Consider the following 288,358-nt stretch of genomic DNA (forward strand, 5'->3'; position numbering starts at 1 on the left):
TAAGGAAATGGAAGAACACAGGTACAGTTCTTGTTAAGCCCAAAAGTGGCAGGCCAAGAAAAATATCAGAAAGGCAGAGAAGAAGAATGGTGAGAACAGTCAAGGACAATCCACAGACCACCTCCAAAGACCTGCAGCATCATCTTGCTGCAGATGGTGTCACTGTGCATCGGTCAACAATACAGCGCACTTTGCACAAGGAGAAGCTGTATGGGAGAGTGATGCGAAAGAAGCCGTTTCTGCAAGCACGCCACAAACAGAGTCGCCTAAGGTCTGCAAAAGCACATTTGGACAAGCCAGTTACATTTTGGAAGAAGGTCCTGTGGACTGATGAAACAAAGATTGAGTTGTTTGGTCATACAAAAAGGCGTTATGCATGGAGGCTAAAAAACACAGCATTCCAAGAAAAACACTTGCTACCCACAGTAAAATTTGGTGGAGGTTCCATCATGCTTTGGGGCTGTGTGGCCAATGTCGGCACCGGGAATCTTGTTAAAGTTGAGGGTCGCATGGATTCAACTCAGTATCAGCAGATTCTTGACAATAATGGGCAAGAATCATTGACGAAGTTGAAGTTACGCAGGGGATGGATATGTCAGCAAGACAATGATCCAAAACACCACTCCAAATCTACTCAGGCATTCATGCAGAGGAACAATTACAATGTTCTGGAATGGCCATCCCAGTCCCCAGACCTGAATATCATTGAACATCTGTGGGATGAATTGAAGCGGGCTGTCCATGCTCGGCGACCATCAAACTTAACTGAACTGGAATTGTTTTGTAAACAGGAATGGTCACAAATACCTTCATCCAGGATCCAGGAACTCATTAATAGCTACAGGAAGCGACTAGAGGCTGTTATTTTTGCAAAAGGAGGATCTACGAAATATTAATGTCACTTTTATGTTGAGGTGCCCATACTTTTGCACCGGTCAAATTTTGTTAAAATGCAGATTGCACATTTTCTGTTAGTACAATAAACCTCATTTGAATCCAGAAATATAACTGAGTCCATCAGTTATTAGATATATGAAACTGAAATAGCTGTTGCAAAAGCCAAAATTGTTATAAAGAAAAAGGTTAACATTAATAGGGGTGCCCAAACTTTAACATATGACTATATTTTTTTTTCTATTTTCTGCTCTTTAACCCTGGGGTGTTTTATAGTAATTTGCGTTCTATAGTGAAAAAAATATGTTATAGCTCCTGCCCGAGCACAGGTCTGGATAGTAATTACTAGGGTTAAAAGGCTTCTCAGTCCTATCCCTAGAATAGAAAGGTATTCTTTAACCCCATCCGGACATGGACAATTTCAGTTTTTGTATTTTCCTCCCCTTCTATTTTAGAGCCGTAACTTTTTTTTTTAGTCCACATTGACGTACGAGGGCCTGTTTTTTTGTGGGATGTATTGTACTTTTGAATGATACCATTTATTTTACCACAAAGTATACTGGAAAATGGGGAAAAAATTCCAAGTACACAGAAATTGCAAAAAAAACCCGGCATTCTAACATTGTTTTTTAGGAATTGTTTTTACGACAAACATTGTTTGGTAAAAAATGACCTGCCACTATGATTCTCCTCATCAGTGCGATTATGGCAATACCACACTTGTACAGATTTCCAAATTATTTTAGTGGTGGAAACAAAAATAGATTTTCGAAAAAAAAATTTGGGGCTATTGTGTAGACATTACCCAGAACTAATAAAACTAATAACAATAATATTTTTTATTTTCAGGTCAATAGAGCTGTATGAGGACTTATTTTTTGTGGGGTGGGACAACGTTGTTTTTATCAATACCATTTTTTGATCGATATGACATTTTGATAATTTTTTACAGTGTGACCACAAACAAAAACACTGTTATAATTTTGATTTTTTTTTTCTGTTTATAAAATGTGTATTTTTATGATCTTTATTTGGTGATCCAAACTTTTATGCTTTAATTTTTTTTTATATTTTTAAAAACTTTTTACTGTATTTGTTAGTCCACTTAGGGGACTTGAACACGTGATATTCTGATTGCTTGCACTATACATTGCAATTACACAGTATTGCTGTATATAGTAAAAAATCACACTCTCCTATGAAGCCCAACCTTCATTGGCACCCTGCGATCACGATATAGGGCACTTATGATGTGCCACCATGCTATTAATGACGCTGTCAGAGTTTAACAGCGGCATTTAATACGTTGTCAGTCTCAGATGTTAGAGGTAGGGTAAGAGTTCTACAGCAGCATTTAATAGGTGTGCAGTCTTGCTTGTTAGAGGTAGATTCTGGCTGCGAGTCAGTTTTATCTGCCAGGTATGGGGCAGGCTCACCCCTACACCCGCTACAGACTTGCACCGTACATTTATAGTGGATTTTGGTAAAGAGATAATGGATAGCAGTTTTATTCATTTGAACGATGTGAACTGCAGTACCAGGGACTTCCATCCATACGGACGGCAACCAGTGACAGGACAGACTATAAACTGTGCTACTTGTCTACTGTACCAGGAGATCCCATCACATTTCATGAGTCTTCTGGACTTATTTGCAGGGTAAGCGAGTGTACCCAATATCATGGTATCGGGAAATGGAGGATGTTTGTCCTAACACTCATGTTTCTGTAATATGCTGCCTCTAGCTTTAAGATTTAAATTTCCAGTATTCTAAGTATCCTAGTATAATTCATGGTATTCGATATGAACGTGGAAACTGTTTTGTATGTCTTCTATTCTTTGTCTGCATTTGGGCATTTAAAATATAATTCCCCCAGTGGCAATGTTTTACACAAAGCTCTAAATCAGTATAATTACAGTAAATACAGTACTGTAAAGGCCTGGCAGAGCATCAAAAAGGAGGAAACACAGCGTCTGGTGATGTCCATGAGTTCAAGACTTCAGGCAGTCATTGCCAACAAAAGGTTTTCAACCAAGTACTAGAAATGAACATTTTATTTACAATTATTTAATCTGTCCAATTACTTTTGGTCCCTTTAAAAACAGGGTGGCACATGTTAAGGAGCTGAAACTCCTAAACCCTTCATCCAATTTTAATATGGATACCCTCAAATGAAAGCTGAAAGTCTGAACTTCAACTGCATCTGAATTGTTTTGTTTAAAATTCATTGTGGTAATGTCTAGAACCAAAATTAGAAAAATGTTGTCTCTGTCCAAATATATATGGACCTAACTGTATACAGATCAGTCCAACAGGAGATTCCTTTTTCTCCCCTTTTAGCATTTCTTTATTCTCCTTCAGCCACTATGTGTATCCAGCTCAACAGAGCTGAGCAGACCATCCTATTCTTCCATTGTTTGATTTCCCAGGAGCACATGGCTTCTCCTTGATGCTTCAGTGTCAGGTCCTGATGTGACTCCAGGAGGATCTAAGATCAGAAGGTCACACGGTTTATTAGATTACAGGTCCTCTTTAGGATCCGTTTGTCGTTTACATTGAATTGTAGTGGACTTACTTTCATTCTGTGCTGAAAGGGTTACGGACCCTTTCTCTTCTGGCTGTGAACTTGGAGCTTGAGTACTCAGCTGCAGCACCTTGTGACCACTCCCTTCCACTATATGAACCCACTGGTTGCTTCATTGCTTGCTGGTTATAGTTCATCTATACTGACCTCTTTGACATAGCCATTTTCTGGATAAGCTGAGGTGTTCAGGCCTGTTGCAGCAGTGAAGTTTCATATTGGAGAAGCTAAGGAGTGTTCTTTGTTGTGTCTTTTCCTACTGTTCGTACCTTCCTTGTGTTGTCTTATTGTGGTAGTGGGACTAGTGTCTCGCTGGCCTGCGAACTAGACAGTGTCAATTCAGGGCCAGCAATGGCTTGGGGTTGTGATCTCGCATGGGGGAAGAAGGACCCGTCTAGGGACGATAGGGAGTGCAGGGATCAGACTCAAGCCTATTGCCAGGGTTTCCTTGTACATGTTCCCTGGTGTTGCGCCGCATGCTGGGCCTCCTTTCGGCTCCCCGTGCGACATTCAGGCCAGATCACTGTGCATACTCAGCCAACCAGTCTATAGAGAAATAGAGCCTTAACTGCGCATGCTCGACTGATAGCATTGGAGCCATGAGACTTACAAAGGGGAGACTTACATGAGACTTACAAGTCAGTTCCATTGGCATACACAAATAAATATGACCTTAACTTTGTACATACATATGATGATTTTGGGAGTACCCTTCCAAGTGTATGGTTATTGAAACTTAGCTGATTTGCATTGTATGTAGTTCCTAATGATAATTTTAAAGACATTTCATTAATTTTTTTTACGTAAAACCACACACTAAGCCATCACATGCTAGAATGGTTTCAGCATTAAATGACATCCTTGTAATTCTAGCAAATTATGTAGTAAATAATTTATTAACCAGGATAGCTAGATGATAAAAAATAAAAAAATATTGCTCATCTGTTACATAAAGGGGTTGTTTTGTCACATCACAAGATATTGATTACCTATGCTTTGTTTAGGTCATGAAAATCAGATTAGGAGGGTCCAACACCTGGCACTCCCTGATCAGCTGTTATAAGCTCTAGCTGAATAGAAACACATTGGATAGAGTCCAAATCAATGAATAGCGGTCATATCCAGACAATGCAAATCTGGTCCTAGATCACCTCATAACAGCTCATTTTGGGGAAAACGTTGTAAGGATAGCTCATTAATATCTTGTTATTGGAATGCGCTTAACATTATTTGTTAAATCTCCACTCTATACAGCAAAGAAACCTCCGTTTAATCTCGACAACAACAGCACCACCAACCGCCTTTTCCACCTGGCGCAGATCAGCACTACCACCAGCCCGCCTGTTCCACCTGGCAGCCACCAGCACCACCACCAGCCCGCCTGTTCCACCTGGCAGCCACCAGCACCACCGTCAGCCCGCCTGTTCCACCTGGCAGCCACCAGCACCACCATCAGCCCGCCTGTTCCACCTGGCAGCCAACAGCACCACCACCAGCCCGCCTGTTCCACTTGGCAGCCACCAGCATCACCACCAGCCCGCCTGTTCCACCTGGCAGCCATCAGCTGCCTCTGTTTCACCTGGCAGCCAACAGCACCACCACATCCGCCTCTGTTTCACCTGGCAGCCAACAGCACCACCACCATCCACAATGGTGATAGAGCTGTCACATGAGCACTACATCCACCAAGGACACAACGCACGCTCTGCGACCTTGCTGGAGGGGGTCCGCTTACACCAGTACCTATATATATATATATATACACATATACACACACACACACACATCAGAGGAAGCACAATTAGCTTAAGTGGGTTGCGGTGCAGAGACTCACTGGGTTCCTGCTGTGATACACTCTGCCAGCCAATCAGAGGCCAGCAGCTGACGTTGGTGGGCCAGGCATTGGCGTTGCATAGCAGTGATGCCATATCACCATTGCTGGCATGCCGATGTCAGCATCTGGCCATTGAGCCAGAACAGACAAGGATACTGCACCTCGAGGATTGGAGGGAGGCGAGTACAATATTTTTTCATAAGACTCTGGATGATGCTAGTGAGTACAGTCACATTACAACCCCTGCAGAGATGTGACAAGTTACGTAATGTGACCCTATTCACTTTATTTCTGCTGCAGTGTAACGTAGCAGCAGCTTACAATGATTTTATGCCGCATAACCTGTGCCATGGCCAAACACTGGGGAATCCAGCATCAGCATATATACAGTGTAATGTAAAGCAGAATAAAGAGATTCACTGGACTCCATGGTTATTGGATCAGGGTCATGCAAAGTTACTCGGTCGGTCAAGAACTAGTCTCCCTCAGAGCCGGACTGGCAATCTGATGGCCCTTTAAAATTCTGACTAAAGGCCCTATGTGGGCGCATTCACAAGTTCCACGGCGGCCCTCGTCAGTGCGGGCGTGTGGTTGCGGGCCTATTCAGTGTGTGCAAGCAAGACAGCACACGCACACAGGGCCTTGAGTCAGAAGTTTAAAAAGCCTGCCACCGTGCATAGGATGCTCTACTCACCAATTCCTGGGCAGATCCGACGCTGGACAGTGGACCCGCTTCAGCGCTTCATCTTTCCCCCAGGGATCTGGGTGAGTCACCAGATGTAATTTATGTATATACAGCTATTGACTTTTCACCTGTATAATGTATATAGACTGCTGTATATACAATATACAAGTTATACTGCTTTATATAATCTCAGCATCACCTATATAATGTATGTAAAGCAGTCTATATACAGTACATTATATAGATGATACTGCGATGGCTGTGACTATGTTATATACACACACACACGGGCTTCTCACAAAATTAGAATATCATCAAAAAGTTAATTTACAGTATTTCAGTTCTTCAATACAAAAAGTGACAGAGTGATGTATTTCAAGTGTTTATTTCTGTTAATGTTGATGATTATGGCTTACAGCCAATGAAAACCCAAAAGTCATTATCTCAGTAAATTAGAATAACACCAGCTTGAAAAATGATTTTAAAATTCGAAATGTTGGCCTACTGAAATGCATATTTAGTAAATGCACTCAATACTTAGTCGGGACTCCATTTGCATCAATTACTGCATCAATTCGGCGTGGCACGGAGGTGATCAGCCTGAGGCACTGCTGAGGTGTTATGGAAACCCAGGTTGCTTTGATAGCAGCCTTCAGCTTGTCTGCATTGTTGGGTCTGGTGTCGCTCATCCTCCTCTTGATAATACACCATAGATTCTCTATGGGGTTATGGTGAGGCGAGTTTGCTGCCAATCAAGCACAGTGATACTATTGTTTATAAACCAGGTATTGGTACTTTTGGCAGTGTGGACAGGTGCCAAGTCCTGCTGGAGAATGAAATTTCCATCTCCAAATAGCTTGTAGGCAGCGGGAAGCATGAAGTGCTCTAAAATTTCCTGGTAGACGGCAGCGCTGACTTTGGTCTTGATAAAACACAGTGGACCTACACCAGCAGATGACATGGCTCCCCAACCATCATTGATTGGATTGTGGCCTCTCCACTCTTCCTCCAGACTCTGGGATCTTGATTTCCAAATGAAATGCAAAATTTAATTTCCTTGTGGAGTGTGTCAATGACTGGCTTCTGGACATCTGTCAAGTCAGCAGTCTTCCCCATGATTGTGGAACCTACTGAAACAGAATAAGGGACTTTTTTAAATGCTTAGGAAGCCTTTGCAGGTGTTTTTAGATAATTATTCTAATTTACTAAGATAATGACTTTTGGGTTTTCATTGGCTGTAAGCCATAATCATCAACATTAACAGAAATAAACACTTCAAAGAGATCACTATAATATATTAACGATTCTATAATATGAGATTTACTTTTTGTATTGAAAAATTGAAATAAATGTAACTTTTTGATGATAATCTAATTTAGTGAGAAGTACCTGCATATAGCGCCATTTATTCTAAAGCATTGTATAGACATCACTGACCCCATTGGGGCTCACAGTCTACATTCCCTATCAGTATGTCTTTGGAGTGTGGGAGGAAACCGAAGCACCCAGAGGAAACCCCACACAAACACGAGGGAACATACAAACTCCTTGCAGATGTTATCCATGGGGGGGGATTTGAACCCAGGACCCCAGTGCTGCAAGGCTGCAGTGCTAACCACTGAGCCACAATAAGACAATCATACTTTTCATATACTTGTCTGTATAGACCCCTTTACAAAAGAGCAAAGACATAATTCGGTGTTGACAAACCTATATATTATAGATTGCCTAATGAAGCTCTAGATAAAATTCAATGGTGATTTTCATAAGCGCAAGCAAAATGCACCAATTATGTGGAGACCAATGTGGGAAAGTGAACCTATTTCTAAAATGTTATAAAAGCCCAATATAAGATAATGGCCTAGTCCAGATGAGGGTTTTATTCCACTGTTTTTTATAGAGACTCCTCAATAAAACTTATTCACAAAACGAAATAGATGGCAACACATTTGGCGTCTGTTTTTAACTGATTCAATGCAATGATTACGTAGGAAACTGAATTAATTTACAATCATCAAACAGCGACAACATTACTGAATAAGCAGAAATCATCCGGATAGAAGAAACTCATTTTTATTAAAAATAGACATGCACATAAATGTAGATTAAAAAAACTATTAAGCATTTTTTGTAATATAACCGTCCACATTCGACAGCGTTCTCTTAATCTCGACACAGTATTATAGGGCAACCGCTGACCTGTAGCCGGACCCTCTGTAATGAGATGTGCAGGGTGACATATCTCGCACAACCCTATTTGCAGGCCATCTGATTTGGTAAGTGATCCAGCTGTAACAATAACACTTTATTTATACAATGTATTCCGGAAAGATGTCGGTGATGACTGTGAAATAACAATATTGTAGCCCCCATTGAACAGGAATGATTAGTGGCGCCATTTCCCAGTTGCAGACAGTCAGTGATGGTGAAGGAGAGTTGATCACCTTTACTCGCTGCTCTTTAGGATCGTAGCCATTTTCTGAAACCATCTGAATTTGAACTCAGCATCAGACGGCATTATGAAAGAGGTCAATGTCTGAGTGGTTTTTGTGTCCGTTTGTCCTTCCTCCTTTGTTCTTTCTGCCAAAACATCCTCACCCATAACCTAAGGATTAGAAAAAGGTTAATTGTCACTAACTTTATTTTTTTCTCTAATTTAGCATTTGAATTAAATTTCATGTATTAAATGAAAACCTTCCCTGCGATGTCAACAGGACTGAGCACCAACAGCGTACAAGACCATTAATGGTCGTCAATCATGGTGACTCGTCCTGTGTCCATATGTGACACAGCCTCAGTATAGGCATCTCCATCTGTTTGGGTCTATAATGTAGGTAACATTGCAGATAGTGGTGGTGATTAATCAGAGGGAAGGCAAGAACAAAGGGCAAACTGATTTTTCAAGGGGCATTTGGAAAATTACCTTATTATCCCATCAGGAGGGACCCTATATATAAAGGCATCCCACAATATCACAGTCACAGTAGAACAGGGGGATTGGTCAACCATTACAGCCACCGGATCAGTCGTTATTGGCCACATTTCCGATAACATTAGATAAGATTGAATAAAGCTATTTTCTCAAGAGAGAATAAAAATTTACCTAAAAAGTAAAAAAAACAAATGTGCTCACCTCCACTATGAGCGCTGTTTGCTCTTCTAATAATCCGAGCTTTTCTAATTGTTTTTCTATTTGCTCCTGTGTCTTCATATTGTTCTCCAGTACAAATGATGCCTGCTGGGGCTGTATGAGCCGTAATAGGAGCCTATGAGAAGAACGATCACAGGTTAGGCAGATCTGTGTGAGACGTTATTCAGACGCCCGTGTTGCATGTACCGGTTGTATCAGTGTTTTTCATGGATACAACAGGCCACCATTATAATCTATGGCGCTATTCACACCATCGTGTTCTGTCACAGACCTTGTGTCCATTTTTCTCCGGTATCATGGATGAAAAGGGCCAACACAAGTGTATGGGACTGTGAGAAACATGTACAGCACACGGATGGCATTGGTGAACTGCCCGTATATAACACTGTAAAGAATAAGAGAAACTTTGTTCATCTGTGAAAAACACTGATGACAAAATGGACACATGGACCAAACACTGAGGAACATGGATGCAAAACATTGATGACACCGGCACCATTTTTTTCATGTACGTGTTTAAACAGATACATGTTGTATGACACCATGGTGTGGTTAAAGCTTATACATGTGTTATCAACTACTTTTATACTGACAACCTCTCCAGATGGGCACAAATGGCACCCTCGCTGACTAGCCGTTATCACCTCTGTCCAAAGAATCATAGAGTTGGAAGGGACCTCCTGGATCATCTGGTCCACCCCCCTGCTCAAAGGAGGATTCACTAAATCATCCCAGACAGATGTCTGTCCAGCCTCTGTTTGAAGACTTCTATTGAAGGAGAACTCACCACCTCTCGTGGCAGCCAGTTCCACTCATTGATCACCCTCACTGTTAAAAAGTTTTTTCTAATATCTAATCTGTCTCCTCCCATTCAGTTTCATCCCATTGCTCCTAGTCTTTCCTTGTGCAAATGAGAATAAAGATGATCCTTATACAATGTGACAGCCCTTGAGATATTTGTAGACAGCTATTAAGTCTCCTCTCAGTCTTCTTTTCTGCAAGCTAAACATTCCCAACTCATGTAACCTTTCCTCATAGGACATGGTTTGCAGACCGGTCACCATTCTGGTCGTTCTTCTCTGAACTTTCTCCAGTTTGTTAATGTCTTTTTTTAAAATGTGGCGCCCAAAACTGGACACAGTATTCCAGATGAGATCTGACCAAAGAGGAGTAGAGGGCAATAATGACTTCACGTGATCTAGACTGTATGCTTCTGTTAATACATCCTAGAATTGTATTTGCTTTTTTGCTGCTGCATCACACTGTTGACTCATGATCTGTCTGTGATCTATTAGTATACCCAAGTCTTTTTCACATGTGCTGTTGCTTAGCTCCATTCAGTATATGCTTTTTTCATTTTTATTGCCAGATGTAGCACTTTGTAGTTTTCCCTGTTAAAAACCATTCTATTAGTTGCCGCCCATTGCTCCAGTTTTATATCTTTTTTAATCCTCTCTCTCCTCTAGTATTAGCTATCCCACCTAGCTTTGTATAGCCAGCAAATTTAATCAGTTTACCCTCAATTCTTTCATTTAAATCATTGATAAAGATGTTGAACAATATAGGGCCCATGACAGAGCCCTGTGGTACCCCACTTGAGACATTCTTCCAACTGGATGTGCAGCCATTTACGACCACTCTTTGGATCCGATCACTAAGTCAGTTAGGTGGATTCACAACTGTTGCCTTGTCCATTCCATACTTAGACATTTTTTCAATAAGGATTGTGTGAGATACTTTGTCAAATGCTTTGATGAAGTCAAGATATACTATATCTACAGCATGTCCCTGATCCACCCAGTCAGTGATTCTGTCATAGAAGGAAATTAAGTTACTCTGACATGACTTATTAGTTACAAACCCATGCTGACTATTTAATCACTTTATTCTTATTCAGGTACTTACATACATATCGTTTAATAATTTGTTCAAAGATATTTCCTGGTTAGGAAGTCAGACTCCCCAGCCTATAGTTCCCTGGGTGCATCATCTTCCTCTTTTTGAAGATAGGAACAACATTTGCTCTTCTCCAGTCTTCTGGGACTTCTGCTGTTCTCCAAGAATTTTTAAAGATTATGGAGAGTGGTTCAAAATTTTCTTCTGCTATCTCCTTCAGTACTCTGGGGTGTAATTCATCTGGACCTGGAGACTTGAATTAATTCATGTTAGCTAAGTGTTTCCTTACTATCTTTCGGTTTATAGATATCCTGGATTCTTCTATTCCCTTAATATTACAGTGAAGATCAGTTGATATTACATACCCGGGGGCGGCACATACTCAGATTGCGATCTCAGCAACGAGTTCTCGGGACAAGATCTTGTTGCAGAGTTCTCAATCTGACCATGCACTGCCCACGGCAGCCATTGTCCAGGAGGCCACCGCATCGCAGTAATGAATGTGCGGGGGACTTCGGGAAAATGGACACCGGGGGCGGCGCATGCTCAGATTGAGATCTCGGCAACGAGATCTCGGGTGCCAAGATCTTGTCTCCTGAGATCTCAATCTGAGCATGCGCCGCGCCCCGGCGGCCATTTTCCCGGAGGCTACTGCATTGCAGTAATGGATATGCGGGGGGCTCCGGGCTTTCACAAAATGCTGGCGGAGCCACCCACTCTTGCCTCCTCCAGCAGCAACCCCGTAACCCCGCTCCACTGCGGCCGCTAAGGTATATCCGCATTATAAGACGCATCCCCATTTCCCCCAAAATTTTTTGGGAAAAAAGTGCATCTTATAATCCGAAAAATATAGTAAATACTTGGTTAAGCATACAATAATTAACCAGAGCCAGCTTGGGTTTGTAGCAAACAAGTCATGCTAGACTAATCCAATTTCCTTCTATGATAGAATCATTGACTGGGTAGATCAGGGACATGCTGTAGATATAGTATATCTCGACTTCGGCAAAGCATTTGACAAAGTATCTCACACCAATCTTATTGAAAAAATGACCAAATATGGGCTTGACAAGGCTATGGTTAGGTGGATTCATACCTGGCTTAGTGATGGTATTTAAAGAGTGGTAATAAATGGTTGCATAACCAATTGGAAGAGTGCTTCAAGTGGGGTACCACAAGGCTCTGTCCAATGTTTGTTCAACATTTTTATAAATGATCTAGTTAAGGGAACTGAAAATTAAAGGGAACCTGTCACCAGTTTTGGTCAATGTGAAGTGTGGCCAATACCTTTCGGGCTGATATACAGCATTCTATAATGTTGTATATAAGCTCCTAACCAAACCTGTAAGAGAACAAAAATAACTTTTATTATACTCACCTGCAAGGCGGTCCGGTCCGAGGGGTGTCGCTCTTCTTGGTACGGAGCCTCCCATCTTCTTACGATCGCCATCCTTCTTCTGCACAGGCGTACTTCTCTGACCTGTTGAGGGCAGAGCAAGGTACTGCAGTGTGCATGCGCTGGGGCTCTTTGACCTTTTCCAGGGCCTGCGCACTGCAGCACTTTATTCTACCCTCAACAGGTCAGAAAAGTACGCCTGCGCAGGAGCGCGATGCAGAGGAGATTGTGTGGATGACATAAGGATGCGTCATCCACATGAAGCAAGCAGGAGGATGGCGATCATAAGAAGACAGGAGGCACCGGACCAAGACCTGCGACACCTCTTGGACCGGACGGACCCGCAGGTGAATATAAGTTATTTTTCGTCTTTACAGGTCGAGTTGGGGGCTTATATACAGCATTATAGAATGCATTATAGATACAGCATTATAGAATACAGCATTATAGAATGCTGTATATCAGCCCCAAAAGATGGTGGTCTTACTTCACATAGGCCAAAACTAGTGACAGGTTTACTTTAAACTGATCAAATTTGCAGATTATGCACAGCTAGAAGAGATAGCTAACACTAGAGAAGACAGAGAAAGGATTCAGAAGAGAAGGATCTAGATAAGCTTGAACAATGGGCAGCGACTAAGAATGGTATTTAACAGGGTGAAATGCAAGATTCTACATCTGGGCAAGAAAAACAAAAATTACATCTACAGAATAGGAGGAACAAAACTAAGCAATAGCACATGTGAAAAAGACGTGGGTATACTGATATCACAGACTGCACATGAGTCAACAGTGTGATGCAGCAGCAAAATTGGCAAATACAGTTCTAGGATGTATTAACCCCATTACTCCCAAGGGTGGATTGCACGTTCATGACCGGGCCAATTTTTACAATTCTGACCACTGTCCCTTTATGAGGTAATAACTCTGGAACACTTTCATGGATCCCGGTGATTCTGACAATGTTTTCTTGTGACATATTGTACTTCATGTTAGTGGTAACATTTCATTGATATAACTTGCATTTATTTCTGGAAAAAATGGAAATTTGGCAAAAATGTAGAAAATTTCGCAATTTTCCAACTTTGAATTTTTATGCCCTTAAATCACAGAGATATGGCACACAAAAAACTTAATAAATAACATTTCCCACGTTTACTTTACATCAGCACAATTTGGGAACCAAAATTTTTTTTTGTTAGGAAGTTATAAGGGTTAAAAGTTGACCAGCGATTTCTCATTTTTACAACACCATTTTAATTTAGCGACCGCATCACATTTTAAGTCACTTTGAGGGGTCTATATGATAGAAAATACCCAAAAGTGACACCATTCTAAAAATTGCACCCCTCAAGGTGCTCAAAACCACATAAAGAAGTTTATTAACTCTTCAGATGCTTCACAGGAATTTTTTTGAACATTTAAAAAAAAAATAAAAAAAAATGAACATTTAACTTTTTTTCACAAAAAAATTACTTCAAGTCCAATTTTTTTTTTATTTTACCAAGGGTAACAGGAGAAATTGGACTGCAAAAGTTATTGTTCAATTTGTCCTGAGTACGCTGATACCTGATATGTGGGGGGAACCACTGTTTCGGCGCATGGCAGAGCTCAGAAGAGAAGGAGCGCTGTTTGACTTTTTCAACGCAAAATTGACTGGAATTCAGATTGGACGCCATGTCACGTTTGGAGAGCCCCTGATGTACCTAAACAGTGGAAACCCCCCACAAGTGACCCCATTTTGGAAACTCGACCCCCCAAGGAACTTATCTAGATGTATGGTAAGCACTTTGAATCCCCAAGTGCTTCAAAGAAGTTTATAACGCCCGGGTGTGAAAATAAAAAAATAATATTTTTTCCACAAACATGATCTTTTAGTCCCCATTTTTTTTATTTTCCCAAGGGTAACAGGACCCCAAAAGTTATTGTGCAATTTGTCCTGAGTACGCCGATACCCCATATGTGGCGGTAAACGACTATTTGGGCGCATGGCAGAGCTCGGAAGGGAAGCAGCGCCATTTGACTTTTTTGGCTGGAATTGAGATGGGACGCCATGTCACGTTTGGAAAGCCCCTGATGTGCCAAAACAGTGGAAACCCCCCACAAATGACACCATTTTGGAAACTAGACCCCCAAGGAACTTATCTAGATGTGTGGTGATCACTTTGAACCCCCAAGTGCTTCACAGAAGTTTATAACGTAGAGCCATAAAAATTAAAATATCACATTGTTTTTCTACAAAAATGATAATTTTGCCCCCAATTTTTTATTTTCCCAAGGGTAACAGGAGAAATTGGACCCCAAACGTTGTTGTGCAATTTGTCCGGAGTAGGCTGATACCCCATATGTGGGGGTAAACCACTGTTAGGGCGCATGGCAGAGCTTGGAAGGGAAGGAGAACCATTTGACTTTTTCAGCGCAGAATTGGCTGGAATTGAGATCAGATGCCGTTGCGTTTGGAGAGCCCCTGATATGCCCAAACAGTGGAAACCCCCCAATTCTAACTCCAACCCTAACCCCAACACACCCCTAACCCTAATCTCAGCCCTAACCCTAATGGGAAAATGGAAATAAATACATTTTTTTTTATTTTATTATTTTTCCCTAACTAAGGGGGTGATAACGGGGGGTTTGATTTACTATTTATGGCGGTTTTTATGTTTGGCAGCTGTCACACGCTAAAAGACACTTTTTATTGTAAAAATAGTTTTTGCATCACCACATTTTGAGAGCTATAATTTTTCCATATTTTGACCCACCGAGTCATGTGAGGTCTTATTTTTTGCGGGACGAGTTGACGTTTTTATTGGTACCATTTTAGGGCGCCGCTGATCACTTAGACGTACTATCCCGTCCCTGGTCATACGGGCCCGGGTACCGTGGACGGGATAGTACGTCTGATGTCAGAAAGGGGTTAAAAGAAGCATAGAGTCTAGATCACGTAAAGTAATTATTACCCTCTACTCCTCCTTGGTAAGGCCTCATCTGGAATACTGTGTCCAGTTCTGGGCACATTTTAAAAAAAAGACTGTGAAAAACTGGAGCAAGTTCAGAGAAGAGCTACCAGGATGGTGAGCGGACTGCAAAGTATAGTTGCATCTCACAAAATTAGAATATCATCAAAAAGTTAACTTATTTCAGTTCTTCAGTACAAAAAGTGAAACTCATATTATATATAGTCATTACAAACAAAGTGATCTATTTCAAGTGTTTATTTCTGTTGATGATTTGGGTTTTCATTGGCTGTAAGCCATAATCATCAACATAAATAAACACGTGAAATAGATCACTCTGTAATTTTGCAAGATGCACCTGTATGTCTTAAGAGGAACGTTTAAAGGCTATGGGAATGTTTAGCTTTCAAAAAAAAAAAAAGGCCAAGGAGACTTAATAGCTGTCTACAAGTATCTGAAGGAATGTCACAGTGTAGAGGGATCATCATTATTCTAATTTGCACACGAGAAGCAATGGAATGAAACTGAAAGGGAGAAGACACAGATTAGATATTAGGAAAAACTTTTTGACAGAGTGATCAATGAGTGGAACAGGCTGCCACAAGAGGTGGTGAGTTCACCTTCAATGGAAGTCTTCAAACAGAGGCAGGATGGACAGAGAGATGGTTTACTGAATCAAGTGCTGCAGGGGGTTGGACACTATGAACCATGAGGTCCCTTCCAACTCTAACATTCTATAAAAACATTCTATATCCTATATATACCTTGCCCTAATGAAGCAGGCACATGACCACGTCCACAGCTGCTCCCTGCTTGTGTCGGCCGTCAGAGAGGAAGAGTCACTTCTATTACAGGGTCCTAGCTCGCAGTTATCTCTGGATACGGTGGGGTCTCTTGCTCTCACAATGTCATGTACACATTGCTGTGCTCCCAGTGGCGTCTGACACCATAAGCCGAATCTATCGGAGTTATGTGATGGATCCTTGCAGTTAGTGATGGAGAGGAAAAGTCTCATGTAAGATTCAGCCAGACAAATCCAGAACTGTGGCCTGAATGGATGCAGAGAAATCAGTTGTTGCAAACAAGATATTTCTTCTTGTAGATTCCCCGAATGATGGTGAATAGTTGCTTGGAGATTTAAGACCCCAGTCAGGTGATCAGTGTTACCAACACCTTCTACCTACAAAAAATAAAATAAAACCGGTATAGTCACTTTTAATAATTTTTGCCAAAGATTTAACCTTAGTCTTTCACCTACTGTAATGTAGAGTACGATGATAGCATACACAGGACCATCCAGAGCCCACAATACATTTATATGGAAAGGAGTTATATAATATCAGAAAATGGCTGTTTTGTCACAGAACCAATCCCATTAAATAGGATCTGTCATTTGTCATATTGCCTGTGGTGTAGTAACCACTGAGTCCGCTAGGGGGCGCTGTGTGGATGTCCCAGGAGAAAGGATGAATGGCAGATTACGGAATGGCCGTTATGTATCTCAAAGTGGGTGGCTTTGGGATGGAGACTTATGTGTTGATCAGCAGTGATACTGCTGAGGTGCTGTTTCAATGTGTAAGGGAGAAGTCTCCAGGTAACGAGATGGGCGGGCCTGGTTACCTACAAACCCACCCAGGGGGTGTGTTTAAAGCACTATTGTAAAGAGTGTGTAAAGGCTTGAAGGACCTGTGATGAGGTCAGAGTCATGTGACCCGGTGGGCGTGGCTATGGACCATATAATGTGGCCAGGGTAGGTCACATGGGGGGGTGAATGCTGGGACCTGGTTGGTCCAGTGTGGAAGGTCCCGCTGAGATGAGGCTTCCTGCCTGACAGCACGTGTGGACGCTGTGTTTAATGGCTGCAAGTGCCTGAGCGTTCCCTGGAGGGAATGAATGTCTGCAGTATGGAGAAGCAGCCATGAGAGAACCCTGACAGGGTGAGATATAACTGTGAGGCTGAAAAGCCTGCGTATTGGACAGCGTATAAACCACATGGACTATACTGGTTTATGGAAAACCTGTGCCGGATCTGATTTTGTGGCTGCCAAGCGAGTGATCCCCTACTTAAATGACAGCGCTAATTCACATGTCACATTTATAATTATTTTGTGCAAATGATGCTGTTCTGAATCGGGCATTGCTTTTTTCCTTTTCCCTGTGTAACTCCTCTCCTCTGCCTTTTATGTACGGCAAATCTTGTCCCTTTTGGCTAAATGAGAATGATCCAAAACTCCTCCATATGGGGGTCTTTTACAGACTACTCTAAGTTGGCTGAAAAGACTACGTTATGCAAGGAGTAAAGTGCCATAATTCATTAATGGAGAAAAAACAAAATGATGCAAATTCAAGTGAACAGAATCAATTACGTATTTTTCGCTTTATAAGACGCACTTTTGTTCCCCCAAATTTTGGGGGAAAGTGGGGGGTGCGTCTTATAAAGCGAATCTGTGTGCTGCTGTGCTATAGAGTTGGGGGGGGGGGCGGCTCTGGCATGGAGTCAGGGGGCTGGGGTGGGGTGGGCTGGATGGGGGCTGCAGAGACAGCGGGAGGTCCTGTGCTCCCGCTCATTAGGCTCATGTAATATTCACTGCACCCGCTGTCCATCACCTTGGTGCTGAAACAGCGCCGAGTTGGTAGACAGGGGAGCGGTGCATATTACATGTGCCTGCACTCACCCCCAGTCACTATAGACACTTGCCTACTGATGATCACTCCTGGTCTCAGCTCCCCCGTGGCTTTCCTGTGTCCAGTCTGCTGTCATCCTCCTGCAGGGTGAGCGGCAGCAGCAGCTCATTCAGGCAGCTCATTGCTTCAGGACTTTGCATGATGTGACCATAGGACCTGCGGTCACATGACTCCCAGTGTGCACTGCGAGTCACATGACCGCAGCTGAGCAGCTCCTATTGGTCACATCATGGAAGGTCCTGTAGCTACAATGAGCTGCTTGAATGAGCAGCAGCTGCGTGTGCCCTGCAGGAGGAGGATGACTCAGCACAGACACAGGTAAGCCACAGGGGAGCTGGGAGCAGGAGCGATCATCAGTAGGTGAGTTAACTGTTTATTATTTTAGCATGTGCTTGCCAGCAGGGGGGAAATATAGGGATGGGGGCCATGTGTGACAGCAGGGGGAAATATAGGGGTGGGGGGGACAATGTGTGCCTGCAGGGGGAAATATATGAACAAGGGGCCATGTGTGCCAGCAGGGGGGAATAAAGGGATGGGAGGGGGCAATATGTGCCAGCAGGGGGGAATATATGGAGGGGGGGACAATGTGTGCCAGCAGGGGGGAATATATGGAGGGGGGGGACAATGTGTGCCAGCAGGGGGGAGTTTGTCCCCCCTCCATAATGTGTGCCAGCAGTGGGAATATATGGAGGGGGGCAATGTGTGCCAGCAGGGGGGAATATATGGAGGGGAGGACAATGTGTGCCAGCAGGGGGGATTATAGGAACGGGGGGACAATGTGTGCCAGCAGGGGGGATTATAGGACCGGGGTGACAATGTGTGCAAGCAGGGTGGAACATAGGGACGGGGGGGATGTGTGAATGCCAGCAGGGGAGAATATAGGGACAGGGGGTCAATGTGTGCCAGCAGGGGAAATATAGGGACGGGGGGCCGTGTGCGTACCAGCAGGGGGGCATATAGTGACTGGGGGGGTCATATCCAGGATAGGATGGGGGGCTATGTGCCAGCACAAGGGCCATGTGCCAGCATGGGGGTTATATAGATACCAGGATGAGGGACATATATATGATTTGTAAGACAGACACTGGTATTATAAGACACACCTCCATTTAACATAAAAAAACATTTTTTTCTCTTTTTCTTCACCAAATTTGGGGGTGCGTCTTATAATCAGGTGCGTCTTATAAAGCGAAAAATACGGTACACATTTAAGGCAAGTGGCAGCTTCTCTACAAAGGGAGTTGTTCAACAGGAAAAAGTTGTCTTATTGTACTTACAGTAAAAACTGATGAATCCTCCTAAGTTTATTTTAATTAAGAAAGCTGCCAGAATACCGACATTTAGCACTGTGCAAAAGTTTTAGGCAGGCGTGAAAAAAAAATGCTCCACACTAAGAATGGTTACAAAATAGAAGTGTTTATTTTTAACAGTTAACAAAATGCAAAGTGAATTAAACAAAAGAGAAATCTACATTAAATCAATATTTGTGGTGACCGCCCTTTGCCTTCAATACAGCAACAAAGCATCAATTCTTCTGGCTGCACTTGTAGTTTTTGAAGGAACTAGACAGAGATTGTTCCAAACATCTTGGAGAACTAACCACAGATCTTCTGTTGATGTTGGCTTGTGCAAAACCTTCTGTCTCTTCATGTAATCTCAGACAGACTTGATGTTGACATCAGAGCTCTCTAGCGCCATGTCATCACTTCTACGACTCATTCTGCTTTACACTGAAGACTGTTCTTAATGACTGACTGTATGTTTGGGTTAATTTTCCAGCTGCCAAAAAACTTTGGAGCCAGATGCCTCCCTGATGGTATTCCATGGTGGCTAATTATCTCCCTATATGTCTCAGCATTGAGGACTCTATTATTCCTGACCAAACACCCAACTCTATTTGCTGAATTGCATGGACTATCCACCCTGCTTCCCCATTGCCGGCAGACACTGTTAGCACCATGCCGGCTTCCCGGCGTGTCAGTTCACTCATCAGTGCTGCAGTTGGCTCCTCTCCCCCTCATGCACCCAATAGCACTTCAAGCCGGGCCTTTGGCCATATTCTAAGAACACACACGTGCGCGCTCCCGCCCTCTTAAAGGGCCAGCGCATGCATTGCTATTTCCTCCCCAGCCAATGGTTTTGAGGCATTATGTATATATTGCGTCCTCTCCACTGGGGAGGTGCCTGAGCAACCTTCCTGTTTCAGTCTAGGTTGTGTAAGGTCGCACACCAGTGCAGGTTCTACCTGCTGCACTCTGAGGCAAATCTCCTGCCTGCTGCACTCTGACGCAAACACTGTATCTGATATCAACTCTATCTGTTGCACTCTGATACAAGCTCAGACACTTCCATCCAGTCTGTTCTTCGGGTCCAGCTGCTGCGTGACCATTGATCTGCCCTGGAGTGGTACCTGGTGTTCATCGGGAGCCAAGTCTAACCTCACCATCAGAGGCTCTAGTGAATAGTCAAGTGATCGCTTTTGTCACGCCCCTCCAGGCTCTCCACAGTCTGTGGCACTGTGGTTTCACAAACCACCTTCGTGACAGACACTCTGCTCTTCAGGCCTTTGGCAAATAAACTGTCTTTTGTTGCAGCCAAATATTTCACATTTGGACTCATCAGTCCAAAGCATCTGCTGCCATGTTTGTGCACCCGGTTTCTTTGTTTTTGTGAATAGTTGAGTCACTCGGCCTTGTTACCATATTGGAGATATGTTTTTTTGGACACAATTATTTCATGATGACCACTTCTGTCCTGACTTCTCCAAATTGTAGATGGGAGTAGCTGGGTCCCATTGGTTGCTGCTATTTCGGAGATGATGGCTCCGCTGGACATATTCCAATTTCGAGGAGAAGTAAGCCTGATCTATCTTTCATCTTTCCTTGGCTGACCACTGCATCTACAGTACGTAATGTTCCCATTTCTTTATGTCCTCAATGATGAGAAAGACAGTCAGATACTTATTTACTATTTAGTACCATTAGGGAAACGTCAAAATTATTCTACAGCCGGACAACAATTCTAAATATACAGGCAATGTCGTTAAAGTGCAACCGTTACCTGTTTTGGCCGCTATAAGATTCGGCCACTGCCTTTCAGGGCTCATCTACAACAGGGTTACCCAACTCCAGTCCTCAAGGCCCACCAACAGGTCATGTTTTCAGGATTTCCTTACTATTGCTCAGGTGATAATTGCATCACCTGTACAATACAAGGGAAATCCTGAAAACATGATCTGTTGGTGGGCCTTGAGGACTGGAGTTGGGGAACCCTGATCTACAGCATTCTATAATGCTGTAGATAAGCCCTTAGTCCGACCTGCAAGATAAGAAAAATAATATAATAAATTATACTCACCCGGGGGGGGCAGTCCGGTCCGATGGGTGTCGCAGGTCTTGGTCCTGCACCTCCCATCTTCTTGTGTCGCCGTCCTCCTGCTTGCTTCATCACTCTCGGCATCGCATTCTTGCGCAGGCGTACTTCTCTGCCCTTGACTTGCGACGCCCATCGGATGGGACGGCACCCCCCAGGTGAATATAAAAAAACCCCCTTATTTTTCTTATCTTTCCGGTCGAACCGAGGGGCTAATCTACAGCATTATAGAATGCTGTAGATAAGCCCTGAAAGGCATTGGCTGCATCTTATAGCGACCAAAACAGGTGACAGGTTACCTTTAAGAAAATACAGAATGAAGTACATACTACAGTGCAGCAAATGAACAAGTCCATCGAATATGCAGTGTACAACAAGGAGGGACCAATATGCAAAGAAAAGGAAAACAGAAGTATTCCAATGTCACACATACTATGTATTCTACCATGAGGTTGTACAGTATGCAGGCTTGGGTTCAAACAAATTTAATAAGAAAAATCAACACCTCCCGCCAAGGATCACACAAATAGCGAACAGACCGGAGAAGCCACCCAGGAACAGTCAGAAGCAAAAGAATTCCGGAACCCCCACCATGCCACAAATTCTGACACCAGCTATGAGGATTGATGCCTCCTTCCTTCCACTGGCCCCAAAGGGTTGCAGGCAGTTAGAGGTGACCCGGGCACTCCTTAGGGTCAATAACCAAAGGCAGGACCCAGGGTCCTCTCTTTCGGGCTTCCCCATATGGTCATGTAGGAATCTAACCACCTAGGCCAGTATCCACAAATCTCTGGACAGTCTCATAGAAGGTGGAAGAACATCTCCAAGTGCCTGGGACACTTGAGGCACACATTCAGGAACTGGGGCTTGACCCTACTCATCCTGGCTATGGTATAAAATGTGCAATGTAGGATATAGAGTTATGTAGTGCTCTTAGAATTGCTAGGAGAAACCAACCCGGTGGTCTCCGAAATAAGCTTCCATTGCTTGTCTGACATTGGAACCACATCTGATTCCAAAGTTGTCCACAGATAGGATGATATAGTTATTTCAGCCAACAGAAGAGCATGCAGGTAGTGATGTGTCCAGCTGTTGGGGAGTGGATGGTGTCCAACAACACTCAAACCAGGAGGAAATCTTGTAGGGCAGGCAGTGCATTCGGAAATGGAGTTTGCCTAAGCTTTAGGAAATGGAAGAGTAAAGATTTCACTTCAAAACACAGAATGGGGCACCCGCCACAAAGACCTGACCCAGGTAAACCAAGCCTGCCATCTCCCATAAAGACCCTCACTCCAAATCTAATAATTCATTAAGAGTGCTGCTATGCCAGAGAGTAAGACTGTTAGAAAGAAGAGCACAGAAAAGTGTCCATACCATGGTCTAGACCAGACCTGAACAAAGTGCGGCCAGTGGGCCACATCCGGCCCTCTGGGTGCTCCAGTCCGGCCGACGGACCGAGACAAACGAGGGGCTGAAAACAGTTGCCCTCGGTCCACACCATGCCCGCCACTTGTTGTCTCCACTCAACATTCACGCTGACTGCAATGGTGGAGGAGGGGCCTCCGGCCACTTCCTCCTCCAATCATCGTGTGAACAGCTGAAGTGATGACATTATGTCATTGCGTCAGCTGTGTACTGTGGAGAGTCAGCGCATCGGAGACAGAAGTATAGCAGAGCGCCAGGGAACGGGAGAAAGGCGAGTATGTGGTTTTGTTTTATTTATGTGTATGGGATGTTTGGCTGCACATGGAGAGGCTCTGGGGATCTTATGGACATGGGGAGGCTCTGGGGATCTTAAGGACAGGCGGATCTTGACATGGGAGGCTCTGGGGATCTTAAGGACATGCATAGAGGCTGTGCGGGCCTCATATTTTGGACATGGGTAGAGGCTGTGCTGGCCTCATATGTTGGACATGGGCATTGGCTGTGCTGGCCTCAGATGTTGGACATGGGTAGAGGCTGTGTTGGACTCAGATGCTGGACATGGGTAGAGGCTGTGTTGGCCTCAGATGCTGGACATGGGTAGAGGCTGTGTTGGCCTCAGATGCTGGACATGGGTAAAGGCTGTGTTGGCCTCAGATGCTGGACATGGGTAGAGGCTGTGTTGGCCTCAGATGCCAGACATGGGTAGAGGCTGTGCTGGCCTCAGATGCCAGACATGGGTAGAGGCTGTGCTGGCCTCAGATGTCGGACATGGGTAGAGGCTGTGTTGGCCTCAGATGCTGGACATGGGTAGAGGCTGTGTTGGCCTCAGATGCTGGACATGGGTAGAGGCTGTGTTGGCCTCAGATGCTGGACATGGGTTGAGGCTGTGTTGGCCTCAGATGCTGGACATGGGTAGAGGCTGTGTTGGCCTCAGATGCTGGACATGGGTAGAGGCTGTGTTGGCCTCAGATGCCAGACATGGGTAGAGGCTGTGCTGGCCTCAGATGTCGGACATGGGTAGAGGCTGTGTTGGCCTCAGATGCTGGACATGGGTAGAGGCTGTGTTGGCCTCAGATGCTGGACATGGGTAGAGGCTGTGTTGGCCTCAGATGCTGGACATGGGTTGAGGCTGTGTTGGCCTCAGATGCTGGACATGGGTAGAGGCTGTGTTGGCCTCAGATGCTGGACATGGGTAGAGGCTGTGTTGGCCTCAGATGCTGGACATGGGTAGAGGCTGTGTTGGCCTCAGATGCTGGACATGGGTAGAGGCTGTGTTGGCCTCAGATGCTGGACATGGGTAGAGGCTGTGTTGGCCTCAGATGCTGGACATGGGTAGAGGCTGTGTTGGCCTCAGATGCTGGACATGGGTAGAGGCTGTGTTGGCCTCAGATGCTGGACATGGGTAGAGGCTGTGTTGGCCTCAGATGCTGGACATGGGTAGAGGCTGTGTTGGCCTCAGATGCTGGACATGGGTAGAGGCTGTGTTGGCCTCAGATGCTGGACATGGGTAGAGGCTGTGTTGGCCTCAGATGCTGGACATGGGTAGAGGCTGTGTTGGCCTCAGATGCTGGACATGGGTAGAGGCTGTGTTGGCCTCAGATGCTGGACATGGGAAGGCTGTGTGGGCCTCAGATGCTGGACATGGAGAGGCTGTGTGGGCCTCATACAAAATATTAAAGGGTTCGGGTTCAAATAGTACATTGGGGGATGTCAGCATACTTAATTCTGCTCAATATTAAGTGATATAATTGATCTTCATATAATTATTAATAATTATAATATATTGATATTGAGTAGAATTAATTTCAGCCTATTGGTTCGACCCTCCATAACAGTCTGTCTCTGGTGTGGCCCCTTGAGAAAATTAATTGCCCACCCCTGGTCTAGACTGATCTAGTCTACCTGAGAATCGGTTATGTATTATAGGGACCCTCATGGAGGAGGAAAACAGAATGTGGAAAGGTTGTCTAATCTCTGGGCCATAGCGTTGTACAATGGCTTCAATGGTTCTTAGGAAGTCATCCCTTTTCCATCTACATATACCGGAAAGCTGAACGACCCAATAATACACAAAAGGATAATAATATGCTCAATACAGTCAAGGGTCTGATAAAGCCACCCTTCACCCAAGCATATTACAGGACACGGCGATGGATTCTAGTTCTGAAAATGAATGTGGAAAAGTAGGAGTTAAGTTTATTGAATGCATTCAAGTTCACATATATTGGGGATATAACCGTATGTGAGCCATGACCGACAGGAGTAACTTCTCTTATCCCCTTATCTTAGCTTTATAACCAACAAAAGAGGGAAGATGTGTAGCAAATTTTCCTAAATTTCTAGATACTTGGGCCCCTAGATAAGATCAAAGATAAGAGGGAGGCTTGTTGGGAGGTAGTTTTCAAGGTTTACAGTGAAGATTAACCCAAATGACTTTTAGGCTGTGTTCACACGTTTTTTTGCGACGATTTTTCGCTGCGAAAATGCTGCAAAAACGCTAAGAAAACGCATCCCATACAATCCTATGGGATTCCGCATTGCTGTGCTAATAGTGCAGATTTTACCACTGCGGAATCGCATCGCGGTAAAATCCGTAGCATGCTCATTCTTTTTGCGGAATCGCGGCAATTCCGCCCCCATAGGAATGCACTGATCCGCTTACTTTCCGCATGTGGCTATGACCACCATGTGCAAAGTAAGCGGATCATGTGCGGATAGTACCCAGGGCCTGGAGGAGAGGAGACTGTCCTCCAGGTCCTGGGTACCATAATCCTGTAAAAAATAGAAAAATAGAAAATAGTGATATACTCACCCTCCGGCGGCCCCCGGAGTCCTTCCCGCCTCTCACCACGCTCCCGGCATCTTCCGGTCCCAGTAATGCTTTGTGCGAATGACCGCGATGACGTAATCTCAGGTCCTTCGCACAAAGCATTACTGGGACTGGAAGATGCAGGGAGCGCCGCAGAGCAGATGGGGGGCCGTCGAAAGGTGAGAATAACAATACTTTTTATTTTTTTTTATTATTTTAACATCCTACCTATCACATTCCAAGCGATGCTAATCGCTTGGAATGCAGCAGCATTCCGCAAGCGAAAACCGCTTGCAAAACGCTTGTTTTCTGCGGGAAAACGCATGCAAATTCGCATGCGTTTTACCCGTGGAGGGAGTGCGGAAATTTCTGTAGCATTTCTGCAACGTGGGTGTATAGCCTTAAACCTGAGAAAAGGCTGTACTCATCAATCACATTCAGAAGAGCTGATACCGACACGTTAGCAACTTGCAGGTACAGGAAAGCGTTGCCTGCATAGAGACTATGTTTGCTGTGAACTGGGGCCTGGAAAACTGTCTCTTCAGACAGGAAGAGGACTAGAGCTCTAGTGCCACCTATAAGAAGTAGCAATCCTAAAAGTCTATGTCAACCCTTTAACGATCCTTGTCACATGACTTAAGCCTGTTTCACACTTCAAATTTCTGGCGTCAGTCAAAATGCGTTGTTAGGAGAAAAAAAAAACGGATCTGACGGATTTGCCTGGCGGATCCATCTTTTTCCCCATAGACTTGTATTAGCGACGGATTGTGACAGATGGCCATCCGTTTCGTCCATCTGCTAGAATGGACGCAATCCATCGCTGGATTCCGTTTTTTCAAACTGAGCATGACCAGAACAAGTTCTCTTCATTTAATTTAACCCCAAAAGCCGTTCTGGCACTGAAAAAGTCTCTCTCTCGTCACTTTGAAGGATTGTGACTGATTCTAAAAGGCTGAAGTGTGAAAAAGGCCTTAGGATAAAAGTCAAAACCAGATCTCAACTTGCAGAAACTGTGTTTCGGGGTACTGCCCCTCATCAATGCAAAGTGTGAAATCTGGTTTGGCTCTGCGAGAGGTGTCTGACTGAGATTATTTCCACGAGGAGCACTGTGTCTTAAAAGTCTCCTCATCTCATGCTTAACATGTCACTCTCCTCAAGGAGAAATGTTACCCCTTGGATTGGAGCCTGGATAAACACCTGAATTTCTGGTGTGGAACGGATAAGAATTGCCAGTGGCTCCACTGCAGTCGCACGCGTCAATAGGGACACAGGACATCCCTCCTGTGAGCCCTGATTAAGGGGGAAGCATATAAGCACCACAGGGTCCATGTATAGAAGCTTCAAGGGAAAGAGAGACAAAATGGATTTTCCAACAATTCACACATTATACCGTGGGTACGGAAAGTATTCAGACACTTAAGTTTTTCACTCTGTTTCATTGCAGCCATTTGGTCAATTAAAAAAAAAATGGTAATTAGACCTACCGGTAATTGTGTTTCCAGGAATCCATCCTGACAGCACACTGGAGGACGTCCTTCTTATCCCCAGTGGGACAGGAAACCACGAGAGCTTAAAAGGACCCTCCCCCTACCACCCTTCAGTGATTTCTCAAAGTAACACATCTGGATGGATGCAAAAAATAAACTTTTATTAAAACCAACATTCCTCATACACGTTACATCACAGTCGTATGGAAAGTGTCATAGGAAGGGAACTAACAGTGCTGTCAGGATGGATTCCTGGAAACACAATTACCGGTAGGTCTAATTACCGTTTTCCAGGTCACCACCTGACAGCACACTGGAGTAGTACCAAAGGATATTGGTCCTAGGGTGGGACTACTGCATGGAGTACTTTTCTCCCAAATGCTAACTGTGTGGAGGCCACGTCTAGTTTATAGTGCTTAGAGAAGGTACTGAGACTGGCCCAAGATGCTGCCTTGCAGGTCTGTTCTGCCGAGGTTCTTCCCCTCTCCGCCCATGACGCGGCCATGGCCCTAGTTGAGTGGGCTCTAAGGCTCCCCGGGGGACTCTGACCCTGTGCTCTATAGACTATGCTAATAATGGATCTAATCCACCTTGCTATTGAGGATTTTGATGCCTTTTTTCCTTTATTCGGACCTCTGTATTGGACAAAGAGATTATTATCTTGCCTCCAAGGCCTGGTTGCATCCAGGTACCTGAGTACTGTTTCCCTGACATCCAGGTTATGGTAAGCCTCTTCCCTCTTATTCTTGGGGAACTGACAAAATGAAGGAAGTACTACCTCCTGATTCATGTTTGAGTCTGAGATGACCCGGCCTTTCTCCCCAAGGTTAAGTCTTAGGACTAACCGGTCGTCAAATACCTGTAAGTAGGGATCTTGGATAGATAGGGCCTGAAGTTCCCCTAGTCTTTTGGCTGACGCAGTTGCTACTAGGAAAGCCATTTTGAGTGAGAAGTTACCGATTTCTATCTCTGCCCCTATCTGGTATGGGTGTCTGGACACAGCGAGTACCGCAAGGCGAACCCATATGACACACGTGACCCTGGATACACCGCCTCCAGTTGGGCGAATTTAAATAAGCCGTGCAGCTGGATACACCGCCTCCAACTGGCGAATTTAGGTATTACACGTATTTATACAATAGTCTGGAAACCCCGCCTCCAGTAAGGCGAATTTAAATAATAAAGGGGAACCTGGGTAACATTAACAATGGAGGGCCCTGCAATAGGGAAACGGGGAAGTGGAGACCTCCTGCACTTCCCTGAGCCAGTGTCCCTGCACTCCTAACGTTCCCTATGCCGGTTCCGCACCAGGCGACGCACAGGAACCTTAAAACCTTGACTCACCCTGACCCTAAACCCTCACTAGGGAATTGGTCGGTGTGGAAACTAATCCCACCACTGCACTAAACACACACAAGGGAAAATACCAATACAGGGGGAACACCACTTAGCTTTGCTCTGTTGCGTACGCTCCTAGCAACAGAGCACACCACCTGCGTGCATCTTCTCCTACACCCGGATCCATCACCATAAACGGATCCATCACCATAGTGCAGCCTTGGAGCAGAGTCCACCACCAGTTGCAGCTGCCCAGTAAACAGAGTCTCAAAGATGTCCAGCATGCTTGAGTCCAGTTTTCAGCAACCAAGTCCAGCATGCTGAGTGCAACTCTCACCATCGTCGCCACTCCACCAAGCATGCAAGCACCTCCTGTTGACACCATAAACTGCGACTCCACCACGCCATGCCAGCCCTCCATGCAGACTCCATAGCTGACTCAACCCCTCTGGCTGGGCTGCCCAGGACTCTCATTCAGCTCCTTCTTTCACCCAGGCTTCCTTGAGAATGACTAACTCACAATATCACCAACAGTGATTGAACACACCTGACTCTTTTATAGAGCCTCACACCTGATTTATAATTCCGTGCACATTAAACCAAAGAAACTAAAGTGCACTACCGCTCACCACCACCGGGGCAACTTAGAATGAACTACACCACATGTAATAATTCTAATGGCCACCAGGGGCAATCAACTCACTTTGGCACCAAGCCAAAGGAAAAAAGTTCACTTTGTCCATTTACTTGTCAGATCCACCTTGGATCATGACAATGGGTGTTTACATAGCGCATTCAGGACTAGGTTAAGGTCCCAAGGAGGGATGGTCTTTCTTATTAAGAGTTTAAGCCTCTGCACAGCCCTTGAGAAACGGGCTATCCAAGGGTGCGATGATAGGGTTGTATCGTAGAACACACTTAAGGCTGCAATCTGCACTCTCAGAGTGCTGGATCTAAGGCCCTTTTTGAACCCTGCCTGCAAGAAGTCAAGTATCTTTGGGATGTCAGGTTGGTCAGTCTCGACTGTCGTCTCTCCACAAAAGCTGCAGAATTTTTTCCAGATTTTGTTATATATAGCTGCGGTCACTGGTTTTCTACTCTCCAAGCAAGTAGATATAACTTCGTCCGATACACCCCTTGCTCTTAGGACCTGCCGCTCAGGATCCAGGCTGATACCTGGAGCGCTTCTGGCTTTTGGTGCAATACCGGACCTTGGTGGAGGAGGTCTTCCCTTCTTGGAAGGAGAATGGGTTCCTCCTGTGATATCTTTCTGAGCAGGGGAAACCAACTTCTTCTTGGCCAGTAGGGCACCACTAGTATGACCCTGGCTCTGTCTTTGTAAATTTTCCTGAGAAATCGTGGAATGAGAGCGAGAGGCGGGAAGGCGTATAACAGGCCTCTGCTCCAGGATTGTGATAGAGCGTCTATTCCTGCCGGGTTTCCCAGAGGGTTCAGAGAGTAGAAGGCTTTGACCTTTGCGTTCTGTTTGTCCGTGAATAGGTCTATCTCCGGTTGTGCCCACCAGTCGCATAGGCTGTTGAACACTTTGTCGTTGAGTTCCCATTCCGTTGCGGTTATTCTTCTTCTGCTGAGGAAGTCCGCGACCTGGTTTCTGGTACCCTCCAGATGTACTGCTTGGATTGAGAGGACCTCTCTTTCTGCCCATCTGAAGATTTGTTCTGCTAGGCGTTGTAGCGCTGGATGTCTTGGTCCGCCCTGGTGACGGAGAAAGGCTACTGTCGTGGTATTGTTTGACAGTATCTTGACGTGTTTGTTCCTTACCAGGGACCGGGCGGTGAGTAGTACCTTCCAGACCGCATGCAGTTCTCTGAAGTTGGAGGACTTGTTGCTGTCCTCCGGACTCCATTGTCCCTGGTAGTGTCTTCCTTTGACGTGTCCGCCCCAACCTTGTTGACTCGTGTTCGTTGTCACTACGATTTCCGGTGACTGGATCCACGAGACACCGGTTTGTAAATTTCTCAAAAAGGTCCACCACAGCAGAAACCTTCTGACTCGGGGAGATAACTGAATTTTCTTGTCTAGTGAGTTCTGCCTCCTGTCCCAGGACGCTAGAACTGCCCGTTGTAAGTCTCGGGAGTGGAATTGACTCCACCTGACGCAGGGAATGCACGAGGTCATCAGCCCCAGGATCCTCATTGCGTCCCTGATTGATACCCGGTTCTTTGAGAACTGACGAATCTTCTTCGGCATGCTGGCTTGCTTTTCTTCTGGTAGATAAGACATTCTTCTTTCTGAGTCTAGCATGACCCCCAAAAATTTTATTCTGGGCTTAGGTATGAGATGTTATTTTGGCCAATTTATGATCCACCCCAATCTCCGCAGTGTGGAGATTGAAGACTGACAGTCGACTCTGAGCTGGGCTACTGAATCTGCTACGATTAAGAAGTCGTCTAGGTAAGGGACCGCCGTGATGTTCCGACCTCTTAGGTAGGCCACTACTTCCACCATTAATTTTGTGAAGACTCTTGGGGCTGTCGCTAGACCAAAGGGGAGGCAGCAAAACTGATTGATGGTCTGGGTAGATGGGGACGTGGTAATACGCGCTCTTTATATCTAGCGTGCACATTACCACTGCTTTTCCCAGAAGAGGAATCGTGGATCTTATCGATTCCATCTTGAAACGTTTGTATGTTACCCACTTGTTTAGGGGTTGGAGATTTATTATCTTTCTGGACTCCCCGGATGTTTTTTTTTTAATCGAGAAGAGGCTTGAGTAGTGTCCTCTTCCCTCTTCTCCGGCAGGTACTGGAACGCTATCTCCAGGAGGTCCTGGATATCCAACTACATAGGGGAAGCTGAACTGAGTCGAGAGCTGGTCACTAGAAATCTGTTCGGGGGAGGGAGTCGAATTCTATCCTGTACCCTTGAGAAATGACCTGTAGTACCCATGGGCTGGTGGTAACCTCCTGCCATTCCCTCCCGAACTTGAGCAATTGCCCTCCTACTCTGGTGGCGTCATTTTCTTCGGGAGCTTGACCCTGGGCTGGAGAAGATGGTATCCCTAATTCCTACTTCTGACCTCAACTCCTTTGGGGTAGCTCCATCGACCTGATTTCCTCTTCCCTCTGTAGTCCGTTCTCTGGTTGTAACGGGGTCTACGAAAGGGCTGATATCTTTTCCGTTTCTCTTCAGGGAACCCCTTCTTCTCATCTGAAGCCTTTTCTAAAATATCATCGAGCACTGGCCCCAAAGACTCTTCCCCCCCGAGAAGGGGATTGAGCACAGCTTATTCTTTGACTGCATGTCACCCGACCAACTCTTAAGCCAGATGGCCCTTCTGGCTGCGTTGGACAGGGACTGACTTCTGGCCGTGAATCTGACGGACTCTGCCGAGGCGTCAGCCAAAAACCCTGTAGCTATCATAGAATCATAGAATCGTAGAGTTGGAAGGGACCTCCTGGGCCATCTGGTCCAACCCCCTGCTCAAAGCAGGATTCGCTAAATCATCCCAGTCAGATGTCTGTCCAGCCTCTGTTTGAAGACTTCCATTGAAGGATAACTCACCACTTCTCGTGGCAGCCTGTTCCACTCATTGATCACTCTAACTGTCAAAAAGTTTTTTCTAATATCTAATCTGTGTCTCCTCCCCTTCAGTTTCATCCCATTGCTTCTAGTCTTTCCTTGTGCAAATGAGAATAAAGTTGATCCTTCTACAATGTGACAGCCCTTTAGATATTTGTAGACAGCTATTAAGTCTCCTCTCAGTCTTCTCTTTTGCAAACTAAACATTCCCAAATCCTGCAACCTTTCCTCATAAGACAGGGTTTGCAGACCGGTCACCATTCTGGTCGCTCTTTTCTGAACTTGCTCCAGTTTGTTGATGTCTTTTTTAAAATGTGGTGCCCAAAACTGGACACAATATTCCAGATGAGGTCTGACCAAAGAGGAGTAGAGGGAAATAATGACTTCACGTGATCTAGACTGTATGCTTCTGTTAATACATCCTAGAATTGCATTTGCCTTTTTTGCTGCTGCATCACACTGTTGACTCATATTCAGTCTGTGATCTATTAGTATACCCAAGTCTTTTTCACATGTGCTGTCACTTAGCCCTATTCCTCCCATTCTGTATATGCTTTTTTCATTTTTATTGCCCAGATGTAGTACTTTGCATTTCTCCCTGTTAAAAATCATTCTGTTAGTTGCTGCCCACTTCTCCAGTTTATTTAAATATTTTTGAATCCTCTCTCTCTCTTCTCTAGTATTAGCTATCCCTCCTAGCTTTGTGTCATCAGCAAATTTAATCAGATTACCCTCAATTCCTTCATCTAAATCATCTTTAGTAAGGGGAGCGATTTTAAGATGGTTTCTCTCGGAGTTCTATCTGACAGGTGCTCCTCCAAATCATCTATCCATTGATGCATGGAGCGCGCTACTGATGTCGCATCTATATTCGTTCTTATGACCGCTGCTGAACTCTCCCAGGCCCTTTTTAAGGGCCCGTCTGCCTTCCGATCCAAGGGCTCCTTTAAGTTTGAGGAGTCCTCGAAAGGAATCACCATCTTTTTTGATACTTTCGCTACTGGGACGTCTATCTTGGGGATCTCCTCACAGACCTTGACCTCCTCTGGGTCAAACGGCAGGCGAAGTCTGAAGTCTCTGGGGATAGTAAGTCTCTTCTTCCTCCCACTCGTCTAGTATCACCGCCCGTATATGGGTGTTTACTGGGAAGACCATCGAGGTCTGGGAGCGCAAACCCCCAAACATCTCGTCCTGTACTGAGAGAGTTGCCGGGGGTTCCTCGATCTGCATAGTCTGCCGCACTGCACCCAATAGCTCATCCGTATCCCCAAACGAAAAAAGATATTTCCTTCCCCTTTCTGGGTGCTCTCTGATCTCTTCCTCTTCTGCCTCTGATTCGGACAGGATCTCCTCAGACGAGGTGTCCGACTCCCTCTGCCTCTTTCTGGATACCTGGGGGTTCACCTCTGGGGTCTGGGGAACGACAAGGCCTGACACCAAAGCCTGCACCTCTTCCCTTATAATCGCTCTCATGTTAGTCATGAGTGTAGCTTGTTCTTCCCCCACTATGCGTCTTGTACATGCATCACAGAGGGCTTTCTGCCACGTGTCCTTTAGCTTCTTAGAGCAAACCGGACACTTATCTTTCCTCCTGGGCTCCTTTCTTTCTGAGGTGGAGGTTCCCCCCTGGAACATACTGGAACATATAAAATACGTGTTCTGTGGGGATCTGCCTTACTGGGGCCCTACAGTGACCTTCTTTGAGGTTACTCACGTGACCCTGGCTCTCCGGCCCCGTCTCAGCCATTGCCTGGTCCTCCATCTTTGGATAGGGAGGACTGCTGTGGACTGTTCCTGCTGACCACGCTGTCTGCACCGCGTTGCCCGATCCGCTCCACTGGAGAAGATGCCGCTCTCTTCCTGATGGTGATCCTATACAGGCTGCGGCCTGTGACGCCGGGCGGCCGCGACCCGGAAGCCGCCCTGTGATGACGCGACCGGTAGTGATGCGCCCCGCCTATGATGACGCGACCGGAAGTGACGCGGCCGCGCTCCTCTCCTCTGCCATGAGCGATATACCACGTCCGACTGCGGGGGGATGCCCTGCGGTGATCCAATGCCGGGGTCTGCTTGTGGCGCCAGTGGACTCCATAAAGGCGGCCCGGGCTCAGGGACATCGGCGGCGTTGTCCGGGGTCGAGAGCCCCCGACAGGAGGAAGCGACCCCATCTCCCAGGAGCAGCGCTACACTGGGTGTGTTGAGGGACCCTCTGTCGGGTGTCAGCTGCAGAATTCTTGAGGTAGGAAGGGAAAGGCAGGGCCCCCCGATCCTAACCGTCTGCGTGGAACGGTCGGATCTTCTCTCGCCGTTCCCATCTGCAGTGGGACAGGAAAAACACTGAAGGGTGGTGGGGGAGGGTCCTTTTAAGCTCTCGTGATTTCTTGTCCCACTGTGGATAAGAAGGACGTCCTCCAGTGTGCTGTCAGGTGGTGACCTGGAAAGTTCATTTTTTTCTCATTAATGTACACTCTGCACCCCATCTTGACTGAAATAAAAATGTAGAAATGTTTGCCAATTTATTAAAAAAGAAAAACTAAAATTTCACATGGTCATAAGTATTCAGACCCTCTGCTCAGTATTGAGTAGAAGCACCCTTTTGAGCTAGTACAGCCATGAGTCTTCTTGGGAATGATGCAACAAGTTTTTCACACCTGGATTTGGGGATCCTCTGCCATTCTTCCTTGCAGATCCTCTCCAGTTCCGTCAGGTTGGATGGTGAACGTTGGTGGACAGCCATTTTCCAGTCTTTCCAGAGATGCTCAAATGGGTTTAGGTCAGGGCTCTGGCTGGGCCAGTCAAGAATGGTCACAGAGTTGTTCTGAAGCCACTCCTTTGTTATTTTAGCTGTATGCTTAGGGTCATTGTCTTGTTGGAAGGTGAACCTTTGGCCTAGTCTGAGGTCCAGAGCACTCTGGAAGAGGTTTTCATCTAGGATATCTCTGTACTTGGCCTCATTCATGTTTCCTTCAATGGCAACCAGTTGTCCTGTCCCTGCAGCTGAAAAACACTGTTGGGATTGTATTGGTCAGGTGACGAGCAGTGCCTGGTTTTCTCCACACATACCGCTTAGAATTATCACCAAAAAGTTCTATATTCGTCTCATCAGACCAGAGAATCTTCTTTCTCATAGTATGGGAGTCCTTCATGTGTTTTTTAGCAAACTCTATGCAGTCTTTCATATGTCTGGCACTGAGGAGAGGCTCCCATGGGGCCACTCTGCCATAAAGGCCTGACTGGTGGAGGGCTGCAGTGATAGTTGACTTTGTGGAATTTTCTCCCATCTCCCTACTGCATCTGTGGAGCTCAGCCACAGTGATCTTGGGGTTCTTCTTTAACTCTCTCACCAAGGCTCTTCTCCCACGATTGCTCAGTTTGGCTGGACGGCCAGGTCTAGGAAGACTTCTGGTGGTCCCAAGCTTCTTCCATTTAAGGATTATGGAGGCCACTGTGCTCTTCAGAACCTTGAATACTGCAGAAATTCTATTGTAACCTTGGCCACATCTGTGCCTTGCCACAATTCTGTCTCTGAGCTCCTTGGTCAGTTCCTTTGACCTCATGATTCTCATTTGGTCTGATATGCACTGTGAGGTCTTATATAGACAGGTGTGCGCCTTTACAAATCAAGTCCTATCAGTTTAATTAAACACGGCTGGACCCCAATGAAGGAGTAGAACCATCTCAAGGAGGATCACAAGGAAATGGACAGCATGTGACTTAAATATGAGAGTCTGAGGAAAGGGTCGGAATACTTATGACCATGTGATATTTCAGTTTTTCTTTTTTAATAAATTTGCAAAAATTTCTACATTTCTATTTTTTTTTATTTTCTTTTCAGTCAAGATGGGGTGCAGAATGTACATTAACGAGAAAAAAAATTAACTTTTTTGAATTTACCAAATGGCTGCAATGAAAAAAGGGTGAAAAATTTAAAGGGGTCTGAATACTTTCCGTACCCACTGTATTGGCAAAACCTATTTCTTGGTCCTTCCTCTCATGAAGAGCAACAAGTTGGAGCTTATCTACTGTTTGGCCTCCATCACCCATTCTCTTGTTTTCAGAGCATCCTCATAGGCAAGATATATAGACTTAGAGCTCATCAATTCTAGATATATGTGCTGTCTGATATTGCTGGATAGCCAGGAGGACCCTTGTTAAGATAGAAGTATATGATGTCCTTCAAAATGTTGTAAGCAATAGAAACTGTGTTAGCAATAGCCGGATGCAGGGGAAGCAGAGAAAAGGACTGACACTACGTCTCATCATCTAATGAGGGACGTAGTAGAAAATCTCTGTCAAAGAATACGGTAAATGTCCCGTGTGCATGATGGGGTTGTACAACTCCAAGTGGGGCAGGAAAAAAGTACGGAATCCAATGTAAAAGAAGCAGATCTCACAGTTTCCCAAGGAGACTGCCTCACTAATGGGGTACTCCAGAAACAAAAACAAGAGGATCTGATGGGGGAGGGGGTGACACAGACAAATTCATAAAGAACTGCATTGGTGTAGCCAAAGTAGAATTTGCAAATCAGCTATAAAGAGCCTGAAAAGGACGGTCCCCACAAAGCCAGAGTTAGTGTGATAGATGTCACATGCATCAGACAATGAGAGCGGAGCGCTTACACAGCTTCACATACTGAGAGGTCAGTGTTATGCGCAGATAGAGATGATGCAGTTTTCACATTCACCACACGATGGCAGCAGAGCACTACACACAGAATAAGATCAGCAATAACAGGCCTGCATATTATGTCAGGTGTGCTGATTATGGAATGATAGAGCCCCTTGTACTGGTATGGCTGCCATCACTCTGTGAGTCCGATAATGTCTGTGAGGGTGTATCTGTACCCTCTTCCTCAGGCTCTTTTCGCTCTCCCTCTTAGCACTGGGCAATAGGAGATGGTAACAGGGGGAGCAATGTCTACCCTGAACTGCACCTAGAACTGCACCCCTGGTCCCGGCCAACTGCGAGATCTTGAGGCAAGGGACAGCACCAATCGGTGAACAGAAGCACTGCCAAGGGGCCATGTGTTTCCAAGTCGGGTCCCACAGTCTAGGTTTCATTCGCAACAGGACTAAAAGGGACAAAGGGGGACAAGGACCTCTGGTCTCCTGACTGAGCACAAGTAAGGCCGTGACTCTGAGCATCGTGTAGGCCATGCTTATAGAGCACAGTCAAACTCATAATGGGCCAACAAGCTTCTTGTGGACAGGGGAGTCACACTGAGGATCCTCCATGCTGGATGAGCCCTACATGCAGCTTGGAGCTCACTTGGACACGTAAGCTCCTGATGGCTGCCGAACATGCTCACCCCAACACAACACTAATTTCTGAAAGCATTCTTACTTCACAGTATTTTTGCCCTTACACTATATCAGCGCTGGTCCCAGGCTTCTTCCCTTCCTTATGTCAGTGACATCTATGTAAGGGGCTAGCTCTTCTGAAATCTATCGGAAAACCAGCCCCCTTATCTCTAAATCATCAGTAGCACAGGAGTTGGATGCTTGATCACAGTGAGTTATCCCTTGCCTCTCACTTTATGTTCAGAAACAGGGAGGGAGAGCAGCTGCCGAGACAGGGAGGGAGAGGAGGTGCCGAGACAGGGAGGGAGAGGAGGTGCCGAGACAGGGAGGGAGAGGAGGTGCCGAGACAGGGAGGGAGAGGAGGTGCCGAGACAGGGAGGGAGAGGAGCTGCCGAGACAGGGAGGGAGAGGAGCTGCCGAGACAGGGAGGGAGAGGAGCTGCCGAGACAGGGAGGGAGAGGAGCTGCCGAGACAGGGAGGGAGAGGAGCTGCCGAGACAGGGAGGGAGAGGCGCTGCCGAGACAGGGAGGGAGAGGCGCTGTCGAGACAGGGAGGGAGAGGCGCTGCCGAGATAGGGCAGGGAGAGGAGCTGCCGAGACAGGGAGGGAGAGAAGCTGCCGAGATCCTGGACCAATGCAAATTACTACTTTTAACACAATAAAGCAACTTTATTTTTTTTCAAGCCAGACAAATAATGTTTTTCTACAATGTATCCTAATACTTTACCAGCAATTCTGCGATTTCCAGCGCTTCTTTATGCCTCCCCAAATGTATTAAACAGCGCGCCTGACTTTCCTGGACATCTCTTCTCATTGCATTGTTTGCCAGCGGTATTAGCGCAGAGCAGTCGCTGTACACAGTAAATGCTTTCTGAAAGGGAAGAAAAAAAATCACCAATTATTCTTTCTAAAAGAAAGGGATAGCTGAATTCTTTTACCATTTTATAGCAAAGTCTTTTTGATTAATGGGTAAAGACTTTCATGCAAAACTTATTTCGTGCAATTCTACAAGTCTGGCCATTCTATAAGAAAATTAATATAAACAAAGTACAAAACTGGGCAAAAGCCCAAGCCAGCTCACCAAACTGCCACAGGTGCTCGGAACTCCGTTCAGACCCAACGTGGAGGTAACAAGAAGCAAAAGGATTAACGTTCCAGCCCCATAAAAACAATTTTCTTTATTGAAAAAAAATATTAAAATATCATTGAGTGGCAGAAAAATCCCCCAATATAGTGAGTGCACACACAGCTGCTGGTATAACGGCAACGCGTTTCGATCACTGGTGGATCTTTTTCATAGCTTTTAATATTTTTTTTTTAATAAAATTTTATGGAGCTGGAACGTCAATCCTTTTGCTTCTTATAAGAAAACTAAGTGAAAAATATATTGCTTTATTATAGTTCTGTGAATACAAATCATTACACAACCTCGGGTTCACCTTTATGTTACGCACAAAGCAAATGGTTCACTTGTTTAAAGGGATTAATCATGACCGTTTACAGAGCTGCAAGAGTGAATGAAACTTTATAAAAGAAATAAATGCTGAGCCGCCACCACTCCAGCACCATTGCTCCAGTGGTATCAGCAATCAGGTAACTGAAAGGACGATGCACCATTACTGCCTGTCCCAGGAGGGACCAGCAAAGTGACACAGCAGAGGGCCGCAACACTTATCTACTTAATTTATAAAGGACTCCTTGTCTTACAACATTTTAAAAACTTATGGAAAAGTTTGGAAGTAATATCTCCCACCATTACCCTGTAAGCGATAAGAATAAGAATCAGTATTTACAGCAGCTTTTATCCGGTCTACTGCTGAAAGGCTGCAGGGAAGTCATAGAACCTATCGAATAAAGCCAAAAAATATCTATACAAGCAAATGGAAACCGTGCCCAGCAAAGCCATTCATCTACATTGCTGCCCATCTTACACTGGGCATGTCAAGTTTCAGGGAAGTAAATGTGGTGATCAGTGGCAAAAACTGTCTCATTTTGCGAAGGGCATAGTGTCATGTCCATCTCCCAGTGTGATGTCAGAGAGGGTGTTCAGTGTGGCTGGTTTATTTGTCACAACCAAGCGGACCAGGTTATCTGCCACAATTGTGAAGAACTTAAAGGGAATCTGTCACCCCTTTTTTGAGATCTCATATAATGATATCATTCAATTGTGTGTCACATAAGGATTCCCTTAGTACTTTTGCTTCCCCCTGACCCCGCACCTTTCATGCATAAATACCTTTTTTATATCGGTTCAGATGTATGTAACTGCCACGGTCCGGTCCGATGGGCGGGGCTTATTCACCTGCTCCCCCCTCCTTGTCTTGCCCTACACAAGAAGAAATGCATAGAGCAAGACAGAGAAGGGGGGAGCAGGTGAATAAACCCCGCCCAGCCGACCGGACAGCGGCAGTTTACATACATCTGTACCAATATAATAAAGGTATTTATGCATGAAAGGTGCGGGGTCAGGGGGAAGCAAAAGTACTAAGAGAATCCTTATGTGACACACAATTGAATGATATCATTATATGATATTTCAAAAAAGGGGTGACAGATTCCCTTTAACATTAGTCAAAATGAATCATGCATGGATTAGTTCTGCTGCCACCGATACCCCACACTCAGCCAGGCATCATGTCTCCTATCCTGTAGGGCTATTGCTGGAGTTGCTGTTGCAGTCTATACACTGCCAGACATCACCTTGCCTGACCTGTCAGATTTCTATACTGTGTGGCTTCTGCCACTGAAACTACACCGCCATGCCGGCCACACATCTCCTGGCTGCCCACTATGTCTTATAGCACTCTACTGTGCTGCAGCTCCTGGAGCCGCCATTGCTGGTCCTACACTGCCGGACATCTCCATGCCTAATCCATCATATCCATATGCCATGTGGCTGTGATGGTGACACTGCTGCCTGTTGTTCACAAACATCTCCTGCACTTGTCCAGTGTGGTGAATAGCTATGCAATCCTGATGATGGGGAGCGTAATCTCTTGAGGGAGTTCACAAATGGAACAGGTTCCAAAATAGGGATATGCTGTTCCCCTGCTAATTGACAAGTGATTGCTTCTTCACTTTGAAAACAGCTAGTCAGTTCCTGCTCAATAAGCAGAGGGAGAGCTTTTCACAAGCAGTCCAAAAATTATCATTTCTTTGTAGCTCTTTTGTGCCAACAAACCCAGACACCCAAAGAAGGTGGGGCGGCACGGTGGCTCAGTGGTTAGCACTGCAGCCTTGCAGCGCTGGAGTCCTGGGCTCAAATCATACTAAGGGCAACATCTGCAAGGAGTTTGTATGTTCGGCCAGGGTTTGTGTGGGTTTCCTCCGGATTCTCTGGTTTCCTCCCACACTCCAAAGACATTCTGATAGGGAATGTAGACTGTGAGCCCCAATAGGGACAGTGATGATAATGTCTGCAAAGAGCTGTGGAATATTATACGAGGGGCTGCTGACAATGCCGGGGTCACACTTGCGAGTGTGATGCAAGTCTCCTGCATCAATTCCCGGCAATGCCACTGGCACTCGGGACCGAAGCACTCAGCTGCATAGAAAGACATGCAGCTGCACACTTCCCGAGTGCCGGCGGCAGTGTCGGGTATTGATGCGCGAGTATCTCGCATCACACTTGCAAGTGTGACCCAGGCCTAAGTCTTTGGCTTTGTGATTTTTTTTTTTTGTTTCTATGGTAACGAATGTTACATCACATGAAAGCCTTATGTGTCTAATATATGTTTTCAAAATTTTGTGTTTTTAGCTTATGGCAACAGTGTTCTACGCACACAGGAAAACAAAATGGCGGAGTCTAATGCGATATTCACAGCAAATGAGAGCAGGGGAGTGATAGAATTCTTGTTTCTGCAAGAATGTTATCGCGAAGGATATTCATGGTGATATGTCGCAGACATTGGGGGATCAATGCCCTTCATATTCTCCAGTTAAGAACTAGGTTGCCAAATTTAAAACGGGCCACTTCAGCACCAATGATGAGAAATGCCCTGGACAACCGAGAGTGATTGTTGTTCTGGAGATCGTCGATGCTGTACACAACCTCATACTGGAGAATCGGCGAATTTCAGCTAAAGCAATAGCAGACAGCATGGGGATTTCCTGTGAATGTGTTTGTGTAATTATCCATGAACATTTGGACATGAGAAGCTATTTGCAAAGTGGGTCCCCAAATGTTTGACAACAAATCAGAAAAGCATGCAAGTGAAAACTTCCCCGTCAATTTGTCAGCATTTCCAGACTGATAAGAACTTCCTGGATCGACTGGTCACTATGGACGAGACTTGGATTTATTTGTATGACCCTGAAATCAAGGACCTGTCAAACGAATGGAGGCACAGTGGTTCTAATCGTCCACAGAAGTTCAGGGTGCAAATATCAGCCACTAAACTGATGGCGCCTGTGTTCTGGGATAAGAAGAGCGTGCTGCTAGTGGACTACCTTCAAAAGGGTTCCACCATCAATGGAAGGTATTACATTGAACTTTTGGACCAATTGAAGGCCAAAAGGCGTGACAAGCTGTTCAAAGAAATCTTGTTTCTGCAAGACAACGCCTCCACTCACACTGCACAAGCGACCAAGTCAAAACTGGCGGAGCTGGGCTTTCAGCTGGTTGACCAACCACCTTTTTCACCAGATCTAGCTCCCTCCGACTATCATCTGTTTCCAAACCTGAAGAAACACCTCAAGGGTACCAAACATCACACCTTTCTATTGCCATGGTTTGAGGCACAACCGAAATCCTTCTTTTTGCAAGGCTTACAGGACTTGGAATACCGATGTAGGAAGTGTGTTGACTTCAGTGGAGAGTATGTGGAATAAATGTAAAGTTTCATCTTCCTAACTTGTTTCTTTTTGGATAAAAGCCAAAGACTTAGCAGCAGCCCCCCGTAGCGTTATATAAGCAAAGCATAATAAATAAATACCACATAGTCCTCCTGCCTGTAGGACAAGTCCGCCCAGAACTTCAGCACCGTGTGCGCCTCCAACAGGTCTTCCTGATTCACATCTGCAATAAACCACTGGGAAGAAAAGAAAAACTCATTAAATTATAGAAACTGTAGTGTGGGAGATAAGACTTGATTTTCTGAGGTAATGATGTCATCGGAAGGGGCGGGGACAATCCAGGGAAAACCCAGCAGGAAACAGCATTGTGCTGAGGCTGTTGGAGTGAGAGGAGGGAAATGAGGAGCCGCACCGTGGAGCAGTGTGAGGAGAGGACCGAGGGGCCGCACCGTGAAGCCGTGTGACGAGAGGACCGAGGGGGCCGCACCGTGGATCCGTGTGACGAGAGGACCGAGGGGGCCGCACCGTGGAGCCGTGTGACGAGAGGACCGAGGGGGCCGCACCGTGGAGCCGTGTGACGAGAGGACCGAGGGGGCCGCACCGTGGAGCCGTGTGACGAGAGGACCGAGGGGGCCGCACCGTGGAGCCGTGTGACGAGAGGACCGAGGGGGCCGCACCGTGGAGCCGTGTGACGAGAGGACCGAGGGGGCCGCACCGTGGAGCCGTGTGACGAGAGGACCTAGGGGGCCGCACCGTGGAGCCGTGTGACGAGAGGACCTAGGGGGCCGCACCGTGGAGCCGTGTGACGAGAGGACCGAGGGGGCCGCACCGTGGAGCCGTGTGACGAGAGGACCGAGGGGGCCGCACCGTGGAGCCGTGTGACGAGAGGACCGAGGGGGCCGCACCGTGGAGCCGTGTGACGAGAGGACCGAGGGGGCCGCACCGTGGAGCCGTGTGACGAGAGGACCGAGGGGGCCGCACCGTGGAGCCGTGTGACGAGAGGACCGAGGGGGCCGCACCGTGGAGCCGTGTGACGAGAGGACCGAGGGGGCCGCACCGTGGAGCCGTGTGACGAGAGGACCGAGGGGGCCGCACCGTGGAGCCGTGTGAGGAGAGGACCGAGGGGCCGCACCGTGGAGCCGTGTGAGGAGAGGTCCGAGGGGGCCGCGTGACGAGAGGACCGAGGGGACCGCACCGTGGATCCGTGTGATGAGAGGACCGAGGGGCTGCACCGTGGATCCATGTGATGAGAGGACCGAGGGGCTGCACCGTGGATCCGTGTGATGAGAGGACCGAGGGGCTGCACCGTGGATCCGTGTGATGAGAGGACCGAGGGGCCGCACCGTGGATCCGTGTGATGAGAGGACCGAGGGGCCGCACCGTGGATCCGTGTGATGAGATCCGAGGGGCCGCACTGTGGATCCGTGTGATGAGAGGACTGAGGGGCCGCACCGTGGATCCGTGTGATGAGAGGACCGAAGGGGCCGCACCGTGGAGCCGTGTGAGGAAAGGACCGAGGGGGCCGCACCGTGGAGCCGTGTGATGAGAGGACCGAGGGGGCCGCGCCGTGGAGCCGTGTGAGGAGAGGACTGAGGGGGCCGCGCCGTGGAGCCGTGTGAGGAGAGGACCGAGGGGGCCGCGCCGTGGAGCCGTGTGAGGAGAGGACCGAGGGGGCCGCACCGTGGAGCAGTGTGAGGAGAGGACCGATGGGCCACAAAATGGAGCCGTGTGAGGAGTGGACCGAGGGGCCACAAAGTGGAGCTGTGTGAACAGAGGACTGAGGAGCCACACCATGAAGCAGGACTGGTGACAGACGAGAAAAGTGACATTCTGACAAAACTGAACAAACAGCGCTGAGCGTAATTATTTATATTACAAAAAGGCCACAATAAAAATGTAAGGTTTGTCAGGGGGAAAAAAAAACAGTTTTGCCCAAATACATAAAATATATAACAGTGTAAACAACATTCATGTCTGACCTGTGATCTTTGCTCCATTAACCCCTTAGTGACAGGGCCAATTTTGCACTTAATGACCAGGCCAATTTTTAGAATTCTGACTGCTATCACTTTATGAGGTTTTAGCTCTGGAACACTTCAACGGATCCCACTGATTCCGAGACTGTTTGTTCTTAACATATTATACTTTACGTTAGTAGTAAAATTTCTTCGATATGACTTGCGTTTATTTATGAAAAAATTTGCAATTTTCAAACTATTAATTTTTGTGCCTTTAAATCAGAGAGTGGTGTCACACAAAATACAATATTTTTCGGACTATAAGATACACCGGACAATAAGACGCACCCCAAATTTTCAGAAGGAAAATGGGAGAAAAAAAAATTAATGCGTCAAATTAGGGTCCATCTTAAAGTCCTGCATTCATCTTACCCAAGAGGGGAGGGGGGGGGGGAAATCGGCAGCGCTGGTGGCAGCAGGAGTCTGGCGATTCTTCCAGTGGTTTATGCTGCAGAGCGATGCTCTCGCTCCCATCCCTGCCTGCGGTTTTTGCAGCAGTTTCGGTGGTGCTCGGTACTGCGGGGGGCTCCGGCGACATGGTGCGGCAGTTTCGGCGGTGCTCGGTGAACTGGAGCAGAGATCTCAATATGCACATGCGCCGCCTCTAGTGGCCATTTTCAAGGAGGCCACAGCATTGAGGCAATAGAACTGCGGGGGCTTCGGGCTTTCAAATAATGTTGCCGGAGCCCCCTGCAGCACAGAGCACCGCCGAAACTGCCGCACCAGTGAAAGGGTTAAACTTTGAGCAATTCCATTAAAAAGCCAGATGAGGGGACTAGATCAGAGTGTATGAGGGTCCAGCGGCCGCCTCCATGCTAGACTGTATGAGGGTCCAGCGGCCGCCTCCATGCTAGACTGTATGAGGGTCCAGGGACCGCCTCCATGCTAGAGTGTATGAGGATCCAAGGACCGCCTCCATGCTAGAGTGTATGAGGGTCTAGGGACCGCCTCCATGCTAGAGTGTATGAGGGTCTAGGGACCGCCTCCATGCTAGAGTGTATGAGGGTCCAGGGACCGCCTCCATGCTAGAGTGTATGAGGGTCCAGGGACCGCCTCCATACTAGAGTGTATGAGAGTCCAGGGACCGCCTCCATGCTAGAGTGTATGAGGATCCTGGGACCGCCTCCATGCTAGAGTGTATGAGGATCCAGGGACCGCCTCCATGCTAGAGTGTATGAGGATCCAGGGACCGCCTCCATGCTAGAGTGTATGAGGGTCCAGGGACCGCCTCCATGCTAGAGTGTATGAGGGTCCAGGGACCGCCTCCATGCTAGAGTGTATGAGGATCCAGGGACCGCCTCCATGCTAGAGTGTATGAGGATCCAGGGACCGCCTCCATGCTAGACTGTATGAGGGTCCAGCGACCGCCTCCATGCTAGACTGTATGATGATCCAGGGACCGCCTCCATGCTAGAGTGTATGAGGGTCCAGGGACCGCCTCCATGCTAGAGTGTATGAGGATCCAGGGACCGCCTCCATGCTAGAGTGTATGAGGATCCAGGGACCGCCTCCATGCTAGAGTGTATGAGGATCCAGGGACCGCCTCCATGCTAGAGTGTATGAGGATCCAGGGACCGCCTCCATGCTAGAGTGTATGAGGATCCAGGGACCGCCTCCATGCTAGAGTGTATGATGGTCCAGGGACCGCCTCCATGCTAGAGTGTATGAGGATCCAGGGACCGCCTCCATGCTAGAGTGTATGAGGATCCAGGGACCGCCTCCATGCTAGAGTGTATGAGGATCCAGGGACCGCCTCCATGCTAGAGTGTATGATGGTCCAGGGACCGCCTCCATGCTAGAGTGTATGAGGGTCCAGGGACCGCCTCCAAGCTAGCTCTGTCAGTGCTCACTGTACATTAGTGATGAGAAGTTCGGCTCTTTTTGGTGATCCGGCTCTGCTCACCATAAAGAGCCGGCTCTTTTGGCTCACAAAACGGCTGTTTTTTAAATAGAAATACGTTTTCCACAGTCCTCGTTCTAGGTCTTTGCCTGTAAAGTGAGAGCCACATTATACCCCTGTATAAGGATCTAGTGACGCAGTGTAGACTGTTATTCAGCATTGCTGTTTCCTCAGATTATCAGCTCTTGTGATCAGGCCCCGGCTCCTCGCTCCGGTCTCTTCTATACAGTGAGGCTTCATTATACCCCTGTATAAGGATCTAGTGACGCAGTGTAGACTGTTATTCAACATTGCTGTTTCCTCAGATTGTCAGCTCTTGTGATCAGGCCCCAGCTCCTCGCTCCAGTCTCTCCTGTACAGTGAGGCCTCATTATACCCCTGTATAAGGATCTAGTGACGCAGTGGAGACTGTTATTCAGCATTGGTGTTTCCTCAGATTGCCAGCTCTTGTGATCAGGCCTCTGCTCCTCGCTCTGGTCTCTCCTGTACAGTGAGGCCTCATTATACCACTGTATAAGGATCTAGTGACGCAGTGTAGACTGTTATTCAGCATTGTTGTTTCCTCAGATTGTCAGCTCTTGTGATCAGGTCTTTCCTGTACAGTGAGGCCTCATCATACACCTTTATAAGGATCTAGTGAGGCAGTGTAGACTGTTATTCAGCATTGCTGTTTCCTCAGATTGTCAGCTCTTGTGAAAAGGCCCCTGCTCCTCGCTCTGGTCTCTCCTGTACAGTGAGGCCTCATTATACCCCTGTATAAGGATCTAGTGACGCAGTGTAGACTGTTATTCAGCTTTGCTGTTTCCTCAGATTGTCAGCTCTTGTGATCAGGCCCCTGCTCCTCGCTCTGGTCTCTCCTGTACAGTGAGGCCTCGTTATACCCCTGTATAAGGATCTAGTGACGCAGTGTAGACTGTTATTCAGCATTGCTGCTTCCTCAGATTGTCAGCTCTTGTGAAAAGGCCCCTGCTCCTCGCTCTGGTATCTCCTGTACAGTGAGGCCTCATTATACACCTGTATAAGGATCTAGTGACACAGTGTAGACTGTTATTCAGCATTGGTGTTTCCTCAGATTGCCAGCTCTTGTGATCAGGCCCCTGCTCCTCGCTCCGATCTCTCCTGTACAGTGAGGTCTCATTATACACCTGTATAAGGATCTAGTGATGCAGTGTAGACTGTTATTCAGCATTGCTGCTTCCTCAGATTGTCAGCTCTTGTGATATGGCCTCTGCTCCTCGGTTGTAGTCTTACCATGTATTTTATTATCATTACCACACTGTAACATAGGGCACAAGCCCTTCTAGTGAGGCGGGAAAGATCACTGTATGACAGAGCAGCATGTACACAGTCTACATTATGTCTGCAGTCTGTCCCCATATGTCTGCAGTCTGTCCCCATACAGTTTCATCCCTTTCCCATACAGCACATCCCTCACTTCCGAGCATGCTCAGTGCCGCAAAACTGATCCCTGCACACGGAAGCATACAGATCCACGCTCCACAGAGCTCCATGTTAATTCCAGACGTGTAGCCGCGGATCCGTGCGTGTCCCTGTGCCTGCGTGTTTTTCAGATGACACAAAACTGCAACAAGTTGTGTTTTTGTGCATCTGATAAAATATGCAGACACAGGGATCCGTGGGAAAACGGTGACATCTGGATGCACACGCAAGTCCCATCCGTCACCATTGAAAGTCAATGGAGACGAAAACGGATCCGTGTGCATCCAAAGTATACAAGTGTGAAACCAGCTGAACTCTATATATTGACTGGAGCTGGACCTGATCTCTCCACAGGTTTTGCCTAAAATCACTTTATATTACTTACCCTACCCTTAGGGCTCATACTCACTTGCGAGATTCTCATGCGAGTCTCTCGCATGAAAACCTGGCACTGCCACCGGCACTCGGACCGGAGCGTGCGGCTGCACAGAAATACATGTAGCCGCACGCTCCAGTCCGAGTGCTGGTGGCAGCGCCAGGTTTTCATGAGACTCGCACGAGAATCACGTGCGTCTCTTACGAGTGAGTATGAGCCGTTAGCAGCAACACCTGACGTCGTCTATCCCAGGGGTCCCCAACCACCGGTCCGCGGAGCTGCTGCAGACCAGCAGTAAACACTGACAGTGTGCTCTGTGGCGGCTCAGAGCACACTGCAGATGCCTGCCCTGGCTGTTCATTATGACCGGGTGAGTCGCCCGTAGAGGCACGCAGCGCTCATCACGTGAACACTGCAACGCATGTGTGGCTGCGTGCAGGTGGGAACACACTTATGTGTCAGCGGCAGTGCTGTCTGTGGGCAGGGAGCAAGCCCTCTGCTTTCCCGCCCGTGGCCATAGTAACACTCACTGCAGCCATGGCCCGACTGAAGCAGCAGGGAATGAAGAGCGGTAGAGAGGTATTTTTTTGTATATTTGTGTGTGTCTATATGTGTGTATCTGTGTGTATCTGTGTGTGTGTGTGTGTGTATGTGTGTATCAGTGTGTATCAGTGTGTATGTGTGTTTATCTGTGCATGTGTGTGGGTATGTATGTGTGTGTATACTGTATGTGTGTGTATGTATGTATGTGTATATGTGTGTTTTTCTATGTATATGTGTGTGTATCTGTGCATGTATGTGTGTGTTTTTCTGTGTGTATGTATATATATATATTATATATAATATGTACCCCCCCGCCCCACTTCCACCCCGCTGGGCCATGGAAGAATGGTCTCGCTGGAAGCCGATCCCTGGTGCAAAAAAGGTTGGGCACCACTGGTCAATCCTCCTCCCTGTAGTGTTGTCCTGAATCCTCCTGGCCCTGCGTTCAACAGGATCCGTTACATAGCGGCACTAATGCTGTAAACAGTGTTAGCGCATCCTTTAGCCGCAATGATACTAACGCATCCAAAATCGGCATGATGCGTTACTTCATGACGCACCCTGGAACGCGGTCTGCAGCATTTGGGGGTGAGTCATGAAGTAACGCATCATGCGTTTGGATGCGTTAGTATCATTGCGGCCAATGAGTGCGTTAGTGCCGCTATGTAACGATCCCGTTGAGCGCAGGGCCATTAATGCAATGTGAACCTGGCCTAACACTATGAGAAGATGATATACCAAACAGTGAAGCTGTTAATATCAGGTCCGCTAATAATCAACTCCGACCTAGACGCAACTGTATAGGAACCGACATATCCTGCCCGGAGCCTCCCCCTTGTGCCCGCACTGGCTCCTTACCCGGGGCTCGCACCGCCTGGCGGTGTAGGACTGCCCTCTCTGACTGCTTCGCTCTCGGGTTTCCGAAAACAGGGAATCCTCAAAGCTAAAATCGCACTCCATGTTCCTGACGTCCCTGATCCATCGTTGCACCGCAGGGTCCTTCAGTGAAATCTCTCCTTCCGGAACAAAAGACAGCAACAAAGGTTCCTACAATACCTAGGCGCCCGCGGGCAGCACGCAGGCGTCAGCTCTCGGGTTCGAAGCGCATGCGCTTGGGGTTTCGTGGGGTTTGTGCTCTGTGTGCGGATGTGCATCGCCTCTCCATAGAAAGTTGCAGACCTCTGATGGAAGCAGTGGGATCGCGGCGGTGAGCGGCTGATTGTCCCTGGGGCTGTTGTCAATACTGCTGAGGCGGCGCCGAGCAGCCGCTGTGTGCTGCGGGTTGTGGGGGTTCGCACACTGGCCAAATATATGACAGGGGGTCCGCACACTGGCCAAATATATGACAGGGGGTCCGCACACTGGCCAAATATAGGACAGGGGGTCCACACACTGGCCAAATATAGGACAGGGGGTCCGCACACTGGCCAAATATAGGACAGGGGGTCCGCACACTGGCCAAATATAGGACAGGGGGTCCGCACACTGGCCAAATATAGGACAGGGGGTCCGCACACTGGCCAAATATAGGACAGGGGGTCCGCACACTGGCCAAATATAGGACAGGGGGTCCGCACACTGGCCAAATATAGGACAGGGGGTCCGCACACTGGCCAAATATAGGACAGGGGTCCGCACACTGGCCAAATATAGGACAGGGGGTCCGCACACTGGCCAAATATATGAAAGGGAGTCCGCACACTGGCCAAATATAGGACAGGGGGTCGGCACACTGGCCAAATATATGACAGGGGGTCGGCACACTGGCCAAATATAGGACAGGGGGTCGGCACACTGGCCAAATATAGGACAGGGGGTCGGCACACTGGCCAAATATAGGACAGGGGGTCGGCACACTGGCCAAATATAGGACAGGGGGTCGGCACACTGGCCAAATATAGGACAGGGGGTCGGCACACTGGCCAAATATAGGACAGGGGGTCGGCACACTGGCCAAATATAGGACAGGGGGTCGGCACACTGGCCAAATATATGACAGGGGGTCGGCACACTGGCCAAATATATGACAGGGGGTCGGCACACTGGCCATATATATGACAGGGGGTCGGCACACTGGCCATATATATGACAGGGGGTCGGCACACTGGCCAAATATAGGACAGGGGGTCAGCACACTGGCCAAATATATTACGGGGGGGTCCACACGCTGGCCAAATATATCAGAGGGGGTCCACACGCTGGCCAAATATATGACAGGGGGTCCACACGCTGGCCAAATATGACAGGGGGGTCCGCTCACTTGCCAAATATATCACAGGGGGGTCCGCACACTGGCCAAATATATGACAGAGGGTCCGCACACTTGCCAAATATATGACAGGGGGTCCACACGCTGGCCAAATATGACAGAGGGTCTGCACACTGACCAAATATATGACAGGGGTTCTGCACACTGGCCAAATATATGACAGAGGGTCCGCACACTGGCCAAATATATGACGGTGGGGTCCGCTCACTGGCCAAATATATCACAGAGGGACCGCACACTGGCCAATACATGACAGGGGGGTCCGCACACTGGCCAAATATATCACAGGGGGACCGCACACTGGCCAATACATGACAGGGGGGTCCGCACACTGGCCAACTATATATCAGGGGGTCCGCACACTGGCCAAATATATGACAGGGGGGTCCACACGCTGGCCAAATATCACAGGGGTCCACACACTGGCCAAATATATGACAGGGGGGTCCACACGCTGGCCAAATATCACAGGGGGTCCACACACTGGCCAAATATATCACAGGGGGGTCCACACGCTGGCCAAATATATGACAGGGGGGTCCGCTCACTGGCCAAATATATGACAGGGGGTCCACACGCTGGCCAAATATATGACAGGGGGGTCCACACGCTGGCCAAATATATGACGGGGGTCCACACGCTGGCCAAATATATGACAGGGGGTCGGCACGCTGGCCAAATATATGACAGGGGGTCGGCACACTGGCCAAATATATGACAGTGGGGTCCGCTCATTTTCCAAATATATCACAGAGGGACCGCACACTGGCCAATACATGACAGGGGGGTCCGCACACTGGCCAAATATATCACAGGGGGACCGCACACTGGCCAATACATTACAGGGGGGTCCGTACACTGGCCAAATATATCACAGGGGGTCCGCACACTGGCCAAATATATCACAGGGGGTCCGCACACTGGCCAAATATATGACAGGGGGTCCGCTCACTGGCCAAATATATGATAGGGGGTCCGCACACTGGCCAAATGTATGACGGGGGGTCCGCACACTGGCCAAATATATGACGGGGGGTCCACACGCTGGCCAAATATGACAGGGGGTCTGCACACTGACCAAATATATGACAGGGGGGTCCGCTCACTGGCCAAATATGACAGGAGGGTCTGCACACTGCCCAAATACAAATATATGACAGGAGGGTCTGCACACTGCCCAAATACAAATATATGACAGGAGGTCCGCACACTGCCCAAATGTATGACAGGGGGGTCCGCTTACTGGCCAATATATGACAGGGGGTCCACTTACTGGCCAATATATGACAGGGGGTCCGCACACTGGCCAAGTATATGACAGGGGGTCCGCACACTGGCCAAGTATATGACAGGGGGTCCGCACACTGGCCAAGTATATGACAGGGGGTCCGCACACTGGCCAAGTATATGACAGGGGGTCCGCACGCTGGCCAAGTATATGACAGGGGGTCCGCACGCTGGCCAAGTATATGACAGGGGGTCCGCACGCTGGCCAAATATATGACAGGGGGGTCCACACGCTGGCCAAATATGACAGAGGGTCCGCACACTGGCCAAATATATGACAGGGGGTCGGCACACTGGCCAAATATATGACAGTGGGGTCCGCTCACTGGCCAAATATATCACAGAGGGACCGCACACTGGCCAATACATGACAGGGGGTCCGCACACTGGCCAAATATATCACAGGGGGACCGCACACTGGCCAATACATTACAGGGGGGTCCGCACACTGGCCAAATATATCAAAGGGGGTCCGCACACTGGCCAAATATATCACGGGGTCTGCACACTGGCCAAATATATCACAGGGGGTCCGCACACTGGCCAAATATATAACAGGGGGTCCGCTCACTGGCCAAATATATTATAGGGGGTCTGCACACTGACCAAATATATGACAGGGGGGTCCGCTCACTGGCCAAATATGACAGGAGGGTCTGCACACTGCCCAAATACAAATATATGACAGGAGGTCCGCACACTGCCCAAATGTATGACAGGGGGGTCCGCTTACTGGCCAAGTATATGACAGGGGGTCCGCACACTGGCCAAGTATATCACAGGCAGGGCTGTGGAGTCGGAGTCGGAGCTAGTTTTGGTCGGAGTCGGTAGAAATGTACCGACTCCGACTCCAGCTTTAAAAAAAATGTATTAATATTTCATAATTGAACTTTCATATGAATTTTATAAATGTTACTCAAATATATATGTTCTATCAAACTATGAACAACAGTGATAAGCAGTTCTGCTGGAGATAGAGACATTTCTTACTTCTTGTGTGTCACTGTTCTCCACTGCCCTTATCTAATCTTATACTTGGTTAACCTCATGCTGCCCCAACCCCCCTACTTACAATGTATGAAACTGAAAGTGAAAATGTGTTGCAAATTCTTAGTAGTAAAGCTCCTCCTCTAGACTAGATCATACTAGGTATGCGTCTTCCAAGCATCTCACAGCTGCCTGCTACTCAGAAGAGGAAGACTGTAAGAAGTATTATCCTTTCAACAAACTTTGCATCAGTTAACTGTGAGTACATGAGGAATAATAACAGTATTACTGACCACTATATCAGTTGTACGACCTGGCAATAATTTTGTACAATTGTTTTTAGGAAAAACAATTGTCATTTGGATTGTGAATGCAGAATTAAAAACCTGAGAATGTCAAAGAAGCATCACATTAAATCAGCTGTATTTGAACATTTCACCATCACTCAAGATAGAAAACATTATGTCTGTCAGTGTATGACAAATGATCCAGACGAAAACAAATGCTGTGAAGCCAAGATGAGTGCATATTCAGGCAAAGATAAAAATGCTCCTACCAGAGCTTCTAATCTAAAGAGACATTTACAGCGCTTTCATCCAGAAGTACTGAAAGCAGTGGATGAGAAAGACTGCATCCAAACCAATGAACCAGTGCCCAGCTCTTCCAGCCAAACAAAGGAGCAGAGAACTTTGCAGCCATCAGTTGCAAGATATTTTGTCAGTGACAAAGTTACTGTGACAATGACAGTAGATACATTTAAAAAACAGATCATAGAGCTTGTTGTAAAGGATAGTGTGCCTATTTCATTATTTTCACGACCAGCTTTTATGTGTCTGAATGGGGAAATGGCCCGCAAGCTTGGTGTTTCTCTGGAGAGAGAGAGTATTAGAAAATTAGTAATCGAAGAAGCTTTTAAACAAAAGGAAGAACTTAAAAAAAACTCTCAAGGGACGCTTTCTGTTTCTTAAAATGGATGCCTGCACACGTCACAGAGTGAACTATTTTGCCATCAATGTCCGATTTGTTTGTGACAAAAATGAAATAGTTACCAAGACATTGGCAGTAAAAGACACCAAAGCTCATCACACCAGTGAGTTTCTCCAGGTCTTGGTGGAAAAGGTTCTGCAAGACTATGAACTTAAAAAAGAGCAAGTTCTTTCTGTCGTAACTGACAATGCTTCAAATATGATAAGTACTATTAAGCAAATGAATGAGAGTAATGATGGTGACCAGCAGCTAGAAGAACATTCTGAGTCCACAGACACAGAAATGTTTGAAATAGAGGAACACAGTATTGTAACTGAGGAGCAAACTGAAGTTGCTTCAGATTAACAGCAACATGATAGTTTAGATGATCTTGTTGAAACTGTGTCAATATGTTCTTTCATTCATCACATGCGCTGTGTTGTGCATACGCTACAGCTGGCTATAAGAGACAGTCTGCAAAAAGGACATGCTGCTGCACTGATTGGCAAGGTGAGAAAATTGGCTACTGTTGCCAGAACCCCTAAAGTTGACTCAATTTTGAAGAGACGTGCTGGAAAAGGGGCAATTATTGATCAAGCCACACGATGGGGCAGTACTTACTTAATGATTCAGCGCTTGGTTGAACTGAAAACCTTTCTTGTAGACATGGCTAACCCTCAACTGACGCTAAATGAAAGTCAGTGGAATCAGGTGACTGAGCTGGAAAAATTGCAAGAGCACCCATTTACAGTGACTAAAAAATTACAAGCAGAGGACTTAACTCCAGGTATTTTCTTAAAGGAGTGGAAGAACCTGATGTTTCGCCTGTCCCAAAGAGGAGGGTTAATTGCAAGTGGCATTGCTACATCAATGAAACGGAGAGAGGTGCTACTATTACAAAATAACATTCTTTTGGCAGCTGTTTATGTAGACCCAATGCATCGGATTCTTCTAGATGATCAACAGCTAAGTAAAGGAAAAGAAGCTCTGTTTGAAATAGCAGTAAGGATGAAAGGGTTGCAGAACAGTCAGGAGGAACAAGAAGAATTTGGTCGTCCTGCCACATCTTCACCCTCATCATCAACTGATGAAGAATTTAATTTAAAAAAATATTTGGATCACAAGGACCGTGCAAAGCGTTCCCGCATAGAAGAAGAGTCATCCCCATCAAGGAACACAGCCGGTACATTTCAGCAGAATTTTTCATGTGCACTAAAAGAAATTGAGAAATTTGACCGTTCATCAAAAATAACAGTGCAACAAGCGATTCCTCTGTATCCTGACATTGTCAGAGATGTTGCCCGAGTGGTTACTGCTTTGCCACCAACACAAGTTAGTGTAGAGAGGTTGTTCTCTGCTCTCAAAATAATTAGATCAGATTTGAGGGCATCCATGAAGGAGGATCTGACAGAGGCAATACTTTTTCTGAGGACAAATTTATAGATTTCTTCTTATTAACTGCATAAAAGTGTTTATTGCATATTTACTTACAGTTTAGAAAAGTTTATAAAAGTTATTTGCTATATTCTAATTGTATTCTAATAAATGTAGTTTTTGCTCTAAGTGGTCTGATTACTTATATGATGGTGAGAAACTGATTAAGCACAATGTTTAATATTTTACAACAGTAAATTTGTTGTTATGAATTGGCCATTTATGAAGGAGCCGGAGTCGGAGCCTGATAAAATCCAGGAGTCGGAGTCGCAACTGGGGGTTGCGCAACAGGGGGTCCGCACCAGGGCTGTGGAGTCGGTAAGCCACAGTTGCGACTCCGACTCCGACTCCTGGATTTTATCAGCCTCCGACTCCAGCTCCGACTCCTTCATAAATGGCCAATTCATAACAACAAATTTACTGTTGTAAAATATTAAACATCGTGCTTATTCAGTTTCTCACCATCATATAAGTAATCAGACCACTTAGAGCAAAAGCTACATTTATTAGAATACAATTAGAATATAGCAAATAACTTTTATAAACTTTTCTAAACTAAGTAAATATGCAATAAACACTTTTATGCAGTTAATAAGAAGAAATCTATAAATTTGTCCTCAGAAAAAGTATTGCCTCTGTCAGATCCTCCTTCATGGATGCCCTGAAATCTGATCTAATTATTTTGAGAGCAGAGAACAACCTCTCTACACTAACTTGTGTTGGTGGCAAAGCAGTAACCACTCGGGCAACATCTCTGACAATGTCAGGATACAGAGGAATCGCTTGTTGCACTGTTATTTTTGATGAACGGTCAAATTTCTCAATTTCTTTTAGTGCACATGAAAAATTCTGCTGAAATTTACTGGCTGTGTTCCTTGATGGGGATGACTCTTCTTCTATGCGGGAACGCTTTGCACGGTCCTTGTGATCCAAATATTTTTTGAAATTAAATTCTTCATCAGTTGATGATGAGGGTGAAGATGTGGCAGGACGACCAAATTCTTCTTGTTCCTCCTGACTGTTCTGCAACCCTTTCATCCTTACTGCTATTTCAAACAGAGCTTCTTTTCCTTTACTTAGCTGTTGATCATCTAGAAGAATCCGATGCATTGGGTCTACATAAACAGCTGCCAAAAGAATGTTATTTTGTAATAGTAGCTCCTCTCTCTCCGTTTCATTGATGCAGCAATGCCACTTGCAATTAACCCTCCTCTTTGGGACAGGCGAAACATCAGGTTCTTCCACTCCTTTAAGAAAATACTTGGATTTAAGTCCTCTGCTTGTAATTTTTTAGTCACTGTAAATGGGTGCTCTAGCAATTTTTCCAGCTCAGTCACCTGATTCCACTGACTTTCATTTAGCATCAGTTGAGGGTTAGCCATGTCTACAAGAAAGGTTTTCAGTTCAACCAAGCGCTGAATCATTAAGTAAGTACTGCCCCATCGTGTGGCTTGATCAATAATTGCCCCTTTTCCAACACGTCTCTTCAAAATTGAGTCAACTTTAGGGGTTCTGGCAACAGTAGCCAATTTTCTCACCTTGCCAATCAGTGCAGCAGCATGTCCTTCTTGCAGACTGTCTCTTATAGCCAGCTGCAGCGTATGCACAACACAGCGCATGTGATGAATGAAAGAACATATTGACACAGTTTCAACAAGATCATCTAAACTATCATGTTGCTGTTCATCTGAAGCAACTTCAGTTTGCTCCTCAGTTACAATACTGTGTTCCTCTATTTCAATCATTTCTGTGTCTGTGGACCCAGAATGTTCTTCTAGCTGCTGGTCACCATCATTACTCTCATTCATTAGCTTAATAGTACTTATCATATTTGAAGCATTGTCAGTTACGACAGAAAGAACTTGCTCTTTTTTAAGTTCATAGTCTTGCAGAACCTTTTCCACCAAGACCTGGAGAAACTCACTAGTGTGATGAGCTTTGGTGTCTTTTACTGCCAATGTCTTGCTAACTATTTCATTTTTGTCACAAACAAATCGGACATTGATGGCAAAATAGTTCACTCTGTGACGTGTGCAGGCATCCATTTTAAGAAACAGAAAGCGTCCCTTGAGAGTTTTTTTAAGTTCTTCCTTTTGTTTAAAAGCTTCTTCGATTACTAATTTTCTAATACTCTCTCTCTCCAGAGAAACTCCAAGCTTGCGGGCCATTTCCCCATTCAGACACACAAAAGCTGGTCGTGAAAATAATGAAATAGGCACACTATCCTTTACAACAAGCAATATGATCTGTTTTTTAAATGTATCTACTGTCATTGTCACAGTAACTTTGTCACTGACAAAATATCTTGCAACTGATGGCTGCAAAGTTCTCTGCTCCTTTGTTTGGCTGGAAGAGCTGGGCACTGGTTCATTGGTTTGGATGCAGTCTTTCTCATCCACTGCTTTCAGTACTTCTGGATGAAAGCGCTGTAAATGTCTCTTTAGATTAGAAGCTCTGGTAGGAGCATTTTTATCTTTGCCTGAATATGCACTCATCTTGGCTTCACAGCATTTGTTTTCTTCTGGATCATTTGTCATACACTGACAGACATAATGTTTTCTATCTTGAGTGATGGTGAAATGTTCAAATACAGCTGATTTAATGTGATGCTTCTTTGACATTCTCAGGTTTTTAATTCTGCATTCACAATCCAAATGACAATTGTTTTTCCTACAAACAGTTGTACAAAATTATTGCCAGGTCGTACAACTGATATAGTGGTCAGTAATACTGTTATTATTCCTCATGTACTCACAGTTAACTGATGCAAAGTTTGTTGAAAGGATAATACTTCTTACAGTCTTCCTCTTCTGAGTAGCAGGCAGCTGTGAGATGCTTGGAAGACGCATACCTAGTATGATCTAGTCTAGAGGAGGAGCTTTACTACTAAGAATTTGCAACACATTTTCACTTTCAGTTTCATACATTGTAAGTAGGGGGGTTGGGGCAGCATGAGGTTAACCAAGTATAAGATTAGATAAGGGCAGTGGAGAACAGTGACACACAAGAAGTAAGAAATGTCTCTATCTCCAGCAGAACTGCTTATCACTGTTGTTCATAGTTTGATAGAACATATATATTTGAGTAACATTTATAAAATTCATATGAAAGTTCAATTATGAAATATTAATACATTTTTTTTAAAGCTGGAGTCGGTACATTTCTACCGACTCCGACTCCAACCAAAACTAACTGCGACTCCGACTCCACGACTCCGACTCCACAGGCCTGGTCCGCACGCTGGCCAAATATATCACAGGGGGTCCGCTCACTAGCCAAATATATCACAGGGGGTCCACACGCTGGCCAAATATATGACAGGGGGGTCTGCACACTGCCCAAATACAAATATATGACAGGGGGGTCCGCTTACTGGCCAATATATGACAGGGAGTCCGCACACTGGCCAAATATATGACAGGGGGTCCGCACACTGGCCAAATATATGACAGGTGGTCCGCACACTGACCAAGTATATGACAGGGGGTCCGCATGCTGGCCAAATATATGACAGGGGGTCTGCATGCTGGCCAAATATATGACAGGGGGTCTGCACCCTGGCCAAATATATGACAGGGGGTCTGCACGCTGGCCAAATATATGACAGGGGGTCCGCACGCTGGCCAAATATATGACAGGGCGTCCGCACACTGGCCAAATATATGACAGGGGGTCCGCACGCTGCCCAAACCAGGAGTGGGTGAAAAATCCAGAAGTGGTGACGTGCTTCTATTATTACTTTTCCTTTGATTGTTCCTCTCCTTTTGGCTACAAATACTGGAGGTAAAAACTCCGCAGATACTCCGTGTGTACACGTGGCTGTACGGCGCTGTCCCCACAGTGAGTGTTTGGTGAGTTTATCATGAGTTTTTGATGCTGCATGTTTCCTCTTCCATAAAAATGCAGCGTCTTATAGTTCTAGCAAGCTGCATTAAAAAATGCCATGAAAAAAATGCCAAAAAACCCTATTTTCCTTAATAGATTTTGAAAATCAGCAACATCAAAAACTTACCAAATGCTCCTCATGAGAACGTAGCCTAAAGGGTGTAATGTCCGTTGTTTGACCCTGCAAATCTGCTGACTGCGCTATATCACAGAGGTCAGATTGTGCAGCCGCGTGCATGAGAATAGTAGGCTTTATGCCAGCACGTACCCTACTGCAAGTGTTCAAAAGTCTATCCCTACCACTGAAGTGTTTTGAGGGCTTCACAGCCCCAGACAGGGTTGTAAATCACGTTCATAGACTGGTTTTGAACATTAATATCTCTATATAGTGTTGATTTGCTCTTGATTTTATGTCAGTTTTTAAATCATGTGTTCTCACTTGTAGGACTGTCGATGGATGAGATGATCTCCGCCTGTCCACACACTACATCTGTGAAGGCTTAGCGAGCTACAGACAATCCCTTCCCGACAATCCCTTATATCTCGGCAGCCCCATTTTTCCCACCATGAGTTTTGCACTGTGCACATACACAAAATGTGCCCCCAAAGTGGCCCAGATCCTTCTTCTCTCAGTGACGTGGTTCTGTAGTGCTGGAGGGATTGACTCTGTCCTCAATGAGTCCCCAAAATTAGCCTCATATTTTGGGACCAAGACCAGGTATGAAGAAGTCAATCCCTTTCTCCTGGAAAATCCATTGATGGTTACAAGGAAACACGATCTTCTACCAAATACTTGCACTCCTCTCCAAATAGTCTCCGTGATCAGGCATGGGACCCGATACCCCACCAGAAAGCAAATTAAGAAATTGAAGAAAATGTACAGCCTAGTGGAAGAAAGTGCGAGCAGCTCTGAGCTGGTGAAGGAGCTGCAGAGCTGGAACATGTGGTATGATGTCTGGATGGATGGACAGCTGGTGAAGAAAGGAGAGGAGGACATGAAGAACCTGGCCTACAGATTGGCCTCTCTGTTTCCTTCCCTGTTTACTTCTGACAAGTTCCATAAATGTAAAATGTCTTTTACCACCAGTTCTAAGCACAGATGCATTGACAGCACGAAAGCTTTCATTCATGGACTGGCACACACCTACCTCCAGCTCCCGCTACCGAATGAGGACGACTTAGAAAGTAAGTATAATGTGGTGGTGATATAAATCGCGATGAGACTGTCTGCTAAAACGTGCAGGACTAGAGGAGATATTTTGGACGTGTGTGTATATACACACACACACACACACATACAAACACACACGCTCACTGTAAATGTCTGATTGTCTGATACCTGCACTAAGAAGCTGCAAATATCCCTGCAGTAGACTTTAAAGGGATTGTCCTCTACCTGGGTTACTCCCTTTTTTTATATACTAATTTTTTCCCCCTCATACTTGCCTCCCGCACTGGCGCATTTCCAGCAATGTGAACCCCAGGCTTTGCATGACATTTTTATGCCACATGAGCACTGCAGACAATTAATGGTTTCTGTTGGGCTGCTGCGCGCTCCCTTTTTTTTCTCTTGTCCGAGGTTCATCAGACGGAAATAAGAGATCAGCTGCTCAATACCATCCACATGGCAGAACAATGTCACGCAGACTTGGCGCTGACATCACTGGAATGGCGCCAGTGTTGTTATTTTACAATGGGAATGACTTTATTTTAACCGCCTTTTAACGGTGATAGTTAAGGAAACTTAAAATCACAGCGCCGTTAATTAACGGTGCTGTGGAGAAAGTGTATAGCGCCCCCCAGAGTCGGATTTTCTCCGGGGTCTCGGCTGCCGGGGTAGCCGAGACCCCAAAGAACATGATTCGGGGCGGTTTTTACCGACACCGCCTTTGCGATCGCCGTTATTAACCATTTAACGGCGACCGCAAAAAAATAAAAAGTCCAATGTGCCATTTAATTTCTCTCTACTCTGATGTGATCGCACGTCAGAGGAGAGAGAAATAGGGTCCACGATCTCCCTCCCCCGGTACCTCCCAGTGGTCCTCGGCCCGCGTGCTTCCCCTCCATAGGCGCCACCATCTTCCGGGAAGAAAATGGTGGGAGCATGCGCAGTGCACCCGCCAAGATCTGCCAGCCAGTACCCAACCACAATAGGAACATTTTTCCTATTGGTTCATTTTGGTCACTGTGATAGACCCTATCACAGAGATTAAAATAAAAAAAAATAGTAAATAACCCCCCCCCCCCCTTTATCACCCCATAGGTAGGGAAAATAATGAAATAAAGAAAATATTTATTTTCATTTTTCCATTAGGGTTGGGACTAGAGCTAGGGTTGGGATTAAGGTTAGGGGTGTGTTGCGGTTAGGGTTGGAGTTAGAATTGAGGGATTTCCACTATTTAGGCACATCAGGGGCTCTCCAAATGCAACATGGCGTCACCATTGATTCCAGCCAATTTTGCGTTCAAAAAGTCAAACTGTGCTCCCTCCCTTCCGAGCTCTCCCATGTGCCCAAACAGTGGTTCCCCCCCAGATATGGGGTATCAGCGTACTCAAGACAAATTGCACAACAACATTAGCCTTGTGAAAATAAAAAGTAGAGGGTTAAAAAATCCTTTTTGAGGGAAAAAAAAGATTTTTATTTTCACGGCTCTGCGTTATAAACTTTTGTGAAGCACTTGGGGGTTCAAAATGCTCACCACACATCTAGATAAGCTCCTTAAGGGGTCTGGTTTCCAAAATGGTGTCACTTCTTGGGAAGTTCCACTGTTTAGGTACATCAGGGACGCTACAAACGCGATATGGCTTCCAATCTCAATTCCAGACAATTCTGCATTGAAAAAGTCAAACGGCGCTCCTTCCCTTCTGAGCTCTGCCGTGCGCCCAAACAGTGGTTTACCCCCACGTACGGGGTATCAGCGTATTCAGGAGAAATTGCACAACAAATTTGGTGGTACATTTTCCCTTTTTACACTTGTAAAAATAATAAATTGCTTCTGAATTAAAATGTTTGTAAAAAAAAGTTAAATGTTAATTTTTTCCTTCCACATTGCTTCAGTTCCAATGAAGCACATAAAGGGTTAATAAACTTCTTGAATGTGCTTTTGAGCACCCAGAGGGGTCCAGTTTTTAGAATGGTGTCACTTTGGGGTATTTTCTGTCATGTACACTCCTCAAAGTCATTTTGTTATAAAAGTTAGAAATCGCTGGTCAACTTTTAACCCTTATAACTTCCTAGCGAAAAAAAATTTTGGTTCCAAAATTGTGCTGATGTAAAGCAGACATGTGGGAAATGTTATGTATTAGGTAATTTTTGTGACATATCTCTGTGATTTATGGGCATAAAAAATAAAAGTTTTAAAATTGCAAAATTTAAAAAATTTTCGCCATATTTCCATTTTTTTCATAAATTAACGCAAGTCATATCGAAGAAATTTTACCACTAACATGAAGTACAATATGTCACAAAGAAACATTCTCAGAATCACCGGGATCCGTTAAAGCGTTCCAGAGTTATAGCCTCATAAAGTGACAGTGGTCAGAACTGTAATAAGTGGCCTGGTCATCAAGCTGCAAAATGACTGTCACTAAGGGGTTAAAGGGGGCTGTGCAAAAATATCAAGGAAAATTATCGAAGCACTAAAAAGGGGTTGGTACAGGTATTAGACAACCCGGTTAACAATATAATTACATGTTTTCCTTTTTTTGTATGAGTTTTATAATATATTTGGATACTAGTTTTTATCATGTTCACGCTTCAAGGTTGTTCTTGTTCAATCATTAAAAAAAAGTTGGAAGTAATCCACCTCAAACTGAAAAACAACTGAGTGCACGTGTATCTCTTCCAAATTTCAGCACGTGCTACATGTGCCGCCATATCTTTGTCAGAAGTGGGATTCTAGCATTTTGACATCACATTATAGTAGGAAATGCCCATTATGTAATTTAATAAAATTGTGATCATGTTTAAAAATGCCTTCGTGGAGTAAACAGAACCGAGCTGTAGTCACCCATCAGTTATTACTTGATTAATTGTCTTTTACTAGTGAAAGTCCTTCATATTGGGGGTTAGACAAAGTAGTAAGATGTCTCCATTTCTGTCTTTTTACAGCTGTATCATGCAGAGAGCCTGTGGTCAATGATACTTTAATGCGTTTCTTTGATCACTGCGAGAAGTTTGTGGCCCAAGTAGAAGATAACGACACAGCAATGCATGAAGTGGACAAGTTTAAGGAAGGAGCAGAAATGAGGAGAGTGCTGCACAAAATCTCCAATCTCCTAAGCATTCCAGAACATGAACTGAACGCAGGTAAAGCTGACTACTAACCCAGGAGGGAATGGGAACTATCTGACCGTTCACTTAGCTGTAATGTATTAGAGGGAGCCTCACAATCATATCCCCTATCACCGGCTCAAATACAGTCATAAGGTTACAGTCATACGTTGGAGATAGATGGGATCCGTCTGCAGGAGCAAACTACACTTGGTTTGCTTTCTGTCATCATGGAGGCACAAAGGTCTACATAGCCAATTAACTAATAAATACCACTTAGCTACCAGAGCTTTTTTTTAGTTTTTGCGTTTTCGTTTTTCACTCCCCTCCTTCCCAGAGCCATAACTTTTTTTTTTTTAATTTTTCCGTCAATGTGGCCATGTGAGGGCTTGTACTTTTGAACGACACCATTGGTTTTACCACGTCGTGTACTACAAAACGGGAAAAAAATTCCAATTGCGGTGAAATTGCAAAAAAAAGGCTCCTGGCATTACGGAGGATCAGAGAAGTCTGCTTAACTCACCTGTTACCATTACGGAGGTCCTGTCAGCCATTTCTACTCTTAAGGGTGTGTGCACACACTGCGGATTCTGCTGCGGTTCTGCAGCGGATTTGGCCGCTGCGGATCCGCAGCAGTTTTTGCTGCGGTGTACAGTACCATACTATCCTATGGATATTAAAAACCGCAGTGCAGACGGTGCAGATTTTTCCGCGGTTTCTACCGGGAAATGTCACTTAATTAAAATGATGATTTTTCCTAAATTATTATATTTATTTCAAACATTACCACTTCTTTCTGCGGATTCCGCTGCGGTTTGCCATCTTCTCCATTGTGGAGATGAAAAACCACAGGGCAAAACCGCAGGCTAATCCGCTGGTAAAACCGCAGGTCTTTTCACCTGCAGATTTACGTGCGGTTTTTACAAAATCTGCACGGCCAAATCCGCACCCCAAACTGCAGCGTGTGCACGTACCCTAAGATTTCTAAAGCACCGGGTCCAGATGGGTACAGATCGCTTGGAAAACGCTAGCATTCTGCGGAAGGTGAGAATAACACCATTTTTTTTTTTTTTTTACATTCCATCTTTTACTATTGATGCTGCATAGGCGGCCTCAGTAGTAAAAAGTTGGTCACACTCGTCAAACACTATGTTTGACGAGTGTGACCAACCTGTCAATCAATTCTCCAAGCGATGCTACAGATCGCTTGGAAAACGCTAGCATTCTGCAAGCTAATTACGCTTGCAAAATGCTAGTTCTTCCGTGGGAAAATCGCGGAAATTTAAAATGCCATTTTCCCGCTGACTGGAATTCCGGAATTCTCGCGGTAATTTCCGCGAGAGTTCCGGTACGTGTGCACATAGCCTTAGGCCCATGGGTAGGTCCACACCTAGTTGAGTTATTTAATGGAATCATGGAAAAGGGTTATATTCCAGATAGATTTAATGAGGCTTGTATTATTATGCTAAAGCCTGGGAAAGATCCATTGCAGGTGGAGGGATACCGCCCAATCTCACTGCTCAATGTGGAGATGAAAAACCGCAGGGTAAAACCGCAGGTCTTTTCACCTGCAGATTTACCTGCGGTTTTTACAAAATCTGCACGGCCAAATCCGCACCCCAATCTGCAGCGTGTGCACGTACCCTAAGATTTCTAAAGCATCGGGTCCAGATGGGTTTAGTGGAGAATATTATAAGATCTTGGGCTGAGTTCACACGTGGCGTTTTTTTCACGTTTCCGCGGCGGTTTTAACCGCGCGATTTTGCCGCGAAAACGTGAAAAATAAGCATCCCATGCATTCCTATGGGATTCCGCAATGCTGTGCTAATGCTGCGGTTTTTACCGCAGCGGAATCGCTTCGCGGTAAAAACCGCAGCATGCTCATTAATTTGCGGAATCGCGGCGATCCCGCACCCATAGGAATGCATTGTTCCGCTTACTTCCCGCATGTGGCTGTGCACACCGTGCGAAAAGTAAGCAGAACATTTGCGGATGGTACCCACGGTCCGGAGGAGAGGAGACTGTCCTCCGGGCTTTGGGTACCATATCCCTGTAAAAAATAGAATTTAAAAATAAAAAATATTGTTATTCTCGCCCTCCGACGTCCCGCGCAGCCTTCCCGCTTCTCTTCACGCTCTCGTTCCCAGTAGTCCTTTGCGAAAATGCCCGCGATGGCGTCCGTTCTCGCGGGATCGCGAAGTCTCGTGGTCATTCGCGTGACGTCATCGCGAATAACCGCGAGACATCGCGATCCCGCGAGAACGGACGTCATCGCGGGCATTTTCGCAAAGGATTACTGGGAACGGATGCGTGGGACGCCGGAAGGTGAGAATAACACCATTTTTTATTTTTTTTTACATTCCATCTTTTACTATTGATGCTGCATAGGCGGCCTCAGTAGTAAAAAGTTGGTCACACTCGTCAAACACTATGTTTGACGAGTGTGACCAACCTGTCAATCAGTTCTCCAAGCGATGCTACAGATCGCTTGGAAAACGCTAGCATTCTGCAAGCTAATTACGCTTGCAAAATGCTAGTTTTTCCGTGGGAAAATCGCGGAAATTTAAAATGCGATTTTCCCACGGACTGGAATTTCGGAATTCTAGCGGGAATTTCCGCGAGAGTTCCGGTACGTGTGCACATAGCCTTAGGCCCATGGGTAGGTCCACACCTAGTTGAGTTATTTAATGGAATCATGGAAAAGGGTTATATTCCAGATAGATTTAATGAGGCTTGTATTATTATGCTTAAGCCTGGGAAAGATCCATTGCAGGTGGAGGGATACCGCCCAATCTCACTGCTCAATGCAGATTTTAAACTCTTGACAAAAATATTGGCAACTAGAGTACAGCAGATTATTCCTGAGTTTGTACATGGGAAATCGATAACCTATAATATAAGAACAGCAATAGGTACTATATCTAGTTGTAGAGTCAATAAGGGCAAAAGTAACATAGTGGTGGGTCTTGACTCAGATAAGGCCTTTGACAGAGTCTTCTGGAATTATTTGCATAAGTTGTTGGAGCTCAGAGGGTTTGGGTCATGGTTCTGCAATGCTATTGAATTGTTATATAGGGACCCCACATCTAGGCTTTTTATAAACAACACCCTGTCGGTGCCCTTTGCCATTCGGAGGGGCACGAGGCAGGGATGCCCATTGTCTCCATTATTGTTTAATTTATCATTAGATCCCTTGTTGAAAATTCTTCAAAATATGCCGGATTTTCATGGGATTCCTACAGGGAACATGGAAACAAAATTATTGGCTTTTGCTGATGATATTTTATTTATTGCCAACCCAACACAAGCTATCCCAATCAAAGAATTTGGACATCTTACTGGCTTTAAAATAAATTCTAATAAGTCAGAAGCATTAGCAATATTTAGGGCGGGCAGAATAGCTGAGAGCTGGTTCCCCTTTCAATGGAGGAGTGAGTCTATTGGATATCTGGGCATTAGACTCCCAGCGGATCCACATAAATTGTATTGCTTTAATTATAGACCCATTATTAATAAGGTTACTAGTCTCTTCAACTCCTGGAAACATTTTATCTTGTCTTTTACCGGGAAATGTCACTTAATTAAAATGATAATTTTTCCTAAATTATTATATTTATTTCAAACATTACCACTTTATTATCCAAATCAGACATTAACCTATTGAATAGGACATTTCAACAGTTTATATGGGGAGTGGGGGGCCGTACACGCATTGGGTTATGTAAGTTACAACTTCCAAGATCTGAGGGGGGTATTAACTTCCCTGATATTGCTAGGTATAACTTAGCAGCTAACTTGCGATATGTAATAGATAGGATGCAGGGAACATCCCACTTCGCCAATACCTAGAGGGGCAGATTTATCCACATATATCTTTTAATGGCTTTGTTGCATCTGACTAATGAAAAACTCCCTGATGAAATTAGAGATCATCCGATACTTTGGCAAACTATTTTGTCCTGGAGAAGAGGGAGGAAATTGTGTAATTTGGGAGGTAGATTGTCACCATTCCAGCCTTTTCTAGGTAACCTACTATTTTTGAAAGGTAAACCACCTAAAATCTTTGAAATTATGGCACAACAAAAGTGTGTTTTTGGGGTGGATCTATTAGACCAAAGTTTCTCTACAATCGCTTTTGACGAGTTGGTGTCCGGTTATCCTGTATTTGGAGGACGACCTTTCTTATTTTTGCAGGCACGTAGTCTGGTTCTTTGGTTTGTGGCTAGCAGACAGAGAGAGGGTATAGGTGATAAATTGTACACTCTTCTCAGAACGGGTAGTTCTCATTTGATGTCAACTAGCACCATGTATTCCACTCTGCGGAAGGAATGGTCTTGGGATGCTAAAACCTTGGGTCCGGCGAGATGGATAAAGGATATGGAGAGGTTGGAGATATAGTAGAAGCTACTGAGACACAAAGGAAAGTTATTCCATATAATAGTTATACCGATATGGCCATATTATTGCTACATGGGGCTTATATTACCCCGTATGTCCAATCCAAAATGTCTCCTACAGATTCTTATCAATATGTTAAAAGTGGTTTACATAATACTGACATCTACCATCATATGTGGGGTTGCCCCAAAACTGAAAAGTTATGGCGTGATATTCACTCTGAGTTACAACAAATGAGTGGTTTTGAGTTCCCTCTTACCCCGCAATGGGCTATTTTTAATATTCTAGAGGAGACCCCAAGAGTATTACCAAAGCACACCAAGGCCATGTTAGGGATTTGGGCCTCAGCAGTAAGAAAAAGGATATTACATCAATGGTTAAACTCAAATGTTCCGTTAAAATCATTAATATTGACAAAAATTCATTTTCTGTTTAAAATGGACTGGTTGGAAACCTTGACAAAGGCCTGTTTCACACTTCCGTTTTTGACCATCAGTCAAAATCCGCCGTTTTTGCAAAAAAACGGATCCGCCATTTTTTTGGCGGATCCGTTTTTTTCCCCATTGGTTTGCATTACCGGCAGATCTTGACGGATGGCCATCCGTTGGATCCGTTTTTTTGCGGATCCGTCAATTTTTTTGCGTCCGCCGAGATGCCTGGACGGACCATGTAACGTTTTTTGTGCTGCAGGATCCGCATTTTTATAGTGCGCATGCCCGGAGGAATGAAGTCACCCGGAAATTTAACCCTGAAATCATTTCTGGCGGACAGAAAAAATTCTCTCTCTCTCTCCCCTCTCTCTCTCTCTCTCCTTCCCGGGCAGCGGTTCCTTTAAAATTCTTCATTCGGCGGATCCGTCAAAAAAAACGGTCCGGTGGCATCCGTTCACCTCAGTTAACAACGGATCCGCTTTCCGCCATTTTGGCGAATTTTAACTGACACAAAAAAACTGATGTGTGAAACAGGCCTAACAAAGAAAAAGTAACAGAGAAGTTTTTCACCAGATGGTCGTTTCTTCTTCCCTCCTTGGATACAGAGTCTAGGAACAGACTTAGGAAACAATTTGAGAGCACCAGATGGTACTTGCTACAAAGCAATTTAAGGAATCTTTTTAAATGATGACATTTGCAGGAAGGGGAGGGGGGTGGGAAAAGGTGGGATTATGTTTTAATGTCATGAACATACTGTAATTGTTTGTACGCCTTTTCCTTGTTAAATTAATAAAAACAGTTTAAAAAAAAAAAATTGCAAAAAAAGGGCAATCCCACCCTAGGTTTTTTGTTTTGCCTTTTTTGCTAGGTTCACTAAATGCTAAAACTAACCTGCCATTATGATTCTCCAGGTCATTACAAGTTCATAGACCCCAAACCATGTCTAGATTCTTTTTTTTTTTATATATTCTTTATTTAGAAAATTTCAATAATATAACAGGAAAGGAAAATTCCATTTTCCAGAAATGGTAAAAGAAAGAATGAGATCACAAAAACAAACAATCGTAATAGACCACAACAATAACATTACAAGGCTGAGGATTTGCAAACCAAAAGGGTTGTAAGAAGAGTTTAAAAGACATTATCTAAATGGTGAAAAAAAATTCCAAACTTTGCTAAAAAAAAAAAAAAAATTGTGCTATTTTCTGAGACTTGTAGCATCTCCATTTTTTGTGATCTAGGGTTTGGTGAGGAGTTATTTTTTGCAGGCCGAGCAGGCATTTTTATTGATACCATTATGGTGCAGATACGATCTTTTGATTGCTTATTATTGCATTTTAATGCAATGTCGCAGCGACCACAAAAACGTAATTCTGGCATTTTGAATTTTTTTCTCACTAGGCCGTTTAGCGATCAGGTTAATCCTTTTTTTTATTGATACATCTGGCAATTCTGAGCGCGGCGATACCAAATATGTGTATGTGTGATTTTATTTTTATTGTTTTATTTTGAATGGGGCGAAAGGGGGGTGATTTGAACTTTTACATATTACTTTTTATTATGTTTTTAAACACATTTTTTTTTTTTTTTTTTTTACTTTTGGCATTCTTCAATAGTCTCCATACGAGGTTAGAAGCTGGCACAACTCGTTCCGCTCAGCTACATAGAGGCGATGAGCAGATCTTCTCTATGTAGCTGATTTACTGTCTTGCTATGTGCGCCAACCACTGAGTGGCGCTCATATCAATCCGGCACTGACAACCATAGAGGTGTCCAGGAGACTTCGGGTTGTCATGCCGACACACTGGTGACCCGAGATCACGTGATGCGGGTCCCCGGTGTGCGTATTTCCGGCCGGATGCGCGCTTTAAATGCTGCTGTCAGCGTTTGACAGCGGCATTTAACTGGTTAATAGCTGCGGGTGGATCGCGATTCCACCCGCAGCTATTGCCGGCACGTCAGCTGTTTTGAACAGCTGACATGTCCCGGGAAAGATGTGGGCTCACCGCCGGAGCCCACATCAAAGGGAGGGATACCGACATTGGCGTAAATATATGTCCGATGTTGGGAGGGGGTTAATGGATATGGACACCTTAGACATGGAAAAAATACTTTTACATATGATGGTTACCAACTTGCATTAGATTTCATTTTACATTTCTTCACTAATTGTCGGAAATGCTGATTTACAATTTGCATCTTAATCTAAGGTCCATATTTTTCTCTTGAAGTAAATAAGTAATATAGGCTGTATTTGTTGTCCGTGTGCCCCTCCCAGTAATGTAGGCTGGATGCGAGGTTTGTATGTCTCCCCTAGTAATATAGGCTGGATGCAAGATTTGCATGTCTCTGCAAGTAATATAGGCTAGATGCGAGGTTTGCATGTCTCTGCAAGTAATATAGGTTAGATGTGAGGTTTGTATGTCCCTCCCAGTATTATAGGCGGGATGCGAGGTTTGCTTTTCTTTTTCAGTAATATAGGCTGGATGCAAGGTTTGCATATCTCTCCTAGTAATATAGGCTGGATGCGAGATTTGCATGTCTCTGCAAGTAATATAGGCTAGATGCGAGATTTCCGTGTCTCTCCCAGTAATATAGGCTAGATGCGAGGTTTGCATGTCTCTCCCAGTAATATTGTCTGGATGCGAGGTTTGCTTGTCTTTTTGAGTAATATAGGCTGGATGCAAGGTTTGCGTGTCTCTCCTAGTAATATAGGCTGGATGCGAGATTTGCGTATCTCTAACAGTAATATAGGCTGGATGCGAGATTTGCGTATCTCTAACAGTAATATAGGCTGGATGCAAGATTTGCGTGTCTCTCCCAGTAATATAGGCTGGATGCGAGATTTGCGTGTCTCTCCCAGTAATATAAGAGCCAGTGATAAGCGGTCATAAAGGAGCGCTTAGGAAGCAACCCAGGGGCAGACAAGGATGTCAGATCTCCACCGCAGCTTCAGCCGAAAACCTCCAATAGGAGGATAGGAGCAAGGAGAAAGTGTAAAACGGTCTTAGGAGCGCAGGAAGGAGACTCAGACAAGAGATGGGTTTAAACCACAACACGTTTCGACAGAGGATCCTTGTCTGAGTCTCCTTCCCTGAGTCTCCTTCCTGCGCTCCTAAGACCGTTTTCCATTTTCTCATCTCCCAGTAATATAGGCTGGATGCGAGGTGTGCGTGTCTGTCCCAGTAATATAGGCTGGATGCAAGATTTGCATGTGTCTCCCAGTAATACAGTTGTGGCCAAAAGTATTGACACCCCTGCAATTCTGTCAGATAATACTTTCTTCCTGAAAATGATTGCAAACACAAATTCTTTGGTATTATTATCTTCATTTAATTTGTCTTAAATGAAAAAAACAAAAGAGAATGAAGCAAAAAGCAAATCATTGATCATTTCACACACAACTCCAAAAATGGGCCATACAAAAATATTGGCACACTCAGCCTAATACTTGGTTGCACAACCTTTAGCCAAAATAACTGCGACCAACCGCTTCCGGTAACCATCAATGAGTTTCTTACAATGCTCTGCTGGAATTTTAGACCATTCTTCTTTGGCAAACTGCTCCAGGTCCCTGATATTTGAAGGGTGCCTTCTCCAAACTGCCATTTTTAGATCTCTCCACAGGTGTTCTATGGGATTCAGGTCTGGACTCATTGCTGGCCACCTTAGAAGTCTCCAGTGCTTTCTCTCAAACCATTTTCTAGTGCTTTTTGAAGTGTGTTTTAGTGTGTTTTGGGTCATTGTCCTGCTAGAAGACCGATGACCTCTGAGGGAGACCCAGCTTTCTCACACTGGGCCCTACATTATGCTGCAAAATTTGTGGGTAGTCTTCAGACTTCATAATGCCATGCACACGGTCAAGCAGTCCAGTGCCAGAGGCAGCAAAGCAACCCCTAAACATCAGGGAACCTCCGCCATGTTTGACTGTAGGGACTGTGTTTTTTTTTCTTTGAATGCCTCTTTTTTCTCTCCTGTAAACTCTATGTTGATGCCTTTGCCCAAAAAGCTCTACATTTGTCTCATCTGACCAGAGAACTTTCTTCCAAAACGTTTTAGGCTTTTTCAGGTAAGTTTTGGCAAACTCCAGCCTGGCTTTTTTATGTCTCGGGGTAAGAAGTGGGGTCTTCCTGGGTCTCCTACCATACAGTCCCTTTTTATTCAGATGCCGACGGATAGTACGGGTTGACACTGTTGTACCCTCGGACTGCAGGGCAGCTTGAACTTGTTTGGATGTTAGTCGAGGTTCTTTATCCAACATCCGCACAATCTTGCGTTGAAATCTCTTGTCAAGTTTTCTTTTCCGTCCACATCTAGGGAGGTTAGCCACAGTGCCATGGGCTTTAAACTTCTTGATGACACTGCGCATGGTAGACACAGGAACATTCAGGTCTTTGGAGATGGACTTGTAGCCTTGAGATTGCTCATGCTTCCTCACAATTTGGTTTCTCAAGTCCTCAGACAGTTCTTTGGTCTTCTTTCTTTTCTCCATGCTCAATGTGGTACACACAAGGACACAGGACAGAGGTTGAGTCAACTTTAATCCATGTCAACTGGCTGCAAGTGTGATTTAGTTATTGCCAACACCTGTTAGGTGCCACAGGTAAGTTACAGGTGCTGTTAATTACACAAATTAGAGAAGCATCACATGATTTTTCGAACAGTGCCAATACTTTTGTCCACCCTCTTTTTTATGTTTGGTGTGGAATTATATCCAATTTGGCTTTAGGACAATTCTTTTGGTGTTTTTTCATTTAAGACAAATTAAATGAAGATAATAATACCAAAGAATTTGTGTTTGCAATCATTTTCAGGAAGAAACTGAGTATTATCTGACAGAATTGCAGGGGTGTCAATACTTTTGGCCACAACTGTATATGCTGGATGCGAGGTGTGCGTGTCTCTCCCAGTAATATAGGCTAGTTGTGAGATGTGCATTTCTCTTCCAGTATAGGCTGGATGCAAGGTTTGCATGTGTTTCTCAGTAATATAGGCTAGATGTGAGATTTCCATGCTCTCCCAGTAATTCAGTCTTGAAGTGAGTTTTGGGCATATCCAGTGTGCTGCTGTCTTTATTCACTCATATATAGGCACACCTTCTATTCCGCCCCTTTTTCTCTTTTGTTTCCTTTTTTCCATAGCCTGTTTTGTCTGCCTTCTTTGAGACTGTAAATACTTTCCCCCTTTCCACCTCTCCTCCTCCCTTCTAATATCTCTCACTTATAGAAGGGGAAAGAGAGAGAGCCATTCACACTTAGCAAGCTTTCTAATGGATTTGTAACATTTTAGCAGGTCACTCAGCTATATTAGGGGCCAAGGTTTTGTCTACATGAGTAGATAATTGTTACGATGCGATTGTAAATCCTGACTAGCAAACATTGTCATACAAGAGTTTATACAGGATAAGAATCGTGAATGAAATCTTTGACTAGAGATCGTTCTATTCCTTTTTTCTGCCGGTCTAATTTTTAAATGGGCGAATAATCTCCATTTACATTAGACATTCTTCAAAAGAGGAACAAGAATTTTTCCATTCACCTAAACCATTTTCTGCATGATAAACAAACGTTTTTGGACGCATCGTTCGGTCTCTCAATAATAATAATAATAATAATAATAATAATAATAATAATCTTTATTTATATAGCGCCAACATATTCCGCAGCGCTTTACAGTTTCAAAACACAAGTCATAAGTAACAACGTTAACAATACAATAATTAAAGCAAAATAAGACGACCCTGCTCATGAGAGCTTACAGTCTACAATGAGGTGGGGGAGATACAGAGTACAGGTGTGTATTTACAATGAAGGTCCAGCCATCTTGAGGGAGTGAAGGATGGATGGAGATAGTGAATGGGCTACACACGCACACTTACACATACAATGACTTTGATTAGTGAACGTGATAAGCCGCTCTGAACAAGTGTGTTTTGAGGGAGCGCCTGAAGCTATGCAAATTGTAGATAGTCCTAATTTCTTACTTAAGTATCGTGAACGATGTGTCGTTACCGTAAGAATCTGATTATCAGCCATTGTAAATGCCCCTTTAAAGACACATTGCAGCAGCGAAGTGATAGTTGTAATGAAGACTATTTAGAGAGTTGCTTAACTTTGCATTTTAGGAAGCAGATGAAAAATATAACAATTCTGTGTATTATAGAAAAACAAATATTTGCTATCTATAACAGTGATTTCAGATGACAGATCTTATGATCATGTATACACTGATTATTACACTCCATATATTTACAGTATATTCTCTCTGATAAGTATTAGGTATTGGGTCTACGGCCAATTTTCATCCCTGTATATTTGTGTCATGCTTGTGGGTGTGCACCCACTCCGCCATAGACTGGACTTACCCTGGAGCGGCCCGACTAATCAACTGCCTAGTTCTTCACTAGAGCCTCTGATGGTGAGTTTAGGCTTGGCCGCAGGTAGCCGCCAGGTACCACTCCAGGGCAGTTCCTGGTATGGCAGCAGCTGACCCCCAAGGGTTACAGATGCAGGTATGGACTGAGAGTATCAGGTAGGACAGGATCAGTGGCAGTATAAATTCCGGTTCTGACACAATGGCTGGTTCAGACAGGACGGGCTCAGGATCACTGGACAGGCACTGGTACAGAATCACACAACGGGTTCAGGAACATGGAACCGATGATGGACTAGTAGACTGGAGACACACGAGGTACTGAAGCTGCTCATTCACCTCCCTACACGGTGCCTTAAATGCCTATTGCCTCCCAGCTGCAGGCTGGGGACATTCCTGGAGTGCACACACTGCCCCTTTTTAGCCAGAAGACCTGTGCGACATTTGTAGGCCCTGGAACCAGGAAGCGCTGCGGGAGCCACAACAGGAGATGCCGCTGAGTGGCGGTGAGCATGCGAACGTTCCTGCCGGGGTGAAGGAGAGGACCCATGCAGGGACGCCGGTGTTACAACTGGATTGTTAAACACTTGCCAAGAAGATTAAGTTTTCTTTTTTTAAAAAAAAAAAAAAAAATCAGTAAATAAGTATAACTTTTCCAAATACACCTGCAATTCAGACATAAGAGAATGGGAGGGAATATAGGGCATCTGCAAAGAGCATGTATTATTTTTGCACAGGGGTCCTCTTCTGTGTGTGTGTCCACTAATGTCTTTCCCCCAACTCGTGCGCACGGCATGGTCAGTTAATTGATTTAATGTGTCCTGCATTGTCTCCTTGTCACCTGCGGAGGCACTGCAGGAGAATTGCACAGTTACTTTAGAATTCATAGCAGGTTGAAGCCGATTGCTGACAGTCATTGTTTTCTTGTTTATCCTTCAGCATAAAGCACCCAAAGCGGACAACCCCTTTACTATTTCACTTTAGCTTTATGCCTTCAGAACTGCAGAAAAATCCAGTTGGCCCTTACTGTGCTTTTTGCTGATCCACTTCTGTCACAACATAAATGTCTTTATCTCTTTGTTACAGATTTGATACAAGTGGCCTTTTTTACCTGCTCATTTGAACTCGCCATCAACAATGTAGTGAACTCTCCCTGGTGTAGGCTGTTTGATGAGGAAGATGCCAAGGTATGTTACATGGCAGCCACCAATAACCTGGCTGGCACTGATTCTTCGCTATTGTATATGAATATTATAGTGCTTTGCTCCACTGAAACCATATATACACATGTCTGACCTCTTCTTGATGTACTATGTACATTCATGTCTTTTATGTCGAGTCACACACTGAGCCTGCACCTTTCTCTGCAGATGATGGCTGAAGTATTAAGCCATCATCTGCCTCTTATAGCTGTGGGCAGAGTGGAGGTCTGCCCATGGCTGTTAACATGTTAAATGCCACTCTCAATCTCTGACCGCAGCATTTAACATGTGCCGGTAGGGGGGCGCATCATTCCTCGCTCCCTTCAGCAACATTAAAAATAAAACAGAAAAAAAATATATTTGGTATTGCCGCTTTCAGAAAAGTCCGATCTATCAAAATATGAAATAAATTAATCCGATTGGTTACGTATTTTGGCCTCCGCAACATTACAATAAGGTAACGGAACCCCGATGTGCGTTTTGGACCAAACCAGACGTTCGTCAGGGTAAGCGATCAAAACATTGTATCTACCCCAAATGGTATCAGTAAAAACATCGGCTAAGGGGGCAAAAAATAAGCCCCCACAGAGCTCCAGATCCCGAAAATGGAAATTGTTAGGGTGACAAAAGCATATTTGTTTAATTTTTTTTTTTTTAAACAAATTTCCACACTTTTTTTTTTTCAACATTTAAAGAAAACCTATACGTTCGGTATCTGTATACTTGTATCATATTGCCAGATTATAGAAAAGGAATTTTGTCGAGTCCCAAAATAAATAAAATCCTCAATTTATTTCAATTCATATAAAAGATCATACAGGTTGGGGATACTACATCTCTGGGTATCTTTTATATGAATTGAAATAAATTGAGGATTTTATTTATTTTGGGACTCGACAAAATTCCTTTTCTATGATAAGCCGCAAGTCACGACTATTGGCTGGAGACCCATTACATGGCAACACGGACTGAATTATACTATAGGACACGGTGAGGCTATCTTCTTGGTTCATTTTATATTGCCAGGTTAGTTTTACTATATAGTGAACATGGTATGTGTAAAAAAAAAAAAAAAAAATTGTGGAATTGCACTTTTTTTTACAATTGTAACACACTTGGATTTTTTTTTCCCCACTTTCCAGAACATGATAAAATGGGTGCAAAATAAACAGGCACTCATACAGATTTGTGGTTGGAAAATAAAAATATATGGCTTTTTGGAGAAGAGGAGGGAAAAAAAGCGGAAAATAGCCCGGTCGAGAAGGGGTTAAAGATGTTTTATGAGGATATGTTGCAAAATATGGTGAATTTATTTACAATGAATTTGTCCATAGATAACGGCTGTAAATATAAGGTTTCGGTCCTCATGGACCTTTATCACATAAATGCTGTATTGTTGTGGTGGAGAGTGAGTAATAGCTATTCACTAGGGCCAGTGAAAATTATACAGACTGAAGCTAAAAAAAGGTGTAGGAGAGTCTACGCTGGGGTATGGTGGCAAGAGCCACTGTCACTGGCCCTAGTGAGCACCTGTTACTCACTCTCCACCACAACAAAACACATTTATCTGATAAAGGTCCATGTGGACCGAAACATTGTATCTACCAGCTGTTATCTAAGGACTTATTCATTGAGAATGCGCTAATAGCTTTGTGGCCAGTGGTCACATGTGTGAGTGAATATAATTTACTAAACAAGACAATGGGCCCAATTCATCACAGCTTTTGTCCGAGTATTGTGGGGTAAAAAGCTTTAAAAAGTAACACAATTTTGGCACAATTAGAGGCTGCGCTAAACTTTTGAGCTTTTTGGCATTCTCGCATCATTTTTGTCCCCCAGTGGATGGGATAGTGGCATGGTGATTGACGCTCGTCACATCCATGGTGAACAGAGCGACTGTTTTCACTATGTCACACATTTTACTTCAGCAGTGACTGGAGTAGGATTTGTAGCAAGGTGCACACGGAGGTGCATAACACTAGTCTGACGCGGATTCATTTTTCACCCACTCCTGGTTTTATCTTACAAATACTAAAGTAAAATACTGAATGTGTGAACGTGACCTAAACAGTCTGTAGTTGTCAGCTGCACATTGGCCGAGTGTGCGATTTAAAAAATAGTATTTACTCATCGATCCTCCACCACCGACATTGTCAGCGCCTCTCATATACAATGGATAAAGATCACCAGCTCTCCTGTCTTGGCTCATGGTGGTGCGTGGAGGCTCGGATTCCGTGTAGCCACACGTGAAGCAATCCAAAAAGAAGAAAAAATCCAGCTTCCAAATATGCAAAAATGTATTAAAGGCATAAGAACAGAGATACACGGACAAGCCACATCACTGCGGAGTAGCAATAGCAACGCGTTTCGAACAATATGTTCTTTTTCCAAGCTTACTACTACCCCTAATATCCCACATCATCCCGTCAGAGCCACCAGACTACTACCCCTAATATAACACATCATCCCGTCAGCCTGGGGTCAGAACCAGAGCGCTGAGTGGATTTGCCCTGACTTCCATACAAATGATCCCTTTAATAGAAGCCTCGGGTGAGAATCAGAGTGCTGAGGGATTTACCCTAACTTCCATACCGGAGATCCATTTAAGAGAGGCTTGGGGTCAAAATCACAGCGCAGAGTGTAATTGCCCTAACTTCCATACCAATGATCCCTTTAATAGAATCCTGGGGTCAGAATCAGAGCGCTGAGGGATTTGCCCCAACTTCCATACAGGAGATCCCTTTAAGAGAGCCTGGGGTCAGTACCAGAGCATTTGAAGGCAATTGCCCTGACTTCCATACCGGGGATCCCTTTAATAGAAGCCTGGGGTCAGAATCAGAGCACTGAGGGATTTGCTCTAACTTCCATACCGGAGATCCCTTTAAGAGAGGCCTGGAGTCAGTACCAAAGCGCAGAGTGGATTTGCCCTCACTTCCATACCAGGGATCCCTTTAAGAGGGGCCTGGGGTCAGAACCAGAGTGCTTAGTGAAATTGTCCTAACTTCCATACCAATGATCCCTTTAAGAGACCCTGGGGTCAGAAACACAGAGCTGAGTGGAACGGTCCTAACTTCCATACCGAGGATCCCTTTAAGAGAGGCCTGGGGTCAGAACCAGAGCGCTGGATGGATTTGCCGTGACTTCCATACCAGAGATCCCTTTAAGAGGGAAGTTGTGCCTATAGGAAGGAGGATGTGTTTATGGGCACGGGAGTGGGGATTCATTTCTGTAATGTGCTCTCTGCTCTTTTCTGGGGGGCAGACAATGGCTGGGAGCTTATGTTTCCGGGGATGCTAGATTTCTACCACCATGTCAGTGTCTGCTGAGGTGTTGTCTGGAGTGAGAAAGCTGTTGCTTATAGCAACCAATCACAGATCAGCTTCTTTTGAACAGCTCTGGTGAAATGAAAGATGCTTTGTGATTGGTTGATATGAGTAACAGTTTTCTTTGCAACCAATCACAGCTCAGCTTCTTTTAAACAGCTCTGGTGAAATGAAAGATGCTTCGTGATTGGTTGGTGATACACACATACAGTGGGGAAAAAAGTATTTAGTCAGTCAGCAATAGTGCAAGTTCCACCACTTAAAAAGATGAGAGGCGTCTGTAATTTACATCATAGGTAGACCTCAACTATGGGAGACAAACTGAGAAAAAAAAATCCAGAAAATCACATTGTCTGTTTTGTTTTCATTTTATTTGCATATTATGGTGGAAAATAAGTATTTGGTCAGAACAAAATTTCATCTCAATACTTTGTGATATATCCTTTGTTGGCAATGACAGAGGTCAAACGTTTTCTGTAAGTCTTCACAAGGTTGCCACACACTGTTGTTGGTATGTTGGCCCATTCCTCCATGCAGATCTCCTCTAGAGCAGTGATGTTTTTGGCTTTTCGCTTGGCAACACGGACTTTCAACTCCCTCCAAAGGTTTTCTATAGGGTTGAGATCTGGAGATTGGCTAGGCCACTCCAGGACCTTGAAATGCTTCTTACGAAGCCACTCCTTCGTTGCCCTGGCGGTGTGCTTTGGATCATTGTCATGTTGAAAGACCCAGCCACGTTTCATCTTCAATGCCCTTGCTGATGGAAGGAGGTTTGCACTCAAAATCTCACGATACATGGCCCCATTCATTCTTTCATGTACCCGGATCAGTCGTCCTGGCCCCTTTGCAGAGAAACAGCCCCAAAGCATGATGTTTCCACCACCATGCTTTGCAGTAGGTATGGTGTTTGATGGATGCAACTCAGTATTCTTTTTCCTCCAAACACGACAAGTTGTGTTTCTACCAAACAGTTCCAGTTTGGTTTCATCAGAACATAGGACATTCTCCCAAAACTCCTCTGGATCATCCAAATGCTCTCTAGCAAACTTCAGACGGGCCCGGACATGTACAGGCTTAAGCAGTGGGACACGTCTGGCACTGCAGGATCTGAGTCCATGGTGGCGTAGTGTGTTACTTATGGTAGGCCTTGTTACATTGGTCCCAGCTCTCTGCAGTTCATTCACTAGGTCCCCCCGCATGGTTCTGGGATTTTTGCTCACCGTTCTTGTGATCATTCTGACCCCACAGGGTGGGATTTTGCGTGGAGCACCAGATCGAGGGAGATTATCAGTGGTCTTGTATGTCTTCCATTTTCTAATTATTGCTCCCACAGTTGATTTCTTCACTCCAAGCTGGTTGGCTATTGCAGATTCAGTCTTCCCAGCCTGGTGCAGGGCTACAATTTTGTTTCTGGTGTCCTTTGAAAGCTCTTTGGTCTTCACCATAGTGGAGTTTGGAGTCAGACTGTTTGAGGGTGTGCACAGGTGTCTTTTTATACTGATAACAAGTTTAAACAGGTGCCATTACTATAGGTAATGAGTGGAGGAAAGAGGAGACTCTTAAAGAAGAAGTTACAGGTCTGTGAGCGCCAGAAATCTTGATTGCTTGTTTCTGACCAAATACTTATTTTCCACCATAATATGCAAATAAAATGAAAACAAAACAGACAATGTGATTTTCTGGATTTTTTTTTCTCAGTTTGTCTCCCATAGTTGAGGTCTACCTATGATGTAAATTACAGACGCCTCTCATCTTTTTAAGTGGTGGAACTTGCACTATTGCTGACTGACTAAATACTTTTTTTCCCCACTGTACATACATTCAATTTTATATATATAGACTAGCTATGAACCCGTTCTACGCCTGGGTGGCAAGCATTTTTATTGGTATATGGTCTCCCATCCTGCTATGTGCTGCCACCCTCCTATCCTGGTACGCATGCCACCCCTCATTCCTATCCTGGTATGCATGGTACCCTCACCCCCCTCCAATCCTGGTATGCATGGAACCCCATTCTTCATCCTGGTATGCATGGTCCCCCCACCCCCCAAACCTGGTAGGCATGGACCCCATAGCCCCTATCCTGGTATGCATGGTCCCCTCATCCCCCAATTCTAGTATGCATGGCCCCCTCATCCCCCAATCCTGATATGCATGGTACCCCTCATCCCCCATTCCTGGTATGCATGGTACCCCTCATCCTCCAATCCTGGTATGTATGGTACCCCTCACCCCCTATTCTGGTATGTATGGTCCCCTCACCCCCTATCCTGGTATGCATAGTACCCCTCATCCCCCAATCCTGGTATGCATGGTCCTCTCACCCCCCAATCCATCCTGGTATGCATGTTACTCCCTCATCCCTATCCTGGTATGCATGGTCCCCTCACCCCCTATCCTGGTATGTATGGTCCCCTCACCCCCTATCCTGGTATGCATGGTACCCCTCATCCCCCAATCCTGGTATGAATGGTAACCCTCATCCCCCAATCCTGGTATGCATGGTACCCCTCATCCCCCAATCCTGGCATGAATGGTACCCCTCATCCCCCAATCCTGGCATGAATGGTACCCCTCATCCCCCAATCCTGGCATGAATGGTACCCCTCATCCCCCAATCCTGGTATGAATGGTAACCCTCATCCCCCAATCCTGGCATGAATGGTACCCCTCATCCCCCAATCCTGGCATGAATGGTACCCCTCATCCCCCAATCCTGGTATGAATGGTAACCCTCATCCCCCAATCCTGGCATGAATGGTACCCCCCATCCCCCAATCCTGGTATGCATGGTACCCCTCACCCCCTGTCCTGGTATGCATGGTCCTCTCATACCCCAATCCTGGTGTGCATGGTACCGCTCATCCCCCAATCCTGGTATGCATGGTACCCCTCATCCCCCATTCCTGGTATGTATAGTCCCCTCACCCCCCCCCCCATCCTGGTATGCATGGTACCCCTCATCTCCCAATCCTGGTATGCATGGCCCCCTCACCCCCCAATCCTGATATGCATGGTCCTCTCACCTCCCCCCTATCCTGGTATGCATGGTACCCCTCATCCCCCAATCCTGGTATGGATGGCCCCCTCACCCCCCAATCCTGGTATACATGGTCCTCTCACCCCCCCTATCCTGGTATGCATGGTACCCCTCATCACCCCTATCCTGGTATGCATGGCCCTCTCACCCCCCTATCCTGGTATGCATGGTTCTCTCACCCCCCCTATCCTGGCATGCATGGTCCTCTCACCCCCCTATCCTGGTATGCATGGTCCTCTCACCCCCCCTATCCTGGTATGCATGGTACCCCTCATCACCCCTATCCTGGTATGCATGGCCCTCTCACCCCCCTATCCTGGTATGCATGGTTCTCTCACCCCCCCTATCCTGGCATGCATGGCCCTCTCACCCCCCTATTCTGGTATGCATGGTTCTCTCACCCCCCCTATCCTGGCATGCATGGTCCTCTCACCCCCCTATCCTGGTATGCATGGTCCTCTCACCCCCTTATCCTGGTATGCATGGTACCCCTCACTCCTATTAATACTACACACATACAAAAAAAAAAAGCAAAAAAACATTTATACTCACCCTTCTTTCCTGTGCTCCAGTTCTGTCACGCTCTGCTGGAGGCCGGGGCAGGAGTGCGTCCGGAATCGCGCATGCCCATAGCTCTGTCCGGCGCCATATTGCTGAAGACACACTGCAAGTGTGTGTCCAGTAAAATGGCGCCAGATCGCGCTATGCGCATGCGCGATTCCGGCCGCACTCCTCCCGGTCTCCTGCCCCGATGAGAAGCGCCGCGGCAACGCTCCTCTCGGTCAGGTAAGTATGTAAGTATGGCGTCGGAGATGGAGGTGTGCAGTGTGTACGGAACCGCCATCTCCGGCGCCATACACACTCCTCACCGCTGACTGCCTCACTCTGTCTGGAGCCAGACTGCGCAGGCGTGTTGCGTTTGCGCAGTCTATAAAGGCTTCGGACAGAGTGAGGCTTACAGCGTTATATTATAGATTGCTATAAGCCAGAAATAATGGCATAAAACGTGAAGAGTGCTTATAGCTGTGCTGAGATATTGCTATTGAAAAGGCTCTCGGAGCTCGACATCAGACACTGGTCAGTGGGATCGGAGTTGTAAGTTCTTGTAAGTTCCTCTTGGACTGTAAGTGGGCTCCTAGCTGCCATGTACTATGGTCCTTATTGGGCTCTGGGGTCCGGTAGTGACTATCAGTGCGCTCTCCCTGGTGGGCGCCCGCTAATGACACTTGCTCTGCTCCTCACAATTGTGCCACTTCTTCCCATGGTCACTAGCCATTGAGTTGCCATATTCCGGCATTGCTGAATATATGTTGCATTTACCCATCCTGTCTCTCTTCTCACACGTAGATCCTGGAATACCTCAATGACCTGAAGCAATATTGGAAGCGGGGCTATGGATATGATATCAACAGCCGCTCGAGCTGTAACCTATTCCAGCATATCTTCCAGCACTTAGACACTGCGGTCTCTGAAAGTAAAAGGTATTGTCGTGCAGCCGGCAGCTGATTTCTTGTCCTAACCGCGGGGTGTAATCTCTTTTATAATGCTGTTTTGATTACTTCCTAATTTGTTTTGCTTTTTCCTATTACTAGATTACATTTTTTTTTTCCTTTACACATTTGGATAACAAACCTTATACTGATCCCGGAGTACACTGTTTCTCTTGGCTTATTTGTATTACTAACCCTCTGATTATACCTTAATAGCTAGATATTTCTTGGCAGACACCAGGCATGGAGTAATCACATGTGCCATTAGCAGAGCTGCATTTCTCAAGACGCAGGTATCCTCAGCATACTTTTTTTTTAACTTTAGAGGAAACATAGTAGACGGTATTTATTTCTATACAGTGGTGCGATGGAAGTATAATGCACTGGATACATTTTGTAATATTGGAGACATACAGTATGTCACTATATGACTGCAATGCAATGCTGTGTGACCGGAGGTGTACATTGGAAATACTCCAGAAGTATGTGTCTATAAGAAGGGAAGAGCTGGCATTAATTGAGCCTCGGCCAAGTAGTGTTTTCTGCTTAAAGAAATTAAATGAATGCCTCATTCAGACATCCACAGATGCAACACACACCCATTATAATCTATGGTATTGTTCACATGGCCATGTTCTTCGCAGTCCGTGCAAAACACACAGAGGCATGTTAGTTTTTTTTGTTTTTTTTTGTCAGCACCGGTAAAAAGGCCTATACAAGTCTTGAGTCCACAAAAAACACATGCAGCACATGGATGGCGTCTGTGTGGCCTTTATGTGCTGTCTGTGTTTAACATTGTGAAGTATAGGAGAAGCTTTGGAATTTTATTTATTTCTTTATTCATCCATTAAAAACACTAATGAAAAACACTAGTACAGGTACAATTTTTTCACATTCGTGCTTAAGTTATATACAGTGTGAGCCCACACAGCACCCCCCGTATATACAGGATTTTCCCCTGCACAGCCCATTATATACTGTATGAGCCCACACAGCACCCCCTACATACAGTATGAGCCCACACAGCACCCCCCTATATACAGGATGTTCCCCTGCACAGCCGATTATATACAGTATGAGCCCATACAGCACCCCCCGTATATACAGGATGTTCCCCTGCACAGCCGATTATATACCTGTATGAGCCCACACAGCACCCCCCCTATATACAGGATGTTCCCCTGCACAGCCGATTATATACAGTATGAGACCACACACAGCCGCAGCCCCTCCTATATACAGTATGACCCCACACACAGCCCCCTAGACACAGGGTGAGCCTACACATAGCCCATCTATATACAGTATGAGCCCCATATATATATAGTGTTGAACCTGCACCTAGCCTCTCTGTATACAGAATGAGCCCCTATATATCCCCCACTATATACAGTGGGGGTAGCCTCCTATATACACTAAGAGCCCGCATAGCATCTCTATATACGGTATGAGACCCCGCATAGCACACATCCCATACACAGATGAAAAAATAAAAAAAACAACACATGCCCTCCTCTCTCCATCTCCCGGTGCTCTGCTCCAGTGTCCGGTGCTCAGATGTGATGTAATGATGTCAGTGCTTTCTGCGTCCTGAGGGTGTAGATAACAGTGGTATTGGGACAAGGGCTGCGGGTGGGTAAGGGCAAGGGTATGATGCGGCCCACATGTTTTCAGCCCTTCGGCTGTCTCGGTCCGTGTAAGGACGTCGGCCCGTATTAGGACGTGTAAGGATTTGCTGAGTGCAGTTTTTGAGTTAATTAACTGCTCAAAACATTAACCTCCCTACTCTTGAGAAGTGCAATTACAGTCTAAGGTGTAACCATTTTGATACCTAACATTCATATCGAGTGATGCCTACTGACTATGCCATCAGAGGGTCGCACTGTATTTTGGATATTGGTGGAATATAGTAGTTGTGGGGACTATAACTAACTAATCTTTATCTCTAGATATGTGATTTCTCAGACATCCCAGTATTTTCTAGCATATCATTCTTACTCGCTGTCCCTTAAAACAACCTATGAGCTCACGATACAGCGTGTTCCCCAAATGTGTCAGATCTGAGAGATTCTTGGTCTGTGATGTTTTGTATTTCTATCTCATGTCCCCAGATGCTATAAACCTGCAGGTATAGAGTTAATCTGCTGGTTAATGGCGTCGTAATGCTGATCGTCCCCCTTACTGAATGTGCAGCTCTTAGGAGAAAATTAACTTTCTTTCTCCCTGGAGATGCTTGCTTTCCGTCATCCCGGCGTGACCAGAGCGAATACAGTCACACTTGGATTGTCAGCTCACTCTGCAATTCATCTGCGCAAAGCAAGCTGTCAATCAAAGTGCCGGTTTACAGCCGCCGCTCACAATGCTATGGGCGGTGCCTGTTGTAGCTCTGTTATGCCTCAATGAACTAGCGCCCCCCACAGGAGAAATGCTTACTTCCCCCCAGTAGACGGGCTGTCAGATGTAACACGGTGGAAGCCATAATGGATAATTCAGGAATACAGTACACAGTGATAAAGTATATTGGTACATGGTAACTCGTTTTCATCCTTCCTAACTGTAAGCTAATGCTGCCCATACACATTAGATGGCTGTCGGCCGAACTATCGTTTGGGTAACTGCTGTCTCTCCTGACTCCAACATACAGAAGAGCACTTGAATCCGCTGAGCTCTTGTGTTCTCTCTGAGACAGCCGCTGTCAGCATCATGTGGCAGTGGCTTATCTCCCCACCAAACAAAAGGATTAGGTGATTGAATATAGGCCCCTTTACATTTAGCGATGCACCAGCTATCCGACCAGCGATCCGACTCGGTCAGGATCGCTGGTGCATCGCTAAATGATCGCTAGTGAGCTTCCACACAGGAAGATCTCACAGCGATGCAGCAGCGATCTAGCGGTCGTTACTTACCTTTCACACACAGCGATCCTGACGTCCTCCCGCCCGCCTCCACGCGTTGCTTGTCGTCACAGCAGGAAGCTGACGACGAGAAATGGAGCCGGACATTCTCGCGCGATCAGCGATGGACAGCGGGGGAGCCGGTCGGAGGTAAGTATCACACAAAGCGAAATCGCTATAACGTCACAAAATCGTTGACATAGCGATATCGCTATGTGTAAAACCCCCTTTAGAGCCGCATGATCCTTATGCCCCTGGCACAATCTCAGGACAGTCCGGAGACCCCCATACACATTAGATGGTCCGATCCCAACAAAATCGGTGGGTTTGGATGACTTTTATCCAATGTGTTTGGAGGCCTTAAACTTTCATATTTTATTCATTAAATGACAGTGTCTTATTATAATACCGTTTTCAGAATTCCAATAGATGCATATTGATGAGACACTAATGGACAAATATTGCCAAAATTGCACTAAATCTGCACAACGATGGTAGAGAATTTGCAGTTTTTTACTCTTTACCATATTTTGTGGATTATAAGACACACCGGATTATAAGACGCACCCCAAATATTGAGGAGAAAAATAGGAAAAAAACCTTTTTTTTAATAAAATGGTGGTGCCTCTTATAATCCATGCGTCTTATTGCTTACCATGGGTGGTGGGTGCGGTGAAGTGGGATCCCAGGGTCGCTGCTGGAGGCAATAGTGGCGCGTTGCTGCCGACCGCAGGCTGGGATGAGAGGGTGTTCCAATGTTCGCCGCTGTGGATGAGTGGCTGCCGTGCTCTGTGGTGTGGGGGGACTCCGGCATTTTGTGAAAGCCATATGGCCCCTGCATATCCATTACTGTGATGCGGTGCCTTCCAGGAAAATGGCCGCCGGGGAGGCGCATGCTCAGATTGAGATCTCGGCAACGTGATCTCGTTGCAGAGATCTCAATCTGAGCATGCGCCGCCCCCGATGGAATGGCAATTCTGGAAGCCTACCGGGTGAAGAACAGGGTGTCCCCTGCTGGGGTCAATGCTCACTCAACCCGGGCGGTGGGCGCCTCCTGGGAGGTACACAATAGAGCATCAGCCATGCAATTGTGCAAGGCAGCTACATGGTCGTCCGTGCATACCTTCTCAAGGTTCTATAAGGTCCATACCTATACTTCAGCGGACGCCAGCCTAGGCAGAAGAATTTTGCAGGCAGCAGTGGTGAGTTCTCCTACCTGAAGGAAGTTTCTGTCTTTTCCCTCCCCAGGGACTGCTTTTGGACGTCCCACGGTTCCTGTGTCCCCCAATGAGACGAAAGAGAAAACAGGATTTTGGTTGCCTACCGTAAAATCTCTTTCTCAGAGTCTTCATTGGGGGACACAGCGCCCTCCCATGATTTTATTATTTTTAATGATTATATGATTGACTAACATGATAATGTCTCCTCCAAACTGCTTTTTTACTAACTGACTGTCGGATGGGTGCATACTGCGGAGGCAGTGTTAACATTTTTTCATGGCATAGTGTCAACCTCCTAGTGGCAGTAGCACACATCCACGGTTCCTGTGTCCCTCAATGAGACGAAAGAGAAAAGTACATCTATGCAGATCCACAAACCAGACTGTGTCCTTGAGTACAACAAGAGGGCCAGTGGTGGTACAGCTGGGTCACAGGAGGTATGGTTCCTTCCTCAGGAAGCCAGCGGCGGCAGAAGTGGGGCAATACTGCAGTCCCGCGGTGCGATGCTGCGGGTCCGGTGTCGGAGGTGAGACAGAGCACCGGAGCAGAGTCTGTTCCTTAGGATGCCGGTGGCAGGAATGTGTCCACGCTGCTGTCCGGTGTCCACGGCGAGCGCTTCAGTGGTTTCCCTCCAGCCATCTTCCTGAAGATGTGGGCCGCCGGAGGATTCAGGAAAATGGCCGCCGGAGGTCGCACATGCGCAGATTGAGATCTTGGCGGCCATTTTGCTGAAGCCGATTGCTGCCAAGATTTCAGTCTGCGCACCCGCGGCCTCCGGCGGGCATTTTCCTGAATCCTCCGGCAGCCCATGGCTTCAGGAAGATGGGCCGCAAGGAAACCGGTGATGCGCTCGCCGTGGACACATTTCTGCGGCCGGCATCCGGAGGAAGGGACCCTACTCAGGTGCACTCCACACCGCCCACCACCTCAGCATCGCCACATATCTGCCACCGCCGATTATGCTGCCCCATCCCCTGCGTTCGCACCATAAGACGCGCCCCCCATTTTCCTCCCAAATTTTTTGGGGAAAAAGTCCGTCTCATGGTGTGAAAAATGCGGTAGCGACCTAGGGATTCTTCTGGTTTCTATGGACAGTTCCACATGCTGCCGTAATTTGGGCAGAGAGGGATTTGAAGAGTGGGACGCTGGTGTAGAAGTTATCTACATACACCAATTCCCACATAATTTCCCCACTCCAAGGACAGGGGGCATTCAGGGATTGAATTCAGGTGTGCTCTTCATAAACCCCAAATCTGTGGTTGTACCCTGAGGTACTCTCGCACAGCTTGTAAAGTTAAATTTCGGACCTGGGCCACTTACTGGGACAGGTATTGCTGGAATTTAAACCTCCCCTTAAAGTTAGGGACTCATCCATGCAGATGTCCCTTTGGGGAACGTGCACCTCAGAATTTGTTGCTGAAGTGATCAATGACCAGCTAAACTTTGAAAAGTCAATCAAACTCAAGGTCATAATGTGGAGGACACTATGCATGATCTTTGAAATCCAAAAGATGTTCTACACCTCTGGGGACACGTTGGGACAGATTGGTACAGTTTTAGAAGGACACTCCCTGTCCACACGGGAGTGAGAGGATGTGGGTCATTGACGTCGCACCACACTTGCTCACAACCTTGACAGGTTGAGAGGCCCCCTTCACTAGCACCAGTGAAACAGCACCTGATCATGCTGGTAGGCCTGCCACCAGTTCCTCGTTCGATATATGCCTGGTCTGTTAACAGGGTTATATCGGACCAGAAACCAGCCCTGGTAGCATGGAAAATTAAACCGAGAAACGGATGTGTGGATCGAGATAAAAGCGCAGCCCAAGGTTAAATAGGTTAAAATTTATATTTAATTGCCTTAAGGGCACACGAGACTACACTATAAACACAATGGTTATACTTATACAATGGTCAGATATGCAAATACAATAGTGGTAGGGCAACAAAAAAGCAGATGGATTCCTGATTATTCCACAAAATCAGGACTCTGTGGCTCATAATCTTCAGTGGTGATGCCCATAAGGGGTCACTAACTGTGGGTGCTGGTTCATTTGCTGTCCTGGGGCATCTACGTGAGCGTTTAAAAAAAAAAAAAAAAAAATAGAAAAAACTGTAGTATAATTACTCCAATAATTTTCCACTAAAATCCATAAACTACAGTTACTAAATAGACGTCCGTAAAAAAAAATTACTGAGCACCCACAACTATCTGGCGCTAATTCTGATTTTATATATTAGTAGAAACAAACTGGTATTATTTCTGTAATGATTTTCCACTAAAATTCTAAAACTACATTAGCTAAGCTGACATTGGTAAATAAAAAAATAAATAAAAAATAGGAGAAAATTACTGTAGCGGGATTACTATAATGTATTTTTACAGTGGATTACACTGTCCCTAATCTAGCTTTATCAACTAATCTAAATTATTTTTATTTCATTCTTCTTAAGACCCCGTCACACTAAGCGATATCGCTAGCAATATCGCTATAACTTCACTGGTTTTGTGACACAGCAGCGATATCGCTATGTCTGATACTTACCTCCGACCGCTCCCCCGCTGGTTATCGCTGATCGCGCGAGAACGTCCTGGACCGTTTCTCGTCGTCTGCTTCCTGCTGGGCTTCCTGCTGTGGCGACGAGCGACGCGTGGACGCGGGCGGGAGGACGTCAGGATCGCCTCATCTGACAGGTAAGTAACGACCCCCGACCGCTGCTATGTCGCTGGTGAGATCTGCCTGTGTGGCAGCTCACTAGCGACCACTTAGCGATGCACCAGCGATCCTGACCGGGTCATATTGTTGTCGGGATCGCTGGTACCTTTACACTTGTTGAGAAAAAAAAATGACGGGATGCCGATAGGTGATGTACATCAATGGTCAGCACTCAGCAGCTGCAGGACGCATGCTTGTAGGGGAAAAAAATGGACTGATTGGCTCAGCACCTGCACGACTCACTCATGGAGGTGGTCAAAAGGGGAAAAAATGCCAGCTATCAAGTACTGATCGGCGCTTGGTGGCAGAAGGTGGGTTTGGTAAGGGGTGTAGAGGTGGGAAAGGCGGCAAAGAGGAATGGGGCAGATTAGAAAAAAATGGAATCGGAACAGATCTTCTTTCCTTCACCTGTTCAGTCCAGCAACAGCAGAAGTGGTGGCACAGGCTAAAATAGTCTGTGGCACCACAAGGTGCAGCAGAACGACTCTGTGGTCATCAAGAAGTCGTACTGTGCTCCTGTTCACTGATCGGTGTGACTGTGACAACCTTGTGTAGAAAGCTTGCAAACACTTGAGAACAGGAACAATATTTACTATGGCCATATTGACTTTTATATAGAACTTTGCAGTCGTAATTTCTTTTCTTTAGGGCACAGTTTGTTCCTTATGATGTCTACACCTTTCTGAACCCCTGACAGATGGAGCCCATTTAACCATTTAATTATCTTTCCCCCTTCATTAATTCCAAGGGCTATATATGTTCTTGGCATCCATTTGGCTTACTATTTAAATGGATTGTATTGTGATATCATATGGTAAGTCATAAGTCATATGGATTTCGGTTTTTCTTTTATGTGGGTTTGTTCTTTGTTTTTTTTACACATTTAAATTTTTCTATTCAAAGGACCTTTTCATTTAGTTTCCTTTGTCTGATAACCACAGGGTGGCGGCGTGTTCCTTGAGATAAGACTCATTTTTATTATGCAAGTTGTTAGCTTTTCACAAGCAGTTGTAGAACTCCCTCTAATATTTTTGGTGAGAGATTCCAGTGTTATCTCTTTATATAAAAGTTTAGCTATCTGCAGAAGAAACCCTACATAGTCTTATGGTCCAAGGCTATATCCCATCTGTATATGGCTGCCTAAAGGGGTGTACATAAACTCATCCAGCCCGTATTTCCTTTAGTACCTGAAGACTAATTGCTTAGCAGATATTAAGTTTATGCTTCTTTTTACATTTTTAAGTTATTTTTTATCGCTAGCAAATAAGCCTAAAAGTATATGATTACGATCGACGAGACTTCTTTGTCTGTTAAGTAACAAGTCGGTCCCTTTCTGTATCACGTATTCCCAGAAGCTGCTATGTTCTTATATTGTTGATCTGAAATGGAAACTGCTTGGCACATGTTGTCTCTCTTGCTATCTTTAACGGAAACTGTTGCTTAAAAAGGCTGCGTTATACAGATAAGTATAAACCTCACAGGAAAGTTGTGATAGAATCAGATACTGACACAACATAGACAAACTTAAAGAAGCACCCCTCCTCCTCCTCTCATCAAAGTTTGTATCCTCTTACTATATTGCGGTCATCATACTATATAGCCTGTTTTCTTACAATTGCTCATTTTGCCTTTCTACCCAGCTAATTATTTTCTTTGCTCTGTACTGAAACAAGAAGTCTCTTTTCCCTGCGTGAGTCCTAGCAGCACCAACAAAGAGCATGTAGTGGGTATAATATCTCCAGGCAATCAGCCTTCATAATAGTTCTAATACCACATAGTAAGCGATTCATAGTAATACAGCTGAATAATTTTTAGACCATTATATTTAGATTTTGGTAGTATGCTGGGGAAATTTTTGTAACAGATAGTTATTGTCTGCAGAATCTGAAGGGTTACACTGGGAACAAAGCTATCTCCAGTCCCAATAATTTTAGGTTGGATGTTTAGTACAGCCGCTGAGGATAACATGAGCACAACTTCTGCGCCTGTGACATCCCGGTGACGAACAGTGGCGAAAATAAGTATTTGATACTCTGTTGATTTTGCAAGTTTTCCCACCTACAAAGACTGGAGAGGTCTGTAATTTTTATTGTAGATACACTTCAACTGTAAAAGACAGAATCTTAAAAAAAAAAATCCAAAAAATCACATTGTATGATTTTTACATACAGTAGTTTATTTGCATTTTACTGCATGAAATAAGTATTTGATACAATAGAAAAACAGAGCTTTAACCCCTTCATGACCCAGCCTATTTTGACCTTAATGACCTAGCCATTTTGGGCTTCATGTTAGTGGTAAATTTAAGTCGATAATTTTTGCATTTATTTGTGAAAAAATCAGAAATTTGGCGAATATTTTGCGAAACTAGACCTTCCAAGGAGCTTATGTAGATGTATTGTGAGCACTTTGAACCCCCAAGTGCTTCACAGAAGTTTATAATGCAGAGATGTGAAAATGAAAAAATCATTTTTTTTCCACAAAAATAATTTTAGCCCCCAATTTTTTATTTTCCCAAGGGTAACAGGAGAAATTAGTCCCCAAAAATTGTTGTGAAATTTTTCCTGAGTACGCTGATACCCCATATGTTGGGGTAAACCACTGTTTGGGCACACGTCAGGGCTTGGAAGGGAGGGAGCACCGTTTGACTTTTTGAACGCAAAATTGGCTGGAATCAATGGTTGCACCATGTCGCGTTTGGAGACCCCCTAATGTGCCTAAACAGTGGAAACCCATCAATTCTAACTTGAGCACTAACCCTAACACATCTCTAACCCTAACCCCAACCATAACCCTAACCCCAACACACCCCTAACCCTAATCCCAACCTTAACCATAACCCTAATTCCAAGCCTAACCCTAATTCCAAGCCTAACCTTAATTCCAAGCCTAACCTTAATTCCAACCCTAACCCTAATTCCAACCCTAACCCTAATTCCAACCCTAACCCTAATTCCAACCCTAACCCTAATTCCAACCCTAACCCTAATTCCAACCCTAACCCTAATTCCAACCCTAACCCTAATTCCAACCCTAACCCTAATTCCAACCCTAACCCTAATTCCAACCCTAACCCTAATTCCAACCCTAACCCTAATTCCAACCCTAACCCTAATTCCAACCCTAACCCTAATTCCAACCCTAACCCTAATTCCAACCCTAACCCTAATTCCAACCCTAACCCTAATTCCAACCCTAACCCTAATTCCAACCCTAATTCCAACCCTAACCCTAATTCTAACCCTAATTCCAACCCTAACCCTAATTCCAACCCTAACCCTAATTCCAACCCTAACCCTAATTCCAACCCTAACCCTAATTCCAACCCTAACCCTAATTCCAACCCTAACCCTAATCCTAACCCTAATTCCAACCCTAACCCTCTTTCCAATCCTAACCCTAATCCTCTTTCCAATCCTAACCCTAACCCTCTTTCCAAACCTAACCCTAACCCTCTTTCCAAACCTAACCCTAACCCTCTTTCCAACCCTAACTCTCTCTCCAACCCTAACCCTAATGGAAAAATAAAAATAAAAATATTTTCTTTATTTTATTAGTTGTGCCTACCTATGGGGGTGATAATCGGGGGGGGTTTATTTACTTTTTATTTCATTTTGATCACTGTGAGAGTGATCAAAATGAAAGAATGGAATCTTCAGCCGGCAGATTCGGGCGGGCACACTGCGCATGCGCCCGCCATTTTCCAAGATGGCGGCGCCCACAATCCGGACCAGCGGGACACAGGGAGCGACAGGGGGATCGGAAGCTGGCAGGGAGCGGCAGATCGCCGCTGTCATTCAGTGGCGAGGGGGCGATCACCGGTGGGGGCGGGGTTATCGGTGTCTCCAGCCATGGCCGATGCTACAGCAGCATCGGCCATGGCTGGATTGTAATATTTCATCAATTTTCATTGATGAAATATTACTATCGCTCTGATTGGCTGTTTCACTTTTAACAGCCAATCAGAGCAAACGTAGCCACTTGGGGGCGAAGCCACACCCCCTGTGGTGAATTACAAAGCCCCCTGTATCTGCGGGTCAGGTGACCTTTCATTGACCCCGGTCACCCGACCCGCAGGGGGGCTTTGAAGTCATGACACAGGGTATGCGTCATGGGTCGGATTGGCATCGACTTTCATGACGCATACGCTGTGTTACAGGTCGGGAAGGGGTTAATATTTGGTACAGAAACCTTTGTTTGCAATTACAGAGGTCAGACGTTTTCTGTAGTTCTTGACCAAGTAGCTGCTGGGCTCACATGACATAATGTCACATGAGCCCAGGAAGACCCAAATACCTATTGCTCATACGGCACCAACACTACAGGTGAATATAGGCTGTGATTTTATATGGAGTATATAGCAATTGAGAAGAGGTTGACTTAATAGTGAACAACTCCTTTAAGCCTGAACCAGGAATGGATTATATTTAGAAGAAAAAGGAAAGGCTTAAACTTCTCATTTTGGATTCAATCCAAGTTTTAGCTTTCAACATCTGACCTCTGTAATTCCAAACAAAGGTTTCTGCACCAAGTATAAAGGTACTGTCACACTTAGCGATGTACCAGCGATCCCGACCAGCGATATGACGCGGTCAGGATCGCTGGTACATCGCTAAGTGGTCGCTAGTGAGCTGCCACACAGGCAGATCTCACTAGCGACATCGCTGGGGAAGGGGATCGCTACTTACCTGTCACACTAGGCGATCCTGCGTCCTCCCGCCCGGCTCCACGCGTCGCTCGTCCTCACAGCAGGAAGCGCCACAGGAAGCTGACGACGAGAAACAGTCCAGCCTGTTCTCGCGCGATCAGCGATAACCAGCGGGGGAGCCGGTCGTAGGTAAGTATCAGACACAGAGATATCGCTAGCAATATCGCTATAACGTCACTAGTTATAGCGATATTGCTAGCGATATCTCTTAGTGTGACATGCCCTTTAAGTTCTGTTTTTCTATTGTATCAAATACTTATTTCATGCAATAAAATGCAAATTATGTAACAAACATACAATGTGATTTTCTGGTTTTATTTTTAGATTCTGTCTCTCACAGTTGAATTGTACCTACGATAAAAATTACAGCCCTCTCCATTCTTTGTAGGTGTGAAAACTTGCAAAGTCGACAGTGTATCAAATACTTATTTTCCAGGACGTCCCTCCTGACAGCACCACCAGGAGGTTGTCCTCCTTATCCTTGATAGGGACAGGAACACAGAGGTTAAATAGCCCCTCCCCACTAACACCCTTCAGTGTTTTTCCTGTCCCTATCAGGGACAGACGCAGAGGTGCATGGAGTACCTGTTAGGCTGCCGTGGAAGCATCGGGACCCGGTGGAGCAGGAAATCCCAGGAGAAGCGGTGCCCTCTCCAGAGGGTTCCCGGCGGAGGAGGCAGGAAGGATCACCTCTGCAGCAGCGCTGATATCGTGGGAGATCCCTCAGCGCTGGGGTCAATATGGCTGCTCCCCATCAGGCCGCATCCCCTCAGAGGGCTCTGCACCGCGGCAGCTGCTGCTCCAGGCTGAGGACGCCGGCACCTCGTGCCCTGGCTTCCGGCGAGCAGCGTCATCAAGGGGCGCGCTGGTGATGACTTCCGGGGGCGGGGCCAGGAAAACATGGCGGTGCCAAGCGCGACGCGGTCCTGGGAAGACAGGGAACGCACTGAGGCCAGCGTCGCATGGATTCCAGTGCCCCGTGCATGGAGGGGCATCGGGAGAGGCGGGGATTCAGACCCGCGCAGATCGACGCACCGGGAGCGTGCGCAGCAGGGCAACCACATCATCAGCTCAGCTGGGCTCGGAAGGAGGACGAATCAGGTGTCTTGAAGCCGGGTAAGGCGACTACTTAAGACACACTGACGGACAGCACACTGACTCAGTAAAGATGGAAAGTGGTAGCCGTTCAGACGTCCAATCTTTAGAGCCAGCTCCGGACCATGTGAGTAAAGGGGTTAGTAGGGTCCCTTACAGGTCTCCATACACTGACAGACACAACCCTCTTTCCTATATATATTTTGCAGGCCAAGGAAGCACCTAAGCAATCCACCTTGGCCACCAGGAAGAAACCTAATAAATGCCCCCTATGCTCGGCCAGGTTCCCGTTGGGACATACGAAAAAATTATGTGAGGACTGCATATCAGGACTCCTCAAACAGGAACAGTCCTCTCTCCTGGACAATATAAATTCTATGATCCGAGAAGAGGTGCAGTCCACAGTCGCAGCGCTTGTACCATCACAGTCCCCGCGTCCTAAGAGGCCCAGATGGGAGCTGGAACAGAGTTCTGAGGATGGAGAGGTGGCAGACTACTCCGATCCCGACTCCAGCGAATGTTCCTCGGCAGCTTGTCCAGAAGAAAGGAAGAGATACCTTTTTCCCGCGGAAGACACTGACACACTCCTACAGCCGGTCCGAAATACAATGAATGTAGAAGATTCTACAGAACCATGAACAACCCAAGATGAGATGTTCGGAGGGCTGAGAGCCAGAAGAAATACAGTGCTTCCTGTTAATAAACATATAACAGCGATGATATTGGAAGAATGGGAAGAATCGGGGAAGAAGCTGATAGTCCCAAAGGACTTCAGGTACCGTCTTCCTTTTGATCCAGAAGAGACAAAAGTGTGGGAGATGGTTCCGAAGATCGACATACCCGCAGCCAGAGTGTCGAAGAAAACGGCTACCCCTTCGAGGATTCGTCCGGCCTGAAAGATCCGATGGATAAAAGATCAGAGGACCTCCTCAAGAAAGCCTGGGAAGCATCAGCAGCCGTTAGGAAGGCTGACATAGCAGCCACCTCGGTAGCCAGATTAATGAGCTCATGAGTGAGCGAGCTAGAAGACCAATTTAGGGACAAAACCCCCAGAGAGGAGATCCTAAAATCACTGCCTCTCCTGAGAATGGCTACCGACTTCATGACGGACGCCTCGGCGTAATCAGTCCGTTTGGCCGCAAGAAATAATGCCCTGTCTAATGCAGCAAGACGAGCGCTGTGGCTATGATCTTGGACAGGAGACTCTCAGTCGAAAAACAAACTGCTCTATACCATTCTCAGAACTCCACGTTTTCGGGCCCGTATTGGACGAGCTACTTGAGAAAGCTTCCGACAAAAAGAAGGGCTTTCCGGAGGAAAAGCCTAAAAGAATGCCTTTTTTTTCGGAGGACCCGCTGCCATCCCAGACAGGAATATAAGGGAAAGGGAAAGTCCGGTAGGTGGAGCTACCCAAAAGGAGGAAGAGGGAGAAGTTCTCCTCAAGAGCAGAAGGCAAGACCTAACAGAATGACGCCAGGAAGATAGGAGGGAAGACTCCGTTATTTCCAAAAGAACTGGCAGGACATTACCCAAGACCCATGGATTCGGAATACGGTCGCAGAAGGTTACAAAATCGAGTTCACCGAGCGACCGCCCAGGAGATACTGCGTAACCCAAACCCAGTCTCAAGTAACCCACCAAAGACTGTTAAAGGACGTACGAGACCTAATAGAGATAGGGGCCATAACTCGGGTTTCCTATGCTCAGAGATTTCAGGGTCACTACTCAACATTATTTTCCATAAAAAAAACCCGGAGGAGAATACCGAACCATAATAAATCTCAAACCACCAAATCGGTGGATGACCTGCAAGAGATTCAAAATGGAATCTCTGAAAGCAGTCATACCATTAATAAAGAAGGACTCGGTCATGAGTACCCTAGATTTAAAGAGTGCCTACTACCACGTGCCCATCCACATATCACACCAGAAATTCCTCAGGTTCGCGATAAAAGATCACGGGAGGATACAACGCTACAAGTTTCATTGCTTACCATTCGGACTCGCCTCTGCGCCCCGGGTCTTCACAAAACTTATGGCAGAGATCATGGCCCATCTAAGAGAAAGAAATACCCTCATCATACCGTACTTGGACGACCTTCTGCTAGTGGCAGACTCTACACAACAGATGGAGCAGGACCTTACATCCACCGTATCAATCCTACAGAGCCTAGGATGGGTAATAAACTGGAAGAAGTCAAGTCTAAAGCCAGAAAGTGAGAAAGTGTTTCTCGGAGTCATACTAAACTCGGGAAAAAAATGTTCCTACCTTCCCCTGCACAAACAGCAGGCAATCAAACAGGAGGTCCAGAAACGCAAGTACGTCTCCATAGGGAAGGCCATGAGAGTCCTGGGTCTCATGACTTCATGCATATCCAGTGTACCAGTGGAGCCAATTTCATTCAAGGATCTTGCAAAAAGATGTCTTGTCGACCTGGGACGGCAGAGAAGCGTCACTGGACACGAACATGAGACTCTCCGAGGAAAGAAAGCAGTCCCTATCCTGGTGGACGAACACACAAAACCTCGAAAAAGGAAGACCCTGGAGACTGTTGCCATGTACAAACATCACTACCGACGCCAGTCTCAGAGGTTGGGGGGCTCACATGGAAGGTTGATACCTCCAAGGGACATGGGGCCCATCAATACGAAACCGGTCCTCGAATTACAGAGAGCTCAGAGCTGTCTAGGAGGCCCTAAGGACATGCCAAAAAGAACTGAGGGGTCAGAATGTCAAGATCTTCTCGGACATCTCAACTACAGTTGCCTTCCTTCAACATCAAGGAGGCCCCAGACACAGTCCCCTACAGGACCTAGCACATGAGATCTTTCGCTGGGCAGAACAGACGATAACATCAATTACGGCAGTCCACCTGAAGGGATCCAGAAATCAGGTAAGCGGACTTCCTGAGCAGAGAGAAGGTCCAACATTCAGAATGGTTACTAAGCGACGAAGTCTTCAGACAGCTATCCCAACACTGGAGGTCACCAGAGATCGATTTATTCGCCACAAAAAAAAAATTCAAAAACAAAGAAATTCTTTTCTCTCAACCTGGCAGGCAACCCAACAGGAGTAGACGCTTTGGCTCAGGAATAGAACATGGAGCTCACTTATGCCTTCCCGCCACTCCCTCTTATACCAAGTGTCTTAAGAAAGATCCAGGAAAGCCGAGCATCAGTAATATTGATTGTTCCTTACTGGCCCAAAAGAACCTGGTTCTCCTTACTAAAATGGATGGCACGGGAAGATCCGATACTACTACCAGCGAGACGGGACCTTGTAACTCAAGGACCCCTGGTACATCAGGGACCAGAAATGCTACAGCTATTGGCCTGGATCCTGATGCAGAGATCCTGAAGTCAAAGGGACTTTCCGACCCAGTAATATCTACTATGCAGAATAGTAGGAAGCCGGTATCCTCAGCCATATACCGGAAAATCTGGAAAACATTCTGTTCTCAATGTAAAGTGCCAGTATCAGTCACTCAAGGTCCAGATATTCCTCATATTCTCGACTTCCTCCAGGCAGGTGTTTACAGAGGACTAAGGCCCAGTACGCTGAAAGTACAAGTGTCAGCCTTAGGTTCATACTTTGACTTTCCCCTAGCCAATCATCCCTGGGTAGTGAGGTTCATAAAAGCCACACAGCGTATGAGACCCACAATTCGCAGCTCGATACCACCTTGGGATCTCAGCTTGGTCCTAATTGATCTACGCAAGAATCCATATGAACCACTAGAGCAGGCCCTCTTAAGATCAGTGACATTCAAATTCTCTTCCTAGTGGCAATAACTACTGCTTGACGCATAGGGGAGATTCAGGCCCTGTCTATAGAGCATCCATATTTAAAGATCCAGGAAGGCTGCTTCGTCTTAAAATTAAATCCGTCCTTTCTTCCCAAGGTGGTTACAGATTTCCACCGTAGTCAAGAAATAGTACTACCTGCTTTCTGCCAGAATTACAACAACGAGAAAGAACGCTCTCTCCACCTCTTGGACATTAAAAGTGCCGTCCTCCAATACTTAGAACTTACAAAAGACTGGAGAGTAGACTCTACCCTCTTTATCCAGATGGCAGGCAAAAACAGAGGGAAGAAGGCATCGAAAGTACCCTAGCTAGATGGTTGAAGTCAACTATCAGTGCAGCATATGTATCGGCAGGGGTAGACTCCGCCAGAAAACCTTAGGGCCCATTCTCTAAGAGCAGTTTCTGCCTCATGGGCAGAGAGCGCAGGAGCATCCATGGACCTGATATGCAAGGCCGCAACCTAGTCTAAATTTAATACCTTTTGCAAACATTATAAATTATATGTTACGGCACATCATCAAACAGCCTTTGGGAAGAAAGTTCTCCAGGCTGTAATCCCACCCTAGTTGGAGTAATTTGGTAATTCTCCTGGTGGTCCTGTCAGGAGGGACGTCCTGGAAAGTAGTAATTAGTCCTACCGGTAATGGTATTTCCAGGAGTCCATCATGAGAGCACCCCTTATATACCCTCCCTTGGATTTCTTGTCTGATATGTGATGTAACGTGTAGAAGGAAGTTCAATAAAATTGCGTTGCATCCATCCTGGTGTGGTACTTAGAAAATCACTGAAGGGTGTTGGTGGGGAGGGACTGTTTAACCTCTTCTGTGTTCCTGTCCCTATCAAGGCTAAGAAGGACAACGTCCTGGTGGTGCTGTCATGTTGGACTCCTGGAAATACCATTACTGGTAGGGCTAATTCCTTCCTCACCCGCTGTATTAAGAGGATAAAAACTTTGATTGGAGTGTCTTCTTTGTTTGTTCTGTCTGCACCAATCCACAATGCAGTTTTGATGAATGACCTTATAGTATTTAAGCAAATCTGATGTAGAACAGATGGGGGGGCATTAATTTTTATTATATTACATCTGCTCAACCAAGTGAATGTCATAATCTGCCTTTTTTTTTTTTTTGCAAATCTTCAGTTGTGTTTGAAGGGGTAGGAAATTTAGCCATAATATTTCTTGTAAGTCTATTCGAAGGCAGATCCCTAGTTATGTACTTGGCATTAGTAGCCTATGTAACAGGGAAAGCATTTGTTAAGCGAGTCCGATGGAAGCATGTCATCCCGTGCTTCTGATCTACAATAAATGATCTTGAAATATTAAACTGCAGAATAATCTTTGAGAATAGTCTTTGAGAATTGGGAAAAGATATTCTAGGGTTAGTAATAAAGAAAAGTGGGTCCATCTGCACAGCCCGCCTCCCTGTGGGTTGTCCTGACTACCTGTAACCTAGAAATGTCAGGGTGGTGCTTTCTCTACGACCATAGGAATGCAAATTATGACAAACTGCATTGCTGACCTGTCTTTACCCCCCCCCCCCCCCCCCGGTAATTTCAGCCGGGTAACAACCACTCATATTTCAGGCTTTATCTCATTTGTCATTGTTTTGTGTATCAAGAAATGGATATTTGAACCTATTTTGGCAGCTGTAACAAGGCTATTGGCTTCATATTTGAGATCGTGACAATTAACCTCTTCACGACCGCCCACAGTAGATAAACGTTGGCGCTTGCTGGGCTTTGTGCAGCGCCGACGTTTATTTACTGTCGGCGGTTTTGTGCCCCCCGGGACCCCCACATACCTTCCAACGCGGGGATCCCGGTGCGCAATGCATGCTGGGACCCCCGACGTCATCGAGACCTGATTGGTTCAGGTCCCGATGACGTCAGCGTCACAGCAGCCAATGGGAGCGATCGCTGGGAAAGCTGCTTGTTTCCCGGCGATCTCCCTCATTGTAACGCGGCTTCTCCCTCTGATCTAACACTGACAGCTGATCAGAGGTGAAGCAGCGTTATTGTGTGACTAGATCGCTGCCTGGCACAGCTGATCGCTGCCTGGCACAGCTGTGCCAGGCAGCGATCTTGTCACATAGTAACGCTGCTTCACCTCTGATCATCTGTCATTGTGAGATCAGAGGAGAAGTCGCGTTATTATGTGCCAGGCAGCGATCTTGTCACATAGTAACGCTGCTTCTCCTCTGATCTCACACTGACAGATGATCAGAGGTGAAGTGGCGTTACTATGAGTCAGATCGCAGGGCAGCGATCTTGTGACAAAAATAAAAAAAAAAGTAAAAAAAAAAAATGCAGGGGCTAGGGTTAGGGCTAGGGCTGGGATTAAGGTTATGGGTGTGTTGGTGTTAGGTTTGTGGTTAGGGATATGGTTAGGGCTGAGATTAGGGTTAGGGGTGTGTTGGGGTTAGGGTTGGAATTAGAATTGGGGGTTTCCACTGTTTAGGTACATCAGGGGCTCTGTAAATGCAATATGATGCCCGCAGACCATTCCATCAAAGTCTGCATTTCAGAACGTCACTACTTCCCTTCCGAGCCCCACCGTGTGCCCAAACAGTAGTTTTCTCCCACATATGGGGTACCAGCGTACTCAGGACTCAGGACAAATTGGACAACAACTCTTAGGGTCCAATTTCTCTCGTTACCCTTGTGAAAATAAAAATTGGGGGCTAAAAGATCATTTTTGTGGAAAAAAAATGATTTTTTTATTTTCACGCCTCTACATTATAAACTTTACTGAAACACTTGGGGGTTCAAAGTGCTCACCACACATCTATATAAGTTCCTTGGGGGGTCTAGTTTCCAAAATGGGGTCACTTGTGGGGGGTTTCCACTGTTTAGGTTCATCAGGGGCTCTGCAAACGCGACATGACACCCACAGACCATTCCATCAAAGTCTGCATTTCAGAACGTCACTACTTCCCTTCCGAGCCCCACCGTGTGCCCAAACAGTAGTTTTCTCCAACATATGGCGTACCAGCGTACTCAGGACAAATTGGACAACAACTCTTAGGGTCCAATTTCTCCTGTTACCCTTGTGAAAATAAAAATTGGGGGCTAAAAGATCATTTTTGTGGAAAAAAAATGATTTTTTTTTATTTTCACGGCTCTACATTATAAACTTTAGTGAAACACTTGGGGGTTCAAAGTGCTCACCACACATCTAGATAAGTCCCTTGGGGGGGTCTAATTTCCAAAATGGGGTCACTTGTGGGGGGTTTCCACTGTTTAGGTACATCAGGGGCTCTCCAAATGCGACATGGCATCCGATCTCAATTCCAGCCAATTCTGCATTGAAAAAGTCAAACGGCACTCCTTCCGTTCTGAGCTCTGCCGTGTGCTCAAACAGTGGTTTAGCCCCACATACGGGGTATTGGCGTATTCGGGAGAAATTGCACAAAAAATTTAGTGGTTCATTTTCTCTTTTTACACTTGTGAAAATAAAAAAAAATGGTTTTGAAGTAAAATGTTTGTGAAAAAAAGTTAAATGTTTATTTTTTCCTTCCATATTCCTTTCATTCATGTGAAGCACCTGAAGGGTTAATAAACTTCTTGAGTGTGGTTTTGAGTACATTGAGAGGTGCAGTTTTTAGAATGGTGTCAATTTTGGGTATTTTCTGTCATATTGACCCCCCAAACTCACTTCAAATGTGAGGTGGTCCCTAAAAAAAATGGTGTTGCAAATTTTGTTGTAAAAATGAGAAATCGCTGGTCAACTTTTAACCCTTATAACTTCCTAAAAAAAAAAAAATTATGTTTCCAAAATTGTGCAGATGTAAAGTAGACATGTGGGAAATGTTATTTATTAACTATTTTGTGCGATATCACTCTCTGATTTATGGGCATAAAAATTAAAAGTTTGAAAATTGCAAAATTTTCTAAATTTTTGCCAAATTTTGATTTTTTTTAACAAATAAGTGCAGATATATCTAAAAATTTTTACCACCATCATGAAGTACAATATGTCATGAGAAAACAATGTCAGAATCAGTAGGATCCGTTGAAGCGTTCTAGAGTTATGACCTCATAAAGTGACACTGGTCAGAATTGAAAAAATTGGCCCGGTCACGAAGGCAAAAACAGGCTCGGGTGCGAAGGGGTTAAATACCAGATTTTTTTTTTTTTTTTTTTGCAAGATTGGACTGATATTAGCCAGCATAATGTATTATATATTTTATTTTTTTTTTTACAATAGTAGAATTGATTTTGAAGCCCCACGTATTGGTGAAACCACATCTATTTCAGTGTGGTAGCGGCTGGTAATGCAGCTCAGCCTATTTTGGGGAGCTCGGCCGAGCAAGGCGAAGCTGTGGTAGAAGCACTTACAGGTGCCAGGTACGGCAGTGACCTGACACTTCCTTTTGCTGATCAGCGCAAGTCTCAAAGGTTTTACCTCAATGATTACATTTCATTTAATGTGAGATCCTAGATTATGATGCAAAGATCAATTTTACACTGTATCCGCTCTCACAATCAATAATCATCACAGGTAATGTCGCGTGATATCTTTCCTCTCTTTATTGCTCTCGTAGGCTAATTGAGGCTAAGGATTTGATTTTCATATTTGCAAGGAATCCCAGAAAGCCATACTGATCTTTCTTCTTTTTTTGTTTTCACCAGTTGTACAGAGCAACTATCTATAAGATAATGTTGTATAGTGGTTGCAAGGAAGCATGCCCTGTAAGTAATGTAATCCTCCACTGATTGCTGCAAAGCTCTGACATAAAGAGGTTGGTTTGGTGATAGATCATCTTTAAGATTTTCTTTAAAATGAACCGTCACCATGAATAAGCAAGTTTATCTCTTTATGATGCTCTAGCAGCGAGAAATCAAGTTTTGAAGGAAAACAGGTCACCATGAAACTTGGGTTTTAAACATTTAGTCCACATTCACACGGTCAGTATTTAGTCAGTATTTTACATCAGTATTTGTAAGTCAAAACCAGGAGTGGGTGATAGAAACACGTCACCACTTCTGTATTTATTATACTTTTCTCCCCTTGATTATGGCTTACAAATACTGATGTAACAAATCTCTTCAACCTTTCATTTGCAAATGGTATCTTCCCCTCATCCTTCAAACATGCCTAAATATTAATAATCTTTATTTTTATATAGCGCTATCATATTCCGCAGCGCTTTACAGTTTGCACACAATATCAACCACACCCATCCTCAAAAAGCCCTCCCTCGACTCATCCTCTGTGTCTAGCTATCGACCGATATCACTTCTCCCTTATGCCTCAAAACTACTGGAACAGCATGTCCATCTTGAACTGTCCGCCCATCTTTCTTCTTGCTCCCTCTTTGACCAGTTACAATCTGGCTTCAGACCGCATCACTCAACTGAAACTGCCCTAACTAAAGACACCAATGACCTACTAATCGCCAAGAGCAAGCGACACTACTCTGTCCTCCTTCTCCTGGACCTGTCTTCTGCCTTTGACACTGTGGACCATTCCCTCTTGCTACAGATTCTCTCCTCTCTTGACATCACTGACTTGGCCCTATCCTGGATCTCGTCATACCTAACAGACCGGACATTCAGTGTCTCCCTCTCTCCACACCACCTCCTCACCTCACCCCGTTTGTCGGTGTTCCCCAAGGCTCAGTTCTAGGACCCCTACTCTTCTCCATCTACACCTTCGGCCTGGGACAGCTCATAGAATCCCACAGTTTGCAGTATCATCTCTACACCAATGACATGCAGATCTACCTATCTGGACCTGACATCATCTCCTTGCTGACCAAAATCCCACAATGTCTGTCTGATTTTTCATCTTTCTTTTCTGCTCGCTTTCTAAAACAACATGGACAAAACAGAATTCATCATCTTTCCCCCATCTCGCTCAACCCCTCCACCTGACCATCAATGTCAATGGTTGCTCACTATCCCCTGTCCCGCATGCTTGCTGCCTTGGGGTGATCCTCGACTCTGCCCTCTCTTTCAAGCCACATATCCAAGCCCTTGCCTCCTCATGCCGACTCCAACTCAAAAACATTTCCCGTATCTGTGTTCCTTGACCAAGGAGCTGCAAAAATGCTCGAGCACGCCCTCATCATCTCCCGCCTCGACTATTGCACCCTCCTACTCTCTGGCCTCCCCTCTAGCACTTGCACCACTCCAATCCATCCTACACTCTGCTCCCCAAATAATCCACCTGTCTCCCCATTACTCCCCAGCCTCTCCTCTCTGCCAAGCCATTCACTGGCTTCCTATTGTTCTGAGGCTCCAGTTCAAAACCATAACTATGACATACAAAGCCATCCACAACCTGTCTCCTTCATACATTTGTGACATGGTCTCCCGGGACTTACCTAGACGCAACCTTCAATCCTCTCAAGAAGATCTCCTTCTCTACTCCCCTCTTATCTCTTCTTCCCACAACCGCATACAAGACTTCTCCCGTGCTTCCCCCATACTCTGGAACACTCTACCCCATCAGACTTTTGCCTACCACGGAAACCTTAAAAAGAAACCTGAAGACCCACCTCTTTCAACATGCCTACAACCTGCAGTGATCCTCAGTCTACTGAACCGCTGCACGACCAGCTCTACCTTCTCCTAGTGTACCCTCATCCATCCCCTGTAGACTGTGAGCCCTTGCGGGCAGGGTCCTCCTTTCCTCTGTACTTGTGTGTGCCTTGTATTGCTCAGGTTTATTGTACTTGTCTATGTATGCCCTTTTTTCACATGTAAAGCGCCATGGAATAAATGGCGCTATAAAAATGAATAATAATAATGTAAAATACTGAACGTGGCCTTAACTCTCTGCTCTTTCTTGGGTTTTTAGTCCAGTGATTATTTAATAAAGTCCAGGTTTATTCCGCAATAACTCTTCAAAAAATGCAATGAAAACCGCTGTTGCATTTTTTTTTTTTTGCAGCGTTTTTTTCCACTTACTCATTTCTTTCTGTGTGTGGAAAAAAATGTAGAAAGAATTGACATGCTGAAGATTTACAAAACGCTGCCGTTTTCCAATTCACTCACGGGAAAAAAAAGGAGATTTCTGAAAATTTGCTTTTGCTAATAATGTAAGCTTTTAATTTGCATTAAAAAAGCTGAAAAAGTGCAACATGTGAACTTAGCTTAATGAATTGGAAAAGTCACATTTAAAAAAAAGGCAAAAAAAAACACTTTTTTTGCAGTGTTTTTCCTTCCAAGAGACACATTTTTGATGCAGAAATGTCTGCAGCAGGTACTTCACATGTGCACATGCCTTAAAACTACACATGACATAGTATCAGCTATGGCAGAATTCCGACTTTGGCATCTAAGGGAAGCCACGGACCATCATGTTACCCTTAGGATCAATCATCAGTGTTCCATGCTGCTGCAGCTCTGACAGTAGCCCCGTACTGCCTCCACCTTTATCATTGGGGCTTGCTGCATCTTGCAGTGCTTTAGTGTTGTGACCAGCTGTTGGTAAATATGGCTTCCTTTTTTCTGTGACTTTTTTTTACAATTCCGACAGTCTTCAGTATAGAGAGCTTGTACTTGCCCAGTAGCTCATGTGAATGGCACGATTAGTGTGACGTCTACTCTGAAACACCTATTTCCAGCCAATAATATGTCCGATGATGTATAAAATATTAATATTATCATTGACAAATCACGTTTTCTATTGGAAGATCTTGAACAATGCAAACGACTTCCAATAGCACAAAGGTACAATCCTCAATGGACTCCTTCTCCCGTCTGTGACCAGGATTGGTGGCCACGTTGCCCGTTTTGCTATTTACAGGGTGAGATGTTTGCTGTACCGTTCAATGGTATTGCATAATGATATTCATTAACTATAGTAATGTAAATTTCCCCAAGTTACATAATTTGTAAGGAAATCAATACTGTAAAGGCAAACCATCCACAATGAATATAAATCGATGCTCCTGTACAAGGAAGGAATCGTAGCTCTATGATATGGTAAGTTTGCAGGAGCTCGATTATACGCAGCTGCACCTTTATAGATTCCCCATTAAGAACATGTAATCATATTCCAATATGTTGTGCTAATCGAACCAAAACTTAAAGCACCATCCCAGCGTTTTTTTTGTTTTTGTATTTTCAGCACTGAAGTAGTGCTCCTAACCCAAGATCCTAATATAATACTCTCCACTCATCATCTTCAGCTCATCTCCTGCCCCTCCGCCGGTCCCACTCTGCCATCGTGTTACGGCAACTACTGGCTGATTGGAAGTCAGAGGTAATGGTCATAAGATCTCAGTGGTCATCTATGAGAGCCAGAACCAGTATCTCATACACTTGCATTGAGGAGCAGCAAACACTGGTGCGATCCGGCAGGTCACAAACTTCTGGAGACTGAGAGGAGCGGCGGTGATAGAAGGTGAAGACGGTAAGTATGAGAGTAGGGGCAGGGGACTTATATTAGTAGCACCAATCCAGCGGTGAAATGTAAAAAAAAGCAAATCGCTGGAGTGGTGCTTTAAGGAGAAATGGTAGAAATGACAGATGACCGTGGCATCCCCTTACGGTTGTCTTAAGCGAAGTTCACATTAGTGTTTCTGTGCGCAGCGTATCATCTGCATGCGCATGTTTACGCAGCGTTTTTTATCCGCATCTTAAGCATGACGCCAAAAAAAACACGCTGCGTGTTCATTCGTTTGTATGCGTTTGCGTTGTTTTTGCGCATGTGTTCGACATTTCCAATGCTTTTCCAGTAGAATTTCCTTGACACCAGACACACAATGGGCGTGTCTCATGGGATTTCTATATGTAGACTCACTGCACTGATGAAATCTTCTTTGCTGCTGTATCCAGCTGCAAGATGGATCTTAGCGTGGAGAGCTTCATTCTTAAATTCTTAATCTTGATTTGTCATTGAAATTGGCTGTTGCCTTTGCTGTGGCTTGTGAAGAAGAAAGAAGAGACAGATGGAGAAAATGTCGTCGTTGTCGCTATTGGCAACACCCCATCTTAGAAGTCCGAGAGAGCCGTGGGCCTACCACTCTTTGTACACAGAGTTGTGTGAAAACCCGGAGAAGTTTTTCGAGTACACGAGCATGTCGGAACTGTGCTTTCAAGACTTGTTGCTACGTGTCTGAGGATCCATCACCAGGCAGGACACACAGCTCCGTCGAGCAATTTCTGCTGAGTAACGTCTGTTGCTGACCCTGAGGTACTGAATTTTGAAAAAGAAACACCTGTCATTAATATGATTGTTATAAAGCCATGTACTAATTTTTTATTCCCCATTTTCTGTTCGGCAGATTCCTGACTACCAGAGAGACCTTATCATCTCTGCGATTTCAATTCCAGATTGGAGTGTCCACGCTTTCTGGGATTGTTGGAGACACCTGCCGTGTTTTATGTGACGTTCTGCATGAAGAATTCCTCCCCCAACCCACAACTGAACTGTGACTGGAAAGTGCTGCAAAATTCCAGGACATTTGTAATTTTCCAAACTGTTTGGTGCCTGTGGACGGCAAACACATTAGGATTATGAAACCTGCTGGAAGTGGATCCGAATATTTCAATAACAAAAAATACTTTTCGATTGTTCTCATTGCATTTGCAGATGCTGACTGTCGATTTGTTGCCCTGGATGTTGGCTCATTTGGACAAGGAAATGACTCTCAGACTTTCAAAAACTCTGACATGGGACAATGTATGTATGGTAATGATTTCAGTTTTCCACAGCCACGACCTCTTCCGAACACTGAAGGACGGCCAATGCCATTTGTTGTGGCTGGTGATGAGGCGTTTCAAATGTGTGCCACACTCGTAAAACCGTACTAAATTCGGGACTTGAATCACACCAAAAGGATTTACAATTACCGATGACAAGGGCACGAAAAACTGTGGAGTGTGCCTTTGGATTGCTGGTATCTAAATGGTGCCTTTTGGGAACAGCCATCAATCTAAAAATTGAGACAGTTGAGGCTGTGAAAGCGTGTGTTGTCCTGCACAATTTCATCCTGGTGAAAGAGTGACATCACTTAGAACTTGAGGAACCTGTTACTACCACATTGCAGGATTACCAAGATCACCCTCTGAGGACTACGGTGGAAGTTGCCCAAACGAGGGATAAATATGCTGCCTACTTTGATTCAGATATTGGACGTGTAGCATGGCAAGACAAAATGGTTTAAGCCATTAATATGTAAAATGTACCTGTAATGTTTGCTGACTATAATACTAACACCTTCACTGTAACTTAAATACTAAACACCTTTAGGCTATGTGCACACTTTGCGGAACTCCCGCGGAAGTTACCTCGGGAATTCCGAAATTCCATTCCGCGGGAAAACCGCATTTTAAATTCCCGCGATTTTCCCGCGGAAAAACTAGCGATTTGCAAGCGTAATTAGCTTGCAGAATGCTAGCGTTTTGCAAGCGATCTGTAGCATCGCTTGGAGAACTGATTGACAGGTTAGTCACACTCGTCAAACAGTGTTTGACGAGTGTGACCAACTTTTTACTATTGAGGCTGCCTATGCAGCATCAGTAGTCAAAAGATCTAATGTTAAAAATAATAAAAAATCGTGTTTTTCTCACCTTCCGACGTCCCGCGCAGCATTCCTGATCATCGCGATGCTCCCGATCCAAGTAATGCCTTGTGAGACCTTTGATGACGTAGCGGTCTCGCAAGGCCGCTACATCATCACAGGTCCTTGCCGCAAGGCATTACTGGGAACGGGAGTTGGCGGGAGCATCGGTAAGGCTGCGCGGGATGCCGGAAGGTGAATATAACCCAATTTTTTCTTTTAATTCTATTTTTTACAGGGATATGGTACCCACAGCCTGGAGGAGAGTCTCCTCTCCTCCACCCCCTGGGTACCATCCGCAAATGTTCTGCTTACTTTTCGAATGGTGGGCACAGCCACATGCGGAAAGTAAGCATAACAATGCATTCCTATGTGGGCGGAATCGCCGCGATTCCGCAAAATTAATGAGCATGCTGCGTATTTTTCTGCTATGCGATTCCGCCGCGGGAAAATCCGCAGCATTAGCACAGCATTGCGGAATCCCATAGGATTGCATGGGATGCTGTTTTTTTTGCGTTTTCGCTGCAAAATCACGCTTTAACCCCTTCATGACTCCTACGTAGGCGTCATGAAAAGTCGTGCTCAAGATTAGGTTTAGGGTTGGTATTAGGGTTAGGGTTGGAATTAAGGTTAGGGTGGGATTAGGGTTGGAATTAGGATTAGGAATAGGTTTAGGGGTGGGTTGGGATTAGGGAAAGGCTTGTTGTTAGGGGTGTATTGGGGTTAGGGTTGTGGTTAGGGTTATGATTGGGTTGGGATTAAGGTTAGGGGTGTCTTGGGGTTAGGATTGGAGCTAGAAATGAGGGGTTTCCACTGTTTAGGCACATCAGGGGGGTCTCCAGGCGCGACATGGAGCCACCATTTATTCCAGCCAATTTTGCGTTCAAAAAGTCAAACAGCGCTCCCTCCATTCCGAGCCCCGACATGTGCCCAAACAGTGGTTTACCCCCACATATGGGGTATCAGTGTACTCAGGAAAAATTGCACAACAACTTTGGGGGTCTAATTTTTCCTGTTACCCTTGGGAAAATAAAAAAATAGGGGGCTAAAATAATTATTTTTGTGGAAAAAAAGATTTTTTATTTTCACGCCTGGGCGTTATAAAATTCTGTGAAGCACTTGGGGGTTCAAAGTGCTCACCACACATCTAGATAAGTTCCTTGGGCGGTCTAGTTTCCAAAATGGGGTTACTTGTGGGGGATTTCCACTGTTTAGGCACATCAGGGGCTCTGCAAACGTAACATGACACCCACAGACCATTCCATCAAGTCGGCATTTCAAAACGTCACTACTTCCCTTCCGAGCCCCGACATGTGCCAAACAGTGGTTCCCCCCACATTTGGGGTACCAGCGTACTCAGGACAAACTGGACAACAACTTTTGGGGTCCAATTTCTCCTGTTACCATTGTGAAAATAAAAATTAGTGGGCTAAAAAAATCATTTTTTGAGGAAAAAAAAATATTTTTATTTTCACGACTCTGCGTTGTAAACTTCTGTGAAGCACCTGGAGGTTCAAAGTGCTCACTATGCATCTAGATAAGTTCCTTAGGGGGTCTAGTTTCCAAAATGGGGTCATTTGTGGGGGAGCTCCAAAGCTTAGGCACACAGGGGCTCTCAAAACACGACATGGTGTCCGCTAACGATTGGAGCTAATTTTCCATTCAAAAAGTCAAATGGCACTCCTTCCCTTCTGAGCCCTGCCGTGCGCCCAAACAGTGGTTCCCCCCACATATGGGGTACCAGCGTACTCCAGACAAACTGGACAACAACTTTTGTGGTCCAATTTATCCTGTTTCCCTTGGGAAAATAAAAAATAGCTTGCTAAAATATAATTTTTAGAGGAAAAAAAATGATTTTTTATTTTCTCTGCTTTGTGTTATAATCTTCTGTGAATCACTTGGGGGTTCAAAGTGCTCACCACACATCTAGATAAGTTCCTTCGGGGGTCTAATTTCCAAAATGGGGTCACTTGTGGAGGAGCTCCAATGTTTAGGCACACTGGGACTCTCCAAATGCGACATGGCAACCGCTAAATATTCCAGCATATTTTCCATTCAAAAAGTCAAATGGTGGTCCTTCCATTCTGAGCCCTGCCGTGCGCCCAAACAGTGGTTTATGACCACATATGAGGTATCGGTGTACTCAGGAGAAATTGTCCAACAAATTTTAGGTTCCATTTTACCCTGTGGCCCACGTGAAAATGAAAAAAACTGAGGCTAAAAGAAAATTTTTGTGAAAAAAAAGTACTTTTTTTTTTTACTGATCAATTTGTGAAGCACCTGGGGGTTCAAGGTGTTCACTATGCATCTAGATAATTTCCTTGGAGGGTCTAGTTTCCAAAATGGTGTCACTTGTGGGGGAGCTCCAATGTTTAGGCACACAGGGACTCTCCAAACGCGACATGGCAACCGCTAAATATTCCAGCATATTTTCCATTCAAAAAGTCAAATGGCGCTCCTTCCCTTCTGAGCCCTGCCGTGCTCCCAAACAGTGGTTCCCCCCCACATATGGGGTACCAGCGTACTCCAGTCAAACTGGACAACAACTTTTGTGGTCCAATTTATCCTGTTTCCCTTGGGAAAATAAAAATTAGCTTGCTAAAATATAATTTTTGAGGAAAAAAAATGATTTTTTATTTTCTCTGCTTTGTGTTATAATCTTCTGTGAAGCACTTGGGGGTTCAGAGTGCTCACCACACATCTAGATAAGTTCCTTTGGGGGTCTCGTTTCCAAAATGGGGTCACTTGTGGGGGAGCTCCAATGTTTAGGCACACAGGGACTCTCCAAATTCGACATGGCAACCGCTAAATATTCCAGCATATTTTCCATTCAAAAAGTCAAATGGTGCTCCTTCCATTCTGAGCCCTGCCGTGCGCCCACACAGTGGTTTATGACCACATATGAGGTATCGGTGTACTCAGGAGAAATTGCCCAACAAATTTTAGGATCCATTTTATCCTGTTACCCATGTGAAAATGAAAAAACTGAGGCTAAAAGAAAATTTTTGTTGGAAAAATTAAAATGTCCATTTTTTCCTTCCATGTTGCTTTAGTCCCTGTGAAGCACCTGAAGGGTTAATAATCTTCTAGAATGTCGATTTGAGTAGCTTGAGGGGTGTAGTTTTTAGAATGGTGTCACTTTTGGGTATTTTCTGCCATATAGACCCCTCAAAGTGACTTCAAATGTGAGGTGGTCCCTAAAAAAATGGTTTTGTAAATTTTGTTGTAAAAATGAGAAATCGCTGGTCAACTTTTAACCCTTATAACTTCCTAACAAAAAAAAATTTGTTTCCAAAATTGTGCTGATGTAAAGTAGACATGTGGGAAATGTTATTTTCCCTTCCCCATGACAGCACCGCACATGAGAGAAGGTATCCGCCCCCAGGAAACAGGAAACAGAGACATAAGAAGGGGGCGGCACCTCTCCCCTCAGCTTTGATTTCCTGTTTCCTGCAGGCGGATGCCTGGGGCAGAGCGGTACCTTTGGAGGGATCCCCCTCTGAGATGATCCGGTCGGGAGGCCGAGGTCCGGGGGGAGAGAGCGGCAGGGGGCGCGGTCGCGAGCGCCTGTCAGCCCAGCTTGAGGGCGCTGCAAACGATGTCCTCCTCCTGTGACTCCCCGGCGGCCGCTCCAGTGGGAGGCAGGGCCGGGGGAGGCGTGGCCACCATGACGCTGGCGCCGATTGAGTGGCGACGGCTTCCGGGGTCGCACCGGAAGTGACGTCGCACGCCGGGGGAGCGGTGTACTGGGCACTTCCGGGCGGGAGCAGTCCCAGAAGCGCGCACCGCTCCTCCATAAGAAGGGAGACGCGGCAGACGCCACTAGTCCCAGAGAGGCTGCACGCAAGCTCCACTGTATAGAGCCAGGCCAACAGCAGGACGGATGGATCCTGAAGTCAGGGGGGCCAGGTGAGTGCCTTTGTAAGGCAGCACTATATATTAACAACGGCCCTGTGTATGTTTTCTGTAGGGAAAGGAATGTGCGTTATGTAGGAAGGCCCTAGCTAAAACGTATGAGAAGCGACTCTGTCACTCGTGCATTAAAAAAGACAGTGGCCGAAGAGTCACCATCCCTGCTCCAAAGCATTAAAGCTATGATCCGGGATCAAGTAAAATCAACGGTGAAAGATGAAATAAAAGAGCAGACCACACGTAGCACTGATAAAACACCTGCCTCACCCCCGCCCCCACTGCCTCCCACAGAGATAACTACTGATATAGAGTCTGAGGAAGAGCAAGGGGAGATAGAGGCCTCGGACTCGGACCTGGACTCCTCGGACGAGGAAAAGGGTCGTCCGTATTTCCTATCTGAAGACATTGGGAAATTGCTAAAGCTTGTTAGGTCCACAATGGGACTTGAGATGCCAAAAGAGCCGAAATCAATTCAAGATGCTATGTTTAACAATCTTGAGGGGAAAAAACGAAGGGTTTTTCCCTTCCATGATAACCTGTTAAATTTAATCAAGAGAGAGTGGGGAAAACCCAACAAAAAAATGTCCATACCGCAGGCGCTCAAACGTAAATACCCGTTTGATGAGGAGGTATGCAATAAATGGGAAAAAGCTCCCAGACTAGATGCCGCCATTGCTAGTACATCCAGAGGAATAGCATTGCCATTTGAAGACATGGGCGCCCTAAAATATCCACTCGACAAGAAAGCAGACGCTTTTCTAAAAGCTGCTTGGGAAGAATCAGCTTGGTCGTTTAAACCAGGCGTGGCTGCCACTTGTACAGCATGTGCTATGGTCTGCTGGAGGCAATACCTTTCCTACAGAAGGCAGCGGAATTCCTGGCTGACGCCGCAGTAGATTCCGTTAAAAATCTGAGGCCGCAGAGCACTTTGGTTAAAAAACTGGTCAGCAGATTTCCAGTCAAAGGTTAAACTCTCTGCCGTCCCCAGTGAGGGTCAATACTTATTTGGAAAAGCACTGGACGAAATTTTAGAAAAAGCATCAGATAAGAAAAAACGGTTTCCAACCCCCCTTCCCTAGGCGTCGGTGGACTGAGGCTCACTCGTCCTTTCGTGGAACAGGGAATAGAGGGAGCCGAGGGCGGCCAGACGATAGAACCACGCGGGGTAGGCCCTCGAGGGGAAGAAAGGAGAGAGGTTTCCTCTTTAGTAGAACCACCCCGAGACCCGATACCAAGCAATGATGCCAGGGCGGTTGGGGGAAGGCTTCGATTCTTTGTACATCAGTGGGTAGCATTGCCCACCTCAAAGTGGGTAACCAACCTGTTGGCCGAGGGCCTACGATTAAGTTTTCTAACCCTTCCTCCTCAAAGACTAAAAGTGACCCGGGTAGCCATGAAGAATCAGGCTACATTAGAAAAGGAGATCCAGCTCCTCATTCAAAAAGAGGTACTTATAAAAGTACCGTGTCATCAAAAAGGGAAAGGGTTTTACAGTACTCTGTTCCTCACGCCAAAACCAGATGGGTCACTAAGAACAATATTCAATCTCAAAGCCCTGAACCAATATATCAGAACAGAAAAATTCAAAATGGAGACCTTGGGGTCAGCAGTAAAACTGCTCGACCCAGGTTGCTACATGGCAGTAATAGATCTTACCGATGCATATTACCATGTCCCAATTTGGGGAGAACACCAACAATATCTGAGACTGGTAGTAGAGATTGCTCAAATCCCCACTCATCTACAGTACCAGTGCCTACCCTTCGGGGTATCAGTAGCCCCGTGTATATTTACAAAAATCATCAGGGAAGTAGCATCCTTTATAAGAAGGGAAAATATCCTGTTAGTACCTTATCTAGACGATTTCCTGGTTATAGCGAACGACAGGAAAAATTGCGAAGATGCAGTTACAAGGGTCCTGGAGATATCAACCAGGTTAGGCTGGATGATCAATCTGAAAAAAAAATCCAAATTAACTCCAGTGCAGTCACAAGAATTCCTTGGAATTCAGTTGGACTCATTAAAACAGCAGTGCATTCTTCCAGGAAGGAAAATTGGGGCTATCCAGGAAAAAAATAAAAAATAAAATATACAACGGATACAGTCCGGTCGAGCCATACCAGTAAGAGAGGCAATGTCGCTCCTGGGCACGTTAACAGCAACAATTCCAGCGGTCTGGTGGGCACAAGCCCATACGAGAGAACTACAGTGGCAGATCCTATCCGAGCAGGAGAAGAGTCCTTCCAATTTAGATCAGGAGATTATCATCTCCCCTCAAGTGCAGGAGTCCCTAAAATGGTGGCTGAATACCGAAAACTTAAACAGAGCAGTGCCCTGGACTACTCAGAACTCGGTGGTATTGACCACGGACGCAAGTCCGAGTGGTTGGGGGGCACACATAGGGAAACGAACCCTACAGGGCCAGTGGGAACCCGGAATGAGTGATGCATCCTCAAATCTAAAAGAACTGGCGGCTGTAAGGCGAGCCCTTCCCCTAGTAAAGCAAGAAGTACAAGGGAGACATGTCACCATATTATCCGACAACAACACGGTCATAGCATACATAAACAGACAAGGTGGTACAAGGTCAGCAACCCTTATGGCAGAGGCCAGGGAATTATTCGCTTGGGCAGAAAACAATATTCTATCCTTATCAGGTACACATTTAATGGGGGCAGACAATTATCTGGCCGATTATTTAAGCCATCATGTACTACACCAAGGAGAATGGTCCCTAAGTCAAAAAATATTTGGGGAAATCTGCGCTGCCTGGGGCACACCAGAAGTAGACTTGTTTGCCACCAGGGAAAATCGGGAAGTGGACAGGTTCTACTCCCTAAATCCAAGAGAGCGGCCAGAAGGGGTGGATTCGCTACTACACCGGTGGAAATTTCGCCTGGCCTATGTGTTCCCCTCGTTGGCATTGATTCCAGTAGTCTTAAAAAAGATCTGGCAGGAGAAAGCTCGAATAATCCTGATTGCGCCCTGCTGGCCGAAAAGGGCATGGTTCACATGGCTCAGACGCATGTCTGTCTCGGACCCATGGATCCTCCCAGATACCCCGAATCTGCTATACCAGGGCCCAGTGGAACACCCCAGGGTTCACGGGCTGCACCTCACTGCGTGGAACTTGAGAGGGGACTCCTTCTAGCAAAAGGGTTCTCAGTCCCGTTAGTAACCACCCTGCTCGCTAGCAGAAAAGAGGTAACTTCACGAAAATACCAAAAAATTTGGGAAAAATTCTTGCAGTTCACGGGCCGACAATTGACTAGAACAGCCCAGAAAATACCAATAAAAGAGATCCTAGAGTTCCTCCAGAAAGGACTGGAAAAAGGTCTGTCCACAAGCACCTTAAAAGTGCAGGTATCGGCCCTGGGTGCATTGTTTGATCAAAAACTGGCAGATCACCCATGGATCTATAGATTCATTCGGGCCTCCTTCACATCCAGGCCCACAAAATTAACATCTAAGGTAGCTCCCTGGGATCTAAATTTAGTATTAAGGGCACTCCATTTGAACCTATTGCTTCCATCTCAATAAAGGCGCTAACGCTAAAAACAGTACTCCTGGTGGCCCTAACCTCAGCTCGTCGTGTCTGCGAGCTGCAGGCGTTATCTGTAAATCCACCATATACCACCTTTTTGGATGATAGAGTGATCATAAAAACTGATCCAGCCTTCCGACCGAAGGTAAATTCCACAGGGAGCAGGAGATAATTTTGCCCTCGTTTTGTCCGAACCCCAAATCCCAGGGAGAGAAAACCTTCCATGGTTTAGATGTCAGATGTTGCCTGCTTCAATATATAGAAGCCTCAAAATCATGACGACAGTCTTCAGCCCTTTTTGTCTCCTTTCAGGGGACAAACAGGGGTAAAAAAGCTTCAAAGTCAACGACTGCACGATGGCTTCGTATGGGTATTGCACTAGCTTACGCTTCTTCGGATCTGACTCCCCCACTGGGTGTAACGGCTCACTCTACGAGAGCCATAGCCACGTCCTGGGCTGAAAGGGCAAATGCTTCAGTTGAGCAGATCTGTAAAGCAGCAGTATGGTCCTCGCCATCCACTTTCTTCCGACACTATAGACTAGACCTAGGGCCCTCAAATCTGGCCTTTGGGAGAAAAGTGTTGTCTGCTGTTGTCCCACCCTAGGAGTCTATTCTATCTTTCCTCTCATGTGCGGTGCTGTCATGGGGAAGGGAAAAAATGATAATTACTTACCGGTAATTTGATTTTCCAGAGCCATGACAGCACCGCATTGTTCCCGCCCTATCTTGGTGATGGTTGTATGGTGCACCAGAGGATTTAAAATTATATCTGGATGTGTAAATATATGTATATAGCTATGTATATAAAGGGAAAAGAAGGTGAATATTAGTAACGCTGTTATATAACATGTATGTAAACTAATAAGGCGGTTACCTTGCATACTCTGAAACAAACTGAGGGGAGAGGTGCCGCCCCCTTCTTATGTCTCTGCTACAGGTTTCCTGTTTCCTGGGGGCGGATACCATCTCTCATGTGCGGTGCTGTCATGGCGCTGGAAAATCAAATTACCGATAAGTAATTATCATTTTTATTAACTATTTTGTGTCACATAACTCTCTGGTTTAACAGAATAAAAATTCAGATTTCCATTTTTTTCACAAATAAATGCAAAAATTATTGACCTAAATTTACCACTAACATGAAGCCCAATATGTCACGAAAAAACATAGGATGCATTGAAGTGTTCCTAAGTTATTACCTCATAAAGGGACACTGGTCAGAAATGCAAAAAATGGGCAGGTCATTAAGGTCAAAATAGGCTGGGTCATGAAGGGGTTAAAAACGCGAAAAAAACGCAGCGTGTAAACGCAGCCTTACTGTAACACCCGTTAATACTTCACTCAACAATACACACATGTTAAATAAAGAGCTAAAGAAAACACAGGGAGACAGAGATTGTGAGAATTTTTATTAATAAAAATAAAAACATAAAAACAAGGTTTAATTTAACACTTCCTGGACCAGCTCATTTTGAAGTATGCATGTGTACGCATGTCCTTGCGTACCAATTCCTTCCCATAGACAGTAATGCGTTGTTTTGATGCACTCCTGCACATGCGCATAATTGACGCCTCAAAAAATGCAACATGTTGCGCTCGCCGGACACCACCGCACACAGCGAAATGATGCATGCGTATGCATCCGCATGCTAACTGATGCAAACGCATGTCCCTGTGTACACAATATTAAAGGGAATCTGTCACCCCTTTTTTCGAATATGAGCTGCCGACACCGACATCAGGGGCTTATCTATAGCATTCTGTAATGCTATAGATAAGCCCCTTATGTAACCTGAAAGAGAAGAAAAAAGAGTTAGATTATACTCACCGGGGGGAGGTCCGGCGCCTGCGCACTGCAGTATTCTGCTCTGCCATCAACAGGGAAGAGCAATGCGCCGGAGCCACGACAGGAAGAAAAGAAGAGGACGGCATCGTATGAAGATGGGATGCGCCGGACCAGACCACGACCGCCCCTGGATAAGTATGGTATAACTCATTTTTCTTATCTTTCAGGTTACATCGGGGGCTTATCTACAGCATTACAGAATGCTGTAGATAAGCCCCTGATGTCGGTGCCAGCAGCTCATATTAGAAAAAAAGGGGTGACAGATTCCCTTTAACCCCTTCACCCCCAAGGGTGGTTTGCACGTTCATGACCGGGCCAATTTTTACAATTCTGACCACTGTCCCTTTATGAGGTCATAACTCTGGAACGCTTCCATGGATCCCGGTGATTCTGACAATGTTTTCTCGTGACATATTGTACTTCATGTTAGTGGTAAAATTTCATTCAAATAACTTGCGTTTATTTGTGAAAAAAACGGAAATTTGGCAAAAATTTTGAAAATTTCGCAATTTTCCAACTTTTAATTTTTATGCCCTTAAATCACAGAGATACGGCACACAAAAAACTTGATAACTAACATTTCCCACATGTTTACTTTACATCAGCACAATTTTGGAACCAAACTTTTTTTTTGTTAGGAAGTTATAAGGGTTAAAAGTTGACCAGCGATTTCTCATTTTTACAACACCATTTTATTTTTAGGACCACATCATATTTGAAGCCACTTTGAGGGGTCTATATGATAGAAAATACCCAAAAGTGACACCATTCTAAAAACTGAACCCCTTAAGGTGCTCAAAACCACATTCAAGAAGTTTATTAACCCATTAGGTGCGTCACAGGAATTTTTTTGAATATTTAAAAAGAAATGAACATCTAACTTTTTTTCACAAAAAAAATACTTCAGGTTCAATTTTTTTTATTTTACCAAGGGTAAAATAAAATAAAAGTTATTGTGCAATTTGTCCTGAGTACGCTGATACCTGATTTGTGGGGGGGAACGACTGTTTCGGCGCATGGCAGAGCTCAGAATGGAAGGAGCGCCGTTTGACTTTTTCAATGCAAAATTGGCTGGAATTCAGATCGGACGCCATGTCACGTTTGGAGAGTCCCTGATGTACCTAAACAGTGGAAACCCCCTACAAATGACCCCATTTTGGAAACTAGACCCCCCTAAGGAACTTATCTAGATGTGTGGTGAGAACTTTGAACCCCCAAGGGCTTCACAGAAGTTTATAACATAAAGCCGTACAATGAAAAAATCATATTTTTTCCACAAAAATGATCTTTTCACCCTCAATTCTTATTTTTCCAAGGGTAACAGCATCCTAAAAGTTATTCTGCAATTTGTCCTGAGTACGCTGATACCCCACATGTGGGGGTAAACCACTATTTGGGCGCATGGCAGAGCTCGGAAGGGAAGAAGCGCCATTTGACGTTTTTGGCTGGAATTGAGATCTTTCACCATGTCGCGATTGGAAAACCCCTTATGTACCTAAACAGTGGAAACCCCCACAAATGACACCATTTTGGAAACTAGACCCCCTAAGGAACTTATCTAGATGTGTGGTGAGAACTTTGAACCCCCCAGTGCTTCACAGAAGTTTATAACGCCGGGCGTGAAAATAAAAAATTCGTATTTTTTCCACAAACATGATCATTTAGTCACCATTTTTTTTATTTTCCCAAGGGTAACAGGAGAAATTGGACCCCAAAAGTTGTTGTCCAATTTGTCCTGAGTATGCTGACACCCCATATGTGGGAGAAAACTACTGTATGGACACACGTCAGGGCTCGGAAGGGAAGTAGTGACGTTTTGGAATGCAGACTTTGATGGAATGGTCTGCGGGTGTCATGTTGCCTTTGGAGAGCCCCTAATGTACCTAAACAGTGGAAACACCCACAAATGACCCCATTTTGGAAACGAGAACCCCTAAGGAACTTATCTAGATGTGTGGTGAGCACTTTGAACCCCCAAGGGCTTCACAGAAGTTTATAATGCCCGGGCATGAAAATAAAAAAAATCGTATTTTTTCCACAAACATGATCAATTAGTCCCCAATTTTTTCATTTTCCCAAGGGTAACAGGAGAAATTGGACCCCAAAAGTTGTTGTCCAATTTGTCATGAGTACGCTGACACCCCATATGTGGGAGAAAACTACTGTATGGACACACGTCGGGGCTCGGAAGGGAAGCAGTGACGTTTTGGAATGCAGACTTTGATGGAATGGTCTGCGGGTGTCATGTGCGTTTGGAGAGCCCCTGATGTACCTAAACTATTAAAACTCCACACAAGTGACCCCATTTTGGACACTAGACCCCCCCACGGAACTTATCTAGATGTGTGGTGAGCACTTTGAACCCCCAAGTGCTTCACAGAAGTTTATAACGCTCGGACGTGAAAATAAAAAATCATTTTTTTCCACAAAAATGATATTTTTGCCCACAATTTTTTATTTTCCTAAGGGTAACAGGAGAAATTGGACCCCAAAAATTGTTTTGCAATTTGTCTTGAGTAGGCTGATACCCTACATGTGGGGGTAAAACACTGTTTGGGCGCATGGCAGAGCTTGGAAGGGAAGGAGCACCATATAACTTTTTCAACTCAGAATTGGCTGGAATTGAGATCAGACGCAATGTTGCATTTGGAGAGCCCCTGATGTGCCCAAACAGTGGAAACCCCCAATTCTAACTCAAACCCGAACCCCAACACACCCCTAACCCTAATCTCAGCCCTAGCCCTAACCCAAGCCCTAACCCAAGCCCTAACCCTAGCCCTAACCCTAGCCCTAGCCCTAACCCTAGCCCTAACCCTAATGGAAAAATGGAAATAAATACTTTTTTTTATTTTATTATTTTTCCCTAACTAAGGGGGTGATAACGGGGGGTTTGATTTACTATTTATGGCGGTTTTTATGTTTGGCAGCTGTCGCACGCTAAAAGACGCTTTTTATTGTAAAAATATTTTTTGCATCACCACATATTGAGAGCTATAATTTTTCCGTATTTTGACCCACCGAGTCATGTGGGGTCTTATTTTTTGCGGGACGAGTTGACGTTTTTATCGGTACCATTTTCGGGCACGTGACATTTTTTGATCGCTTTTTATTCCGATTTTTGGGAAGCAGAATGAACAAAAACCAGCGTTTCATTAATTTCTTTTGGGGGGGTGCGTTTACACCGTTGCGCGTGCGGTAAAATTGATAAAGTGGTTTTATTCTTCGGGTCAGTACGGTTACAGCGATACCTCATTTAGGTGTTTTTTTTATGTTTTGTCGGTTTTATGCAATGAAAACTATTTTATATAAAAAATAATTATTTTTGCATCGCTTTATTCTGCGAGCTATAACTTTTTTATTTTTTCGCTGATGATGCTGTGTGGCGGCTCATTTTTTGCGGGACAAGATGACGTTTTCAGCGGTACCATGGATATTTATATGCGTCTTTTTGATCGCGCGTTATTACACTTTTTGTTTGGCGGTATGATAATAAATCATTATGTTTTGCGTTTTTTATTTTTATTTTTTAAGGGGTTCGCTAAAGGGGTTAACTAATGGGACAGTTTTATAGGGCAGGTCGTTACGGACGCGGCAATACCTAATATGTGTACTTTTATTGTTTTGTTTTTTTTATTATTTTCAAAAAGTGAATTTATTCGGGAATATTTTTTTTTTTTTTTTCTACTAATTTATTTGGCGATTTTTTTAAAATTTATTTTTACAGATCGCTGATCTGTCACATCACAGATCACTATGACAGATCAGCGATCTGTCACAGGCAGTGCCGAAGGCTTCCTCATGCCTGCGCTTTGCAGGCACTGAGGAAGCCAGCTTCCTGCAGGCCCCCGAAGGCCCCCGTCGCCATCTTGGATTCGGGGGCCTGGAGGAAAGGAGCCCCCCGCAGCAGCGCTGCACATTGCGCTGCCGTGGGGGGCTCAGGGAAGCACGGAGGGAGCCCCCTCCCTGCCGATGCTTCCCTTTAACTCCCGGTACACCGCGATCATGTTTGATCGCGGTGTGCAAGGGGTTAACGTGTCGGGGGCGGTCCGTGACCGCCCCTGACACATTGTGCCGGGTGTCAGCTGTGATAATCAGCTGACACCCGGCCGCGATCAGCGGCGCTCACCACGTGGGCGCCGCTGATCGCGGTAGACGTACTATCCCGTCCACGGTCATACGGGCCCGGGTACCGTGGACGGGATAGTACGTCGGATGTCAGGAAGGGGTTAAATATAGGTACGCGTGATGCATGCGGATCATAGGCTACGCACAGATACGCTAATGTGAAACCAGCGTAACACAATGATTTCTTGTGCAAGTTTCAGTCAATTGTCCAGTTCGCTAAAAAGTGGAACCTAATGCACACCTTTAGGAAAATACTTGTGCAGGCGCATGGAGACACCTCGGCAAGATGACCCACCACAGGCTGCAGAGAAAGCAAAATATAGCAAAGTAAGAATAGGTTCTTTAAAGGGAAACTGTTGCCAAGTTTTTGCTAGACTGCAGAGACCTGTGTGTCGTAAGCAGTGCCATCCCGCCTCCCACCAATCCCCTAATAACAAAACACCGACAAGCATGGATGGGTTGAACAGGTCGGTCACAGTTTATTAATAAGCAGAGAGAGGCAAGTACAATTCACAACGTTCTCAAAGCTGTGGGCCCACGACCGCTGGGCACGTCGGCTGATGAGAGGTTACGAACCTTGCCGCCCTCTACACTACCGCCACGGAGGATCATGTGTATAACCTACACAGGACTCCGACCCCCACACAACATCATTAAGGCCTGTTCAACCCCATCCTGCAAATTAATTAACAACATATCAAGCCCAATATCTGTGAGATGAATGCCGTCCGGTCTCAGGTAGAGTGAGATTTCCTCATCTAGATTGTGGTGGTGAACCACGATCCCGTAGTTCTCTTTCACAAACGCTGCCATCTTTACGTTTATCTTTCTCCTTGATTTGTCGACGGCCTTAAGGTCTTTAGCTCCATGCCAGACCGCTCGTGATATTATAGCCGACCACACCACCACCATATCTGGTATCAAGCAAACAGCCCGCTTTATGTCGGTTTTCATTGTCATGAAGAGCTCCGCTCCTGTTGTCTTGCACAAATCATTACCACCAGCATGTAACACCAATATCAGCGGCCCTTCTGCCATTTTAGAAATTTTAACCAACTACGGGAAGATTTGATCCCACAGGAGCCCTCTGATGCCTCTCCAGTTGACCTGTATACGTGGGAGTTTAAAATTCTTTCCACCGGGGCGTATCTCTGCTCTTTTGCACGCCCAATAAATAAAAGAATGACCCAATACCCAAACTGTGGGCCTATGACCTCCTGTAAGAAACAAGATGTGTTATAGCAGGTCTGGTCTTATGTATCTCGCAAAGCATGCGGATTTCCAACGTCCCAATCTCTGTACTTCGGCTTCAGCTACACCGGCCCTAGCCGCTTCAGTGGCTGCTCCTATTCTAAAAGAATGCATTCCGTATTCTTTAGAGTCTACACCGACAGCTTGTAGACATAGCTTAAAAATTGTGTGAAATTGATATTTATTAAGCAGGGACCCGTCGGTGTGAGAGAGAAAAAAATCTACTTTCGTGCCTTATGGCCGCGTAGTGTCTGACTATCTTGACAGGGCATACGGGGCTGTCTACGGCCTTAACCAGGACCCACGACCCCCTACCGGTGGGGTCACATTTGGATTTTCGCACTCTAATGCGCAGAGCGTCGCTGCATATTACGAGATCCTCATTAATTAACCCGCCTACAAAAGCTGTTTTAGCATGCAGCACTAGTTCACTAATTCGCAGCGCCCCGAAGAATGCGATTGCAAACGCTGCAGATATTAGGGCTGACTCATATTGAGACTTGCATACTGTTTTAGATATTGTTATAATGTTGTGCAACAGCTTTAAAGAAACGGGGCGAGGACATTCCTGACTGGGTTGGAGCCTTTTCCAGCCTTTAACGGCTTGCTTTATGAAAAAATATTTAGTAACATCAGCCCATCCTACTAGCTGAAAGAAAAAGGCTACTCCCGATAAATGACGCTGCGCTAATGTGCCCGACGCACCTCTACTCCTGAGCTGATTCAGGAGTTCTACCACCACGTCGCATCTTGCCCGATCACAAGTATCGACTGGCCTTCCTCTAATTAGCGAGCACCACTCTTCCCATGCCCTACCATAAACCTGCCAGGTAGCCAGTGTCACTGAGGCGCGGATCAAGGGCATCAGTGATTGGCCACTGTGTCCCAGAGGGAGGGATGACACAGTAGGCCCGTTGGTTCTGCGTTGGGAAGGAAGACTTTGAAGGCCTGCCAATCGGAAGACAACAGAGAGTTAACCATCTTATCATCCACAGTAGACGTCACTCTGGCTCGGCACCAGATGTTGTGTCTAAGGCATAATAGTGCAAGGCGGCGCAACAGCGCGTGGATCGGTGGCGATTATGAAGACATACTGTTTAAACATTTAGCGCTTCCCGGGTTTTTTATAAGAAATCTGATATTTGCGTTTTTTAGCTTGTCACCCCATAGTTCGACTGATGTCACTATGGCAAATATTTCCAACAAAACGGGGTTGCGCCCCAGGTGGTAGAGGTCCACGGGACCGGCCATCTGGTTTTACACCATTGGTTGCAGTAGATTGCGACAAAACCATTTGTGAGATCCGCGCCCACCAGTAGACCAAGGGCGCTGTTTAGCATCTCATGAGACATGACACATGTATGGCCATTGTAGGTTTCCAGGAATGTTTTCCAGATGGCCAAGTCAGCTTTCATTGAGCGATTAATTCTGATTCGGTGGCCCGGCTGAGCAATGCCGTTTGTAGCTAATGATAACCTGCATGAGAAAGCCCTGCCGACCGGCATAACGCGACAAGCAAAATTGAGTAAGCCTAGTAAGGACTGCATCTGCTGGAGGGTGACTTTCTTTTCAACAATGAAACTTTTTACTATCTGAAGTGTTTTTTTCTAATTTATCCGCCGGTAAACGAAAAATCATCTCATTCGTATCTATTTCGATACTGAGGAAAGGGAGAACGTTACATGGACCGATCGTTTTTTCCGGCGATAGTGGGACACCGAAACGCCTAGAAATAAATTTAAACTTCTGAAGAAGAAAAGAACAGAGTTTTGATTCCCTAGGTCCGACGAACAAAAAGTCTTGTTTCGTGACGTACTACCCCAGTCTAAGAAGGTGCTGAAAAGCTCGAAATAGTGACAGGAAATGGAGCAGCCCATTGGTGGGCACATGTCGAAATAAAAAAGCTGGTCCACCTTACAACCCAACAAATGGTAGCATTCAGGGTGCACGGGTAAAAGACGGAAAGCTGACTCGATGTCGGTTTTTGCCAGTAGGGCGCCGTGCCCCGCCGTGCGAACAAGCTCAACTGCTCTGTCAAACGAAGCGTAGGTCACCGACGAGTCTTCTGGGTGTATTGCGTCATTGACCGAATCGCCTTTTGGGTAGGAAAGGTGATGAATTAGCTGATATTTACCGGGTTCTTTTTTGGGCACAATACCTAAAGGCGAGATTCTGAAATTTTTGAATGGTAATGATTGAAATGGGCCCGCCATCCTGCCGAGTTCGATCTCTTTTGTGATTTTTTGCTGTAAAATCTCTGGGAACTCTCGGGCTGATTTAAGGTTTTTTGCCGAAGTCGGTGCTTGGTTAAATTTAAAGGGGATGAAAAAACCGAACTTAAAACCGTCGTATAATTGCTGAGCAGCTAATTTATTGGGATAAAGGCTTAGCCATGGGCCCATGGCGGCTACGCTCACCGGGGTTTTGCCTCGTAGCAGTTCCGCTTGCGAGGCGTGTACACCTTGATGCAGGGTGTCCGCCGCCGCAGGCTGAGCAGTCGTGTCTATATCTGCATGCCGCCTGGAAGCGACAGTTTCCACCATTGAATAACATGCAGGCCCCTGGTCTCCGTACGACCACAGAGTTTTGGCCTGCGGCAGCTGAGAACCTAGTGGCCGATGATGAAAAGGGAGGGTGTTTTTGTGTAAGCATTGATCGTAGCCAGACATCTGTGGCTTTAACTCCCCATCCTAATTTCGGGGTGACGGTGACCAGTGGGGACGCTACCACCGACATGAAGACGCACTGGTGGGCGCGATGTGCACTCAGAACGCCTGCCAGGTCTCGCCGGGTCTGGAGAGGAGGAGGCCGGAGCAGCGGCAGTGGAGGCAGGAGCAGGCCCAGATAAGCTGGGTGACTGCTGTGAAGAGCCCGACGCAGGGAGGAGAGGGCCAGCGGAGGAGACAGGAGAGGACGGGGCATGAAGGGATGCGGAGGCTGAGTGCTGTAAGGGCGGTGCTGGAGCTGGATGAGGGGGTGACGGAGAAGCCAGGGGTTCAGGGGGGGATTGGGCCCCGGGAGACAAAGGGGAGGCCGGGGCATGGAGGGAAATGGAGACTGTATCCTGTGAAGGCATTGCTGTAGCTGGATGGGGAGGATGGTAGAGAAGCCTGTTGGCCAGGGGAGGATTGGGCCCCGGGAGACAAAAGGAGAGGTCTGCGGCAATAGGGGATCAGGAGAGGGCACAGGTGGGTGCCCATCCAGTTTAGATAAAAGGGCTATAATACATGGATCACCCACCTGTGCTGCTCTCCGCCGCAGGGCCACAATCACTTCCTCAGACATGGCTTCAGGGGATTCCTGGCATCAGGGCACAAAATCTTCCAGGGGCCTGAGACAAAAGCTTCTAGGTATCAGGCGGAGAGGAAAGAAGGTACACCTTCGCCTGCAACAGGAACAACGACAGCCAGAGACAAAAGCTTCTAGGTATCAGGCGGAGAGGAAAGAGAAAGACCCCCACCCCAGCACCAGAATTTAACCCCTGAGGGTGTGGCCGGACGCCCGTTCCTCTCTTTCCGTTGGTCAGTGGGGCGTCCTAAATTATGGCATCCCCGGGGGGGGGGAGAGTAGTGGGAGGGGAGGCACTGCAGGAATTCACTTTCATCAAATCCATGGGGGCTCTACAGTCAGAGACACTATCCTTATTCAGCACAGTGCCTGCCATTCCATCTGAGGGCAGCATATAGTAGGGGCAGAGAACCTGATTCTAGCTATATTTTATTTACTGGGCTGCTTGCTGCAGTTTTGATAAAATCACTTTTCTCTACTGCAGATCTCCCAGTTCTTTGAATGCTGAGCCCTTTATAACCCCACCCACACCACTGATTGGTGGCTTTCTGCCTATGCACAGTGTACACAGAAATCTTACAATCCGTGGTGGGGGCAGGGTTATAAAGAATTCATGAATAAGGAGGACTAAATGCAGCAGGATTGCTAATTCTCTAGTCATTATCTTCTCTTGAAAATACAGTGATTTTATCAAACCTGCAGCAAGTAGCTCAATTATTGACCTATCACTGGAATCGGGGCCTCTGACCCTCCGTTTTGCTGTTCTCAGATTAAGTGACAAAGCCCGATGACAGATTCCCTTTAGTGATTGATTTTATTTTTTATACATATTCAGTGCCTTGCGAAAGTATTCGGCCCCCTGGAACTTTTCAACCTTTTCCCACATATGATGCTTCAAACATAAAGATACCAAATGTAAATTTTTGGTGAAGAATCAACAACAAGTGGGACACAATTGTGAAGTTGAACGAAATTTATTGGTTATTTTACATTTTTGTGGAAATTCAAAAACTGAAAAGTGTGGCGTGCAATATTATTCAGCCCCTTTACTTTCAGTGCAGCAAACTCACTCCAGAAGTTCATTGTGGATCTCTGAATGATCCAATGTTGTCCCAAATGACTAATGATGGTAAATATAATCCACCTGTGTGTAATCAAGTCTCCATATAAATGCACCTGCTCTGTGATAGTCTCAGGGTTCTGTTTGAAGCACAGAGAGCATCATGAAGACCAAGGAACACAACAGGCAGGGACACCTGATGGAGAGGGACACCTGATGGTTATTGATGGGGCGGAATGGTGCCCCGATCACTTGGCTAAACCAAACCAAATGGTGTCATTTCAGTTTTGTGGGGAGACAGACTACCTTTTGAGCCTTATTTGAGCACATTCACATCCAAAGGATATACCTCGCATTAGAGCCAGACTGTCAATATTTCACAGGTATGTTAGTTCTTTTAATAGTAAATTTGGGCCCAGATTCATCTAGACTGGTATTTTGGACATCAGTCCTGGTGATCAGTGCCTAAGGCTACTTTCACACTAGCGTTTTTTTGCGCTGCGCCTCGTGCGCATACCAAACGCATGCAAAAAAAGCATCATGCGTTTTGCATGCATTTGCAGTTTTTTTGCGCATGCGATTTAACCAGTTTGTCACCATGTTAACTAAAAAAAAACGCATGCGATTTTAAACGCATGCGTGCACAAGTCCTAGCGCACGCGTGCGTTCCCATATACTGTAATGCTGTTTTTTTTTGCGCATTCCGTGCGCTAACGTGCGCATGCATTTTTTTGAGACAGGTCAGACGGACCAAAAATGCAACAGGTTGTGTCCGGCGCACACTGCAAAAATGCGCTAGACCATGCGCACCCATGTTAAAGATAGGGAGCAATGTGCATGCGCACTATAGCGCACGAGGCGCAGCACTAAAAAACACAAGTGTGAAACCAGCCTAAGATACAGCAATTTAAGACTTGTGTCCTAATAGTTGTACCCCATCTTCTATCTGCAGCGCACCACTGTAAGAAATGTTCTCCATTCAGAGATTGGCATACATTATAGTCTGACCTTATGCATCTTGGAATAAATGATGATGAATTTACCAGTAGCGCTCACCCATGCCCACTCACAGCTTAACTCCTCCAACTTTTGATGTTAGCAAAGAAGACTAGGACTGCAGTAAAAATATTAAAAGTTGCAACGTTTTGTCTAGTTACAAGTTCTTAGATCACATCCAACAGTTTTATTAAATTGTGTTGGTAACTGATGAATCGAGGCCTTCACCAGTATGGCGAGCTGTCTGACCAGTTGCATCGTCTCCTGAGTGCTGGGGGCTTCTGTAACTCAGTGATGATCTGATCCAGACAGTCACCAGCATAATAAACGTTACCTGTCTGCTAATGCTATTGATCGGAGCACATGACAGTACTGCAGTGGATGTGTGAGAGTACACTTACATCTTGGTGTGAAGTATTAACTGGATATTTCGGTAACAGTTTACATAGTCTGAACTCAGCCAAGTATTTGGCATCCCGTGTGAACTGATCTGAAGGAAGGAGAGCAGCAGAAATACTGGTTTGGCTGGAAAAACCCAAAAGGCATTGTTTCTTCTATCATTCTTATGAATGGTGTTTGAGTTTCTAGAAACAATGAAACTTGATTGATTTAATTCCTGAACTTTAGATTGAAAGAATTCAGTGACAAAAACAGCCAAAAGAAGCTGAAACACTGTGGCAGTCCTCATATATGGCCACCATTGTAAAGGAGCTTTACATAGGCGGACTTCTGCCGATTACGAGCTTTGACTGACAATAAAATAAATGAACTAGGGCTCTTTTATAGCTTTTATTTATTTTTTATTTTTTTTACACGGGGCCAGTGACAACAGCTCAGGGAGAAATAAATGTTTGTATAATTGTTCAGTCCCCATACAGATTGCATAATATCATCAGCACTTTCCCTGTTTACAGCCAGAGATTTGTTGGCGACTATTATTTTGTAGACCACAGCCCATAAACTTGTCAATAAATCTGGAATATTTAGTGTCCTCTTCCATTAGTGTAATCCATGATGCATGATGACCTAAGTCCTCCCTTTGCTTCTCTTTCCAGCTTCTATCACTTCAGACCCACACTTCTTCCTTAAAGCCCTGGCAAATAGGCAAATGTTTGGGGAAAAACCTAGTAAGACAATCCAAGATGTACAATCTTCTCTTTAACCCACCAATACTTCTGCTGACCATAAACAAGTTTTCCCCAACCCCACAATTAAACATGTTGAACACTTCTATTGTGAAAGTATGGAAAGCAACTAACTAACTAACTGGAAATATGAGGTTGGTTGAAATTCTTAGATAGAGGTCTGGTGACCGTCTGGCAGTTACCTAGATGTGAGATTGTTGCTGGGTTATGCCCCTCTCCTGGGGTCGTCCGGCTTCAGCATCCTCCTCGCCAGGGTCCACCTCTTACTGTATCTCTCTTCACATTCACAAGATGGCACTCTGCTTCTTAAAGAAAGTTTGTCAACCCAAACTGACAGTATAAGCTTAGCCCTTAGGCCATGATTAATTAAACTGCTTATGCCAGAAATCTGTTTTATGGCGCTTTTAGGAAAGTTGTGAAATGTTTTGCAACCTCTGAGGTTGTAGAAAAATCATGTGATTTTTTTTTTTTTACCACCACATTTGCCAAAATGATAGACGCTTGGACGGAGCCAGGACAGACATATCGACGATCACTCATTTTATTAATGACAAGCTATGGCATATCTTATGCCACATCTTACTCTAGTATGTGCCTGGAGTAAGATTTGTGGTGAGGTGACTCTTAGTAATTCAGTTGCCTCTGACTCCACCATGCCCTCTCATCGTTACTGGCTTGAAAAATGCCGATCTTGAAGAATCGGGGCTATGTAGGTAGGGGATAAAAGCACTATAGATATGGTACTGTTCCAATCACTGACTTTGTTCTGCTGAAGAAACTGATCTTTAATCAAATAATTTGGCTGCTCAGTGCTCTTTTCGGGGAGGCGGGGAGCTTAGTGCACCTTTTAGCCGACTGGGTTTTCATGTCCCCTCCTCCCTCGTGATGATTGACAGCACTGGCTTGCCTTGAATGCTCACTGTCTGCAGAGAAATCTCAAGCAAGCCAGCTCTGTCAACAGTCAGTGAGATCTTTTAGGACCTGCTGAAGCTAGTGTATTTACTTTAAAGACCCATGTCATAATAGATGTATAATCTTGTAATAAGATGAGCATTAAGTCCAGCTCTAGTTAGACTTCAAATAATAATTTTAATATCCAGTGGGAAGGCTTCTTAAAAGATATATAGAGTCATTTTGACATGGATTTTCAAAGTAATTACAAATTTACACCAGCCTCATCAGATCTAGGAGATCGTAATAATGTATACGGTTTATATTATGAAATATGGTGACAGATCCCCTTTAGGGGCTCTTTCTCCAACGTTCCAGTGCCTGAGTGGTAGATCCTTAAAGCATCCAGTACTGCGCTAAGGTATTCTTCGGTTATCCTGATTTTGACTCCACTAGTTCTTGACTTGTATTCCTGTGTGCCGCCTGGTGTGACCTGTACCTGATGACCATGATGGTCATAGTTTGCCTGCCTTGACCTCTGCTTCAACTGTTGTGTTCTGCTTGGCACTGTCTCCTATTGGTATTCCCACCTGCTGTGAAGTACAGATTCCTGTGTAGGGTAGAAGGGTTCACACTGGGGATTCCCTTTGACTTTACTACTGGGTTTATCCCAAAGCCAAATTCATGATAACCCTCTGGGTCCACTTCTTCTCCAGTAGGTTGTGTGACACTTGTTGCACAGTCCCGAGATGACCCAGTCCTCTACCTTGTGCAGTAAGGAGTCAGATGGCTCTGAATCCTGTTGTGCACTCCCTTACCTGTATGGTAATGTACAAGTCTATATGAAGAAGTCTTAGCAGCAGGCCGCTATGTATTATTTGTGCAAACAGCTGAGTCACAATGTCGGAGCGTTTATCTGGAGCCGGTGAACTTTGAAACAAATCTATAGAAACGGAGAAGAGCGATGAAAGCCTCTTTTTATAGAGATTAACTCCAGCACTTCACAACAAACTGTTTATTGCCTTGTGTAAAGTCAGGTCCCGACTTGTGTGCCGAGCTTGTAATGCAGCTACAAGAATCGCTCTTCCAGAGCCTGATAATAGGCAGAACAAAGGACATGCTTCTGTAATGCATGCGATACATGGGACACCTAGTACTGTAACTGGCTCTCATACATGAGCTGACGCAACGAGCATGAAAATGTAGGGCGTAGACGTAAAAAATGTCTCTCTGCAGATATGGAATCTCTGACACTTGCTTTTGTGGTCTGCCTTCATGAAGTTTGTGCAAATATTGGAAATGTTACTATCACTTAGAAATGTCAAACATCTTAGTAATTAATTGAGCCTTAAACTGCATATTTCAAAGCATGCCTGCAAAAAACAAATATGGGTCATACACTACCGTTCCAAATTTTAGGGTCACCCAGACACTTTTGTGTTTTCCATGAAAATTCATACTTTTATTAATCAAATGAGTTGCCAAATGAATTGAGAATCTAGTCCAGACATTGACAAGGTTCGAAAAAAAAGATTTTTATTTGAAATAATAATTTTCTCCTTCAAACTTTTCTTTCATCAAAGAATGCTCCCTTTGCAGCAATTACAGCATTGCAGACCTTTGGCATTCTAGCAGTAAATTTGCTGAAGTAATCTGGAGAAATTTTACCCCATGCTTCCTGAAGCCCCTCCCACAAGTTGGTTTGGCTTGATGGGCACTTTTTGCGTACCATACGGTCAAGCTGCTCCCACAACAGCTCAATGGGGTTGAGATCTGGTGACTGCACTGGCTACTCCATTACAGATAGAATACCAGCTGCCTGCTTCTTCCCTAAATAGTTCTTGTATAATTTGGAGGTGTGCTTTGGGTCATTGTCCTCTTGTAGGATGAAATTGGCACCATTCAAGCGCTGTCCACAGGGAATGGCATGGCGTTGCAAAATGGAGTGATAGCCTTCCTTATTCAAAATCCCTTTTACCTTATACAAATCTCCCACTTTACCAGCACCAATGCAACCCCAGACCATCACATTACCTCCACCATGCTTGACAGATGGCGTCAGGCACTCTTCCAGCATCTTTTCATTTGTTCTGCGTCTCACAAATGTTCTTCTGTGTGATCCAAACACCTCAAACTTGGATTCGTCTGTCCATAACACTTTTTTCCAATCATCCTCTGTCCAATGTCTGTGTTCGTTTGCCCATATTAATCTTTTCCTTTTATTAGCCAGTCTCAGATATGGCTTTTTCTTTGCCACTCTGCCCTGAAGGCCAGCATCCCGGAGTCACCTCTTCACTGTAGATGTTGACACTGGCATTTTGCGTGTATTATTTAATGAAGCTGCTAGTTGAGGACCTATGAGGCATCGATTTCTAAAACTGCAGACTCTAATGTACTTGTTTTGTTGCTCAGTTGTGCAGCGGGGCCTCCCACTTCTCTTTCTACTCTTGTTAGAGCCTGTTATGCTCTCCTCTGAAGGGAGTAGTACACACCATTGTAGGAAATCTTCAGTTTCTTGGCAATTTCTCGCATGGAATAGCCTTCATTTCTAAGAACAATAATAGATTTTTGAGTTTCACATGAAAGTTCTTTTTTTCTGGCCATTTTGAGAGTTTAATGGAACCAACAAATGTAATGCTCCATATGCTCAACTAGCTCAAAGGAAGATCAGGTTTATAGCTTCTCTAATCAGCCAAACTGTTTTCAGCTGTGCTAACATACTTGCACAAGGGTTATCAAGGGTATTCTAACCATGCATTAGCCTTCTTACACAGTTAGCAAACACAAAGTACCATAAGAACACTGGAGTGATGGTTGTTGGAAATCGACCTCTATATACCTATGAACATATTGCATTACAAACCAGACGTTTGCAGCTAGAATAGTCATTTACCACATTAACAATGTATAGAGTCTATTTCTGAATCATTTAATGTTAGCTTCATTGGAAAAATCTGTGCTTTTCTTTCAAAAATAAGGAAATTTCTAAGGGACCCTAAACTTTTACATGGTAATGTATGTATTTATTACTTTGTCCCTGGTTAGATGACTACTAACTAATTAGGATGATAAAAGTTTGTATTTACCAAAGTCTTGTAAGTCCCTTTTAGTGACTAGAGAATGAACCATGGCAGCCAATTTTACTTCTTGTAAATACATAGCTGACCAATATACTGATGTTACCTGACAGGGGAATGGATGGGATTACTGGAGAGTGACTTCTACCATAGGGAATGGAGGAAAGACTGTACTTGTGGAAATGGGCACAGGGGGGCACTGTTGAGTCTTCTGTCATTGGGGGAGGGGGCATTCCTATGAATGCTGATGGAATGGAAAGAGACAATACTTCTTGTTGGAGAGGAGACACTGTACTGTGAATGCTAGAGGACAGTTAGACAGATGTTGATATGATGCCTAGTGAGAATGGAGGACTACTGGTAAAAGTAGAGGAATAAGGCTTGGTTCTAACAATTATGGATTACTGATGAGCGAACATGCTCGCGCAACGTGTTATCCGAGTATCTTGCGTGTGCTCGATCTTGCCCAAACACATCGCAGAAAAAAACTACTTACAATTCCAACAACTATTTGCTCTTTATCTTCCTACTCCTACTGATTTCAGGGGACAAATCCCCCAACCTCAACCCCTACCCTATCTCATATCGAAACCATAATAATCTTATTAATATTACTTGCACTCCCTCATCTCCATCTTTTAATTGTGCCCTCTGGAATCCACGGTCTGCTTGTAATAAGCTTCCTTTCCTACACAACTACTTTCTGAACAACTCTCTTAATCTGTTGGCCCTCACTGAATCCTGGATTCAGGATTCTGACACTGTCTCTCCTGTTGCCATTTCCTACGGTGGCTTACAATTCTCTCACTCCCCGAGACCCACAAACCGACATGGTGGTGGAGTCGGCATACTCCTGTCTCCACAATGCACTTTCCAGGTCATCCCCCCAGTTCCATCAGTCTTATTCCCTTCTTTTGAGGTCCACACCATCAGGCTCTTCCGTCCCCTCCCCCTCAGGGTAGCGGTCATATACCGGCCCCCAGGCTCACCCACCCACTTCCTTGACCACTTTTCAGCCTGGCTGCCGCACTTTATGTCCTCAGAACTTCCAACCCTCATCCTGGGAGACTTCAACATCCCCATTAACAGCCCTACTTCCACATCTGCATCCCAGCTTCTATCACTAACCACCTCTCTAGGCCTCTCACAGCTTTCAACCTCTGAGACACACAAGGATGGTAACACCCTTGATCTGGTCTTCGGCTGGCTCTGTTCAATCTCCCACCTAAATAACTCACCGCTTCCACTCTCTGACCACAACATTCTCTCCTTCACGCTCACATCCCTCGCCCACCCCAGCTCACTCCTACCTACCACACAGTCAGAAATCTACAAGCCATTAACCCTCAGACACTTTCAGATTCCCTACACTCATCACTGTCCCCAATCTTCTCTTTTTCCTGTCCTAATCTGGCTGTTCATCACTACAATGACACTCTTAGAAGCACTCTTGACCAAGTAGCTCCCCTCACCCTCAGAACCTCCAAGCACAGAGTAAAACAGCCCTGGCTCACATCACAAACTCAACTTCTCCAGCGATGCTCTAGGAGTGTTGAACGCCTATGTAGAAAAACCCGCACATCAGAAGACTTCATCCACTTCAAATTTATGTTAAGAACCTATAACGCTGCCCTTCACCTCGCCAAACAGACCTACTTCACCACCCTGATCTCCTCACTAGCCAACAACCCCAAGAAACTTTTTGGCACTTTTCACTCCCTCCTCAGGCCAAAAGCACAAGTGTTATGATTGAGTCACCGTAGGAGGCAAAAATAGAAATGCTAGCTAAGTCCAGAAAACCAGAGAAGTTGGCAGCTATCGGATTGCAGACCCCTGAACCTATCAACACAACTAGCAGTAGCCATGGGGGGCTCCTACGATGCCCTAGGCCCCTCGATCACAGCCGGAGGACTACATAGCCTAAAGACAGAAAGGGAAATCTAAACTGCCCCAGAGCAGACCCCAAAGTAAAAGGCAGCCCCCCACATATAATGACGGTGAAGCAAGAAGAAAGATAGACTGAGCAAAGATGGGGCCCATGCTAGCTTAGATAGGAAAGGACAGGAAGGCTGCTGTCTGCAATCCGTGAAAAACCCTATGAAAATAAGAGCCAACAAACTGACAGTAAAAAAGGCCCTGAAGACGCTAGGCTTCAAAAAAGCTATGTCAGTACTCAGGAATATTCTGAAGACAGAGCAACAGGCAAAAGGAGATTCAGCTAACCCCAGCAGGGAATGGCAGAATCCAGAAAAGCAAGGAAAACAAAACACTAATGCAAAAAGGCAAAGCAGAAATCTTAGCTTTAGATGAGCAGGAATCAGACTGGTTTCCTAGAAGTCCACAGAGAAATCACCCGCAGGCCAGAAGGGCGTCGGCAGCCTTATATCCAGTCATTAACTCCACTCAGCCAGTCATCATCATCAGCCCCAGGTGTTTGACAATCAAGCTCACTACCTTTCTTCACCAGAAGAGGGAGTTCCTCGGGCCTCAGTAGTGAAGGGGAAAATGAACTCACAACACACAAGCCCCTATCAGACATTTGTGCTGATGATCTGGCCTCCCACTTTACAGAAAAAAATAGATAATATTCGTCAGGAAATCTGCTCCCAACCACCAAGTGCTGTGACTCCCATCCCTTCCTGCATCTCCCCTGGCTCACTTTCCACATTTGATCCCATCACAGAAGAAGTTGTCTCCAGACTCCTCTCTTCTTCTCGTCCGACTACATGCACTACCGACCCCATTCCGTCACATCTCCTCCAGTCTCTTTACAGTCGTCACAACCCACCTAACTACAATCTTTAATCTCTCCCTCTCCTCGGGCATTTTTCCCATCCTCCTTCAAACACGCCATTGTTACTACATTACTAAAGAAACCTGCTCTCAACCCATCCTGCACAAACAACAACAGACCAGTCTCCAATCTCCCCTTCATCTCTAAACTTTTGGAACGCCTAGTTTACTCCCGCCTTACCTGTTACCTCTCTACTCACTCCCTTCTAGACCCTTCACAGTCCGGCTTCCGCCCCCTACATTCGACTGAAACTGCTCTCATCAAAGTGACCAATGACCTTCTGACAGCAAAACGTAACGGTGACCACTCTCTGCTCATTCTTCTTGACCTATCTGCAGCTTTCGATACTGTTGACCACCATCTCCTACTCTCTAGGCTCCAGTCACTAGTCATTAAGGACACTGCTCTCTCCTGGTTCTCTTCCTATCTCTTTGACCGCTCCTTCAGTGTTTTGTTCTCTGGCTCCATGTCATCTCCTCTTCCTCTTGCTGTCGGGGTACCTCAGGGCTCAGTCCTTGGCCCCCTTCTTTTCTCTCTCTACACGGCACCAATTGGACAGACCATCAGCGGATTTGGCTTTCAGTACCATCTTTATGCTGATGACACACAACTATATACGTCTTCCCCCGACCTTACCCCCGCTGTACTACAGAACGCCAGTGACTGTCTGTCCGCAGTCTCCAATATCATGTCCACTCTCTATGTGAAATTCAACCTCTCCAAAACTGAACTTCTTCTGTTCCCGCCATCTACTAACCTCCCTAAATCTGACATTTCCCTCTCCGTGGGTGGTACCACAATAACACCCCGGCAGCAGGCGCGCTGTCTGGGTGTTAGGTTTGACACCAATCTCTCCTTCACATCCATTATACAATCTCTTGCCCGCTCTTGCCGCTTACACCTAAAGAACATCTCTAGAATCCGCCCTTTTCTCACCATGGAAACAACAAAAACCCTCACTGTAGCATTGATCCACTCCCGCCTGGATTACTGCAATGCTCTATTAATTGGCCTCCTCGTCACTCGACTATCCCCTCTCCAGTCCATATTTAATGCAGCGGCCAGGGTCGTCCATCTGGCTAATCGGTACTCGGACGTGTCCGCTCTTCGTCAGTCATTACACTGGCTGCCCATTCATTATAGATTCCAATTCAAAGTACTTGTTCTCACCCACAAAGCTCTCCACAGTGCTGCACCCCCCTCCATCTCCTCCCTCATTTCTGTCTATCGGCCTAGCCGATCGCTGCACTCTGCAAACGACTTTCGACTAACCTCTGCACTAATCCGTACTTCCCACTCCCGACTCCAAGACTTCTCCCGTGCTGCTCCTATCCTCTGGAATGCTCTACCCCAAGAAATTAGGATTATGCACAATTTGCATAGTTTTAGGCGCTCCCTCAAAACACATTTGTTCAGAGCGGCCTATCACGTTCACTAATCAAAGTCATTCTATGTGTAAGTGTGCATGTGTAGCCCATTCACTATCTCCATCCATCCTTCACTCCCTCAAGATGGCTGCACCATCATTGTAACTACACAATTGTAAATACACACCTGTACTCTGTATCTCCCTCACCTCATTGTAGATTGTAAGCTCTCACGAGCAGGGTCGTCTTATTTCGTCTTATTTTGCTTTAATCATTGTATTGTTAACGTTGTTACTTATGACTTGTGTTTTGAAACTGTTAAACTGTAAAGCGCTGCGGAATATGTTGGCGCTATATAAATAAAGATTATTATTATTATTCTTGAGTCCCTGCGGCTGCATGAGTCGTGGCTGTTAGGGAATCCCCACATGTGTTGAGGCTGTCTAATATCCGGAAATCATGCAGCCACAGGGACTGAAACATAATACACGAGCACTACCAGATACTCTGATAACACCCGAGTGTGCTCGAATAAGACATTATCCGAGCATGTTCGCTCATCATTAGTATGGTTGGATCTGTTGCGACTTGGCAAGGTGAAACTTCTTTCAGTACTAGAAAGGAGAGAAGGAGAAATGTCTTAAATTCTTTCAAGGGACAGTTTGCTGAGAATATATGGTACTTGATGGGGCGTTTACGGTTAAGGCCTGGCTCGCACATCCTGGTTATACTCTGGACACTCCAGTAGATTGGGCAGTGTGAAATCAGCAGGTAAATGCCTATCTAGATCTGGATAAAGGAATTCTCCCACAAGTATAAATATTCACAATAAACTCACATTTTAAATAAACAACTTTTGAGTCTACTACTTCCAAAAATACTGTGCCGTTTCTCAGGTGTTGCTGTGCCTAGGCCTGATATTTGGCCTTACCTTTTAGGCACTTCCAAGCCCTGTATATTTTGGTCTCTGATTGCCTGATAGGATATACGAAAAGCTGTCGGAGGCCAAACTGTGTCTAAAGTGACTCCATCAGCTTTATCAAAGGGAATTACTCCATCGGGTCTCGACTAAACCAAGGGCAATACTTCCCTTACGGTAAATCAAGGCTGTCACCAGAGTTTGGGTAGACTGCCGATGTCCCCTTTGGTAGGGTACGTTGTGTACAATATGAAGAGTAGGAAACAGCTTTTTGTACATCCTGTTAGGCAATCAGAGACCCAAATCTACAATTGCCTAAAGGTAAGAAAGGTAAGGCTAAATGCCAGGCCTCTGTCAGGGCTTCCATTGGAATCCAGTTTTTCAGTGATTCTGTCAGAAATCGTGACGTAGGGCTCAGTGTAGAGCACAGTGTGTGAACTTTGCCTTAAGGTGTGTTTGTCTTTTTTTTTTTTTACATGTATTTATGACAAAAGAAAATTTTAATTTGATGTAAATGTAGTTTAACACTCTACCCTTATCCCCTCACAAATATGCCAAGCACCTCCACGTAATAGAGCAAGGTGCATAGTTCCTAGAAAAGAGTATTGGTTTCTAATATTTATTGATATTTTTCTTTTATCTCCCTAGTAATGATTGGTAGAATTACACGGCTGTAAGAGTGGTAAAACGAATAATGGTTATCAGAACTATAAACTCAGGGAGAACTGCATAATCTTTTATAATTATGAAAGGGTCAATGGGTCTCATAGAAAAGAAGGAATTACTAATGACCATTTTTATGGCTCATTAATATATCATCATCATCTAATACGCAGCTTTTTAACCCAAGCTACTCAGCGAAGCATTATTATATGTTGTACGACATAAGTTTCATAATTTATTGCAATGTATAAAGGCTCTGTAAATGCATAAGTAAAAGAACGTAATTTCTACAATGTGTTATGTATTTGCTACAAATCATTCCAAATGGAGATTGCAAACCGGCTCCGTTATATTTCTGTTAAATTATCGGGGCTATTCTGAACACTAGTTTTGGTGGATACCTAGTAAAGCTCCCTACACTCCCATTGAACATATCTTCAGGGCCTCATTGACATAGCATATGCCAAAAGCGTGTTCTTTACTTAGGTATTTCATACAGAGGTATCCAGTAAAAGGATGTACAGTTGTGGCCAAAAGTATTGACACCCCTGCAATTCTGTCAGATAATACTCAGTTTCTTCCTGAAAATGATTGCAAACACAAATTCTTTGATATTATCTTCATTTAATTTGTCTTAAATGAAAAAAAAACACAAAAGAGAATGAAGCAAAAAAGCAAAACATTGATCATTTCACACACAACTCCAAAAATGGGCCAGACAAAAGTATTGGCACCCTCAGCCTAATACTTGGTTGCACAACCTTTAGCCAAAATATCTGCGACCAACCGCTTCCGGTAACCATCAATGAGTTTCTTACAATGCTCTGCTGGAATTTTAGACCATTCTTCTGTGGCAAACTGCTCCAGGTCCCTGATATTTGAAGGGTGCTTTCTCCAAACTGCCATTTTTAGATCTCTCCACAGGTGTTCTGTGGGATTCAGGTCTGGACTCATTGCTGGCCACCTTAGAAGTCTCCAGTGCTTTCTCTCAAACCATTTTCTAGTGCTTTTTGAAGTGTGTTTTGGGTCATTGTCCTGCTGGAAGACCCATGATCTCTGAGGGAGACCCAGCTTTCTCACACTGGGCCCTACATTATGCTGCAATATTTGTTCGTAGTCTTCTGACTTCATAATGCCATGCACACGGTCAAGCAGTCCAGTGCCAGAGGCAGCAAAGCAACCCCAAAACATCAGGGAACCTCCGCCATGTTTGACTGTAGGGACCTTGTTCTTTTCTTTGAATACCTCTTTTTTTCTCCTGTAAACTCTATGTTGATGCCTTTGCCCAAAAAGCTCTGCTTTTGTCTCATCTGACCAGAGAACATTCTTCCAAAACGTTTTAGGCTTTTTCAGGTAAGCTTTGGCAAACTCCAGCCTGGCTTTTTTATGTCTCGGGGTAAGAAGTGGGGTCTTCCTGGGTCGCCTACCATACAGTCCCTTTTCATTCAGACGCCGACGGATAGTACGGGTTGACACTGTTGTACCCTCGGACTGCAGGGCAGCTTGAACTTGTTTGGATGTTAGTCGAGGTTCTTTATCCAACATTCGCACAATCTTGCGTTGAAATCTCTTGTCAATTTTACTTTTCCGTCCACATCTAGGGAGGTTAGCCACAGTGCCATGGGCTTTAAACTTCTTGATGACACTGCGCACGGTAGACACAGGAACATTCAGGTCTTTGGAGATGGACTTGTAGCCTTGAGATTGCTCATGCTTCCTCACAATTTGGTTTCTCAAGTCTTCAGACAGTTCTTTGGTCTTCTTTCTTTTCCCCATGCTCAATGTGGTACACACAAGGACACAGGACAGAGGTTGAGTCAACTTTAATCCATGTCAACTGGCTGCAAGTGTGATTTAGTTATTGCCAACACCTGTTAGGTGCCACAGGTAAGTTACAGGTGCTGTTAATTACACAAATTAGAGAAGCATCACATGATTTTTCGAACAGTGCCAATACTTTTGTCCACCCTCTTTTTTATGTTTGGTGTGGAATTATATCCAATTTGGCCTTAGGACAATTTTTTTTGTGTTTTTTCATTTAAGACAAATTAAATGAAGATAATAATACCAAAGAATTTGTGTTTGCAATCATTTTCAGGAAGAAACTGAGTATTATCTGACAGAATTGCAGGGGTGTCAATACTTTTGGCCACAACTGTAAACTGCATTTCTTAACTACTATATACATAAACTGTAATGACAGCATGCCTTTTATACTTTGTGTTTTCTGTAAAAGTGAAACTTTACAGGCATTCAGAATTTTACTAGCAGGGCAGGTACTAAAGTGACATTTGCGACAACCAGAGCAGGTGCAGACACAGATAGAAGAGGCTTGCTTGCAAGAATGATATATGGACTCTTTAGGGTACGTGCCCACAATCAGGAACTGTTGCTGGTTTGATGCGGCGTATTTATGCAGCGTCAAACCAGCAGCGACCAGATGTTATAGCATGGTGGATGGAATTTCTTGAAATAGAAATCCCATGTCCACTATGTATCCACAGACGCCCGCGGCATACCCACGGAGACTGACATGCAGTGGGCCATTCAAGACTGCAGTGTGTATATTTCTCTTGCAAAGACGTGAGTCCCCGCAACAGAAGTTACATCAATAGAGATGTATTTGAATTGAGTGAATCCGCACGGTTCAGTGAACACATGTGGATTTACCTGCGTTGAACATACGGCAGCGCTTGGGACGCAGCGAACAAAGTACTACTACTTCCGGATCATGAGCACCCGACCTTTCAGTCCATTATAATGCATAATTCCATCTACTTTGGAGGTAGTAGTGGGCCCTCTTACCTCTTAGGCCATTGCACCAATGATATATTGGCACCTGGACTAAAAACTCTGTGCTGCAAAGAATGAGACCCTGCTCTGACATTAGTTATTTGTAAAACCCAGAATTGGGGCTCATTACTGAAGTGGAGAGAGACACATGGGCTTCCACTCCATACTCCATTCCCTATCAGTATGTCTTGTAATGTGGGAGGAAAGCGGAGAACCCGGAGGAAACCCACGCCAACACGGGGAGAACATACAAACTCCTTGCAGATGTTGTCCTTGGTGGGATTTGAACCCAGGATTGCAGCGCTGCAAGGCTGCAGTGCTAACCACTGACCCACCATGCTGCCCTAGAATAAAGCTTGCTGAGAGCACTCTGAGAGATCATCATATATCATGGAGTACAATTCTGTGTGTGCCAACCTTCTTACTCAAAAGGTGGTGATCCCACGTTATTATGTTGACTTGATCATGGAGCCATTTTTAAGCATGATAACACTAGGCTACATGTCCGTGCTACTGTGAGCAGGCTGCGTGGCCTAAACCTGCTACCATGGCCTACAGCGTCTCCGTCCCGTGTCCCATCCAGCTCATCTGGAACATCATTGGTCTGTAATTTCACAGGGAGCTGCCAGCAGCGAATCTTCATAATTTTCCCAAGTGCATTTAGCATGGCAGAATATTCCTCAGACAACCATTGAAGGGAACCCGTCTCATGGAAACAACTCTATAAACCTGCAGATATGGGGTTGATCTGCAGGATAATAGCGTTCTTAACCTGCCCGGCACCCGCACTTAATTTCCTCCCGGCAGCGAGGTTCTAACTATATTTCCCCTGGCAGCCTCGCTCTTTCAGTCGTAGGGATGGCGCCGACACTGTTTAATTCACCGCTCAGTGTATCGAGAGCGGCAGCTGTGACCACACTACCGGCACTGACTGACGCCAGCTCAGCATTAGAGTTTAGCATTAGGGCTGACTGGCTGTCAGTCAGTGCCGAGGGTGCGGTTTCAGCTGCCGCTCCCAAAACACTGGTGACTGAACCAGCACTGGCCCTGTGACTGGAAGCTGAATGCTGCTGGGAGGAATAAAGTTAATTTCCTCTTGGAAAGGGGCTCCAAGTGCGGGCGCTGGGCAGGTCCAGAACACTATTAAGCTGCAGATTAACCCCATGTCTGCAGGTTAATAGCGGTCTCTCACCTGACAGGTTCCCTTTAAGATTAGAAGTAGTCCACTATTATTGGAAGTCTTCAATTCCTACCCACTCTTAACAATGGATCAGGGACCATTATAAAATAAAATAGCATTACTTACCACTATAAAAGTCCACCACTCCAGGTGACTGACGGCCGGTGACCTCATTACTTCCATTAAGATGACTCCTGCCCCTACAGCAAATTGAAGGCCTGTGTGGTCGGGTGATTGAACGTCTAGAATTAGCGATGGGAGAATCAAATCCTGTCCATTAGCCATTTGAGTAATCTGTATCTGCTGGACTGAGGTCTGTAAATACCCTTGCTTGCCTCTCAGCATTTCCAGCTACTCTTTTAATACTAATAACCAACAAACCCAGTAAATATAATAAAGGCAAAAACTCGGAATACAAGTCATACACCAAAAGACATGAGTCTAAATTGCCAAATGTACAAATTTTATTAAACACAATGACATGATATACATCACTCAATAAAGGACATGAATAAAAAAGGAATACTGCTATCCAAATAGGGAGCCTATATTGCACAATTGCCCAAAACAATATGTACTGATAAGTGCATAAAGACTTCATACATGTGTAGAATAGAGGTTATAACCATGAAAAATGCATCAAAACTAGAAAGAACCCTCCACAGTGGAAACAGGCATAGCCAATAAACAGGTTCATATAAATTCTAGGTGTACATATTGTACAACTCAGCTATCACTAAGTACTTCAACCATATAGCATAACGGTATGAGCCCTACCAAGGTTGAATAAATAAACGATGATTATATCGAGGCACTTACATAATTAAAGTATGCAATTGGGATGCACTTCGGCGCGACTTAGTGATGCGGACGGTTGTTCTCATATGATTGGCTGTCCACAGTATATAACGCCCGCTCTATAAGCCCATAAGACACGCCTCCTGACGAAGAAGCGAAACGCGCGTTGGGGCGATAGGGAAGCCAGTGCCACATACTTTAATTATGTAAGTGCCTCGATATAATCATCGTTTATTTATTCAACCTTGGTAGGTCTCATACCGTTATGCTATATGGTTGAAGTACTTAGTGATAGCTGAGTTGTACAATATGTACACCTAGAATTTATATGAACCTGTTTATTGGCTATGCCTGTTTCCACTGTGGAGGGTTCTTTCTAGTTTTGATGCATTTTTCATGGTTATAACCTCTATTCTACACATGTATGAAGTCTTTATGCACTTATCAGTACATATTGTTTTGGGCAATTGTGCAATATAGGCTCCCTATTTGGATAGCAGTATTCCTTTTTTATTCATGTCCTTTATTGAGTGATGTATATCATGTCATTGTGTTTAATAAAATTTGTACATTTGGCAATTTAGACTCATGTCTTTTGGTGTACTCTTTTAATACTGCAGTGTTGTGTGGGCATTACGCCACAATGATGGCATGACAGTCTTAGCTAAACGTGAGGCTGAGAATGCCGGGAGGTAAGGATGTTCTGCAGGTCTCCCGCCCAGCAGTTACGGAGTACTGCCTGGCCGATAGACCGGCGTTCTGTGCATCAATTCTCCCATGACAGGATGTCATCACTCTCTATTCTCGAGGGGACTAGAAGAGCAGTGGGACTGCAGCAGTGGTGGCTGACAAGTCGTGAGTAACATTTTTAAGAAAGGATGAAACGTAGGTATGTGTTGTGTGATAATCTGGTAATAAAATGTGGTGTGAATGGTACGACGATGAGATCGAGCTTTGCTGAAGGGAAGTCAGCAGGTTCATGTCACTCATTCTAACTGATTATAAGCTTTATTGCAAGCAATTAAATATTTGATCACTTACATAATCAATATCTGTCCATTATTTCATATAATTTAGTTTTAACTGTTCTTGATGTGAGAGTTGGGAGGAGACTAGATAGAAGTAAATGCAGTCATATATCACATATCGGTAAGCTATAGACTGATTAACTTGAACAATTACATTATATCCTCTACTTGTAATGCAATCTATAAGGCAGGCATAATCTCTTTCAGTCTTGCATACTTTACACAAGGACCTACCTTGTTGGTTTTTTGCAATCATTAAGGCCCATTAAAAAGTGGATCAGCATTCGTTTATTGACCCATTCACAGCGGGTGACACTAACTAATGGGGACAGAAATCTCATTAATCCGATACAGCACCCCTTCCAATGTTTATGAGGGGCAGTGTTCTGCCAACCACGTTAATATTCATATCGGCATACAAGATCAGATATAAAACAAGGTTGTTCATGGGTGATCAGCAGGATGCGTAAACGGGCCAATGATTGGGAACGGGTTCTTATGAACCATTTCTTCTTCGTTATTCACATGTATAATTTGGAATTTAGACTTATTTTTTACTGTGGTTATATAACATGTGTCCTGATTAGCCAATATACGTATATATATGTGTAAATCTGTGCAACACAAGTTTTGAGTTTGTGCCCTTTTCTGTTTTATTTTTATTTTTAAGATACTAATAATGGTACCATTCAGTGGCCACATTACTCCATTCTGTGCAATAGATTATGTACTGTAGTACCAGCCTGGGCTTATAAATGCGGATTCTCATGCCTGTTTCTGTTGGTGTGGAGTATAAAGGGTCAAATCTTTTGGGTAATTGCGCCCCTTTGCCCCTCATATTATTAAGTTGTGCATAATGTAGTATCTGTGCAGTACAAGTGCTATTACCATTTTGTTTAGAAGCTATCACTAATGATGAGCGAACGTGCGCGAATAACATTTTATCACACCCCCCTCCCCCAAAGGAGCCGACGCGAAACGCGCATTGGGGTTTGTCCTTGTACAGTACCAGGTAATACTTATCATACACTTGTGTGCTCTGCTATTCCTATGGAACCTGCTGACGCTATTTATGAGTTATGAGGACAGTTAGACCTTACCGTCTGTATGGTGTCTACAATATTTAATTTCATCTATGCAATGTCTCCACTGGGCTACATAATATATGTGGATTGTTAGCACCAATATTTATAATCATATAGGTCTTTCCTCTGCCTTAATACCAGTTAATATTTATACATCTATATCGTCTGGTGTCATATTGTTGTAGCGGACTATTACCGTACTTTGTCTTACCAATTTTTAACCCTGCAGGGTTTACAATTGTGGCCAAAAGTATTGACACCCCTGCAATTCTGTCAGATAATACTCAGTTTCTTCCTGAAAATGATTGCAAACACATTCTTTGGTATTATCTTCATTTAAATTGTCTTAGATGAAAAAACTCAAAAAGAATTGTCCTAAAGCCAAATTGGATATAATTCCACACCAAACATAAAAAAGAGGGTGGGCAAAAGTATTGGCACTGTTCGAAAAATCATGTGATGCTTCTCTAATTTGTGTAATTATTAGCACCTGTAACTTACCTGTGGCACCTAACAGGTGTTGGCAATAACTAAATCACACTTGCAGCCAGTTGACATGGATTAAAGTTGACTCAACCTGTGTCCTTGTGTGTACCACATTGAGCATGGAGAAAAGAAAGAAGTCCAAAGAACTGTCTGAGGACTTGACAAACCAACTTGTGAGGAAGCATGAGCAATCTCAAGGCTACAAGTTCATCTCCAAGACCTGAATGTTCCTGTGTCTACCGTGCGCAGTGTCATCAAGAAGTTTAAAGCCCATGGCACTGTGGCTAACCTCCCTAGATGTGGACGGAAAAGAAAAATTGACAAGAGATTTCAACGCAAGATTGTGCGGATGTTGGATAAAGAACCTCGACTAACATCCAAACAAGTTCAAGCTGACCTGCAGTCCGAGGGTACAACAGTGTCAACCCATACTATCCGTCGGCATCTGAATGAAAAGGGACTGTATGGTAGGAGAGCCAGGAAGACCCCACTTCTTACCCCGAGACATAAAAAAGCCAGGCTAGAGTTTGCCAAAACTTACCTGAAAAAGCCTGAAACGTTTTGGAAGAATGTTCTCTGGTCAGATGAGGCAAAAGTAGAGCTTTTTGGGCAAAGGCATCAACATAGAGTTTACAGGAGAAAAAAAGAGGCATCCAAAGAAAAGAACACGGTCCCTACAGTCAAACATGGCGGAGGTTCCCTGATGTTTCGGGGTTGCTTTGCTGCCTCTGGCACTGGACTGCTTGACCGTGTGCATGGCATTATGAAGTCTGAAGACTACCCACAAATTTTGCAGCATAATGTAGGGCCCAGTGTGAGAAAGCTGGGTCTCCCTCAGAGGTCATGGGTCTTCCAGCAGGACAATGACCCAAAACAAACTTCAAAAAGCACTAGAAAATGGTTTGCGAGAAAGCACTGGAGACTTCTAAGGTGGCCAGCAATGAGTCCAGACCTGAATCCCATAGAACACCTGTGGAGAGATCTAAAAATGGCAGTTTGGAGAAGGCACCCTTCAAATATCAGGGACCTGGAGCAGTTTGCCAAAGAAGAATGGTCTAAAATTCCAGCAGAGCATTGTAAGAAACTCATTGATGGTTACCGGAAGCGGTTGGTCGCAGTTATTTTGACTAAAGGTTGTGCAACCAAGTATTAGGCTGAGGGTGCCAATAGTTTTGTCTGGCCCATTTTTGGAGTTTTGTGTGAAATGATCAATGTTTTGCTTTTTGCTTCATTCTCTTTTGTGTTTTTTCATTTAAGACAAATTAAATGAATATAATAATACCAAAGAATTTGTTTGCAATCATTTTCAGGAAGAAACTGAGTATTAGCCGAAAGAATTTCAGGGGTGTCAATACTTTTGGCCACAACTGTATTTTGTACTGTATTTTGTACTCCTGGTGCTGTGTTGACTCATTTGATACCTCTCCCTGCTTTTATGGCAATTTTAATATTTGCATTATTGTATTAATAAAGTTTCCATTATTTGTATATGCATTATCTTGCTTTCATGCTTCCCTTTGTTGTTTTAGTATAATGATTTGTAGCAAATAGACAGCACTGGTGGGGACTGCCTGTTTGTTAGGGATTCCCCACGTGTGTTCGGGCCGAACAGCTGCAGGGACTCGAACATAATGTATATGAGCACGCCCAGATGCTCGGATAACGCCCGAGCATGCTCTGATAAGACGTTATCCCAGCACGTACACTCATCACTAGCTACCACCTCTCTGCATGACAGGTGATTACTTGCTAATTTGTCATGTTCCATCTGCTAGGACCCCCATCTATCCCAAGAATCAAGCCCTGCAGAGTTGTGGCCAGGCATGCACATCACCGCTCCATTCATTCTCTATGGGACCGACAAAAAAAATCTGAGCTCCGTACTTGGCTATCTTTGGTAGTCACATGGAGAATTAATTTGTAACTATCGATAAGCAAATTCCAAGCAACATACACAGTTTTTATGATTGGCATGTGTATTTTAGGCAGAGAAATTACAATATACCCCCTACTAAGCACAGGGACTATGGAATATGCTGGTGCTATATAAGCAGCCAGAATAAATAAATATTCCAAGATGGAGCCTGTTATTTGTTATATTTCAGTTGCATTGATCGTCAAAAGCTGAAAACACAAATCAGTAGAAATCTAGGTATTACAGTCCCCATTCAGAGCTAGGAGATAAATCCTCTCCAGTATGCGGTAAGCGTAACATGCACGTTACTTGTGATTTTATGTAAAGTGATCTTCTGTGAGAATAATTCACGTCCTTTGTGAAAGAGTGTAAGCTCCTTATTAGTTGTATTCATAGTATTATAGTTCTTTATGTTTATGCACGAAAAAATGGCAGTGCAACTAATTTATTAAGGGTGATGGGTGTCATAACCCCCTCTGTATTGCTACTCCTCCCCCACTTAAACTTGACATCAGACTTCCCCACACTGTACTTCTTCATGTGATAATTTCATAGACTTTAGAATTGTGTAAATGGTAATAGGGTGGAAAAGACAGAAGGTATTAAGAACAACATGGATCCCTAGGCAGTAAAACATATAATTGTTAATGTAGGCTTCTTAACAAGTATAAGCTCGCTGACTGTGAGGGTAATGATGAACACTAAAGTTGTTTGTCGGGGGGGGGGTATACTGAGCATTTAATCTTAATCTAAAATAGTGCTTATGATGAAGCGCATTGGGCGAAACGTGCAGCGGGCATGATAGCCATCCGGATTCATTTCTTTCTAGCTTTTGATGCTTTTACTTTCTTTACTGTATTATGCTTTATTCTAATTCTAATTGGTAATTTTTCAACCATAACTCAAGTGCAAGCCTGCCAGGACTGGAGCATTTATAGATGGTTAATTTTGACATCTGAGCTAATGTTTTAGATTCAGCTTGGCAAAAGTATTATTAGAGATCCTCTTAATTCTACCCTTTTTTTCAATTATGTGGATTTAAGTTTTTACCTTTTTTATTATCTCCATTATTATATGGAGGATGCTCGGTCACTTTCATGGTCTCTCTTTACAGGGCTTGTTACTCTGAAATAGGTGTTGTGCTACAAAGTCATGAGGCAAGTCTTCTTAGACTCGCCCTCATAAGGGTACATACTCATATGCGATAAAAAAAGGTCCGATTTCCGGACCGAAAAAACTTACAAGTGCCATGCGATTTCTGTGCAATGTTTAAACAGATGACATATGTATGCAATCCGTATGCAATGCGATTTTAACATGAGCTTTTACATACAGCAGTTCTCTGTCCTTTACACATTGTTTTTAAACCAAATATTCTTAAAAACACACATAGATCGATTGATTAAAAGCCGGCAAATGATCTGCCGCATACAGTATAATCAGAGAGTGACAGGATTAAATCAAATAGATATATACACATAGAATAGATGTGTGTGTCTGTGTGTGTGTATATATATATATATATAATTATATTTAATGTAGAAAAAAAGCTGGTAATACATTTGCCGGCTTCAGTAACATCACTGCAGGAGCCGACAGGATAGGAGAGATGGATTACATACAGTAAATCCATATAGAATAGGTATATATATGTTTTAGTGATAAATAAAATTAGTATAGTATGTGTGCAAAACACATTTATTTAATAAAAGATTACTTCACGGAAAACAATGGCAGACAGCTGAGGGCTGATGTTAACAGCCTAGGAAGGGGCCATGGATACTGTTCCCCCCCCCTCCGGCTAAAAACATCAGCTCTCAGCTGCGCCAGAAAAGGCACATCTCTAAAGGGCCTGTCACACTAAGAGGTATCGCTAGCAATATCGCTATAACTTGTGACGTTATAGCGATATTGCTGTGTCTGATACTTACCTACGACCGGCTCCCCCACTGGTTATCGCTGATCGCGCGAGAACGTCCTGGACTGTTTCTCGTCGTCAGCTTCCTGCGGCGCTTCCTGCTGTGATGACGAGCGACGCGTGGAGCCGGGCGGGAGGACGCAGGATCGCCTGGTGTGACAGGTAAGTAGCGACCCCCGTCCCCAGCGATGTCGCTAGTGAGATCTGCCTGTGTGGCAGCTCACTGGCGACCACTTAGCGATGCACCAGCGATCCTGACCGCGTCATATCGCTGGTCGGGATCGCTGGTGCATCGCTAAGTGTGACAGTACCTTAAGATGCGCCAATTCTGGCACATAGCCTTGCTCTTCCCACTGCCCTGTAGCGGTGGCATGTGGGGTAATAGTGGGGGGGTTAATGTCACCTTTGTGACATCAAGCCCCGAGGTTAGTAATGGAGAGGCATCAATAAGATGCCCCTATTATTAACCCCATATAGTCAAATTGTAAAGAAAACACAGACGCCCAGTAAAAAAAACCTTTAATTGAAATAGCCACAAACTCCTTTATTATTCTTAATTAAACCATACTTACAAACACACCTAATCCATGCGACGCCCTCAATCTCCTGTAATCAAAATAAAATAAAGCAACAATATACCATATCTGTCCGTCGTTGAGTCCCACGCCGTAATCCATATCTGGGGGATACACATTTTTCAACCTGTTCGGTGCTAAGATAATGTGTGTGTGTATTTTATGTGTATATATCTATTCTAACCTGTGTGATTTTACTGTACGCCGCATATGAATTGCCGGCTTTTCTAAGGACACCAGCGCGTAATAATTGGACAGCACTCGCATGGTATGAGTGTTGTGTGTTTTTTTTCTCTCACCCATTGACTTGCATTGGCGAGTTTCGTCCGAGATATGCAGCAATACGCAGCATGATGTGATTTTTTTTTTCTCAGTCCGATTTCAGCTGAGAAAAAAAATCGCAGATGAGATGTCACCCCTTCAATAACATTGGTCTGAGTGCATTCTGATTTTTTTATCGGATTGCACTTGTCCGTATTTCTCGCAAATGAGTTTGATCCCAAAAGGGGATAATAGGGGAAAAAGGCATAAAAAAAACACAAAACATTTAACACGTAAAAACAAAATGTACATCTTCAGTCTTGAAGAATAAATTGTAGCAAATACCAGACTATAGTGTATTTGGATCTAGTACATGCGACTGCTTTATTTGGTTTTATTGCTTAAGATTCCATACTGACCAATAAACTTCATATTTACGAAGTTTGTCCTCTGATATTGATTATTCTTCCAAAATGTTGACGTTGTAGCTTTTTGTTAGAGTTCTTCGAATGGGCACATTTTAAAGATGTATTAACAGAAGCATACAGTCTAGATCACGCGAAGTCATTATTGCCCTCTACTCCTCTTTGGTCAGACCTCATCTGGAATATTGTGTCCAGTTTTGGGAACCACATTTTAAAAAAGACATCAACAAACTGGAGCAAGTTCAGAAAAGAGCGACCAGAATTGTGACGGGTCTGCAAACCCTGTCTTATGAGGAAAGGTTGCAGGATTTAGGAATGTTTAGCTTGCAGAAGAGAAGACTGAGAGGAGACTTAATAGCTGTCTACAAATATCTCAAGGGCTGTCACATTGCAGAAGGATCATCTTTATTCTCATTTGCACAAGGAAAGACTAGAAGCAATGGACTGAAACTGAATGGGAGGAGACACAGATTAGATATCAGAAGAAAACTTTTTGACAGAGTGATCAACGAGTGGAACAGGCTGCCATGAGAGGTGTTGAGTTCTCCTTCCATGGAAGTCTTCAAACAGAGGCTGGACAGACATCTGACTGGGATGATTTAGCGAATTCTGCTTTGAGCAGGGGGTTGGACCAGATGACCCAGGAGGTTCCTGCCAACTCTACGTTTCTATTATTCTATCTATGATTCTGCGATTTCTAACAGATGGCAATAGTCCATCGGGTATCAAAATGTCTGTGGGAGACGGTTGTGTGTAGTTTGAGTCCTACTATGTCAGCATTGAGCAAAGCCGACCATGAGAACAGTTGGATAGTTGTTTTAGTTGATGAGGCGCTTAGCACTTTTACCAGTGAGACTAAATCCCCCCATACACATTAGATGACCGTTGACTAACAATGGTTCGTTTGGCCGGCAGCTATATTGACTTTTCATGTACACAAACGTGCATGGCCAAGTGCTCCTGTGTTCTTCTCCATGAGAGAGCTGCTGGTAGACATGTCTAGTGGTGGCTTATTTTGAAGAGAACAAAAGGATCGGCGGTCCAAAAAGGGACATGGCAAATCCATAACTTCTATAACCATTGTCTTGTGGGTCCCATACACATTGGACTGAGCGCTAAAACTGTTGTTATAGGTGTCTTCATCCGACATCCATCTGTGTATGGAGTTTCAGAAGGGGTACAAGCTAAGTATGAATCCAAGTATGAGCTAAGGTACGAGCCTCTCCACATTTAGAGAAAGCTACAGTTGTGGCCAAAAGTATTGACACCCCTGCAATTCTGTCAGATAATACTCAGTTTCTTCCTGAAAATGATTGCAAACACAAATTCTTTGGTATTATTATCTTCATTTAATTTGTCTTAAATGAAAAAACACAAAAGAGAATGAAGCAAAAAGCAAAACATTGATCATTTCACACAAAACTCCAAAAATGGGCCAGACAAAAGTATTGGCACCCTCAGCCTAATACTTGGTTGCACAACCTTTAGCCAAAATAACTGCGACCAACCGATTCCAGTAACCACAATGCTCTGCTGGAATTTTAGACCATTCTTCTTTGGCAAACTGCTCCAGGTCCCTGATATTTGAAGGGTGCCTTCTCCAAACTGCCATTTTTAGATCTCTCCACAGGTGTTCTATGGGATTCAGGTCTGGACTCATTGCTGGCCACCTTAGAAGTCTCCAGTGCTTTCTCTCAAACCATTTTCTAGTGCTTTTTGAAGTGTGTTTTGGGTCATTGTCCTGCTGGCAGACCCATGACCTCTGAGGGAGACCCAGCTTTCTCACACTGGGCCCTACATTATGCTGCAAAATTTGTTGGTAGTCTTCAGACTTCATAATGCCATGCACACGGTCAAGCAGTCCAGTGCCAGAGGCAGTAAAGCAACCCCAAAACATCAGGGAACCTCCACCATGTTTGACTGTAAGGACCGTGTTCTTTTCCTTGAATGCCTCTTTTTTTTCTCCTGTAAACTCTATGTTGATGCCTTTGCCCAAAAAGCTCTACTTTTGTCTCATCTGACCAGAGAACATTCTTCCAAAACGTTTTAGGCTTTTTCAGGTAAGTTTTGGCAAACTCCAGCCTGGCTTTTTTATGTCTCGGAGTAAGAAGTGGAGTCTTCCTGGGTCTCCTACCATACAGTCCCTTTTCATTCAGACGCTGACGGATAGTACGGGTTGACACTGTTGTACCCTCGGACTGCAGGGCAGCTTGAACTTGTTTGGATGTTATTCGAGGTTCTTTATCCAACATCCGCACAATATTGCGTTGAAATCTCTTGTCAAGTTTTCTTTTCCGTCCACATCTAGGGAGGTTAGCCACAGTGCCATGGGCTTTAAACTTCTTGATGACACTGCGCACGGTAGACACAGGAACATTCAGGTCTTTGGAGATGGACTTGTAGCCTTGAGATTGCTCATGCTTCCTCACAATTGGGTTTCTCAAGTCCTCAGACAGTTCTTTGGTCTTCTTTCTTTTCTCCATGCTCAATGTGTAACACACAAGGACACAGGACAGAGGTTGAGTCAACTTTAATCCATGTCAACTGGCTGCAAGTGTGATTTAGTTATTGCCAACGCCTGTTAGGTGCCACAGGTAAGTTACAGGTGCTGTTAATTACACAAATTAGAGAAGCATCACATGATTTTTCGAACAGTGCCAATACTTTTGTCCACCCTCTTTTTTATGTTTGGTGTGGAATTATATCCAATTTGCCTTTAGGACAATTCTTTTTGTTTTTTCATTTAAGACAAATTAAATGAAGATAATAATACCAAAGAATTTGTGTTTGCAATCATTTTCAGGAAGAAACTGAGTATTATCTGACAGAATTGCAGGGGTGTCAATACTTTTGGCCACAACTGTATGTGAGCATGAGACGAGGCAACATATTGTGATGGTCCTGTTTGACGGGTACAGGTCTGTAGGAGAAAGATCATCATGCTAATAACCTGATTATTTATGTTCATTCTTTGAGGAAATCTGTCACTTTAGGATCACTAAACTAATTACATTTGTAGATAGGTTGGAAAATGACAAGTGCATACATCATTTTATCAGCGACAGAAATTCTGGATACTAAAGTATTTTTCGGACTATAAGACGCACCGGACCATAAGACGCACCCCAATTTTCAGAAGGAAAATAGGGAAAAAAATAATAATGTGTCAAATGGGGGTTCGTCTTACAGTCCGAATTCAGCTTACCTGGGAAGGGTTCCGGCACAGGTGGAGGAGTGGTCACAGGGGTCATTCAGTGGTCCAGGCTGGTGCGGTGGCGCTGTGCTAGGGCAGCTGGGCTGTGCTGGGGCAGCTGGGCTGTTCTGGGGCGGCTGGGCTGGGGCAGCTGGGCTGTGCTGGGCTGGGGCAGCTGTGCTGGGCTGGGGCAGGTGGGCTCTGTGGGGTGAGGGTGGCGGCGGGCTGTGCTCCAGTGCAGGGGAGGCGGCTCCCCCGGCATTTCCTCGAAGCCCGGAGGCCCCCGCACATCCGTTGCTGGCTGCCGCCATGTTGCGGTGGCCTCCGGAAATATGGCCGCCGGGAAGATGGCCACCGGTCCAGGGACGGCGCATGCGCAGGTTCAGATGTCGTCCCGAGATCTCGGGAGACGAGATTCAAATCTCGGCAACGAGACGCACCCCCCAATTTTGGGGGGAGAAAAGTGCGTGTTATGATCCGAAAAATACGGTAGATTTTTTTATGTAAAGGAGATTGAAAGTTCATCAAGGGAAAGGCCGATTCCAGACTACTGCATCGAATATTTGCATTATTTGCTCACTATACTGTCTAGTGATGATTTGGTCAATGTAAGTCAATTTTGGGCTAGAATGGTGTGCTCTTTTTTACTACCTGACCCTATTGTCACCCTAAGGCCTGTTTCACACTTCCGTTTTTGTGTCCGCCAAACGGATCCGTTTCCGTTTTTTTGACGGAAACTGATGCAAACGGATCCGTTTTTTTAAAAACGGATCCGTTTTTTTGACGGATCCGCGGTAACCGTAATGGAAGTCTATGGGACAAAAAAAACGGATCCTGCAAAAAATGGCGGATCCGTTTTTTTACGGAAAACAACGGATTTTGACGGATTTGAAAAAACGGAAGTGTGAAACAGGCCTTAGGCTCTTTATGGGATCCCTGATTTTGCATGTAAAATAATTGCTTGACTGAAAATTACTATATATATATTTTTTTTATGATTTTGTACATTTCAGATCTCAGCAAATCTCCACTCCTGTAGTTATGCAGTTTGGACATGCGGAGACTCTTTTGCCATTGTTGGCTCTAATGGGACTGTTTAAGGATGAGAAACCTTTGATGGCCAACAACTTCTCCACACGCCTGGAGCAGAAGTTTCGCAGCGGCAGAATCGTGCCTTATGCTTCCAACCTGGTGTTTGTCTTGTACCATTGTGACTTTGCAGAGAATCCTGGAGAAGAGTACCAAGTTCAGATGCTGCTTAATGAGAATCTTCTTCCTTTTCCCCATTCTCAAGAGTCTGTCTGTGTTTTTGAGGATTTGAAGAAGCAGTACAGCCACCTTCTTAATAGATGCCATGTAAAAGACGAATGTCAACTTACAAACTTAATTCATACCTCTGAGGATGAGCTGTGAGGTAATGATTAAGGTGGGCTTCTTAGCTTTTGGGGAAGCAATAAACCCAAAAGTAGGATTTGTAGTCCACCAGCTGCTGATAGGCAATGGGTACTGTTCTTCAGCTTTAATGGTAGTTTCCTTTGTATCATCAATGATTTGTGTTTTTTCCATCTCGGGTGACATGGTTAACCATGACCTTGAGTGGGCTGGTATGCATTCAGTATTATGACAATGTGACAATAATTGCTGTGTAATTATGGTGCTCTGTGGGAGGTTATGTGCAATATTTAGAGAGAGCATTTCTTTTTTTTTTTTTGCTTGTTTTCCAAATCTATTTTATTTACCGGTATATGGATTTTATGGTGTGATATTTTAAAAAAATTTTTTTTTAGCTCAATAATTTGCTTTTCCATTGTTCCAAGATGTAGCTGACATTAAATATGGACCTGGCAGTAGAAAGGAAAGGCACACTTCCTCTATAATAGACCATTGCAATTGGTCGATGGAGGACCAGCCATTCTTAGATTCACTATCACTACAACTAGGAGAAGCTTATTCTTTGGGCTCCATTCTCTGCAGCTTTCAGGTTTAAATTATGAGATTAGTCCATGTATGAAGAATACGTGACTATAGATTTGAGTAGATAAGAACCTTCTGTGGATGGTAACAGTCAAGATAGGAATTGTAGCCTGAATGAGAGTAATTTTTCTAGTATACTACGTTATTCATGAACTTTCAGGAGATTGTTTGGTTCTGGAATTGTTATTTTGCTCAATGGACTTTGCATATTTCTCCAAAATGTAAGGCAACTAAACTGACCCATTCCCTGCACTGTGATTCCTTTCTATGAGCAACTGACATAAAGATCTACCCTGTATATAAGCAGCAGTGTAGTCGAGGGATGCAATGGATGCATAAGAGATGCAGTGAATCAGTGTGGCTGCAGAGATGCTGTTGTGGGGCATAATAATTAAAAAAACTTACATAAGGCAGACTGATCCCCCAGGAAATCTTTATATTTGTAGTATACAATTGTGTGAAAATTTTTGTTGCCCCCTTCCTGATTTCCTATTCTTTTGCATGTTTGTCACACTTAAATATTTCAGATCACCAAGCAAATTTAAATTTTACACAAAGATAACACAAGTAAACACAAAATGCAGTTTTTAAATAAATGTCTTTATTATTAAGGGAAAAAGAAATCCAAACCCACAGGGCCCTGTGTGAAAAAGGGATTGATTGCTCCTCCCATAAATAGTCTCTGGTTTATCACATCTTTGGGAAGCTGAGTTCAAATTCCCTAGCTTCACTCAGGCCTGATTACTGCTACACCTGTTCTCAATTAAGAAATCACTTAAATAGGACCTGTCTGACGAGGTGAAGTAGACATCATGAGGGATCCAAAGAAATTCTGGAACAAATGAGAAACAAAGTAATTGAGATCTATGAGTCCGGAAAAGGTTATGAAGCCACTTCTAAAGCTTTGAGACGTCAGCAAACCACAGTGAGAGCCATTATCCACAAATGGCTAAAACATGGAACATTGGTGAACCTTCCCAGGAGTAGCTGTCCGACAAAAATTACCCCAAAAACGCAGTGTCGACTCATCGAAGAGGTCACAAAAACACTCAAAACAGCATCCAAAGAACTGCAGGCCTCACTTGCCTCAATTAATGTCAGTGTTCATAACTCCACCATTAGAGACTGGTCAAAAATGTCCTTCATAGCAGAGTTCCAAGACAAAAACTACTGCTGAGCAATAAGAACATTAAAGTCTTGTCTACATTTTCCCACAAAACATCTTGATGATCCTCAAGACTTTTGGGAGAATACTATGTGGACTGACGAGACAAAAGTTGGAAGTTTTGGAAAGCATATGTCCTATTACATCTGGCGTAGAAGTAACACAGCATTTCATAAAAGGAACATCATACCAACATTAAAATATGGTGGTGGTAGTGTGATGGTCTGGGGCTGTTTTGGTGCTTCAGGACCTGGAAGACTTGCTGTAGTAAATGGAACCATGAACTCTGCTGTCTACCAAAACATCTTGAAGAAGAACGTCAGGCCATCTGTTCGTGACCTCAAGCTGAAGCGTACTTGGATTATGCAGCAGGTCAAAGATCCAAAACACACTAGTAAGTCCACGTCTCATTACCTTAAGAAAGGCAAAATTAAGACTTTGGAGTGGCCTAGTCAAAGTCCTGACCTTAATCCTATAGAGATGCTGTAGCATGACCTTAAAAAGGCGGTTTATGCTCAGAAATCCTCCAATGTGGCTGAATTACAACAATTCTGTAAAGGTGAGTGGGCCAAAATTCCTCCAGAGTATTGTAAAAGACTCATTCCCAGTTATCGCTAATGCTTGATTGCAGTTGTAGCTTCTAAGGGTGGCCCAACCAGTTACTAGGTTTAGGGGGCAATCACTTTTTAACACATGACCCTGTATGTTTGGATTTATTTTTCCCCTTAATAATAAAGACCTTCATTTAAAAACTGCATTTTGTGTTCACTTGTTTGTTGGGTCTGTTTAAGTTCAAGTCTGAGATTTTCATGCTTTCTCAAGATGTAATTATCAACGACTAGGTATTGTACTAACTTGGATAGTTGTTGAGACATCTGCAAGACTGTTGAGTAGCCCAGGGTTGTGTGTCTTAAACTTGCCATAAATTTACAGGGAATCTGGCAGCAGGTTTTTGCTATGTCTGAGAGCAGCATGAAGTAGGAGCAGAGACCCTGTGTTAGGCACTTGTCTTGAATCCAGACTTTGTTTCCCTCACTACGGTCAGCTAAACTTTTCTTGTGCTCCACTTTACAGATGATCCCATATGATCATCTGTCTGGACCTATGTAAGGCTCACCGAGTTACACACTTGTCTTCATATTTAGACTTTTAGTTTGTCTGTGTAGCGCTATCCTGTCTGCCTGCAGCTTCCAGTACATCAGTTACCTGTCTGCCTGTGGCTTCCAGTACTTCAGCTACCTGTCTACCTGCAGCTACCGGTCTGCCTGTGGATTGCAGTACCTCATCTCCGTGTCTGCCTGAAGCTTCCAATACCTCAGCTACCTGTCTGCCTGTGGCTTCCAGTACCTCAGCTACCTGTCTGCCTGTGGCTTCCAGTACCTCAGCTACCTGTCTGCCTGCGGTTTCCAGTACCTCAACTACCTGTCTGACTGTGGCTTCCTTTACTTCAGTTACCTGTCTGCCTGCAGCTCCCAGTACCTCAGCAACCTGTCTGCCTACGGCTTCCAGCAAGTCACCTGTCTGTCAGCCTAAGTCTCCGAGTACCTCAGCTACCTGTCTGTCTGCAGTTTCTATCACCTCAGCTGCCTGTCTTCCTGCAGCTTCCAGTACCTCGGCTACCTTTCTGCCTGTGGCTTCCTTTACTTCAGCTACCTTCCAGTACCTTAGCTCCCTGTCTTCTTGTGACTTTCAGTACCTCAGCTCCCTGTCTGCCAGTGACTTTCAGTACCTCAGCTTACTGTCTGCCTGCAACTTTCAGTACCTCATCTCCCTGTCTGCCTGTGACTTCCAGTACCTCAGCTTACTGTCTGCCTGCAACTTTCAGTACCTCATCTCCCTGTCTGCCTGTGACTTCCAGTACCTCAGCTACCTGTCTGCCTGCAACTTCCAATACCTCATCTACCTGTCTGCCTGTGACTTCCAGTACCTCAGCTACCTGCGTGCCTCACCCATCTTCTGCTACATCAACACTTATGGCCCGTGTGCCCACCCAGACTGTGGACGTGGAGGATCCACCTCACCAAGTGAGCTTAACACCCTGATTCCAGTGATGTGTAATTTACTGAGCTGCTTCCTGTCATTTTAATAAATTCATTGTTTTTAGCAGTAGGAGATTATCTTTAGAGGACTAGTACACATGTTGCCCTCCATATTCATGAGCTCTGTATAAATCAGCCCAGACCTCTGATTAGCAACTTTCTGCTTATGCACGGTGTACACAGAAATCTGCCAGTCAGTGGTGTGGGCGGGGTTATAGAGGGCTCGGCATCCGGAGAACTGATAGATCTGCAGCAGAGAAAACTGACTTTTTTCAAAACTGCATTAAGCAGCTCAGTAAGTGACACGTCACAGGAATCAAGGTTTCTGTCTCTACATCATGCTGGTCTCAGATGGGTTAACAAATATCTGGTGACAGACTTTGACAGATCAAGGATGGGCAAAGTGACAAATGATCAGTCGTAAATGGCCAGTCAAGCCATAAGTCTGTAATGCCCGTAGCCGAAGACTGAGAAACATCCAACATAATCATTGCTTTTTCAGCAAATGGCCATTGGTCACTGGCATTTGAAAACTGTTGACTGGGTGAACTGGTCAAAATTAATCATTTTGGTCACGTTTGTATGGCCAATGCTGGAAAATATGCAGTGATCACAATTCCTGTGTTTTCTATGTGAAAAGATCAGCAAATTCAAGATAAAAAAGTGTATATATCCAGAAGACCTCATTATATCACCTCTAATGGCAGACCAAGAATTGGGCCTGACATGAAGGTTATAACATTTCCTACACTCAGGTAATTTTTATTTTTTTCCCAGACAGTCCCATTTATCATTCCATTCAACAGGTGTGAGAATTATAATGTAAAAATCTGTGCAAAATACATACCGTTCTGTTATTTGCTGTTACATTATAAGAAAATGAACTTCCTTCAAGATATTGTAGATGTCCTGGTTATAACGTTTTTTTTTGTCACTGTAACTTTTTAGAACAATTGAAACTATTGGACCAAATCATACACGCAACACAAAATATTACAGATTGTCCAGCTGGAAGGCGCAAAACCATAGTCACACTACCGTCTGTGAGCAAACGCCTGGCCACATACTGTATTTTACACAATATTTTATTTGCTAAGTTTGTGTTATGGAACGTTTAAATATAAGGACCTATGTATTCCAGCTAATGAGATTTACCGTATATCATTGTTTCGCAAGAAACAAATGTATCATTGCCTTTAAGAGTAACTAATTTTTTTAATTTAATTATTGATCAGGCTTTGCAAAGTTATAAATCGTTATAATGTACTCCAATAGTTTATCTCACTTCCTATTCCCTGAAACTCCTTTCTGAAAGGGCTGTTTTATCTGCCTTTTTAATGCACTTAGTGTAGATGTTTGAACTCCAAGTCTAGTAAATAACCATACACCACTGTGCGCTTCTCTCCTTCCCTCCTCCATGCTCAAACGTCATTTACAAACTCTCTCCTTGCCTGAGCATGGGGGAGGAGAGCAGAAGTACAGATATTTGCTTGACCTGCTGTTGAAATCAGCTACTCGACGTGCATGAACAAGGCAGCTAAAACTGCACTTTCAGCATGGAGTTTTAACAACCGCCGATACGCCTTTTAACGGCAGCAGTTAAGGGTTCGCCGCTTTTTAACGGCACTGAGGAATAAGGGTATAGTGCCCCCAGAGTCGCAATATCTCTGGGGTCTCGGCTACCTGGGGCAGCCAAGACCCCAGAGAACATGATTCGGGTCAGGTTTTACCGACCCCAGTGTTGTGATCGCCGTTAACGGTATAACGGCGGCCGCAAAAAAGTCTGATTTACCATTTAGTTTCTCTCTCCTCTGATGTGATCGCAGAGGAGAAAGAAATGGGGTCCCCCTATCCCCCCCCACTCGTTACCTCCTTTGTCCCTGCAATCCCCCGTGTAGTCCCCCGGGCCGCAGGTGTCTTCTTTTGGGAGAAAATGGCGGGTGGAAGCGCTGTGCACCTGCAGAGATCTGCCGGCCTGCACTCGGCAACATTAGGAAATTTTTCATATTGGTTCATTTTGATCACCGTGATAGATCCTATCACGGTGATCAATACAAAAAAAATAGTAAATCAAACCCCCCTTTATTACACCCTTAGTTGGGTAAATATAATAAAGTAAAAAAATATATTTCCATTTTCCCATTAGGGTTGGGGCTAAAGTTAGTGTTAGGATTGGGGCTAAGGTTAGGGTTAGAGTTGAGGCTAAAGTTGGGGTTGGGGCTAGGGTTTGGATTAGGGGTGTGTTAGGGTTAGGTTTGTGGTTAGGGTTATGGTTAGGGTTGGGATTAGGGTTGAAGTTAGAATTGGAAGGTTTCCACAAACGCGACATGGTGCCACCATTGATTCCAGCCAATTTTGCGTGGCTTTTCCCCACATATGAGGTATCGGTGTACTCAGGAGAAATTGCACAACAAATTTTGAGGTCAATTTTCTCCTGATACCCTTGTGAAAATAAAAAAAAATTGGTTTCAAAGTAAATTTTTTGTTAAAAAGTAAAAAAAAATGTTTCCTTCCACATTGCTTTAGTTCTCGTGAAGCACCTGAACGGTTAATAAACTTATTGAATGTTTTTTTTGTGCACCTTGAGGGGTGCAGTTTTTAGAATGGTGTCACTTTTGGGTATTTTCTGTTATACTGACCCCCCCCCCCCTCAAACTCACTTCAAATGTGAGGTGGTCCCCAAAAAAATAAAATGGTTTTGTAAATTTTTTTGGAAAAATAAGAAATCGCTGGTCAACTTTTAATCCTTATAACGTCCTAACAAAAAAAAGTATTGTTTCCAACATTGTGCTGATGTAAAGTAGACATGTGGGAAATGTTACTCATTAACTATTTTGTGTGACATCTCTCTCTGATTTAAGAGTACAAAAGTAAAATTTTGAAAATTGCAACGTTTTTTAAAATTTTTTGCCAAATTTCCGTTTTTTTCATAAACACAAGTCATATTGAAGAAATTTTACCACTAACAATGAAGTACAATATGTCACGAAAAAAACAATCTCAGAATCAGTGGGATCTGCTGAAGCGTTCCAGAGTTATAACCACATAAAGTGACAGTGGGTCAGAATAGTAAAAATTTGCCCGGTCAGTACCAAATTGGCTCTGTTACTAAGGGGTTACAAAAGGTTGCAAAATAAGGTAATTGAGTCCAGCAACTGATCAATATTTGAATAAAAAAATAAACATTTACCGTATTTACTCTTTCAACATTTTGCTCAGCTAAGATTATGTTTTTAGTCAAAATGGTTAACTGTCTGTAACACAATTTAAGCAGGACCTCTCCGCTCTAATGGTCCGGTCAGGTCTTGTATTCCATATAAAATAATAATGCATCTTAGAGCTTTGTGATATGCAGTTCTTCTTATTCCCCCCTAGATAATGCCTTCTGTGCCCCTATCTGACACGGCCAGCATTTATTAAACAGCCCAAGAGTATTAACGTATGCCACTGACAAGGGGAATAGTAGCAGTAAATTGTCAATTTAAGGCCCCGTTACACGCAACAATATTGTGAACGATATCGCTGCAATGTCACCAGTTTGGTGACGTTGCAGCGATGTCGAAACGACATCGTTGCATGTTACATGTAGCAACGATCAGTTGGCTGATCGTTAATCATTGCCTAATGGACTGGGCCATAAATCTATCATTGGTCTCCCGCTGGGCAGCACACATCGCTGCGTGTGACAGCAAGAGACCAACGATCAGCGACGCTGGGAGCTGGTATCCAGGGTAAACAGCGGGTAGCGAAGAGCCGCGTGGTGCTTAGTTACCCGCTGTTTACCCTGGATACCAGCTTGCTCGCTGGTCCTGATCGCTGGTGCGTCTGTCTATGTGACAGTTCACCAGCGATCAGCTATGTCCCAGCGATCCCATCCATGTCAGATCGTTGGTGGGATCGCTGTGACATTGAAGTTTGTAACGGGGCCTTAAGTCCACATTTCCAGGGTGAGTAACAAAGGTAAGCTGGGAATTTTACAAAGTTTCTGTAGGAGAGCTGACAAGTTCTCTTTGATAGAAATGGAGGGCGCAGCACTCTTTTTCATTCTCCCCTTCCTCTGAATCTAGTTTATCTGAGCAGTTTTGGTTCTTTATGGGGAACAATCGAGTATAAAAAAGCAGTTTGCAATATTTTGTAGTGTTACTTTTCTGTGAGGTTTTATAGATAAGTTGTGCTGTCATATTGCCACTTTGTGTTGTGTGTATGACTGCAATGTGATTTTTTTTTTTCCTATATAGTTTGATGAGGTGATTAGGAAAGTATTCAGGCCCATGCTTAAAGCAGTATATTTGGCTGGAGTGTTTCATTTCTGTATTTATCCACGATTCTTCCTAGACATATAACCGAGGAGTGATTATGTTATTGTCCATTTACACTGCAAGGTTATCATAAACAAGGGATCCTAGGAACGGTCACGTCATGTCGATAATCTTGCAGTCTGAACAGAACGAGCGAAAACATTCATTCGTCAGCTGCAATGATTTTTTGAGCAGCACCAAAGATCATCGTTCTCAGCGGCACATCCCGTGTAAACAGGTGTTGCCGAGAACAATGCAGTCTATGTGCACAGATCAATCTTTTTATTGTTTTTTTTTAAACACAATAAAAATTATTAACATTAGCAACCATTTAAGTAAATAAGTATCATCAAAGTCCACTGAAGCAAATACAATGTCTGACTTTATTATGTAGTTACGTAGAAAGAATTAACAGCAATTAAAAAATCCTATCCATACATGCAAGCACTCCTCCTCCCATCAAAGTTTTTGCCCCTTTAATATATTGCAGTCATCCTATTATATAGCACTGTGTACTTACAATTGCTCATTTCATCTTTCTACCCAGCTAATTCTTCTGTTTTCCATTAGGTCTATGACATCACGTGATTAAATCTGACTAGCTGCATCCTTCTCAGTTCTGTGTAGAAATAGGTGGTCAGTTTTCTCTGCACAAGTCAGGAGTCACTGCAAAGTCTATGGCAGGGGGAAGAGGGAACAGCTGGGTCAGGAGTTGAAGAGGGGAATAAGTCATACAGGGACAGGAGACTTCCTGTTTCTGCATAGATAAGAGAAGAATTAGCTGAGTAGAAAGACAAAATGAGCAATTGTAAGTACACAGTGCTGTATAATATGACTGCAATATATGAAAAGGATAAAATATTTGATGGGAGGAGGAGGAGTGCTTCTTTAAGTATCACCTTCTGCAGACATGTGATGGAAACATGGAAGGCTCTGCTAGGAATCCTATTGGGCAGTGTCTGTTATTGCTTTTCACCTCATGCACGGATCAATCTATTACAGACAGTTCAGTGCACATCTGAATCCAATTTGGCCTGTGTAAACATGCTAATAATTGACCAGTGACCGACAAGCATTTAACACTGAGCATTACATGGGGTTAACTCTTTAGATTACAGTACTGAGGAAGCAATGCCCGCTATCAACACTTTGGATAATATGCAAGGTTGAGGTAGAGCATGCGCACTTCTGCTCCCATCTTGAGATCATTGGGGTCCCAGCAGTTGGGCCCCCAATGATCATCAAGGCTAAGTTTACATATGTATATTTCTTGCAAAATATTCTGTGACTACAAACTTTGTTGAATGAATCTGAGAGGTTATATCTGCTGAATGTGCAAAGTAGAAAGTAATAGACAAGATATAGACAGCAATTGCCACTAGTGCCGTGACCTGGATATTTTGTAGATAACAAAAAAATGGAAAAATCCCAACACTCTTTTGCATGGAATTTTAAGACTTTATTCTAAAGATCCTTTAAAACTTGTTGTGATTCACAGGGTATAGTCCATAGGACCACTAAGGCTACATATTTCGATAGTTGTTGGTTCTACTTTCCAGTACATGGATTTCTGCAATGCTAAATGAGATAAAGCAGAAATGTCTGCAATAAATCAGCTGCGTGTGAACATAGCCAGAAAGGTAAGCAAGCATGTGGTTTGGTTGCTCTGTGTAATGACACACACTTCTTCTGTGCAATAGCTTTTATTTATGAGCTACAATATTACCAAGTGTATTGTTAACATGGATCAATATTGTGTAATTAAAATAAAAAACTGACTATATGAAAACAATGCTTTAAAGTACAAGAAGGTAAAATCTTGTTTTTATTGGGGTGAGACGATATTTTTTTGTGTGTGATTCTTATTTTCTGAAATGAATAAATATAATCAATAATTTGTCCCGTTTTTAATTATCTTCAGATTAAACTGTTTATAAAAAAAATACCAAGAAGCGTTGATGTTGCTTTGTGCACTAGGTTTACGGTCATGGTGGAACATGAAGGGTCTATTCCACAAAATGCCCCCTTTTATTTACAATAAGCTCTGGAAGCAGATTCTCAGGAAGATCACTGCCCTGCCCATAGAGCTTAAAGGGCCTGTCACACTAAGCGATATCGCTAGCAATATCGCTATAACGTCACTGGTTTTTATGACGTTATAGCGATATTGCTAGCGACATCGCTATGTGTGATACTTACCTCCGACCGCTCCCCCGCTGGTTATCGCTGATCTCGCGAGAACGTCCTGGACCGTTTCTCGTCGTCAGCTTCCTGCTGTGACGACGAGCGTCGGGTGGACGCGGGCGGGAGGACGTCTTCATCGCCTCGTCTGACAGGTAAGTAGCGACCCCCGTCCCCCGAGATGTCGCTGGTGAGATCTGCCTGTGTGGCAGCTCACTAGCGACCACTTAGCGATGTACCAGCGATCCTGACCGCGTCATATCGCTGGTCGGGATCGCTGATACATCGCTAAGTGTGACAGTACCTTAACAGCTGGGTTGGATTTCCCTGGATAAGATATCGCATTGCAGATATAAAGGTATTATTTGACATGAAATCAGAATAAGCCTTTCCCCTTTTAGGTCCTTTAGGATTACCATAATTATTAATATGTGCCAAATGCCAGAATAATTACGGAGAGAGTGTTTTAAGACATTTTTATTACTTATTACTTTATTTTTATTACTTACTGCAAAATCAAACGTTTACATACATTTCATTAGTATTTGGTGCCATTGCCCTTAAACTGAATGACTTGGGTCAAACATTTGGGATTTCCTTCCACAAGCTTCTCACAATAGTTGGTCGGAATTTGGGCCCATTCTTCCTGACAAAACTGGTGTAACTGATCCAGGTTTGTCGGTCGCCTTGCTCACATCGTCCTTTTCAGCTTTGCCCATAAATTTTCAATAGGATTGAGATCAGGGATTTGTGATGGTCACGCCAAATCATTGACTTTGTTATCCTTAAGCCACTTTGTTGCCATTTTGGCAGTATGCTTCTGGTCATTGTCCATTTGGAAGACCCATTTCTGCCCAAGCTTTAAAGGGAACCTGTCTTCTGTTTTAACCAATATAAGTTGCGGCCATCACCTTTCAAGGTGATATTCAACATTCAATAATGCTGTATATCGGCCCCCAACCCAACTTGGAAGAGAAGAAAATAACTTTTATTATACTAGCATGCAGGGCAGTCCGGTCTGAGGGGTTTCGATGATCCTGATCCGGCGCCTCCCATCTTCATGCAATGCTGCCCTGCTTTCTTCGTGTTACGCTCCTGCGCAGGCATACTTAACTGCCCTGTTGAGGGCAGAGCAAAGTACTGCAGTGTGCAGGTGCCGGGAAAGGTCAGAGAGGCCCAACGCCTGCACACTGCAGTACTCTGCTCCGCCCTCAACAGGGTAGAGAAGTACTGAAACACAGAAAAACACAGTATAACAAACGTATACTAAGCTGCTCTACCAAACGTCAAGGTATACCCATATCAGAGCATTCCTAACCGATGTATTTAAAAACCTGACCATGTGTATAGTAGCTGTATAAGCAGGATTCAGAAAGGTAATGTCCGATGTGGACACGCTGTGGAAAACTGCTTATGTGTGCATGGCCCACAAGGGAGGGGTGGAGACCTCCCTAATCTTGCAAAAACAAGAAACCAATTGAACATAAACACGCCTGCGCAGGAGCGCGATGTCGAGCAGACTGTGTGGATGACGCAGGGACATGACATCCACATGAAGCAAGAAGGAGGACGGCATCGCATGAAGATGAGTGGCGCTGGACCAGGACCAGCGACACTGACCGGACCGCCCCGCAGGTGGGTATAATAACACATTTTTTTTCTCTTCCAGGTTGGGTTGGGGACCGATATACAGCATTATAGAATGCTGTATATGTCAGCCCTGAAAGGTGATGGCCATAACTTACATAGGTCAAAACTGGTGACAGGTTTGCTTTAACTTCCTGGCTGATGTCTTGAGATGTTGCTTCAGTATTGCCACATAATCTGTTTTTCCCATGATGCCATCTATTTTGTGAAGTGCACCAGTCCCTTCTGCAGCAAAATAACCCCAAAACATGATGCTGCCACCCCTGTATTTCACAGTTGGGATGGAGTTCTTAGGCTTCCAAGCTTCTCCCTTTTCCTCCAAACTTTACGAGGGTCGTGAACCCCAAAAAGTTCAATTTTAAAGGCTGAGTGGCCTTTCAGCCCATGTTGATACAGTACTCGTTTCACTGTGGATATTGACACAATTTTACCAGCTTCCACCATCATCTTCACAAAGTCTTTTGCTTTTGTCCTTGGGCTGATATGCACATGTCGGACCAAAGCACGTTCATCTCTGGGACACAGAACCCGTCTCCTTCCTGAGCGGTATGATGGCTGGACATTCCCATCTTGTTTGTACTTGCGTATAATTGTTTGTACAGTTGAACGAGGCACCTTCAGGTATCTTGAAATTGTACCCACGGTTGAGCCAGACTTGTTCAAGTCCATAATTCTCCTTCCTGATATCTTGGCTGATTTCTTGAGACTTTAGCATGATGTTACACAAAGAAGTAGTGTGTTTCAGGTGTGCATTAGAATACATCCACAGGTGTGTCTCTAATTAACTTAGATGTTGCCAAAAAGCCTATCACGAGCTTCCAAACACATGACATTATCATATGGGCAGTCCAGAATTGTTAAAAGACATAGTAATCTTAGTGTATTTAAATTTTTGACTTTGCAGTAAGTAATAAAAATGCCTTAACATTATCTCTCTGCCATAATTCTGGCATTTGGCAAATAATAATTATGGTAATCCTAACTGACCTATAAAGGGAAAGATTTATTCTGATTTTATGTCAGATATTGAGAAAAACATGCATATGTGCCTTTTTATATAGTGTATGTAAGCTTCTGGTTTCAACTGTATCTACTGATAGGGATAGATTGTGATCCACAGTGGAGACAAAGATGATGTCTGTAAAGAACTACGGAATAGCATGGCGCTACATAAGCAAGTATAAGAAATAATTGATTAAGAGGTGTTGTTATCCATATCATGTACAGTACATTCATATAGTGAAAACGTTTTTTAAAATCCTGCTTTCATGATGTGGACAAAAACTACATTGATTTTTTTTTCCAACATGTTTTATTGAATTAAAGAGCATTATAATAAAAGATATACATACAGATCTTGAAGTAACAAGCTGTTTAGCAGGTGTAAGACTCACAATATCAGTTTAAAGAGCATTACCAGAAAGTAAGTCATGCAGGTTTGAAGGAGTCCAGCTTGTTATGTACTTATTTGATAGGCATACTACTCATAAATGTTCCCCGCCTCCCGTAACCCTCCCCCCCAACATATAAACCCCTTAAACGACTCTGCATTTGATTATCAAGTTCAAGGAATAGGATTATGTCCACTAATTTTCTGAAGAAGATACCACTGGGTGTTTTCAAAATGTGTCCTTAGTTTGTCCCTGGTGTCTTGAGACAGTGATGGGATGAACAATGACCACGTACCCAAAAACCTCCCAGTCAATTTTTCTTTATTTGTCAGGGTGTCTAACCAGTCCATTCAAAAAAATATACATTATTTTGGAGTATATGAGAGATTTGGGTTGTGGCAAAGGAAACGATATCCCACCGAGATTCTGCAATTCGGTATGGATAGACTGCCATAATTTTTGCACTTTGGGACATCCCCACATGTGATGAAATATGTCTGTGTTTCCTGTCCCGCATTTGGAGCATGTGAATGTGCCCACTGGAGACATCCTAGACTTAATGTGTGGAGTAATATAAGCTCTATGAAGGAGTAATAAAGACATGTCTGCATAACTACTGGAGGGGATCACCTTCCGTTGCATCAAGGTGGCTTCTAAGATATCCCCAACTGTGATGTTCTGTATATCATCAATCAACCCATCGTGCTGGGCCTGTTTTTTTCCCCTCCCATGACCAATGCTTACGCAACAATGTGTAGATACTGCTTGTCGAGGCTATCTGCAACCTGGCGGTCCTAAGGAAGCCATCCAAAACATTCCTCCCTCTATCTCCCCCTCTAGTTGCTATACTCTTCAAAGTTAAGCTCCTTGCTTAAAGAAAAAGGAAGGGTTTGTTTACAAATGTTGGGAAACGTTGTGCTGCTATGTCAAATGTAAGCATGGAGAATCTATCATCTAATAGGTCAGCTGCCAAGATTCAACCCTGCCCAGCCAGCTTGATGTAAGATATGGGTGGTTTACCTCTCATAAAGCCCGGGTTAGCCAGAAAAGGCACAAAAGGAGAGACATCGCTTCTCAAATGACAGTCTCCTGCACTTCCTCCACGTCTGTATAGTTTGCCATAAGGTGGGGTGGTTTCTTATATCTGCAATGAGGTCATCGTTGGCCATATGTTGTAATGCTGGTAAGGAGACATGAGGGCTTAATTGTTGGTCTACAAGTACATTGGCGAAGTGTGAGCTACCCCTTAACCAATCGATGGTATATCTGAGTTTTGCTGCTAGATTGTACTTTCCTATGTCTGGAAAATTAATGCCACCCACCTCTATGCCCCTGTATATTGAGGAATTTTGGAGGGTTCTAAGCAAAGGATCTAAAGCGAGGTTAAAAAGTAAGGGCGACAAGGGGCAGCCCTGATGCGTTCCTCTCTGGATTTCAAATGTGGAAGAGAGTATACCATGTATGGCCAGCCTGGACACTGGGCCCCTATATAGCAACTTTATTGCCTCACAGAACCATGGACCAAAGTTTCTAAACTCCAGGATATCGATGAGATAATCCCATGCAACCCTGTCAAACGCTTTGTCAGCATCCAGGCTGACCACAATAGACTCTAAACAGCCATGAGATTTTCCGTAAGAGATAGCTCATTGTTCATTCTGCGTCCCAAAAATCGGAATAAAAAGTGATCAAAAAATGTCACGTGCCCGAGAATGGTACCAAAAAAAAGTCAACTCGTCCCGCAAAAACAAGACCTCACATGACTCGGTGGGTCAAAATATGGAGAAATTAGAGCTCTCAAAAATGTGGTGATGCAAAAACTATTTTTACAATAAAAAGCATCTTTTAGCGTGCGACAGCTGCCAAACATAAAAACCCGCCATAAATAGTAAATCAAACCTCCTGTTATCACCCCCTTAGTTAGGGAAAAATAATAAAATTTAAAAAAAAATGTATTTATTTCCATTTTCCCATTAGGGTTAGGACTGAGATTGGGGTTAGGGTTGGAGTTAGAATTGGGGGGTTTCCACTGTTTGCTCTCCAAACGTAACATGGCTTCTGATCTCAATTCCAGCCAATTCTGTGTTGAAAAAGTCAAACGGTGCTCCTTTCGTTCCAAGATCTGCCATGCGCCCAAACAGTGGTTTACCCCCGCATATGGGGTATCAGCCTACTCAGGACAATTTCTCCTGTTACCCTTGGGAAAAAAATTAGGGGCAAAAAAATATCATTTTTGTGGAAAAAAATATATTTTTTTTTTATTTGTATGTCTCTAAGTTATAAAGTTCTGTGAAGCACTTGGGGACTCAAAGTGCTCACCACACATCTAGATAAGTTCCTTGGGGGGGTCTAGTTTCCAAAATGGGGTCACTTGTGGGAGGTTTCCACTGTTTATACACAGTAAATGGAGGGCACCACCAGAGAGATTTATATTTATATGTAAGAGCAAGAGGTCTCACCAGGGTATGCAAGTAGACATGTAGTAGAGCAAAAAAAAAGTCAAACCCATAAAAGGGAGCACCTCAATTGCATAAGAAATATATATATACCAAATATATGTGTAATACAAAATTTGAATTTTTATTATTCACCAAAAATAGAATTAGACTTACCGGTAATTCGGTTTCTAGAAACCTTCCACGACAGCATAGGAGGTTGTCTCCACGCCCTAATTGGGGACAGGAAGTAGGAGAGGTTAAAAGGTCCCTCCCACCTCCCTCTCACCAGTGACTTATAACTGATTACCATAGCACCGGTTACCTTAAGATTCTCAGAATTTGTCCAAGAATGTAGGGAGGGAAATAGTGGTGTCATGGAAGGTTTCTAGAAACCGAATTACCGATAAGACTAATTCTATTTTCTCTAGCAACCTTCCACGACAGCATAGGAGGCAGAACAACCTGTACTGCACTAGGGGGGACAATGGCCTGAAGAACTTTCGGGCCAAAGACTAGATCCCTGTTGGACACAAGGTCCAACCTGTAGTGTTTAGTAAAAGTATGTAAGGAGGACCAGGTCGCTGCCTTACAAATCTGCTCTGAAGATGCGCCTGCCCTCTCAGCCCATGATGCAGAGGTAGATCGTGTTGAATGCGCTCTGATCCCCGTAGGAGGAGTGATGTTCTGCGCCAGGTATGCTTCAGAGATGGCTTTCTTAATCCAATTGGCAATGGTGTTTTTTGCTATCTTTTTTCCCTTGTTTGGACCAGAGGTATGTATAAATAGGTTGAGATCAATTCTATAGGATTTGGTACACTCTAGTAGAGAATTATGCGCCTCACGTCCAGCGTATGAAACACCCTTTCCTTAGGGTTTGCTGGGTTTTGACAAAACGAGGGAAGAATTATTTCCTGCGATCTATGGAAATCAGATACAACCTTTGGTAGGAACGATGGATCAAGGGAAAGAACTGTGGAATCATCTCTAACTGTTAGGTAGAGTTCCCTGATTGAGAGAGCTTGGAGCTCTCCTATTTGCCTTGCTGAGGATATGGCTATAAGGAAGGCCACCTTACAGGAGAGGAGCTGAGGAGTACAAGATGGCAGGGGCTCAAAGGGAGATTGAGTGAGTCCCATAAGTACCACATTCAAGTCCCATGGTGGAATGGCGACTAGTCTTTTTGGATGCAGCCTAGTGGCTGATGTGATGAATCTTTTTATCCGCCTGTGGTTGGCCAAGTCACAGTTGAACATGGAGCTTAATGCTGATACCTGAACTTTAAGCGTGCTGGGTTTTAGACCTAGCTCAAGCCCCCTCTGTAGGAAATCCAGGATACGGGAAATATTAGGGTTTTCTGGGTCAGGCACGTCTGGCATACACCATGAGGAAAACTTTTTCCATATTTTGTTATAGCAATGGTGACCGGTTTCTGAGATTTCTGGAGGGTTTTTATTACTGCCTCTGATAGCCCCCTGGCCCTCAAGATCTGGGTCTCAGTAACCAGGCCGCTAACTTCATTCCCCGGAGGTTTGGGTGATGTAGAGGACCCTGCAAGAGAAGGTCGTCTTCCAGGGGTAGGTGGAAAGGCCCGTCTATCTTAGCTCCATAATTAGAGAATACCAGCTCCTCTTTGGCCATAACGGGGCTACTAGAATGGTTTGGGTCCGATCCTCCCGGATTTTCCTTAGGGTTGCGGCAAGGATTGGAACTGGCGGGAAGGCATACGCCAGACGAAACCTCCACTTGTGGGCGAAGGCATCTACCCCCAGGGATCTGTCTCTGGGGTTCAGGGAGAAGTAGTTTCCCACTCGGGCATTTTCTCTTGAGGCCAGTAGATCTACCTCCGGAAGACCCCACCTGATGACCAGCCTCTGAAAGATTCTTTCATTCAGGCTCCACTCTCCAGGTTGGATGCATTTTCTGCTCAAGAAATCTGCTTGAAGATTGGAGGTACCCTTTAGGTGGACTGCCGTTAGAGAACGGAGGTGTCTTTCAGCCCAGCAAAATATTCGGCCTGAAAGGCCCTCTAGGATGCTGGATCTCGTGCCACCTTGGTGTCTGAGATGGGCCACTGTTGTTATGTTGTCCGAGTAGACTCTGATATGATGGCCCTGGACAAGGTGTTTTGCTGCCAGAAAAGCTTCCTCCACGGCCTTCAGCTCCCTGAAGTTTGAGGATTTTGCACTCCCTTTCTGACTCCACAACCCCTGGAATGGTTGTCGGGACACTACGGCTCCCCAGCCTTTTTTGCTGGTGTCTGATGTTACCGTGGCCAGGGGGATCTGGGACCAGTTGATTCCCTTGCACAGATTCTTGCGGTCCATCCACCATACTAGTGAAGCTTTCACCTTTCCTGGGGTCTGGACTCTTTTGTTCAGGCAGGTATGATCTCCGTTCCAGTTTCCTAAGATGTGGGACTGGAGTATTCTGGAGTGGGCCTGCGCCCAAGGCACTGACTGGATGCAGGAGGTAATTGACCCTAGTATGGACATGGCTGACCTGAGGGTTGGGGACCTTTGTTCCCTGGTCCTCGAGATCCTTGATATTATGGACCTCTGATGTTCCTCTGGGAGGAAGCTCATTTGTTTTCCTGAATCTAGGAGGATTCCTAAGAATTTTATCTCCTGGGAGGGTTGGATCTGCGATTTTTTTATATTCGGGATCCACCCCAGTGATTGAAGAATACTTAGGGTTTGAGTCACCTGGCTTTCCAGGATCTGGTAGGAGGCTCCTATTATCAGTAGGTCGTCCAAGTAGGGCACAATGCATATGCCCTGGCCTCTGATGTGGGACACAGCTTCTGCCATAATCTTGGAAAATATTTGAGGGGCAGAGGATATCCCAAAGGGAAGCACATTGTACTGATAGTGCCTGACTTCTGTGCCCTGACGAATCGCAAACCTCAGATACTTCCTGTGAGAAGGATGTATGGGGATGTGAAAATAGGCATCCTTCAAGTCTAAGGGCCGTCTTACTTTATGGCAACCAATCAGAAGAATGGCGGTCTTCACCGACTCCATCTTGAATCTGTGATTTGCGATGTGTCGGTTGAGGCCTTTCAGATTTATTATTATTCTTGCCTCTCCTGTGGGTTTTTTCACTAGGAACAGTCTGGAATAATGCCCCTTTCCCCGTTCCTCCACAGGGACCTGAGAGATGGCGTTCGATTGTAGCAGGAGCTGGATGCCGGATTTTAGTGCTGGAGTCTCCCGAGGTGGTAGGGAGGTAACTCTTATACCCCGTGGGGGGGAGGATTCGAGTTCTAGCAGTAGGCCCTCCCTGATCACGCTGAGGACCCAGGGGCTTTTGGAAATCATCTGCCAAGAGTGAATGAAACTCGAAAGCCTTCCCCCCACCGGGGTCGAGTCATTGTTTTTCTTGTGGCTGTTGCTGCTGCTGCTGCTGGGGGACCAGGATGTTCCTGCCTCTCCCTTTAGCGTAACTCCATCTTCCTGTCTTTCCCTTGCCTCTCGGCTGTGATGGCTGATTCTGGGGGGCTCGAAAAAGCCGCTTTTTTGTGGTCCTCTGCTCGGGAAGCACCTTCTTCTTATCTGTGGCCTTTTCAAGAATTTCATCTAAGGCCGGGCCAAAGACATGTTCACCCTTGAAAGTTAAAGAGCAGAGTTTAACCTTGGAGGTCACATCCCTGCTCCAGGTTTTAAGCCAAAGGGCCCGTCTTGCAGAATTAGACTGCACCATGGCCCTGGCAGAAGTGCGGATCATCTCCATTGATGCATCGGCCAAGAAGCCTGTAGCTTTCTGTAGTTTGGGAAGTGAGTTAAGGAGGTCACCTCTTGAGGTTCCCTGAGAAATATGACTCTCTAGTTCCTCTATCCATTGGAAGAGAGATCTAGAGACACATGTGGACGCTATTCCTGATTTTAGGGAGAAGGCAGAGCTTTCCCAGGCCTTTCTTAGGAGGCTTTCTGCCTTACGGTCCATCGGGTCTCTAAGCTGGGACACGTCATCAAATGGAAGGACCGTCTTTTTCACCACCCTTGCCACCTGGACATCAACCTTCGGTATGTCCCATTTAAACTCCTCTCCTTCCAGGGGGAATCTATGCCTGAGCTCCAACAGGGCTGAGTAGTGCTTTTCTGAGTACTCCCATTCCTGAGAGATCATGTCTACTATGCTCTTATGGACTGGGAAACCTGTTTGGGTCCTTCAAATCCTCCGAACATGCCGTCCTTTGCTGACTGAGTAACTGGTTCGTCCTCTAGGCCCATGGTGGCCCGCACTGCACTGACCAGCTCCTCCACATATTCCGTGGAAAGGAGGTATGTCCTAGTTTCGGCTGATTTGGAAGTTCCCGGTTGTTCCCAATTCTCTGAGCCTGAATTGTAAGACCTCTCTGATTCAGATTCCAAGTCCTCTAATTGCATTTTCCGTTTTTTTGGGGGATGGTGAGCCTACAATCGGAGGAGGAGGATGTGGCGGAGGGGGGGACAGGGCGGCTATAGAAGTCTGAACCTGATGAGTGACCAGGCTGCGGACCTCGTCAATCAATGACGGGTGCTCAGCCCTGACCACCCTGTCCGTGCAAGTTTGGCATAATTTCTTCACCCAATTTGAGGGAAGTTTTGTACTGCATATGGCACATTTGGCTGACTTGCTGGTGGTATTGGTGTTTTTGTGGGCAGACTTTTCTCCCTATAAAAAAGGGGGAGAAGCATTTTGAGGACCTCCTTCCCAGGACCGCACCACTAGGACCCACCCCAGATAACACTCACTGTGGCTGGGGCAGCGCTGGGCTCTGCAGACACAGGGCAGGAAGAACCGTCCATGCTGACAGGGGCATCTTACCTGTCGACGTCTTCTGGCGGGTTAATAAGGGGTTAACCCCGCCCTCAGCGCAGTTTTTCATTTTTGCCCCCTCCTCCTCCCTGGGTCCTGGAGCAGGTGCTGGCGAGCTCCACGTGCCGGCAGCTGAATGGGGGACGCCATGATAGGAAGTCGTCAGACATAGACGGAAGTGACCGCGCGTGACGTCACTTCCGGGTCACCGCACGGCGCGCGGCAGGAGGAGGAGAGACCAGAGAGCTGCGGGAGGCCTCCGGTCGGGGATAACTGGCCCTCTTTATTCCCCCTGGGGGAACGCGGGTGGGCCAGGAAAGGTCCCGAATTCCAAGAAGACGGGAGCAGTCTGGAGGAGGGGAGGCAGAGCCGCCAACCACCACTGCCCGGCTTAAAGACACCAGGTACGCTGCAGCAGCCGGCCACACAGCATACCGAACCTCTCCATGCTCCATGAGGGACAGGAAAGACACTGATGAGAGGGAGGTGGGAGGGACCTTTTAACCTCTCGTACTTCCTGTCCCCCATTAGGCCGTGGAGACATCCTCCTATGCTGTCGTGGAAGGTTGCTAGAGAAAAAATACATACAGAGACAGAACAAAAAACATAGTGTAAAAACAATTACAACTGCATCTGTGTGCAAAGGAGACTCAAGACCAAATGCCACACCTCAGTATAAAGGCAATGGCAAACCACATCAGGCTCCCATAAAAGGAGCTGAATGAATAAATATAACTAGCTGTAGAAATGTATGCCTACAAATGTACAAGCATGTATCACAAAAAACTTATATGAATATAATATGTTCAAAAAAAAAATTGCATATATAGAGAGTGACAAATGACAAAATTTAGCAATGAGTATACAATACAAAAAGAGGGTCCAACAGCATTTGTGATCAAAGATTGGTTTGAAAAAATATCCAGTTGCTAATATGAAACAATGGTAACCCCTCAAAAGGGGGGAATTTTAATCTATGGATGGAAGGCTTTTGAGAAAGGTGGCTATATTGGTCACTGATTTTTTTTGTTTTGTTTTTGAATGTCAGAAATGTTTATTTCTAAATTTTGTGTTGCTCTATTGGTTTACCTGGTGAAAATAAACAAGTGAGATGGGTATACCGGTATATTTGGTTTTTATGAAGTTGCCTAATAATTCTGCACTGTAATTGTTACCTGCACAAACAGATATCCTCCTAAGATAGCCAAATCTAAAAAAACCCACTCCAACTTCCAAAAATATTAAGCTTTGATATCTGAGTCTTTTGGGTTGATTGAGAACATAGTTGTTATTCAATAATAAAAAGAATCCTTTCAAATACAACTTGCCTAATACCGTATTTTTCGGACCATAAGACGCACTTTTTTCCCCAAAAATTTTTGGGGAAAGTGGGGGGTGCGTCTTATGGTCGCAATATACTTACATCCGTCCATGGCTGGTGGCTGGTGCGGGTGCCGCGGGGCTCTGTGGTGCGGTGGTGGCAGCGGTCTGTGCTCCGGTGCAGGGGTAGTGGCTCTCGTCAGGGGACGAGATCTCGATGCCGAGATTTGAATCTCGTCCCCCGAGATCTTGGGACGAGATCTGAACCTGCTCATGCGCCGTCCCCAGACCGGCGGCCATCTTCCCGGCATCCATGTTCCTGGAGGCCACCGCAACATGGCGGCAGCCAGCAACGGATGTGCGGGGGCCTCCGGGCTTAGAGGAAATGCCGGCGGAGCCGCCGCCCCTCCACCGGAGCACAGCCCGCCGCCACCCTCACCCCACAGAGCCCACCTGCCCCAGCCCAGCCCACCTGCCCCAGCACAGCCCACCTGCCCCAGCCCAGCACACCTGCCCCAGCACAGCTGCCCCAGCCCACCTGCCCCAGCACAGCTGCCCCAGCGCACCTGCCCCAGCACAGCCCACCTTCTCCAGCACAGCTGCCCCAGCACAGCCCACCTGTCTCAGCCCAGCACAGCTGCCCCAGCACAGCCCAGCTGCCCCAGCCCAGCTGCCCCAGCACAGCCCACCTACCCCAGCACAGAGCCACCGCACCAGCCTGGACCACTCAATGACCCCTGTGACCACTCTTCCACCTGTGCCGGATCCCTTCTCAGGTAAGCTGAATTCAGACTATAAGACGGACCCCCCATTTGACACATTATTTTTTTCCCTATTTTCCTTCTGAAAATTGGGGTGCGTCTTATGGTCCGATGCGTTTTATAGTCCGAAAAATACTGTAATTCTGCACACGGTGTATATTTCTTATGCAATTGAGGTGCTCCCTTTTATGGGTTTGACTTTTTCTTGCTCTACTACAGGTTTCCACTGTTTAGGCACATCAGGGACTCTCCAAATGCGACATGACACCTCCAGACCATTCCATCCGAGTCTGAATTCCAAAACGTCACTACTTCCCTTCCGAGCCCCGACGTGTGCCCATACAGTATTTTTCTCCCACAAATGGGGTATCCGCGTACTCAGGACAAATTGGACAACAACTTTTGTTGTCCAATTTCTCCTGTAACCCTTGGGAAAATAAAAAAAAATGGGGACTAAAAGGTCATGTTTGTGGGAAAAAATATGATTTTTTTTATTTTCACACCTGAGTGTTAGAAAGTTCTGTGAAGCACTTGGGGGTTCAAAGTGCTCACCACACATCTAGATAAGTTTCTTAGGGGGTCTAGTTTCCAAAATGGGGTCACTTGTGGGGGGTTTCCACTGTTTAGGTACATCAGGGGCTCTCCAAATGCGACATGACACCCGCAGACTATTCCATCAAAGTCTGCATTCCAAAACGTCACTACTTCCCTTCTGAGCCCTGACATGTGCCCATACAGTAGTTTTCTCCGACATATGGGGTATCAGCGTACTCAGGAAAAATTGGAAAACAACTTTTGGGGTCCAATTTTTCCTGATATCCTTGGGAAAATAAAAAAATTAGGGACTAAGGTCATGTTTGTGGATAAAATATGATTTTTTATTTTCTCGCCTGGGCGTTATAAACTTCTGTGAAGCACTTGGGGATTCAAAGTGCTCACCACACATCTAGATAAGTTCCTTGGGGGGGGTCTAGTTTCCAAAATGGTTTCATTTGTGGGGGGTTTCCACTGTTTAGGCACATCAGGGGCTCTCCAAATGCAACATGGCGTCCGATCTCAATTCCAGCCAAAAAAGTCAAATGGCGCTGCTTCCCTTCTGAGCTCTGCCATGTGCCCAAATAGTGGTTTACCCCCACATATGGGGTATCTGTGTACTCAGGACAAATTGCACAATAACTTTTGGAGTCCTGTTTCCCTTGGCAAAATAAAAATTGGGGGTGAAAATATCATTTTTGTGGAAAAAATTATTTTTTAATTTTACGGCTGTACGTTATAAACTTATGTGAAGCCCATGGAGGTGCAGGGTTCTCACCACACATCTAGATAAGTTCTTTGGGGGGTCTAGTTTCCAAAATGGGGTCACTTGTGGGGAGTATCCACTGTTCAGGCACATCAGGGGCTCTCCAAATGTGACATGGCGTCCGATCTCAATTCCAGCCAATTTTGCGTTGAAAAAGTCAAACGGCGCTCGTTCTCTTCTGAGCTCTGCCATGCGCTGAAACAGTGGTTCCCCCCCCACATATCAGGTATCAGCGTACTCAGGACAAATTGCACAATAACTTTTGCAGTCCAATTTCTCCTGTTAGGCTGGAGTCACACACAACCATTAAAAAATCGATCCCATTTTAACGGTATGAAATCGCACAAAGAATTCTTGTCCAGGGATCCGTCTGTCATCCCATTTTCCAGCGATGAACCGATTTTATTCGCATCTAAGCATCAAATTGACATCAAATACCAATGCCTGATGCTCTTTCCTGTTGACCAGGAGAAGTCGTGCGATTTAATCGCAAGTCACACGTGTGGTGCATTTCAATGCGTTTTTTAATCGCATCCATAGACTTGCATTGGCGAATCCGATCCGAAAATCGGTGACAATCGCAGCATGCTGCAATTGGCTCGGTCCGAGGAACGGATACAATAAAAAAACGCATGATGGGAGCTGCCCCATAGAATAACATTGGGACGTTAGTGTGACTCCGGCCTTACCCTTGGAAAAATAAAAAAAAATTGGACCTGAAGTAATTTTTTTTTGAGTAAAACAGTTAAATGTTAATTTTTTTTAAACATTCAAAAAATTCCTGTGAAGCACCTGAAGGGTTAATAAACTTCTTGAATGTGGTTTTTGAGCGCCTTCAGGGGTGCAGTTTTTAGAATGGTGTCACTTTTGGGTATTTTCTATGTGACTTCAAATGTGATGTGGTCCCTAAAATTAAAATGGTGTTGCAAAAATGAGAAATCGCTGGTCAACTTTTAACCCTTATAACCTCCTAACTAAAAAAAAATTTTGTTCCCAAATCGTGCTGATGTAAAGCAGACATGTGGGAAATGTTACTTATTAAGTTTTTTGTGTGCCGTATCTCTGTGGTTTAAGGGCATAAAAATTGTGAAATTTTCAAAATTTTTGCCAAATTTCCATTTTTTTTCACAAATAAACGCAAGTTATATCAATGAAATTTTACCACTAACATGAAGTACAATATGTCACGAGAAAACAATGTCAGAATCAGCGGGATCCATGGAAGCTTTCCAGAGTTATTACCTCATAAAGGGACAGTGGTCAGAATTGTAAAAATTGGCCAAGGCATTAACATGCAAAACCACCCTTGGGAGTAAAGGGGTTAAAATTTGCATTAAAAAACACTGCAAAAATGCAACGTGACCATAACCTTTAACCCCTTCATGACCGGAGGTATTTTTGTTTTTGCGTTTTCGTTTTTTGCTCCCCTTCTTCCCAGAGCCATAACTTTTTTGTTTTGGGGTCAATATGGCCATGTGAGGGATTGTTTTTCACGAGATGAGTTGAGCTTTTGAAGGACACCATTGGTTTTAACATATCGTGTACTGGAAAACAGGAAAAAAATACCAAGTGCGGTGAAATTGCAAAAAAAAAAAAAATGCTAAAACTGACCTGCTATTATGATTCTCCAGGTCATTACGAGTTCATAGTCTCCAAACATGTCTCGTTTCTTTATTATCTGAGTGGTGAAAAAAGAATTATAAAGTTGTTGTTTTTTTTTAAAAAAAAATTGCGCTATTTCCCAATAATAGTGTCTCCATTTTTCGTGATCTTGGGTTGGGTGAGGGCTTATTTTTTGCGTGCCAAACTGATGTTTGACTTTTAATGATACCATTATGGTGCAGATACGATCTTTTGTTTGCCCGTTATTGCATTTTAATGCAATGTTGCGGCGTCTACTTTTTTCTCATTACGCCATTTAGCGATTGTTTTTTTTTTTTTATTGCTACATTAGGCACTTCAATAGTCCATGGGAGACTAGAAGCTGCCATAACCCAATCGGCTCTGCTACATATAGGCAATGATCAGATCGCCTGTATGTAGCAGAAATGCTCACTTGTTATGAGCACCGATCACTGGGCGACCGTCATAGCAGTCTGGCACTGACAACCATAGAGGTCTCCGGGAGACCTCTGGTTCTCATGCCAACCCGTCAGTGACCCATGATCACGTAACAGCGATCACTGATCGGGGGATTTCCGGCGCGTGTTAAATGCCACTGTCAGCGTTTGAAAGCGGCATTTAATGGGTTAACAGCCTGGGAGGGTCACCATTCCGGGCATATGTCAGCTGTTCAAAACAGCTGACATGTGCTACAAAGATGTGGGCTCACCGCCGGAGCGCACATCAAAGGGAGGGATTATGACATGGGCGTACTATTACGCCCAATGTCAGAAATGGGTTTTCTCAAGTTGTACCTTCAGGAACATACACTGTGTGCAGAATTACTAGGCAAGTTGTATTTGAGAGGATTCTTTTTATTATTGAATAACAACTATGTTCTCAATCAACCCAAAAGACTCATAGATATCAAAGCTTAATATTTTTGGAAGTTGGAGTGGTTTTTTTTTTAGATTTGTCTATCTTAGGAGGATATCTGTTTGTGCAGGTAACTATTACTGTGCAGAATTATTAGGCAACTTAATAAAAACCAAATATATACCCATCTCACTTGTTTATTTTCACCAGGTAAACCAATAGAGCAACACAAAATGTAGAAATAAACATTTCTGACATTCAAGAACAAAACAAAAAAAATCAGTGACCAATATAGCCACCTTTCTTTACGATGACACTCAAAAGCCTTCCATCCATAGATTCTGTCAGTTGCTTGATCTGTTTACGATCAACATTGCGTGCTGCAGCCACCACAGCCTCCCAGACAATGTTCCGAGAGGTGTACTGTTTTCACTCCCTGTAGATCTCACATTTTATGAGGGACCACAGGTTCTCTGTGGGGTTCAGATCAGGTGAACAAGGGGGCAATGTCATTATTTTTTCTTCTTTTAGACCTTTACTGGCCAGCCATGCTGTGGAGAATTTGGATGCATGTGATGGAGCATTGTCCTGCATGAAAATCATGTTTTTCTTGAAGAAGGTGTCTTCCAGAAACTGGCAGTAGGTCTGGGAGTTGAGCTTCACTCCATCCTCAACCCGAAAAGGTCCCACAAGTTCATCTTTGATGATACCAGCCCATACCAGTACCCCACCTCCACCTTGCTGGCGTCTGAGTCGGAGTGGAGCTCTCTGCCCTTTACTGATCCAGCCTCGTTCCCATCCATCTGGCCAATCAAGAGTCGCTCTCATTTCATCAGTCCTTAAAACCTTAGAAAAATCAGCCTTAAGATATGTCTTGGCCCAGTCTTGACGTTTTATCTTATGTTTCTTGTTGAAAGGTGGTCGTTTTTCAGCCTTCCTTAGCTTGGCCATGTCCCTGAGTATGGCACACCTTGAGCTTTTTGATACTCCAGTATCGTTGCAGCTCTGACATATGGCAAAACTGGTGGCAAATGGCATCTTGGCAGCTTCACGCTTGATTTTCCTCAATTCATGGGCAGTTATTTTGAGCCTTTTTTTTTATCAACACGCTTCTTGCGACCCTGTTGGACATTTGCCATGAAACGCTTGATTGTTCAGTGATCACGTTTCAAAAGTTTGGCAATTTCAAGACTGCTGCATCCCTCTGCAAGACATCGCACAATTTTTGATTTTTCAGAGTCCCTCAAATCTTTCTTCGGACCCATTTTGCCAAAGGAAAGGAATTTGACTAATAATTAAGCACACCTTATATAGGGTGTTGATGTCATTAGACCACACTCCTCCTCATTACAGAAATGCTAATCACCTGATTTACATAATTGGCAGTTGGCTTTCAAGCCTATACAGCTTGGAGTAGGACAACATATATGAAAAGGATGATGTGATCAAAATACTCATTTGCCTAATAATTCTGCACACAGTGTATTGTTCCTTTGCCTTCTGGCCTCTTATTTGCTAAGGGTGGTGGGATCACCTGAAGAATATGATGCTGTGTTCACACATTCACACCTTACGTTTTTACTACATTTTTTTCCGCAGGCAAAACTTGGTCTCTTGGAAGTAAAGAGGCTGCTTTTTTTCTAAAAAGCAGGTTGCTGCTGACCTCACCCCCCCCCCCCCCAAAAAAAAGAGCGTGATTTAACTTCCTTAGATTTTGCATAAAAAAGTTACAAAAGATGATACCTGCGTTTTTTACTATATTTTTGCTGTGTTTTTGCACTTACCCATTGCACTTACCCTATGGGTGAAAAACGCTACAAATAAGCTGACAAAATGCTGAAAGAAGTGACATGCTGCAGTCTGCAAAAACGCAGCAGTTTTCCAAATCAGTCAGGAAAATAAAAGCAATGTGTTTGTATGAGATTTCTGACATCTTATAGACTTTGCTGGTACTGTAAGGGTATGTGCACACGTTGCAGATTTTTCTGCACAGAATCTGCATCTCTTGGCAGAAAACGCAGGTAAAAATCTGTGCGCATTTTGTGCGTTTTTTGTGCAGATTCTTTCCGGATTGGCATGCGTTTTTAGCCCTGTGGATTTAATTAATGGACTGGGTGTAAGAACGCATGCGGATCCGCAAAAAGAATTGACAATCTGCGGAAAATAAACCGCTCTGGATTCCATGCGGAATTTTCCGCAGCATGTGCACAGCTTTTTTTCCTTTTGAATTACATTGGTTGGCCACATACTTGCAGTTCCGCAGCAAGTCCGCAACGTGTGCACATACCCTAAAATGCAGCATAAAATCTGCATTAAAAAAACAGCAAAAAAGAAAAGCTGCTACAAAAAAAGCAAAGTGTGCACATAGCCTGACAGCGGCATGGTCATGCTGCTGGCAGTACTGGGCTCTCACAGCCCGCTAACCAGAAAGCAGCTTTGCCTCTGCCCATGGGAGAAGGGCAGGGGGATTGTAGCCGGTTGGATCTGGCCGGCTTGAGAGCAGCAGGAATAGATTGAAGCGTAGAGCCCACCAGCGGTGTGTGCTGCTTACCTAGGTAACTGGTAAATCTGAGACCCCGGGGCTGCTGGTGACTTGGGCAATGAGCCGTTCACTATGAAATGTAATAATCCCTCCATTCTTTAGCGTAGAGATCATTTTTTATAAGGAGTAAATTGCAATGCGGCTTCTTACAAGCCCTTTTAAAATTTTACTCATTAACTGTACTAGTTTTTGCAGAATTTTTTGTTCTTATGTTTGTCCCCTCCACTTCCACCATGTATGAATATACACCATACAGCAGGAGCATACGATGGTTAGTAATCTAGCAGCCGCCAAGGAGTCCACCATGTTTCCCTTGCATCACTCTGGTAATAATAAGTAACAGGCAGTATTGCACTGGTGTAATAGAAGCCTTGGTGTTGTGTTCTTCCTAATACAGCAGGAAACTTTCTTCCATTGTTGTAGAGGGATAAAATGACCCAATGCTACTTGTATGATCTAGAGGTGGAGAACACATTCCTGCTGAGTCATCCTGACATCCAGAAAATGTCCCAGACATGAAAAGAGGAGAGCGTCCATAGCCGTGTATTCAGGCACATTATGAAATAAGTAGGCAATTCCCTGTACTGAGCTGATGGGGTGGAACATGACATGACGGGGACAATTTATCTTTCTTACCTAAATGCCTGCTGACATCTGCCCTGATTATCTTTAAAGGGGTTTTACAATATGGCACTTTATAGCATAGATGGCGCCTGTATGGCAGGACCTAGTGTGTACATCTCCCTAGCATTGGGCGATGTATGGAGTCATTCTCACATGGAGCAATGATAGGAGGGGAGGGATTATCCAATGGGGTCCATACAGCATACCTACCTAAGCCCAACAAATCCCATACATAACCGCTCCAATTTACATGGGCTGATAATCTGAAAACAAATGTTAATTTCTGCTCCTGAGCCTTTGTAACTGATTGACCAACGAATGAGAAAAACCCTAGTTCTTCTGCTGATTGGATTATTAATGCGATTAGATGCAGTTAGATCAGTGTTCGCAGCACATTGCTGCTTATAAATGGGATGTGCTGCCAACAATATGCACTCTGTCTGTGAACAGAACTATCATATTTAAAGGGCTTGTCCGGGCATACAGTATTGACATCCATGTAGGATAGGTCATCGATAGCAGATCAGTGGTAGTCCGACACCCCCCACCAATCACCTATATTTTGCTCCGCCAGCGGTCAAATATTAATATAAACAACTAGCTGAAGAGCCCGGTGTTGCCCGGGCATAGTAACTATGTGGTTAGTTATAACAAATTATAATGATTATATTGCACATAAAAACATTTCACATCATATATTCAACACTACAGATTTGCAACACAAATTAACTAAACGATTACCCAAGTATTGATAGTATTTTATTTTCAACTCTTTCAAGAGCCTTTTGATAAACAGCATTTTTTGCTTTTCCTTTCGGTGCAAAGATGAACAGATTTTTGGCAGTTCCAACTCTTGAACAGATCACGTGAAGTTGACCATGAGAAAAGCATGGAGATTGCAAATCAATCCCTACTACTTTCAAGGACTGTCCCTGAGCCTTGTTAATGGACATTGCAAATGCCAGTTGAAGTGGAAACTGGAGCGTTTAAAATCAAACAGTAAATCGGATGGAATGAGTGGAATTCTTGAAATTAAAATGTCCTCTTCTTTGGCACATCCTGTTAATGAGCTGTGTTTCTAATCCTATCCTGTGTGATACCGTCTGCTGAGCTGTGTATCTAATGCTATCCTGTGTGATACTGACTGCTGAGCCGTGTATCTAATCCTATCCTGTGTGATAGTCTGCTGACCTGTGTATCTAATCCTATCCCGTGTGATACTGTCTGCTGAGCCGTGTATCTAATCCTCTCCTTTGTGATAGTCTGATGAGCCATGTATCTAATCCTATCCTGTGTGATACTGTGTGCTGAGCCATGTATCTAATCCTATCCCGTGTGATACTGACTGCTGAGCCGTGTACCTAATCCTATCCTGTGTGATACTGACTGCTGAGCCATGTAACTAATCCTATCCTGTGTGATAGTCTGCTGAGCCGTTTATCTAATCCTATCCTGTGTGATAGTCTGCTGAGCCGTGTATCTAATCCTCTCCTTTGTGATAGTCTGCTGAGCCGTGTACCTAATCCTATCCTGTGTGATACTGTCTGCTGAGCCGTGTATCTAATCCTATCCTGTGTGATACTGTCTGCTGAGCCGTGTATCTAATCCTATCTTGTGTGATACTGTCTGCTGAGCCGTGTATCTAATCCTCTCCTTTGTGATAGTCTGCTGAGCCGTGTACCTAATCTTCTTTGTGATAGTCTGCTGAGCTGTGTATCTAATCCTATCCTGTGTGATACTGTGCTGAGCCATGTATCTAATCCTATCCCGTGTGATACTGACTGCTGAGCCATGTATCTAATCCTGTCCTGTGTGATACTGACTGCTGAGCCGTGTATCTAATCCTATTCTGTGTGATACTGTCTGCTGAGCCGTGTATCTAATCCTATCCTGTGTGATACTGACTGCTGAGCTGTGTATCTAATCCTATCCTGTGTGATACTGGGCTATGTATCTAATCCTATCCTGTGTGATACAGTCTGCCGAGCCATGTATCTAATCCTATCCTTTGTGATACAGTCTGCCGAGCTGTGTATCTAATCCTATCCTGTGTGATACTGTCTGCTGAGCCGTGTATCTAATCTTCTCCTTTGTGATACTGACTGCTGAGCCATGTATCTAATCCTATCCTGTGTGATACTGTGCTGAGCCATGTATCTAATCTAATCCTATCCCGTGTGATACTGACTGCTGAGCCATGTATCTAATCCTATCCAGTGTGATACTGACTGCTGAGCTGTGTACCTAATTCTACACCGTGTGATAGTCTGCTGAGCCGTGTATCTAATCCTATCCCGTGTGATACAGTCTGCTGAGCCGTGTATCTAATCCTAATCTGTGTGATACTGACTGCTGAGCCATGTATCTAATCCTATCCTGTGTGATACTGACTGCTGAGCCGTGTATTTAATCCTATCCTGTGTGATACTGACTGCTGAGCTGTGTATCTCATCCTATCCTGTGTGATACTGACTGCTGAGCCGTGTATCTAATCCTATCCTGTGTGATACTGTCTGCTGAGCTGTGTATCTAATCCTATCCTGTGTGATACTGACTGCTGAGCCATGTATCTAATCCTATTCTGTGTGATACTGTCTGCTGAGCCGTGTATCTAATCCTATCCTGTGTGATACTGACTGCTGAGCTGTGTATCTAATCCTATCCTGTGTGATACTGGGCTATGTATCTAATCCTATCCTGTGTGATACAGTCTGCCGACCGTGTATCTAATCCTATCCTGTGTGATACTGGGCCCCCCCTGCAGTCTGTGTCAGAGGGTGGTCTGTGTTGGCACAGTAATAAATTGTGTTATTTCCAGCTTTACAGAAGGACGATAACACCATAAAAATGATAAGAATAATAGGCCTCAGTTACCACAACTGTCTACAAAGAAAACTGATAGCAACCAATCACAGCTGAGCTTTCATCTTTTAAACAGCTCTGGTGAATTGAAAGATGCTTAGTGATTGGTTGCGATGTGGAGTAGGTCTGGGTTGATACATACACTGTTATATATATATATATATATAGATTTGAACAGAACTTCTGAGCGCAACTCCATTCAAATTGTTGCTGCCGCTGCTTGATGCTGAAGCTCAGCTCCTACACTGTTACAGAAAAGATGTGCTGCAGTAGCTGTCAGCATCTGCTACACTTTGCGGTCAGCAAATCCAAGAACGTGTTTATATCCAGCCAGCATCAAAGCTGAAAAAAATAAGCTGATCAGTTTGGCATTGGATGTCTGACCTGCACCGATCTGCATTTGATGACCTACCCTGCAGACGCATGCCTGGACAACCCCCTTAATGACTGTTCTGTCCACATACGGTTGTCTCACACAGTGTGAATGGGTCATTAAGCGAGCACAGATCAACTTTTATATAGACGCTCGTTTATGGCCAGAAACTGGCCAGTGTAATAGGCCTTTATTGACCGTCGGAAGTATTAATCACTCGGTTACACAGGACTATAGCTGTGAATATAGAAATATCGCTAGTAACTAGTTGTCAAACATCGCAAACTTCCCAAAAGTAAATGCCCCACATTTCATACGCCAGTAGATTATTCGCCTGGATTCTCCCTTTGAAATCCCTCAATAGTGTATATTGAAAGATGGCTTTAACCCAGTGTATATGGTAAGCGTTTCCATAAAGCCCAATGTATGGCAAAAGAATAGGTCAGACAGAAGATCTGATGTAGTATGAACAGTTCCCAATCGCTATGATCATCAGCATCTGCCCCTTATCAAGCCCAAATATCAACTCAGCATTGGATTGGGGATAGGAGCTAAACCTGAATAAACCTGTGCTTAAAAAAATTGCAGTTGCGGAAATATAAAAGTAGAAAATAATCCTCCTGCATTAATACATTTGTCCCATAGGTGGCGATGCAGGGTCTTATTTTTCTCCAGTGCTGTATTTTATGCTTCCCCCTAAAACAAATGAGGAACCAACCTATGAAAAAGGAAAGACCGCTCAACTAGAAGTGGAAATGGAAAGTGAAATTCACTGCTGTGGGATTTCATAACCATACAGTTGTGGATTATTAAGTCAGAAGACTACCAACAAATTTTGCAGCATAATGTAGGGCCCAGTGTGAGAAAGCTGGGTCTCCCTCAGAGGTCATGGGTCTTCCAGCAGGACAATGACCCAAAACACACTTCAAAAAGCACTAGAAAATGGTTTGAGAGAAAGCACTGGAGACTTCTAAGGTGGCCAGCAATGAGTCCAGACCTGAATCCCATAGAACACCTGTGGAGAGATCTAAAAATGGCAGTTTGGAGAAGGCACCCTTCAAATATCAGGGACCTGGAGCAGTTTGCCAAAGAAGAATGGTCTAAAATTCCAGCAGAGCATTGTAAGAAACTCATTGATGGTTACCGGAAGCGGTTGGTCGCAGTTATTTTGGCTAAAGGTTGTGCAACCAAGTATTAGGATGAGGGTGCCAATACTTTTGTCTGGCCCATTTTTGGAGTTTTGTGTGAAATGATCAATGTTTTGATTTTTGCTTCATTCTCTTTTGTGTTTTTTCATTTAAGACAAATTAAATGAAGATAATAAAACCAAATAATTTGTGTTTGCAATCATTTTCAGGAAGAAACTGAGTATTATCTGACAGAATTGCAGGGGTGTCAATACTTTTGGCCACAACTGTAACTGAAATGAAGGGTAACGTTTGGTAAACCTTCTCTTGTGCAGTGGGGAATTACATTTGGAGCAACTACCCATTCTATTCCTTTTAGATTTTCCCAATGTTGTAACAGGCAGTCATTGTTTTATATGGAAACAAACTTAAAGGGGTTGTACCACAATCAAAGTACATTTTAACAGATCTTAGAATAAAATATTGGATTTATATCTAAGAGCAGTAAAAAGCATATAGCCTAATTTAAATCTATCTTTCTTTCTATTTGAATGTATGTGTGTATCACCAACTAATCACTAAGCATCTTTCATTTCACCAGAGCTGTTTTAAAAGAAGCTGATCGGTGATTGGTTGCTATAAGCAACAGTTTTCCCACTCCACGACAACACCTCAGCAGACACTGACTGGATGGGAGAAATCTAGCATCCCCAGGAACATAAGCTCCCAGCCATTGTCTGCCCCCCAGAAATGAGCACAGAGCACATTACAGAAATGAATCACCCCCTCCCGTGCCCATATACACATCACACATCCTCTATCCCATAGTTCCATAGGCACATCTTCCCTCTTAAAGGGATCTCCGGTATGGAAGTCACGGCAAATCCCTCAGCGCTCTGATGTTGACCCCAGACTTCTATTAAAGGGATCATTAGTATGGAAGTTAGGGCAAATCCACCAAGCGCTCTGGTTCTGACCCCAGGCCCCTCTTAAAAGGATCTCCGGTACGGAAGTGAGGGCAAATCCACTCTGCACTTTGGTACTGACCCCAGACTCTCTTAAAGGGATCTCCTGTATGGAAGTTAGGGCAAATCCATCAGCGCTCTGATTCTGACCCCAGGATTCTACAGTATTAAAGGATCATTTGGTATGCAAGTCAGGGCAATTGCACTCAGTGCTCTGGTTCTGACCCCAAGCCCCTCTTAAAGGGATCCCTGGTATGGAAGTGAGGGCAAGTCCACTCTGCGCTTTGGTACTGACTCCAGGACTCTCTTAAATGGATCTCTGGTATGGAAGTTAGGGTAAATCCCTCAGCTCTCTAATTCTTACCCCAGGCTTCTATTAAAGGGATCATTGGTATGGAAGTCAGGGCAAATCCACTCAGCGCTCTGGTTCTGACCCCAGGCTGACAGGATGATGTGGGATATTAGGGGTAGTAGTCCGGTGGCTCTGGCTGACAGGATGATGTGGGATATTAGTGGTAGTAGTCCGGTGGCTCTGACTGACAGGATGATGTTGGATATTAGTGGTATTAGTCCAGTGGCTCTGGCTGACGGGATGATGTGGGATATTAGGGGTAGTAGTCCGGTGGCCGCGAAACTAAGGGGGCGGTTCTAATCAGAACACACTGTTTAAAGAGAAATGCTCATTTTATGCAGGAACAGGACAAATGGGTACCTAATGACCTCTAATGGTTATAACTGGTACTACACTATGAATTAACTTGCTGTACATCAATGGGCAGAACACTCAATATGAGATTCAAATGCCCTGTTTGCGTCCCTGGAGCACCTTCACATTGTAACTATTGTCTTGCATTGTTTACAGCTATATTAAACATATTATGCTTATGTATTGTTAATTGTTTTTGCACCTTGGTCTGCCCATTTTTTGCACTGGCTAAGTTCTCCCTTTTTGAGACTTCCTTGAAGCATTAGCTGCACACACCCCATTTACTTTCTTTTGCTTTTATAAACATGGTATATTATATATATATTAGAGCTGATCCCGCGTTTATTGACAGTGGTGCCCTCTGTTCTCTTTGTCTTACCCTATACATTAGAGCTGATCCCGGGTATATTGACAGTGGTGCCCTCCGTTCTCTTTGTCTTACCCTATATATTACAGAGCTGATCCCGGGTATATTGACAGTGGTGCCCTCCGTTCTCTTTGTCTTACCCTATATCTTAGAGCTGATTCCGGGTTTATTGACAGTGGTGCCCTCCGTTCTCTTTGTCTTACCCTATACATTAGAGCTGATCTCGGGTTTATTGACTGTGGTGCCCTCCGTTCTCTTTGTTTTACCCTATATATTAGCGCTGATCCCGGGTTTATTGACAGTGGTGCCCTCTGTTCTCTTTGTCTTACCCTATATATTACAGAGCTGATCCCGGGTATATTGACAGTGGTGCCCTCCGTTCTCTTTGTCTTACCCTATATCTTAGAGCTGATCTCGGGTTTATTGACAGTGGTGCCCTCCGTTCTCTTTGTCTTACCCTATATATTAGAGCTGATCCCGGGTTTATTGACAGTGGTGCCCTCCGTTCTCTTTGTCTTACCCTATATATTAGAGCTGATCCCGGGTTTATTGACAGTGGTGCCCTCCGTTCTCTTTGTCTTACCCTATATATTAGAGCTGATCCCGGGTTTATTGACAGTGGTGCCCTCCGTTCTCTTTGTCTTACCCTATATATTAGAGCTGATCCCGGGTTTATTGACAGTGGTGCCCTCCGTTCTCTTTGTCTTACCTTATACATTAGAGCTGATCTCGGGTTTATTGACTGTGGTGCCCTCTGTTCTCTTTGTCTTACCCTATATCTTAGAGCTGATCTCGGGTATATTGACAGTGGTGCCCTCCGTTCTCTTTGTCTTACCCTATACATTAGAGCTGATCCCGGGTTTATTGACAGTGGTTCCCTCCGTTCTCTTTGTCTTACCCTATACATTAGAGCTGATCCCGGGTTTATTGACTGTGGTTCCCTCCGTTCTCTTTGTCTTACCTTATACATTAGAGCTGATCTCGGGTATATTGACAGTGGTGCCCTCCGTTCTCTTTGTCTTACCCTATATCTTAGAGCTGATCCCGGGTTTATTGACAGTGGTGCCCTCCGTTCTCTTTGTCTTACCCTATACATTAGAGCTGATCTCGGGTTTATTGACAGTGGTTCCCTCCGTTCTCTTTGTCTTACCCTATATCTTAGAGCTGATCTCGGGTATATTGACAGTGGTGCCCTCCGTTCTCTTTGTCTTACCCTATATCTTAGAGCTGATCTCGGGTATATTGACAGTGGTGCCCTCCGTTCTCTTTGTCTTACCCTATACATTAGAGCTGATCCCGGGTTTATTGACAGTGGTTCCCTCCGTTCTCTTTGTCTTACCTTATACATTAGAGCTGATCTCGGGTTTATTGACTGTGGTGCCCTCTGTTCTCTTTGTCTTACCCTATACATTAGAGCTGATCTCGGGTATATTGACAGTGATGCCCTCCGTTCTCTTTGTCTTACCCTATACATTAGAGCTGATCCCGGGTTTATTGACAGTGGTGCCCTCCGTTCTCTTTGTCTTACCCTATACATTAGAGCTGATCCCGGGTTTATTGACTGTGGTTCCCTCCGTTCTCTTTGTCTTACCCTATACATTAGAGCTGATCTCGGGTATATTGACAGTGGTGCCCTCCGTTCTCTTTGTCTTACCCTATACATTAGAGCTGATCCCGGGTTTATTGACAGTGGTGCCCTCCGTTCTCTTTGTCTTACCCTATACATTAGAGCTGATCCCGGGTTTATTGACTGTGGTTCCCTCCGTTCTCTTTGTCTTACCTTATACATTAGAGCTGATCTCGGGTATATTGACAGTGGTGCCCTCCGTTCTCTTTGTCTTACCCTATACATTAGAGCTGATCCCGGGTTTATTGACAGTGGTGCCCTCCGTTCTCTTTGTCTTACCCTATACATTAGAGCTGATCCCGGTTTTATTGACAGTGGTTCCCTCCGTTCTCTTTGTCTTACCTTATACATTAGAGCTGATCTCGGGTATATTGACAGTGGTGCCCTCCGTTCTCTTTGTCTTACCCTATATCTTAGAGCTGATCCCGGGTTTATTGACAGTGGTGCCCTCCGTTCTCTTTGTCTTACCCTATACATTAGAGCTGATCTCGGGTTTATTGACTGTGGTGCCCTCTGTTCTCTTTGTCTTACCCTATACATTAGAGCTGATCCCGGGTTTATTGACAGTGGTGCCCTCCGTTCTCTTTGTCTTACCCTATACATTAGAGCTGATCTCGGGTATATTGACAGTGGTGCCCTCCGTTCTCTTTGTCTTACCCTATATCTTAGAGCTGATCCCGGGTTTATTGACAGTGGTGCCCTCCGTTCTCTTTGTCTTACCCTATACATTAGAGCTGATCTCGGGTTTATTGACAGTGGTTCCCTCCGTTCTCTTTGTCTTACCCTATATCTTAGAGCTGATCTCGGGTATATTGACAGTGGTGCCCTCCGTTCTCTTTGTCTTACCCTATATCTTAGAGCTGATCTCGGGTATATTGACAGTGGTGCCCTCCATTCTCTTTGTCTTACCCTATACATTAGAGCTGATCCCGGGTTTATTGACAGTGGTTCCCTCCGTTCTCTTTGTCTTACCTTATACATTAGAGCTGATCTCGGGTTTATTGACTGTGGTGCCCTCTGTTCTCTTTGTCTTACCCTATACATTAGAGCTGATCTCGGGTATATTGACAGTGATGCCCTCCGTTCTCTTTGTCTTACCCTATACATTAGAGCTGATCCCGGGTTTATTGACAGTGGTGCCCTCCGTTCTCTTTGTCTTACCCTATACATTAGAGCTGATCCCGGGTTTATTGACTGTGGTTCCCTCCGTTCTCTTTGTCTTACCCTATACATTAGAGCTGATCTCGGGTATATTGACAGTGGTGCCCTCCGTTCTCTTTGTCTTACCCTATACATTAGAGCTGATCCCGGGTTTATTGACAGTGGTGCCCTCCGTTCTCTTTGTCTTACCCTATACATTAGAGCTGATCCCGGGTTTATTGACTGTGGTTCCCTCCGTTCTCTTTGTCTTACCTTATACATTAGAGCTGATCTCGGGTATATTGACAGTGGTGCCCTCCGTTCTCTTTGTCTTACCCTATACATTAGAGCTGATCCCGGGTTTATTGACAGTGGTGCCCTCCGTTCTCTTTGTCTTACCCTATACATTAGAGCTGATCCCGGTTTTATTGACAGTGGTTCCCTCCGTTCTCTTTGTCTTACCTTATACATTAGAGCTGATCTCGGGTATATTGACAGTGGTGCCCTCCGTTCTCTTTGTCTTACCCTATATCTTAGAGCTGATCCCGGGTTTATTGACAGTGGTGCCCTCCGTTCTCTTTGTCTTACCCTATACATTAGAGCTGATCTCGGGTTTATTGACTGTGGTGCCCTCTGTTCTCTTTGTCTTACCCTATACATTAGAGCTGATCCCGGGTTTATTGACTGTGGTGCCCTCTGTTCTCTTTGTCTTACCCTATACATTAGAGCTGATCCCGGGTTTATTGACAGTGGTGCCCTCCGTTCTCTTTGTCTTACCCTATACATTAGAGCTGATCCCGGGTTTATTGACTGTGATGCCCTCTGTTCTCTTTGTCTTACCCTATACATTAGAGCTGATCTCGGGTTTATTGACAGTGGTGCCCTCCGTTCTCTTTGTCTTACCTTATACATTAGAGCTGATCTCGGGTTTATTGACTGTGATGCCCTCTGTTCTCTTTGTCTTACCCTATACATTAGAGCTGATCTCGGGTTTATTGACAGTGGTGCCCCCGTCGTCTTTGTCTTACCCTATATATTACAGAGCTGCGGAGAGTGGCTCGGGCACCTTTACCTACAGGTATCTATTCCCTGAACAGGTGTCTAGTGGCGTTTAGAGACGATGTCCTCCACCTGTACTGTCCCTGGTGAAAGGACATGCGGAAGCTTCTCTCCACTTTGTTGCTACTTTTCCTTAGAATTCCTTTTCTCTAGCTGTTACATAAGGCTTGTGCTGTCAGGTGCTGTTCCCTTGACATGTGTGTAGATAAAGCCTTGTGTCCTGCAGCTGATAGTGCGCCTGATGAGCCTGGGGAGGAGGCTAAAGAGCAGGCAGAGGGGTGAACCCTGTTCCCCTCACTGGGGCTCATCCTCCTCATAGCAGGAGAGTGAACTTTATGCACAGTGACTTGTAGGAGTCCCTCTCATTGTCAGGCTGCAGAGGAGGAAGGCAGAGTCAGGAGGAGGCCCCAGAAGGCCAGCTCCACCCAGCCTGGTGCCTGCTGCTGCCCTGGTCAATGCCTCCAGTCAGCCTGCCCCTCAATGGTTAACCAGGGGCGGGGAGGGAGGAGGGGAAAGGTTGGTCCAGGGACTTTGCTACGTGTCTCCCTCTCCTTTTATACCTCCTTGCTCCGCTGCTGGAGCCACTGTCCTCCTGAGGCTCCGCTCCTGGCTGCTTCCTCTGCAGAAGTCCCATCAGCCCAGCTCCTGCCAGCATGTCCCAACCGGTAGGAAACTTTGCCAGCTCTGGTTCTGGATGCACAGCTCCTCCTGAGTGGGAGCTGCCTGCACGATCCATGGCTGGGGCTTCTTCTCTTGGTACACAGAGGCTGTGTCACTCACTCCCCTGCTCAGGAGGACTGGGTCTTTAAATCTCAAAGTAGGCTGCCAAGTAGTGATTGACAGGTTAGGTCTTTTAAGATGTTCTGCAGCAGAAGTTGATTATTTTTAAGAGCTTTTTCTGCTGTAAATATTTTGATCTTGTATTCCTCTAAGGTTATGTCAGTTGGGTGACCACTATATATATATATATATATATATATGTGTGTGTGTGTGTGTATGTATATATATATATATATATATGTGTGTATGTATGTATATATTATAAATGCTACATCACATCACCTAAATGAAATGATTTGCCATTCATTCAGGTTTCTTGGAAAGCTGGGTGATCACCATATATATGATATACATCACTTGTCCCATGTATCACCTAATTCATTGGATTTGCCATTCAGGCTTCTCAGAAAGCTGGGTGATCATCTCTGCTGGAACTTGCATGTCCGGCCATAAAAACATACATAGTGATAAAATACAATGGACGAATTATGTCTACTGTAGATCATTTAACACAGAAGAAAAAGTTTGAAGGGTACAGAGAGGGTAACATGGAAAAAGTTACGGTAATTCATTATTTGCAAATATTTTGTGGACCTTCATTACTGTAGTCTTCTGTAAAAGCAGGGTCATAGAGACGTACTTTAGGGTCCTATACTCGCTGCAGTGCCGAGACTCACCGTGGACTTCCCAAACCTGAACTTAAAGCCTCATATACACATGAAAGGATGTAAGTTCAGGTCGTGCATTGGAAACTGGATGTGTGAATCTGACCTCAGGCCCCTTTTAAATCAAATGTCTTATTTGCTCCTACAAGTTCCATCTGTTTTTTTTCCTTTTTAGAACACGTACTCATTAGGATGCGCTGACCCCCTACAGGTCAGTGCTTTGGAAATAGGGATGTGTTAATCCGGCCTTAGGCTTGTTTCTCACATCTGATATTTTCATTCATCTTCTATTTGTGTTTTTCACGGCAAGAAGACCTATCTGTTATAGTCTATAGGGCTGTTCACACGTCTCCATTTTTTGTGTGTTTTTTTTTTTTTTCCAGACACTCAATCCGCAAAAAAAAAGAGACATGTCCATTTTTGATCCTAGTCGCTAATCAAACTCCTAGTGTCAAGCACCTCTTCTCACTCACGGTATATCACATAGACTGTTATGTGTGAATCGGAAGTCGTTTTTACAATGTAAGCCTATGGAGTGTAAGAACATGGCTCCATAGCCTGATATTGTGACGTAAGCGACTTCTGGTCCCCGCATAAACCCCTGTGTGATCCATGGAGTCAAAATTTCAGTGACATAAGTGAGAAGAGGATTGGAGGGGCGGAAGACGGCGATCGGTACACTAGACGCGTGTTTAGACAAGTTTAGAGATTAAGAAATTTTCTTGTGTGTGCTTCTTGACAAAATGGCTATCATTGAGAAATCACTGTTTTATCATTTGCTCGATTTCTTTGGTGATTTCCAGGTGTAGTTGAGTTTGAGTCCATAAATTCTGCAGACCATTTCCATAAGATATGTCTAGATGAGGATGTTGGTATGCGGCACTACTTGTCAATGGACCTCTTAAAATCTTCTACTCTGAGACCATAACCCATTAAAATGCTCATTGTGGCCAAGTTCATGGACCATGTAGTGCAAACAACTATGACGCTTGTTCCTAGATGGGCCTTCAAAGACCATCCTGATGAAAAATTACAACTTATCACCTACACTCAGGATCGATCTTCCGTTATGGGTCATTGAGATCCACAGCAATCACAGGAATAAGGTCCCTATTCTTCTGCTTGAATGCCAGAGGTAGCTGAGTACGGAACTTGGTTATCTTCAGCACTCGCATAGTCAATGTGTAATAGGGGCCTGTCATATTATGTACATGAAGGCTGGTGACTCAGCTTTGGTTTACTTTACTGTATTCCTTCCACTTTACCCGAATGTAGACATTCATGTGTAGGTCGAGATATTAAGGAATTCCATGACATGTACAAATTCTACTTTCTGATCATCCGACTTGCTTCCTGTAAAAGTAGGGTAATCCCATGATAAGATCTCAAGAAGGTTGACGTTCCAAGCCAAATCTCTCAGCTAAAGGCTGAATTTAGTCTATTATTATTTTATTATTTTTAGAGCACCATTGATTCTATGGTGCTGTATATGAGGAGGGGTTTCATACAATTATAAATTACAATGAACACGATAACAATAACAGAGTGGTACAGAAAGGAGAGGGCCCTGTGGGCTTACAGTCAACAGGGTAATAGGGAAGGAGACAGTATGTTGGGGGTTGCTCCGATGGTGGTGAAGTGGCAGGTGGTCATTGCAGACTGTAAACTGCCCGTACACTTTAGAACCAAATTAATATGTATGGTCATTTTATTGGGCATTCATATCTCAGACATTCATTGGAGACAATTCATGGTAATATCTAATTTTCTCCACTGGCCACAGTAGGATGGGCACAGATAAGTCGGCTGCTCTGCTACACTCTGTCCATATTTCCAATACAAATATATAGGAGTTACGGAAATGATGTAGCAGTGCAGTCGGCCCAGCTGTTTGTGCAGTCCCATTCTTTTGTGGCCAGCTTAGTGGGGTAGAAATTTCTTACATGAACCTAAACAAAGAACAGTAGACAAATTAAGAATTTATAATCTGTAGACACAGGAGATCTGCCAGTGGAAGGTGTGATAAGAGAAAAATTCCATTGGCAAGTTTGTAAGTCTTGTAGGAGCTTCACATTATGTTTGGCAGAACCTACAGATATGTTCATAATGCTCTTACCCATTACTGCTCTGTGGTGTTGCACACTCCACCCTGACGCGCGTTTCGCGTGGGCTTCTTCCATGGGCTGCTGCCTATATGGACGTATGACTTGGGTGTTATTTTAGTCTGCGTTATTTACACTTTTTTCACTCTCCACTTGGAGGTTCACTTTTTTGTGCAGACTAAATCACATGGGTCCTTTGAGTACAATATTGCACAGTCACTTTATTTCCCATATGGGTCTGTTACTGAGCTCTAACCTTAAGTACTAAGGCCTAGAATCACAGTTAGGCCGGGATCACACATGCGAGAAACTCGGACGAGTCTCGCATATTAATACCCGGCACTGCTGCTGGCACTCGGGAGTGGAGCGTGCGACTGTATGTATTTCTATGCAGCCACACGCTCCACTCCACAGTGCCGGCGGCAGTGCCGGGTATTAAGATGCGAGACTCGTCCGAGTTTCTCGCATGTGTGATCCTGGCCTAATAGAATGTGTTCTGTCCTTAAGATTTTGAATTACCCGTCTCCATTCAAGTGGGGAACTCAGAACTGCTGTTATTTCAACAGAAGCAGACCCCTAGCAATATGCAATGTATCACCTATTGGGTACAACCCCATCAGAATTATTAAACCACTGATTTGCTGTTGGTTTAGAACATCCTACTGGTTATGCACCCGACATCGGCCAAGTGTGCATGTTTCCTTAGGCAGAGAACGTAGTACCAGGCTTGTTGAAAACAGGAATTTTGAGATGGGACATCCCTATATGCATTAGTTGGTTAATGGATTTGGTTGACAGTCACCTTCTAATGTGTTTGGCCATCTATAGTGTGTAATGACCTTATGTAAGTGGTCAGCAGTGTCCTAGTAGACCAAGTGCAGTTTAGGTAGCTCAGCTTATGACTGGCCCATTGTTTTGTCTTCTTTGTTCTTTTTCCTCATTTACATTGAATCCATGGGGAACAGGAATGATATCATTTCTCTGCCTGCAGAGATGTAACATTTGGACTTTCAAGGTGGAATTTACAGATCTCCTAGAAAGTATTGTTTGTTTAGTGGGCAGTCATCTGACAGCATAGCTGAAGTTGTTGTATAGGCTGACCTGCTTGCTAAAGGCTGAAAAACTAAAGATCTTTGTTAAAAAGTACAATCTGAAATGGTTTGATAAGCATGCAGTTGTTGTAAAAGTCCTATGAGTGGGGTTATCTGGCTCCTCACAATGCTAACCGGCAGGGTCCGGGCCATACAGTGGTCAGAGCAGGGGGGCCCATGCTATGACACTTGTATGTCTCCTTTATAAGAAATAACATTCATGATTCACAATAAAATAATTATTAGATTATCACCGTTAAACCTCACTTTTTTGGTCATGGTCAGTTTATAAATGATTGACGCGGAAGATCACCATTGACCTTCAGGAGAATACAGGTTGCCATCTACAGTAGCCCGTACTCCGCGTGTATTGGGAAGTTGCTATATATGCAGTTTGTATAAATATCCTTATGCGCTGACGTTATGAGATAATTTCTATAGTAATTTGTATTTACTATGCCTCCAAATGTGCCGTAAATCATTGTGTTGTCCTATCCAAGTGTAGGTCAGTGGGACAGGATCCCCGCAAAGTCCATGACATGGTCTCCTCGCCATATGTTATATACTAATCCGAAAATGAAAGCTGAACTCTGGTTGTTATAGCCACAGACTTTTTTTTCCTCTTTGGATGGATACACACATCTGTGTGGCATGGTCTCGGCATGGTCCGTGATGAATAGACCGGTAACCGGTCTCCAGACTTGAACTTGGCAGCCTCATATACATCTTTGAGCTTGCTGATTTGGGGTCAGGATGCCCTCCACGGGTCCACGCTCGGACTGTGACACACGGACGAGGGAATAAAGCCTTAGGCAGTTTTGATAAATTAGGCCCAATATCTTTAAAATGTAGACGTATGTTATACAGTCCGCAGCAGCCGCCGTCCCTGAACGGGAATATCCAGCGCCTCCGTTCTCTGCGGCTCCAGACTGAGCATTTCTTGGACTTCACATATTGTGTACGTGATGGCTGGTGACTCAACTTGAATTAGTTTATTGTATTCCTACTACTTTACCGGAATGTAGACATTCATGTGTAGGTCAGCCTATTAAGGAATTCCATGACATTTACATATCTGCTTTCTGATCATCCAACTTGTTTCCTGGAAAAGTAGGGTAATGCCAATATATAAGATCTTAGGAAGGTTCATGTTAGTGTGGATGACCCACCATTGCATAAATACTATATGAATGGCAAAAATACATAGTGTAATAGACTGCAGCATATTGGGTAATGCTGATTTTCCACAAATCATTAGGCCAGTGTGCCAAAATAGTGTTTGTGGATTGAGGAATAATTCCGCGCTATTAAGCGACATCAGATTATACGAGGATGTCCCCACCACCATCATATTCTGCACAAAAAAAGAAAAACTATTAAATTATGCAGTATAAATAGAACATCATGCCTAAGTTTTCACATGATGGCATGATAATAGAGATGAGCAATCAGATTTTCACTTACCCAGAGCAACGTTCACTTAAAGGGGATATCCAGGGTTCTGTATATAACATATATTTATATAGCTCTCTAAAAAGAATGTGCCTAAGCACTAACAGGTAGGCTTCTTTCCTGGCCTGCGCTGCCGACTGGGTGTGACTACCATGCTGATTGACAGCTGGTGCCCCAAGTTAGGCAGCTGCCGGAAGCTGACTGTAAATCAGAACGACGTCGACAGGCCCGCCCCCTTAACAGCAGACCGCCCTGCTCTTTCGAAGTGACATCAGTAAAAGTAGCTGAATAGCAGGCAGGAGCGGGTCTGTGGCGGCGAAAGAACAACATGCAGTTAGGTAGCAACTACTTGTCTGTTTGCGCTTAGGCACATTTTTTTTTTCTACAAAGTCCTGGATATTTCCTTTAAGGCCGTGGTCAGACTTGCATGAAACTCGCCCGACACTGCCGCTGGCACTCAGGACCGGGACGTGCGGCTGCATGTATTGCTATCCTGGTGCCGGCGGTAGTCCCGGGTATTGACATGTGAGACTCGTGCGAGTTTCACGCAAGTCTGACCCCGGCCTAAAGGTGTATTCAGATCTCCTAACATGTAGTAGGTGTAGTAATAATAATTATAATATTAGCAAATAACATTGATTAGAAAATAGTATAGTTCTTCTGATAACATATGTCATTTACCCCATGAGCAGGGCATTGCAGAAGCTTAGGTATCCATGGTCACTAGAAACTGTCACTGTATGAGTGGTCGTATCCATGGATACCTAAGCTACTGCAATGCCCTGCATATGGTTTAAGCAACATAGGTTATCAGAAGAACTATACTACATTTCTAATTAGAGGTATTTGCTAATATTATTATTATAAAACAAAAAAAGCCAAGAAGCCAGCGCTGCCTATGGTCAGCACACAATGCTGCTTGGCTTTTTTATTATTATTATTATTATTATTATTACACCTACTACATATAGGATCTTGGAGATGAGTATACCTCTTAATTACTTTGTCAGCCAGACCTGAGAAAACTTCTTTAATTCATTGTGAACATCTCTTTGACACGTGGGCCTAGTAATCACAAGAGAAGCCCAAGGTGCCAGCATTCCAGGACTGTCTGAGGAAGTTCACACTGACTGGTCTGATTGCCACAGAGTATTGACGTGGACTCATGGATAGTCATGGATTCTCTACAGGGCTCTCTTTATGGTAATGCCTCAAAGTATCACAGCACAAAAGCGTTACCAAAATGTGGACCCTGCAGTGAATGTGGAAATGTTTAATTAGTTCATGCACCATGTGATCTGGATGACTGACATGAATGGTTCCGCAACCCTAGAGGCCATGAACCCAGTTTGGGGACCACCTCACAATTACTGTAATAAATAGAAATCTGGAGACAAGTTGTAATCATAGAACTCCTACATGGACTGCTGAATGCTGCTGTAATTGGATTTTTATACATCCGTCATCTGCTCTCAGGCAGTGAAATACCCCGTTGTGGACACACTAATGTCAGCACGACGCTGTGTAAAAGAGAGCATTCAGCCTAGGTGGGTCTTTCAGAGAAGTTGGAAAGTAATTGACACCGTTTCATATAAAGACTCTTTGTCACATCATATTTGGGACTGAGGAAAGGCAGCAGCCAAGTACACAAGAATTAAAAGCCAGCATTTTCAGCAGAGGATTAGGGGAGTACAAAGTAGAAGTCTTTGAACAGGGTAATTATATTTGTAAAGTTACTAAAAGTACAGGGTTACGTAGGCACATAAGCCAGGATGCAGGAGGCTCTCACTGGGTTCAATATTTTTGCAATGTACATCTACAAATCTTTACATCTTTAAAAAAAAATGTACAACTTGTGAATATATAAATTTATGTAATTATCAATTCGGTTAAAGGGAATCTGTCACCCCTGGAAAGTGCCCATATGTAACCTATTAATATGGGCATACAGGTGATAGAAATGTTACACTAGTCCTACCTGTATGCTCATATTAATGGTGTCGTTGCTGAGAAATGTTATATTCTGTCGGTATTCTAATGATTTCTTCCGGACTTCGGGGCGTGCAGTGCCTGAAAGAAATCTCTGCCTCCTGTCTTCATTGTAATACTACCCCCGTCCCATCAGCGTCAATTACGGCCCCAGAATCCTGCGCCCTGCACTCCCTCAGGAATACATCCCTCATCCTCCCTTCTATGGGCACTACATTCAGGGGTCTTCTGCGCAGGTGGCGGAGACTTCCGCTCCAGTGACTTCCGATGTGCGCGCCGATAAGGTGCTCTCCACACTTCCTCCATGCACAGTCATCACTATGTACCCATGGTGTCTAGTGATGATGGGCTAGGAGGAAGTGGGGAGAGCATATTATCGGAGCGCACTCCGAAAGTCACAGTGACTCGCCTCCGCAGAAGATCACTGATGGCCATGCCCGCAGAAGGGAGGATGAGGTATCTAGTTCTGAGGGAGTGCAGGTGCGGGATTCCGGAGCCGTAACTGACGCGGATTGGAGGGTGGTATGTATAATGAAGACAGGACAGGGATCTCTGGGGCGTGCGGTGCCTGGAAGAAATCATTACAGAATGTAATATTTCTTCACAACAAGTCTGTTAATATGAGGCAGACAGATCGGACTAGTGTAGCATTTCTATTACCTGTATGCGTCTGTATACGTCCCAGAGGGTGACAGTTTCCCTTTAAGGATCGGCAATTAATTTCAGATTGGTGGGGGTTTGATTTCAACTAAGAATAGGTTATCGATATCATAGTCCCTGAAATCCCATTAAGAAAATCTAGTAAAGAAAATTCTCCATGTTTGATCAGTAATTTGGCCCATTGGTGAATCATGAATCTCAGCACTTTCTTTATTCCTACTTGTTTTGATTCTGAGTTATGCGGAATGTTGTACCCCCTTCTCATTCCCAGCAAGCCTCTGAGCATGTGTGTCTTGGCACCTATTTCTTTTTCAGTTTCTAAGTAGAGATTGTCTACATCATCACTTGTAATTTGAATGTATGTCTAAAAAAAAAAATTGTCTTTATTTTCCAAGTATTCCCCTGTGATGTCATTGAATGACCTAAACTTAGATGACCTCATCTGACAATTACTTGCAGTTTCTGGTGATGCACAAGAAATCCTGCAGTTTGCTGATGATAACTAAGCCCCCTTCACACATAGCGAGATCGCTAGCGATCTCGCTAAAGCGTCACCGATTTTTTTGACGCAACAGCGATATCGCTAGCCACCTCGCTTTGTGTGACACGTACCTGTTTCCCGGCTCCCCGCTGGATATCGATGATCGCGCGAGAACGGGATGGTTTATTTTCTCATCGCCGGCTTCCTGCTGGCGCCGACGAGCGGCACATGGACACGGGCGGAAGACGTCAGCAGAGCTGCCGTCTGAAAGGTAAGTAACGACTGCTGCTGCATCGCTGGTGAGATCTGCCTGTGTGGAAGCTCACTAGTGACCATTTAGCCATGCACCAGCGATCCTGACTGGATTGTATCGTTGTCGGGATCGCTGGTGCATCGCTAAATGTAACGGGGCCTTAAGGACATAGATTACTGGAACTATGTCCTGTGGTCTGATAAGACCAAGATAAACTTATTTGGCAACGATGGAGTCTAGCGTGTGTGGTGGTAGCCAGGTGAGGAGTACAAAGACTGCCGTCAAGCATGGTGGAGGGAGTGTCATGGTTATGGCTGCATGAGTGCTGCCTGCTGCGGGAGCTACAGTTTATTGAGAGAACCATGAATGCCAACATGTACTATGGTATACTGAAGCAGGGCATGTTCCTCGCCCTTTGGAAACTGGGCCGCAGGGCAGTATTCCAACATAACAACCTGAAACACCTCCAAGACCACCACTGCCTTGCTAAAGAAATGTCTCCTGAAATAAACCCTATTGAGCATCTGTGTGGCATCCTCAAATGGAAGGTGGAGGAACACAAGGTCTCTTGCATCCACCAGCTCCGTGAAGTTGTCATGGAGGAGTGGAAGAGGATTCCAGTAGCAGCCTGTGAAACCTCTAGTGAACTCCATGTTTAAGAGAGTTAAGTCCGTGGCTGAAAATAATGGTGGCAACATAAAATATTGACACTTTTGGCACAATTTGGCTATTTTCACTTAGGGATGTACTCACTTCTGTTGCCAGCGGTTTAGACATTAATGACTGTGTTGAGTTATTTAGAGGGCACACCAGATGGACACTGTTATACAAGCTGCACACTGACTACTTTACATTGTATCAAAGTGTCACATCTTTGGTGTAGTCCCACGAAAAGATATAATAAAATAATTTCACAAATGTGAGGGGTGCACTAACTTTTGGGAGATACTGTAAATGTGCAGAACAAAGTCTATGTAGTAGTCAGGAGATAGCGATGCATATATACCTAGATGCATTAATGAATACAATTCAACAACTACTGCTCAAAGTAGTATGATGCACTTTTGGACTGAAAAAGGACCCGTATACTGTTCTTCCACAAAGCACATCTTAATTCTGTGTCCGCTCCTGCATTTGGTACACCTTTCAGTTCAGTACACATCGCTGGAATCAGGGTCTCAGCCCTTACATCGTGCTGCTCTCAGATTACATAGTAAAAACCTGCTGACATATTCCCTTTAAATTAAACCTCTATCAGTTGTAGGAAATGTCTTTCCCACTGCTCCCTGCCAGGAGATTGAATTGATAGAAATGCACCACCGATTGCAAGGGACACTGCCAAATTTCTACAAACAATACATATTGTGGTTTTACCCAATGGCCGCACTGCCTCATACTAGACAAATGCCAAGAATTACTTGAGTATTGCCAAGATAAGAAGGTGTATTTACCCACCTTCTTTGTTTGTTTTCCATTTTCCTGTTGTATTTGCTTAGCTGCTGTGAATCCGGTCATTGCCAAACATCTTTGATTTCTTAGAATGGAGAGTTTTGACTTTCACTTGGGAAGAATATAGAAGTCATCATCAGCAAAGGCCCAGGCAGACCCTGACCAAGGGGCATTGTTGCACCATGGTGCTGCCATTGGTGTAGTAATGTGGAGGTTAGACCAGGAGGTAGTGGTGGGGAATGTGATCGTGTGGGCAGACAAAAGGGCCTAACTCAACCCTGAACGACAGGTCAAAGTGCCAGAGAGAGGGAATCCGGAGCTGAGGAAGAAGTAACATCAATTGGGAACATAAGGAAAGGCTCCTGAGTAGAGATGGGCGGACACCTGGATGTTTGGGTCCAGCGGGTTCGGCCGAACAGTTGCAAAAAGTTCTGGTTCGGGTACCAGAACAGTTCCTGGATCCTAACCCAGACCCCATTCACTTGAGTGGGGGGCCTAAACATCCAGAGTTTGCCACTTTGTCATGTGCATGGCAACGTAGTAAACACCACTTCTGATTGGCAGTGAAATTATCACCGCCGGTCAGAGAGCCGCAGTTCCCACGCTGTCAAAAGACAGCGTGAGTACTCAGCTGTGATCGGAGGTATAAAGTTAACCTCCAGTCACTGGTGTCAGCTGATGGGAATACTGATCCCATCATCTGACACCTGCTGCCGCTAATAACAGTGAGAGCAGGAGTGGCGGATGTGAGTATTCATTAACCAGCTCCTGCCCTGTAAATAATAAAAAAACGGCATGGGTTCCCTTGTATTTTTGATAACCAACCAGGTAAAAACTCACAGCTGGGGACTGCAACCCTCAGCTGTCAGCTTCAGAAAGGCTAGTTATTAAGAGTAGAGGGTTGTCATGGTTAGTTATCAAAAATAAATAATTAAAAAAATGGCGTGAGATCCCCCCCCATTTTTGACAACCAGCCTTGCTAAAGCAGACAGCTGGGGGCTGGTATTCTCAGGCTGATAAGGGGCCATGGATATTGGCCCTTCAAGCCTAAAAATAGCAGCCCGCAGCTACCCAGAAAAGGCACATCACTTAGATGCGCCAATTCTGGCGCTGTGCCCGGCTCTTCCCACGTAGTGATGGCAAGTGGGGAGATTGTTGGGGGGGTTGATGTCACCTTTGTATTGTCAGCTGAGTGCTCACGCTGTCTTTTCACAGCGTAGGAACCGTGGCTTTCTGACTGGCGGGGATGATTTCACCGCCGATCAGAAGCGATGTTTGCCGCTCTGCTATGCACATGAGCGACAAATACCCGAACAGTAACACGGACTTCCTGGTGAAGTCCGTGTTTGGTGTCCGTGCCTGAACAGTAGGTGTTCGGTACGGACGCTGAATTTTACCGTTCAGATTCGCCCATCTCTACTCCTGAACCTCAAACCCCAGACAGGATTTATGTTTTGAGGAATGACTGAAAGATATTCTTCTGTATTGACCTCCAAAAGTGTTTGGGCTGGTGAGATGTGGGGATGACCCCAAGGAACTCTTACAGTTAAGGTACCATTACACTTAAAGATGCACCAGCGATCCCAACAACGATATGACCTTGTCAGGATCGCTGGTGCATCGCTGCATGATCGCTGGTGAGCTGCCAAACAGGCAGCTTCACCAGCAATCAGCACCAGCGAGGACGCTGGTATCTAAGGTAAATATCGGGTTACTAAGCGGCGCATGTCACTTAGTTACCCGATGTGTACCATAGAAACCTGCTTGCTCGCACTGGGAGCTGCGAACACGCAGGTTTCTAAGGTACACATAGGGTAACTAAGTGACGTGCGGCGCTTAGTTACCCACTGTTTACCTTAGATACCAGCTCCCAGTGCCTGCTTACAGCGCTGGGAGCCTCGCTGATCGTTGGCTCCCTCTGCCACACACAGCGATGCGTGCTGGCCAGCAGGAGAGCAACGATCAAAAAATGGCCCAGAATGATCCTGCACGATCAGCGATACCCGGCGGGGGGGCCGGTCGCTGATGTGTGTCTCACACAGCGAGATCGCTGTGGTGTCACAAAATCAGCGATCTTGCTGTGTGTGACGGGGCCTTTTGTGTCTTAAGGGGGTTTTACACATAGCGATATCGCTAGCAATATCGCTAAAACGTCACTGGTTTTGTGACGTTATAGCGATATTGCTAGCGATATCGCTATGTGTGATACTTACCTCCGACCGGCTCCCCCGCTGTCCATCGCTGATCGCGCGAGATTGGGCGGCTCCATTTCTCGTCGTCGGCTTCCTGCTGGGCTTCCTGCTGTGTGAGACGAGCGACGCTGGAGGCGGGCGGGAGGACGTCAGTATCGCTGTGTGTGAAAGGTGAGTATCGTGCGCTGCGTCGCTGCTGCATCGCTGTGAGATCTTTCTGTGTGAAAGCTCACTAGCGATCATTTAGCGATGCACCAGCGATCCTGACCGGGTCGGATCGCTGGTCGGACCGCTGGTGCATCGCTAAATGTAAAAGGGCCTTTAGAGTCCAGGAGAGCCTACAGTCCTATCTGGTGGGAAGACACGCAAGAGTTGAGTTTATGGCTCTGGTTGTGAACCGTACAGTACATAGGACAGTAATGTCTGTGCTGTACCACGGAGCTGCATTTACCAATGCTCCTTCAAAAATGTTCTCTAAAGAGCCTGAACGACTTTTTTTTTAATGAATAATTACAATGGAAATCTAGTTTCCTCATTATTTTTTCAAGATTCTAGTCTATCTGCTGAACAGATGTACAGAACGCCATTTCCTTCAGACTTATCTGTACACATGGATATTTGGTTTCCAAATTATTAACATTTTCAGCGGATATTAATGGCACGTGCTCCACAAATTGAGCTATTTCAGTGCCGCAGTGCAACACAGCGAGTCAGTCTGTACGTAATAGGAAGCAGCTTTACGATGAGGCATTTTTACTTTTGGACTAAAGGGAACCCTATAAAATCAAAGTCTGTCTTGTGGGTCTGATAGTATCATATAATGCCTTTATCAAGATAGAACATAATGATGAAATGTGAATTATAAATCAATTATTGTGGAAATAAAAGATAATATAATATCACTTTCAAACTGTGGCACGATAATGCAGGACGGCTGCTCTTCTGAGAACTCTTCTGATTGAGTTCACTTGTCACAAATAACAATTAATAGAATTTCACAAACATGAAAATTTCAGTTAGAATAAAGCGAGTTGAGGATTTTGTTCATTTCTTGATTGGCCAACACCTTATATATTTTATTAAAATCAATACGCAAACACCCAAAGAAAAGTTTCTCGACTGTAGGAACTGCTAGCGAGTCCATATTCCCGAGCGTACATCCAACAATGCTGACAACTACAAAAAAAAAAAAGACATTTTATGATTATCGTTCATGAGGTGTCACTAGGATGTAGTGAAATAAAGGACTATTTATGGTGCTTTATGGTGAACGCAGTCACAATATTTTTTTTTTCCAAAATTTGAAGCTATACAAATTAGCTTCCCATAATCATTCATTCATTCAGCTTACTGGGCTTCAAAACTAGCATTTCAACTTAACTGTAATTTTTGCACTGTCATAGGCTAGTAAGGGGTTAAACCTATAGTTATCGTTATTCTCTTACCACTATAAGGCTACATTCACATGATGAGCTTTGGATGCTGCAGAATTTCTGCACCTATTATTTAAATTAGGTAACTTTATAATTTTTCATTGCATTTTTTTAACGTGCACTTATCACACTTTTTATTCTGCGTTTTTGTCTCTTGTTCGTTTGTCATGCTTTAAATAAAGCTGATTGTTTTTTGATACTTTCTGGTATTTGGCTTTGAGAAAAGTTTATTGATATACTTAAGCGTGTTTTTGATGTGTTTCAGCCGCAGAAATGCCCCAAAACCGCATGTACGTTTTTTACCTGTGGATATTAGACATTTATAATGCAACTCTAGGGGCCTCTCTCATCAAGCTTGAAAGTTTTGTTTGCTAGCAATGATTGTTTTAGCACCAGGAGCTTATCATTGCTGGGACACAGCAGCAGTGCATGCTAGTCTGACTCCGCCCCCTTCTGTGATAAGTAGCTTACAGTCTATGGACGTTATAATATACAGAGCTTGGTGTGGGCGGGGGCAGCTTGCTCAGCTCTGCTTCATTGCGAAATCTAAAACTTTGATTGTGTCTGCATGACTGCACCTAGTAATCTAAGTGATACATCGTTGGATTCAGCTTCTCGTTGCCTACATCAGACTGCTCACAGATGAGGTAGCAAAAGCCTGCTGACAGGTTTCCTTTAACCCTTTCATGACCAGAGGTATTTTTGTTTTTGCATTTTCGTTTTTTGCCCCCCCTTCTTCCCAGAGCCATAACTTTTTTTATTTTTCTGTCAATATGGCCACGTGAGGGCTTCTTTTTTTGTGGAACGACTTATATTTTGAACGACACCGTTGGGTTTACAATGTCATGTACTGGAAAACAGGACAAAAAAAAGTCCAAGTGCGGTGAAATTGCAAAAAAAGTGCAATTACAAAATTGTTGTTTTGCTGTTTTATAATGTTCACTAAATGCTAAAACTGACCTGCCATTATGATTCTCCAGTTCATTACGAGTTCATAAACACCAAACATGTCTAGGTTCTCTTTTATCTAAATAGTGAAAAAAAAAATTCCTAACTTTGTTAAAAAAAAAAAAATTGCGCCAATTTCTTATACTCATAGCGTCTCCATTTTTCATGATCTCGGTTGGGTGAGGGTTTATTTTTTGCACGCCGAGCTCATGTTTTTAATTATACCATTTTGGTGCAGATACAATCTTTTGATCGCCCGTTATTGCATTTTAATGCAATGTTGTGGCTACCAAAAAAGCGTAATTCTGGTGTTTTTTACTTTTTTTTTTTCTTGTTACGCCGTTTAGCGATCGGGTTAATTGTTTTTTTTTTTGTTTTTTTTTATTGACTGGGAGATTCTGAACTTGGCGATACCAAATATGTGTGTGTTTGATTTTTTTAATTATTTTATTTTGAATGGGGTGAAAGGGGGGTGATTTGAACTTTTTTAATATTTTTTTTTACATTTTTTAAACTTTTTTTTTACTTTTGGTATGCCAACCCATCGGTGATCCGCGATCACGTGACAGGGGTCACCGATGACCGGATTTCACGTTAAATGCCGCTGTCAGAGTTTGACTGCGGCATTTAGTGGGTTAATAGCCGCGGGTGGAATCGCAAGCCACCCGCGACTGTTTCGGGCACATGTCAGCTATTTAAGAAAGCTGACATGTGCCAGAAGAAGATGTGGGCTCACCGCCGGAGCCCACATCAAAGGGAGGGAGTCCGGCATCTGCGTATTATTACGCCTGATGTCGGAAAGGAGTTAAGTGGTACAGGTGATGGGCTGAGGTGTAATTATTATGTTAAATTATTATAATCCGTTTGCTGCAGGGTTTAGGAAATCTTGAAGAATCAAGCCCTCAGGCACAACTTAACCATTCAGTAGTTTCCCACACAGTTTGCTTCCAAGCCAATGTTTTTGCATTAGTCAGTAATATTACTAAGATCCTGGATAGACGAGGGCCTAAAGGACGCTTTTTTGGCCTCTATTGGTGTAATGTAAGCTTTTAGACACAGTTATTGAGTATGTTTAGAAGTGTTCCAGCGTCTGTGCTAACAGCCCTTCCCGTGGTTGTTCCATCCCGGGGAAAGACCTGGCTGGTCATTGCTTGCGTTGAGAAACATGTGATGGTGTCTCCGTGGCTTCTGTTTTGCATGTTTTGCATATTTCCCATAAGGGATGGGGGCAGTGCTCTAGAATCACTGCGTTGAGAAACATGTGATGGTGTCTCCACAGTGTTGGATGTTGATCTCCATGAGTTCATTCATCCTCATTTTTCACAGCCTTTTACTAGGCATTGCTCCTACTAGCCAGTTTCCTACTCCACACTGATGAGGGACAATACCCCGAAACAGCTGTCTGTGGATGGATACCATGTTTTGGCATAGGTGGTTTCCTTCATTGGAGACTGTCCTTCCCATGGTTGTTCCTTCCCGGGGAAGACCTGGCTAGTCATTGCTTGCGTTGAGAAACATATGATAGTGTCTCCGTGGCTTCTGTTTTGCATGTTTTGCATATTTCCCATAAGGGATGGGGGCAGTGCTCTAGAATCACTGCGTTGAGAAACATGTGATGGTGTCTCCACAGTGTTGGATGTTGATCTCCATGAGTTCATTCATCCTCATTTTTCACAGCCTTTTACTAGGCATTGCTCCTACTAGCCAGTTTCCTACTCCACACTGATGAGGGACAATACCCCGAAACAGCTGTCTGTGGATGGATACCATGTTTTGGCATAGGTGGTTTCCTTCATTGGAGACTGCCCTTCCCGTGGTTGTTCCATCCCGGGGAAAGACCTGGCTGGTCATTGCTTGCGTTGAGAAACATGTGATGGTGTCTCCGTGGCTTCTGTTTTGCATGTTTTGCATATTTCCCATAAGGGATGGGGGCAGTGCTCTAGAATCACTGCGTTGAGAAACATGTGATGGTGTCTCCACAGTGTTGGATGTTGATCTCCATGAGTTCATTCATCCTCATTTTTCACAGCCTTTTACTAGGCATTGCTCCTACTAGCCAGTTTCCTACTCCACACTGATGAGGGACAATACCCCGAAACAGCTGTCTGTGGATGGATACCATGTTTTGGCATAGGTGGTTTCCTTCATTGGAGACTGCCCTTCCCGTGGTTGTTCCATCCCGGGGAAAGACCTGGCTGGTCATTGCTTGCGTTGAGAAACATGTGATGGTGTCTCCGTGGCTTCTGTTTTGCATGTTTTGCATATTTCCCATAAGGGATGGGGGCAGTGCTCTAGAATCACTGCGTTGAGAAACATGTGATGGTGTCTCCGCAGTGTTGGATGTTGATCTCCATGAGTTCATTCATCCTCATTTTTCACAGCCTTTTACTAAGCATTGCTCCTACTAGCCAGTTTCCTACTCCACACTGATGAGGGACAATACCCCGAAACAGCTGTCTGTGGATGGATACCATGTTTTGGCATAGGTGGTTTCCTTCATTGGAGACTGCCCTTCCCGTGGTTGTTCCATCCCGGGGAAAGACCTGGCTGGTCATTGCTTGCGTTGAGAAACATGTGATGGTGTCTCCGTGGCTTCTGTTTTGCATGTTTTGCATATTTCCCATAAGGGATGGGGGCAGTGCTCTAGAATCACTGCGTTGAGAAACATGTGATGGTGTCTCCACAGTGTTGGATGTTGATCTCCATGAGTTCATTCATCCTCATTTTTCACAGCCTTTTACTAAGCATTGCTCCTACTAGCCAGTTTCCTACTCCACACTGATGAGGGACAATACCCCGAAACAGCTGTCTGTGGATGGATACCATGTTTTGGCATAGGTGGTTTCCTTCATTGGAGACTGTCCTTCCCATGGTTGTTCCTTCCCGGGGAAGACCTGGCTAGTCATTGCTTGCGTTGAGAAACATATGATAGTGTCTCCGCGGCTTGTGTTTTGCATGTTTTTGCATATTTCCCATAAAGGATGGGGGCATTGCTCTAGAATCACTGCATTGAGAAACATGTGATGGTGTCTCTGCAGTGTTGGATGTTGATCTCCATGAGTTCATTCATCCTCATTTTTCACAGTCTTTTACTAGGCATTGCTCCTACTAGCCTGCAAGCCAACGTCAAGGCTCCTCATAATATTGCAGGTCCCTAACACTAATGTGAAAACAGCTAACAGAAAAAATTGAAGTGTTGGGGACCTGCAATATTATGAGGAGCCTTGACGTTGGCTTGCAGGCTCTATTATGGCCAAAATATTAACCAATACCTCATTTAATGTACTCATTGTATCCATTAATTTTTTGCACTTATCATATCAATTTTTGCAGGATGCAGCCGGGCCTCTTTCTGTTGGCTTGGTCTATTGGGGCGTCTGTCACTGTGTGTTGCATATTATAGTGCAATACTATGGGCGTCATTAATAGGTTGCAAGCCAGACACTTTGCATCACACTTATATGTGTGACTGACGTCCTATGCAAGCCTTATCTATGTGCATTTTTCCTACTAGGCAGCCAACCCCACCATGGTTTGTTAGGTGTGGGGTGGTTGTTTTTATCAGTAGTTTGCACCTGAGCTGCCCCTTGCCTTTATTAGTGGAGGTCCACTGCATCCTGCTATATGTGCATTTGTCATCAGACAGGGTTTTGGTAAGGCCATATCTTGTCGTGTGAGTTTTTTTGGGTTCATACATACCGTTTTTAGATCTAAAATCCAGGACATTGTGAACTTCCACTACTCTGTGTGCTCTCAGGTTTTTATTTGTTTGTTATGTACATTTTCATGGTTTCCTGGATAGATGAGTGCACTTATTGTGTAATGAGCTGATGCATTGTATTATTTGTAATGGTTAGATTAAAGGGAATTGTTAACTCGAACAACCCTTGTCTCCTGGGGAAGGTCATAGTATGTGGACTTTTACTCTTTAAAGTTCTTGTGTTTCATAGTTAAGGATCATTTGCATTGTATTGCTTTAACGTCACTTCTAGTACTTTATTGTTCACCTCTGACAAACTGAGATAATCTAGGTTAAATTTCCCGCTCAGTCCTTCCTTAAAATAAATAATGCCCCAAGTTTCCCTTAAGACAAATATTACCCCCTAGTGACGCCTTAAGAAGTAATGATGCATCCTTTTTTTTTTTTTTTCTCAATTATTTTTATTGAGGTTGAACAAGAAAACAAGTCAAAACAATGACAACCATAGTTACAACCACCATATATATGAAACTAGGGGAACGAGAGGAGAAAATAAGGAGCAAAAAGTGGGGACCGACAAATGAAAAACAGGAAAGGAAGGGGGGGGAGGGGATAATGATGCCTCTTGAATGCCACCTCCAAAAATGCGAATTATATCTTTTGTGTAACCACCACAAAAAAATAAAATTTATACTCCTAATCTGATTTACTACTGCATTAAAGCTCTCGTCACACACAGCGAGATCGCTAGCGAGATTGCTACTGAGTCACAAGTTTTGTGACGCAACAGCAATCTCACCAGCGATATCGCTGTGTGTGACATGTATCAGCGACCGGCCCCCCTGCCGGGTATCGCTGATCGTGCTCGAAAGCCCTGGACATTTTTTTGATCGTTGGCCTCCCGCTGGCCAGCACGCATCACTGCGTGTGGCAGGCGGGAGACCAGCAGTCAACAAGCTGGAGCCTGGTATCCAAGGTAAACAGCGGGTTTCTAAGCGCCGTGCGGTGCTTAGAAACCCGCTGTTTACCTTGGTTACCAGCTCCCTGCACCAGCACTCTGGTATCTAAGGTACACAGCGGGGAACTAAGCGACACCCTCGCTTGTTACCCGCGTGTTGCTGGTGCTGATCGCTGGTGAGATCTGCCTGTTTGGCAGCTCACCAGCGATCATGTAGTGACACACCAGCGATCCTGACAAGGTCATATCTTGTTGGAATCGCTGGTGCGTCGCTATGTGTGACGGGGGCTAAAAAAGTTGGGCCGCACAGACGACACAGTGCTGTGACACATTTGTTTCATCTATGCCTGAATGCTGACCAAGCTAGGAGGCTCACTCGCTGTCAGGGATACCGGCGCGCTATGGGGGGCTCGGTGCCCACATAAACCTGGAGCCGTCCCTGCCCACAGTCATCGTGTAAGAAATTTTGAATACCAGAAAAGGTCTTATCTGTGGTATTTTCCTTAGTCCAGACTTTCTAAGGCAGCCCTCCAGTAGAGGCAGAGCACTGTTGCCCCTATAACTTAATATTAAGGAATTACTGTTTAAACAATTTACTAAATGTTTTGGGAGGTAGAGTCCCATACATATTACATTAAAGTTGTTCTAACCCTCATATTTTGATGGGACCAGCCAACCTTCTTAAGTTTACGGAGGACTTCCGTTTGAAAGGAGGACGGTTCAAATTGGAACACCCAATAACTTTAGTCCGCAGAGGTGGTAATCTGCTGGTTTGGCCTCTCTCCTCACTGAAAACACATGAACCCTTGTCTGAGCCATAGCTTTGTGTATGGGGCGGTTGGGAGAGAGATCCCGGCAATGGGCACTTTTTCAGCTTTCATGAGAAAATTCTGTCTATAAGATCGCAAGAATAAAAATCCATTGAATGCTAGATGGATGTTCTTAAGATTTCCGTGACCTGTACAGCAGAAGAGCGATAGCTTTTAAGTCAGGGATGTTTTATGAGGAGTCAAGAAGTGAACCTACATGTTAAGTCTATGGATAGAATTAGATATAAATGGGTAACGCTACACTATAAAAACCCTGTGGCATGAGCGCTGCTAGAAAATGTTGTAACGATAGACTACACACAGCCTGGTTTGTTTCCATGGACATAGAGCCATTGAGTTTCTTGCTAAAAGGCAAATGTCCAGCGTCTCTTTTGGGTTGTCTATCAGGGAGGCACTTCATAAAGCAATGCTCAGGTTCACATTGCACTTACATAAAGGACCTTTGAGTTTTTAACTCTAGAAGGCTTCTGCAGAAACCAGGCCTGGAGCCGAGCCAGGTCATGGTCGCATGAATACGACTTTGTTTTGTGGATTTTGCTATCGTTCTGTCCACCTCCTCTGAAAACTAGACTTCATTTTAATTAATAAGTGGTAGAAATGGATAGATTAAGATAAAGAATGTCCCTGCAAATCTTACACTTCCTATATGATCATATCCTTGTGATAAAACAGGTTCATAAAATCTATTAAAGTATTCTATTTAATTAAAAAAAAAGTACGGTATACGAATACTTAGAAGCGAGTATTGAAAAAGCCTCGTACATACAAATGGAGAGGGAACGGGTGTGAGAGTATTTTGTAATGCTTACTTGCTGACGGCAAATATTTGTCTCGTGGTTCTGGATCAACTGAACTTCATGTAAATGTTTATTAGGTGCAGGTACAATGACAGTGTTGTAACTGGAAAGGCAGTCTTGGCACTAAGGGTTGAATACAGAAGTAAAGATTTCCCCTATACGCCAATTTTTTAAAATTCTCATTGAGTTTGTACAGGATATGTACCGTACTTTTTACAGTTTGGTTGTTTGTTTTTTTACTGTAATCTTTAGCATTAACAAGTATTTTTATCATAAGATGGTAAAATAAATGCCCACAACTGGAGTGGTTCTCACTTACTGAGAAAAATTTTGCACAATTTTTTTTAATTGGAAGAATGGAATAATGATTGTGTATGGCCAGCTTACATTGATACTCAAGGAACAAGAGTAGAAACTGAGTCTAGAGTATTGGAAGTGTTCATGATCCCAAAGTTTGATTTACCTGAAAAGAAGCCGGGATCTGAGTTTGCCGGCACTTGGCCGCAGCTGAAGTGTGCGTGCTGACAAAATAGCAGCTTTGCTGTCATCAACTGCTTAGGCTACGTTCACATAGTGTTTTGTCATACTCCAGTGGCTCCATCGGGCTTATGTCCAAAGCCAGCAGAACGGTATTTGGGAGGATGAGCTGAGAGGGCCGTTGACTATATTGATGGGGATGGAGGCGTGCTCTGTCGGGTCGATACTGCCCATGGTTGTTTCTATGCCCCAACACCAATCTCCATAACCTGCTGTCTGATTTCCTTACCTGGCTCATAACACAGACATTGAGTCATAAATCAAGCTAAAGAGTCGGGTGCTAGGCTAGGAAACAAGCTCTGGAGACAGGGACGCCTTAAAGCAGCACTCCCATAAAGTTTTTATTTTGCTCTAAATCTGTGCACATGTGTAGAGCGTGTGTTAAGATCCTCACCTGCTGCTGCCAGATCCGATATTCAGCGTCGTTCCAGTCCTCTTCTGAATGACGTTGCCGCTGTTCACACTCTCCAGCTCACACTGCACACTTGTGTCCCAGAAGTGGATTTTACAGTGTAGGACTATGGTGTGTCAGAACAAGGCACTATAGCCTTACATAGTAAAATAGACTTCTGGCTCATGCATAGAATGAGTCAGGTAGTCTGAAGAGTGAAGAGTCAATGACGTTACTCAAAAGGGGACCGGAAATGATCGGATACTGGAGATGGCAGCGGTAGGTGAGTATATTAACTCACATTAAACTACATACACACAAGCATAGATTTAATAAAAAGAACTTACTGGAATGGCTTTTAAGTTCTCTGTCACACAAGTTCTCAGTTTGTCTCATTATTATTGTGTATGAATTAAAATGCTAAATTCTCGGGAATTCAGCAGCAGACATAATATATAAACTTGTCAATGGATTTGGATTTCAAAGACCCTGCTTTGCTCTGATGAAGGGCAAACATCCCGAAACCTGTGTCTGTAAATGGAATTTCTGGTTTGCCTTGTTTTCATGTGGCAAGTTTCATTAAAGGGTTGATATTGACATTTAGGATTGCGCCATTCAATAATTGGCATTAGAGCTCCAGTTTTTTTTTTGTTTTTTTTTAAAGGCTATTTGTATATTTGCTTTCCCAGAGGAGCATTGCATGGCCTATAAGTCTCCTTACTCCATCTTGGCACTCTCCACAAGGAGAACCATTACCCATCACTGTGATGAGTTGACACCTTTCTGACAAGTCATGTTTTTGTACTTATATTTGTAAATTAGCAACAACTAAGGGTCCTTTTTGCTAAAATAGGGGAAGCCATAATGCTGTGATGGATCACACTGATTAGAGTTGCACTGAGATTTTGATAATTTTGCATTACTATGCTAATAATTGCTTTACCAATTTACTCCTCTTTGTATGTATATTGTATTTATGTAATACAAAATGATGAAAAGATGAGTAATTAAGTAGTTGGATGTCATAATACTTCTGGCTTGGCTTGAAAAAGTAATTACTGTGTTTTTTTTTTTTTCCTGGATGCCATATGTTTTGTAGGTCACGCTAGAACTTGACTTTATAGGTGCAAAGGGTGGAAGTCATAGATAACTATCTGACTTCTACACCTGGTAATCAGGTAGTGCGTGCCATGTGATGGCAGAAAGTATGCAGTAAGATATCTTGTGTCTACACACCATCCCCCTATCCTTTTATTCAGGTTGAAATATGTACGTAAGAGATATCCGCCATTCATAATTATTCCCACATGTAAAGGGAACCTACCACCTCTGAGCCCACCCACATTGTTATGGCATTAAAATTATTTTACAAACCCTGAAATAGTTAAAGAAGTAGGAAAAGACTGAACACGTGCACAGAAATGTCATTTTTACATTGATGTTTCCTTTTTGCGGCATTGTTTCAGTGCTTTTTCAGGTGAGATTCGAGGAGGAATCCTCCTGAAAGAGACGTTGTACTTAGAAACACATTTTTATCCCATAAGATACATGGGTTGTGTTTCAGGCCTACAATGAACTGTGTATCTGTAAAGTGTCGGTAAACTCGTCTGAGTAACATTTCCTTAGTCACAAAATTCTCCAGACATAAAATAGTGTTCTGCAGCCTACAGTATAAAGAGTAAATGTTTATTTCCTCCAGAGGACGAGCGGAGAAAAAACTCAGAAATATTGAGACAAGCCCTCCTTGTCCTGCTCACAGTATATGGTTTAGGCCAGTTTACTGACATTGGGAGCAAGTAGGTGTCTGATAGTCCCGATCCCAGCGATCAGTCAGGAAGTAACTGACCCACTGCAGCGCCACCACAGGTGAATTTCCGCATTGCATGTGCCAGTTGATATCATTTGGCTGCTCTTGTAATATAGCAATGTGCTCGGCCCTCTAAAAATAAAAACTCTTTATAGCTGCTCTTTGCACCAGCTAATTGATCTTCTTGAATTGAAGGCTCCTCTGTATTACATCACAATTTGAAAATAGATTTTCTAAGGCAGACAACCCTTTTAAGATGTGTTTGCCATCCATAAAAATATGTATATGGATGTATATTTGTGTTTTTCCGTTACTTTCTGTTAACCTGCTGTGAATGACCGCGGGACGTCGCGATCCCGCGAGAACGGACGTCATCGCGGTCATTCTCGCAAAGGATTACTGGGACCGAGAGCGTGGAGAGAGGCGGAAAGGCTGCGCGGAAGGTGAGAATAACAATATTTTTTATTTTTTTATTATTTTTTATATTCTATCTTTTACTATTGAGGCTGCATAGGCAGCCTCAATAGTAAAAAGTTGGTCACACTCTTCAAACACTGTTTGACGAGTGTGTCCAACCTGTCAATCAGTTCTCCAAGCGATGCTACAGATCGCTTGGAAAACGCTAGCATTCTGCAAGCTAATTACACTTGCAAAATGCTAGTTTTTCCGCGGGAATTTAAAATGCGATTTTCCCGCGGAGTGGAATCCGGAATTCTCGCGGTAATTTCCGCTACGTGTGAACGTAGCCTAAATAATTATCAATTTCATTTTTACCAGTATCAAATCTGTACGAATTGATTTCAGTGATGTGATAGATCCATATAATCTACTTAAGTTTTCACGTGGGTTCACATAACATTTGATTGTGCTTTGTAAGCGAAGAAAGAACAGTGTAGAGAAAAGGGAATAGCAAATAAAGCTTGTGTCTAATGTTTCTCCGTTTGCACAAGGGACAATGAGGGTGTTACCAGGAGTAAAGTCAGTATCTGATAACATTTGGAAATAATTAAAATCTAGTTTTCTCTGGTGGCCGATGTCCATGTAAACACTTCTTATGTAACCTCTGGACTCCTGAAAATATACAGCATTTTTCACTAGTATAAAATACCGTATATAGCCGAGACACCTAATTTTGCCACGAAAAACTGGGTAAGCTTATTGACTGGAGTATAAGCCTGGTATGCATTGTCCCCTCATCCCTGTCCTGGTCTGCATGGCTCCCCCGTCCCTGTCGTTGTATGCATGGCTCCCCGGTCCCTGTCATATACATGGCTCCCCGGTCCCTGTCCTGGTATGCATGGCTCCCAGGTCCCTGTCGTTGTATGCATGGCTCCCCGTCCTTGTCATTGTATGTATGGCTCCCCTGTCCCTGTCATTGTATGCATGGCTCCCCGGTCCCTGTCCTGGTATGCATGGATCCCAGGTCCCTGTCGTTGTATGCATGGCTCCCCCGTCCCTGTCGTGTTATGCATGGCTTCCCGATCCCTGTCGTGTTATGCATGGCTTCCCGATCCCTGTCGTGTTATGCATGGCTCCCCGATCCCTGTCGTTGTATGCATGGCTCCCCGGTCCCTGTCGTTGTATGCATGGCTCCCCGGTCCCTGTCGTTGTATGCATGGCTCCCCGATTCCTGTCGTATGCATGGCTCCCCGGTCCCTGTCGTTGTATGCATGGCTCCCCGGTCCTTGTCGTTGTATGCATGGCTCCCCGGTCCCTGTCGTTGTATGCATGGCTCCCCGGTCCCTGTCGTTGTATGCATGGCTCCCCGATTCCTGTCGTATGCATGGCTCCCCGGTCCCTGTCGTTGTATGCATGGCTCCCCGGTCCTTGTCGTTGTATGCATGGCTCCCCGGTCCCTGTCGTTGTATGCATGGCTCCCCGGTCCCTGTCGTTGTATGCATGGCTCCCCCGTTCCTGTCGTGGTATGCATGGCTCCCCCATCCCTGTCGTGTTATGCATGGCTCCCCCGTCCCTGTCGTTGTATGCATGGCTCCCCCGTCCCTGTCGTTGTATGCATGGCTCCCCGTCCCTGTCGTGTTATGCATGGCTCCCCGGTCCCTGTCGTTGTATGCATGTTTCATATAAAAAAAACATCCTACTCACCTTCCTGCGCGCCTTGATGCATCTTGTTCCGGCGCCAGTAGCTCTTCCTGACGAGCGAACACGTAGTCCCGCTCATTAAGGTAATGAATATGCACCCCACGCCTATGGGAGTGGAGAGGTGTGCTTATTCATTACCTTAATGAGCGGGGCCACGTGATCGCTCGGCACTGGAAGAGCTGCCAGCGCCGGAACCAATGAGATGCTGCGAGGGCGCCGGAACCAACAAGATGCAGAGCGCGCAGGAGGGTGAGTATGATGTTTTCTGGAAGCTGGCGACTGCAGCTGTCACTGCTATAAGAGAAAGGAATATTCATTTTTCTTTAGCAGTGGGCACAGTGACAGCCACAGCCGCTGGCTCCTGCCTCTGTGACCCACTGCTTCCCCTCCCCCACTGGCCCTCTGGGACAATTGACTCGTGTATAAGCCGAGGGGGGGCGTTTTCAGCAAAAAAAAAATGTGCTTACACATGAGTATACACTGTGTTCCAAATTATTATGCAAAACATATTTCCTCATATTTTCTCTAAATTACCTATATGAATTGCAGTCATTGTTATTTTCCAGTCATCTACTATTCTAGTATAATTGCAATGTTTTTGAACAAACTGCCTATGAAAACAGTATATTTTTAAAAAATAAGAAACACTCAAAATGCATGTTCCAAATTATTATGCACAGCAGAGTTTTCAACTTTTTTATTTTTATTTTGACCAAAAAAATGGTCACTTGTGAAATTATAAGCATTATCAGCTTATTACAAAATGAAATCAAACAGTTTTCAAGTCAAAACTTTCTTCTAGGTGATGTTACATTTGCACATAGGACCCCTTGTTGGAAAGAAGCTTCTGAACTTTCTCGTCCATTGAATTTGTCAGTTTTTGGATGGTTTGTGCTTCAGTTGTTTTGCATGTGGACAGAATCCCCTCCCAGAGCTGTTGCTTAAATGTGAACTGCCTCCCGCCATCACAAACACTCCTTTTGATGATGCTCCAGAGGTTCTCAATGGGGTTGAGGTCAGGGGAAGATGGTGGCCACACCATAAGTTTGTCCTCTTTGATGCCCATAGCAGCCAGAGATGCAGATGTGTTATTTGCAGCATGAGACGGTGCATTATCATGCATGAAAATGATCTTGCTGCGGAAAGCACGGTTCTTTCTCTTGAACCATGGCAGGAAGTGCTGTTTTAGAAACTCCACATAGAATATGGAGTTCATCTTAACCCCTTCAGGGATCCTAAAGGGGCCGACAATCTCTCTCCCCATGATTCCAGCCCAAAACTTTACTCCACCTCCTCCTTGTTGGCGCCTTAGCTGTGTTTTCATGGGGTGTCCATCAACCAGCCATCCTCCACTCCATCCATCTGGACCATCGAGCGTTGCACGGCACTCATCGGTGAACAAAACAGTTTGGAAGTCAGTCTTCATGTATCGTTTGGCCCACTGGAGCCGCTTCTGCTTGTGTGCAGTGGATAGAGGTGGTCGACAGGATGGCTTACGCACAGCTGCAAACCTCTGAAGGACCCTGCATCTTGTTGTTCGGGGGACGTTGGAGGCACCAGCAGCTTCAAAAACTTGTCTGCTGCTATGACGAGGCATTTTTGCAGCTGCTCTTTTAACCTGACGCAATTGCCTGTTGGAAAGAATCCTCAATTTTTCCTTATCAGCACGCACACGTGTGTGCTGGGAATCAGCTACATACTTCTTGATTGTGCGATGATCACGATGAAGTGTCTTGGCAATGTTGATTGTAGTCATGCCTTGACCTAAATACTCCACAATTTGTTGCTTCTCAGCAGCCGACACATCCTTTTTCTTTCCCATTTTGGCAAAAAATGTAGGCTGCTTAATAATGTGGAACAGCCTTCTTAAGTAGTCTTGCCTTTATTTGGACACACCTGCCAAACTAATTTGCACAGGTATCTGCAATTGCTTTCAGTGATATAAAGAGCCCTGACACACATCACCATCAATGAGTTTAAATGACAAACAAAAAAATTCTAACCTTATCACTCCTAAACTCTTTTTGCATAATAATTTGGAACAGAGTGTATACAGTAATTTTCCTTTTCCACACACTTGTGTGCAATCTGCAGACTTTATCCTGTTGTTTTGAAAATTTGCCAGCTGGATTGCTAACCCTGAGTAACCTTACCCAATAAATATAACCTTGCATTTTAGCAATGTGTGTTTTTTTTTGTAGTGTTATATCACAAAAAACTGTAATAGCAAAATGCGCTGTGTCATTGTTTTTTAGTAGTTCTTTCTTTTGGGAACGATTGTCCTTTGAGAATTTTCAAAAGAAATAGGTAGATTCTAGTGCTGAGCGAACGTGCTCGGATAAGGTGTTATATGAGCATGCTCGGGTGCTAACCGAGTGTCTTTGGCGTGCTTGAAAAATATGTTAGAGTCCCTGCTCCTCTATGTCTCACGGCTGTTCAACAGTTGCAACACATGCAGGGATTGTCTGTTTCTGAGGGTGTGTGCACACGCTGCGGATTCTGCTGCGGATCCGCAGCGGTTTTGGCCCTGTGGATCCGCAGCAGTTTCTGCTGCATTGTACAGTACCATTATAATCAATGAAAAACTGCAGCATGTCAATTCTTTGCGCGGATTCCGCTGCGGTTTGGCACCTGCTCCATGACAGGTGTCAAACCGCAGGCTAAACCATAGAAAAACTGCAGATAAACCGCAGGTCTCTTGTCCTGTGGTTTCTGACAAATCCGCGTGGAAAAATCGGCAGGACAATCCGCAGCGTGTGCACACACCCTTAGGCTATGTGCACACGGTGTGGATTCTGCTGTAGAATTTTCCGTGCAGATTTTGCTAAATCTGCAGGTAAAACCTCCAGTTTTTTTGCGGATTTCCCCTGCAGTTTTCACCTGCAGATTTCTATAATGGAGCAGATGAAAAACTGCTGCAGAACTGCACAAAAGAAGTGACATGCTGCAGTTTTAAATTAATTTTTTTAATTTTTAAATTTAATTTTAAGTGTTTTACAATACCAGCAAACTCTATGGCTGGATGTCACTTCTTTCAGCGTATTTTTTTTTTTCATTGTATTTTTTCACCCATAAGAAACAATGGGTAAGTGTAAAAAAAAAAAAAAAAAAAACGCATTTACTTGCTGCGTTTTTTGTGCAAAAACCTAAGGAAGTTAAACCAGGCTTTGTTTGGGCCCCTAAACTTTATCAACATGCACAAGAGACAACAATAATGCATAAAAAACGGCTTTTTGTAAGCAGCTTCTTTACTGCGGGTTTTGCTTGCTGAAAAAAATAAAACGCAACATGTGAACATAGCCTTAAGGTGAAAAAAATGCTGAAAGAATTGACATGTTGCAGATTTAAAAAACTCTTCGGTGCTCAAATTCAGTCAGGAAACTAAAAACCAGTTCTGAAATTTGTTAGCTTTTGCTTGTAAGTGCAGCTTCTTTTTTGCTCATACAAATATTTGTTCCCAACCATTGTCCCAGGACAACATGGCAGCCAATAAAACAGGGATGTGCTGTTCCAAAGGCGGTAGGTGGCACAAACTCCTGAGCCCTGTGATTGACTGCAGCGGTCACATAAACTGTAGTCTGAGGGTATGTGCACACGCTGCGGATTCTGCTGCGGATCCGCATTGGATTTGGCCTCTGCGGATCCGCAGCAGTTCTGCAGACAGTGTACGGTACCATGTAAGTGTATGGGATTTACAATCTGCTGTGCACATGCTGCGGTTTTTTCACTGTGGAAAAGCTGCGGTTTTAAATCCGCAGCAAGAATTGACATGTCAATTCTTGCTGTGGATTCCGCTGCGGTTTGCCACCTATTCCATTGTCCAGGTGTCAAACCGCAGGTCAATTTACCTCCGGTTTTACCTGCGGATCCGCACGGAAAAATCCGCTGGTGAATCCGCAGCGTGTGCACATAGCCTAATAGTGTCACTGCTGCAGAGTGTAAGCAATCACTGTAAGAAGTGATGGAGAGTCTGGGCTGGAGCAATTAGTAAATCTCTAGTTGTTGTTTTTAACCTTTGGAAACCTACAGGTTAAACAATTTTTAATCTTTTAGGGGAAACATTTTTAATCTCTACTCACATGAACATAAAGATCTATAAAATAATTCACAAAGAATCCTTCATAATTCAATGAATCCATTATGATCTGTCACGATCTCCTTATGATAAGACCAACCTGTCATGCAATTCCACCCGTCATAAACGATGGACATACAAATGGAAAGAATGAACATTAGGCCGGGGTCACCCTTGCCAGTGCAATGCGAAAAACTTGCACGAGTCCTTTGCCTCAATACCCGGCACTGCCGTCGACACTCGGGACCGGAGTGTGCGGCTGCATAGAAAGACATACAGCATTGTTCCCTAACAGTGACTATGTAAGTGTTCCCCCGACAGTGTCTATGTAAGTGTACCCCAATAGTGTATATGTAAGTGTTCCCCAACAGTGTCTATGTACAGTAAGTGTTCCCCAACAGTGACTATGTAAGTGTTCCCCGACAGTGGCTATGTAAGTGTTCCCGACAGTGACTATGTAAGTGTTCCCCAACAGTGTCTATGTACAGTAAGTGTTCCCCGACAGTGACTATGTACAGTAATTGTTCCCCAACAGTGACTATGTACAGTAAGTGTTCCCCGACAGTGTCTATGTACAGTAAGTGTTCCCCAACAGTGACTATGTACAGTAAGTGTTCCCCAACAACAGTGACTATGTACAGTAAGTGTTCCCCAACAACAGTGACTATGTACAGTAAGTGTTCCCCAACAGTGTCTATGTACAGTAAGTGTTCCCCGACAGTGGCTATGTAAGTGTTCCCCGACAGTGGCTATGTAAGTGTTCCCCGACAGTGGCTATGTAAGTGTTCCCCGACAGTGACTATGTACAGTAAGTGTTCCCCGACAGTGTCTATGTACAGTAAGTGTTCCCCAACAGTGTCTATGTACAGTAAGTGTTCCCCAACAACAGTGACTATGTACAGTAAGTGTTCCCCAACAGTGACTATGTAAGTGTTCCCCGACAGTGTCTATGTAAGTGTTCCCCGACAGTGGCTATGTAAGTGTTCCCGACAGTGACTATGTAAGTGTTCCCCAACAGTGTCTATGTACAGTAAGTGTTCCCCAACAGTGGCTATGTAAGTGTTCCCCAACAGATGTACAGTTTTATTTACTTGGTTTCCTGTGACTTCAGTGTTTTCAAGGAAATATGTAGGCCCCATACACATTAGATAAATGTTAGTCTCTATTTCTGCATGGAAGAAAAGACTCAGCCGCTGAAATTCAAGACTTAGGGTCCCGTTACACTAAACGACGCACCAGCGGTTCCCGACAACGATATGACCTGGTGTGTCGCTACATGATCGCTGGTGAGCTTAGTTACCCGCTGTTTACCTTGGATACCAGCTCCCAGCGTCTGCTTACAGCGCTGGGAGCTCGCTGATCGATGATTTCCCGCTGCCACACGCAGCGATGCGCACTGGCCAGCGGGAGACCAACGATCAAAAAATGGCCCAGGACATTGCTGCACGATCAGCGATACCCGGCGGGGGGGCCGGTCGCTGATACGTACCACACACGGCGAGATCGCTGTTGCAGCGATCTCGCTAGCGATCTCACTTAGTGTGACGGGGGCTTTAGGCCTATTCTCCCAAGATTATCAGTTGGGGGAGAGAAGGGAGGCTCCTACAAAATTAAATGGTCAACAGATCCCGACAAAATCTTTGGGAAACACGGGCCGTATAAATCGAACTCTGGCTACTTTATTCCAGCTGTGTATCTTTTACGCTGAAATGTTGTGATGTTTCAGAGAAAACATACTTTGATAAGTGTTCCAGGAACTATGTGACTCTGATGACTAGTCCTCGGCTGGTCCCTGGTGGCTTTTCCCTGAACGTGCCACATGACTGACGTGCATGCATACAGTTGTGGCCAAAAGTATTGACACCCCTGCAATTCTGTCAGATAATACTCAGTTTCTTCCTGAAAATGATTGCAAACACAAATTCTTTGATATTATTATCTTCATTTAATTTGTCTTAAATGAAAAAAAAACACAAAAGAGAATGAAGCAAAAAGCAAAACATTGATCATTTCACACAAAACTCCAAAAATGGGCCAGACAAAAGTATTGGCACCCTCAGCCTATTACTTGGTTGCACAACCTTTAGCCAAAATAACTGCGACCAACCGTTTCCGGTAACCATCAATGAGTTTCTTACAATGCTCTGCTGGAATTTTAGACCATTCTTCTTTGGCAAACTGCTCCAGGTCCCTGATATTTGAAGGGTGCCTTCTCCAAACTGCCATTTTTAGATCTCTCCACAGGTGTTCTATGGGATTCAGGTCTGGACTCATTGCTGGCCACCTTTGAAGTCTCCAGTGCTTTCTCTCAAACCATTCTCTAGGTCTTTTTGAAGTGTGTTTTGGGTCATTGTCCTGCTGGAAGACCCATGACCTCTTAGGGAGACCCAGCTTTCTCACACTGGGGCCTACATTATGCTGCAAAATTTGTTGGTAGTCTTCAGACTTCATAATGCCGTGCATACGGTCAAGCAGTCCAGTGCCAGAGGCAGCAAAGCAACCCCAAAACATCAGGGAACCTCCGCCATGTTTGACTGTAGGGACCGTGTTCTTTTCTTTGAGTGCTTCTTTTTTTCTCCTGTAAACTCTATGCTGATGCCTTTGCCCAAAAAGCTCTACTTTTGTCTCATCTGACCAGAGAACATTCTTCCAAAACGTTTTAGGCTTTTTCAGGTAAGTTTTGGCAAACTCCAGCCTGGCTTTTTTATGTCTCGGGGTAAGAAGTGGGGTCTTCCTGAGTCTCCTACCAAACAGTTCCTTTTCATTCAGATGCCGACGGATAGTACGGGTTGACATTGTTGTACCCTCGGACTGCAGGGCAGCTTGAACTTGTTTGGATGTTAGTCGAGGTTCTTTATCCAACATCCGCACAATCTTGCGTTGAAATCTCTTGTCAATTTTTCTTTTCCGTCCACATCTAGGGAGGTTAGCCACAGTACCATGGGCTTTAAACTTCTTGATGACACTGCGCACGGTAGACACAGGAACATTCAGGTCTTTGGAGATGGACTTGTAGCCCTGAGGTTGCTCATGCTTCCTCACAATTTGGTTTCTCAAGTTCTCAGACAGTTCTTTGGTCTTCTTTCTTTTCTCCATGCTCAATGTGGTACACACAAGGACACAGGACAGAGGTTGAGTCAACTTTAATCCATGTCAACTGGCTGCAAGTGTGATTTAGTTATTGCCAACACCTGTTAGGTGCCACAGGTAAGTTACAGGTGCTGTTAATTACACAAATTAGAGAAGCATCACATGATTTTTCGAACAGTGCCAATACTTTTGTCCACCCTCTTTTTTATGTTTGGTGTGGAATTTAGTCCAATTTGGCTTTAGGACAATTCTTTTTGTGTTTTTTCATTTAAGACAAATTAAATGAAGATAATAATACCAAAGAATTTGTGTTTGCAATCATTTTCACGAAGAAACTGAGTATTATCTGACAGAATTGCAAGGGTGTCAATACTTTTGGGAGAGACGTGTCATACAAAGGGATCAGGGTGGGGAGAAGCTGCTTGGGACTCAGACTTGTCATTTGAGAGGCAGCTGAGAAATAGTCCCTGGACGGCTTCTTAAAGTATGTTCTTTTGGAAACACTGCAGCTTTTCAGAGTAAAATATGCAATACTGCAGCCAGAATCTGTTTGGAGAAACATAAATTAGATGATAGGTTGTCCTCGAGTTCCAATTCTTAGAATAGGTCATCAATATCAGATCGGTAAAAAATGTGGGTCCTGGGTATCTTAAAGAAGCATTCCTCCTCCCATCAAAGTTTTTCTCATCTTAATATATTATAATATTATACAGCACTGTGTACTTACAATTGCTCATTTTAGCTTTATGCCCAATTAATTCTTCTCTTTCCCATTAGGTTTATTACATCATTTGATTAAAAACTGACTAGCTGAATCCTTCTAAGCTTAATGTAGAACAGGAGGTCAATTGTCCCTGGCAGGGGGAGGAAGTAGCAGCTGGGTCAGGAGTTCTAGAGGGGAATGATAAATGCAGGGACAAGAGACTTCCTTTTTCTACATAGAACAGAGAAAAGAGAAGAATTAGCTGGGTAGAAAGGCAACATGAGCAATTGTAAGAACACAGGGCTATATAATATGACTACTGCAATAAATGAAGAGGATTAAACGTTTGTTGGAAGAAGGAGTGCTTCTTTAATAGGTCATCAATATTGGCTATTTGCAGCTATCGGTTACATAGCCTAAGATAGTTCATCAGCAACAAATTGATAATGGCCTGTAGTGAATAGGATCTAAGCTGCAGTACCCGAGAGCAGGCGCTACACTGTGCTGAGGAACATCACAGCTCCATACTCCTTAAGCTTCTGGACACAGGTGATATTGAAGACCTATCCTTAAAGGGGATGTCCGGTCCAGATCGATAAGTCTGCAGTCTATCCAATTGATAAATCCTGCACTTTTGTTTTTAACAAGCACCTGGAATATCTCAATAGCAGAAAAAAAAATAATTATTACAAAATAGATCATCCCAGGTGACAGATTAAAATGTAACATGTTGACGATCACAGATATTTGCTCACTGCTTAGGAAAAAAACCATTTCCAGGGACAGATCTATAAAGCCTTGGCCCGCCCGTGGAGGGCAAGGACAGCGGACTTTATATAAATGCACGCGCTTTCACCTGGCGACTTTGGACTGTCCAGCAGGCTTGTAAGCCTACATATACAAATAAAAACTTGGAATTCAGGCATTTTGCCTCTAATTTAACCCTCATGTAGATATGTTTTCTGTATCAAGAAATCTGATCAATTTTCACCAGTGTTTTGGGTCTGATTTTCTTCTGCGTTCGGTCGGTGTCCGTTTTTCCCATCAGTGTTTCGTCAGTGATTTTCTCACATGCAAAAAATGGAAAGTTTCTCCTATCCATTACAATGGGAAACAATGGACAGCACACAGACGCCATCCGCATGCTGTCTGTCATTTTTCCCAGGCCCGTGGACGTGAATGGCTGATTTTGATCCATGACTCGGATCAAAAAAAGACATCTACATGATTTTTATTTTTTAGCCAACACACTATAAACTGCCCCATAGACTACTATAGGTATCTGCTCTTTCTGCTAAAAATATGGATCAAACATATACATGTAAATGAAGCCTTATATATGGCTAAATATAGAAGCCACGATGGGGAAGATTCATCAAAGCTTTTCCGCTGGATCTCTGGTGAAAAAATATTTGAAAAATTGAGAGATTTTTTGCTCAACACTGGGTTGCCTAGAAATAAGCGACTTCTGGTCTTCTTACGCCATTTTATCCCCGGCTCTGACCAAGTGGGCAGAGCGGGGGCTACATGGAGGCTTGACGGGGCATGGAGACTGATGGCTCCAAAATGTCTCAACATCAAGACTGACGAGAGAATTGCCATTCTTTATGAATCGCGCCAATATGTGAAAGAAAGTGGGCCAGTTAGGTTAAGGTTACAGGAGGAGAAAGCGAGGGTAGCTCTTTCTTTTCCTGATTCCTTATAGGGTCTGTCATTACTATTCGATCATCGTGAGGTCCGGCCAAATGGAATGCTAAAGAAAAAGTTACAGAACTTTTGGAATTTTTTTTAATTCTCTTTAATTCCTGAGGTCCGGACCCAGGCACCCATTGCTCCATTGTCTATGACGTTCTATTGAATCTGTGCTCCTCTCTCAGGAGGTGAGCGCGTCTGAATCCTAAGCTGCACGCTTCTCGGCCATTTTTTGAGCCAGCGGTGGGGTCTCAGGGTGCAGCCCTCCATTGTTCTTCAAGGGATTAAAGAGTGTTGCAATTGTTCTGTACCCATACAGCATCCGTGTTGTCGGCAATGCTCCCCCTTATGACATTGGGCGATGTGCTGCTGGCGATACCGTCTAAATATCATACGCCGATGAACAAGTTGCGTATGATCTATTTAAATATGCTGATCTGCAGCGCATTTACATGAGCTGGAAGAATGTTATTGGCACCTATAAAAGGACCTTTTTAATGCGTACCATTGCCCCTTGTGATGTAGAGAAGGTTACAAGAATACAGGTAAATAAGAAGGTTTGGGAAAGTAAACCTTAATCTGGATTCTAAATGCAGATTGTTTACTTTCCCAAACCTCCTTATCTCATCTTACTAACAGCCATGTGCATCATCTTTTCAACTAAAGACCCATTATATGCACATTGAAAAAAATATATATTTTTTTCCTACTCTTTTAAACAGGGCTGGAGTGTAATATATGATTTTATCCTTGCAATAACTTTTGCATAGTGTTAATTCTAGTTATACATGTATTACTGAGCACTTCTTGTTGAGAACGTTGCTGCACATGTGTGATCCTCCTTTCTTCCAAATTCTTAACCCAAGGGACAGTATTTTACCTCAGTGTTTGTAAGCCAAAACCAGGAGTTGGGGATATATCCGGAAGTGGTGACGTGTTTCTATTAGGCTGTGTGCACACTAGGGTGACTGCAAAAAATCGATGTCAGAATTTTGTCCGTCTGGACCTCACAAAACGATTCCCCTTTCCAGATATTGAGAGAGCCAAAATTTGAGCTCGATCAAACGACGTTAATCCGTGCCGCTCGTCGCTCAAAGTTTGAAAAAATCCAAATTGAGGTATTTTAAGATTTAGGTATTTTGCATAGTCTGTTAGACTATAAAGAATGTGACAACAACATTGCAGAAATAGCCCTGACCAAATTTTCGAACCATTTGTGGTATTTGAATGCAGAGTTGGTGGGATTATCGTTTTTTGATCCCACCATTACAGACAATGAAAAGTTGTTAATGGCTAATAAATTGCTCAGTAGCACAGATGAACCATCAGAGCACGCTAGGGTTGTAAATCCAAAAGTTAGGAAAGAAAAATTAAAAGAGGTAGGAAGTAACCGACTTTAACGACCTTCTGACAAAAGATGAAGAACAAAAGCAATATGTCCTGCAAGTTGTAAGCAAATGCCGAGCATTGTATTCTGACGTTTCAAAAACTACTTTAACAAAAGCTCTAGAATAGATTAGATAACTATGTAAAATTATCAACTCATGTAGGTTAGCGTGCTCTGATGGTTCATCTGTGCTACTGAGCAATTTATTAGCTCAAATTTTGGCTCTCTCAATATCTGGAAAGGGGAATCGTTTTGTGGGGTCCAGACGAACAAGATTCTGACATTTTTTCCCCCCCATATGAGATCCGGTCACCCTAGTGCACACGCTGCGGATTAGGTGCGGATTCTCATCCGCGCGGATTTTGTAAAATCCGCAGGTGAAACAGCAGGTCAAAATACCTGTGGTTTTACCTGCGGATTGCTCTGCGGTTTTGCCCTGCGGTTTTTCATCTCCTCAATGAAGGAGATGGCAAACCGCAGTGGAATCCGCAGAAAGAATTGACATGTCAATTCTTTCTGCGGATTGAAAACCGCAGATAATCCGCGCGGAAAATTCCGCACCGTCTGCATTGCGGTTTTTGATTCCCATAGGGAATCATGCTACTGTTCCAAAACCGCTGCGGAACCGTAGCAAAATCCGCAGCGTGTGCACACAGCCTTATACTCTGATTGTTCCACTCCTGGTTTTGACTTAGAACTTACATGTGTCCTCATCTACATTCTTGTTGGCCAACAATGATATGATAAATTCCACTTGCCTATTAGCATTATTAACCATTCATCTTCCCTCCTTGAAGACAAATATTTCCAGGGCCTGGTAAATTGCCCCCCTACGTCAGTGATTCCCAACCACATTACTAGGGACCCCAACAACATTCCTGTTTCAATGAAGATTGGTGTAGGGTTGGGTAAAGCACTTTGTGTAATTTTTGTCTGGTGTTATACTTTTGGATCAAAGAGCAAGCTGAAAATGTTCTAAGTAAACATTTAACCCCTTCCAACTCCCTGGATCCTACTCCACGCACGGCTTGTGCCATACAGCTGGCATCCACTTCTGATGGAAGCGACTATCACTAGTTTTGATTACGGCTAATTAAACATTTCAATGCATCAATCTCTGACAGCTGTTTTAATGGGACCCAGTTATATGGCGCAATTATTCCAGCGCCCATGGCCACCACCGTGACAATATTGCGCCATCTTAGTTCCTCTATGAAATCCTACCTGTGGCTGAGCTTCAAAGGAGATGACTAATTTTTCTATCTACTGCAGTACTGTAAGATTGTAATATACAGAACAAGCAATAGGAGGTTCAGGTCCCCTGAAAAAAGTAAAAAGTTGAATAGTATTACAAATATATAAAAGTTTCCATCCCCCTCCCCTTTTCCCAGTTCAGAAATATATGTAAAAAAACAACATATTTGGTATTGTCATGTTCGATCTATCAAAATTTAAAAATATTTAAGTCATAAGTTAAACACTGAAGGGGAGTCATGCGTTATTATGCCTCCCCCAAATAGATGACATAAAGAGCAATCAAACATGTTATGTACCCCAAAATGGTACCAGTGTAACTACACATGGAAAAAAAACACCAGAAAAATAAGTGATATGTCTCAGAAAATGGCAACCCTTTTTTTTTTTTTTTTTTTACAAAGTTCTGATTATTTCAAACACTAAATTAAATAAAACCTTATAAGTTTGGTATCACTGCAATTTTACTGACTTCAAGACTCATATTGTCTGTTCATTTTTACCTCACAATGAACACCATAAAAACAAAACCCCAAAAACAAGGGCTGAATTACTTTTTTTGTTAATTTCACCCATCTTGGATGGAGTAACCAGCTATGGTTTATTGTAATCAGCCATTGTATTTCTGAAGGGTCTTTCTCCTTGGTAGGACACCATGCTTTAGTACTTTAAATGTCAAAGATTTGCAGTACATCAACAAGAACATGCCACCATTCTTCTCAGAGAATATACATCGTTCTTCTCTTTCGGAGCATAGTTTATTTGTTGCCAAGGTTAATGTTGTATAAATGAAATGATGGAAGAGGACACCTATAACACATGACAAAGGTTACCCTAGTACGTGATTGAGAGATCTCCCACGTTGAGGTCTGTGACTTTTGAGACCATGTCTGCAAAGACATTGACTCTCGAATTTATAGACTAAGCTATTATCTAGCCATCATTCTATAGAGATATGTTATGAGGACTATCTTGATGGTGAAGTTCATTGAACTTCTGGCCTTTGTGTTGTAAATTGAGGTGACTTGAAGAGCTGCTTATTTTTCTTCCTTTGTCACTGGGTTGTTGAAAACCAAAGTCCTGTGTCAGGGGATGTCAATAACCTTTAGGTCATGAGTACCTGGATCTTTCATTGAAAACATTCTATGTCATTTTATAGGGGGTGAAGTGAGTGCAAATGATCACAAAAGCAAACAGCCTAAAGAAATTCCACCCTAGGTCCGTAAATCCTTTCCATAAATCGCCAAGTCACCCGAGGACTTTTCACTGGATTTTTTAATTTAAACTTTTTAAACAGACTATCTCCTCCAATAGGTGATGTTCAACTGATTCTGGAACAGTTTTTCTTTTTCTTCCGTACTCCTCGTTTCCAAAGTTACGCCCCGTGTTATGATGCAAATTTTCCCTTCAACCGAGTTTATACCACAGAACCTTTCTGACTCTCGGTGGGCATCTGATTTTTTTTTTCCTCTATCACTGGCCAGTCAAAACACAGCTGTGGTCATAGTGAAGTGTCACCTTTATTGACGGAGGGGGGGGGGGGCAATAACTTTGAAATGGAAAGGTACAGAAGAAAAGAAAAACTGTTTCAAAATCAACCGATGAACACCAATTGGAGGATATACTCCTATAAAATAAAAAATCCTCTATTCCACCCTAGTAAATCCTTTGCATAAATAGCCAATACACTGAGCTGTTGTGGGTAGCACCCTGTACCTAAAAAAGATAGAGAATGACTGATCTAGGGACACCACCGGGAATTAGAAGCTACAGTATATGTTATGAGGTCTATATTGCTCATTAAGATCATTGCATGCCCCGGCCTTGGTTGGTAGTTTGAGGTGACTTGAAGAGCTCTAATCTTTCCTCTTTTTTTCCACTAATTTGGTAAAACACAAACACCAGGGTCAGCAGATGTCAATAACTTTTGAATCCTAAGTATCATTGTCTTTATTTGAAGCTTTCTATGATTTTTTTTATAGGGGTGAACTTTGTGCAATTGACCAAGAAAAGCAAACAACCTAAAGCAATTCCACCCTCGTAAATCCTCTCCATAAATAGTCAACACACTAAGCTGATGTTGGTAGCACGCTGACTGTAAAACAGACAGAAAGTGCCTGAGCTGAGGATAAGCTCTTTATGATGTATATGGCCTGCAGCTAATAATTATAGACACAATGAGAAAGTTTCCATTTTATCTTTGACTTTGAATTGTGGAACCAGCAATTCCTTCATATAGTATTGCTGCAAATGTTCCATTGAGTAATCCCATAGTAACTTTACAAGGCTGCAGGTAACCTAAATTTCCTGACATTGCCTTCAGCACGTCGGCAGAACTCAGGTTGTTTTTGACAGCCTTAGCTCTTGATGAAGCACAGAACGGGCTGTTGTATAACTTCCAATATACTTATGATGAACTGCTGGGGAAGCTACCGGGAATTAGAAGCTATGGTATGTTATGAGGACTATCTTGATCATAAAGTTCATTGAACTCATGACCTTTGTGTTGTGGTTTGAGGTGACTTCAAGATCTGTAATCTTTCTTCCTTTACCTCTAGTGTATTGAAAAGCAAAGTCCAGCGTCAGGAGATGTCAATAACCTTTAGGTCGTGAGTAGTGGAGATTTCCTTTGAAACTCTTCCATAAACCTTCGTTTTATTAGGGTGATGTGGGTGCACCTCTATTAAGTGACCACGAATAAATACAATATACAGCAGGGGCGCAAAACATTTTTTGATCCAAGGCCACATTGCCATACAGAACCAATACTGCCATTTTTTTAAAAGGGGTAATTACATGAATACATCACCAGAATCACCTTCAGTGCATAAATTCATCACTGGAACCAAATTGTGAGTATTTCACAACGATTTTGAGAGTTTCTTCTTAGGTAAAGTTAGTGTGTGCTTACATTGATTTTTTTTTGGAACAGAAACTACGTTTTTTGGGGCAGGAACTTGCCAAATACTCCTCATAATCTCAAATATCTAAGTTTTGCCATTTTATAAATTTTAACATAGCCATGAAACATGTTTTGGATTGCTACATGTGTACAAGATCAGAACCACTATCATCGCATGAGAGCTGCACCAGAGCCACCATCAAACATGAATGCAGCACCAGAACTGCCATCAGTACATGAATGCAGTCAGTGTCAGAACCATTGTCAGTACATGAATTCAGCTTCAGGTCCACCGGCAAAACATGAATGATGGGTTTGCAATGTGACAAGATGGACCTTACAAATCCATCCGTTTTAACAAAGCTATAGTCATCGAAATCACTACTAGATCTTATCTTCACCACTTCATGTCCACAGAACAAACACTGCGTCGTGCTATCATAGGATCCAATGAGGAAAAGGAGAAAAATACAAGCATGCGATGAATAAAATGATCAATTTTATTAGAGTAGAGTACTATAAGTAACATATATATTACAATGTGCTTATTAGGACAAAAATCAGACAGTATCCACCCAGATGACCCTAAACCTCCGTGAAGATGGAAAAATTAGCCCCAGAACGCACCCACATGAGGGTCCATAAACCACAATGACAAAGTGAAAAGAACGCCCAGACAGGAAATCCCAGGTATAACCATCATAAGTTTACAGTAAAAAAGGGGGCGTCAGTGTTGTTTAGTAGTCTGCCGCCGATAGCAGCAAGATAGCATGAGGAGATGAAAAGTCACAGGGGAGCTTACCGAGACAAGGAGGAAGGGGAGAGCCAGGACACGCCACCCCCGACGCGCGTCTCGCGTCGTCTCAGGCCGTTTTCTCAAGAGGGAGTTTAGGGACCCTCATGGGGGTGCGTTCTGGGGATAATTTTTCCATCTTCATGGAGGTTTAGGGTCATCTGGGTGGATACTGTCTGATTTTTGCCCTAATAAGCACATTGTTATATATATATATGTTACTTATAGTACTCTACTCTAATAAAATTGATCATTTTATTCATCGCATGCTCGTATTTTTCTCCTTTTCCTCATTGTATTTTGAGCGTGTGCATACTGGCGCTGGTGTTTGGGTTGCTCTTCCCCATCGCCATTACGCCATACCATGTTTCAGGGGTTTTTGTTGCCTATCATAGGATCCAGTAGACACCCGTGTACCTCTCTTGGCAGGTGAACGATGAACGGAAGTAGCTTTCTTATGCAAGTCTATTTGCTTCTTGTTTATGTAGTTCATACGACATCTCTTGTGCACCACTGCTCCAGCAGCTACCACAGTGCTAACGCCCCTCTCAATACTGGCTTTATTGATCCCTTCAGCTCCTTTCGCACCAATCGCCACTCTTTCTCCGTCATCTTCTACTTCATGGCTGCATAAGGGGCAAGTTTCTTGACTTTCCTTCATTCTCAGTTCTGTAAAAGAAGATAAATCGTTAAATAATAAATATAATAATAGTATTAATTGTAAAAGAAATATGATAGACACTGAAAGGCGAGTCGCATTTAACATTTTACAGCTTTGGCGGCCATATTCTTTGACTTCACATTTGGACCCTTTGTGGTAACCCTATCTTGGTAAACTTTTAGTATGTTTTTCCCTACATGTAATACTACAAAAAAAAAAAACAATAAAACGCTTTCTTGGAATTTGTTCAGGGTAAAGGATTTTTTTTTTTGTATTTTGACTGGACTACAATGACTTTTTTTTTTTTTTTGCAGCATGTGGATAATATTTGTTATAATCTCATTCACCTTCCTGCTAGTGTATGATGCAGAAAATCTTCCCACAAAATGGGAATGGAAAATCCACAGCATATCCTCCATGTAAGAACAAGTCCTTACATTTAATATGGGACTTTTTTAGGTGCATGTTGCTTGGTTGAGATAAATATATTTATATGTGCAGAAACAAAAACGCTCTGAAAACAGAGGTCAGCAGAATGCAGGCTGTTTATAGCAACCGCAAATATGGAGCAGATAACTGGGTGTTGTAAAACTTCCAGTATCCTGATGAGGGACTGATTGGGAATCTACCGGGAATATGAACTCACTACGACTCTTTGCTTTATTACACTAATGGTAAATGGTTTCTGTATATGCTAAATAGGCAGATTCTCCACATCTTCATTTTCCATGACATTCCTTCCTGAATACTCACATGTCCTAACCAGGATTGCTACATACCCAGCCGGCTTATTCACATATAAAAAATCCCTTTCTCTGTTCTTACATTTTTAAACCGTTTTATCAGGTAACTTCCATGGCCTTTAGATTGGTATTAAGAACTCCATACACATTAGACTAATGTCAGCTGAACCTGTCAATCTCGGCAAGCTCGGTTGACAGTCTAATTTGTATGGGGGATTCCGACTTTTCCCCGATAGAGGGAGATATGGATCTGGCACGTCCGATTTTAGGCTGTTGATCTTTCGGTTCTCGGCAAACTAAGCTGCCACCAGAGGAGTCTGGCAGCACCTCTTTCATAGATAACACAAGGAGCGCTCCTGTGTATGAAGAAGTCCGGAGAAATAGCTGTCGGCCAAACGGTAGGCCAAATGATCGTGCTACAGACAGCTATCTCTTGAGTCTGGGACCCTGTAGAACTCTAGAGAATAATGTCACTGATCTTTTAGTGCATTAGATAAAGAAAATGTATGGTCTATCGGGAGCATTGTCTTACGCATTCATCTTTATTAACTATCACTCTTTGAGTTCAATGAACTTTGTAGTTTGAGATTCGATATCTAACAGGGTAAAAAATTCACTTGTAAACCATATGTAAAGTATGTTGTCATTACGCTAGAGTTCATTGATCTATAAAATGTAAATGTCTAGAAATCTGGCAGTCTATAGTAAATTACGATAGTAATGGTAGCGGAGACGTGTCGTACTATTGATTTATGGCATTGACTGAATATGTGTTGGGTAAGTTTCCAGGTCAGAAGCAAGCCTCTACAGGCTGCATCTCATTAGCTTAGCATATTAAGTCTATTTGGCATTCCCAGGAACCTGATGTTTGCCGGCTGCATTTTTTTTAAACCTACTTACCATTTTTCCTTACCTTACGCTTATAGTGAGCCTGATTATTTTAATGTTAGGGAAGGCGATGGCGGTATGGTTGTAGCTGGCATATTACATCTTCTTATTGTTTGTTGGGTGTTACGTGATTATATCATTTATCACATTAATCATGAAAGTACCCAAGTAATTATATAAAATTCCTTTTAGAAAGAAAAGAGTATCTAGGCGTAAATCTGAAAAGCCTTGTGCCAGCTCTGCCAACATGCAGCCTAATAGATCCTGTTTACGTCTTCTGTAGTGTAATGACTTGGATGGTTGACTTCGTAAAATTGGCTTCCCACAAGGAATCTTTGAAGAAAAAAATCCTTTTTACAAATCTTTAAAAAACAAAAAATCATTAAAAAAGTCTCTGATGTGTTTATGTTGTAGTAGTAATCCAGACATCATTAGTAGAGCACATAATTTGCATAATCCAATCAGGTTATGCTTTATGAACTATGACCTAGTGGTCTAATCTTGCAGGGCCTTAAAGTCCCTTTACACAGGCAGAATCTGCTTGTGAGGAGCTCTGATCCCGGAAGTAGCTGGTTGACCTTTGCTCCTTACACCTCCGTTTACATGCGGCAATCATCTATCTACAAGTATGGTTTGGGGAAGAATGATTGTTATTATGATCATTTGTCTTCATACAGGTTTCCTATTCTTGGCAGCACATCCACTGTTTAGTTTACATCTAGGGATGTGCCGTCTACAATCGATGATTCTTAGGTTTGCATAAAGATATAATCATCCATTAAGAAAGTGATTGCTTCTTGGGCAGTTGATTGCTTGCATGTTAGCGCACAGAAATGATTAGGAACAAGCGCTTTTAACATACAGTATCTTGTAAAAGAGTCTTCACATTGCTTTTTTATTTTGGGGTGCTCATTTAGACAAGTCAATAATAGTGACTGAGCGATCGTTAGAAAGGTTGTTTGCGGATTATCGGCGTGAATAATATAAGAATTGATCACCTTGCATATAGCCATTCGTTGGATGTTTAATGGTCGTGGTTGGCAAGTGTAAATGACCCCTTACTGCCACTTTGTCAAAGATCTGTGTCAAATGGGGGATCAGTCACTATCAATGTTAATTATGGCATCACTATATGGTGACTGTTCTAAAATAAGTAGTTTATGGGTGGAGATCATTACATATGTAATTGACATTAATTATTTATTCACAGGCTCAATATCAGAAGTCCACAAATGTTGTCTACCAGTCCCACCATGTGAGTAGAAACAAGAGAGGTCAAGTTGTTGGCACCAGAGGAGGCTTCCGCGGCTGCACTGTTTGGTTAACAGGTATGATCTGCCCATTACATGTAAGCCTTAGCTATAGTATAGGTATTGATGAAAAAAATACTGTAATTTTATATGTCAGATATGACACCACAAGTATATTCTATATGTGGTGAAAATGAACACTACATCTATGAATGTAACACAATCTCTTACTCAAAATAACTTTTACTGTAGTTACCGGTAATTAAACCCCCTGATTTTCCCTTTATCAAACGAACCCTAATTTGGAAACTAGTAAAATTGGATTTTGTGGCTCTGATGACTTGAATCTTTTGTGAGTCCATGAGTTTAGATATACTTCTTAGGAGGCCCATAACCTTAGGTGTTTGTCGGCCGACCGATGGTTTGACTAAAGCTTTGGCCAGCTGCTCTCGCCTGACTCCTCCATACACTTGATTGTTCTGCTCAATTGAGTGATCCTGTGTCCTCTATGAGAGAGCTGCTGCCAAACATCTCTGGCAGCAGCTTATCTTGTCGAGCACAAACAGATCAGCTGTCTGAAATTGATATGCTTTGTCATCATTCATATGTTGGGAGAATCAAGAGGCCTCCATACGCATTGGACTGACGATGTCGGCAGGCTGGGCTGACGTTACTCTGATGTGAATAGGTGACTTTATATTCTTACATGTTATGAATGCGATTTATATAACCCTTATCATTTCATCAATCTCAGGTTTGTCTGGAGCTGGAAAGACAACTCTGGGATTTGCCCTGGAAGAATACTTGGTGTCCCATGCTATTCCCTGCTACTCTCTCGATGGTGACAACATCCGTCATGGGCTGAACAAAAATCTTGGCTTCTCATCTGAGGATCGGGAAGAAAACATTCGCCGAATTGCAGAAGTAGCAAAACTGTTTGCCGATGCCGGTTTGGTGTGCATTACCAGCTTCATTTCTCCTTATACCAAGGTAACAACCAATAATGAGTCTATAACTGACCTAGCCATGGACCTTAAGTCCCCCGCAATATGTGGATATGTTATTTTTAGGCTGGCTGTACACTAGTTTGTATTCACCATTTTACATAGAGTGCCTGCACCTATCCTCACATGTCTATCTTGGTAAATACTTTTACATTCTGGAGCCTAGAGCTCTTGTACCATTCTTGTTCCTTTTCCTGGAAATATATGAAGAGTGACAATAATACTTTTCACCTTGTGGATGTCTCCCAACTTTGTCAGCACTGATTGATTAGACAGTGTCATGTTGGGTAGGGACCCGCCTCATTGACCAGAAGAATGGTGATTTCCATTCATATATTTTTAGGAAGAACAACAGAAGAAACGCACAATGTAAAAATCCTCAGACATTTTTATTGTTTGGAATAGGAAAGTATTTATAAATCTAGGCTTATCAGATGAGCTGTTTAAGCCTCCGTATTAGGGAACATACAGTAGACATTTTAATAGTGATGATTCTATATTATTTCAATAGGATCGTGACGAAGCTCGTAAAATACATGAAAATTCTGGATTGCCATTTTTCGAGATCTTCGTGGATGCTCCATTAGCTATCTGTGAAAGCAGAGATGTGAAGGGCTTGTACAAGAAGGCCAGAGCTGGAGAAATCAAAGGTATACTTGAGGAACATAGACAATTTGTAGTACCAGTTTTGAAGGTCTCCATGTATGTAGGAGTACACTGAATTGTTTAGGACCGCTCATTACTGAGATGCCCGGTGTCACCATTTATTTGCAGGATTTACCGGAATTGACTCTGGGTATGAGAAACCAGATGCCCCAGAACTGGTGCTGAAGACCAATCTCCACAGTGTAAATGAATGCATCCAGCAGATTGTGGAGTTGCTGCAGGAGCGGGTGAGGGAACTACAATATTGTGTATAATTAGTGGTGATCTATATACTACAGGGGCAGACTCAAAGTTCTTATTGGATCTAGGAAAAGGAGGCTAGCCTCTGTTCTCCCACTGACTGATTTTACTTTACAGCCTTCCCTGTATTAGTATACAGCTTGGAAAAAAAAAACTTGATTTGTCAATACTCTGTTGGGATATTTTATGCTTTATGTACCTATGTTTGACCATCCAATAGGCATCATGTGAATTCCCACCTGTCGAGGATTTTTCTAGCCACAATGTATTGAATTTGTACACTGAGAAGTTGGACTTATTAAAGAAATTTGCAGCAAATTATGATAGCACAACTTGTGAGTGCTGTAAATGGTGCTTTCCTTTACCACTTTTGATATCCTTGTGTGAACTCATCCTTAAAGGACAGGTAAAAATTGTTATGTTATGGACTGTACACGGAAATCTGACAATTCTTAGCGCTTACACAGATGGTCTTTGTCCTAGCTGTGACGCTAGTCACTACTCAGTGTGACGCTGGTCACTATTCCCGGACTTATCATGAGGCAGAATAGTCAGAAGGTCGGGGTCAGCGCCAAGAGGGGTTATAATAGACAAAGGGAATAGATAAAAGTGTAGTCAGGTAACAGTCCGAAGTCAGAGAATAAGGAAGGTAGGGGATCACGACAAAGGGGTAAGATGGTCAGAAACTGAAATCCAAGGTCTGCAACAGAGATCAGAATACAACTCCAAGCACAGAGCAAACACACCACTGAACAAATGTACAATTGGCAAAGGTCTGACAATTGTCAGAGTACTAAATAGTCCTGTAATCACCCAGAATAGATAACACCTGAAGGAGATGCCATAGACCCAGCCAGATGGGATGGCTTTGTCATTGGTATTGGTTGTCATTGTAGAGCTGTTACTCACAATCCTGGCAGCTCAGCAAGCCCGTGATCCCATACAGCAGCAGAGCTGTCATTCACAGCGTCCCTAGGATACCGTGAGTGGTGGAATTGTATCACTAGCTACTTGGTTTAACAGGTCCTAGGGACACTTCAGTATTCACTCATGTACAGGGATATGGCCCTCACCACAAAGGTGCCAGGGTTGCGTCCATGAAGTAGCTGCTGGCTGAGGAAGCGAGTTTACAGCAGAATAGTGGTATAGTTGGGAACAAACTAGAGGCACTAAGACAAGGACAAAATCAGCAAGCAGGGGTGTCAGGAAAAAGCCGGAGACGGTGCAAGGAGAATGGAACTGAATGCAGAATTTTCTGGCAAGTGTAGGATTAAATTAGCCCATGTTCAGCAATCTGAAGTGTCTGAAAGAAGGGGTAAAGAATGCACGCAGGTCAGGTATCCGATCAGGAAGCTTATACTGTGCATCAGACTCGGTACGAAAGCTATAACTAGCAAAAACTTAGGGCTTGATTCATCATTTGCATATATTTGTTCTTGTGGTATTCTCTGACTCCTCAAAATGGGTGCACAAAATTCATGAATTTTGTGCAAAATAGAAAAATTAGCTTTTTTCTCCTACCTTTTAACCTGTTTTGCAACTATTTTTAGTGCAAAAATGTGGCAAAAAAATTGTGCCAAAGGTTTTGGCGTGTATAAAATCACTCTTGGTTGGGCTGGAGTAAATTTATGCCAATTTTTATTTTTATGACTTTTTAAAAAAAAAAATGTAAGTGATGAATCAAGCAAAAGCACCTTGAAAGCTTACACTCTGCAATGTAGAATCACACCCAAAGTGTCAGGGGAAGTGTGCTCAGTAATTGGTCAATGTCACGGTCCGGATAACAAGACCTAATATTTATTTTACTAGCTTACGTAACGCCATCATATTCCACAATGGTTTACATTATCACTGTCCCCATCGGGGCTCACAAACTAAATTCCCTATCTGTATGTCTTTGGAGTGTGGTATGAAACCGGAGACCCCGGAGGAAACCCACGCAAACACGGGGAGAACATACAAACTCCTTGCAGATTTGGTGGGATTTGAACCCAGGACCCCAGTGCAGCAATGTTAACCACTGAGCCACCATACAATGCTAACCACTGAGCCACCGTGCTGCCAATATATACATAATTAAAAATTATATACAAAAAGAGATGTTTTCCCATATCCCTGATACCAGGGATCTCACAGTCAAGGAACATTTCCATTGTTTCATCCATCGACTGTAAACCACAGGGATCCTTGTTTTGGACAAAACCCCCCCCCCCCCCATACATTTAATATTTTCCATGTACAGATCTGATGATCACCTAGATGTTATACATGTAGTCTTACTGGACTGTGATGGTATCTAGGAATTTTTGGTATTTGATCAGATACTGGATTTCTTTTCTCCAGGAAATTGTCCCATCTGGAGCTACAAAGGACGTCCATGAATTGTTTGTACCTGAGAACAAGTTGAATCAGGCTCGGGAGGAAGCTGAAAACCTGCCTGCCATTGAGATCACTAAGGTAAAAGCTCCGTCCACGGTGACGATGAGAGATTTATTATTTAAAGGCACGGTATGCTGAATCCGCAGTGATCTTGAGGGAGATGCACCCAAACGTTGACATCACGTGCACCAATATATTGGGGCACTCGTCTCCAATCACTGGATTCAGGGTGGTCCTTCAGTCTCATTGCCACAGGTGTATATTATCTAGCCCCTCTCACTCTGCCATTACTAACTTTTGTGAAGAAATGGGTCACTGTAAAGATCTCCCTGATACCAGCGAGGTCCTGGAATAGGAGCCACCACTTGCGATATTATTGAAAACCAGCAAATTCCCCCAAAGTGTAGGTACATAGAGGAATACAGGGGAATGTAGGCAGCAGTAGTCATTTACTGTCACCTTTCCGGATGGATTCTATAATAGTCCTATAATAGTATAATATTCCTATGATAGTATAATATTCCTATGATAGTATAATATTCCTATTTAGTGGAGTTAGAAATCCATCCAGGTTTTTCTACCCCATCTGAGAGCAGCATGATGTAGTGGCAGAGAGCCTGATTACAGTTATGTATCAATTATTGGGCTGCCTGCTGCAGTTTTAATGAAATCACTGCTTTCTCTGCTGCAGATCTAATAGTTCTCTGAATGCAGAGCCCTATATAACCCTGCCCACACCACTGATTGGCTGCTTTCTGTGTACACTGTGCAGAAATCTGCAAATCAGTGGTGGAGGCGGGGTTATGCAGAGCTCATTAATATGGAGGACGACATGGCAGCAGGTTTAATAGTCCTCTAGTGATAATCTATTGCTGACTAACCAGTGATTTTATATAAACTACACTAAGCAGCCCAGTAAGTGACACATCGCTAGAATCAGGGTCTCTGTCCCTACATTATGCTGCTCTCAGATTCGGTGGCAAAAACCTGATGTCAGATTCCCTTTAACTTGTAATACTTAACAAAAAATTCCATGGCGTAAATGTGATTTCATGTGTCTTTACAGCTGGATCTCCAGTGGGTCCAGGTCCTGAGTGAAGGTTGGGCCACCCCACTCAAGGGCTTCATGCGGGAGAGGCAGTATCTGCAGGTTCTTCATTTTGACACCCTTATAGATGGTATGGATTATTTTTTATCACTTTTGCTAGACCCTCACGTTAGAAATGTCATGCTCTAAAAAAGGTTTTCCGAAGGTTAGATTGCTGCCGGAGATTTCTAACTATAAGAACACAATGCTACGTGTATTATGTCTGGCTCCGAGCCTGCAGACTGTGCATGTCTCCCTGCGTCATGCCCCATCCCCTCAGGCGCTGCACTAGACATGACACAGTGCATCAGATTGGTCTGGAATGCTTATGTCCGGAGTATCGTCTCCTCTCCTGACTTGTCTATGTTACTATATAATAGTATTCACTGTGACATAACAATTGTTTTCCATCTTTATTTTCCCATTTAACACTGTGGTGGCCACACTCCTCTGCCATGACTTTTGGAAATAAATTGTCTATGTTCTGTATCTTTAAACAGTTATTGCTGATCTGACAGTGTCAGTGTATGCAGAGACACATTACACCAAGTGTTCCATTCATTTAAGCATTTCCAGGAGGAATAACAGAGGAACAACACAACACAGAGCTCTGAGGAAAGCTGCCCCACGTTATCTATTTTCATTGACTAAAATGAGTACATCCCATTGAATCTTAGGAGATGCATGTAAAAGATTCCTACGCTCATGATAGATCCACCATTGTCTGCTGCCTGGCCAAAGTCACAGATCGCATTAAACATAAAGGGGTTTTCCCATAAACAACACTTCTCACCCAGCCGCAGATGATAAATATATCATTGCTGGTAGTATGACTGCTGAGACCCCTACTTAGCTTGAGAATGGGGGTCACCAAGTCCCGTTGGTTAGAGTGCTGGTAATGTGCATGCCTGATGAAGGATCCATGCACTTTTATGGAACGGGCAGTGATAGCAGAGCTGACATTTTAGTAGAGGTGCCCTCTGATCTCAGGATCGGCGGGGGTCCTGGCATCAGAGTGATAGCTTTCAGAAAGCCTCTTCAGTAGTTTGCTGCTATGACAACTCTTCTGTCAGGTTATATATAATTAGTTGGCTTACTAAAAAGGGTTGTCCGGCCATACAGTATTGATGACCTATCAGTAATAGATCAGTGGGGATCGGACACGCAGCGGCCCCGCCGATCAGCTGAGGTTTGTACCGGTGCCAGATGGATGCAAACACTTTGAATGAAGCCAAAAAAGCAGCCATCTAGATGGAGCATCAGATGCCGGTCTTCCACTAATCTGCTATGATGACCTATCCTGTAGATGGTCCATCAATACCATATGCCCAGACAGCTCCTGTAAGGTCCCCCATGTTTGTTCAGCTGGCCGCTATCTCCCCCACATATCAAATCGCTTAGCTCAGCCAACATGTGTCAGCCATTTCTCTATAGGTAGTAAGACTCCTCTGGCGGTGGCTTATGGGCGTCATTGGAGTTCCAACATTCCGGGTCCTTTTCTCCACCAGTATCATATCTGTTGGGGGAGAGTCCGGAGACCTCCATACCCATTAGACTGCCATCCATTTTTGCCGATCTCTACAGGTTTGGCTGGCTCTAGTCTCACATGTGTGGTAGCCACGAGAGCCGTAAGCTCTTGGTGAACCATAGCCATGAAGAAAGTGAGCCGTAACAAGTATCCAATATATAGAGAAAGGCAACATTTTCTATGTGACCCTCTCAAGTGAAGAAGATGCGTCAGTCCGGTCCTGTCATTCACGGTTTCAACACTGTGAGAAGGTGACGCAACTCGAAATACTTCTTCCAAATAACGATTCGGGGAGATCGATATTGGGCATAAATCCCAGACGAGCCGCCACTTTCCCAGATCGGCGGTTTTCTTGCGCTTGAGCCTTTCTAGTTAGGGATACCATGAATGGTTAAGTAGTTGTGTTGTGATTTATCATACTACGCTTCTCTTTAGATGCGAGGCATAACTCAGACTTAACATTCGCAAAGTCTCTTGGTGAGTTACTTTATGTGAAGAGCATTCCTTCTGAATCGTCAAATTACTGAGATTTCTGTTCAATTTTCGCTACAATAATTGAATGCTGCCGGTAAGTAAACGGCAGCCGGTGGTCGCAGTGGTTTTTGCACTTATGGGAAAGTCGATACTTGAGACCCAATTAATTCTATTTCCGGAAATGTTCTATAAGTGCAACCCACCTAATCCTAAAGGGACGGAAACGACTGCGCTGCAATACCACGCTATACACAGATGAATCAATGTTGTCAGAACGATAACCGTACCCCGGGGGTCAGTGTGTGGCTGGTACCAAAGCATCATGAGATTATTACTAGAACTCAAACACTTGTGACCTTTTGGAAGACACGTACCATCCATACACTGATTTCATAAGAATGACGTATCAAGAATAATTGCCTCTCCTTATATAAATGGTATCGGTGTCTACTAGTTGATTAACATTGGCTCTTTTGTTATCAAAATCAGCATTTTTTTCTAGTTTGTGCAATGTAGAAGAAAACCCCTATACCAAGGAAACTGTCAGCAAGCAGGCTGTGTTTAACAGTGAGCATATAAGGTTTCTGTTGGGAGACCTATGTTTCATGGCGTTCGTTACCCGTAGGCTCGCATCTTAAGAAACTGTGTCTGCTCCTACGTGGAATAGTGCAGTAATACACTAAATACTTATTAGGCCTCGGTGTGAACATGGGGACTGTGAACCAAATTAACGTATGTACTATAAACTTTCCTTTACATACAGCGAAGAAACCCTGCAGACACAAGGCAGAAAAAGCCTGCATTTGGGCTGATTTAAAGGGAACCTGTCAATCTGTTCCCCCACACCCCAAATGTGTGTCGTTTATAAGAATGCCAGTGATCGAGACCTTTTTATGAAGCGAATCTGCCTTTCTGTTGCAGAGAAATCCACTTAAGACGCAATCTGCCAATGAGTCTGGAAGCGCTCTGGGCGAGACTGATCTATCCTTAGCCTGACTCCGCCCTCCACTGGGTGATTGACAGTTGGCACTGCTGCGGCCTCCAGGCTCCATTCTCAGCCTTATTCCGTCCTCTGAGTGATCGACATGCTGCAGCAGCGCTGTCAGTCACCTAGCGGAGGGCGGAGATAGGCTAAGGATATATCAGTCTCGCCCAGAGCACTTCCAGACTCATTGGCATATCGCGTCTTAAGTGGATTTCTCTGCAACAGAAAGGCGGAAAGAATGGAGAGTGAAGCCAAGGAAGTGGAAGTGCTCCATGCTGGCCAGAGCACTTCCAGCATCATTTACTTATCACTTCTAAAGTGGATCCTTCTGCACCAGAGTAACATTTTTGTCTCATAAAGGTATGGATTCACTTGTGTTCTTATAACATACACAATTGTAAGCGCTATAGGAGGGGTAGAAAGAGCTACAGACTCCTTTGTAAGTACTAACGACACTCCTCTCAGTTCTATCATCAGAAGCTCACCTGCTTGTTGATGGTTTCCATGTAACCATCGTTTTTTCTTTACACTGAGTAAGTAGCCAATGTTAATCAAGGGTGGGACTTCAGTAAATGTCTAATTCCCCTGCTCCACCCTTCAATGAGTATGTGTCACTGTCCTGTAATCTGTTCTCCGTAATTTGTAGCGAGCTGATAATACTCGTCAGCGGGACATTTACAGCGTGTGGTGAGGAGGGGGCGGCAGGACCCCCGGGATTAGCCAGAAGGTAACCTCACACTGTAAATGGTGGCTGCTGATTAGCGCTGCACTGCTTCGAATCTAAATGGTAAGACGGCTAATTAGAAGTAATGTTCTTTAATGTCTCTGTGTTTATGTGATGTAACAATGTCTATTTTATTTCCAGCATTCTGGCAGGTGACCTTGTAATAAAACAATTAAGCTCCTTCCTAATCAGCGGTCCATATAAATACGCGCTGATCAGCAAACAATAAGCCGAGCGCTTGATCATTGGCTGATCATATCATTTCTGTTGTCCTATGAATCATTACTCGGCAGCAACATTTCCTTATGTAAAGAGGGGATGTGCTGCCGACTACTGACAATGCATGCTGTGTGGGGACAGAACGATTGTCCCTATACAGTTTTGTGAACCAGACCAACGATTGAATTACATTTCTGCCCATTGAGTTAGATCCTTTCATACATGCATGCAATAGTGTTTAATTTAATACTTGTCTTCCGGCCTGGCCCTGTACCAGCATTGTCTCTTGGCGGTCACATAGGTTCATAGATTTTAGGCTATGTGCACAGTAGTGGAACTCTCGCGGAAGTTACTGCGAGAATTCCGGAATTCCATTCCGCGGGAAAATCGCATTTTAAATTCCTGCAATTTTCCAGCGGAAAACCTAGCGATTTGCAAGCGTAATTAGCTTGCAGAATGCTAGCATTTTCCAAGCGATCTGGAGCATCGCTAGAACTGATTGACAGGTTGGTCACACTCGTCAAACACAGTGTTTGACAAGCGTGACCAACTTTTTACTACTGAGGCCGCTTATGCGGCCTCAGTAGTAAAAGATAAAATGTAAAAAATAATAAAAAAATAAAAAATATTGTTATTTTCACCTTCCGGTGTCCCGCGCAGCCTTCCCGCCTCTCTCCACGCTCCCGGTCCCAGTAATCCTTTGCGCGAATGACCGTGAAATGTCGCGCTCCCGCGAGATCTCGATGTCATCGCGGTCATTCTCGCAAAGGATTACTGGGACCGGAAGATGCCGGGAGCGTGGAGAGAAGCGGGAAGGCTGCGCGGGACGCCGGAAGGTGAGAATAACAATATTTTTTATTTTAATTCTATTTTTTACAGGGATATGGTACCACAGCCCGGAGGACAGTCTCCTCTCCTCCGGACCGTGGGTACCATCCGCAAATGATCTGCTTACTTTTCGCATGGTGGGCATAGCCACATGCGGGACGTAAGCGGAACAATGCAATCCTATAGGTGCGGAATCGCCGCAGTTCCGCTAAATTAATCAGCATGCTGCGTTTTTTACCGCGAAGCGATTCCTCTGCGGAAAAACCACAGCATTTGCACAGCATTGAGGAATCCCATAGGAATGCATGGGATGTTTATTTTTCGCGGCAAAATTGCGAGTTTAAAACCGCCGCGAAAAAAACGCGACATGTGAACTCAGCCTTAACGTTGAAGGTAGACACAAGTCCAAGAATTTCAACCTATAGCCTAACATGGAGGAAAGCAAAAAAAAAACCTTGAGGAGGACCCTAATTGCCCCACATTGGGGGAAAAATAGACTAGCTTCCTGGATCACTGTCCCTGCTATGTTTTGCTTTGTAAGGGCTTCAGACAATCACTGTCTTTGGAATTGTGAAGGCTGCAGCCACTGAAAGACTGCAGTACTCATAAGACATAACAATCTCACATGACCGCCATGAGACACAGCGCCAACAATGCTGGTACGATGCCAGTCAGTGAGAACACTATGTGCTTTTTTATTTTTTGGGGCAACTTTAACTTTAAAAAAGGTTGCTCATTAATGGACATCCCCCTTTTAAAGGGAACCTTTCAGCAAGATCATAATTATATTACCGGTATCCCGATCCATCTGAGCTACGTTTTGCTCTGAATCGCTGAGGTCAGTGTTAGGTTTTGGGAGAAGTTTCTGCTCAGCGGCTCTTTATCAGGCATCCTCCCACCAGGCTCAGTATGACTGACTGTGGTTTTACAGAATTATATTGAGTTTTGAGACAAAACTGGAAAAACAATATCAAACCCTCAGCACATGCCCGATATGCCTTTGGATTCTTTAGGATTTTTGTTGCAGATTTAGCAGTTTATGTAGTAAGATCCCTGTGACGCTGAGTCACTTCTCACAGACAAGCCGTGAGTCAGGGTAGTCAAGGTGTTTGAGGTCAAGAGCCAGGAGGGTACACCATAAACCGAGAGAAGAGAGAAAGGCACAGTCAGGTCACAGTCCGGGGGCGGAATTCCAAGGTTAGAGTGCGTCAAGGCAAAAGGGATAATACAGATGGGTAGTCAATAGGCAAATCCATGGTCCGGCAACACAAGATCAGAATGTCTGAATTCAGAGCACAAAGCACAGAGAAAATACCACACTACTGACAGCTTAGTAAAATAACTAGGTAATCACTAAGAACAAGGAACACCTCAGATTGGACAACTAGGCTGTCAATCATGCTACTGAAAGTTCGGCACACACCCGTACTAGATTAGACAAATGAGCTGTCAGTCACTGCGTCCAAGACACACTGAGCGGTGGAATTGTGACAGTCCCCATCAATTAGAAAGGGCACAGCTACAAGCTGCAAGTAATTTAGTGCTAGCTATAGTGGCTGTAAGGTAGCAGTCGCGCCATGGTGCATGAGGGGCACTAAGTCCCATCTATGAAGTAAGAAGACACCAGTGTCATCAATGGTTTTTGGTAGATGGAGAAGACACTGTTATATTTTTTTCAATGCACACACAGAAAAAATATAGAAACACTGAAAATGGATCCCACTTTTACTGAAAAGAAAAAAAAACTATTGGCTATTAGCAAGGTCTGATTTCTCCTACCCCTGTTATCACATGAATGGCTGTCCATATAATGCGTGGATGTGCTAAATTCACCATAGCGGGGGCCAACGTCTCTCTGTTTTGCTACACAGATGGTCTTTTGTGGCCTCCATATTCCCTAACAGGACATATGATAGGGGTTGTCCTTTAATTAATAAAACAAACAGCCACCACTAGGGGGAGCTCACTACTCACTATTTAGACCGGCAGGGGCATATTTAATATTAAATGAATGGATGCACAAATACTAATCATGAGCCCATGTTTGTAGGCGGTGTGATCAACCTGAGCATTCCCATCGTGCTGCCAGTCTCTTCAGAGGATAAGGAAAAACTCAGCGACACCAATGCAATAGCTCTTTCTTATGAGGGGAAAAGAGTGGCCATTTTGCGTAACCCTGAGTTTTATGAGCACAGAAAAGAAGAACGATGCGCTCGAGTTTGGGGCACTACCTGTGCCCAGCATCCCCATGTCAAGGTAAGCTGTGCGTTATGAAGTCATGGTGGTACTGTGCTATTGTATAGGCACTGGATGGCGGTATTATTTCTGGTTGTGTGCCACATATTCTTCTGTCGAACTAGAAGTATTAACTAAAAAAATTGAAATTACCTTTTTGGAGGACGGACAAATAAGGAAATTCTCCACTGTGGACTAAACTTGCCTTATTACCCCAGCATTCCCGTCAGCTAGGAATGTACCGGCTGATGGTATGTGAAGTAGCGGCACAGCTATTTGGGAAGGTACAGTTAGGTCCATATATATTTGGACAGAGACAACATTTTTCTAATTTTGGTTCTAGACATTACCACAATGAATTTTAAACAAAACAATTCAGATGCAGTTGAAGTTCAGACTTTCAGCTTTCATTTGAGGGTATCCACATTAAAATGACCCAAAACATAAAGCCAAAGCAAACCAGCTAAACCTTCCAAATGCAATCACCACACCTCAAATCCACTCCAGGCCTTTTATCTGCTTAATTGAGAATGACATAACGAAGGGATTGCCCACACCTGTCCATGAAATCGCCTTGGAGTCAATTACTTTTGGTCCCTTTAAAAACAGGGTGGCACATGTTAAGGAGCTGAAACTCCTAAACCCTTCATCCAATTTTAATGTGGATACCCTCAAATGAAAGCTGAAAGTCTGAACTTCAACTGCATCTGAATTGTTTTGTTTAAAATTCATTGTGGTAATGTGTAGAACCAAAATTAGAAAAATGTTGTCTCTGTCCGAATAAATATGGACCTAACTGTATGGCGGCATTACAGTATTTCTTGTTGGGATTACTTCTGATTTTGTTTCACTTGAGATAATTTAAGCTCTGATGGCATATGACTTGTTCCAAAGTTGCTAAAAACAATGCCCTACTTCCATCGCTTGTATAAATAAGTACACCCCCTGCTACACACTGTGACCCTCCAGACGGGTCCTGCAATTGTCTTCATGTGCTAGTAGCCAATACTGATGAAAAGTAGTTGTTTTACGTTTGCCTTTTGGGGTTTTGTGACTTTGCCCTCCGCAGTTAGCACTATATACAGGGTGGGCAACAAGACATACAGAACCACTTTGTGCTGTAAGAGACAATACTGACCATCATGATCCCTTCACGGAGCAGAGACCGGCAGGAAGATGTCAGACCGCAGCACGCCTGTTCACACACAATCCGTGCTCCTGTGAATTGCCGGTGTGCCAGTACCTATTGTCCTGCAAATTACCACGCTAGGGTAGATGATGCCACGCTTCACCGGACATGATGCGTTGTGCAGCAGCCCAAATGGCCATCTACGACCATACCCAGAAGACAATGGCAGTGCACCACACACTTCAGCTTTTTCCCTCATTTTAAGGGGTTGTCCACCTTCAGGGATTTTTTTTTTCTTTTTAATTAAAACCATTTTTATTATGCCAATCACAATGTCCCAGCAATACATATTACATTCTTATATTACATCACACTGTAAATCCACCCGTTTTCAAGACATTGTTATAATCATACCTGTATTGTATCATAGTGTAACCTTAAAATTTTATTGTAAACCAATTAACAAACCCCCACCCCAATTAAGCTCCCCCCCCCCCTCCCCTTGTCTGGTATGTCTTCTTGTCCTATGTGTTTCTCTGCAATAATCACTAATACATTCATTCTTCAGATTCTATCATTCCTATGCCCTTCTATATCCTACTCTAACATAAATGTATTAAATATCCCATTTCCAGCGAGGGCCTCTGAAACAACCCGGGTACATTTCATCCATTTTCCCCGTTGTTCCCCAAATTTCTTAACAGCACCTCTCTTAATATATATCTTTTTCCCCATTAGAATGGGGTTATTCAAGTCTCTAATTATCTGTTCAGTCCCCGGCGGACTGCACGGGAGCCATTGCCTGGCGATACACTTTCTTGTAGGATACAAGATTTTGCCTATTCCCAATTGAATGGATGCACTAATACCACAATCCCCCGATATCCCAGGATACACGTTTTAGGTTTCATGTCCAAATGTACAATAAACCCCTCTCCGACCAATTTATCCACATCCTCCCATAGCCCTCCAAGCCTGGGGCATGACCAGAACATATGTACCAGGTCAGCTTCTTCTCTACTACATCTCGGGCATTCTTCTTCACTTTTTCCATCATCTTTGGTGCCCTAGAAGCCCTATGAATAAGGAACAACTGGGATCTTCTCTGCACTGTGTTTATTGACAATTTACCTGTAGCTTCCGGTATGTCCTCCCACTCTTCAGACGATATCTGTCCCACCTCCCCTTCCCACCGGGCCTTAGTGAGTGCCATAGGGTCTCCCAGAATTGTACGCAATAGAGATTGATATATTAAAGAAATCAGCCCTTTCGTCGGGGATTTTTGTTTTTAATTAAATGCAAGATTCATTTTTGTAATTAGGTTTTTATTAAATATTTCACTTTTACAGGCTCTTTGTTTCTCTGTAAATTCAACTTTAATGCAGACTGCTGTCATAAATCGCTGCTCAAAAGGCAGATAAGAGTTAATATCAGAACGCCATAGTGGGCTCACTGACAGATTCCCAGTTGACTTATTCAGCAGCCAGCAATAGCTAGTGCAACACAATGGCTTTAGAAGGAAAACGGTGCGAAAAGTTTAATGAAACGTACAGTAAATGCATTTAAGTTTAAAAAAAAAAAAAAAAGTTCCAAAACGTTCCACTTGGTGTGTAGTCAGGTGATGGGATTTGTGATTCCTGTGTTATACCACTTCAGTACTACCGTATTTACACTGATTTTTGCTAGAACAAATACCTCTCACTAGGGGCACAGTCCAGCTGCCAATGTGACTGATACCCTGCCCAGCGCCCACCCAACCTGCTGCTCAGGTCAGAATCCTGAATAATCTTACGTCACTGGCTTCAGGTCGGCCGGGTTATTTCACTGTAAATACATGTTCTCCTGCGGGTATTTAATAGGGGTCCCATTGTGATCCAATAGAGACAGCTATTTTTAATGACCAGATCTAGTTCACCAAAAAGACCCGGACCGCCCATTGCTAGTAGTGGCAGAAGAGTGCGTCTCATCTATTTCCTACACTGCTAGCGGGAAATGAAAGCTGAGCTCTGATTGCTATTGGCCAAATATCGTTTTACTGTAAAACCATTTTGATGCTCCAAACACACTGGAAACCAGTTTAGACTGGTTTAGATTACCACCGGAGTCAAAATGATTATCCCATCTCATGGAAAAAAACAGCCCTGGGCTGAGACCACCTCCAAGTCCTGAAACAGATGGGCTAAGGTGCTGGACTTACAGCTGTACTGTCTCTAAAGCCAAATCATTTCTCTTGCTTTGCACTGAGGAGGGGCAGCACCCCGAAACATGTGTCTGCAAATTGAGATTCTGGGTTGGCTTTCATTTTAAGCCATGTGGCAAAGCTCTTCAAAGAGTCAATAGTGACTTTTTTGGATTGCTACTTCCAATAGGTGGCGCTATATAGAGTTCAAGTCGTCTCACTCCCTGAAGAGGCAATTTGCATGTCTGAAAATGGCTGAAGAGAGCTAAAGGGGAGCAACGCTCTCCTGAGAGCTTCTACTTCTGTGTCTCAGTGAGCAGTAAGGATCTCCGCTCCTGGAAGCTCACCTATCAACATTTTTGAAATGTCTAAAAGTTTTCTGAAACTGGAGTTCAACTTTTAAGAAGCGGCCATGTTTATCTTCTCTACCACCTGTAATGACATTATATATCACAAGCTTCCTCACAGTAAGTGAGAATCAATATAATCAGAATTTAGGTTTCACAAAAGCTTGTCTTCCCTTTCAGATGGTCCTCGAAAGTGGAGATTGGCTCGTTGGCGGCGATCTGGAGGTTCTGGAAAGAATCCGATGGGCCGATGGCTTAGATCAGTATCGGCTCACCCCCCTGGAACTGAAACAAAAGGCTAAAGAAATGAATGCCGGTAAGTCGCTGCTCTGCTGTGGGGTACCAGGTTCCTCCTGCAGCCACGCTCGCATGGTCTATATCCCAAAGTGTGCACAGTTACAGTCATATGTTAAAGTTTGGGCACCCCTATTAATGTTAACCTTTTTTCTTTATACCAATTATGGTTTTTGCAACAGCTATTTCAGTTTCATATATCTAATAACTGATGGACTCGGTTATATTTCTGGATTCAAATGAGGTTTATTGTACTAACAGAAAATGTGCAATCTGCATTTTAACAAAATTTGACCGGTGCAAAAGTATGGGCACCTCAACATAAAAGTGACATTAATATTTCATAGATCCTCCTTTTGCAAAAATAACAGCCTCTAGTCGCTTCCTGTAGCTATTAATGAGTTCCTGGATCCTGAATGAAGGTATTTGTGACCATTCCTGTTTACAAAACAATTCCAGTTCAGTTAAGTTTGATGGTCGCCGAGCATGGACAGCCCGCTTCAATTCATCCCACAGATGTTCAATGATATTCAGGTCTGGGGACTGGGATGGCCATTCCAGAACATTGTAATTGTTCCTCTGCATGAATGCCTGAGTAGGTTTGGAGTGGTGTTTTGGATCATTGTCTTGCTGAAATATCCATCCCCTGCGTAACTTCAACTTCGTCACTGATTCTTGCACATTATTGCCAAGAATCTGCTGATACTGAGTTGAATCCATGCGACCCTCAACTTTAACAAGATTCCCGGTGCCGGCATTGGCCACACAGCCCCAAAGCATGATGGAACCTCCACAAAATTTTACTGTGGGTAGCAAGTGTTTTCCTTGGAATGCTGTGTTTTTTAGCCTCCATGCATAACGCCTTTTTGTATGACCAAACAACTCAATCTTTGTTTCATCAGTCCACAGGACCTTCTTCCAAAATGTAACTGGCTTGTCCAAATGTGCTTTTGCATACCTCAGGCGACTCTGTTTGTGGCGTGCTTGCAGAAACGGCTTCTTTCGCATCACTCTCCCATACAGCTTCTCCTTGTGCAAAGTGCGCTGTATTGTTGACCGATGCACAGTGACACCATCTGCAGCAAGATGATGCTGCCGGTCTTTGGAGGTGGTCTGTGGATTGTCCTTGACTGTTCTCACCATTCTTCTTCTCTGCCTTTCTGATATTTTTCTTGGCCTGCCACTTCTGGGCTTAACAAGAACTGTACCTGTGTTCTTCCATTTCCTTACTATGTTCCTCACAGTGGAAACTGACAGGTTAAATCTCTGAGACAACTTTTTGTATCCTTCCCCTGAAAAGCTATGTTGAATAATCTTTGTTTTCAGATCATTTGAGAGTTGTTTTGAGGAGCCCATGATGCCACTCTTCATAGGAGAATCAAATAGGAGAACTACTTGCAAGTGGCCACCTTAAATACCTTTTCTCATGATTTGATGCACCTGGCTATGAAGTTCAAAGCTCAATGAGGTTACAAAACCAATTTAGTGCTTCAGGAAGTCAGTAAAAAGTAGTTAGGAGTGTTCAAATCAAGAAAATAATAAGGGTGCCCATACTTTTGCACCGGTCAGATTTAGTTTAACCCCTTACCTACAATTGACGTAATATTCCGTCCATGTGACCATGGACCTAATTACCATGGACGGAATATTACGTCATCGCGATCAGCGGCGCCCACGTGGTGAGCGCCGCTGATCGCGGCCGAGTGTCAGCTAATTATCATAGCTGACACCCGGCACAATGTGTCAGGGGCGGTCACGGACCGCCCCCGACACGTTAACCCCTTGCACACCGCAATCAAACATGATCGCGGTGTACCGGGGGTTAAAGGGAAGCATCGGCAGGGAGGGGGCTCCCTCCGTGCTTCCCTGAGCCCCCCACGGCAGCGCAATGTGCAGCGCTGCTGCCGGGGGCTCCTTTCCTGCAGGTCCCCGGATCCAATATGGCGACGGGGACCTCCGGGAACATTGTAATAAAGTAAAAAAATAAAAATAAAAAATAAAAAAGTGGAAAAATATTTTTTAAAAAATCGCTAAATAAATTACAAAAAAAAATTATTCCCCAATAAATTCATTTTTTGGAAATAATAAAAAAAAACAAACAATAAAAGTACACATATTTGGTATCGCCGCGTCCGTAACGACCTGCCCTATAAAACTGTCCCAATAGTTAACCCCTTAAGCGAACCCCTTAAAAAATAAAAATAAAAAACGAAGCAAAAAATAATGATTTATCATACCGCCGAACAAAAAGTGCAATAACGCGCGATCAAAAAGACGCATATAAATATTCATGGTACCGCTGAAAATGTCATCTTGTCCCCCAAAAAACGAGCCGCCATACAGCATCATCAGCGAAAAAATAAAAAAGTTATAGCTCGCAGAATAAAGTGATGCAAAAATAATTATTTTTTATATAAAATTGTTTTCATTGCATAAAAGCGCCAAAACATAAAAAAAGACCTAAATGAGGTATCGCTGTAACCGTACTGACCCGAAGAATAAAACCGCCTTATCAATTTTACCGCACCCGGAACGGCGTAAACGCACCACCCAAAAGAAATTCATGAAACGCTGGTTTTTGTTCATTCTGCTTCCCAAAAAACGAAATAAAAAGCGATCAAAAAATGTCACGTGCCCGAACATGATACCAAATAAAAGCGTCAACTCGTCCCGCAAAAAATAAGACCTCACATGACTCGGTGGGTCAAAATATGGAAAAATTATTGCTCTCAATATGTGGTGATGCAAAAACTATTTTTACAATAAAAAGCGTCTTTTAGCGTGCGACAGCTGCCAAACATAAAAACCGCCATAAATAGTAAATCAAACCCCCCGTTATCACCCCCTTAGTTAGGGAAAAATAATAAAATTTAAAAAATTTATTTATTTCCATTTTCCCATTAGGGTTAGGGCTAGGGTTAGGGTTAGAATTGGGGGTTTCCACTATTTGCGCACATCAGGTGCTCTCCAAACGCAACATGGCGTCTGATCTCAATTCCAGCCAATTCTGCGTTGAAAAAGTCAAATCGTGCTCCTTCCCTTCCAAGCTCTGCCATGCACCCAAACAGTGTTTTACCCCCTCATATGGGGTATCAGCCTACTCAGGACAATTTGCAAAACAACTTTTGGGGTCCTATTTCTCCTGTTGCCTTTAGGAAAATAAAAATTTTGGGGCAAAAATATCATTTTTGTGGAAAAAAATTTTTTTGTTATTTTCACACCTGGGCGTTATAAACTTCTGTGAAGCACTTGGGGGTTCAAAGTTCTCACCACACATCTAGATAAGTTCCTTGGGGGTCTAGTTTCCAAAATGGGGTCATTTGTGGGGGGTTTCCACTGTTTTGGTACATCAGGGGCTTTCCAAACGCGACATGGTGTCCGATCTCAATTCCAGCCAAAAAAGTCAAATGGCGCTGCTTGCCTTCCGAGCTCTGCCATGTGCCCAAATAGTCATTTACACCCACATATGGGGTATCAGCGTACTCAGGACAAATTGCACAATAACTTTTAGGGTCCTGTTAACCTTGGGAAAATAAAAATTGGGGGTGAAAAGATCGTTTTGTGGAAAAAATATGATTTTTTAATTGTACCGCTGTACATTATAAACTTCTGTGAAGCCCTTGTGGGTTCAAAGTTCTCACCACATATCTAGATAAGTTCCTTAGGGGGTCTAGTTTCAAAAATGGTGTCACTTGTGGGGGGTTTCCACTGTTTAGGTACATCAGAGGCTCTCCAAACGCGACATGGCGTCCGATCAGAATTCCAGCCAATTTTGCATTGAAAAAGTCAAACGGCGCTCCTTCCCTTCTGAGCTCTACCATGCACCGAAACAGTTGTTCCCCCCCACATATCAGGTATCAGCGTGCTCAGGACAAATTGCACAATAATTTTTGCAGTCCAATTTCTCCTGTTACACTTGGTAAAATAAAAAAAATTGAACCTGAAGTAATTTTTTTTGTGAAAAAAAGTTAAATGTTAATTTTTTTTAAATATTCAAAAAATTCCTGTGACGCACCTGAAGGGTTAATAAACTCCTTGAATGTGGTTTTGAGCACCTTTTAAGGGGTGCAGTTTTTAGAATGGTGTCACTTTTGGGTATTTTCTATCATATAGACCCCTCAAAGTGGCTTCAAATGTGATGTGGTCCGTAAAAATAAAATGGTGTTGCAAAAATGAGAGATCGCTGGTCAACTTTTAACCCTTATATCTTACTAACAAATAAAAATTTTGGTTCCAAAATTGTGCTGATGTAAAGTAAACATGTGGCAAATGTTACTTATTAACTTTTTTGTGTGCCATATCTCTGTGATTTAAGGGCATAAAAATTCAAATTTGGAAAATTGCGGAATTTTCAAAATTTTCGCCAAATTTCCGTTTTTCTCACAAATAAACGCAAGTTATATGAATGAAATTTTACCACTAACATGAAGTACAATATGTCACGAGAAAACAATGTCAGAATCACTGGGATCCATGGAAGCGTTTCAGAGTTATGACCTCATAAAGGGACAGTGGTCAGAATTGTAAAAATTGGCCCGGTAGTTAACATGCAAACCACCCTTGGTAGTGAAGGGGTTAAATGCAGATTGCACATTTTCTGTTAGTACAATAAACCTCATTTGAATCCAGAAATATAACTGAGTCCATCAGTTATTAGATATATGAAACTCAAATAGCTGTTGCAAAAACCAAAATTGTTATAAAGAAAAAAGGTTCACATTAATAGGGGTGCCCAAACTTTAACATATGACTGTATGTAACCCAGCGTGTTATTAGTATCACCCCTTCAGTGATGACCTTTGGCGCTTACAGTGGTGATCAATAACATTTGTAAATTTGGAAAAAGGCGCTGTGCATAGCTGATTTTATTACCTATTAAAAGGGTTATACCAAGTTTGGAAGTAATTCTCTATCCATAGTTTAAGGAACAAGATCCCAATCACCAGGGGTCCGACCCTGGGTCTCTCATCATGAGAAAGAGGGCTCTGCCAAATATGTGCATAGCACAATTCATTTTTAAATTGCTGCTCACCAGGTCGAGAACAGTGACTGAAGCTGCGCCTCTAAACCTTAAAGCTGGAGGCTGACGGAGGGGAAAAAGTCCATTTCCTCCTGTTAGGCGGGCTTTCACTGCTGTGGCTACATGGCTTTAGAGTGGTATTTACCTGCAGATTAACCCCATATCTGCAGATTAATAATGTTCTTTGACATGACAGGTCACCTTTAAATAAGTCTCACTCCCATCAAAATGTGTATCCTCTTATTATACTGCAATTATCATATTATACAGCACTGTACTTACAAGTGCTCATTTTGTCTTTCTACCCAGCTAATTTATACTATTTTCATTAGGTCTGTGACCTCACATGATTCAAATCTGACTAGCTGAGTCCTAATAAACTCTATGTAGAAACAGGAGGTCACTTTTCCCTGTATGACTCATAAGTCACTGCAAAAGTCAATGGCTAGGGAGTGAAGAGAAAAGCTGGGCAGGGTGTTGAAGTGGGGGTGATAAATGCAGGGAAAATAGACTTCCTGTTTCTACATAGAGCAGATAAAAGAGAAGAATTATCTTGGTAGAAAGGCAAAATGAGCAATTGTAAGTACACAGTGCTATATAATATGACGATTGCAATATATTAGCCCCTTTCCGTCATCGGGCGTATATTTATTTGATGTGGGTTCCGGCGGTGAGCCCACATCTTTCCCGGTACATGTCTGCTGTTTTGAACACGATGTACCCGGAACAGCCGCCGGTGGAATCACGATCCACCCGCGGCTGCTAACCCGTTAAATGCCCCTGTCAAACGCTGACAGCAGCATTTAACATGCGATTCTGGCAATCACCCCCATAACGTGATCGCGATTCACCAATGGGTTGGCATGACAACCAGAGGTCTCCTGGAGAACTCTATGGTTGTCACTGCTGGATTGCTATGAACACCGCCCGATGGTCGGCGCTCATAGCAAGTGAGTTATTCTGCTACATAAAGGTGATCTGATCATCACCTCTATATAGCTGAGCCGATCAGGTTGTGGCAGCGTCTAATCTCCCATGGAGACTATTGAAGCATGCCAAAAGTAAAATAAAAAAAGAAAAAAATGTTTTTAAAAATACAGGATGAACCTGATCTCTGAACGGCGTAGTGAGAAAAAAAGTCAAAACGCCAGAATTAAGTTTTTTTTCGTCACCGTGACATTGCATTAAAATGTAATAATGGGCGATCAAATGATCGTATCTGCACCAAAATGTTATCATTAAAAACATCAACTCGGCACGCAATAAATAAGCCCTCCCACAACATCACGAAAAATGGAGACGCTATGAGTTTTTGAAAATGGCGGAATCTTTTTTTTTTTTTTTTTTTTTTTTTATAACAAAGTCTGGAATTTTTTTTTGCCACTTAGATAAAAAAGAACCTAGACATGATTGGTGTCTGTGAACTCCTAATGACCTGGAGAATCATAATGGCAGGTCAGTTTTAGTAATGATACTATTAAAAAGGCAAAACAAAAAACCAGTGTGGGACTGCACTTTTTTTTGCAATTTCACCACACTTGGAATTTTTTTCCCATGTTCCAGTAGACGACATGGTAACCAATGTGGTGTTATTCAAAAGTACAACTTGTTGTCCCACAAAAAACAAGCCCTCACACGGCCCTATTGACGGAAAAATAAAAAAGTTATGGCTCTGGGAAGAAGGGGAGGGAAAAATGAAAGCGCAAAACAGAAAATACCTCAGGTCATGAAGGGGTTAAGAGGATAAAAACTTTGCTTCTTTAAATTAGAGTGCATGAAGATCAGCTGTGTTATCTCTAGCAGTCCCATGTAAAAATTAATTGAACAGAGGAGTGCATGATGGATTACCACTCCATTCAGGGCTTCTTAGGATCAGTGGGCAATCATCAGACAGACCCCTAGTGATGGGTAAGTTTTCCTCTAATGTATGGAAAGTGGATAACTTCCATCTTGTCACAATCCCGTTAATGACATATTTATGATCCATGTAAGATGCAGAACTCAATGAATGAGCCTCTTTGTTTTGCGCTGTGCATGGGGAGGAAGGAGATATTGTACCTAGTACTGTCAACTCTGTCCTCAAGAAACCTCCTTGACATGCCCTCCCTGTTGTACTGTTTGCTGTGTGATAAAGCAATCTGGTACTCTTCTGTGAAGCTTTCTGGGCCAGCATGTCCTCATAAGACACTTCTTAAGATATTGGGTGTACACAGCAACAGCCTGGAAAAGGTAAATCATTAATATGTCAACTTACTCCATGTTGAGACGCCCACTGATGGTGAGATAAATGAGCAGAGGTGCTCCCAGAGTGCTGCCGTCCGCTGATGGTGAGATGAATGAGCAGAGGCGCTCCGCTGGGTGCTGCCATCCGCTGATTGCTGAGATAAATGAGCAGAGGCGCTCCGCTGGGTGCTGCCATCCGCTGATGGTGAGATAAATGAGCAGAGGTGCTCCGCTGAGTGCTGCCATCCGCTGATGGTGAGATGAATGAGCAGAGGCGCTCCGCTGGGTGCTGCCATCCGCTGATTGCTGAGATAAATGAGCAGAGGCGCTCCGCTGGGTGCTGCCATCCACTGATGGTGAGATAAATGAGCAGAGGCGCTCCGCTGAGTGCTGCTATCTGCTGATGGTGAGATAAATGAGCAGAGGCGCTCCGCTGAGTGCTGCCATCCGCTGATGGTGAGATGAATGAGCAGAGGCGCTCCGCTGGGTGCTGCCATCCGCTGATTGCTGAGATAAATGAGCAGAGGCGCTCCGCTGGGTGCTGCCATCCACTGATGGTGAGATAAATGAGCAGAGGCGCTCCGCTGAGTGCTGCTATCTGCTGATGGTGAGATAAATGAGCAGAGGCGCTCCACTGAGTGCTGTCATCCACTGATGGTGAGATAAATGAGCAGAGGCGCTCCACTGAATGCTGCTGTCCGCTGATGGTGAGATGAATGAGCAGAGGCGCTCCGCTGAGTGCTGCCATCCGCTGATGGTGAGATAAATGAGCAGAGGCGCTCCACTGAGTGCTGCCATCCGCTGATGGCGAGATGAATGAGCAGAGGCGCTCCGCTGGGTGCTGCCATCCGCTGATTGCTGAGATAAATGAGCAGAGGTGCTCCGCTGGGTGCTGCCATCCACTGATGGTGAGATAAATGAGCAGAGGCGGTCCGCTGAGTGCTGCTATCTGCTGATGGTGAGATAAATGAGCAGAGGCGCTCCGCTGAGTGCTGCCGTCCACTGATGGTGAGATAAATGAGCAGAGGCGCTCCACTGAATGCTGCTGTCCGCTGATGGTGAGATGAATGAGCAGAGGCGCTCCGCTGAGTGCTGCCATCCGCTGATGGTGAGATAAATGAGCAGAGGCGCTCCGCTGGGTGCTGCCATCCGCTGATTGCTGAGATAAATAAGCAGAGGCGCTCCGCTGGGTGCTGCCATCCGCTGATGTGACATAAATGAGCAGAGGCGCTCCGCTGAGTGCTGCCATCCGCTGATGGTGAGATAAATGAGCAGAGGCGCTCCGCTGAGTGCTGCCATCCACTGATGGTGAGATAAATAAGCAGAGGCGCTTCACTGAATGCTGCCGTCCGCTGATGGTGAGATGAATGAGCAGAGGTGCTCCGCTGAGTTCTGCCATCCGCTGATCCTGAGATAAATGAGCAGAGGCGCTCCGCTGAGAAAAGTCTTTGGAGATTGTCCTTAGTGGCGGAGGCGGGCAGCAAGCGCTTTTCTTTTTCATTTTAGCAATTGTTGGGGGTCTCAGCACCTTGACCCTACCACTCAAAACATGTCTCTTTTGTATAAAATTATCCGTATTTTTCTTTTCTCCTAGATGCCGTATTTGCTTTCCAGCTCCGCAATCCTGTCCATAACGGACATGCTTTGCTTATGCAGGATACTCGGCGCCACCTTCTGGATAGAGGATATAAATGCCCAGTGCTACTCTTACACCCACTCGGAGGGTGGACCAAAGATGATGATGTGCCTTTGGACTGGCGTATGAAGCAACATGCAGCTGTACTCGAAGAAGGCATCTTGAACCCAAAATCTACCATTGTTGCTATCTTCCCTTCACCAATGTTGTACGCAGGACCCACAGAGGTGAGCAGATAAATAATGGCAATAATATCACATGTTTATGCTAAAGGGGGTCTCCTGCTTTAGGAAGCCCCTTCCTTATACACTGTAGTTAGGATATGCGGACATATATCCATATATGCCCCATTTGGAGCTGACTTTGGAGGCAATCACTGGGTGCTCTTCCATCTGGTTGATCTGGTTAGATGACGTCTTTTAGGTGGACGTCTTCACCTGGTGACCTCAATCATACATCTATATCATGAAAGAATACAGTAAAATTCAGGACAGAAACTTCCTACATAATGTGCTCCTCCAAACATATATATGCAATTATGTCCTTGACTGAGTGGATACGGACATTTTTCCATACCGTAAATTCTACTGTAATATTTTTAGCTTTAAAGGAAATCTACACCTTTATTATATATACCGTACTTCATCAGTTATTTTGTGATTTTATCTTTATAGCAGTCATCATTCTGCATTTCTGATGTCCACCACTAGGGGGTCCTTTATGAGCTTACTGTATAATATGTTATTAAAGGGATTGTCTAGGATTAAAAACAAATCTGAGAAAATAAAAAAAAAAACCCTTATAAATACTCATTTGTTAAATCCTCTGTGGTGCCACTCAAAGGGGGTTCTCACTGGTCTTGATTAACTTTGCGGCCGTGATCCCGTGCTTCTTGTTGTACACTCAAGCATCACCACTCCACTGCAGCTAGTGATTGGCTGCAGTGGTCACATGGTTGTACCATCACTGGACTCTGGAGCCGCGGAAATGTTATGTGGGTGATCCCACTTCTCTATCTAACAGTTTGATGGACGACTCTAGGTTTGGTGAGTGCCAGAAGAACGTTACACACCTGATTGCATTGTTTGGTGGAGGAGGGACAATGCTATGGGGTTGGTTTTCAGCAGCTGACCTAGGCCCCTTTGCTCCAGAGAAGAGTTGTCTTAATTCTTCAGCATAAAAGACATTTTGGACATTTTTCAACTTTATGAGAACAATTTGGGTAAGGCCCTTTTGTGTTCCCCATGACTGTACCCTAATGAAAAAAAGTAAAGTCCATAAAGACTTGGTTGGGTGAGTTTGGTGTGAAGAACATGACAAAGTCCTGACCTCAACCCCATCAAACATATTTTGGATTAACTAAGATGGAGATTGTGAACCCGATTCTCTCTTCCAACTTAAGTATCTGACCTCACAAATGTTGTTCTGGATGAATGGGCAAAAATGGGAGCTGGTGTAGCTGCAAAGTGGGGTCCAATTCCACACTAATGCATATTGACTGAGGATTGGATGTCATAAAAGCTGTAGATGGAAGGTGGATGTGTCCCAGTGTTTCTAGTGTATCATGAACACCTAGGACTCCTGCCTCATAGCTCACTACAGACTGAGCTGTATGTTTGGCCAGTCGACCCCATAATCATACGGAAAGTGGTCAGTGCCTGTCACTACCTCATGTTGCCCTCTAAAAGAGCCATGTGAAGTAGCTGACCGATTCCCCTTTGTCGATCCTTAGGATTTATTAGTTCTGTACCAGAATAAAGCAGAGCTTTGACAGCTATGAAAGAAGCCAAGAATGTTTAATCTGTTTAGATAAAAAGAAATGCAATTCATGGCAAACAGTCACTTTTAAGGTCTTGACTTCAATAAGTGAATGTGCCAAAATACAGCTGGCTGCACATATCTGGGTCCTGCCCTATTGGCGCTGTTACGACTAGACTTTGGGATATTTCCAGTGAGGTCTTTTCAGGTAGCTGCACATTGAAATGCATGACAAATGCCTTACTGTAATAGTATAAAGTCTCAAAATTGGTTCCAAACTTATTCCCAGCGAACCACGATATTTGTCTGCGAACATGTAACAAGTGTAATAAATAACGCTGTTGTTTTCCACTCAAGAAGCTATAGAGCAAATATGTATGCTGCTTATATATGTAAAGCGGCTTGTAAAAAGTCATACATGTACCATGTTCTCTCTTCCACAGGTTCAGTGGCACTGCAGGTGTCGCATGATCGCTGGATCCAACTTCTATATTGTCGGGAGGGACCCTGCTGGCATGCCACATCCGGAGACCAAAGTGGATCTCTATGAGCCAACACATGGTGGAAAAGTGCTGAGTATGGCACCAGGGCTGACGTCTGTGGAAATTATCCCATTCAGAGTGGCTGCCTACAACACAAAGAACAAAGCCATGGAGTTCTATGACAGGGAAAGGTAAGTGATGCCCAATTAACAGCCAAGGGGCCACAAATGGCCTTCCAGTAAAATCCTTAAATTGCAGCCTAACACTTTCAGATGTAGTCATGTTGGAGAGATGAGACTTGATGTACTAGTTTTTAGGGTCCAGTGGTATGCTGCCCGACACCCCCTGCAAGCTCTGGGGGTTCCACTCTGAAGAACCCTTTCTACTAGCTAAATGAGAGTTGTGCAGGACTGTCTAGGCGCTTATCGAAAAAGGACATTTCACCAATTTCTTTTTATGTTGAACTTGGACAGACAATGTATAGTGGCTTTAGAGCAGAATAAAGCTTTTTTTTATTACTATTATTATTTTGCTTCTCCATTGTGGAGATATTATCAATCAGAATATTTGGAACCTAATGAGTTCACTTTTGTTAAGTATAAATGGGTGTTAGCAGATAGTTTTCACTTTGGGCGTGTACTTCATCCCCCTGTACGAGTTGTCCAATCATAAGCAGACAGGAACACAGAAGAAAAAGAACACGCCCCCAAGATAATTTAGGTTTCTCAGTGTGAGATGTAAGGATACCGCTGTGATCTCCTGGTCTATCCTCCTGTATGTTTAGAAAGTGTCATGAGATTAGAGCACAGATGACATGCACCTTTCAGACAAGTCCTGCTTCCACTGCAGAGTTATTACAAGATGCTGTGAGCACATCACATATAAGTGTGGCTCCTCTCCGGCCAGGCGGTCTGGGAAACCAGGCAGAACAGAGAAGTAAAATAAAAAAGTTTTATTCTGCAGTGCAGCTACTATTATTACATTGTGTGTCCAATTAATTCAATTTTTCAAATGTTAATTCCTAATGTAATAAGGAAGCAAACAATATCCACTAATCCTGGGTCGCCTCAGGTAGGACCCCCTTAATATAAAAGGGTGTTGCTGAATTGTAATTTTCCTGTGATATTAATATTTGCGCATACTTGGTTTCTGTTTTCCATTTTAGACACAGTGAATTTGACTTCATCTCTGGAACCCGCATGAGAAAACTGGCCCGTGAAGCACAAAACCCCCCAGATGGGTTCATGGCCCCCAAAGCTTGGAAAGTCTTAACAGATTATTACTGCTCCCTGGATAAAAATTGTTGATATGAAGCACATGCTGAGGAAATATTTTAGTTTAATATTTTCTATTTTATTTTTAATAATTAAAATGAAATCTATTTACATGATTATTTCTAAACTATTTTAAAGCTTTTAGTGAAATTATAGGTATTTTGTTTCATAATTGGGAATAATTTGCCAGATAAACAAAATATTGCACTTATTTGGTTTCCAATAGATATATTCTCCATAGGTTAAGACCTCTGTTCCGTTCCTTATAAACCATCATCTGGAAGTTAGGATACCTCCGTGTACATAATAATACGCACAGGTGCTGCCAGTTACAGTAAGAAGGGCAGCTCTGAAGTACAAACTGCTGGTGGATGCAACAAGTGAAATGTTGAGCAGATGAAGAGAATATGAGTAAGAACAACAGCTCTGAAGTACAAACTGCTGATCCAACAAGGGAAATACTGAGCCGATGAAGAGAATATGAGTAAGAAGAGCAGCTCTGAAGTACAATCTGCCAGTCCAGCTAGTGAAAAACTGAGTAGATAGAAAGAATTTAAACAAGAAGAGCAGTCCTGAAGTATAAACTGCTGATGCAAAAAGTGGAATACTGAGCAGGTGAAGAGGATATAAGCAATCCATGCTCTCCATTTGCTCAGTATTTCACTTGTTGGACCAGCAGTTTGTACTTCAGAGCATCACTTTTTACTCACATTCTCTTCACCTGCTCAGTATTTCACTTGTTGGACGAGTAGTTTGTACTTCAGAGCTGCTCTTCTTACTTGTGTTCTCTTCATCTGCTCAGTGTTTCATTTGTTGGACCAGCAGATTGTACTTCAGAGCTGCTCTTCTTACTCGTGTTCTCTTCATCTGCTCAGTATTTTACTTGTTGGACCAGCAGATTGTACTTCAGAGCTGCTCTTCTTACTGAAACTTGAAAAATTAACTTGTCAGCAATTTTGGTTGCTTTAGAGGCCTACCGTTAGCCCCCTACAAACACCCAAGTGCTCCCCCACTATTTCACTATTTCCTTGTGCTTGTTTATGTATTAGTGAACAAGAAGGCAGTAATACACTTGTCATGAAATGCCCACATGCATCTGGCAAACCAGATGTCGTACAGTAAAACATGCAGGTATGATTGAAACCACCTACCGTATTTTTGGGACCATAAGACGCACTTTTTGTCCTCCAAATTTGAGAGGAAAGTGTGGGGTGCGTCTTATGGTCCGAATGTAACGTGGGGAGAGGGGCAGCGGTGGAGTGGGATCGCACTCGCAGGAGGCAGGAAAATGTCGCCGCTGGGGAAACCACGTGGTCCCGATGCTTAAAGTGAAGGAATATTCATTAGCCGCTTCACCACACACCTGTCAGCGCCGAGCAGTGGGCAGGGAGCAGCAAATGAATATTCCTTCACTCAAACAACGGACCCACATGGTTTCCCCAGCGCCGGATTCCTGCAGCGGCTGGAGAGATTGTGTGTCTGGTGGAGAAGGAGGCGGCAGGAACAGTGTGCCACAGCAGAGATCGCTGCAGTCTCATACCTGACAGCAGAGCACTGACTGTGCTGATGCTGAGTGCTGCCGTCATTATAGGACCTGTGGTGAGGTAATGAAGAGGGCGGGCTGGAGCATCACATGACAGCACAGAGCCCTCCCTCTTCATTATGTCACCACAGGTCCTGCAGACACCGCACTAGAAACAATGCAGCTTCCTCTTACAGGACCTGTGGTGAGGTAATCAGAGGGAGGGCTCTGTGCAGTCATGTGATGCTCCAGCCCTGCATTACCTCACCACAGGTCCTGTAAGCTGTAGAGAGATACTTTCGGTTTTCTAGCGTGGCTAGCTGCAGGACCTGCACTGATGTACAAGCGAGAATTAATGAAAAGTTTAGTAATTACAACACATAAAAATGCACTCTGCCACTCCTGTGGTGAACTATAACTCCCAGCATGCCATAGGATCTGCAGGACATGCTGGGAGTTATAGTTCTCCCATGGGATCTTAAAGCAGCACTCCAGTGTTATTTTGTCAGTGCTGGAGTGGTGCTTTACATATAAGTCCTGTGCCCCCATTCTTATACTCCCCCTCCAGCGTCTTCATATTGTACTTTACAGACACCAGACTAGTTCCGCAGCACCATCTGCTACCCGTAGCTTCCAACATAATAACATACTATTATATATACTAACACCATATAATAGTATGTTATTTTTTATTAAATATTTTACCACATTTTTTTGCTTCAAATATTTTTTCCCTAATTTCCACCTCTAAAACCTGGGTGCGTCTTATAGTCCGAAAAATACGGTATGTGTCTGTTATTAGGAACATGTCTACCAGAAATTGTACTGATACCTGTAAAAAAAAAAATAAAAATAACTTTTGAGATATTAATCAGTTTATAAGGAACAGAAAAAAATGGGGCAATAAGTTGCTTTAATTTCAGGGTATCAGTTATTAATGCTGTGTTTACTACCTGCTAACGGGCAACTTTTGGGATATATCAGACAGCCCTTTAAAATGACAGGAAGACGTAATCAGTCCCATGTTAATGTTTACTATTTGTACAGAATCGTGAAATATTTCTCCTTGTATGAAATCCGCTGCCAAGATCGTACTATTCCAATGAAAATCAGTATTTTTATAAATTGTTTCCAGATAATATGTACTCGTTTTTTGTAGTTGATACGTTCATGTGTACACTTTGTATTAAAGGACCAAATGTTTATTATTGGATTTCTATGCTAGGAATGATTAGCCACGGGAGATGATGTGTAGCAGTAACGGAAGGGGCCTGGACCTCTGTGCTGGAATATATAGGACAGGACCTTGTGGTCACCCGAAAAATGCCCAGGACCCATAGAGGTCATAGAGCTCTGAACTGCAGTAATTATGAAGGATCTTTCTGCTTGTCCTGTATGATATTTTAATTATGTTGTGATTTGGGCAGTTTTTCTAAAGCCTATATTTATTAGTAGGTGACATGTGCCTTTTAAAATTACATTTTGTGCCTTCCAATCTCTCTCATAATGTCATATGAATATATTGCTTATGTTATATAGCAAATACATTTTTATATATTTACTTTCTCTTGTCGTGTCTTTTTTTTTTTTTAAACAAACTTTTCTTTCTAAGTGCAGCGGTGGTGCAGGTCCAGTGTCAGCTCCGTTCAGATGGGAGATTTTATAGCCCCATTCTTGAAATTGCTGAGAATCTCAACAGATCAGCTGGTTATCACCTATTCTATGTAGAGACGCGTGTGTGTGTGTATATATATATATATATATATATATATATTTTACATAAGCTAACATAGGGATGACCCTTTACGCATGAGATGTCCCATAGGCGGATCGATTTGTGGGACTCCCATCCATCTGCTGGTTCGGAAATCTTTGGTTACGTGGCAAGAGAAAACACACCAGCACTGGAATATAATAAACCAATCAATTCTTAGTAACCATAAAAATAATAATAATAATAATAAAAATTATATACCACCAGTGTTAGTAAAATTAGTGATTGCACACTACTAAGGATAAAACGCACCAACCAACCAATCAAAGGACCTCTTAACCATGAAGAACCAGACAGGGTGTATTTATTAAATTATATTTTATTTTATTTATACAGGTGGTTATATTAAAACCAATTAAAACCAAAAAGAGTGCACGTATAGGAACAGTTTCCACAAAATTGTAAAATAATGAGACCCAATTTATATATATATATATATATATATCAGATATGCATACCCCACATGTTATAGAATAACAATTTGAAAAGGATTGTAGAAAAGGTGCAAAGATTACATAAAAATCATTATAATACATAAAAAATAAATAAATAACAAAAAAAGTGCAATGTGCAAAATTGTCACACAGTGAATCATATATAAGAAAAATATTTTAGAAAGAAAAAACACATGAACACATATGCTTTTAAACATCAATTGTGTATATTCACAAAGCTTCCATATATCCAAAGTAAAGTGCAGAGTGCCTGTGCAATAGAATCATGCACAATATGTGAAGCAACCAGTGCCACCTTTTCATTAAAGAATTACAACTCTTTACATATGCAGAGGTATGCCATAGATAGATCCTTTACCTATAAGGGTCACCACGTTCCTATCACACGCTCCCCGACGCGCGTTTCGGAATCCTTCCTTCATCAGGGGGTGGCTACATAATGGATCCGGAAGTTTTTTATATGTGGAGGCTTAATCACGCCAATCTGCTTATTGGCGCTGATTGTGATAGCGGTGCTCCGGGTGTGGGGGTGGCGCATGCGCAGTCCGGAGGTCCCACAATCCTGAGCGCCGGACCACGTGACCGGAACACACAGGCACTAAGCCCGGCGTTACCAAGGTCACGAGGACGCAGCAGATCAGGACGTGGGACACGGAGCACGCATGCGCACCACCAGGAGCAGCGCATCAAATGTAATAAGGCAGAGGTTCCACCATCATCCATTATATTATATTATATCCCTCAATTGATAACAAAAGTTACCATACACAGTACAATAATATAAATATATTCCAATACATTATATAATAAGAAAAAATTTATAATATACAAAAATAAATAATTGAACAAATTAATAATATAAATCCATCAATAAACAATATAGAAGTGTATATATATATATAATATTACACATACAATAACGATAAATAAAAAATAAATAATAATAATAAAGAATAAAAAATAATAAATAAAAAATAAAAATGAATAATAAATAATGAAAATATAATAAATATAGTATGAATATGATAATTAATAATTAAAAAATAATTAAAAAATACAAAAGGACATAATGTATAGTATATAATAATCCTAACCAATAAATAATAATTATATAATAATATATATATTTATATATATATATATAAAATAATTACACATTCAATATAAATACAAAAATAAATATAAATAATAACTAATATACACACAATATAATAAAAATTAATAATAGATAATTACACAACCAAGTAATTTTTAGAAAAATATTTCTTATATATATAAATCACATAATAAATAATGAAAATTATACAATAAATTATATAGTCCAATAGTATCGGAAAAAATTGAGATATGAATATCCAACAGGTAAAATCTTCATGACAGCTTCTTAGTTCCACAAAGTATCCACGAATCCAAAGAAGTTTATTATCATTGCAGCCAGGATATTATTTGACCGTATATATATACATTTGATGCGCTGCTCCTGGTGGTGCGCATGCGTGCTCCGTGTCCCACGTCCTGATCTGCTGCGTCCTCGTGACCTTGGTAACGCCGGGCTTAGTGCCTGTGTGTTCCGGTCACGTGGTCCGGCGCTCAGGATTGTGGGACCTCCGGACTGCGCATGCGCCACCCCCACACCCGGAGCACCGCTATCACAATCAGCGCCAATAAGCAGATTGGCGTGATTAAGCCTCCACATATAAAAAACTTCCGGATCCATTATGTAGCCACCCCCTGATGAAGGAAGGATTCCGAAACGCGCGTCGGGGAGCGTGTGATAGGAACGTGGTGACCCTTATAGGTAAAGGATCTATCTATGGCATACCTCTGTATATGTAAAGAGTTGTAATTCTTTAATGAAAAGGTGGCACTGGTTGCTTCACATATTGTGCATGATTCTATTGCACAGGCACTCTGCACTTTACTTTGGATATATGGAAGCTTTGTGAATATACACAATTGATGTTTAAAAGCATATGTGTTCATGTGTTTTTTCTTTCTAAAATATTTTTCTTATATATGATTCACTGTGTGACAATTTTGCACATTGCACTTTTTTTGTTATTTATTTATTTTTTATGTATTATAATGATTTTTATGTAATCTTTGCACCTTTTCTACAATCCTTTTCAAATTGTTATTCTATAACATGTGGGGTATGCATATCTGATATATATATATATAAATTGGGTCTCATTATTTTACAATTTTGTGGAAACTGTTCCTATACGTGCACTCTTTTTGGTTTTAATTGGTTTTAATATAACCACCTGTATAAATAAAATAAAATATAATTTAATAAATACACCCTGTCTGGTTCTTCATGGTTAAGAGGTCCTTTGATTGATTGGTTGGTGCGTTTTATCCTTACGTGGCAAGAGGCACATCAGTCCCTTACCTTCCAGGATGCCTGGCGCGGCTTTTATTAGCCAGGCTGCTATGACTACATGCTTGGGCATGAAGTGGCCCCAGCCCTAGCTAATTAAAAGCCACATTAGGGGTTCCCGGAAGGTAAGGGATTCACAAGAATCGTGGCCAGAGACCAATGACTTGGCAGATGGACCAGAGTCCTGTGAATTGATCCTGCAGTCTCTGGTCCTTAGTCATCGTATGATTGTCATTATTGAGAACATGCCACCATTCCTGGCACAATATTTATTCCACAGCACTTTACGATTCAGCGGGGACTTGTACAAACAATATCAGACATTACAGAATAACACACAATTCAACCATTCAGACAAGAGGAGCGAGGACCGTAATCTAAGAGGAAATCGGTGGATTAATTTTCAGCTGCATTAACTGGTCACCAGTCAGTATCTGGGTATGTCCTCATACAAAGTGCCACTAAGAGACTGGTGTGTGCGATAAGAGATGAAATAAGAGACCAGGAAGAAAAATATAGCAAGAACTAAGAAAAATTAGATTAGTAAGGTGATGAGATAGGCTCACCTAAAGAGAGGCATTTTTTTAAGGTCAATCTGTGGACACTGGAGATGCACCTGATTGTTTGGGGTAGTGCATTCGAGGGAGCTGGTGCAGCACAAGAAAAGTCTCGGAGGCGAAAGTGGGAGGTTTGGATTATGGTGGATGGTAATCTTAGATTAGTAGCAAGGTATTTTTGATTGACATGTCTTTTAGTAAATACTTGGATGCCTGATAATATAACCATTATGGCTCATATTTCCCTATAATTTTGTATTGCTGTGTTCCTGTTAGGCTACGTTCACACGTAGCGGAACTCTCGCGAAAATTCCGGAATTCCATTCCACGGGAAAATCGCATTTTAAATTCCCGCGATTTTCCCATGGAAAAACTAGCGATTTGCAAGTGTAATTAGCTTGGAGAACTGATTGACAGGTTGGTCACACTCGTCAAACAGTGTTTGACGAGTGTGACCAACTTTTTACTACTGATGCTGCCTACGCAGCATCAGTAGTAAAAGGATGTAAAAAATAATAAAAAAATAAAAAATATTGTTATTCTCACCTTCCGGCGTCCCGCCCAGCCTTCCCACCTCTCTCCACGCTCCCGGCATCTTCCGGTCCCAGTAATCCTTAGCATGAATGACCGCGAGACGTCATTCTCACAAAGGATTACTGGGACCAGAAGATGCCGGGAGCGTGAAGGCTGCGCGGGACGCCGGAAGGTGAGAATAAGAAATGTTTTTTATTTTAATTCTATTTTTTACAGGGATATGGTACCCAAAGCCCAGAGGACAGTCTCCTCTCCTCCGGACTGTGGGTACCATCCACAAATGTTCTGCTTACTTTTCGCATGGTGGGCACAGCCACATGCGGAAAGTAAGCAGAACAATGCATTCCTATGTGGGCGGAATCGCCGCGATTCAGCTAAATTAATGAGCATGCTGTGTTTTTTTACCGCGAAGCGATTCCGCCGCGGAAAAAAACGCAGCATTAGCATAGCATTGTGGAATCCCATAGGAATGCAAGGGATGCTTATTTTTCACGTTCTCGCGGCAAAATCGCGCGTTTAAAACCACCGCGAAAACGTGAAAAAACCGTGACGTGTGAACGCAGCCTTATTCTTACTAAATAATTAGGAATAGATTGACAATTGGGTGTAACCATTTTGAGGGACAGTTGCACAGTCTCACACCCAGGTGTCAATTTATTCATAAATCACTAAGCGTAATAAAAAAATGGTAATTCACTAAAACAGCCAGGTGGGCTTCTAGGTTCTTTTTCTTTGAGCCATGGGCACAAGGAGTTTTCAGAGATGTAAGTGGAATTCAGAAAAACTCTTTTCCACCTCTTACCACCTTGCTTGCGTACCCCAGCACATCCATTAATGTTAGGAGTCCGGAGCTGACAATAATTGCTGGTATTTACAATCTTGTAAACTCTGATTATTACAGATAGTTCCAGTCATTTTGTGCCTTTCTGCCTCCATTATAGCACAGTTCTCCTAACACCAAGATATATGGGGAGTGCAGGGGTTTTTGTTCTTCCATCGTATCCTTCTTCTCATGGCAAAAAAAGAGATAATCGAAGTTGGTAGCATCAGGAACAATCCCACATGGAATGAATATAAAAACATACCGTTGCCTGCAGTGTCAGGTCCCAAAGGGCCTCGTATCGGGTAAAAAAAAAGAAAACTTTCAACTCTTGTTCCAGGAAAATCAGCTCTGAAAAGTTTTAGCCACCCAAAAAATATCACCACTAGAATTGAGTGAACCCGAACTATTTTCCTGAACTCAGAACACAGACTTCTCCCAGACGTCTGTTTTAGTGTTTGGAGTTCCAGCAGAACTGAGAGAGAAACCCCTGGCCCTTATTTCGTCCATTTTACAGCACCAAAGTTTGACTTTCATGGGGTTCGGGTTCAAGTTCAGGTAGAGTTCTGTTTCACGAACTGAACTTTGGACGAAAGTTCAGTCAAACCTAAACATCCACGGGTCCGCTCATCCCTAATCACAACGTGTCAACACAGGTATTGGGTATTTGTCAAGCAACCAATGTAGCACAAGCAGTGATATATAAATGGAACACAGTCCGTGACCATACAATTACACATACAAATTATGGGACATCAATTGTGACATCATAACATCCCATCACACAAACACTAGTATAGCAAAGATGACATGGATAGTATCTAATCAACTGCGTCCCCATGCTGATTCACTGGACTAATATAGGAAGCAAAGCCTCTTCCAAGACCCCATAATAAATAAAAACAAATCTATACCCCCCCTTCCACATCAGCAACGTACATCCCATGGAGAGACTGGTCACCAAGGGAGTACAGTGGCATTGAAAAGTTTGGGCACCTCTGGTCAAAATTACTGTTATTGTGAACAGTTGAGCAAGTTGGGCACGAAATGACCTCAAAAAGGCCTAAAGTTATAGATGTCACATTTCCTTTGTGTTTTAGGCAAAAAAACAATATATATATATATATATATATACATTCATCTTTTACATTCTATAAATCACAAAAAAGGAAAGCTATAAGAAGATAGCAAAGTGTTTAAGTTGACCTTTCCACAGTTCGACATGTAATTAAGAAATGGCAGTTAACAGGAACTTGGTAGGTCAAGATAAGGTCTGGAAGACCAAGCAAAATATCAGTGAGAGCTGCTTGTAGGATTGTTAGAGAGGCAAATCAGATCCCTCCCCTCTATTGTTCAGAGACAACTGCACAAATATGGCTTTCATGGAAGAGTCATCAGAAGAAAACCTCTCCTGTGTCTGCACCTTAAAGATGAAAAGAAAAGTGGACAACACTCGAACCCAAAATACGGTCTTGTGAAAGAGCCCATACTCTGTTGCACCACACATGACAAAATTCCAAACTATCCCTGGAAGTGACAATAGCAGAAGAAGTGTGTGTCAGCAACTTCATGAAATACAATGGGGAAAAGAAGTATTTGATACACTTCAACTGTGAGACACAATCTAAAAAAAAAAAAATTCAGAAATTCAGATTGTGTGATTTTTACATATTTCATGCAATAAAATGCAAATGAATTATTTGATACAATAAAAAAAACGAGCTTAATATTTGGTACAGAAACCTTTGTTTGCAATTACAAAGGTCAAGACATTTCCTTTAGTTTTTGACTAAGGCTACTTTCACACTAGCGTCGTGCGACGGCCGTCGCCCTGCGTCGGGGCGACGTACCGTCGCACGCTGTGAAAGTTGTGCACAACGGGGGCAGTGGATGCAGTTTTACAACGCATCTGCTGCCCCATTGTAATGTCCGGGGAGGAGGGGGCAGAGTTTCGGCCGCGCATGCGCGGTCGAAAATGGCGGAGACGACGCACAAAAAAAGCTACATGTAATGTTTTTGTGTGCGTCACGGCCGCCAAAACATGACGCATCCGTCGCACGACGGGTGCGACGTGTGCCCATACGTCGCAATGCATCGCTAACACAAGTCTATGGAGAAAAACGCATCCTGCGGGCAACTTTGCAGGATGCGTTTTTTCTCCAAAACGACGCATTGCGACGTACGTCGGCTGACGCTAGTGTGAAAGTAGCCTTAGTTTGCACACACTGCAGCAGGGATTTTGGCTCACTCCTCCATAGATCCTCTCCAGATTTTTCAGGTTTTGGGACTGTCACTGGGCAACATGAGTTTCAGCTCCCTCCAAAGATTTTTTTTATTGGGTTCAGGGTTGGAGACTGACTAGGCCACTCCAGGACCTTGAAATGCTTCTTACTGAGCCTCTCCTTAGTTGCCCTGGTTGTGTGTTTCGGGACATTGTCATGCTGGAAGATCCAACCACAACACACGTTCAATGCTCTTACTAAGGGAAGGCGGTTGTTGGCCAAAAACTTGTGATGCATGACCCCATCCATTCTCCCTTCAATACAGTGTAATAGTCCTGTCCTCTTTGCAGAAAAGCACCCCCAAAGTATGATGTTTCTCCCACCATGCTTCACGTTTGGAACAGTGTTCTTGGGGTTGTACTCATCCTTTTTCCTTCAAAAAAGGCGAGTTCTATTTTGGTCTCATCTGACTACATGACCTTCTCCCTTGCCTCCTCTGGATCATCCAGACGGTCATTGGAAAACTTCACACGGGCCGGGACATATACAGGCGTGAGCAGGGGGACCTTGGGTGCCCTGCAGGATTTTAATCCATGATGGCATGGTGTGTTACCAACAGTAATGTTTGAGACTGTGGTCCCATCTCTCATCAGGTCATTGACCAGGTTCTCCCATGTAGTTCTGGGCCGATTCCGGACCCGTTCTCAGAATCATTCTTACCGCACGAGGCGAGATCTTGCATGGAGCCCTAGACTGAGGAAGATTGACAGTCATCTTGTGTTTCTTCCATTTTCTAATAATTGTGCCAACAATTGTTGCCTTTTCTGCAAGCTACTTGCCTATTTTCCTGTTGCCTATCCCACCCTTGTGCAGGTGTACAATTGTGTCCCTGGTGTCCTTAGACAGCTCTTTGGTCTTCTCCATGGTGGAGAGGTTGGAGTGTGATTTGATTGTGTGTGGACAGGTGTCTTTTATACATGTAACAAGTTCAAACAGGTGCAATTAATACAGGTAATGAGTGCAGAGTAGGAGGGATTCTTAAAGAAAAACTAACAGGTCTTTCTGGTTCATAGGTGATCAAATACTTATTTTATGCAATAAAATGCTTTCTAAGTATTAAAATCATGTAATGTAATTTTCTGGTTTGTATTTTAGATTCTGTCTCTCACAGTTGAAGTGTACCTAGTCTAAAAATGTCAGCCCTCTCCATTCTTTGTAGGTTTGAAAACCTGCAAAATTGGCAGTGTATCAAATACCGTACGTGTTTTCCCCACTGTGGTTGTGCACAAGCCTCAAAACACCTGCCAAGTGGTAAAGGGGTTATCTCATTTTGTTCAACAGGTAACATTATAAAGAGCTTGTAAAAACAAGCAACATTGCAATTTACTTGCTTTTAAAAATCCTCTCCATTCTCCAGAGCTGTTTAACTCTATAGTGTCAACCACAAAAATGTCCAAAAACATACTAATGCGATAGGGGAACCTTCACCGTAAAGGACTTCCCAGCATGCATAAAGTACAGGGGCGTGTGAAATACATAGACCAAAAAGCGGATACAAAGTATCCTGGACACACCACTCACAAAGAGAAATAAAAAATTTTTATTAGGTGAATTCATATCATAGATAAATAGACAAACAAAATACAAGTAAGAGGAAGGAATGTATACCCAAGTGAAATACACACAAATGCAGGAATAAAGGAATGGATACAGGACGTTTCGCCTTTTCAGCTTTTTGAAAAAGCTAAAAAGGCGAAACGTGCGTCGGACTCCAGGAATTCTGTGAACAGGCGATTAAATGGGTATGTGCTCATGTTATATGTGATTACCAGCATGGGGATTTTTTTCATATAAAAACATAAAGCCAGCTCACCGACTTCCAAAGGGAGCACGGAACACCATCCTGTAGTGGTTTAATCCAATGAAGAAAATAGAAATCCAGCTCCACGAGAAAATATAATTTCCAAATTTTATTCCAACATGGATATAAAATGTTTCAGCTCCAGGACTGCATCAGCTCAGACAGGAGAGACATAAGCGACGCGTTTCGATCGCTACATGCGATCTTTATCAAAGCTAACATACCAAATCACAAACAGGTTTAAAAAGAGACGGGCACCAATCATCTGTCTAATACATATCACATCACCAAAAGGTCCTGTTCTAATAATACAATTTACTACATAACGAAACCACATATAATTGACAAGTCTTATAAAGAAAAAACATACAAAACCACATAAACATAAAAAACATCATTAGTATACAAAAACTAGTTGAAGAGCCCAGCGCTGCCCGAGCATAGTAACTAACTGAGGTTAGTTATAGCAAGTTATAATTATCCTCCATCCCATAGGCCCGTGCCCATATACACATCATACATATTCTCCATCCCATAGTCCCGTGCCCATATACCCATCATACATATTCTCCATCCCATAGTCCCATGCCCATATACCCATCACACATCCTCCATCCCATAGTCCTGTGCCCATATACCCATCATACATATCCTCCATCCCATAGTCCCGTGCCCATATACCCATCATACATATCCTCCATCCCATAGTCCCGTGCCCATATACCCATCATACATATTCTCCATCCCATAGTCCCATATACCCATCAAACATCCTCCATCCCATAGTCCCGTGCCCATATACCCATCATACATATCCTCCATCCCATAGTCCCGTTCCCATATACCCATCATACATATCCTCCATCCCATAGTCCCGTTCCCATATACCCTTCACACATCCTCTCTCAGTCAACCATTATGACATCATAATGAGGGGCGGGGCTTGATACACACTTTTTCCCCATTATGTAGATAGGGGCAAAATTGTTTGGTGAATTGGAACACGCGGGGTTAAAATTTCACCTCACAACATAGCCTAGGACACTCTCGGGGTCCAGACGTGTGACTGTGCCAAATTTTGTGGCTGTAGCTGCGACGGTGCAGATGCCAATCCCGGACATACACACATACACACACATACATACATACACACATACACACACATACATACATACATACACTTGAGCTTTATATATTATACAAATATTATAATTTTTTTAATAATCAAATGTGATTTCCCTCTATATATTGCACATCATGTGACCAAAGGGTCCCGTTCCAATAATACATGTGCCATACAGCGGAAATTTAAATTTATCGTCCAGTCTTTTCTCATCAGGAAAAAACAGTGGCACTTGGCTGAGTAGTAAAGGCAATTACGAATGTGGGGGGAATAATTGTAGGACCTGTACACATATGGTGAAAACAAAAAGTTTTTACAATAATGACAATACCGCATCATTTAAAATAAATGATTTTATTAATTGTAATACGGATTATGTGGTTTATAAAATTGATTGCACTTTATGTAATAAATCCTATGTAGGGTGTACGTCCAGAAAATTAAAAACTCGGATAGCAGAACATCTGTATGATGTGACCAATGTGACAGACGGGGTCCGCAATGTTTCTTCTGCCGCCAGGCACTTTATTAATTTTCACTCTCGTAATATTGCTTCTTTTCAGGTAACAGGCATTGAAAAAAATAAGAAATCTTCTAGGAGTGGCGATGTTAGGAGGACACTGCTCTCTCGAGAGGCTTTCTGGATTTTTAATTGGGGAACCAGATTTCCTGACGGATTGAATAAAAAGAACGAAATTATGTTCCACTATTAAATAATCAAAGTATTTGTATATCAATAATGTTTTTTATATTTATGTGGTTTTGTGTTGTATGTTTTTTCTACAAGTTATGTGAATTATATGCGGTTCCGCTGTATGGCACATGTATTATTGGAACAGGACCCTTTGGTCACATGATGTGCAATATATAGAACGAAATCACATTTGATTATTAAAAAATTATAATATTTGTATACTAATGATGTTTTTTATGTTTATGTGGTTTTGTTTTGTATGTTTTTTCTTTATAAGACTTGTCAATTATATGTGGTTTCGTTATGTAGTAAATTGTATTATTAGAACAGGACCTTTTGGTGATGTGATGTGATATGTATTAGACAGATGATTGGTGCCCGTCTCTTTTTAAACCTGTTTGTGATTTGGTATGTTAGCTTTGATAAAGATCGCATGTAGCGATCGAAACGCGTCGCTTATGTCTCTCCTGTCTGAGCTGATGCAGTCCTGGAGCTGAAACATTTTATATCCATGTTGGAATAAAATTTGGAAATTATATTTTCTCGTGGAGCTGGATTTCTTCTATTTTCTTCATTGGATTAAACCACTACAGGATGGTGTTCCGTGCTCCCTTTGGAAGTCGGTGAGCTGGCTTTATGTTTTTATATGAAAAAAACCCATGCTGGTAATCACATATAACATGAGCACATACCCATTTAATCGCCTGTTCACAGAATTCCTGGAGTCCGACGCACGTTTCTCCTTTTTAGCTTTTTTCAAAAAGCTGAAAAGGCGAAACGTGCGTCGGACTCCAGGAATTCTGTGAACAGGCGATTAAATGGGTATGTGCTCATGTTATATGTGATTACCAGCATGGGTTTTTTTTTTCCTCTATATGGCACTCTGCACTTTACAGACCATAATGGGTCTAGGTGGATATATGCTTACATGCTGATATATTTTTGCACTTACCATTACCTGTATCTATTCCTTTATTCCTGCATTTGTGTGTATTTCACTTGGGTATACATTCCTTCTTCTTAATTGTATTTTGTTTGTCTATTTATCTATGATATGAATTCACTTAATAAAAGTTATTTTTTATTTATGATATCTCTCTCTTTGTGAGTGGTGTGCTCAGGATACTTTGTATCCACTTTTTGGTCTAGCTAACTCTACAGCGTATAGCTCATTGCGTATGTTACGTGATGTTGC

General features: G+C 44.0%; 3 protein-coding genes across 5 annotated transcripts; 2 read left to right on the forward strand and 1 right to left on the reverse strand.

Moving 5' to 3' along the window:
• Positions 1 to 8,051: 8,051 nt before the first annotated feature.
• CUNH8orf76 (chromosome unknown C8orf76 homolog) lies at positions 8,052 to 49,516 on the reverse strand. The gene is made up of 6 exons (XM_073548201.1): positions 49,280 to 49,516; positions 42,285 to 42,380; positions 38,078 to 38,221; positions 16,156 to 16,571; positions 9,128 to 9,260; positions 8,052 to 8,599 (listed from the first exon to the last, which is right to left on the reverse strand). The coding sequence occupies exons 1-6, from the start codon at positions 49,379 to 49,381 to the stop codon at positions 8,441 to 8,443; spliced, it is 1,050 nt and encodes a 349-aa protein (XP_073404302.1). The 5' UTR covers positions 49,382 to 49,516; the 3' UTR covers positions 8,052 to 8,440.
• Positions 49,341 to 168,646, forward strand: MINPP1 (multiple inositol-polyphosphate phosphatase 1). 2 transcript variants are annotated; one of them, XM_073548200.1, is made up of 6 exons: positions 49,341 to 49,464; positions 59,695 to 60,434; positions 63,361 to 63,558; positions 75,810 to 75,910; positions 83,636 to 83,769; positions 158,287 to 168,646. In XM_073548200.1, exons 2-6 carry the CDS (start codon positions 59,816 to 59,818, stop codon positions 158,684 to 158,686), a joined length of 1,452 nt encoding a protein of 483 aa, XP_073404301.1. In that variant the 5' UTR covers positions 49,341 to 49,464; positions 59,695 to 59,815; the 3' UTR covers positions 158,687 to 168,646. The 2 variants fall into 2 exon arrangements, with proteins under 2 accessions (XP_073404301.1, XP_073404300.1); XM_073548199.1 differs by lacking the exon at positions 49,341 to 49,464 and adding an exon at positions 49,492 to 49,628.
• A 30,316-nt stretch (positions 168,647 to 198,962) lies between these two features.
• On the forward strand, positions 198,963 to 276,301 carry PAPSS2 (3'-phosphoadenosine 5'-phosphosulfate synthase 2). 2 transcript variants are annotated; one of them, XM_073548197.1, is made up of 13 exons: positions 198,963 to 199,119; positions 244,468 to 244,585; positions 245,262 to 245,497; positions 246,023 to 246,161; positions 246,286 to 246,404; positions 248,761 to 248,874; positions 249,863 to 249,974; positions 251,847 to 251,888; positions 256,692 to 256,897; positions 260,712 to 260,847; positions 269,663 to 269,931; positions 271,906 to 272,135; positions 273,110 to 276,301. In XM_073548197.1, the coding sequence occupies exons 1-13, from the start codon at positions 199,108 to 199,110 to the stop codon at positions 273,249 to 273,251; spliced, it is 1,875 nt and encodes a 624-aa protein (XP_073404298.1). In that variant the 5' UTR covers positions 198,963 to 199,107; the 3' UTR covers positions 273,252 to 276,301. The 2 variants fall into 2 exon arrangements, with proteins under 2 accessions (XP_073404298.1, XP_073404299.1); XM_073548198.1 differs by lacking the exon at positions 251,847 to 251,888.
• The last annotated feature ends 12,057 nt before the right edge of the window (positions 276,302 to 288,358 follow it).

Source organism: Dendrobates tinctorius, unplaced genomic scaffold, assembly GCF_039654945.1.
Source record: "Dendrobates tinctorius isolate UK_male_01 unplaced genomic scaffold, ASM3965494v1 ptg000156l, whole genome shotgun sequence".
In the NCBI taxonomy this organism is placed as follows: domain Eukaryota; kingdom Metazoa; phylum Chordata; class Amphibia; order Anura; family Dendrobatidae; genus Dendrobates; species Dendrobates tinctorius.

Coding starts and splice junctions, on each gene's coding strand:
- CUNH8orf76 (XM_073548201.1), bottom strand. CDS start 49,381: ATGGAGTGCGATTTTAGCTTTGAGGATTCCCTGTTTTCGGAAACCCGA. Junction 16,572..38,077: donor TGGAAATCGCAGAATTGCTG/GTAAAGTATTAG, acceptor TATTTTTTGTAG/GTAGAAGGTGTTGGTAACAC. Junction 9,261..16,155: donor GCCTGCTTCATTAGGGCAAG/GTATATATAGGA, acceptor TTCTTCTCATAG/GCTCCTATTACGGCTCATAC.
- MINPP1 (XM_073548200.1), top strand. CDS start 59,816: ATGAGTTTTGCACTGTGCACATACACAAAATGTGCCCCCAAAGTGGCC. Junction 60,435..63,360: donor GAATGAGGACGACTTAGAAA/GTAAGTATAATG, acceptor GTCTTTTTACAG/CTGTATCATGCAGAGAGCCT. Junction 63,559..75,809: donor AGAACATGAACTGAACGCAG/GTAAAGCTGACT, acceptor TCTTTGTTACAG/ATTTGATACAAGTGGCCTTT.
- PAPSS2 (XM_073548197.1), top strand. Junction 244,586..245,261: donor CTGCACTGTTTGGTTAACAG/GTATGATCTGCC, acceptor CATCAATCTCAG/GTTTGTCTGGAGCTGGAAAG. Junction 245,498..246,022: donor TCATTTCTCCTTATACCAAG/GTAACAACCAAT, acceptor TTATTTCAATAG/GATCGTGACGAAGCTCGTAA.